Source organism: Plutella xylostella, chromosome 4 (assembly GCF_932276165.1).
Source record: "Plutella xylostella chromosome 4, ilPluXylo3.1, whole genome shotgun sequence".
Classification (NCBI taxonomy): domain Eukaryota; kingdom Metazoa; phylum Arthropoda; class Insecta; order Lepidoptera; family Plutellidae; genus Plutella; species Plutella xylostella.
In genome coordinates this window covers 4129951-4418308 of record NC_063984.1, presented here as the reverse complement: position 1 = coordinate 4418308, position 288358 = coordinate 4129951, and the positions used below count along the sequence as shown (strand labels likewise).

The 288358-nt window shown below is 40.0% G+C and overlaps 20 protein-coding genes across 28 annotated transcripts; 10 read left to right on the top strand and 10 right to left on the bottom strand.

Moving 5' to 3' along the window:
* The first annotated feature begins 4981 nt into the window (after nucleotides 1-4981).
* On the top strand, nucleotides 4982-33164 carry LOC105385910 (T-box transcription factor TBX20). 2 transcript variants are annotated; one of them, XM_038121344.2, is made up of 7 exons: nucleotides 4982-5651; nucleotides 7569-7842; nucleotides 22556-22829; nucleotides 23057-23221; nucleotides 31036-31112; nucleotides 31685-31759; nucleotides 31845-33164. In XM_038121344.2, the coding sequence occupies exons 1-7, from the start codon at nucleotides 5438-5440 to the stop codon at nucleotides 32284-32286; spliced, it is 1521 nt and encodes a 506-aa protein (XP_037977272.2). In that variant the 5' UTR covers nucleotides 4982-5437; the 3' UTR covers nucleotides 32287-33164. The 2 variants fall into 2 exon arrangements, with proteins under 2 accessions (XP_037977272.2, XP_037977273.2); XM_038121345.2 differs by lacking the exon at nucleotides 31685-31759 and having other exon boundaries at nucleotides 4985-5651.
* A 27675-nt stretch (nucleotides 33165-60839) lies between these two features.
* LOC105385909 (T-box protein H15) lies at nucleotides 60840-120112 on the bottom strand. Its single transcript, XM_011556362.3, has 6 exons — nucleotides 119572-120112; nucleotides 116952-117110; nucleotides 114685-114844; nucleotides 81693-81966; nucleotides 67564-67799; nucleotides 60840-62007 (listed from the first exon to the last, which is right to left on the bottom strand). The coding sequence occupies exons 1-6, from the start codon at nucleotides 119720-119722 to the stop codon at nucleotides 61689-61691; spliced, it is 1299 nt and encodes a 432-aa protein (XP_011554664.3). The 5' UTR covers nucleotides 119723-120112; the 3' UTR covers nucleotides 60840-61688.
* Nucleotides 120113-139065: 18953 nt separating this feature from the next.
* On the top strand, nucleotides 139066-140476 carry LOC105385882 (protein tilB). Its single transcript, XM_011556331.3, has one exon. It carries the CDS (start codon nucleotides 139147-139149, stop codon nucleotides 140452-140454), a length of 1308 nt encoding a protein of 435 aa, XP_011554633.3. The 5' UTR covers nucleotides 139066-139146; the 3' UTR covers nucleotides 140455-140476.
* Nucleotides 140477-140620: 144 nt separating this feature from the next.
* LOC105385881 (annulin) lies at nucleotides 140621-150887 on the bottom strand. 2 transcript variants are annotated; one of them, XM_048630742.1, is made up of 12 exons: nucleotides 150478-150887; nucleotides 145419-145643; nucleotides 144743-145021; nucleotides 144508-144659; nucleotides 144156-144396; nucleotides 143759-143919; nucleotides 143253-143438; nucleotides 143048-143158; nucleotides 142509-142688; nucleotides 142007-142207; nucleotides 141433-141675; nucleotides 140621-141127 (listed from the first exon to the last, which is right to left on the bottom strand). In XM_048630742.1, exons 1-12 carry the CDS (start codon nucleotides 150602-150604, stop codon nucleotides 140933-140935), a joined length of 2301 nt encoding a protein of 766 aa, XP_048486699.1. In that variant the 5' UTR covers nucleotides 150605-150887; the 3' UTR covers nucleotides 140621-140932. The 2 variants fall into 2 exon arrangements, with proteins under 2 accessions (XP_048486699.1, XP_048486703.1); XM_048630746.1 differs by lacking the exon at nucleotides 150478-150887 and adding an exon at nucleotides 146019-146399.
* A 1605-nt stretch (nucleotides 150888-152492) lies between these two features.
* LOC105385908 (hemocyte protein-glutamine gamma-glutamyltransferase) lies at nucleotides 152493-156891 on the bottom strand. Of its 2 annotated transcripts, XM_038121183.2 has the most exons (8): nucleotides 155152-156891; nucleotides 154813-155008; nucleotides 154507-154695; nucleotides 154194-154413; nucleotides 153561-154110; nucleotides 153359-153484; nucleotides 153073-153266; nucleotides 152493-153033 (listed from the first exon to the last, which is right to left on the bottom strand). In XM_038121183.2, the coding sequence occupies exons 1-7, from the start codon at nucleotides 156664-156666 to the stop codon at nucleotides 153105-153107; spliced, it is 2958 nt and encodes a 985-aa protein (XP_037977111.2). In that variant the 5' UTR covers nucleotides 156667-156891; the 3' UTR covers nucleotides 152493-153033; nucleotides 153073-153104. The 2 variants fall into 2 exon arrangements, with proteins under 2 accessions (XP_037977111.2, XP_037977110.2); XM_038121182.2 differs by having other exon boundaries at nucleotides 152493-153266; nucleotides 155152-156890.
* A 2810-nt stretch (nucleotides 156892-159701) lies between these two features.
* LOC105385880 (transmembrane protein 231) lies at nucleotides 159702-161665 on the top strand. Its single transcript, XM_011556328.3, has 5 exons — nucleotides 159702-159981; nucleotides 160197-160357; nucleotides 160490-160618; nucleotides 160862-161090; nucleotides 161230-161665. Exons 1-5 carry the CDS (start codon nucleotides 159843-159845, stop codon nucleotides 161481-161483), a joined length of 912 nt encoding a protein of 303 aa, XP_011554630.3. The 5' UTR covers nucleotides 159702-159842; the 3' UTR covers nucleotides 161484-161665.
* A 2-nt stretch (nucleotides 161666-161667) lies between these two features.
* Nucleotides 161668-162757, bottom strand: LOC105385879 (mitochondrial import inner membrane translocase subunit Tim21). The gene is made up of 4 exons (XM_048631563.1): nucleotides 162305-162757; nucleotides 162036-162218; nucleotides 161812-161946; nucleotides 161668-161779 (listed from the first exon to the last, which is right to left on the bottom strand). The coding sequence occupies exons 1-4, from the start codon at nucleotides 162647-162649 to the stop codon at nucleotides 161771-161773; spliced, it is 672 nt and encodes a 223-aa protein (XP_048487520.1). The 5' UTR covers nucleotides 162650-162757; the 3' UTR covers nucleotides 161668-161770.
* Nucleotides 162758-163582: 825 nt separating this feature from the next.
* Nucleotides 163583-170687, top strand: LOC105385878 (solute carrier family 66 member 2). Of its 3 annotated transcripts, none has more exons than XM_011556324.3 (6): nucleotides 163583-164051; nucleotides 164149-164285; nucleotides 164805-164936; nucleotides 166781-166997; nucleotides 168533-168665; nucleotides 169202-170687. In XM_011556324.3, exons 1-6 carry the CDS (start codon nucleotides 163849-163851, stop codon nucleotides 169256-169258), a joined length of 879 nt encoding a protein of 292 aa, XP_011554626.1. In that variant the 5' UTR covers nucleotides 163583-163848; the 3' UTR covers nucleotides 169259-170687. The 3 variants fall into 3 exon arrangements, with proteins under 3 accessions (XP_011554626.1, XP_011554627.1, XP_011554628.1); XM_011556325.3 differs by having other exon boundaries at nucleotides 163584-164051; nucleotides 164853-164936; XM_011556326.3 differs by lacking the exon at nucleotides 164805-164936 and having other exon boundaries at nucleotides 163586-164051.
* Nucleotides 170688-173003: 2316 nt separating this feature from the next.
* LOC105385877 (ubiquitin-conjugating enzyme E2Q-like protein 1) lies at nucleotides 173004-188860 on the top strand. The gene is made up of 6 exons (XM_011556322.3): nucleotides 173004-173157; nucleotides 179734-180279; nucleotides 183782-183974; nucleotides 185895-186096; nucleotides 187230-187475; nucleotides 187674-188860. The coding sequence occupies exons 2-5, from the start codon at nucleotides 180149-180151 to the stop codon at nucleotides 187463-187465; spliced, it is 762 nt and encodes a 253-aa protein (XP_011554624.1). The 5' UTR covers nucleotides 173004-173157; nucleotides 179734-180148; the 3' UTR covers nucleotides 187466-187475; nucleotides 187674-188860.
* A 288-nt stretch (nucleotides 188861-189148) lies between these two features.
* LOC105385873 (NEDD8) lies at nucleotides 189149-189923 on the bottom strand. Its single transcript, XM_011556317.3, has 3 exons — nucleotides 189739-189923; nucleotides 189521-189651; nucleotides 189149-189347 (listed from the first exon to the last, which is right to left on the bottom strand). The coding sequence occupies exons 1-3, from the start codon at nucleotides 189754-189756 to the stop codon at nucleotides 189263-189265; spliced, it is 234 nt and encodes a 77-aa protein (XP_011554619.1). The 5' UTR covers nucleotides 189757-189923; the 3' UTR covers nucleotides 189149-189262.
* A 343-nt stretch (nucleotides 189924-190266) lies between these two features.
* Nucleotides 190267-194255, top strand: LOC105385907 (transport and Golgi organization protein 6 homolog). The gene is made up of 5 exons (XM_011556360.3): nucleotides 190267-190441; nucleotides 190722-192721; nucleotides 192817-193039; nucleotides 193555-193706; nucleotides 193927-194255. The coding sequence occupies exons 1-5, from the start codon at nucleotides 190384-190386 to the stop codon at nucleotides 194242-194244; spliced, it is 2751 nt and encodes a 916-aa protein (XP_011554662.3). The 5' UTR covers nucleotides 190267-190383; the 3' UTR covers nucleotides 194245-194255.
* A 604-nt stretch (nucleotides 194256-194859) lies between these two features.
* On the bottom strand, nucleotides 194860-206238 carry LOC105385872. The gene is made up of 6 exons (XM_011556316.3): nucleotides 206016-206238; nucleotides 197129-197280; nucleotides 196297-196525; nucleotides 195729-195993; nucleotides 195417-195616; nucleotides 194860-195161 (listed from the first exon to the last, which is right to left on the bottom strand). The coding sequence occupies exons 1-6, from the start codon at nucleotides 206110-206112 to the stop codon at nucleotides 194893-194895; spliced, it is 1212 nt and encodes a 403-aa protein (XP_011554618.3). The 5' UTR covers nucleotides 206113-206238; the 3' UTR covers nucleotides 194860-194892.
* Nucleotides 206239-206729: 491 nt separating this feature from the next.
* Nucleotides 206730-209754, top strand: LOC105385871 (tetraspanin-7). Its single transcript, XM_011556315.3, has 5 exons — nucleotides 206730-207151; nucleotides 207961-208149; nucleotides 208689-208850; nucleotides 209164-209292; nucleotides 209581-209754. Exons 1-5 carry the CDS (start codon nucleotides 207074-207076, stop codon nucleotides 209734-209736), a joined length of 714 nt encoding a protein of 237 aa, XP_011554617.1. The 5' UTR covers nucleotides 206730-207073; the 3' UTR covers nucleotides 209737-209754.
* Nucleotides 209755-210098: 344 nt separating this feature from the next.
* On the bottom strand, nucleotides 210099-211800 carry LOC105385870 (general transcription factor IIF subunit 2). Its single transcript, XM_011556314.3, has 4 exons — nucleotides 211371-211800; nucleotides 211052-211263; nucleotides 210744-210869; nucleotides 210099-210592 (listed from the first exon to the last, which is right to left on the bottom strand). Exons 1-4 carry the CDS (start codon nucleotides 211693-211695, stop codon nucleotides 210422-210424), a joined length of 834 nt encoding a protein of 277 aa, XP_011554616.1. The 5' UTR covers nucleotides 211696-211800; the 3' UTR covers nucleotides 210099-210421.
* Nucleotides 211801-212219: 419 nt separating this feature from the next.
* On the top strand, nucleotides 212220-217269 carry LOC105385869. Its single transcript, XM_011556313.3, has 7 exons — nucleotides 212220-212447; nucleotides 212609-212814; nucleotides 212973-213201; nucleotides 213423-213604; nucleotides 213733-213871; nucleotides 214042-214172; nucleotides 214344-217269. Exons 1-7 carry the CDS (start codon nucleotides 212406-212408, stop codon nucleotides 216589-216591), a joined length of 3177 nt encoding a protein of 1058 aa, XP_011554615.3. The 5' UTR covers nucleotides 212220-212405; the 3' UTR covers nucleotides 216592-217269.
* A 76-nt stretch (nucleotides 217270-217345) lies between these two features.
* On the bottom strand, nucleotides 217346-220751 carry LOC105385868 (growth hormone-inducible transmembrane protein). 3 transcript variants are annotated; one of them, XM_011556310.3, is made up of 8 exons: nucleotides 220607-220751; nucleotides 220313-220511; nucleotides 219958-220063; nucleotides 219678-219819; nucleotides 219378-219553; nucleotides 218741-218901; nucleotides 218122-218254; nucleotides 217346-217841 (listed from the first exon to the last, which is right to left on the bottom strand). In XM_011556310.3, exons 2-8 carry the CDS (start codon nucleotides 220500-220502, stop codon nucleotides 217757-217759), a joined length of 993 nt encoding a protein of 330 aa, XP_011554612.3. In that variant the 5' UTR covers nucleotides 220503-220511; nucleotides 220607-220751; the 3' UTR covers nucleotides 217346-217756. The 3 variants fall into 3 exon arrangements, with proteins under 3 accessions (XP_011554612.3, XP_011554614.3, XP_048485560.1); XM_011556312.3 differs by having other exon boundaries at nucleotides 220618-220751; XM_048629603.1 differs by having other exon boundaries at nucleotides 220603-220747.
* Nucleotides 220752-220923: 172 nt separating this feature from the next.
* LOC105385867 (nucleolar complex protein 2 homolog) lies at nucleotides 220924-224045 on the top strand. Its single transcript, XM_011556309.3, has 6 exons — nucleotides 220924-221072; nucleotides 221157-221377; nucleotides 221675-221861; nucleotides 222035-222864; nucleotides 223098-223313; nucleotides 223404-224045. Exons 1-6 carry the CDS (start codon nucleotides 221048-221050, stop codon nucleotides 223950-223952), a joined length of 2028 nt encoding a protein of 675 aa, XP_011554611.3. The 5' UTR covers nucleotides 220924-221047; the 3' UTR covers nucleotides 223953-224045.
* Nucleotides 224046-224304: 259 nt separating this feature from the next.
* On the bottom strand, nucleotides 224305-256852 carry LOC105385906 (hydrocephalus-inducing protein homolog). Its single transcript, XM_048627801.1, has 79 exons — nucleotides 256361-256852; nucleotides 256013-256211; nucleotides 255780-255918; nucleotides 255572-255696; nucleotides 255182-255364; nucleotides 251767-251975; nucleotides 251320-251557; nucleotides 250958-251162; nucleotides 250807-250874; nucleotides 250497-250717; nucleotides 250144-250377; nucleotides 249900-250021; nucleotides 249519-249705; nucleotides 249149-249298; nucleotides 248697-248890; nucleotides 248364-248629; nucleotides 247842-248281; nucleotides 247583-247768; nucleotides 247171-247225; nucleotides 246255-247060; nucleotides 245984-246160; nucleotides 245732-245914; nucleotides 245430-245639; nucleotides 245215-245354; nucleotides 243597-243738; nucleotides 243142-243359; nucleotides 242750-242899; nucleotides 241991-242047; nucleotides 241808-241908; nucleotides 241369-241509; nucleotides 241072-241293; nucleotides 240773-240939; nucleotides 240407-240639; nucleotides 240082-240246; nucleotides 239867-239904; nucleotides 239703-239783; nucleotides 239325-239503; nucleotides 238950-239207; nucleotides 238750-238860; nucleotides 238549-238663; nucleotides 238300-238465; nucleotides 238034-238171; nucleotides 237833-237956; nucleotides 237445-237613; nucleotides 237008-237231; nucleotides 236580-236779; nucleotides 236111-236353; nucleotides 235773-235982; nucleotides 235286-235577; nucleotides 234904-235152; nucleotides 234506-234827; nucleotides 234199-234341; nucleotides 233872-234124; nucleotides 233466-233656; nucleotides 233138-233247; nucleotides 232886-233063; nucleotides 232640-232756; nucleotides 232465-232546; nucleotides 232200-232391; nucleotides 231923-232109; nucleotides 231361-231529; nucleotides 230827-231119; nucleotides 230465-230657; nucleotides 229976-230197; nucleotides 229648-229823; nucleotides 229166-229353; nucleotides 228776-229022; nucleotides 228521-228701; nucleotides 228235-228404; nucleotides 227975-228107; nucleotides 227647-227792; nucleotides 227376-227517; nucleotides 227034-227186; nucleotides 226593-226760; nucleotides 225835-226059; nucleotides 225453-225674; nucleotides 225127-225272; nucleotides 224665-224845; nucleotides 224305-224463 (listed from the first exon to the last, which is right to left on the bottom strand). The coding sequence occupies exons 1-79, from the start codon at nucleotides 256604-256606 to the stop codon at nucleotides 224329-224331; spliced, it is 14841 nt and encodes a 4946-aa protein (XP_048483758.1). The 5' UTR covers nucleotides 256607-256852; the 3' UTR covers nucleotides 224305-224328.
* A 173-nt stretch (nucleotides 256853-257025) lies between these two features.
* LOC105392223 (E3 ubiquitin-protein ligase lubel) lies at nucleotides 257026-279118 on the top strand. Of its 2 annotated transcripts, none has more exons than XM_048629432.1 (22): nucleotides 257026-257520; nucleotides 258826-259063; nucleotides 259725-259861; nucleotides 260790-260882; nucleotides 261008-261337; nucleotides 261542-261809; nucleotides 262095-262385; nucleotides 262767-263039; nucleotides 263772-264262; nucleotides 265986-266108; nucleotides 268869-269129; nucleotides 269424-269570; nucleotides 270354-270560; nucleotides 270775-270865; nucleotides 270948-273556; nucleotides 273804-274001; nucleotides 275319-275687; nucleotides 275894-276045; nucleotides 276510-276705; nucleotides 277656-277798; nucleotides 278082-278250; nucleotides 278906-279118. In XM_048629432.1, the coding sequence occupies exons 2-22, from the start codon at nucleotides 258826-258828 to the stop codon at nucleotides 278933-278935; spliced, it is 6816 nt and encodes a 2271-aa protein (XP_048485389.1). In that variant the 5' UTR covers nucleotides 257026-257520; the 3' UTR covers nucleotides 278936-279118. The 2 variants fall into 2 exon arrangements, with proteins under 2 accessions (XP_048485389.1, XP_048485394.1); XM_048629437.1 differs by lacking the exon at nucleotides 278082-278250 and adding an exon at nucleotides 278273-278435 and having other exon boundaries at nucleotides 257027-257520.
* Nucleotides 279111-282191, bottom strand: LOC105392225 (pre-mRNA-splicing factor cwc25). The gene is made up of 4 exons (XM_038120772.2): nucleotides 282017-282191; nucleotides 281666-281869; nucleotides 280624-280908; nucleotides 279111-280439 (listed from the first exon to the last, which is right to left on the bottom strand). The coding sequence occupies exons 1-4, from the start codon at nucleotides 282032-282034 to the stop codon at nucleotides 279309-279311; spliced, it is 1638 nt and encodes a 545-aa protein (XP_037976700.2). The 5' UTR covers nucleotides 282035-282191; the 3' UTR covers nucleotides 279111-279308.
* Between the last annotated feature and the right edge of the window lie 6167 nt (nucleotides 282192-288358).

The following is a 288358-nucleotide window of genomic DNA, read 5'->3' as shown; positions in this document are numbered from 1 at the left end:
ACGTAACTTATGTACACACTAGCTGTTGCCCGCGACCTCTGCTTGGACAAATAAAGTTTTTCAGAGGGAATATCAGGATACAAAGTAGCATAAAAATTTATTCAGGGTTTCAGCATCCTTCATACCAAATTTCATCATAATTTCTCCATCCATTTGTCCATGAAAGAGTAACAATAACAAACATGAACCTATTTATCCATCCATCGACACTTACAAACGTAACGTATTCGCGCTTATAATATTGGTAGCATTTGGCGGCGGTATGTGTGGCCATTATTGAGCTGCGTTTTACGATTTACCGACACGGTTAGTTTCATACTCCACACTTATTAAATTATTATAAAACTTGAGTAAGAAAACTGCAGTATACGTTTAATTTTCCGCAAATTTGAGTCGCACTCATAATTATGCTCGGCCAATCTCAGGGATTGACGGATTGATTGAGTTTTGTCGTTACTACCTTCTGCTGATAAGCGGATTAGAACTTGTGACTGGGTAGTGGGTAGTTTGCTAGTTATAAATAAATAATAAATAAATAATGTATTTATTTCACAAAAAAGGTTACAGTAAACTTAAACTAACTTAACAGATATTAACAATTTTTGTGTTTTAAAACTAGGTTACATGGTGAGGTTTTATAAAGTTAGTTGCTTGCTGTTATCCTAGGTAGGTTGTTAGCCTGTATTAAGGAGTTAACAGCCCCAGTCCCCTGTCAGGGAGAAATGGTGAGGTCACATGTAAATAGTTAGACATTTGTATATAGTTAAGTTATAGATAGCAAAATCGAACAGATATTTTAAAATACAGTAAATGCAGTAATAGTGAGAAATTACACAGTAAGTATTTAAAAAAATAAAATTATAACATATAGGTATATGAGTAGGAAGATAGTAGTAGGAAGGGTTTGTGTTGTGTGTGTGTGTGTGTGTGTGTGTGTGTGTGTGTGTGTGTGTGTATGTGTGTGTGTGTGTGTGTGTGTGTGTGTGTGTGTGTGTGTGTGTGTGTGTGTGTGTTTGTGTGTGTGTGTGTGTGTGTGAGTGTGTGTGTGTGTGTGGGTGTGTCTGTGGGTATGTTAGGATTGTGGTTTATGAGTTTATGAAGTCTTCGGTTTCATCATAAGTTTTGTTCATTAGAAATGTTCGAACCATTTTTTTACAATCAAAGATTGATTTTCCATATATAGGAACCAGTGAGTTGATTTTGTTGTAAACATATGGACCGATATAAGGAAGAAATCTTTTAGTAAATTCGAAATAAGGGTGGGGAAGACTGCAGACCAGATCTTTGCGGCGCTTTGTTATTTCTTGGTACGGTGTGATTTTATGCTGATACATAATAGTGTTAAATATGAATAGTTGTCTCACATTTAGCACCTGAACGTGTTTATATAAATCTATGGTTGGGTATCTAAAAGGACTAAAAGTAGCAACCTTTAAGATAGCACGCTGGGCTATTTCAAGTGGTTTTAGTATTGTTTTAGCGGCTCCTCCCCAGGAAGTAATGCAATAACATAGTACTGACTGACAGAGTGCGTAATATAGTGTACGTATGATAAATGGATTCGAAACATGTCGAATAGTTTTAAATATGTAAATAAGTTTTCGAATCCTGTTTGATACGAGATTGATGTGGTTCTTAAAATTTAAGTGTTTGTCTATTAAAATACCTAGGTATTTGATCGAATCAGTATGCATAACAGATGGACATTGGCAGATCGGTGAAGTGCGGGGGCAAAAGTGAGCAAAAATGTGTAATGGTGATTTTGGTTGTGAAGCTGTAGTAATAGAGAATGGTATTAATCTAGTTTTTGAGATGTTAAGGGTAAGGCAGTGAGAAAGTAACCAGTCAAATATGGTATTAAAACCCTGTTGAGCAGTTTTTTGTAGTTCTGACCATGACGCGGATGAAAAAGTTATTGCGGTGTCATCTGCATAAGATACAATTTTCCCGGAAGGTATTTTCAGGTTGCATAAGTCATTGATAAATACTAAAAACAAGGTAGGACCAAGTATGCTCCCTTGAGGGACGCCATATGAGATATTTTGTTCTTCACTTAAGTAGTTAGTTATTTTAGTTACTTGCGAGCGACCCATCAAGTAGCTCCAAAAAAGTTCTAGTTGTAGTCCTCTTATACCTGCTTTTTCAAGTTTTAATAATAGTAAAGGAATAGGGACGGTATCAAATGCCTTGGAAATATCAATAAATATAGTAAGTACCTTCTCTTTATTATTTAATGCTTTAACGATGTGATTCGTCAACTCATTTACTGCGTCGTCTGTGGATTTGTTTTTTCTGAATCCGAATTGATTGGGGGAAAGGAGTTTATTTGCTTCTAGGTAGTTAATAAGCCTTCTGTTAATAAGGCGCTCTAGTACCTTAGAGAGAGAGGTCAGAATAGCTATAGGACGATAGTTGTTAACAGTATGGCGGTCTCCATTTTTGAAAATTGGTTGTACTATAGCCTTTTTTAGAGATGACGGATATATGCCCGACCAAAAGCATACGTTAAAGATACGACATAAACATGGTGACAAAATGTTAACGTACCTTTTAAGAATTTGGGTTGATATACCGTCATAGCCTGTGGCAGCGGACGCTTTTAATGAGAGAATCGTTGATGATACCTCTTCGGCGTCAGTTTCCAGGAGGACAAATGATGACTGGGTGTTGGTTTCGTCATTATATCTATCAGAGCCATGAGTGGGTGGATCATGTTGTTGAAGCTTGATCTCATCTGCAAGTTGTTTGCCGACATTAACAAAAAAATTGTTTACGATGTTGCATGAATCAACGGGTGACTTGGCGATGGTTAATAGTTCTGTTGGTTGTTTGTTGGAGATTGTTGTGTTAGTAATGGTTTTGACAGTGTTCCAAATAAGTTTGCTGTTCTTTCCTGCTTTATCTAGTTCTCTAGTTTCAAATTGCCTTTTAACTTTTTTTAAGATTTTGGTACAAAAGTTTCTATGTCTACTATATGTTAATTTTAGTATAGGATCATCCGGGTATTTCATTGTTTTTTTAAGTAAGTTGTCCCTATTTCGCATGCATCTTAATAAGCCAGGGGTAATCCATGGCTTGATTACTCGCTTTCGCTTAGATAAGGGCTTTATCGTCGTATTAGTTGCAATGGCGTTAGATAGGGTTTTCATGACTACATCAATAGCTGTATTAGGATCGTCTATAGGTAGAGTAGAGAAAAATATATTTTGGTTTGCTAAAGTTTCGTCGAGAGAGTCGTAATTAATTACGCTTACAGATGTAGTTGCGAAGATTCGTGGTAGCTGAGATTTGAGACAAAAAAGAGTACAGAAATGGTCGGTTATGGTCGACTCGAATAGGATTGTTGTCGCGGGGTGTTTAGTGCGTAATACGGTGTGATCTAGGCAGTTTTTGTCTCTCGTTGGTAAAGTATGGGTTGGTAGGTAGCCTAGAAAAGCCAGGTTATTAAGGTAGCTCTCAAAATGTGTATCAGTAGAAGAGGGTTTGATGTCAATGTTTATGTCACCTGTAACAACAACAGACTTAAAGCGTGATAATGAGGTTAGTATTTTATTTAGTGATATAAGAAATGAGTCAATATCTGCATTATTAGGGGAACGATAGATGCATAGTATGGCAGTTTCATGACCTAATTTTACGAGAAGCCCGGTAGCGGAATTTTGGAAGTCTGGCTCCTCGATAGAGTAATTGAGGTTGGACTTTATATAGAGTACAACGCCATCATTTTTATTAAGCTTTTTCTCAGTGTGTACACATATTGTAATTTTGTAAATTAGGGATAGTAGAGTTTGTTTTGCAAAGTAAACAGCATTCTGATAAAACAATGAGATCCATTTCAAGCGGTATACGATGTAAGAGAGTTTCAAAGTTTGGGAAGTTTACATTAATAGATCTTATGTTTTGACTTAGTATTTTGAGATGTTGTTTATTGGTATCTATAAGTGTATTACAGTTTTCAGGGGAACCAGTAAAAACATCGGATATAGACAATTGATCAATGTCTTTATTTAAGTATTCAATATTATTAATAGCAGCGAAAATCAATATCTAGTAATTTTCAGGGTAACAGAAAGGGTAATACAGTGTGTAATTGGGACATTGATCAGCTTGGCACCTATAACCTTAACTATGTTAAAATGCTACAAAATAAGTTATGGCTAGAGTGGCTAGCAGTATTTATGATTATTAATATTATGGTTATTTACAAAAATACTGATTCATAAAAAAAAACGCAATGAAATTGGGCTACTCGCCTATGAGCTTTCGCGCAGTCTCTGAAATGAACTTACCATAACCTTTTTTCAGCGTAAAGCTATTTCGTTAAAATATTATTTTTTTACTTCTTGTTTTATATCTCAGATTAGCAGTGACTATGATAGGTTATAGGTAAGACATAATTTTATTGTGATTTACAAAATACAAAAACGTTTATTCATTTGCCAAAACGTTTATCAGTAAACTATATAAGCTTGACCCCTTCTTTTAAGTACAAAATAATTGTGATTTACATTTCTAATTCATATTTATTTATACATAACATGAAGTTTGTGCGTAATTAAAAAATATAAATCTATCACAGGAACCATCTTAACTGAAAAGAACTGTAGTTGACTCGCAGCCCATGTTTTTTTTTCATAATACCATCATTTTTCATGTAAGTACAATTAACCTCGAAGAGGCAGTTTACACGGTGTAATAAAGTTTGATGTTATTTATCTATTCATTGCGATATAAGCGCGAATATTCCCGCAGCAGTAATCGGCCGGCCCGGCCCCATCGGCGGCGGCAAACGAGCTCTTACAATGCATAAATAGTGATCTCAACCATCGCCGCGCCGAGTAACACGAATAAATACTTCGATACGATCAGCTTACCGTTTAACGAGAGCCTTTTCCGCGCCGCGGTGAGCCATTTAGCGAATTTCAATAGTTATCACACGGAGAAAAACTCGTGGGGGAGCGAGAGAGGCGCGTTGCATCGCATTGGGGGGAAAGAGACGGGCGTAGTAAGAAAGAAGTAATAAAAAGTGATCATGTGTGCGTGGTCGGAGCGTGGTGGCAGGGGGCGGCGGCAGGCCCCTCCCCGGGCTCGCTCGGCCTCAGTCGCCGTCTCTCCGCGCCGCGCCGCACCGGGCCCGATTACCGCACCGCACACTTACCGCGTAAAAAGTTTTCACCGATTTCCCGAAACTTGAACGGAGAATAAATGTGCTGAAAATTTAAAAGCTCTTGTTTTAGACTGCTTTGTTGCAACTGAACTGTCTCGTTTTCATTGTGAATTTTAGAAATATATCTGTGATTTAGTATCTTTGTATTTTTTTTCGCAAAAAAACTTAGAGAAAATCTATTCAAGATATTAATTCCTAAACAAAGATCACCTTCACCCACGTGCACCAGAACCACTGACCACCAGTACGTCATCCAGGTTATGCGCCCCGATGGGATGTTCAGACGGTGATACTCTGGGCGCGCAGGCGGTCAACTTGATGCTGTTGCAAGGGGAGCGGCAGGGGCCCGCCATGGACGAGGAGTGCTCCGCCCGGCCCTGCGCCACGGACTTCTCCATCGCCGCCATCATGGCCCGCGACCGGCAGGAGCGCCGCGAGCGCCGCCGCCACAGAGACCCTCGGGAGGACACCTTGACACCGCTAGGTGAGTCTTTTAAACTCAATTTTTGTACGAAGCATGTTGCTGAAACGATGGATTCTGTAAACTCACAAGTCCCATAATTAGTCACATATTTCATCTTAATCGTAAGGAAAAAGGGGATTTTTGAAACCAAAAATTTAAATTATGGATGTTGTATTTATTTGTAGGTATAACTTGTATACGTTAGCAGTATAAGTATTTATCTGTTGTGATGTAGTTTTAGGTAGATATTATACGAAATGGATGAAACCGATTTTCAGGAAGTTTTTTGTTCGGTCAAGAGTTTGAAAGTAATACCAATTTAGCTATGTTCTATAACAATGAAGTACTTTGTCTGTCCTTATATGGGATAATTTGCCATATTTTTCGGGGTAGGTATGGTAGGTATGGTAATTCAATTAATAAGAAAAGAATAAATAAAATATTGAATAAAATCATAAAAAATGCATAAGTAGTTAATATTTAATAAGTAATACACAATTAATTGTCCCAGAACATGTTTTGTTTAAGCAACAGAAGGATTACAAATATTCTTTGTCGGTGACAAACACTAGAGCGAAACTAGGGTTTGTCACCGACATGTATGAGTTAATATCTAATGCAAAAAGTTTAGTAGGTACCTATCTTCTTGGATTCAGTCCCATATACAAATATTGGTCCGTCAACTTTCTTATTGTTTTAAATTTAAATACTTAAACATATCAATGATTTTAAAGAAAGTGGACGCTAATAGTTATATTAGTTATTCACTTACCTTACTAGGGAATATTGCAGGTTTTTTATAGAGTCTAAATTTTCCACGGACTAGGCCTAAAGTTGTTATAAAACTTTTTTTACACGAAGTTGTATTGTAGTAATGTTTTTTATACATTTTATATTTTATGAATTGCACATTTTGCAACGTTTTAAAGAGATTTATTAACTGACGGGAGTACATCATCTATACTTAATTCTTGCTTAAACTATGTTCTATGCATACAATCTAATTTCTTTCAATTCATATGAAATAATATTATTAATGTAACAGCTACAATAATTTTTAAGGAAATTATTTAGGTACAGCAATACAACGCTTATGGGCGGACGGTAGTACTGCTTAAATTATGATTGAAGTATAAATTGTAAGCAAATCTAAATACCAACACATTTTAAATAATAATACTATTAAAACGCCTATTTAAAAGTACCAACATAATGCAAATGGATGCAGAAAGGCTTATTTATATTAGTTGTTTTCGTAATTTACCATCTATATTGATGATAGAGTCATCAACTTTATCATAGTTATATTGTTTATGTTGTGGTATTTTAATTGTATAGGTATCAGTGGGAGACATGGTGTGTATTTTATGCTCAATATTATTTTAACAGCATATTTCCTTAATTGACTATTAACATTTAGAGTGTTGGCGAATATTTGTTATTGCTAATAAATATTATATTTTGTTAGCTTACGGCTAGAAATCGATTGTATAAAAATAAACTTAGGTAAGTATTTCATTCATAGAATTGGACGAACAGGATAGGCCATCTTAGGTATATAGGTATTTTGTAAAGTTTATGTTTTTATGAAAGGTAGATTTACGAGCAAGTGGCTTTTAGTCGCAGCATGTAAAATATAATATTATATGTAAGCTAAATAGTTTTTAAATTACACATCCAACCCAACTAGGATTCCAATAGGATCATCCGAACTATTCAGTTAGGTAGGAAAGTATATATTTTTTACTAATGAAGGCAAGCAAGACTGTGAAATAACTGAATAAGTTTAATGATTAATTTAAGCACCTTAATAATAACAACAAAAATATTCTGTACTTAAGTAATAAATATGTAGGTGTAAAATGGATATTTTCTCATACGAGTCGTCCTACCAAAAACTAAACCATCCACTCACAAACCCCCGTCTACCGTCCACAGAAAAATTCGTGGACGCCGCCGCATCAGGCTCGGGCTCCCCGTCCCCGCCCCTGGACTTCGAGCGAGACTCGCCCGTGGACGTCTCCTCCACGTCCGAGGCAGGGTCCGCGCCCGGGGGCTCCCGCGCCGTGTCCCCCCCGCCCCGCAACCCGCAGCTCATGGAGCGCTGGTCCAGCGAGGAGATGCGTCACATACAGTGCCATCTGGAGACCAAGGAGCTCTGGGACAAGTTCAACGATTTGGGCACTGAGATGATTATCACGAAGACTGGCAGGTGAGTCTTAAAGGAGTTTGTTTTGTTTGTGTTATTGGTTACAGGGTTATTAATTAATGGTTTATGTTATTGGTTATAGAGTTTTTATTAAATTAATGATTCCGTGAAAAGTACTATTTGTGAAGTAGTACCTACGTACACCATATTGAGCAACTCACAACATTGAAACATTCTTACAAGAAAACACATTGCACTTGCGATATCATCGCTGAAACATTCAAACGCATACATATAAACATCAAGCGGTTGGAATTGCAAAGAAATGGAATGAGCGTAATCGAATCCCATTGTTGGTTAACGAGATCAAGGCAATATCGTTTTGTATCGAGTGTTGTGTAGGTAGGTGGCGGCGACACGGTCGGTCGCCCGCGACGTGTCGCCCGAACAATGCCGCCGCCGGCGACGCGCCGCCACCCGCGAGAGAACCGCGCAAATTTAATCGTCACTTGATGCTCACTGGAATTACTCCAATTCCTTGGACTGTGAACTTGGGCATTGTGCTTTACGAGCCCACTTCCTCCCTGAAACGATTAAATCGCGATTGAGCCTTTGTCGCCGCGACTTGTGTGTGCCCGGAACTCCCATGCAGGGAGGTAAGATTGGTAGGAATTTAATACTAAATAATAATAATGATTTTTGTGCAAAATTAAATCTATAGCAGATATTTTTCATTGGTATATCAATTTTATGCATCTTACTGCCATATATAAAAGTAACGATTGAATAGGTCTGTATTGTGTTAGTAAGGGGAGTATCTTATAAGAATCCCATTAGTTCTACATTAAAAGTATCATCATAAGTGCCAATTTCTCCATAGTGGGTTAGAGCATATCCAGAGGTTAATGCTTGACTTTTGACACATCTGTCAAGAATTTAATATGGAGATGACGTATAATTGATCCACCTTTCCCTGGTTACGATTTAACCGACTATTGTGAAATTGGAGCTAAGAGTTCTAATGCAAAAATACCTACATGTTTGTGTGAAATTTAGGAAATTCATTTAATTTCATAAATTTCATAAAGCACAAATAACATTGAGATGAAATGTAAATAAATGTTTAGCTAAGCGGTTATCGTCGGGATTCGGTCCGTTATCGTCCGCGTGTAAATCACCGCCGACACTCCGCCAATCGTGACAAATTCACATGCATTTTTATGATAACAACCAAGTACTCGCTACAACAATAGAGGCGTAAATTTACACTTGGCTAGTTAGAAATATAATAAAAGTTACTACTTGTAAATCGACATAAGCCAAGAACTGCCTAAAATGTAAGTACCAACTCAATGTATTACATTAATTACATACTGAAGACATCAACGATAAAAACTGCAAAAATCTGTATACATTTTCACAATAGGTTCGTCAATAAAATTTATCATTGTTTCTGGCACTTGCAAATTGCATTGCCGGTTACAAGCTTAATTAGCGGATCACAACTCATTTCACAGTTTCGCTCTGAAATATTTAATGCTAAACGCGTCAAAATCTGAACCGAACAAATAAATGGGAACAAAGGCCGGGCACAACGCACAAAACAATGAAGGCCTTTTCACGGACTATAAAGTCGTATTAATACACTTATTTATTCCTATAATGTTCTCGAGTTAACGACGCCCCAGGCATTCAGTTTTTCTACCACGCACCATAAAATACGACATCTGGAAATTATATTCAAGTCGCATTTATTTGGGTGCTTAGCAGCCCAGAACTGTAAACTTCATGTGCATGTTTCGTGTCAGAAAAACCCTTTCTCACAACTTTACTCTACTTTTCTTATATACATTTTCTGGTACCTACCTCTTTCAATCAACCCTAGCTAGGCTTTGAGTAAGTACGACAAAAAACGTAAATCGTGTCAAAAGTGTAGAGCTGCGGCAGCTCAATAAGGTATCTTTGCGCCCCGTCAGAGTCGCGCGACAATCGCATGTGACAGCGAGGCCGCGCGACGAATCGCGACCGCCGCCCGACCACATAAATCAGCATTATCTCGCGAGATAGCCGCTCGGACCCTCCCCACCCGCCGTATCGCGCTCAGCCCTGTGTCGTTCAAAAAAATTAATGACTCGGAAAAACGATTCGCTTATGAGGGATCTTTCACTGTAATTGAATTGCTCCGCAGAGATCGAGCGAGTCGTCGCCAACGAGCGCCGCCGCGCGCCGACTCAGGTGCAGCCGTCACTTTTGTACCGTTTTCTTCAATCGAATGATTTTATAAAACATAAAATTCAAAAAGGTCAAAATACCCATGAGTAATCATGAGAAATGCTAAATCGGAGCTCTCGTTAAATCCGACCACATTTGCAGGATTCACCCCTAGCAGATTATCATAACAGGCGTAATAGAATAATGTAAATATGTTGGTCTGTCGGACGCTAGTTGCCATGCTAATCGGGGTGCAGAGCTAACGCGACTAAGCGCAGCGCTAAACCTGTCTCTTTGTGTAGAGCTTTTTTTAGTTTATTCAGCGGGGGTTCATTTTTCATCTGCTCTGCAAATATTTTGATGTTTGTCGGCTCCTCGTTTTGTGTACAGTCTTTTTATGAGGCGACAGCCATCTGAGGCTGCCTTGTTAGCTGCTGAATTTGAATGTGAAGGCTAATATTTATTAGTTTTCTTGGACAAATTAAAAGTTTACATTATTTTTGAATGTTGTAACAAAGCGAAAGAAGTCGTTATCTCAATTACTTTTAGATAAGTCGGTGCTCCCGAATAATCTATGATGGGAGGGGCGGGCGTGATTCGTTCAATCAATTGGTCACGGGAATTTGGACGATCGCACGTGTCTTATCGTGGAGCAGTTAATGTGATTTATTTCACAGATTAATCTTATTAAATTTGTTTAAAAAGTTTGTTATGCCTTTTCAAGTTACTGAAAAGTTTTATCTTTTCTTCTTTGCCAATAAAATAGCTCTATTATCGAATAGATGTTGATAATAAGTTGTCATTTCAGACGTCCGCCATCTCAGTTTCTTGCCAAATCTGTGATGAATGTACTCATCCCCTGTATGCTAATGTAGATATCGATTTTAATACCATCATTTTAAGAGTTGGACTGATGCGTGCTTCTTACATACGTCTTGTGGCTTCCACGGGCTGATACGTGGCATGAGTTGGCACCACACTCGCGGCTTGATCTTCTCTTCACCACCCATGATACATAACGTATCTTGTCCACATCTAAACCCAACAACTCTATAATCCATACAACTGTAAGGAAAATGTTTGAAAACATGTCCGACCTCTGAAACATAATTCAAGATAATAGTGATATATTATACCTATTTGTGGTGAAATAGTCATTATTCTTTTGTACGATTCTTTGAAGTTGTGTATCGTATTATTTAGTAGTAAGAATCCATTATCTATTTTTGTTTCCATGTGCAATACCTACGTAAGCAAAATAATATTCAGATTTGTTGTTGGTTAATTTTTCATTGTCACTATTAGGTACTCGATCATATTTTTTCATGAAATACAATTTTCCACAGGCTTCACTAGATTGGAGGTAATTTATCGGTCAATTTCTACTAATGTCCCGAGTAGGATACATTCGCCTATTTATTTCAAAACGTTTACCAGCAAAAATGAATAGAGAAACTGTTAAATTCATTTTTTTTAATTTATTCATATTGAATAATTTCCAACGCAAAATTAAAGTAACCTATATAAAATATAGAGGTTATGTATGATTTAGTCAGATTTTTTGTCGCTATTTAATAATTCTAGACAATAGATATTCAAAACAGAATCATAGCGAATTTTTTAAAGATTAATAAAGTATGTATAATTATGTAAGTCTTTAGTGCGCTAGCTTTCAAGGCGTAAGGTCGAGTTGACCAAACAGCTTCTCTACATGTGGCCTGGCCTGGCCAGGGCTCGCGGAGGCTCGGTCGGTACAGGTGCGCGCGTCGCTCGCCATTTGTCGCACTCGCACGATTATTGTTGATATACGATCGCGATCCGACACCGTAATTGTCAACGCTTAATCTTCTAATTGGCTCGCATTTACCACTGCCAGCGTGTCGCCCCGCCACGCAGTAGTTCATGCAAAAATGCCATTGTCGACCGTCTCCGATAGCGATCTCGCCACGGACCAAGCTGCGAGAATCCCTCTTGCACCCTTTGAATGTAAAATCGATGGAGTACGCCAATTTCTCTGAGCAGTAAAAGGTGCGATTCACAAGTGCAAGTTGTAACGGCGTTTAAGAGCGAAGCGGGGGCGGCGGGTGGCCGCGGGGGCGACAAAACAATTTGGATTTTTATCGCTCGCGAGGTGGCTCTCGGTGAGCGGGGGCTCCGCGGCACGGCTGATTTATGTGTGGACGCGGCGAGGAGGCGCGGCGAGGCATGCCTGGTCTGCATGGGCAGCCATTCACACCACCTCCCCACCTGCCAAAGTGACGATGCAGAAATCGGCTCCTGAAAACACGATATTCATAAAACCTACATTACTTTATCCATGGTTACAAAATAGCCTAAAAGATTAACCGTCAAATTAAAAACTTGGATTAATACAACCCCAAATTACTCGGGGAAATCCTCCACAAGATACCGTGGACGTTGCCGTCATTCAAATTCAAAAGCTAATTTCACTAAAATCTAAAATGAATTGAGTTGGCCGGAGCTCTCACATTATTTAACTTGTTCCAAGTTTAAATTGAAAACGCCACTGAACTCTTTGCAGAGTCGGACTCAAATTTTGAACTTTGCCGCTGAATCGGAAATTTCTTTATAAATATCTTATTAAGCTTAAATTCAGTTGGTGTCACGCTGCCGACACTAATTTTATTCGCAAAAGACGCGGTGGCGTCAAGGGGGCGCGCGGGTGGCACAGGGGGGGGGGGAACTTTGTGAAAATGTATGCTAACGGGAAACACGACATTTGACGGAGCTGAAAACGACAAAAGAATTAAGAAGTACGTGCCACCACCTGCCGACGCGACGTGACGCGGGCGCGGGCGGGCGGGGCGGCGGGGCGGCGGGGCAGGGCGGGCGACATGCGACATGGCCCTCATTTTGTTGCAAATCGTTTCGTTGATTGTTGATTCTCTTTGCATTGCGGTTCTATTAATGTGCAACTGTCAGTCAAGCTTCGACGACGACGTCTCTTGATTCGCCCTAATAAAAGGCTATTTGAAAATGCCAGTATGTCCGCCAAGTCTTCACTCTAATAAGCCAAATGATTGCCTGTGTGACATAATTTATTTGCTGATGAATAAAATATAGCATATTCAAAGAACAATTTATATTTTTTGTTTGTGTACCTACATCATCCATCAACCGTAGGTCTCATAATTATGAATTTCCTTGGGGTACTTAAATAGAGTAAGTGCTTTAGTAGTTATTTAGCTCGTGTGCAGCTATGCAACTGTCAATGCAGTTGACAGCGTGCACATGCCACATATGTGCACAGTATATAGAAGTGCAGCCTCCGGGCGGGCGGCGCGCCGCAGCCTAATCTCACCCCTCGTCGCCAATATGCCGGGGGAAAGCTTCAGAGAAAACGTGTAAACTAATTATGTACATTTTCGTAGCCACTTATTTACATAACCGCCGGCTGAACCCCGCTTTCACCGTGAATATTTCATTCGGGTATCTTTACTTTGACGGTTTAATATGACAGCTGTTGGTTTGTTTGGAGGAAACTTTTAATTTTTGTCGTTTTCTTCCCGCGCCACCCTTTGTGTCCCTCGCCGACGCCTCTGGCCCACTAATGATAGGTGATTATCGAACTGTATTTTTTCCAGATAAATGTTTAGGTAATATTGTGGTGTAGCAGGTAATTTCTAGTTTTCACTACCGACGCGCGACACCTACACGCTTATTATTTTGATGACTGTTTTGAGTTGTGTTATTGCATGTTTTAACATGAATTGTATCGCTTTGATATTTATTGGAATAAAATATTCATGACAAAAGGGTTGTGAGGTCAATTTTTTACATACGTAGCACGATGAGGTATATTCGTGTGTGTCCTATTTACGCAACTCATTTTCAAGAAGTAATTTATGGAAGTAAGTACGCGGAAAATGTTTATGTACAAGTTGGTGGAACGCGCCGCCGGCGGTGACATCCGGCCTGCTCCCTGGAGGGGCTACTTTACTTTGATTAACGAGCCAGTACGATATATACTGCACTAACAAAACAAAACACAAACTTGTACTACATATTTAAAAAAATATGAACGGCAGTATGCACAAAAACTCTGAAGAAAATTCGCAAAACGAAGTGTTGCAACTTTCAAATTAAATGCATTAACATGGGGAACAAAAGCAACAAAGTGGCGACCACCTAGCCGGCCCCGACTGCACCGCTCTTTGAAGCTGCGGGCGATGACAGCGACACCCCACTGATGACTGACATGTCATCATCGTGCACGTCTCCTTAAATATACACCAATTTAGGAGACCTCCACTGAAGAAAAATCACATTTTGTTTCACCATAACATATTATATGTATTAATAAAAATACTTACAATTTAACATACAACACTGAAAGCTTTCAGGAAACGTTTGGATGGACTATATACATCTACCGCCTGACACCGCTTCGTGACCGCAATAAACCGTGTGTTCTTATCATTTAGCGACAACAGTGCAACATAAAACTAAATTACAATAACTTGGCCTAACAGTCCCTAATCCTTGCCCCATGGAGGCGCTAGGTCACGACGCTATCTGTCGACCGCATCGCTTGTAATCACGGGCCCTCCCCGTTGACATCTAGCGTTTTAACAGTCAGTACGTGCCCCCCTCTTAGCCCCCACCCTGGCTCACGCCCGCCCCCCCTGAGCTGACGACATTAGCAGCCGCAGACATAGGGCGCCCCCTCACCACGCGCCGAGATGGCTAGATTTAGTCGATCTCGAATGTGAGGCGTGCTAATATTTGATGTAATATTTTGCATGACCTGTTTACAGTTAGTTTAGTTAGGTAGCTGGTGTGCTCATGTTGTTATTGTAAGTAAACAAGCAGTGCCACAAATAGTAGGTAAGTAATTGAGAAGGAAACTTCTGCAAAGATGTAACGAATACATATTTTATCCAACAATGGCAACCCAAACAATACATTTCTATGCACAACGAAAGTCAGCAAACATCCACAAACCAACTCGTAAAAGTACGTGCGTCGTTCGACCGATGGCCCCCTCTTTATGGAAATGAAAACAACCTAACTATAGACCGCTACCTTATGTACTCTACCTTCACAATAGATATAGGGTAACTTAACGCAATGGCTGCCATTCGAGGCAATTGTTGTGGTATTTATATTTCACCCTTTCATGCTATTACATACTGCTATGTAATCATGAAGCTCTGTGAATTCTGTATCCAGGAAAAGCTTCTACATAATCACTGGCTCTCGGTTATTAAAACAGTTACGGTTTGACTGTGTTAGTAGGTATAAATGTGGCGACGTTTTGTTCTACAACGTAATCTGCAAAGTTCCAGCTCGCGTTAAAGTCATTGAAGACCCTGAGCAAAATCCAATAAGGAAGGAGCCCTATATCAGCGCGCCCGAGCGCCGCCGCCGGGCGACATTTCGCGGAATATTGTCGCCGGCGACGACCAACTTCCCAATTTCGGTGTCGACTTGCGAAACTCTCGGGCGTACCTACACAGGTGTGGATGCCCGCATTAACTAGAGCTACGGCGCACTCACACCGGCGCCCGTAAACGGGAATTCAAATCGAGAGCTTTACCGGAATTAGCGCTGGCTTTGCGGGGAATAACTTCCACAAGCAGCAAACATTTCCGATTAGCATTTTGTTATTCATTTCCGAAAAATGTGTGGTACGGAATAAGCTGCAAGAGGAACAAAAGAAGCAGCGCTCAGCCGCCGGCCGCTATGCAATGTGACACCATTAGTGCGGCTAACTGCGCGGACAACAAGAGCTAATCAAGTTATTGGAATTTCGCACGAGCGGCGTGGCGGATGCCTCTCCGCCTCCTGCTGGCACTTCCTTCACACCTCTGACGCAAACACATTGGAAATAGATAATGATCGTCGAGGACTGCAGATCGCTCCTTTGTTTTGCGCTGCGGTCGATAGCTGAATGTTGACGTGCGTGATTTATTCCTCGCGGCTCCACTCCCAGCCTTGCTAGACGTCCGCCCCTTGTTACTCGTTTCTTTACATAACCATTCAAATAGGCACTGGCAGGAGTCAAGACCGTTGCACACTGTCAGACATTTTAGGACCACAATTACACAGCAGAACTGTCACTTTGCCATTAATGTTGGTAATTCCAAATAAAAAGTGTGTCGGTACATTTCCGGTGCGCAAAAGCCGTGGGTTCTCAACACCGTATCATTACTACCTACATCAGGTACGCAATTAAAATTGTACGCATAAGTAATATTTGTTTAAATTTACTAATTAAGTCGCCACTAATAAATACTTACACGCAACATCTGGTACGGAGTAATGAGTGCGGGTACTATTGTGGAAATGTTTTATTTGCAGCCCACGCCGCCGTTCCGCCGCCGCCGCCGCTTCGTCTATACGGTACAGCGCTAATTTCCCACTCGTGTGAACAGTATTAATGTGTTACCGAGCGAGCTGATGAAAAATCTAGCACAGGCGGCTCAGTTTTTTTCTGAAAGCCTCTTGTTAGATAATTACCGCGATAATTATGAGCCTGACAGACATTACACGCGTTAAACAATTTTCTCGGAACGTTCGATAATAAAAGAGCGGGTTTTCCCCATCATTGCTGCAATCGAACTGAACATCGAAGTGCTACTCCAAGTTATCGGAGATCTGAGCTTGTCTGTGGCGGTTCTCGAGATACAATCACGGAGATTGACAAAAACGTGCGAGTGTCGAAATTGTGTTGGGTTTCGAACTCTGGACCTCACAAGACGAGCGATATTTCACTGGCGGGCCGCGCCGCCTCGGCCACGCCCTTATGTTCATTAGTTCTCCCTAATGTCGTTACGATCTATTGCACTTTCTTCAGCGGTGATGACTCTGTTATGTCTAAGTGTTTTTTTTTGGAAAATGACAAATGTTGTTCGTATTCATATAATATCGGTATTATCTAAATAATATAACAATCAGTTTGTTTTACTTGACAAAAACAAAACTTTACTTCAATTACTTACGTATTATAATTGTTACAGTTCCGTTATTATTATAAAATATAAAAATATTTAGTTGAGTAGGTAACTCGTTCAAACATACCTACGTCTTAATTATAATGTATTTTTTTAACTCTTTAAAATTAAATCGCTGCTCATCAGTCAACAACAGACTACTATTAACGACATCTCGGACATTCTAGTTCCCTAGAAGTTTTTTTGGTAGCAGGCAGCGACTATGGTACCGTGGTACAGGATGCGACGGTGGTACCGTGGTACAGGGTGCAGATCTCGTCAAGTTGACAGATAGTCATTTGTCATCGCGTCTCCGGCGTCAGCGCCGGTCATACGCCCTTTCCGTCATAATCGCGACACGAGATGGGATTTAAGCTTTTTTTGACAAAAACTCGACGGATCGACTCGTTATTAATGTTGTAGATAGGTTTTGCTGTGGTGTGAAAACTTTGTTTCTTATGCTACTATTTTTGTTTGGTTATGGTACAAATATTTTCATGCATTCTATTTCGTATCATGGGTGGGTATTTATTTATGCGACTGCATATACTAGGCCAGATGAGCAATCAGTAAAAAAAACAAGCGATTTAAATAGCGCTATGACTGTTCTTTCCTATGGCATACCGCAATACTGACAGTGGAGATTGTGAGCTTCAAACGGAGGCGAGATGCAAGGAGGCGACGACTCGTGACCACGTCATGTCACAAGTCTACACGACACCACACTCCACCACCGATACATGTACACAACCACCGCTTAGACCAAAATGATCTCTATTTCTAGTCACCAAGGTTCAACGGTAGTCACGGAATCCGGACAGCAGAACCGGCATATCAATGTGACACCTTGCGGCGCGCCACATCCATCACGGAAAGTAAAGCGTAACCGTCGAAATCTGATGCTGAAAACTAATAACTGTCAGATAATGACGCTCAGATCACCCGCGGCCCAACCAGCCGCTAGACGGGGCCATTCAGAGGAGTCTGGCATTCCGCCGAGAAGCTTATCAATAATATTACCATCGCTGATGATCTAATTTTCTCAGTAATGATTAATCTCGCTCGCATTGCTCGTTAGATTTCTCTCGTCATCGGCGCGGTTTGAACATAAAATTAACCGTAAGTGAACATAATACGATATGAAATATTCATAGGCCACCGGCACGGATTGTTGTCACTGGAATTATGCGGCAGAAATCACTTAGGGCTCAACTATTAGCGTTAATACGCGGTAATGGCCCGAGGCACCCGTATTAGGCCTACACGGTCTTACAAGCACCGCGTCTCGCACCGAGCCTCGCAAACGATTAGTGTATCGAATGAACATTCGCCATGATTCACCTCCGAGTAATATATTTTTAATACCCTATAATCGCTAATGGCGATCATTATTACATTGCAGTTTAACCGGCGACAGAAAGAAGTTTTTTCGCCGACAAGTTACCCGTATAAGGTAGCAAGCTCCCATTATCTAAGTAGGTACTTTGCGCATCTACAATAGCAGCAATGATATACATAGTATCCATACAAAATATTACAACCTCTTTAGTTATCTTTGATGAGAGGTAGGGATTCAATCCAAGAATGAATTCAGCAGGTAATACCATCAAACACATTCGGGCCACAATCAGAAATCTCTGACCATCTATCTAATCAAGGAGCGAGTTAATTAAATCAAGTTGGCAATATGGCGGCGGGTGTAATTGCTAATAATAAAGCGCTTTCCTGAATAATTAGCAGCGCTGGCACGGATTGGCTGAGCGACGGGTCTAATCGCGACTTGATAACACATAGCCATTGCCATTGGGCTCTACATTTGCACAACAACAACTATTATTCCCCAAATATCCTATGCTACTAATATTATAAAGGCGAAAGTTTGTGAGTATGTGTGTGTGTATGTTTGTTACCTCTTCACGTCAAACGGTTGAACCGGTTTTAATGAAATTTGGTATGAAGTTAGCTGACGGCCTGGATTAACACGTATGCTACTTTTTATCGCGGAATTCCCACGGGAAACCTTTTTAAGGCGAAGCGAATCTCGCGAGAACAGCTAGTCGTAAATAAACTTCACTTCCAACAAATTCTAATAATAATGGTGTATTTTGAGTAATTTTAAATGATAAAGGATTAGTCGGATGCTCGCATGGAGGAGCGGCGATGGACCGCGGCGGCCGGTGATTGACGAGTTCGCACCTCGCCGCGCGACGCTAATTAAGACTGTCTACTCGTGTTATCTTGTTCTTTTGCGAAACGAGAAAAACAATAGGCTTTAAGCTGTGTAATAAATAACCTGAAAGGTATATTTACTGTAGGCACTATCAACTGCAACGTAGCAGTTACTGTACTAGGCAATTCCACATTTCATCCTTATTGGATATTATGCGATTGATTTATTCTAAATTACGTACTTAACATGTTATATTATGTGAAATGTAAAGATAATATTCCAATTAGTACAGTCCGTCTATTCACACGGCACTTTAACAACGTCATAACAATAACGATGCGTTGTAAACGGGTATCCCTTATTTTTGTCATCGGTATGTGCTCATTAAAACACGTCCATATGCATTTCTCGAAGTCATTTTGTTCTCTCCGCTTTTCCGCTAACTTTTGGGTGGTAGAATGATGGACGACGACGGTGCTCGTATATCATTGCGGTAATATATCGCGCGGTGCGCCGAGTGTCGCCATTAGCGCACTGCGCATGCGCTGGCCCGATGCGCGCGCGCACCTCGCGGGGAGCGACTCACAAATCGACGCGCGCGACCGCAGCTAAACGCGCATAAATCTTATTAATGGTATTCTTATTTTCGTCCACCTCGCGTCTAGTAAAATCGTTAGAACGAGCATAACTAACCTCGCCTTTGTTGGGTATCCACCATTGGCAGTAAAAGGCCATTTTGTCGAGGATGGCTTGTAGATTTGTGGAGAGATCTCTCCTACAATCAGACGGGTATTATTATTCGGAATTGTAGATATAAAACATGCGAACAAAAACAGTGAGCGGTCTGGGTGGTCGTCGATCAGGCGTGGATGTCGGTGCTGCTGCGGGTCAGGTCACAGTCAGGTCGCAGTCAGGTCACAGTCAGGTGGCATTACTAGTCGGTTTGTTACGAAAGTTTCTCTATAGTGATGGCCTTAATCAAAATACTTATGTATAGGTTATACCAGCTTCCAGCAGCAGCAGCACAATGCTTATTTTCGTTAGCTTCGAGTGCCAGTTTCAGTAAAGTTGTTGCAAAAATCAGAAATCTAAAAAGTAACTAGTTACCTTTCGCAATCAGATCTCCCCAGAACACTAGCCTTCACAAACTGAAGCAGCTATAGTTCGCAATAACGACCCAAGACTCTTTGTTTCCGCTCGACGGCAGTTGAATGGCTACGATTTTATATCGATTAATGTTTCACTACCACGGCTACCGAGCCGGGTTTTTATAGCTTCTACCCACAATGATGGCATTATCACTGATCTGTACGAGCGACCAATAGCCTGTTTGTACTTTTAATTTTATTTGATAACTTACCTTCGTCTCTAGATCCGGCTTCTTCGTCATGACTTTGGTAAATAAAATGTGCAGTCTTTCTTCATTGTAATAATAATAAATATTATAGTTTGTACCATTCGTTTATAGGGAGGGAATAACTCTTAAAGTCGCTTGGGGTAGTAAGGAGTATAATGTTGGCCAACCACAAGTAATCTCGCTAACAACAAATAAAAACATACCCACCTATACAAAAATGTCCACCCATTCATCTTTCTGTAACAGACATTTGAGAATGTCCCCGTAAAGAAGGGGAAGGGGAGCAAGCTAGTGCCATATTTGCGTGAAGTAACAGCGAAGCTTTCTCTATATTTTCTCTATCAGTCTAAGAACATACCGTACACCATTTTGGCCTCTATTAGTAAGATAACGATATACATTCTTCTAACATACTTTTTATTCTTAATATTTATTATTGTCGAAGATGTGTAAGCAGTATTGCTGAGGGGAAGGAAGTAGCTTTAACTTGTATACTTACGTAGTAACGTTTTAAAGGGTGAGATACGAAGCAACCATTTTGTAAAATATAAAATGAATGATACCTAGTGACATCCATAAAAATAATTATTTCGATATTATCGGTAATATTCTCGACATAATGCATGCGTAATTCGCTTTATTGATTCTAATCACCATTTAAGTGACACTTGTCGTGTCTGACACTATTATTGTAAACTATTTTAACAATTGTATTGATTTTACACGATAAGAAGCAGTATTATGTTACAGTAATGAAAAAAATCCCATCATTCTTTTTTAATGGATTAGCGGGATAATTAGCGTATGGAAAACTGGAAAAGTATGTTTAAGAGTAGCCTTAGGTGACACGTGAGATTAGTCGGTGCGTAGGCAAGTGAAGGAAGACTGAGCTATTAGTTGCGAACCTACAATTAAAATGGCGTCGGTTGAGGTGAATTCTTTGACGTGGCAACACCGCACTAATTAGTGCGATAATTTGCGATAACCCGAGCCTATAGTGCAAGTGCCTGTAGTGAGGCGGGCGCAGATTCGTTCCAGGGGGGTCACTCTCTACGTTTGGTTTTTCCTTAAGTTAGGAGCGCTGCGTCATATTCATATTGTGTCGAATAATTGCGTCAACGCGTGAAGATACGCATTTATGGTATAGTAATTTATGTATAAATACTAATTATAAGTAATGCAATAAATAGAGAAAATGAGTGATTATTAGCTATAAGATTGATAATATTGTTAGCTGCAAATTGTATTCTTCCAATAAGGTGGAAACATTAAATATCCTCAATATGCGGTCAATTTAAAGACTAATTCGCGAATCTCTTCCATATTTAACAACTGTATGTACACATTGACGTAGACATATACATGTTTGATCTAGGTAAATTTACAGGTCCTATTCTTTCGGCATACCGAACCATTTATTTATTTATTTTTATTTATTTATTTATTTCCCACTTATAACTATCATTACAGGCTTAACCTAATGCGATAGAAAAGCATACTTAACCAATTAACTTACATACCTACTTAGACTTTGACATATTATCTCTGCTTACATAACATACCGTGTACAATGCTGTTCTTGTGAATTCACTGAGAGAACAGGAAAACAGGTCAATGTGTTCCGCTATAATGTTGAGCGTGTGCAGAGCGCGCGTGAGGGGCGCCCGGCCCAGCAGGTGGGTGCGCGCGGCCGGCGCCGCCAGCAGCCGCGGCCGCCGCCGCCGCTCCACGTACCTGTCCGGTACATTCATCCCTATCCTGCTTAACACTTCAGAATTACTCAATTTGCCATTCATAATTTTAAAAATGTAACAAAGTAACGTTACTTCCCTTCTAACTCTCAATTCGTTATACCCCACCATACCCAGTATGAATTGAGCATACCCAGTATTATTGTCAGACTATTGCCATCGTCCACCTACGCTTATCCACCGGCCCGCACTAGGCCAGCGTGGTGGACTAGGCCTAAAACCCTTCTTTCATTGCAAGTATCCATCCAACAGTGGGGTCATCATGATATTACCATCACCACCATCCTCAAGATAGTCGTAGAAGTTATTATTTCAACTATCCTTATTGCAGGCGGATGTTCCCGACGGTGCGCGTGTCGTTCGTGGGGCTGGCGGGCGGCGCGCGCTACGCCGTGCTGCTGGACGTGGTGCCGGTGGACGGCAAGCGCTACCGGTACGCGTACCACCGCTCCTCGTGGCTCGTGGCCGGCAAGGCGGACCCGCCCGCCCCCGCGCGCCTCTACCCGCACCCCGACTCGCCCTTCTCCGCCGACCAGCTGCGCAAGCAGGTCGTCTCCTTCGAGAAGGTCAAGCTCACTAATAATGAGATGGACAAGAATGGACAGGTTGGTTTAGTAGGTTCTGGATTTAATGTAGATGTAACTAGAGTAACAGACCCTGCCTTACTTGTAAACAAAGATTCTTAATCCCTAGAATTATTTAAGGTCACTTTTCGGGCTGCAATACATATTATACTTACCATTTTGCAACAGCCTGTAGGTATATTCCTTCCAAAGTAAATAAGATTTTAGGAATCATGTCAAAGTCCTAAACCTCATTACCTTGTCCACAGCTGGTATTAAATTCGATGCACAAGTACCAGCCCAGGATCCACCTGGTGCTGCGGCGCGAAGGCGCCATCAACGCACCAATCACAGACCTCGAGCAGGAGGAGTTCAAGACCTTCATATTCCCCGAGTGCGTCTTCACCGCAGTCACCGCGTATCAGAACCAATTGGTGAGTACACTTAACGTGCTAATTGAACAGCAGATCCGGTCTATTTATTGCATGGCCGACAAATAGCGCTGAAACTGTTCTCTTTGTGCGCTATCATTTGATATCTAAAATAGATCAGAGAGTGAAAAGTCCGCAATCGCATTGCGACGTCGCGTCGACTTGACTATCGACGGTTTCTATTTCAGCTCCACTAATTGCAAGTCGCTGAAAGGTATGTCCAGTCTGAACAAAGGGAGATGGCACATAATTTTTTGGGTACGTGTAGGTAGCTGTAGCTGGCCACACGAAGCGTAGTGGCGACGGACACGCCGCTCGTGACGATTACAGTTTTCAGCCGCGCTAAATATAGTCCCCGATGTGATTGTGTCGCACGTCGCTGGCCATCCCTTCTGGCATTCTATTGTGTCGCTAATTTGCGCTGAATATGAGAGACACATAAGCGTGATAAATGGTGTGACAGTTTCACAAGTCGTTTGGCTTGTATCTCTATATTTCCTCTAGGTTATTCCCCGTAGTTCGAAGCCCCCGCCCGCCGGTTCCCTGGCCGCGCCGCCGCAGCATGTGTCGCCACACGCAATTAATTCTCTGTCACAGAAGCGTTTGGGCGTCTCCAAGTTCCTCGTTTTGTTTCGTCGCGCGTAGTAAAATAATTAGGACGTTTTGAGCTTCATAAAGGAAACGTTACTTTATATCGACAACGCGGTACGTAAATCTTCATTCGTTCATTAATTAGCCGCTGCAAGCTGTTTGTTTGGCTATTTTGGGAACGCTCCTCGTTTAACAGAACATCGTTGCGGATGTGCAAAGTGCTTATGAGGCCCAAGTTCAATTTATTTGCTATATATGTTATACCTAACTTACAAAATTGTGATAATAGACAAAATTATATTTATGTAGGTTTTTGGGAACGTTACTATAGATAGACGCATATACTCACTATAAATTATTATAGCTACTAGTTAAATATTAATACGCACACAAAAAGTGTTTTACTGTACCTATCCGTAATTGGTAATTTTGTGCACACTGCCGAATTACATTTAGTTAAATCCTGCGAAATCATTATCAAACATCTAGATTATTCAATACGTAGGCTCAGCCCTAATGTGTCCGTAGTTCGGCGCCGGTGAGAACAAACGCGTCCCCCGGGCACTACTTATTGATTCCCATTGATTCTAACGTGTGGCTAGATTTACTGCCAGCGTCTGCCAACGTCTACTCTATCGATTACCGATTAGCCCTTGCTACACCCACCACACAATTACTGCACATTGATGCCATTTTAAATTACTTGCGATACAACCACAGAAATGAATACCCACCTACATAGTCAATAAGCTTAAAGACGAATTGTATCAATTCCATCTTTACGCTTACTTTTTTACCACATTTTTCATAATAATCTGAGATGAAGCGATATCTCGGCACGATCAGGCGGCGCGGGCGCATCGGTCTGGACCAATTTGGCCGAAGTCACGTCTCTGACAGCTAAAACATTTGTCGAACGCCGAAGATAGTGTCACTGATAACGGAATCCCTTACAACAATAAGAATACACTTAGCATGTTTGCACCTGCGCCCGTCGCCGACGATCGATACGATTTAATCCCGCATAACTTACCAAAATGTGCCCATTTAAACACTTCGTTATATGCATGAGTAGAAGATTTTACTAAAATTCAAATTAATAAAACATGAAGATAACTTTCTATGACAGCAAAACGAAACACAGTGGAAAAAAGTGTCACCACATTTTGGTGCGGCACGGGAGGTAGTGAAATCGGTTAGGAATCAAAACATCATTATTGATGCTTTATCAAGAAGGTATGCTGATATGAGTGTAGATAAAAACGGGGTACAAAAAACTTGAATGTGTGTTTTTGTGTTGACTCGCGGTGTGAGACGCAGCGTCGCCGCGCCGCGGGGTGGTTTCCCGGAGCCGGCCGTGTTGGTACACTCTCCACCCACCACCATTGTCCGACCACTCTCTATCGACGAACCCTTTGTCACAGATTCGTCTCACACGAGGTGACAATCTTTGTGAGCGTTGTGCGCGTCCTCGGTGCATACAATGCGTTTTTTAACAGCCGATGACTTGTGAATTTGTTTTGATTGATTGCTCTTTCGAGGATTGCCTTCGGTAAAAACATGCGGATGATAACCTGCCGTGCTGTCACAAGTGTTTATTTGAGAATAACATTTTTTATTGACTTGAAATTGTTTCTTACGGCTATTATTTCTGCATAAGCTTCCAAGATCACTCAGCTGAATGCTAACAGAATAACGATGATAGATGATCGAAATAAAAAGTATTCTTACAATCAATGAAAGAATTCCTTACATTGGTAGTGGAGGAGAGAAGCTTACAACGATTACACAGGCTTATTGCGCGTATTGTAGTTTATAATCACACCCAGGGACACTGCGCCGACTCAACTATGTATGTAAATTCAAAAACACATTCTCAATAGACACCTAATTGAAATTTATTTCTCATTTCTCAGTATCAATAATCAATATTCTAAAATCTCGGAGGCTATTCTCGCATTGAGCATCCACAAACGAGTTTCTACGAGAGCATAATCGAACAATATAATGAAGGAGTAAAGGCAAACAGAATTTCAATAACAAAGGAAGCAGGACAAATAAACATTTTTCATGGGCCAAAGTGGCTGCGGTCAGGTGTCACGCCGCCCCCCGCCGCCCGCTTCCTCACCCCGCAACCCTCTTCACTCTTATTATTATTTATATGACGTAATCGATTTATTCTTTAACAATATGTTTGAGTTTGTTAACTAATATTTGAACTGCTTCATTGATGCAGTAGTGTTCTGAAGTTACCAGTTCTATTACCGGGTTGGATATCATTGGTATACTTATCTAAGTTTAGTGTGTATAGTACTTAAGTACCTTCCACTAACATAATAATATAACTGTCTATACTGTGATAGAATTAATTTAGATGTAATTCTTATTTGTAATAATGATGATGATGATGATGATGACTACTTCAGATATTTTATTTGTTTAACTTGCAATTGAAATAGTACAACACAAATACCAAAGCTAGTTGTGAATGCCTGTTGCCTGTATACAAATTATTTACATAAATTTATAAAGCTTCTTTATAATATTTTTCCACACATTATACGGCTCGATAACACGAAACGGACATAAGTCAAAATACAAGAAGTCAACGTACTTGCTTAAAAATGGATTTAAAATAATTTGAGCGGGAATTATTTATAAGGATGTGATCTCACTTGCTCTTACAGTTTTTATATGTTGGTGTTTCTTTCTCTCTTGCCATCGATCACGCGAGGTGTGACGTCACGCAGGGCCGTCGTGTGCGGCCCGCTGCGCCCGCGCACACTAATTTATTGCGCACCAAAATGACTGAAGACGTAGTCTAGTGTCTATCTAAGTAGTTTGTATGACTATAAATTATCATTAACCTTTTTTGGTAGTAAATAGTCTAATTTACTGTAAGTACAACATTACAATAATTACCTCCGTAAGCACTTAAAAATAGAAATCCTGAAAATGTTTCTGAAAACTGCCTCTTTTCTTTTGAAACATTTTAACCTATACACCACAGAATAATGAATTTCATTCCCATAAAAAATAGAATAATCACCGCGTAATTTTTTGGTCATTTTATATCAATTTGACAGCTGAATCGTAGATACAAATAATAAACAAATACTTACAGAAAAAAAGAACGGTATTGCCGCACAAGCAAAATCGATTAAATAAAAGAGCTTCTAGCTAATTCAGTAAATACTACAGAAAAACTACAATGAACTAAGCTAAGGAACCGGCTTAATCCTCATGAGTCTTGTGACTGAATGTTACACGCGAGTGTGACCCCTAGAGCTTAGATCCTAAGCCCTAGAGTGATGTGGATGTGCCGAGTGCTGGTCAGGGTGGTGAACGAAGTGGCCGAGGACCTCTACAACCTTCACCTGATCACGTTCATCGTGTCTATAGGCAGCATCAAGGACAGCCTAAGACTCCTAGAAATGCTGGATGAAGAAGACGCACCTTGATACACAGATAATACAATGTTACTGAAGGCAGGTGCAGCTTTTCTGAACATGTTACAATGAAGAACCCTCGATTTTTACAAATTATAATTTACTTATACAAAGTCTTACCTGTTTATTTTAATTAAAGCCGGGTAATTACTCCCATAATTTTATATGGTTGCGTTCGTGTTGCAGATCGTATAATGTTGCTAATTCCTCACAAATTATGGCCCCACAAATGGCCTATTATGAAGTCATGAAAAAATTACGTCTCAATTCATGTTTGGCTCTAGGGCAACATCATTGGGCATAATCACTCGAGCGGAATTGCAAATAATCATCAATCACTGCCACAAAGTAAAAGCACTTGTTTCATATCGAAAAAGTTTATTAAAGGCTGACGTGACCAAGTGACTGTATGTAGTACTGTACTGTAGGTGCTTTTCAGGGAAGCAGCGCGAGGCGGCAACTGGACCGGTCGCTGTCGATCCCAGTTGCTGGAACGTCGATCATTTTGCCGCGTCCGTGGATTGTTGTCAGTAAAACTGCAGGTTTCTCGAAACTCATGCCGCTGGAATTTGCAGAAAACATTTGTGAGCCATTCCGCTAATGGCCGATGCTATGTTCGGTGTGTGTTCACGAAATTACGTGAAAGTACCTACGCCGGAGCAATTAGAAATTTATTGATTTTCGAGAAACACCTACGGTCTACCTTACTCGTTAAATCGTAATGTATTCCATATCCTATTTGTTGTAGCATTTTTGTAAAATCTTGTGCCTATCTTCGTCGTGTAGGGGCGGCATCGATTAATACGTTGGCAGCGTCTGCTCGAGACATTTATTCATTCCCTCATGTTCCCGCCGGGTCGCAGTCGTCGTCTCGTGTTTACATGACAGCCGATACCCGTAATTCGTCTTTCTCCTGCTCGGAGCTCGACTAAATTTCATTTAATTTACTATGAAGTAGCTGGGAAGGTTTGTTGTAGAGATAATTAATAAAGCTGCTCGCATAATTATGGATAGAACTTCACTTACTGGCTAGTTCGTTTGATCATAAAATAGAAGAGGTGTTAATTTAACTAGTTATCTAAATATGAATATAATTACTATTCTATTGAAATACTCTAGGTAGAGATTTTTATTTGCCCACGAACCTTTGGGGATGTTTCGGGCCCCATCTATACCTTGTAGACCCCGTGTAGTCATGCCCGAGAGCTGGCCATGTGCAGTACTCCCATAAACAATACATCACCCTCCTTGATAATTAGAGCATCGTTCGCCCGGCGCGACGCTCATCTTGCTCTCTTTGACGACTTTTTGTAACTTTTTTTGTTTCCCGCCCGGGAATAATGTCATTATGGCGCTTTAAACGTTGTCAGTAGCGCCGCCGCCCAGGGCGATCGTTTGTTGATACTTAAATTAGCTTGTTTTGACACGCCTCGTTCTAATGCTTGTACTAAATCTAATAAATGTCCGTAGTGGGTATTGTTATTTATCGATCTTTGTAGTCCTTGTTCTACTGCAACTTGGTTGGTAATAGTTGCCTACTGTTTGATATCCATTTAAGTAAATACCTAAGCACTAACTTTGTTCATAATAATCGATTTAAATGACTGAACTCAACGTAATACCTACCTGCCTTTGACATGTGCATGTTCACGGATGTAGTTATAAAATAAAGTGACTATCAGTTTACCTTAGCCACTTATGCTAAACCATCAGTCAACACAATGGACAGCATAGATCATTCTCAAACAGAATAAGCATAAGTAAACACGTGTACACATTTGAAGGCATTGAAAACAATTACGGGCGGTTCGACAGGCGCATACATAATGTAATAATACGTCAATATTGTCAGCTACCACTCGCATTGTACACTGGTTACGTCGAGCTCGCCATTGTATTCAATGGCGCTGGCGAGTGGGCGTGCAAGCGTAAGTAGCTGCGTGACCCCCGACACCGCGTGTTGCGGCCGCCACTCACCCCTGCATACCTACCGGCCTCCTTACAGGACACAATAGTAGGTACGCTTTAGTATACCTATACAGTATACAGACAGTCAAAGCACCTTAAAGTCTTTCATGATTCAGTAATTGAGCAGTAAAATTTCTAATAGTTTACCTCAGAGTTTATTTAAAGGCATATATATAGATCTGAACAAAGAAAACTATCAAAGCATCCAATGCATTAATTTCAACAGAATGTACGCTGTCCAAGTTTTCTTCGTGTCTTGTACTTATTTTCGAAATCATTAGTCTGCAAGTGACACCGTGTTTATGAAATTACTCACAGCAAACTGAGGACTTGTCACGGCGCGGTCAATGTTTTGTCATGTTTATCGTTTCTTTTGATCCGTCACAATGCAAACGAGACCATTTGTCACGTATCTCCCTCTGATGAACTATTCGAGTGGCAGGCGAGTGGCAGGTCACATCAAACAGCGATACATTGTCTAACAGGAATTACACGCGCATCGCCACTCAGGAATGTCAAATGTTTCCTTCTGAACTTTTTTACATTTCGCTGCAGCTGTTCCTTAAAATTGTTATCTGATACTATCCCCAGTCTGCGCTCGCCACAACACGCTTAGGAATGCCGGCTGAAAGCTCATTTGCTTCGTTCAGGTCAGCGTCCTTTAATTCAGCGCGAATTTGTCGAATATGCAATTAAGAGGCCCGTGGGCGTGGCGGCCGACGTCTTACCTCCATCAGCAGGTAATTATCGACGCCCGGGTGAGGTAGATTGCCAACTTCATAATGTATTAGGCTGCCTAGGTCTCTACAAATTACGTCGAGCGAGCGCGTTTTTGGAATAAAGGAAATGATTCCTTAGTCCTGTCAAAATATTGTGGTAGTAATTGAGCGGAGTGCGTTTCCGTGCGCATGTTTGATCGCGCGCATTATTCACGGATTGTTGGGGCGCGCGGCGGGGGCGGCCACAGCGAGGGGGCTATTGCTCAAGCTCCTCGACCCGGCCCTGCCAAACGCATTTTTAACACCTTGAGCATGTTTAAATCAACTCATTTACTTTATGGGTGCATCGACTTGTCTCTAAATAAATACAGCTTTTGTTATAAAGCCCAAGCTTTCCTTATTTATTTATTTTTTTAATAAACATACAAAATAATTAACACAACATTATAATTAACCGTTAAATAAATATAAACAGTTAGTTAACTAATTTGTTACTCTCAATAACTGAACTCTGTAATAGTGCATTGAGCATAATTACACAAACGCTTGTCACCAGTCACTCTACGTCAGAAGGTTGTAATCATTGTAATTGGTAACACTAACAGTTTGGAATGCGGTTAAGTTAAGTCACTTTATTAGCGAAAAGGCACACCACAGCAGCAGCGGGAGTGTCCAACTGCTTACTTATATTATTTTGATAGAATCTCCATTTCAGATTAATTTGTGGCCTCGTTTAATACAGTCACGTCGATTGTAATCAAACTATTTGACTCGACCAAATCATTTTAATCTCATAAAGTTGACAACGTTTTTATGTTTTCAATCTTGTGAGGTATTAAAATCTAACGTGATATTTATGATAATCGCCGACCCTTTCCCAGAGCCATATGCGTCTAATTGAAACCATACCCATTATATTGCTATGTAAACTATACTTAATTGATTACATTATTCAAATCAGCTTACAAATTGATTGCAACGATTTGTAATATATTTATTAACGCACCGATTAAGTATGAGTTACAAGTTTCTCGGTAAAATAGATTTATATTTGCAACACATAACTTACAGTCTCTTTGCTTTGTTTCAGATAACGAAGCTGAAAATCGACAGCAATCCTTTTGCTAAGGGATTCCGTGACTCGTCACGTCTCACTGAATTTGAAAGGTGACTATCTATTTATTACTTTCTATTTATTCAACGTAAACGGTACTTTTGCCAAGCTTAGGCAAAAAGAAACAGTAATTATTAAATTTAAAATCAGTGAGAAAGCGAGACATCGTTGCGATTGCTCTGTTTTAATAGCCAGTAATGGTCTAAAGTTTGGAACGCATGATTATGTAGGTATTTCATACATATATCTATTATTTACAGTTAGAATCAATGCGTATTATTACGACTTACAGATTGATTTTCGATAATCGATTGATTGTAGATTCGCCGCGCTCTCCAACCAACACGAGCACGACAGCAATGTCTCGAATTGTCACTGATATCACCAATTTACCGCTTTATTTATTCGTTCATTGCTTAAGTATTTAATAGAGCAGAATGGATTCAAATCACATTCCACTTCATACTCACACCCTGTGCATTAAATTTCTAATTTCACTGCCATATTTAAGTTTCTAATTTATGTTTGTGATCGGCTGTCCACTATCATTGGGGTCGGCTGATTGTTTGATTGTAGCTTGTGCTATGAGATTTTATTTTGACCATATTTTTTCTTTTCTTTCGAGATTTTATATCGCTCCCGGAGAGCTCGACCGCTCAGTCTACCCCGATGAAGCGCGGATCTGCGCGCCGAGCTATAGGTACATACTTGCACTTTATTTATCACCATTACTTTAGTTTCCCGCTGGAGCGTGAGGACTGACGGCCGTGTCCGCTTGTTTCCAGGGAGACGATGGAGTCGATGCTGGCGGAGCAGCACTACCTGCGCTCGCCGCTGCGGCCCTTCGACCTGGACCAGCACAACAACAACCTCACGCTGGAGGAGAAGGCGATCCTGGCGGCGCGCTCGCAGCTGTTCCTGCGCGCGGCCTACCCGCTGTACGGCGTGCCGGCGGCCGCGCTGTGGGGGCAGTGGGCCTGCCTGGCGCCGCAGCTCCTGGCGCAGCAGCACCTGGCCGGCGGCTCGGGCCTGCAGCTGCCGCGGCCCGTGTACCCCGGCGCCCCCGCGCCCCCCGCGCCGCTCGCGCAGCACCGCTTCTCCCCGTACCCCGCGCGCCGCGCCTCGCCCGGCTCCTCGCCCGACAGCCTGCGCGACGCCTCCCCGCACCCGCTGCCGCTCACGCCGCACCCCCCGCACACCCCGCACAACCCGCACAGCCCCACTTAGTCCACCAACACCCTCACCTCGACTTGAAGATCTCTGATGTAAGATATATGCTCGCATTCAAAGTGAATAGCATAATGGGTGCAGAACCTGTCTTGTATGTCTTTATGCAAGATTGTTGTATTTCGAATGAAAGCCAACTCAAGTATAGTTTTCAACCGGGAAATGATCGTTTTATGGATATTAAAGTGTTAAAAAAACAAAGTGCGCGCCCCGGGCGAGACCCTTGTGGCCACAAGTGTAATTATTGAACTTACAAACTATTGAATGGCCCCGGCTTTTGTGAATATTCCAACTCGAGCAATCCACTAGACACTGTGTATTATAATGTAAAAATATAATAATAATATTATTTAAATGTAGATTTAGATATAGCTCTAAATTATTGTTAAATGTTCCTAATAGTTTGGTCTTGTAGTGAGGATTTCCGTATTGTATAGCACTATTATATTATAGAAATGTGACGCATTTAGCTCCGTGTCTATTTTACTCTTCTTAATTAATGATTGTGCTTTGTTCAATTGAAAATCTTGGTCCTCGTTTGTATTTTAAACCAAATTACCTAAACTTAGAACACATTCTGAATGGCTGAAATTCAGATTTATTAGAGAAAATGTGCAATATAAGTATTATACTATAAACTCAAGAATTTAAATGTTTAGTAAATATTAGGAATCTTTGTAAGAATAAGTAACATAAATTTTAGAACTTTTATTTATTCTTGCATATAAATTTGTTGCCGTTTTCATGAAAACATGACAAAAGAAAAATGACACGTATAGAATGTACCAACTTAGCTATTACCTAGTTAAAATTATAGTTATGATAAATAATATATTGCTAAAATATGTAAATAAAACATTAAATGTTTGTTAACAGAATTTTTCGTTTTACTCTGATTTCGTTTTTTTAAATGAATACTTGGGTAATTAAAAAACATCATCGTGATCTGAAATAGCAGCACTGTCAGCCACAATCTGCCCAGGGCGGGGCGTCGCTCTATAAATCGACGAACGAACGCTCTATCTCGTTGTAGAGTGCCGGTGGCATGAATTTTTTTGTTCGTTTCGTTCGTCGAATTAAAGTGTGACCCCCCAGTGACTCTACAACACTCGCTATTCGAGCTCGGCCTTCCTCATAAAACCAACTACTTCAGAAAAAAGATCCACAAGTCAAAGAATTGATCTTTTTGCATGTAGTAACGGAGCGAAGTAATGATTTCAATGTAGAGATAAGAAAGAGAGTAGAAATCAGATGAGAACAGTGAGATCTTTAACCGGAAATCCCCACGGGAAATACCTCTGAAGGCAAACTGAACTCGCGATAAAGTAATAGTAAAAAAAAGTACAATAAAACTAGAATCAATTTCACATCGCATAACTGCAATTTAAAATTACATCAGGAACCTAGATACCTATTATAGTAAAATAATAAAATATAAGCCAATGCACTTTTATAGAAACTTCGTGTTTCCATAGAAAATGATCAAGATTTTGTTAGTAAAGGCGTGTGCTACAATTTCCCTGTCTCGGAGACATGTTCTGTGGAGTTGCGATGCAAATTGGCAGTTACTAGAGAGCGATCCGGCTCACTTCACTCGACGTGATGCTGAGACGAAGGCTAAGCGCTCCGACGCCTCACTTCACTGAACTAAGCTTTACTTACAATACGTTGTATTTTAGTTGGTTTTCTGCGATAGTGGAAGAAACAAAAGCACAATTGCACAAAAATACTTATGCAAGTTTTTAAAAAGAAAAAATTAAAGGCAGGACGTACTCTTTATTGATTTAAATAAAAAGCTCATTTCAGAACTTAAACCTCGAAATTGGAATCATTAAATTTAAATTTCGAAAAGCGTTCGTGTTGAAAACTTGAAATATAGAGTCCGGTTACTGAAACCGGTTGCACCTTCGTTTGCGTGTACTCCCCTAGATGGCGCTACGTGCTGCGTTGTGAGCTTACGGAGCTTTTACACGTAAACAGTGCCTTTGTTTTTTGGAAAATATTGAAGCAATAATGATTGAAAGGTTTTTAATGTTCTCTAGATTCATGTCTATAAAATCTAATGCAAACATTCACTCCTATTGAAACTCCCGTAAGGAATCTATAAACGGCAGGGACACGGAGTATGAATCGTGTAGGTACCTAGACGATACACCTACAAAATGAAAACCTTTTGCTGTCGGTGAAAAACAAACTGTAACAATAGTAAGTAAGTTTAATGCACAAATGATGCATGTCTTGAGAAGGAAGTTAAAGGTACCTCGGGCCCCTCCGCCGCGGCCGCAGTTAATATAGCCGTAGCGCGAAGGGTGCAGATTATTGAGTCATTCCGGCGGCGACACTTGGCCCCGTCGTTTAGTTTCCACTCCACCGACCATTTCGGGGATTAGCCAACTTAGCTCCTTCGGCTGTTGATTAAATCGAAGGTTTCTTGGCGAACTGGTTGTGGCTTTATTGAGCTTTATTTTTGGCCTGAATACGAAGTTCTACGTTACATTGGCGCTATTCGTTTAAAATTTTGGAGCAGTCCCTAGTGAAAAATAAAACAGTTTACTCCTTTTTAATGCGCTATGCGACAGTCATAAACACCAAATAGCAACAAATTAGAGCCGCTTGCAAAGATAATTATGCAAAACAGCTATAGAGATATCTGCACACGCGTCGGCGGTCCGTCGTCACGGGACAATACAACTATTCAATTAAAATTAAACAGCAAAGTGGCAGTCGACATTCTAGTCACATCGGGAAGGGCTCGCGACCCGCAAGTGAGCGGCGCGTGGCCGAATTAGCCGGAGCCTCTCCCCAGGGCCATCCCTAGCGGGGGTGCAACACTAATCTAATCACGACTGTACCTAATAAATGTTGCACCCACTGACGCAGGTCACAAGAATTTATTGCTTGTAAAAGTGTTTCGAATCGTAAAAATAGTTTTGATTGTTACCTCAGTCTCCACTGGGGACAAATGGTGTTGGTAATAAAATATTTATTTGCCTGCAGCTTTGTGTAATTTGAAATATTGCTTATTGAAAAATGCTCCGTCATTACGGGGCTCGAGGATGTGCAGTAAATTTTGTGTTTAAGCTTTGCTTAATAACATGTCTTCGTAGTTGGTTTTAGCTGATAGAAAAAAGTTTCTAGCTTCGAGCTCTTAAAAGACAAGGGGCAATAACAATAACGTTTACTCGGGAGTAGGCATCGTAGTCTGTGGCTATTAGTGGCGGTGGGTGTGCTGGATGGTGGGTAATGCCGTGTTATTGGGCAGCGCGGGTCATAATCCTCCTTTAACTGCGGTCTCCCCGCGCCGCCGCCGCCGCCGCCGCCCGCGCGTGCTTAGAATGTTGATTCCGATGTGATGCTCGTCTGAAGAACCATTACATAGCTTCTACTTGTTACGCACACGTCAACAGATTTATATAAAGTTAAATTGGATCTATTCAAAGGGTGTTGCAAATGTTTGCAATTTCAATACGACTGTTACAGCTATATTTACTTACATAATGATATTGTGTAAATATAAAACGATACGATCAGAAATATATTACTTACTTAGTAACTCGGAAGATCCGACTGGACAGCTTGTTAAAGCAAGCAAAAATATATTATTTCCGCGTAAACTGAAACTGAATATTTCTAAAGTTCTAACTCCCAAGGCCCAACGACCCAACCCTTGTTGTCATAATGTCGTGGCTGTCGTAAAAATATGCATAGGTAAACGTTTTATGGAGACACCTGAAAATAATCGTAGCCATTTTCTCCTCAACATGATAAAAGTGGGAAAAGTTGTCCAATATCAGGGTCGGAGTGGGGGGAGAGGGGGGTAGCGGTGCTAATGCCGTCGTTCCCGCCACACATCTCCACATCTCGGTAAAACTGCAAACGTAACAGCCTAATAAATTCACGTTTATTGCCGCGAATATAAGTGGGTACTTCAGTAAGTACGTACCTCACTCTCCGCACTCTCTGGCGGAACACATCGGCATCCACCGTTCACACGGAACGCCCGAACGTGTGTTATGAAATATTAACGTTAACGCATACGTTTACGTAAAACAATGAATGTAGAGTACACGCTCGCCGCAAAGGTGGCCGCATTATCAGAATGGAGAGCTAATGGAATTGAACATTTTTATTTTATGTATCGACTTATTCATCGGCCGTTATCTATCGCCCTGCGACACTGACAACGCTGTAATGGCATCGTATTTCATCGTGTTTATGATTTTTTTACATCACCCGTTCTCTTGACATAAAGAAAGTAAGCACAAAATTCGTAGACCGTATCAATAGCGAATTCAACCTATACATAAATCATGTTTCTTATCGCCTAACCTGCGGAGTTATCGGAAATTCTTTTCTTTGTTTGTGGCTAAACGGTGGCCGTGTCGCACAAAGGCTGATAAAGTTATTTGCGTTCAATAACGCAAATGATCTGACTTTTCCCATTTTTCCTCCACTGCCCCCCTGTTCCCCCCGCCTCCCCCGGCGGTGCAAAGTTGAGGGCATTAGCGTGTTATCGGCGGTGGCGGCGTGAAGACGGCACCCACCTGGCCGCGCACCACGCTCTCTGTTTTCCTCCAACTGTGCGATCATTTGCAGCGACCGCCGCTACACTGCTGAAGTCGTACGACTGAAGCACCGCGCGCTAGTGGGAAAACTGCAATGTACAGTAAAGCTACGTAAACTTCGCGTGTTCGAGCTCATGTAGATAGTGGTAGCAGAGGGTATTTATAAGCGTTGATATGTGAAGCCCCATCCATACGCTTGCTGTTTGTCACAAACACGGCAAACAGCAAACAAAGTCACAAACACCAACCACAATCACCGAACACAAACAGCCATCCACATGCTCGGCGAGCGCTCATAACATTCCGAACCGGCAAACACGGCGGACGACGAGCTATTACTTTCGGGTTGACATATTTCTATTATATAAATTAAAGCAAGAGAAAGAAAAAAAGAAAATAAGAAGAAAGCAAAGACGATGGTGGGATAATAATAATAATTTAAAAAAAAAACTGACTGCTTCTTTTTAATTATTATTTTATTTTATAGTTTTTAGTTTATTTTCAATAATTTTTTATCAAAAGTAAGATGCAAATGATACCAAAAAGTCCTACTAATCAATACGAATCATTCAAGCCTAAACACGAGGTAGTTGCTATATACCGTTGAGGAGTTCCCTTGACTGCCTTCCGTTTCCATCATCAGATCAGCTCAAGGTCACCATCATATTTTTTTGTTATAAGAACTATATTTATGTTCTTAATTTCATTAGAATCCGTTAATATATGTCCAAAATGTAAATTCATACACTGTTTTTACCCCTTTACCCACCCTTAGGGGTGAGATAAAATTCTGAAAAAAAAATGGGACCACCTGGGAGCTCAACCCAATACAACAAAAAAAGAATTTTCAAAATCGGTTTATAAACGGCGGAGTAATCGGTGAACATACATTAAAAAAAAAAAAAAACCCTACAAGTGTAGCAAGTTGATACGTCCGCCTCCCGCAATGCTAGCGCGCATACTGACCGCTGCCAGACGTGTGGATACGTAGTGAACTGTTTGCCGAACATCCTTTGATCTGGCAAGAAAAACCGACACCGATGCCGAACACTGGCGAACACAAACACAAACAGGCAAACAACGACAAACACCCATCCACACGTCAGTGTTTGCTGTTTGCTGTTTGCTGTTTGCCATTGTTCGCCGAGCGTGTGGATGGGGTATAATAGGTGGAGCATGAACGTGTTTTGCAACCCGACTGAGAATGTACCTATTCCTAATTTTACCTTTTTGGTCAACCACATACGAGATGTTAGACATTTAGGAATAAAGTTTTCTGTGATGCTGAAAGTTTTATTTTTGTTCAGTAATTTGTTGAATAGACCAATAAAAATGAAAGTATATGGAATCGACCATTTATCCCTAGTGTTATATTACTACCTACGGGCTCAATAAAATAAGCCATGATTTCTAAGAGTAGACTGATTAGGTGCTTAGGAAAGTAATAAGTACTAACATAATGTGGGATGAAAGGTAGGTTTGGTACCAGTGTAGAGATGAAATTACATAGTTTCAGAATTATAATCGTAATCACCTTATCATCTCCGCTGTATTAATATTTAAATATTTGTATTATAACTGTATGTTATACTTATAAAAGTACGTATTAAGAGTTTCCAATATTTCCATTACATTTTCAATATTTAAATACTTAACAAAAAAAAAACTCACCTAGAACAGCTACAGTTGTAACTGTTGTAAGTAAATAATTGCAGTTTGGAAATGGTTAGTATCATTACACAATTTTTCACACGCCTATCGTAATGCTCGTCTCCAAATCAAATCTGCGGTAACACTAACACGGGCACACAAATATCGAATTTGCCCCACAGGTCCCCCGAGGCCCTCGCCCATTGACAGGTTATTGATACAAATAGCCCCCCCCCCCCTCCCGCACCCCGCGCCCCCGCCCCCGCCGACATCAATAAAACCTGATTGATATTGTGTAAGTGCACTCGGAAAATGTGGGAACTCGATTAATGTTACAGCTGAATCCGATTGGAGGAAAATTGAAAAGACACCCGGCGCAATGAAATCTCCCCCTTGGTTGCAGGTGATAGAGACAGTTCTCGCCCGGAGCTGTTGTCTAAAATATCGCTAGGTATCACTATTCGGTACTGATAGAGTCGGAGGCGTGAATAGTGCTGTGTAATTGTGGAACACACGGGGAGAAGCTCGGTTTCACATTTAAGTGTTTTTGCCACTTCCATGGTACCTGATGGTACGTTTCAAACAACCTACGATTGATAGACAACAAAAGTGAAAAATAGACGTTTGACGAACGCCCACTGATGTCAAAAACAGACAGTAGACAGCAGTATAGTGCCACAAACTTATCTGTTCCGGTGACAGCTCACGTAAATGTGTAATATTTCTTCATTCTATAAGATTTTAAGTTTGCCAGTAGTGGTAATCCGCTCTTGTGGTTTCAATAAACCCATCTAATCTATATCAATATATAATTCATTAGTAAATAATGAGATATGTATCAATTTAGTTCGCTCTCACCGGAACAGATAAGTTTGTGGCGCTGTAAGTAGGCAAATGTGTGTATAGTTAACATTGACAAAGGAATAAAGAGAGGACATGGCATATGCACGAAAAAAATGCGCTTACCTAAACTTTGGTTTCAATTAAAATGGCGGCTTTTTTCTTGAAAAATGTAAACAAACCATAGACCTACTACCTCTAGACTGGCAATCGCCGTGTGCACTATTCTCTTTCTCACTCAAACCATAGATGTTGCCGACAAAAAAATTAAACCTAAATATGGGGAAATTTAACTTATCATACTAACAAAAAAAAAACTTGAGTATATCGTCGGTTGATAGGAAAAAGACACTAAAGGCAAATTTTTCAATAGCCAGATAAAAGTTTTGCTGGGAAATAATTTTGATTCTGTTGCGTCTCAATGTTTCTCAATGTTTGTATTACCCAGATAACATTTATCTGAATATTGAAAAATCAGCCTTAGTGAGTTTTTCCTGTCAACCGACGATATAAGAAAAAAAACTTTACTCATACTTATTTGATTTCAATATAATTATTTAATATACACAAACTGAGTGGATTATATGATTCATTGTCTTCGTCCAATCGAAACAATCCTCTTCAAAATGTGCCGAACACAATTTTTGTATGTTTCTTTGGTTCCCAATTTGTGCGACCGGTAATGTATATCTGTCGCAGGCATCTGGTTTAATCTCCTGTTTGATTGAACCGCTAGCCCGTTCATTGGATGACGCTATTCAGTTGTATGACTAGGCCGAACGTTGATTGTACAAGCGTCACAAAACGTCCAACTAGTTAGCGGACTTAAATTCAGTCAGGTGGTGAATAAAACAAATATGGCGTCTAACAACGAACAGCTGACACAAAAAGCACTTGTATTGTTATTTTTTGCAAATAAATTAGCTTTAAAGTGCGTTATTTATGTTAAAATTGTGTGACAACATGGATTTACCTATTATTACACCGCCGGCGGATAATTTCAAAGAAATAAATGTGCTGAAACTGGATAATTATGAACAACAATATCAAGGTACGATTATTCTTATTGTTTAGTTAATTTGTGAGATCAGAGCTTTGTAACATAGTCTTTTTGTTGACTCTTGTCTGGTCATGTTCATCCTAACCAGACATTACAAAGTTGCTATAATATATCCCATTTAACGACTTAGCTGAATAACGTTCAGTCAAGACGTTGGACGTTACAGTCAACGACTTGACGAGTTGTTCTTTAGTCATTCAACTGAGTAGCGACATCCAATGAACGGGCTAGCGGTTCAATCAAACAGGAGATTAAACCAGATGCCTGCGACATATCCATTTTCTTGATATTTTTTTTTCTGTCGGAAACCTATGAAGTAGAGATAAATGGATGAGCATGAGCATTATAATCGTGGGCCAAATATGTGATGGGGTTTTTTTTAAAGGAAACACGCATTTCGTATCAATACAATAAACTTTATATTATACAGAAGAAATCACACATAGAAGAAAAAAACGAAACGAACGTTTCCTCACAATGAGAGGCACCTCATTTGAAAGAGGAGAATGACTTCTACAAAATACAATCTTCACAAAAACCGAATTCGTGCGCCCCATTTGTAAACCCAACCCGAGTCCGTTACAATTTTTAGTATTTTAATGCATACTATAATATTTGTGGGTAAAATAAATTTTCAATAACTTGCAACACCATGTGATTTGTTATGATATGGTACCTCGTAATTTTTACTTAAAACTGATACTAAAAGACCTTACAGTATTAAAATTAGTATCGTTTTATATTAAAATCGAGCCAATAGATAGTACTATGATGAATGTAAGCTTGTTAAACTTGATAGTATCTACTTACATGTGAAAATATATCTCATCCATCATTCCATCGTGTTTTCGTTCAATATGCTCTATACAACCGAACAAAATCCACCCACCCATGTCACACACTCGTTAAGTGATGATAATAGTCTAATAAACTTAATAAACACCCACAAATCACTAGCAAATCAAAAATAAATAGCATTTAGAAAATTTTGTTGTAACTGTCAGCCTTTGTTTGGCAAAGATTTTTCATTTGTTTCATTGTTTGGCAAAGAGAACTGACGTAAACAGGCGCCACAGCAAAAAGGACAAAAAACATTTACAGCTTAACGTTTCTTTCTTACGCTTAATGTAGCTAAGCGTCTCTTTTTCGCAATGTCAGAACTGTCACGATTATACCCCTGTGAAACAAACAAATTGTTTGACAGCTAAAGTTCCTTGTGTTTGGATGTCAATCAACATGGCGACCGGTCGCAATGTTGTAATTTTAGGCAAAGACAAAACTACTGTTGTCCTTTTTTACGTACGATAACACCAATAAGTTAAAAAGAGACGACGATATATTTTTAAGTACCGATTTTTATGCCAGGTCCTCTCTTTATTCCTTCGTCATTGATAGTTAATTACATACGAAAAAACGCTGCTGTCATTGCTGATTTACCGACAGCGCTGATTTAGCGACACCGACCGGTCAGCAAAAATACTTTGTATAACTTACGTCTTTCACCTACCCTGATATACCATAAACTTGGGAAAAAACCATTCTGAATCTGAATTCTGACCATGAATTAAAAAAAAAACATGCCTGAAATTTTTGAAATTTATAGGTATGGTTTCAAGGGGTTAAAATTTTATAGTAAGTACATAGGTATGTTGTACTTACCTGTATTTTCAGATGATGAAAAAGTGAATATAAATTCACTTTGTAGTAGTTAAAGAATGGTATAGGTACTTATTTAAATTAAAACACAATCATTACGAAGGAATGGTCCCTATAATTTAATATTGATGTGCAAGGATGCAGAAAACCGTATCGAACCGCGATTGCCCCTCGCAGAGTAATTTGTTTTCGCATAAAAAGCTGCACAATAACTGAGACAAGCAAATAATATTGCTCACAGTGGTCGGAGGGGCTGCAAATGTGTTCCTGATCACTATGTGAACCCCATTGTGGGAAAATGTCGGTTAAATATTTATGAGGTATGATGTTATTTCGTCGATGAGCACTTTCGCTTATTTGAAACAAGTGAACTAGCTAAAACTTAGTTCGATGCGTGCGATACTTCAAGGTGGACGATGGTTTTTTTTCATCGAATCTAATACTATATGGTACTACTTTTCTTAATGCTATTCTTAGCCCCTGTTCCACAATGTCTGGTTAGTCGCTACCTGTCGGATAAAATACATGCTGTCACTGTCTAAAAAATAATAACAGAGAGTGACAGTCTGAGGTATATGCGTCAAACTGTAGGTTTTATAAAACTTCATTTTTTTTTAAATATTTTTTGTAATTAGGTAAGTACACTATTTACCTAAATTATTGAAGTCAAGAACAAACCACGAGATCCACAATCTCATGATAACATGTCTGTCATTCGAGTTCGCGTCAGTAATCTCTCAATCAGTAATCAAATCACAGTGAGATACGGCAATAAACATCATTGATTGTTAACAACCGGACCGCCGCGGCTACCCCCACAACACCATCCTATTCTAAATAAATCAATTACGAACAAGCGGCAATAACAATTACACTTGTTCTATTACGGAGTGATTTACCCTCACGCACACACATACACATACACATACACACACATGGACACAAGAGGGTAACCCCACACTGCACGCCTGTATTAGGTAATCAGTGACGCTGTCTGTTTCCGAATATAGTAGCCCGTTTATGATACCCTAATAACTGAGCCCTCTGATTTGAGATCCGGGCTAGCTCACGATTACATTAGGGCGTATGGAGATGGCATAAAGTTCAAGCTTGCTTGAGGTAACGCATGGTAGGGACAGGAAGATGATTATCGAATAGAGTAAAGGATTATGCTGTACCGCTAAATTGGACGAAATTTGTTGGGTTAAAGCGTTAAATTAACTTGTAAGAAAGTCTTAGTCGGCTTGGTAGAGATGAGAAATATTAAAATAAATACCTAGTGATCCTAAAATTCAGTTCATGTTAAAAATCAAAAGTAGAGAAGGGTGACGAGGCACTAAGCAGAAAGCTGAACAAACTGTTATACAATCGAATTACAACACCATCTGCGCGATTGAACTCACTTCGCCAACCCTCTTCCTAACTAAACTATTCCGCTAGACATCCTGACTAGGATTTTTTTGTAATTTAATTTAAAAGACTAACGTAGGTACCAAAATTTTGCACTTTCGTTGTAATTACTGTTTGGGAAAAGCTACTATTTTCTTTTATTGTGTGCTTATTTTTGAATTTTGTTACAACGGAAAGCGATCTGAACCAAACGTGGTCTTTCATAATTTAGGCCTGGGTGAGGTGAAGATAAAGACATTGTTGAGAAAAGTCAATTATTAGAGCTGATATTAACAGATATTCACAGCTTATGCTTAGTATGATGGTATAAAGTTAAATTATGTCCAGTAGCGTCAGAAGATTCGAACTCATTTTGCTAGGTACTCATTTGTAACTACTCGTAAAGCCAAAATATGATAGGACTGTACATGAAATCGACATTCTGTTCTGTATTGTCTCTTGTACATTTAGCAGACTTTCTGCCCTGGTGTAACGATCTCGACTAACAATAATGTAGCTATAATACAGCTTTCGTCACTGACTAAGAAGAAGATTACACATTTCATGTACGCTTTCAACATCCAATTGACATTTTGTTTGTACGCTTTTAGCGCACGAGTTACTTCATTCTTACTTATAACAAAGTATTTCGCTATCGCATCAACGACGTATTATGGAGCTGGGCTATAACCGAGGCAAGACAAAGTGCTGTCAGAGACTAGCCACTTTGTTGCTGTCGCGTTCTTCGCGCTATCAATACATATCATATTTCGCTGCATTTCGCCGCCATAGAGTATCTAACCATTATATTTATAAAAACCGAAATATTAAATTCTCACTTCCACTAGAAGTTACTACACCCGCGAGCAATGAAAAAGTTCCTGTGTCAAAAGCACCAAATTATTCCGAAACGGAAAAGGCTCGATTATTGACACCGCATTTTTTTCTAAATTTCACAAAAGTCTTGGAACAAAAGTTGATCAGAATGACCTCTCACAAATATCTCTGCCCCTGAGTCATCCCCTTTCGGCTTAGTATACCTCTTTTGCAGCACACTGTATAACTTGACAAAAAGTGTATACAATCCTCACTGCACTACTACATAGGCATAGACAATGCTATACATAGGTGTCCTTATCCTAAACCTCTGGATTTTCTCATGTACCTAGTAGTCTGTGCCGTGATCGACGATGCCGGGATCGTAAACCCGGGGCCAAGAATGTGAGCACACTGACTGTCACAGCGCGAAATTTTAATAAAACTAGTTTTATGTCGCAAGCCTGATACTGTGTCAACTCACTGCAACAGTTTTACTTTGCTGCTGCTATTGATATGGCGGAAAATTGAGTTTGGAAACTGCGTTGTAAAATTGAGTACCAATAAACTGTCTTTTATAACACAGTTTTGAACATTGACATAGAATGAAAACAACAAGCTGTGTGCTTAATAAAGTATTAAAAGACCGAATGTTTATAAAATGTGCATACCTATGCAGTAGGCGTGGTAAAATGAGTTATGCTGCTAACATAAGGCTGAAAAATAAACCATTTACATTTTAAAATTAATCAGATGTCATTTCATTAATTGGAGTTGCCCCAACAAGAGGTGCGAGCGTGTTGATAAATTAAACGCAAATACCTGTAACAATTGCTCTTTAGTAAATGTTAAAATGATGTAATAAATTGCCGATATGTTTTTAAAAGTAGTGACAGGTTAACAAATACAATGCGCAGATGCGAGATGAGGAGATAAATTATAAAAATGTTCGACGTAGATGTATTGTAGGAAGCATGAAATATTTTAATGCCTAGTTTTTTATAAGGAATTTAAAGGCACAGGCACAACAGGTAAACTAAAATTAGTAAATTTAACCTTACCGATTCAATCCAGTCAATAACTTGTAACCATAACCAATGTAACATAGCGGCAATTCAACAGTGGGCTTACAAATAAACAATTTGAGGACTATTCCGAGATTTAGATGGTATCGAGTGCGCGGGCGCAGGTCGGCGAAGCGGCTGACGTGGCCCATTGTGCAGTGCTCTCGCTGTAGAGACTTTTGATCGATCGACAGATCTACCGATCGGAGCCTCTTTGACACCTACTCGCGTTTACCTACAGCGTGGAATGACTGCAAAGTAGTAAAAAGTAAATGAAATATCTAGTCATTTTCGCTCAGCATGACTTGACTGTTCGAGATGATTGTCATGTTATCGCGGATTTCATCAATGCTCAAAATGATGATTTCAGACACATATCACTTATAATGATTCAGAATACACTTATTTCCATTATTTTCTGAGTATAATCCTCCTCTTTCATACGAAAACAATGCCCAACGCTACCACAGAAAGCCTGGTGCTGCAAGAATTGTGGAGATAATAGCCATATCTTAGTGATAAAAATATCCACCATGAATCTCACAAAGCATACCTATTGTCACATACATAAGTACAAAGTCGTGTTGGTGGGCGTCCAACTTACATCTCAGAAGCCCGGCGGCGGCGGCAGTTGCACCTGATTTAACATGCACACCAACTTACAATCTTTCCTTTCCCTTCCCTCTGAACCTTACTCTTTTGTGAACAAAGCCCGTTTTGTCGTTTCCCGTTTGAGAGTTAAGTTGGTAGAGCTATCTGAGGCCTGCAGGAGACACAGCGGCGTCGGTATCGGCGGGCTGATCCGATGCAGTATCGCACGCTGATTCAAGATCAGGGGGTCACTCTAGTATATGACGAAACACTAAGCTTCGGAGTGCAGCTACGCGAGCCACGACCTATCTCGTTGTTAGGAACCTGGCGATTGCACGAAAGCTCTCGTACGTTCGGTTTTCGTCAGTGTAGAGTAACCCTCCAGGTTCTGGGCTTGCTTTCCTTCCTGGAGCAGTATCATATCCGGTAGATGTGGCCTGAAGATCGAGTGGCGGGCTGATATAAGATACTTATAGAGTTGAGTATTTTGTATCTTGTGAAACTGCACACTTTACAGATGACCCATATTATAGGAAGCATTGGTAAATAGTAAAATTATGGGTAGGCTACTCTTACATTTTGTTTATTTTTATACCATATATCTATGATCTATGTCCAACTATGTATTAGGTCCAGTGATATGACATTTAAATGGTGTTTGGTATACTTAGTCAAAATACTTATTTTTTAAACGAAACAGTGACCCTATAATGAAACTATAGGTAATTATAGTGGCGGATACTAATTTAACATGTGAATATTCGGGTCATTTGCGCCACATCAAAGGTAAAATCTAATTGGGGTTCAGAGTATCCTGAATAATCATATTTTAATGGATATAAAAGCTTATGAATGAGCTATATCAGTCAGGAAGTGTCGTTATACATCACATTATGTATTAATATATTACTGGATGTCCCCCCTCAACAGTTAATCATTACATTAATAATTGTATTGGTTGATGGAGCCGTCAGTCGTAGATTAAAGAATGTCTAGAGGTTTTAAGAAATTATAATTAAATAATTTTATTTATTATAATTAAATTAAAATTAATAATTTTATTTATTTAATTATAAGACAAACCTTTTTTATTATCCTGGAGTTTATAATTACAAAATACAGTATTTCAGTTGGTAGTCAGTTTAAATGTAACCTTTCCTTATTATGTTTTTGTATTTATTTGAAAAAGTATTGACCTATCTGCGGTAGGTTACACTATACAGTATATACCTATTACAATATAGGCACTCAGTATATTTCCAAGTCTATGGAATCCAACGATTTAACTAACACGTCTATCTAACACTAAGCTTCAAGGATCATTGCACCACGGTCTATCGCGTTAAAATTAAAAGCCATAAAACGAAACAATGTATCAAAAGTTTGCCTTCTGCCTCACACGGGCTAACAACAAAATAATGAGCGAGCATTAAATACTTTATTGTCACGGTTCGTAAAATTCGCCTTGTTATCATACAATTTTGTGATTAGCAATATGGTTACAATGTATTCGAGGTTATAGCTTATTTGAGTGATCGCCAGAATCAGCTGTGATGTAATCGGAATCAGAAACCGCCGAGTAACTATGCTAATGATTTGATTGAGTAGCTCAATAAACATATTTACATTTGCCATACTAATTTCACTTATGATCAAGGGTCAAGGGGGTCACTATTGCTCAGTTTTTCGCAAACTTTAATTTTTTGGACGTGTATTTTATTTGATATACTTAAATACAATAAAAATAATTTAAAACAGTATAATGTCAATTTGCAATTTCTATTAGGTACTTGTAGGAAGATCTTATTCATCATCGGGTCTTCTTAAATTGGCATCCATAATAAAAGGGGCCGGACTCAGTGACTGACGTATCCGCACCCCGCTACACCGCGTCGCTAGTAACTCGTAGCATCATAAATTAATATTCCCTTTTTAATTGCAACGCAAAAGCGCCTTCCACACAGCTTTTATATGAAAAAAGCTGATATCATCGGTAGTAAGCGCACACAATGATTTTATTGCACACACTAGTTATAAATTTATCTGAAATAATACCACAGGAAATATGATAATTTTATAGAGCTATAACCACGTCTGGTGAATCGGACAATCTGTGAAATCTGGACAACAAAGTAAAGGCATTTAATATATTAGGTTTGCCTTGGCCGCGTTCTTTGTCGGCTTGCAGCGATCCTTATTGACAATCCTAACACAGTAATGTCATCGATTGCGAAGAGGATTAGTGTTATGGAGGAATGGTGGTTGCGGCGGCGGCGGTGGCAGCAAAGCCGCGGTCGAGGCGTGGTCGCGCGATCTTATCGCCTCCATTAGCGAGCCCGCGCCCGCGCACTATCTGCCGCATCGGCCCCTCTCTGCAACCCGAGAAACACCATCAAATCAAACCAACCAAACCACTGTGAGCCCAAACTATAATACCATAAAGCGCATGCTTCTTTGATTATCAATTCGACATGTAGAGTTCTTATGGTCGGAAATAATCTCGACTCTGATTCATAGCTGGGGAATATTGATCGTCGACTTTTTCCACGCGTTAGTAGATTTTGGTGTAAGCTGTATCGCGATGCGTATCGTGGCGGTAATTTGCGTGATGCGGCTGTTTTCGACGATGATAGGTCGGTGGTTCGGGCACAGACAGACAGACAGTCGGCCGCGGGCTAACCGCCTTGTCACTCTCTTGTTAGATGGGCATTTCGAGAATGTGGCACCCACGCCCTGCCCGCGTAGGTGCCTAATGCGTTTAATATTGAATAAAGCTGATATCGATCTTGTTTCTTAGAATTCAGATACTGTTGTATTAGAAAAATTAAGTTCATAAATCTTATGATTTTGTTGGAATATCCAAAAATGACTCAGCACAGTAAATCTTAAGATTTTTTTCATGCGTCTCGAGTCTCGATGCATCTTGATTTCAATCGCTAAGCTTTAATGAATTGCAAGTCCACTATGTGTAAGTAGCATATAGAAATGACTTTTAAAAGTTGTACAAGCATGTGTAAGAAGCCTGCAGTATATGATTATTTGTGCGGATACATTTTCATAATGAATACTTGTTAGAAGTCGGTGAGCATGCGTGTTAATTGCTGATTATTGGCTGCGTCCGCGCACCGTCGCGCCGCGCTCACCGCCCGATTTACATGCAACATGTGCAGCTATCGCACTACATGTCGAATAAAGAAACTGCTCACAAATGTTTTACATTACTAATTACAGACTATTCCGATTTTCCTCCATAGGTATGTAATAATTACGATTAATACGTGACCGTTTTCCTATCACGGTTCTACATCACCCATAGAGGTTGATGTCAAATGGCAACAATTTATGGTTGGTGTGGTATCGGCTCTGAGGCGTCGTCGTGACTGGTGGAGGGGGGGTGGGGGGTAGTCGGCGAGAACAAAGGCAGCAGTTCAAACGCGCCGCGGCTAATAAGCTATAAACAAGGGGGCGGGACCGCGAGGCCGCACCGGAGGGACCAGGCTGCGCCGGCGCAGGCTGCAGGCGCGACCACGACCGAGCAACGATAACGATAACGAATCGATGATATTTGGCACATGCGTGAGCAGGCCCGCATAATCGATTGCACGAGTAATGGATAACGCTACGTCGATTCAGATTAATCAGGGGTCACACGGACCGAACCTTCCATACTTTTCTCTAACGCCTGCAGCTATGAAACTTCTACTAAGATTCGTGGTTTAGCCTCTGGTATAATGCAACCTTTAAAAACTAGACTGAGTGCTCTCACTACTTTTACATTTTATCATCAGTACCTACAGCCTGCAATCACCATCCACTGCTAAACACACTCTCCACCATCACACCTATATCAACTACCAAAATATTAAAGTACTTAGTCATCCTATGTAAATCGCGTTCTTACCTCAACATTAATATAATGCTACCGTCATTTCACAAAGTCTGTACATTGTCCAATATGTTAGGAAGCTAGATTATAAATCAGGGTTGGCTGGCGACTCGGGTTTCACACCTACAAGCCATTAGGCGCAGCGTGGCGTCGCTACCGGACGACTGGCCGAGCTAAATAAATCACAAAGCTCACACCGCAAACGCCTACGCGAAATATGGACAGTTACACTGGTTTCTATACGCTTGTTTACATACATCCTTGTGAAGATCTACACTGTGTACAGATTGGCAAGGACTTCAATTTTTGGCAGTATGAATTACAGAGACTATAATAAGTACTACATTTTGATTCCTAGTTGATTCATGATGCCTTTTATTGTAAATATCGTGTGAAGCTTTTAAGCTTCCTCAACCCAAACTATGATTGTATATACAAACTTTATACATATTACTAGAACTTACTTAGGTACTTATTTTTTCTCATTAATTAAGTACCTACTTACATTATATTTCTTATTCGAGAAGAATTATTATTGCTTAGTTTTAAAAGCATTATGCCATGTTAGTTTTATGCTAAGCATACTTAATGGAAATATAGAGGTTAAAGAAAATGATAGGTTCGAGTTTTCCTTTGATCTATGACTTCACAAGTGAAGAACAAAGTCATTAATTACTTACCCATGTTAGAAATATTGTTTATAAATACAGTTCATACATTGCATATTGTATCCAATATTTCCAATCGTGTAAGTAGGTAAGGGGCCGTCCATTAATCACGTGAGGCTCAAAGGGGGGGGGGAGGGGGCACGGAAAACCTCACGAAACATCACGAGGGGGAGGGGGGGGGTTTCTCGTTAGACATCACGTGTATTTTTTTTTGTCAAAACCAAACTTTGGTTCTGAACCAAAATTTTGAACACCGCAAAAATTTGAACGATTTGTAGTATGACCTTGATTGACTCGCCCACCGTTGCTAAGCAGCGACTCCCCGCGTGCCACCCGCCCTGACCACTTGCAATTTTCGTTTTATTTTAACTAGTCAAAAATAGCTTTTACATAGACTTCCAAAAAAATACACGTGATCCAGAGGGGGGGGAGGGGGGGTGGTCCCAAACCTCACCAAATATCACCAGGGGGGAGGGGGGGGGTCAAAAAATGAGAAAAACTACCTCACGTGATTAATGGACGGCCCCTAAGACTTAAGAAGACTTCATCACCAGGGGGGAGGGGGGGGTCAAAAAATGAGAAAAACTACCTCACGTGATTAATGGACGGCCCCTAAGACTTAAGAAGACTTCATCACCAGGGGGGAGGGGGGGGGGTCAAAAAATGAGAAAAACTACCTCACGTGATTAATGGACGGCCCCTAAGACTTAAGAAGACTTCACTATAAAGTTACCAGGTTGCTATAATGGAAAACATGCATATATAAGTTCCAACATTGCTTATTTTTGTTTTCATAATGCAATCAAAATTTACTTAAGGCTGTCACTAAAGCTGGAAGAAAATCAGAATCTGTCAAATCTAGTGAGGGGGGGTTGAGGTATGCGGGGCGTTCTACGGACAATGACATGAAATTTTAACATAGTACTCGAAAACATAAAAGTGAAGACATGCCACTTTGTTAAAAATATACTAAGTAAGTAATATTGTTTTGTGATACGAAAATATTTATTTTTATTTGAAAGTATTTTTAATATTTAATAATTAATTATATATAAAGTCGTACCCGTGCCGATATTTATACAGGTTGTTGCAAAAAGGGTTTAATACTATGCCGAAACCTACGTGTGCAGCATGTTATTGATGTTATTTCTAAGCCAGGAAATGAAATCAGAATGTAAAAAAATCGCGAAAATATTATCAGAGTTTAATAGTTCAGGGTGTTGTATTAAACTCTGCCCCCGTGTAATAAAAAAAGTATAGTTAGCCGAAAGGGCGTTACTCAGGCGTCACTCTGAAAAACTTTTATCCTACGTAATTTTTTATATTCATGAAAAAAACGCTTCTTCATATATTGTTTTTTGGTCACGTGACCTTTTCGTTAGACGACCTGTTTTTTTTTGGTGTTTCAAAAGCAGAACAGTAGTTTGCAGAACTCTGCATATACAGGGTGTCACAAAAGGTTACGTAGCTGGCAAAGGGATATGGGGAGGTCACCAGAAAAATAATAACATGTAAGTACCCCCGCAAGGGAGTACATTAGTACAAGGCGAGAGTGTGTATTTTTTTTTAAGTACTTATGTGTATTTGGGATATGATAGAAATAATATTTTTGTTTCTTAAAAACCAAAAAATTTACACCTTGCTGCGCTCTTTTGCTCACTACCTACACCTACAAATATTGCTGTATTAAAAAAAACGGTTTTGTTATAACGATTATAAAAAAAAAGTTATTTTCATGTCAAGGAGTCATTTACCTAATTACGATTTCACTCAACAGCAGGTGAACTGAAAAAATAAGTTCTAGTTCTATCATCACTTTAGATCGCAAACATTGTAACTCCACTTTTCTCGGCGAAAAGTACTCTTTGGTGTCAATAGAAACGTTTTTTGAATTCACATGTTTTCCTCTTTATTCGAAAAAAAAACTGTATTCCGCATTTTACCATTTGTTTTCCTCTAAACCCCAAACCGTGATTTTTAAAAAGAAAACTTAGTAATTATACCCTTTATTCTCATATACAACGTGCGATGTAGGCGAACGTGAACGAAAACTATGCAATAAGCCTTTGTTTTTATTACTACTTTAGTAAATTACAATAACATACTCAACAATGTTAATTTTTTTTTGCAATGTTATGTTGTTAAATTAAGATCTAATATTTTATTAACATTAAGTTACTTTCAACTTTTTTTTGCATCTATGCGTCGAATCACAGCATGACGGCTGCTGCAGCTTCCTGCTGTCCTGTCCTCCAACCAATCCCACCAGTACTGCAGGTTGCGTCGAATACGAGCCATTCTCTTCGACTTGACAAGACAGGTGCTCCCGGAAGGATCATAGATCGCACGGAACCCGTACCGTATAGAGGCAACGGACTCCTTTGCAACAGCCCCCCAGATTCGGAAGTAGCCCATGCACTGCATGGCGAGCACAGCTGCAGCAATTTTTTCGTAATGAATCATTGGGATGTCATCCCCGAAGGAGGCTCTCAGCCTACCTCACGACCTGTGTGACATTAGAAAAATGCACTGTGCTAACGCTGTTTGCGAGCTTGATTTGCAGGACCGCGTTGTATGCCAAGTTCCACAGCAGAGGGGTCCAAGACCTACCGCTGTGGAACTCCGCAACTGAACTTCTTCAGTGAAAACAAACCCTCTCTTTTCGCATCCTTAATGTACTTGTTAGACACGTATGACCTCTGTCAATTTTCTGCAGATGACGAGATAGAGAAGACAAGTGATGGTATACAAGAGCCGCCCTAAAGGTTCGCCCTCTAGGGGATAGAGTTGAACGCGGTTACTATTTTTAAGCAAACAGCCAGCGCAACAACTCGCCCGTGGTTCTTATCCTGCTCCGACAGTGAACGAACGCAAAGTATTGTACCCACTATTCGAATCCGCATTTCGGATGCCAAACTGACTGTCCGAAAGGTCGAAACCGTACCACCACAGAGGTATGACTCGTTCGAAGAGCTTATCAGGCTCTTACAGCAATCAGATGTGTCGGTACACTGAAAGATAATCTACAGGCCTGCTTTATTTATTTAGGAGCACTAATGGCCTCCTTTCAGTCATTGAGTCACTGGCACTCAGGCTGCGGTTGAACAGGAAGATAGACTGTCTAAACAAATCATTTTTAGGCTAGTTAAAAAAAACTTTAGGTGGGTAGTATGCCAACTAGAACTACAAATAAAACAGTATTTTTGTCTCCTCTAAAATTTGGTCACGAGGAGTTACGATGATTACGATCTGAGGTGACGCTGACGATATTTTATACAAGGTATTGAAAAAAGGGTATAAAGCTTAGCCAAAAGTGGATTTAGGTGCCATTCTGATCCACTTTTCTTCTACAATTTTGAAAATTCACGTAGCAAAACCTTTTACATAGAAACTTATTCGATCACGTGACTTTTTACTATAGAGACCGAATTTATTTTTCGAGAATTTCCAAAACTTGGAGAACAAAAGTTGTTCAGAATAACCCCTGAGTCAAACCCTTTCGGCACAGTATACCCTTTTTGCAACATCCTGTATAGGTAATATCAGGTTTATAAAAGACCTGGGCCTGTAGAGTGAGACTCGGCATGGGGAGTCATAATTTATAGATCTTTTAGGTTGCAGTGGCGAATGGGCACTGGTAGCCCTGCCCTTTTCTATAACTATAACTATAGGTAATTTTATGGCAATTTAAAAATGGTATAACATTTATCTATTTGAAAAAATCATTAAAAATATACATTACCTATCACCCTAATTTAAAAAAAAAATTCAGCCCTTACTTTAAACTTATAACACCCCTCTATTTCCTTCAGGGGTTAAAAAACCTGTGTATTTAATATTTTCTTATGAGTTTGTTTTTTAAAACTAGGCTCTTACATAGTTGTACATAATATTATGCGGTATTTTATTCCACTTGTAACGCATAAAATTCATAGCTACAGTAAACATTTCATTTTTTTCATGGCGAGATACAGTCGCACTTAACCGCTTTTTTGCAAAGCTTGTTAAATAGATTTAAAAAATTATGTAAATTTTAGATCTTCAATTTTTAAAAATACTTACTTATTTTTAACAACCTGTAGTGTACAGACTACCACATCTTAAAATATATATATTTTTAATTAACTACGGTTTTTGGTTTCAAATAAAACAAATTATGAACTTACTTTTCAACACCCTGTATATTGTGTAGCTTACCTACCATACACAACCGTTAAAATAAAATAAATTACCCCTCAGAATATAAACAGGCTCGCGCTTTGGCATACTGCATTGACCGTATAGTTCTTATTCGGAGAATCTAATAAGTGTCATTATGTGCAATGTTTACCTTTATCTATGCATCTGTAACTCTATAGTAAAAAATGTAAACAAATCGAAAAGGCGAAATGTTTTCTAAGAATTTTCGGCTTTTCTGCATCTAAAATGATTAGAAAATTAACTTTCCATAGCAAATGCATATGTATAATAATACTTGTAGTCATAATTTGTTGATTTAATCAGTTTTTGTGAAATATTTGATAAAAAATAAAATGGCGTGGGTATCGCTCCTAACAGGCCGCCACCAGGGCGACGACTGAAGAAATCTGAAATCTGTCACGGTGTCATCATTTTTAAACCGGAATTTATTAGTTTTTTGCAAAAAAAGTTGACTTCTGGTCCATTAAATCCAACTCTTTAAGGTAACTTTGTTAAGAATTTAATTACCTACACATACATATAAGATTCCATGAAAATGGGCCCTCTGATTTCGAGGGTTTTTTCATAATAAGTCAAAAAATGGCAAAAGACATGGTGTGTTTGCAATTTTTTTTAACATACTTATTATAATCCTGCACCAATTTATAAGCAACTAACATGTTCAGTATACCCTCTGCTACAAAATATATTTTTATCAATGTGATAGAAGCCACCGTTTTTCCAATCTAATCAAGTATATCAAGCCGACTTTAGCATTTTAGCTTTAGGGATCCCCTTAACTGAAAAAGATCACTATATTATATACTATAAAATTATAGGTGATGCGTGTTGTATTGTATGTTATGTTAGTAGGTTATACTCAACGCGTCGACGCGAGCTGAGTGTGAACACTGGAGCGCCAATCTGTCCGCAGTTAGCCTGTCTGTCGGCCGACGCATCGACGGACTAGTCCGCACTACGCCACTTAAACACTCCTAGCCAGTAATAACATAGTACCACGTAATAATGGGACTCACCGTGAACAGCTACGTCAGTCAAATGACGAGCCTAGATCACAGGGAAGCCTCATGAGAAACGTAAAGTAATCCCCATAGCATCGGCACCCGCATGCCGCACGCCGGTTGACATCGTAATTGCCTCGCCGACGCCTATCCGCAGTATTCAAGGATTGATTTCCGTATTGTGCGTTTCTCACTCGCAGAAAAACAAAGTTCGCACAGACATGATGTCGGATCAATCGCGCTGCATCGTCGATAACAAAGGAATGGCGCTCGGGCACTGTGACGGCTGTAATTCGTCGTTTCCCTTGTCGGAGTCGGACGCGACGATTAGGGCAGCTCTATTTAGTTGTCTATCCTCTGCCTAGAGCCTGGCAGGCTGGCAGCTGGCACTGGGAGAACGGACGGCTGACAGGACACCGTTACACAATCCACTTAGAAAAACGTTTGCCATGGCCAAGCAAAGTCAATTGATCCAAATGGGGCTATCGATTACCGCTCGCTCCGTTTTTTTACGACCATCTAGTACTTGCAAATGTTGTTCCTGTCTCGAGCGCGCAGATAACATTGACGTAACAATAAATTAGATCATGCTTTCTCGATTAGTACCGACAATTACGAGTTAGTGTTTGCAAGGAGAGTTCCCACCGGCGCGATATGGCAGATGGTATCTGCGTCCGGGGCACGACCCGCGAGCTCGCACGTGGTCGCTCAGATGTCTATCGCTGCTCTAATCGACTGATTATAATCATTCATCTGCAGCACGCTCCGGGAAACAATACCGATACGAGCCGGATAAAGGAGTGCAATTAATGACAATAATTTCAAATGTTTCCGAGCTCTAAAGGCGCTTGAAGCCGCGTGTGATCTAAGACATGTTCAAGTCTTTGTTCTTCCTTTCTGAATCCATTATTGGGAGAGAGAGTTGGGCTTTGCAATGCATAATGTGTAATGGTTCTTGGCTTTTAAACAGATCTAGCACTAAATATTATATTGGCGCCTTTGAATTATTAGGTTTAGTTATCCTTTGAAAACTAATCAACATTTGCCATTATGAAAGCTGCCGCTTTACGTTCGCTAATACATCTCTTTACATTCCTCACCGGACACTGTCGGTACTTTCACCCTCCCAGAATTAGTCCCGACAATGCCACAATAGTCCATAATTATGAAATGTGGTATAACTCCAAAAAGATAGCTAGGTATGTAATTTTTCTCTCGCGCCGCGAACAATGCCGGGCTGTAATGAAAGGAGTCAATCAGCCGGTGTCTGCGAATATTGCGGGCGCTAATTTATGCATCGTTTCATCCCATCTCGGGCGAAAGCGTCATTTTACATTTCTCAGTAAATGCAGTGCATTGCGAACCACTAGCAACAATGTGTCGTTGCAATAACAACGAATGTTTCAGTAGTTTTTTTATCGTTATTAATTATTGAATCCTTTGTAGTCGCACACGTAACATTTAGAATTAGAGCCGGTGGAGAGATGTCTGTATTTAGCGGCAGCGGTGGCGGCGGCGCGGCGGCGGCCTCACACGCGCGATACGTGATACCGCGCGAGCGCTGCGCTGGACTAGTGGTATGAATTTATCGTGAATGCCGTATTATTTACTAGCATTATAAGCATAATTTGCGAAGCTGTCGCAAGGGCCAGCTATAATTTTCCGATGGCAGCAGATCCATCAATACTCGCCCGGGGCCGCGGCCGCTTTCAATTTGTAGGCCGCTTACATCGACAGCAATTACCATCCGGACGGAAGGCCGATCATCATCGATATACGCGCTTAATAATGCCTAATGACACTTAATAAAGACGGAAAATAAACGTGTTATGATTATTTATTATACACCTTGTAAATGTTAACGGTTGCGCGTTTCGCCTGCGCAAGTTTTCATAGCTGTGGGAAAGTTTACTTTGTCTAAATGCAAGGAAAGAATATTATATACTTAACCGCATTACTGACTTTGAAATAATTCCAGATTCCTATCAATCCGGGAAATTAATATATTCTAAGCTTTCTAAGAAATCGCTAATGATTAGGTATTATTTTACAACCTATTCCATTCTATTCTATGTGGGGGTAACAGTACCTGCACCTGGTTCTCTCGAATGGAACCTTTGTGCATATCCCCAAGGTCTAAACTGCCTTCCTAAGCTTGGACCATTTTCCCACCACGCTGCCGCTGGTCCACTGCGGGTTGGTGGGTTCACATAATCTAGATGTGCTAGATCTAGATATGCAGGTTTCCTCACGATGTTTTCCTTCACCGTAAGAGCGATAGTATACATTGTACTTAAGTTAAAAGAACTCATTGGTACATGTCAGCGCCGGGATTCGAACCCGCATCTCTGGCGTGAGAAGCGGGCGCTTACCCGACTGAGCTACCACCGCTCTAGGTATTATTTTACAACCTAAATATATTATGTCATTTTATAGTGCCACCAAGATTTACCTTTTAATTGTATGTATGATAAACGTTCGGGGAATCAAGTTCAGTTCATCATTGATATTTTATATGAAATGAATTCACGAAAGCTTCATAATTTCATGTGATACTCATCATAAAGCCATGCAATGCAATATTCTAATATGGGTTCGCATTTAAGTCCGATTCGGATTCGGATCAACTTTTAATAAAATTAAACCAACACCAAAAACAATAAAAAGTACAAAATAATTTTATTTTGAGACCACTTCAATGAGACATTGCCTCAGCCGGTATAAGTACAATTATTTTTGCTTCCATGCTTAGAATTCTAGAATTCGGTTATTAGAAATGAGTTAAACAACCTAAGCAATAAGCAAGTACTTACTAGGGCATGCAATACCGCAATACCGGTATTCGTAATACCGGTATCAGGGACAAAATTCACGCTTTTTTCAATACCGGTATTGAAAGTTAATACCGGTATTGAAGTAATACCGGAATCAGACTTTTTTAGGCTATAAAAAAGCGATTAAGATATAGTATTCCTATGTACTGTGAAAGCGCACTTGTTTCCAACCGTTTAATGCAGTTTTCGGCCGTTTGATACTACTGTTGTCCATGCGTAAACGGACACTGGATGTAAAAATAATAATTTATTGTAAAATTCAAACTCTAATACTCAATTCTCGTATAAATCTATTATAAAAATCTAAATTTCATTGCGTTTTCTCGTTTTATTTTGACCTATACGACCTTTAATCACAATATATGCCATTTATTACAAGGAAAACTAATACCGGTATTAATACCGGGATCCCGGTATTGAGTTGCAATACCGGAACTCAATACCGGTATTGAAAATGGTTCCGGTATTGCATGCCATAGTACTTACCTAATATTATGACATGGAACCATTTACAAAAATCTATAGTTTTATTTTTAATTATACGAATCATTCAAGTCTAAGCACGAAGGTAGTTGCCATATACTTACCATTAAGTAGTTCCCCTCGACTGCCTCCCGTTTCCATCATCAGATCAGCGCCAAGTCACCATCATATTGTTTTGTTACAAGAACTAGGTATATTTGGGCTCTAAATTTGATAAGAAAAATGGAAATTCATACCCAATTTTAACACCTTTTACCTGGGCGGCGGCATTTATTTTTGAAATTTAAATGCATCCAGCATCCCTGAGGTTAACCCAATACATCAAAAAATTACTATCCGTATCATACAAAAAACATATACTTATATAGACTACTTGAGAACCTCCTCCTTTCTTCGATGTCGGTTAAAAACCAGGCTTGCTGCAATACTGGTCTAGTCTGAGGTTTAATTTTTTTCATGTCACTTAGCCAGTAGATAATGAAATTTAAAATTTTGCGCTGGGGTAGTATACCTCAAACTAACTGTACCTATAGCTCAAACAATGTGCAAGCTGGAGTTTCGGCACGGAAGGTTCTTCGAAGCGCCCATAACCACATCCTAGGACCGTGGGGGTCACTCTATATGACGAAAAACAAAGTTTTCGAGCGCCGCTGCTCGAGCCATGACTCTATTTCGTTGTATCTAACGTTTCGATTTCATAACCGCTCTAGTTTGTTCGTTTTCGTCAGTGAAGTAACCCTCCAGAAGGAAACGGGCTGGAGTGGAGACCACGGACAGACTATCGCAGCTTTTAAACGCAGAAAAAACACATTATGTTTTTAGATTTTCCTAGTCACCTTATGATTATGACACGAGACTAAATAAAGGTTTTACACATAGTAATAATAAGACAGGTTTGGATTCATTTCTGTTTATTTCACACTTAGGGCTCTACCCTGATATGTGTCCTCTACTCTCACTTGCTCACATAATACATAATATATTAATTACACATTTATGTATAGCTATGTACACTAATATTTATAGAATGGGATACTTTTTATGAAATTAACCAAATCCAGAAACGGTGATTTTTGCTTAGTTAGGTAATACGTATATAGAAACTCAAAGAACATCTACATACGAGTATCAACGACTTTTCATTAACAGTGAATAGTAATGGCCTTATTTTTTATCATGGGTGCTCGCAAATCACAATGATTTCAGTTTCGCCAGTTATAAATATGAATTATATTGTACTGGCCACTACAGACAATACGAAAACAAGCAGTTAAATACGTAACCCAGCTAAGTTATAAGGTTTTGTAGAATGTTTGTAAAGCGGCTAGAAACATACGAGTATAGACTTTTTGAGTGGTACACGCGAGTCTTGAGTGCTTTGTTCTATGTTTTCGACTGACATAATAAACATACAAAAATCGTATATTTTGCGATTATTTTACCAACCCTTTTTAAGTTCTGTGAAATGAGGGGGTTAATTAAAGTATTACTGTAACAAATTGTTTCTATATAAAATGAATCGAATTAAACGGAGTTCATAATGAAATAATCTGATACTACAATTAAAATTAACTGGCCATGTACATAATAATATGTAGTTTTTAAATTTTTAATATAGAACGCTACATTATAACATAAGAATTGATACCTTCTTATAATTCCTTAAATCAAACTTCTCCCATCCTTTATAAACTTAATTATGCTCTAATTGACCATTCTATGTCTGTACATTACTTATCACTATAAAAATAATTTAACTAACAACTTCGATCAATATACTGTATACTAAGTAGATAAACCAATGTAATAAAAAAACATATTTTGCAAAACGCAGTTAACTTTTTGTTACCTTTTGGTAAAAAATGTTATGGACCAGAAATAACAAAAGTTACTAGTTTAGGGGTGAATGACATGCTTGTATTGAAGTTAGAATCATAATTATTATAATGATCTTTAATTGTCTGATCAAATTTACAATTGTCAACTGTTAAGTTTGAATAGTAGATCGGTTTTAACATTAGATGGTGTGTGTTAATTTTTCAGGAGCATATCATGTATACCCTGTTTTTCATAGCAATTTGCAATGGATTTCTTTGAGCATAGAGATACTTATTTACATACGTACAATAAAAAGGAATGTAATAAGTTATGTATTGGCAACAAATTAAGGTAATGTACATACATTTAACTTATCCTTAAGTACAATTAATACAATAAATAGTAGGTACAACGAAGATAGTTGCCCAAAATCCATATAACTCTTTACTATGTACTTGAAAGCACATAAAATTCTACGTACAAATTCTTTGGTGAATTATTTTTGAATCATAATCTTGCCCTTGGATTAAAATATTACTTACATTAAAATTATTACATTATACATTCTATATTTTACAGTGCATGATACTTATAATTTTATCATCTTATTATCGATAGTATTTTTATTTATTTCGGTTAGGAACCATGAATACTAAATTACTTTTAAGAATCACCCTTGCCTTTGAAACTACAAGTTAAAGTCACTATGGCTGGGATAAGTAAGTAGCTCGTACTTGTATATAATTTTTACTGTATGTAAACTGTAAATTCATAATGAGTAGTCCGTGCGGTCTCCTGTACACGCACAAAGTCACAGCACTTTAGCTCACAGCTGCTTTTAATTGCATCAAATTGTGGTAGAGAAGTACTGCAGCATCAGTTCAGTGTGGATGCCGTGGCGAGGGCGCGTGGTCGGGGCGCTGCGGGGGCGCGGCGGGGTGCGCGGGGGGTGGGTACGGGCAGTAGCGCAGCGGGGCCGAGGGTTTCTGCAGCCAGAGCTCGGGCGGCAGGGCCAGGGGCTGCGGCCAGGAGGGCCACGCGCGCCCGCCCAGCGCCAGCAGCTGCAGCGCGGGGGCCGAGCGCGCCCACGCAGCGCGCTTCTCCGCCTCCTCCTCGCCGCCCCCGCCCCCGCCCCCCGCGTACAGCCGCAGCGGGGACCGCAGCAGCTGCTGCTCCATCAGCATCAGCTCCATCGGATCTCTGCGGATAAACGAGAAGGAATCATCAGACTTTGTTAGTTATGTAATGATTAGGGAAGAGCGCAGACAGCCGTAATGTTTGGGTTGCGGACTATGAATGGCTGTGATATTGCTATTCGGCGAATGTGTGCGTGCGGAGTTGCTCGCACGTAGCTTTCAGCGAGCGCGGCGCATGAAGAGCTTCCCGGAACGCGACCACCGCCGGGCCACGTGCTGTTCTCAAATCTCGTAAAATAACATCGTAATAATCGCTACGCTGGAACTGAATAAAACCTCGTAAAAGTAATATTGTTCATACTTAATGCAATGTAAACACTCAAGATTTTATACCTTTTGCCATAAAAACACATACATACTGCAAGATGTTGTTTTGTGATAGTGGCAATAAACTTATGTCTGAAGGGAGGCAAGACTAGTGCACGAGGCCATAGTCCTGTCATATTGCTGTCCAAATAAACAAGGTAGGGTTATATTGACCGTGAAGACGGATTATCAGTGTAGCGCGAGGTTATTCGCGGAGCTTCCTCGAAGAGTCTTTACGAGTGTGGTGGCTGTTAACGAGGCGCGGAGTGCGGCGTGCTTTATGGCAGCGCCACACTCCGCGTGCCTTTATTGATTCCCGGAGGTTGTCGCGGGGCCCGCCACCGAGCACGATTCGCGCTAACACTCTATTTTCGGCGCACTTCGCGTCTCCCACTAAACTAAACTATTCCCTACTTTATGTTTCGGAAAGAAAAGCCCTGCTTACATATTCCTCTCAAATCTCAACCTATTCATTTATATCCATAGCTGTTTGCACGAGATTGTCTGTATCATAATCCTGTTCGAGTAAAAAAGGACGCCTCACAAACACTTAACGCACAGGTATGTCCGATCGCCTCAGAGCGGCAAATGAGCGTGACGACGTGGCGAGGCTCGGAATTGGCATGACATCACGAGATACCGTGTCGAATTTAATCTATCACCGCGCGGCGGCCGCGGGCGCCGCCGGCCGGTAGTGGCACGCAAGCCGGCGAGCACTACAACAACTAATTATCGAAATACTGTAATAAGGAGCTTTCAATAAACAATTATAGGGAAAGTTGATTGATTGTGGAAAAGCTGGATGCTTGAAGTTGGACATAGTAAATTAACGGTACAAATAGATTTATATAAATATACGACGACCGAATGGTGTAGTGGTTAGTAAGTCCGACTGCTATGCCGAAGGTCCCGGGTGCGATTCCCGGTCGAGGCAGATATTTGTATCTGTCCGATTAGTCCGATACCTATATTATAGGTTCTGCCTATAGTTTAGATTCGGATGTCCGTGCGTAAGATATCAACACCTATTATTATTATAAAATGGGACTATGTCCTATTCAGGCTACGGGCTATATACTTGTTTCACAAAAAAGTGTTTCTGCGTGAACATGAAAATAAAAGCATAATAATTACAGTAGCAACTATTCGCGCCACAATTTTAATAATAGCGCATAAAATGCCGGCCCAACCCGCCCCTCAGCTGACCGACGCAGAAACAACCTTCATCGAACGCAAAACGAAGACGATTGACGCGGTTACGTCCATTACGCTACAATCAAATTTAAAGTGGAATAAATTGGTTAATTTTAACTAAAACATTCCATGACACTAATGTTTTGAAATTTACACGTCGGTGCGCTGGAAGTGGAAAGTCGTAAGAGCCGCGACTGCGAGCTGTTGAGTCGGCAGTTAGAGCGGTTCTCGGCCGCGCGGAGGCGGTAAAGGCATATTTATTATGATCTCGGTATCAGCAATAGCCAACACTTTCCGGCGGCAAATTACAGGGCGGCCCCGTCTGAGCCGCCGCCGCTAGGGACGCCACGCGAGCGCCGACTTATCGATATCTCCCGACGATTTACTATTTAACATCGATGCGAATCAAGATAATTTTGCGGTTGAAATATTGGGCATTGTGATTTTTTGTGCACCCTTTTCTGATTTTGCAATCTACCAGCAAAAATAAGCCAGTAAGTGGGCACACTCAGCTTAACGTTGGTGAATGCAGAGTTACTGTAATTTTGCAAAACGAACATGGTAGACCTTTATTATTTAAAAAATATTACACTATAAATATTATTTATTTATAATAACTAATCAATCATTCCAATATCGATACATTCATCACAGGCTTCTCGCCATCAATCTCTAGTCTGCATTTTAGCTCAGACACGCACTCCGTGTTGCGCTATAAATCTTGCTCCATCTGAGCTATTAGAAATCTGGAAAGCTTCTTCGACAGCTGCTTTTGCAAAATCACATCTAATTTTACATCGACGCAGTTCTAGGAAACGGTTTATTACAAATATTACTCGTGATTGTCACTTATTTGTAGCTAAAAATATGATATTATGAAACAATTAGCGCGAGGCGTGAGAGGACGCCGCGGGCGCGCAGTTGTCGTTAGAGTTATTCCTAGCTCGTAAGTGAATTGCACGCAATTAACGAAGAGGTGCGCCACTCATAAATATAACTCCTCGCCCGGCTTAATACTGGCCCTGATTGACCGAGAGGCGTGTCTTATTAATTAATGGACGAAAAGCCGCCGACCGACCCCGCACCGAATAATCGCACGCCCGATTCTCACACAACGGCCATTCATCACACTTATTGTCTGACGATTCTAAACGTCAGCGAGAGAACTCATTAAGTCTACGCTGTATTATCAAGCCATTTTGAAACTAAAACAGATTAACATTACAATTAGTGGTAATAAATAATGAATTTGGTAAAACGGAAACGGCGAGCAATTAGTGCTAATTAAAGTTATCAGCAATAAAAATCACAGTCTGAGCCGCCAAGTCATAGCCACTCATCCGATATTAGACGCTGGCAACCTCCCGGAGACCATCATTTCCTCTTAATAGAAGTCGGCAAATGTAAATTAAATAGTGATAAGATCGCGTTGTAGGTCCGCGTTGTGAGAGCGAGAGGGCACGGGCGGCTCACGAAGCACGGTAGCGGACGCTGACATCCACACGAGTGTCTGTCACTTCCACCTGATACCTCCGTTAATTATTCCGCCTTTCAATGAAGTTAGATCGCAATTGAGATAACGCATCTCGCACCACTGATGGAGGAAGTCGGAATAGCCGCGTCACAATGTGTCGAGCAGAGCTTCGAGTCTTTGTTTTAGATAATCCTTTGAGTTCGCGGCGTGAGGCGTTGGAATGCGAGTGTGACATGGCAGTTCTGTGAAGCGGGCGCGGTACACTCGGTGCCCGCTCGGTAATTGCTTCGATAACATCTCGAATTACCCGTCAGTCTCAGCTCGTCGCTCGCTGTATCAATTAAGCAAGAATCGGTAGCAGCGGCCCCGGCTACCAGCGTTATGTGTCGATTAGATTGCCTATTAGATTAATAATGGGTTCAATGATTCTGCTGATCATTGGTTTAGAAATTTGAGAATCACTTTAGTCTGTAGTCGGTGGTAATGATCCGATAGCAAGTGATGCTCCAAATTTAATAGCACGATTTATTATCATGTTGGAATTACAACAAAAGATTAATAAACAATTTCGCAAAATAATACATCAAGAGATGATATATATTTTAATGTTTAACCTAATAGTAAAAAAACAACATCTGTTGATAATTTTCGAAACAGGTAGAGAAGATTATGTGGTGAAATGGCATGCGGCCGGCAGGAAGGGGCGAGTGCTGGAAGGTGTCAGGTAATTGGAACAAATCATAGAGCCACGTGGGAGGCGGCCGGCGGCAGCCTCCGTCACGACACGACCACGACACGGCCACGGCACGGCGCTGGCACGACACCGACACTCGGTGGCATTTCGTGTCAGCTCGTAATTAGCAACCATGTACTTATTACTTATTATAACTACGCGAAAACACGACTCATTTGCCGTTATTGATCGTTTTCCCTTAACTGCCAGTGCAATTATCATTTACCTCATCTCCAATTAATATTAATGCCGAATCGGTAATTCTCTTTGCATAATTGAGCAGGTCGACGCGATGCGAGCCGCGGACACACCTGACCGGCCGGCCGCGCCTCCGGGGAGCCGCTCCGGCCGAATGTGCATCACACCGATGCCCAGATAATAGAAATGCGCTTTAATTTGTCGTTTAGGGCATAATAAGCGTCGGGCCCTGTGATTACGCGCGCCGCCGCCGCGGGCCGCCGGCTCTGATGACGTGAGGCTGTTTCCACGCGATCGCGCTCCCAGCCGCCCCGCGCCCCGCACCGCTCTCCGCCGGGATTGTGAAAACGCCCTTGCGAACTAACATTTTCGTATGCCCTTCGGCAAATTCTTTCTTCGAATATGTAAAAAATTGGAAGAGCATTGAGTAATTGACAGCCGGCGGTGTAATTGGAAATTGTTTTAAACAAAAGCTTAATGAGTCGCTTCTTAAAGGGTTTTTACGATAATGAAAATTATTATATTTTAAGGTAGGTTGTCGAGCCGCTTGAAACAATGCTGATACAGTTCCCACGGTCCGTGCAGCGGACATGTCGCTGTAGCTACTTATAACAGTTTATCGATACACGCCGTGTGCAGAACATCATTACGCAGCTTTACAACTACGGCATTACTTGGAAACTGCGATGCGAGGCTAGTGTTGGGCAACATTGTATTTTACGACTTTGGAATCTATCTGAAATAACTAGACGTCAATTAAATACAGTTGTTAACTCTTATTACTTTGTGTCTAATCGGCTATTGTTTTTATGTGATTCAATAAGTCTGTGTTATTAACAATGTCATTAGTCTACTTTGCCTGCTTTAGATGCACATATTAATTAATTAGTCTTCAACAATAAACAATATTGGCACCTAGTCAGAAGAAATATCGATATCAACTTCGACTAGGCGGATACTGAAACTTAGTGAAGTATCTTTAACTAATCTTCATAATGAACCACAATCTTGCACAGCGCGAAAGCGTTTTATCTCGATATTCGGCAAAATCGATTACAAAAATGATAACAGGCTGTGCGGTCGATCAGCTCTCGCGATCAAGCGCTGCGTATCTCGAAATTCCCGAACAATCAGAGGCAGGGGAAGGCGCGTTTTTAATCTTTTATTCATGTTGGAGCTGGCTCGCCGGCAAATTGCAGGGCAGCCGGCCTAATGCCTTTCAACTGTTGCTAATAACCTGCCAATTTATCAACCTGCCTGCCGGCTACGAACCTCGCACTTCGCTTTAGGCTCACCGTAGACCATTCTTTTGCATCGTAAAAGTGAAAATGTGTCCATTAGAAACTGAGATTTTCGGGCTGTGAATATCTTTTGGTATCACAATAAGAACAGTTTAATTAATGTATTAAAACTAGTACGTAGGTGTAGGTATATTAAATTTATTCTAACTTTATCAATCAAACTATCTGTTTCGCGAGGACATTAGCTATTCCGTTTAGAAGTAGGCGGCCAGTGGAAATAGCAAAACCTACCGTGCTTTAGACATGCAGCCAGTAGCGGTTGGATGAGAAAAGCCGTTATCAGTATAATACGATGCTTTCTACCAAAGGCCAACACTATACACGATTGGATTCCCATAATCATGAAGAACTCACCTATCAAAGTCAGTTAGCCGCGAGGAATCCCGAAAGCCCTTCGCGAAGGGATTGGAGTCGATCTTCAGCTTGGTGATGAGTTGGTTCTGGTAGGCGGTGACGGCGGTGAACACCGTCTCCGGGAACACGAAAGTCCGATGCTGCTCCTGCGCCAGGTCGGTGATGGGCCCGGAGCCTTCCCGGACCTTCACCAGGTGGATCCGCGGCTGGTACCGGTGCATCGAGTTCAGCACGATCTGGAGAAGTGAAGGACTTGTCAGTGTGGTGATTGGGTTTCTTATTGGATTAGAAGGGGCAACTTATTTTGATTTGATGAATAGTTGTGGTATAAATTATCATTATCACTGTACCGGGAACCATTCAGACGTAGTAAAAGCCAAATATTATTGTAGCATAATTCTTAATGTGGGATCATTACATAAATGCCCTAATCCAACTTGAAAAAAATAACCTGAAAACTTAAAACGTCTAATTAGATTCAATTGGATTCTCATAATCCTATTAGATTCTTGTTGTACTCGTTGAGAAAACATTGTGAGTTTAATATAAAGCTGTTGTGGAAACACACATGTTAGAATCGAAGAAGGGGTCAAAATATACAATAACGGAGGATTATGCAAAACAACACAAAGTGAGAGGAGACAGATGTTTCTAAAGTTATGTGGCCGTACGAACAATAATAGCAATATGCTATTTTAAGTATGCAATTTCGTAAGTAGCATAAAATATCTCTTATCTTGACTCTATTTGTTATTGCCTACTTATTTAAGTGACTATCAATAAATATAATAACTAATATCAGCGATTTATTACATTCTTTCCTGAAAACTCATCACTATTGCTCTAGTCGAAAGGAACACGTCTCAAATAATTTCAAGGGTAAGAATATAGTCTAAAAGAAGATACAAAAAACTTCTTATTAATCATTAGTAGGTAACATTTATAATATTTTGGGGTGTATTATTAAGTGGGTGAGGTGATTTCTCAATGATAGCGCAGTAATTAATTAGTGTCGGGACGGCCGTCGCGTAGTACCTACTATAGCGATGTGACTCGCGATAACGGCCGTCTGTTTTACATTGATACACAATTTTATTTGTAGACTCACGGACAATGAAAAATTTCCATTGAGAAATAACGAAAATACTCCTAAAAGAAAAAAACTAACTATGACGCCTTCTGCAATATGTAAGTACATTAAACGGTGCATCAGAATATTACCTACTAAAATAGTAAATATTTTATTCGCATTTGCCATTAAATGTTTAGAAAAGATAGGGTCATCTGTTGTCTGCATTTCGTAAAGTGGAACTGTTTCTTTGCCCGTGAGTGTAAAAACATTCTTCCCGATGTTGTTATTTTTATAAAATCTCCTGTTTTAAGGGCATAATAGTAACACTTGTTTAAACTATTATTTTTCGAGTTATATTCAGCCAACTCTTTCATTTTGATACGCGCATTGATATTTTTATATCAAAGAGGGCATGACCAATCCTATTACAAAATATTATTATTAGCTATTGAATAGGATGCAAATTAATTCCCCAATGTATCCATTTTACGGTGAAGCTAAAGCAAAAGCTCTCGATAAGCTTTCACATAGTGCATGCGTAGGGAACGACCCGCTGACTGGTATGGCGGCAAATTGTCAGTACGCTTCCACTGTCTGATGAGATAATTACTGTCTGTAAATTAATTAATGTACGTCTACTACATTTTTAATTTACACTCAGCTTGAATTGCCACACGCTCTGGGCTTTCTCTAAGAGTTAATTTGCTTCTTTATGTAAATAAGACTCTACTTATATGCTCTTACATAAGTATCCTTCTGTAAATATATGCCTAGGTACTTTTTTGTATTTTATTCACTTCCTGTGTCATCAATTGGAAATGAGTTGGAGTTTTAACCAGGAACAAAATAAATAAATTTGTATGCTACGATTTACGAGCTTTATTATTTATGCTACGCCGCGCCGTAGCACCGGCGTAGCATAGACGGCGTAGCAAAAAAAACCACCATCAAAATCTGTTTTCTAGTAAACACTACACTTACCCTATATTTATTTTAAACACCTTTGATAATTACAATATAAGCTATAATCAATTGTATTTCAACAAATCCACAGCCCATTCATTTTAACTACGATCTCCAATACTATAATCAATAGATTATAATCCAGCGTCCCTTGGACCTCACCTACCGAGATGTTACTAACATCTACGGGTCACTAATAACCGGTCGCAGATAAGATTTAAATTTGGAACAGTAGGCGTGGTTACAGTCATTATTACTCCTCTAATTTCGACACCTGCCCGCGCCTTAATGAAATATTATCGCCCGAATGAATAATGTAGTACCCCATGTATCACTTTTGCCTTTATTACTGCTAATATGTGTTTTTACATGTTTACGATTTATACAAAATATAAAGTTATGATGGTCCTTTTTCCCACGAGATTTTTTAACACTGTCTTAATGTCTTATGTCTATCATCTGAAATATTCTGCAATTGTTGCACAAACTGCCACCTCCAAGCCATGAGACAGAACGTGTACATCAGAAAAGGGGACACGGGGGAAAGCGGCTTAGTTCAACCCACCGGGCGCTCACCGCAATCAGCAGGCAATATCAATCTTTAATATCTGAGTAGTAGGGTAGCATATGGGTTGCGGTGACGGGCGAGATAGGTCGCGGTGGGGGCGGTGGGAGGGGCGGGGGCCGGGCGGCGGCGGGGGGAGGGGGCAGATGCCTCGCGACCGCTCAACTGACAACACGTATTTTGAGTTACTTTGGCGCAAACAAAGAGCTGCTTGTAGAGTGTGTAAGTGAAAAGGGCTGATGGAAAATATCAACTTTATAATTATTTCTTAGGTTGACTGTTTAGTTTTGAGGGTAACATTTTTTTATTATTAAGTACTCTACTATTATGTTTATTTTTTTTGTAATGTTTAACGTGTAGACTAGTTAAATTTTGTTTAAGTATTAATAAGCATATCCACACATTCATTTCAATAATACGGAATCACACAAACACAAAATTATAACACGCGCAGTAAAAATTACCTTTTATTACGTTGGTTATTTTAATCACTTACTTACCTACTGATTGTTTTTAGTGGCACTGGCAACCGTAGCCGGTAGATCTCAACACGAGCCACAAACAAATCCCGAACCGTTTTGTTTTGGCACCAGATCGTTTCGTAAAATACGCTTTAAAATATAAATGTAGTCGTCATCCGGCGCGACACTCGCGACAGGCCGTCAATGGCGCGTCGATGTCGCGATTAGCGGATGAGGGCGGATTAGCGCGGCTTGTCGCTTCCACGCCCGGGCCCGGCCGATCAATCTAGCACAAATAGGTATACGTACTTGCAGGCCGATGAAAATTTGACTAATCTGTTCCCAATAAGTCAGGCAGTTTAGATTTACCAGCCACGACACTGCGCTATATGCTTGTTGTAAGTACCAACTCCAACCATCTCAAACTCAACTTGGCGTAAATTGCATTGTTTGGTTTTTAATATTTACAGTAAGTAGTTGATTAGGCGACGAAAATGTATTTGTAGGTTACAGATGGATAAAGTAAATAAGGCTTAAAATTTCAAAGCAATTAATGCATCTATGTCTCTATAGATTCATACTAACAGTATACTACATAATACGTATATACGTAATACAGTACTATTGGCTTATAGGTTGGCTTGCCATGTTTAAAAGCGTCATGAGGTATGTAAATACCCCGGCGCAGCGCGACCACACCGCCGCCGGTCGGGGACTAATGATGACGAATGACCGACTATTTCATCAATGTCCATAAAGATGTCCAATTTTATTGACCACGTCCAATTCTGATACACACTTAATCTCCTTAAACCAGTAAAGTGGCACAGAATCCTATCACATTAACATTATTAAGACCTTTCGTATTATCTTTCTTCTAGAAATTATAGTTGAGATATTTTGTTAAAAGTTAGCTTTAAGACAAAATTGACTTTTTATTTATCGGTTTCATAACTCCCGAATTGTTAATAAACATCAAGTCTTCCATTAAATTAATATTCTCTGAACATTTGACACGCGTGTGACACCCATTTAGTCATCTAAATGCCCACTAGGTATTTCTTGAAAGCTCACAGTTTTTTTATCATAATTTTTAATAGGAATTAAACCGGAAAAGTGAATAGAAACAAGATTTGGTTATGCAAATAGTAGCACGCGCCTATATTACATTAGAGATATCACCAAATTCAATATAAAATTTGATGCGTGGGCGGTACACTCGCGCAGACAAAGTTACCTGACTTTAAATTATGATAGTTTGTAAAATATTATTTAGCCTACTAATGAAAGTAAGTCAGCAATATATTTATACCGAATTATGTTTAAATAGTTGCACATTATATCACTGTACGTATATTACACTGCCGGGCAATGAAATAGTTCCACTGATATAACATCAAATTACTCCTAAACGGAAAATGCTAGCTTAATGACGCCTTCTGCAAGATTGAAGAATATTTAATTGCGCATCAGAATATTCCCATGTAAAAACTTAAATATTGTAATAAAAACTTAAATTAAATGTTTTTCAAAAATGGGGCATTTGACAAATAAAACAAAATCTCTAATTATGCGTTTATTAGGTGTAAACGTGGTATTTTGATAACTCAGTACTTGGTGTTTCCTCGACGTGCTCTCAATACAGCTTCTACGCGATTGGGCATTCTGAATACCAGATTCCTCAGCATATGCTGAGGAATGTTCTCCCATTCTTTGATGAGCGCGTCTTTCAAGCCACGAAGTGTAATTGGAGGTGGAACTCGGTCTTTCACAGTTCTGTCGAGCTCGTCCCAAGCAAGCTCAATGGGATTTAAAACCGGGGCTCCTTGCAGGCCACTCCATTTTGTGGATTCCTACGTCATGAAGATACTCATTTACAACTTGAGCAGTGTGCGCCCGTGTATTATCGTGCATGAACATTGCATTCACGCCCATATTGGCCAAAAACGGACCAGCATGTTCATTGAGGACCTCATTGATGTATCTCACAGTAGTTAGGTTCCCGTTCTCGATCGGAACTAACGCTGTTGGACCCTCTGCAGAGATGCCCACCCGCACGCGAAAACTGCCTCCGACGTGTGCCACTTTTTCTTCAAAACATACTTGTGAAAAATGTTCTCCTGGTTGTCGGTATACTCTTTTCCTCCCATCACGATGGTACAGCATGAATTATGACTCATCTGAGAACATCACTCTGCCCCATTTGTCCTCACCCCATACTGTATGATTACGGGCGTATCGCAATCGGGCAACTTTATGATGCCGTTCCAGTTTTGGGCCATTTGCTGGCTTGTAATGCTTTAATCTTCTTTCGGCAAGACGTCTCCTGACTGTTCTTCTATTTATTGGCTCCCTTCGAACTTGTAGAAGTTGTTGTTGAACGGCTACTCCCGTCTGATGTCGATTTCTTAACATGATTTCCGCAGTGAATCGATCTTTTCGGACTGTTGTGCACCTTGGCTTGCCAGTACCTGGTCTTCTCAAGTTTAATCCAGTCTCCCTAAACCTTTAGATCACTCGTCGTACAGTAGTATGAGTCACGCCCATTATTCTTACCGCATTTCTTTGGCTGGTTCCCATGTCCACCATGGTGATGATTCTCGCACAATCCTCGCGTGATACAGGCGTGATTTATGGGTACGAGAGCCGCAAGACTTTACAATTTCATAATTATTTCACAACGACAAAAAAAGAATGAAATAAAAAGCAAAACTAAAAACGAAGCAAATGTTTTCCTAAACTTTCAAACCCAAAAATTTTGCTTCTTATCTTGTTTTGTCCATGGCTTCGAAAATAACACTATTAAAAAGAGTTTGCATTTAAAAATGTTTGCATAATAAACTATATTTCATTAAACTTTTTAATTCATGAATCTAGGTTCTATATCTTAGGAGATATTAAGGTGTTTGTCGGCATTTTGTGGGTGGAACTATTTCATTGCCCGGCAGTGTAATTTTAATATTTTCCTATAGCCAGTATGAAAACAATGTTTTTGCCTTCATTTTAAATTAAAATAGTACCTATTAATAACAAATACCATTGTGCATAGTTTAGGTACCTAGGTACTTACGTTCTTTTCCAATAAATTCCTGAAACTTACCAGTGTGTCAAAGGTTAAATGTTGTCTATGCTAAATTTGAAAACGTCAGATTAAAATTTTAGTAGCTAGGTATATTTAATTCAATTTCATATTCATATTTTGATTCTTAAGTAAATATTTATCTGCTTATAATATTTATAATTTTAAATGAAAACTCCTAATTTTTATCCAAAGCAGACCTAATCTTCTAAATACCATAAAAAAGTCACGTTAGTAATAATGACGAATGGCTCTCTTGACTCCATCTAACGGGCAAATTGTTAACGAAAACGATAAATAATCCTTTGTTGACAATTTAAATAAATAAACAATAAACGTGTTTGTAGTAGCCACACAAATGTATTCTGTTACGACGAAACACTATCATTATTCATTTTGGTCGTGATGTTTATACCTCTTAGCTTTATTTTAATATCGTTACAGAATAGTCCCCAATTAAAGTATACTTTATGCGCTTGTAAGCTGATAAGTCGTTACCTCTTGAACTACACATGTATGTAGTAAAAATAGATGCACACACCCGAACGTCCGTCATAATATCAATGGTTGTAAATACGATACCAAAATAAAATACATACTCGCTCGTAAAAACAGTGACATCGGGAGTCGAATGAAAAAGTGGTAAATCGTCGTTTAACGAGAGGTCTGCTGCGTGCCCGGGGAGCCTCGATAAACGTCACCTCGGAATCACAAAAAGAAAACGCGATTGAATTATTAAAAAAATGACCTCCGATCGAAATGAAGTGAGGCGATGGAATAAGAAAACCAACACAACAAATTGAAGTGAGAAATGCGATGTCGCGCCGAGCGCCCCCCGCGAGGCGTGCGGACACTGCGGACCTTCCGGGGGACTACTCCAGCTTACCGAGAATCTGTTGCACTAATCACGACCCTATCTCCTCGCATGAAACACACCGATTGCTTGACAGCTCTCCGAAACTTGGCCAAGTAAGAGTAGCACCCCAGCTCGGTGGTATCATTACCAGCGTGATAAATACGCAGTGTGCTATCAGTGACAATCACGTCCCGATGACGCTGGAGCGTCATAAGTCTGTGGGATCACCTCGGTTGTTAAGCGGTGGGGGCGCCGGTATTTGCATACAATGCGTGCAACCTGCCCTCAGCGTTCACTAGACCACATTCCTACACTGGTTATGGGAAAACGCTTCACTATGACAAAAATGGTAATCAATTTACAGAAAGATAAGTTATGTGTTTCAATAAATAACTTTAAGATTTATTATGTTTGCGCATGAAGTTTTAAGTTTACGTCAACGCTAACGAAGTATATTATTATTTATTACAGACCTTAAGTTTTATACAAATACCTACTACTGTGCCGCGTTATAATACCGCAGAACGTATTAGTCAATGTATGCAACCAGTTTAATTTTACTGGGAGTCATAAGTGCTAAAAAACCAACTATACATTATATTGTCAGCGGACCGTCCGGCGCAAAACCGTCTGTCGCTTCACCTAGTGATTACCGACCATCTGCGCACTGCAAATAATCACTAAGCATCTCGCACTAAGCACGCCAATGCTTATTATGCACGTATGTATGTACTTAATGCCTTGTAATTGTGCAGCGTAATCTTTGTTCAAGGGCTAATCGTGCCCATTTACAACTTATTAGATTGTGTTTTTGAAATTGCCATTGAAAACTGCCAAGGATTCTGTAAAGAAACATCGTAGGCTCATTGAAGTATTTCAATATCTAAATTAACATGAATTGTTCACATATTATTGAAATTGATAAGATTTGGAGAAGCGCCTATAATATTTTTGCTTGACTAAGACTATATTTACAATAACTTAATAGCATAATCAAAAGGAATAAAACAAGCGGTCTATTGGTTGTAATATTCCAGTAAACTCCTCAACCGTTATAAAAACGCAAGGTATACTTGTTACAGAACAGTCCGGCAGGACGCATTATTATGAAGGGGCCATTATAGCCAATAAACACATTAAATATTAACAGTACATAACACCCGGCGTTTCCGTACAGTGTACACGGGCCTTAACCTCGGGGATACGAATCCGAGACCTTTATAGCGCAATAAATATGAAAAACGAAATAATTTTTAAAGGCAATCGTTGTTGCCGATGTAGAGACGGGTGTTAAAAAACCTTGGCATTTTGCAAGTGTGTTAACTGTTAATGAATCCACATAAATAGGATTACCTCTACATAGTTAAATACTGGAACTGATATTACTAATTTACTACATACTATAATAATACCTCTCTATAATATTTACAACTGATGGAACTAAAGGTATTTACAGTTTATGATTTATATTTATATTATATTTATATTTAATTAAAAACTCCATATAGTTCGTCGCTATCTTTATAATTTAACATTTAAATATAAATGTAGGACTTAGGTGTAGACGGTCATAGAAAGATACCTGGAGGACGTCGTTTAAATATTTACCTTTATTTTGTGAAAACTGGTCCAATCAATCAGCATATTAATATTTATCAATATTAAGATTATTATTTAGGTCATCAGGTGTCGTTAGCATTATCACTTAACAAGTTTGGTGAGTTCCTTGGCCCTAGGTGTGCTCCACTCATGTTCTTCTGGGGTCACTCTATCGATGAACGAACGAACGAGGATTGGAAAGGCTCTATCTCGGTGTATTTAGCGTGACGATTACATGAACATTTTTGTTCGTTCGTTCATCGATTTAGAGAGTGACCCCGCTGGGTCCAAGTAGAATCCCCACGGCGCACAGTGGGACTCCACCGTCCACGGAAAACTTATTAATTACGCATATCCACTACCTCACAATCACCTGTCTAGCTAGTTTGTTTTTGTAATCACCTTATCTCCAAACACGTTAACGACGTGAAAAATATAAACAGCAATTAAAAACGCAGATGATTGTTCGGAATTAATGTGCGTCGTTGTTCATTAAGACGAGTAACAGGACGGCGCGCTGAGGGTTTTATTAAATTTTATTGGCTTGTATTTCTTTGATGCAGCGCTATAAATCGATGCGGATTATTAATGGGACCGTTGCGCTGCCCGTGGCCTGTAGCCCTGTAGCAACGCGCAACGTGCGACGGCGTCATCGTTAAAGCGCACGACAACCTCGCTAATGTGATCGGCTTTTTGGCTAATGATCGCTATTAGCTCACATCCAGCGCTTTCGATGTGAAAAATTGCGATAACCGGCGCTGATGGATGGAATGTAACGGGTAATCGCCGCGCGGGAGAAAAAGTGGGCCACCATTCCGCAAACGAGCTGATCGCCGCTATGCACACATGGTAAGTGCATAATAATTGGTGGCAATGCAGTAGTACGGGAGAGCCTAGTTCTGCGAGTGTAACGAGGTAATTCTTGGTGTAATAAATGGTATAAATGATGGTGAAGTGTCTGTGTGGCCCGCGGCGGCGGCGGCGGCGGCGGCTCGCGTGAGCTCCAGCGTCGGACCGGACTGTTCCTCCCGCGCACGTGCACTGATTCTCTTATAATTTAAAATAAGCCCAATAATATCAAATTATGCTTATAACTATGAGCATGATCTACGTTATACAATGATCAATATAACATCAATATAATCGAAAGCATACATCATGAAAATGTACAGCATAAGTATAGCAAAGTACAATAAATACATCCAAAATTTATGTAATTTCCAATATTTTCAGATTCGCGTTAATCAGTTTTAGAACTATGTAAAAAATATGAATTAACCTACGTTTTAATATTAACATTGAGAAGTGATTGGATGGGAACTGTCCAATAAGAATCCGCATTCCGTTAACACCTTCGGCGTTGACATCTGGCATAACACGCATACAGAACTCACTTTTACGATGCATATTAAAATATTTAGATAATGTAACATATAAATAAAGAGAAAGGAATTCACAAAACTCAGCTCATTAATTCTCAACAATAGTTGCTCACATTTCTACTTCAAGGAAATAGCCTTATAATTACTAGACCAGCCGTATTACGTGGCTTTAATCATTCTTGTTATTTTGGTAAACGGTCAAAACGCGGTTCATAAATCATGTTGAACGGCCATCATTAGTTCTTTGTAGCCAAGAGTGCGTGTGAAAGCTATTCTGAAAAAATACAATGCCAAATATGACTTCGTAATCTACTTGTAACATAGAATTGGCGGGACTCTGACGCTATTTTATTCAACGTTGAAATAACGTTGATTTATAGATAACACTCCGCTGCACGTAACGCAACGCTACGCATATAATAGTGAATTAATTTCGCTTATTGATATCGCATGAATATATAAATAGGGGCTAAAAACTCGCTAACACGACAATCGATTTACGAGCTTCCTTTTCGTTATGCGCGGGTTTTTATTTGCCACGAATTTATGAGGTTTTTAATCTTGTTGAAGTTACGCATTATTGGCCCTTTGTAGTATAATGGCTTGGTAATGGTAAATAGCATTCATGTTCTGACTGCAGTGGAATGCAACTGAAACTGAATTACCAGTTTTCTTTAAACATACTGTTGTAAAAATGATAGAATAAATATGTTCCATAAATTCGCAGGAAGTATACTACTTATGCAACAACTTGTATTTTTTGGTTCATGATAAGTACTGAATACTTGTAATAACTGTTTTTTTTGTGTTTGACTGAAATCTACTTAATGCTCATTGATATTGAGCTCATGACTTAACTAAAGGTATGCACTTACCTATTTTACCGCAATAAAAACACTCAATATGAATACATGTAAAAAGCTGCTTGCCACTACGTCGGCATAGCATAATGCCTTATACCTAGCCTGTCAGCGCAACGCTTTCGTGCGACCGTTCTCATGTTCCCAACATTTCAATGTTTCTGACCTGATTGTTCCAACTAGAATAGGAACACAAAACATTTGAAGTTCTTTAACTGACCTATTACAGGGTGCTCTGTATGCAACAAAATACCCAATAAAATCTACTGGTATGGATGTTGTAACATCATATTTTGACCTGTGTATTTGCACCGCGAGTACCGCGACACAACCTGAAAGCTCATGTTTGACCGCAACGTGAGGCGTTAGAGCGTTAAACATGTAAATAATACATCTGAGGTTAGACTACACTGTTATTGCTTCATTGATTTATAAAGCGACCACATAGGTACACACTACTCACACAGTATACTATTCAATTAAAGCCACATAGAAAGCATTGTACATTGTACGCAACGCAACACCATGTATCAAACTACGTCAGAACGGCGTTCATTCTCAAAGCAAATTACAAGGCTCACGAATGCAGAAAGTTATTCGAATATTAGTCAAATACGGCCACTTGAGCCGCACTCCCATGATTAATTTGTCGGTTTCATGGAGTTTTTGTTTCACAATTAAACACGAATTCTTTGGGGCACGCATCCCGCGCGGCTGCTTCCGAACCGGCCGCCATTTTTAATACTGCTCGAGTGCTGGATAATCCCACAATTTATCATTTTATTATTGTTTTTAGGTAATTTAATTCAATTAAGTGTATAACAAATATCACTGTAGATATATCTACCTATACATACACATATTTTGGTATGGTATATGTAGTTGTAGTACTTAGTAAATACTGAGAAGTAGTATGACACAAGCTTTGGCACAGGTTAGTTGCTCAAAATACAAAGTTTGTTTGAAGTTGATTCCATACAAATAGGAGTCCCCCGGCTCCGGTCGTTCCATTGCCAAATAGCGTGGTGTGATCTGGTACATTGTTAGTGGTACGTGAAATGTACCAGCTATTAACGGTGTTTACCTAGCATATACCAAGTAATAGCTGACCAGCTACTCTGTATTCTGATTAATGACTTGTTGGTAGAATTCCGGCGGAATTCTATTTGAGGAAATCTGATTAGCATTTACGCAGGAAGGTTTTTGTGGGGTTCTGAAATCTGATGCTAATTAGACTGAAACATAAGAGAAAACAGTTGCTGAAAATGTTGTAGGTATTAAGTTTTGTATACATGCGGTAATTCAGTTTTAGTTCTTAAATAAATATAGGTTCACTCGTAGAATTATGTTTGTGTGACCCAAAATGATTGCATTTCCACCTTCCTGTTCACCTTTCTATTTCATCAGCAGTAGGCGCCAATTAGGGCAGGTCTACACGAGAGTACGGCTATGTACTCATGTACTCGGCCGCCATCCATCACGCGGCCCGCCTCCAGACGTTCCGCGCCGCTGGCCCCGTCATTGCACTCACATTTGTGTACTCAGATGATGTGATGCCGTAAACTTTATTAGTTTGTTTATAATATACCCAGCTATTTAAAGTAAAAATACAAACTTATTAATTCTTGGCTGAGTATATGCGTGCGTGTAATAATCAGCTTAAACTTACTTATATAGAATCTAATTTGTAAAGGTAGTTATCCAATATCCACCCTTCCGTTAATCATTTAACATAGGCTGGTTGAACTTACATTATTATATTATTATAAAACAATTTAACCGGCGTAATTAGTTTTTTTGTAAACCTCAATTTGCAGCAAAAATAAACATAACAGCAGGGGAGACTGCACTCGTAGCACAGACAACGTCCAGAGCCGGCGGTATCTCGACATTTTAATCGAAGCTTTATAAAACCTGACAGCTGACACCATAAGTGATTATGATTAATTTCTTTAATGACTTTAAATTTACCTCTCATCAGGGAAATCAATTTGCAGAAAAGCTACTGGTATGTTACTATTTACTTGTCCTTAGCTGTCAAATGGGGGGACAGCAAAAATGTTATGGCCAGTGTAGTTGGAGCTTTAGTGTGGTTTGGTTTAGGTGGTCGGGGAGATCTTGTGTGGTTGGGTGTGTGGGTAGCATTTGCGCTGCACGCGGCACCTGCAGCGCGGAGGTAGGTAGCCGGGGCCGGCTGACATCTCGACATGTGCGACCAATTTGTAGCGACCCGGCGTCATTACGCGCCACCCGACGCCCGAGGTGTCACCGACACCGGTAATTTCGCCTCCACTTTAGCGAATGTTGTGAATTTTTTTAAATACCAAAAAAACTTAGGCGTCCACACCGTGTCGCGAACGACGCAAATTGCATTCATAGCCAAATTAATTTCACTTGCTTATTTATTAACTCGTCGGCTGTGTGTACAAAACGTTACCCTTTAGATGTTAAAGTCAAAAAGTAATGAAACTGGCTCATTGGTGCCTATTGGTCGCCTACGCGGCTTCGCACCATTAGGTAGATCGACTGCAGAGTCAAGTGTAGAGGTGCCTTCAAATGAAACTATTCGTTATTGGAAAAGATGCCCGTGGATCACATTATTTCCCCGATTGCAACATAAGATATATTTTACAGATATTTCAAAGGAGAATGGATGACTCAGGTGTAAACTTAAACATTCCGTAAGCATTGAGTACCTACCACGTAATAAAATTCTATCCAAAGGGAAAGAATCGCGGAAGGCATCGTCGTCACTCATAGAATTATCTCAGAACTCGACATATAATTAAACGTTGGAGCATAATTTATAAAGCTTGTGACGGCACGTTCCGCTGAGAGCCAAGCTTCGTACCGAGGCGCCTCCGGGAGGGTTCACACCATCGACTTTACGCGCGCCTATAAACACTGCCGTGCAGTTATTAGACGGAGCTCAAACAAAGGCCAATTCGGAGACATAGTACCCTAGGAGCAATGTCGAGGCATGTGGTTACGGGCCGTATAGACACGGGGAGTGCCGGCACCCTGCCGCCGCGACGCTCGTTAGGCAGGCGACTCCGGGCGCGTCGTAAATCAGACGCCTCATCTCAACACTTTATAGCTCATTCTGGCTGCTCAGCGTTTTATCACCTTGTTTTAGCGCTGCAGCGACATCGCCTCGCAGCGGACCTAACAACTGCCTATTGTAATTTACGACTAAACACCGACGGAATTTAATCAGCGGGTGTTTGCTTTTAATTATTTAGGCGCCCGAGGTGGCAGAAGCTGTTTGGTTTGACTAAGATTATAAACTGACCTGTCCGTTTTTGTCCATCTCGTTGTTGGTGAGCTTGACCTTCTCGAAGGAGACGACCTGCTTGCGCAGCTGGTCGGCGGAGAAGGGCGAGTCGGGGTGCGGGTAGAGGCGCGCGGGGGCGGGCGGGTCCGCCTTGCCGGCCACGAGCCACGAGGAGCGGTGGTACGCGTACCGGTAGCGCTTGCCGTCCACCGGCACCACGTCCAGCAGCACGGCGTAGCGCGCGCCGCCCGCCAGCCCCACGAACGACACGCGCACCGTCGGGAACATCCGCCTGGAAACACATAACCACACTTTATATACCGCTGCTCTTAACAAAATTACGTGGGATAGGCTGAAAAATATAAATTTCCATGTTAATACGACAACATTATAAATGGATATATTTAGTAAATTGCCCATAACACATCATGCATCAGCCGAAACTTCACCACACTAATGACCTCATAAGGACCGGCCGAAAACAAAATTAGACATTAAAATATAAAAACCCCAAAACTGTTTTACGAGACCAAAACACATGCTCGCAATAAAAAAAGATGATTAATGCATCTTAACAAAAACCGCCAAGGATTCGGCCACGGCCGGTGACTTGTATAATTACAGGGTGAAATTTGACCTAGGAAATCAAACAAATATGATGTATTCGATTTTAATGCACCCTTAAATGGGCTGAAGCGCTTCCTGCCTGCCCCGCGATAGCATCTCCGGCAACACCCGAGCTTATTTACGGCCAGCCTTATATTTTTTTCTAAATATTTAAACGGCATTTTTTATAATTTTGATGCTTAAACAAGTAGTCATGGCCTTGTCAGATTAGATAACCGTTGAGGAGTAATTTGTCCGAGCGCCCTAACAGGATCTGACATCGCCGTCGCAGCCATCCGCGTGACTCACCCACCTGTATTGTAATAGCCACAGTTTATTGAATACGTCAAGACATTCGTATATGTGCTATAAAGTTGAGGAGTGGTAGAAAGAGTTATTAGCAGTCATAAACCACGGGCACTGTGTCACTCTCTACCAATACAAGAAGTATGATGATAATAATAATAAATAGATGGAGGACTATAAAGTTCTGTGCAGTCGAGAGGACACCCGGCGAAGAGTCGGCGATAAAGGCGAGGTATCTTTGCCAGTAAAGAAGTGGCTATAAATAAATCGTATTAAGGTGCGAGTGTTTGGAATAGGTTTCCATATCTGGTGGATCTTTGGAGTTCGACAGGGACAATAGGCGTGTTTGAGATGCGTTTATGAGCAGTCGTTAAGGCGAATGTCGCTTGGCGCTGCCACCCAGGGAGGCCGTGTAATGACCCGCATCCATCACGGATAACCATCGGGCCTCGACCGTTGAGCCAAGACCCATCTTCCGATAAATGCGACTGTGTGTCTTACTCACTGACGGGAAACCAAAGATCGGCTCTCCTTATGCTGGTGATGATGAATTGGCGACGATCAAGTACTGATTCACATGCATTCGTAACGCTTATTTCGCTGGCCTGTATTCTTCTCATGATGATTAGTAGCCTTGCTTAAACGAGCTTTATTGGGGTTGTATACCTACCTATGTTTTATTATAAAACCGGCGATTTATAGATATGAATGTGTCCACCACTGTTGCCTGTATTACCTATACCGCTAAGGGCACGTATTATGGTAGAATGTAGTTCCATTAAAATAGACATCCAGAAGGGTGCCTGCTGACAGGCAACTCAATAGAGCCACATTACATTGTTAAATGTCTCAGCAGGGCACGGCAGCAGCTACTTGCAACATGGTCACTCTAGCTTACAAAAAAAAATATCATTTTAGCTCGCTGCAGCGCCAACCACGGCTCTATCTAAACGAACCGGTAGCATGAGGCTTTTCTCTAGCTAGAGTGACCTTCCACTTCGCAAAACTGATGCTAAGAAGGCATTTCACTTGTAATGAGCTGCGGACGCGGTGGCGGTCACTGCATTTGCATAATTCATTAGTAAACGTCAAGTACTCGATGCCCTTGGATAAGCTATAACAAATATCCTATGGGTACGACGTTTTATAGGCTGGGACCTGCCGTTTTGTTTGGAATATTCGCTTATTTACTAATTACAATAATATGGAAATTTGCAATAGGACGTGATCCATACTACTCCTCCGACGGTCGAATGGCGTAGTGGTTAGTGGCCCTGACTGCTATGCCGAAGGTCCCGGGTTCGATTCCCGGTTGGGGCAGATATTTGTTTAATTAAAGACAGATATTTGTACTCAGGTCTTGGGTGTTGATATTTATAATTAATATGTATCTATCTATGTATTTGTGTAGATATATCAGCTGTCAGATACCCATAACACAGGCTCTGCCTAGCTTGGGGTCGGATGGCCGTGTGTGAAATGTCGCCACATATTATATTATATTATATTATATGTGTATTATTATTTTTAATACTTACTTAACAATTAACGTGGTATAAAGTTTGAGTTTGTTTATGGTACAAAAATTACATACACTTTTAGGATTCATTTCGAAATAATAATAGTAAAATGATAAAATCGGTTCTGCGATTACTCACGGATCACGAGCGGGTCCCGGCCTAGCGCAATGTGCGAACTCTTGAGAAAACCCAGCGAAGCGATAACTCTTTTACTGGCGCGAAAATGCCTCGCGCTATCGGAATTCTTCATCTAATTATTATGGCTTGTTTAAAGAAACACGCCAGCTACAGAGCGGCTCATTTAATGTCGTAAGAAAGAATTTGTAGAAAAACATCCTCGACATTCATGGCTAGTGTAAAATAACCGCCATTTCTGTATATTGCGGTATAGTTTAAACAAGTCAATACTCAAACGAATAATTTTGTATCTAAGTATAGCTGTATTTTAAAAAAGACATGTTTATTTTAAGCATTCACAATAAGATATGAGGAAAGTGAAACCGCAGCCGTGCGACAATAATTAGGTTTGAAACGAAGGCCTCGCCCGATCCCACATGTAGGGTAAGAGTACCAATTACGGACAACCACTTCCGTGCAGAGGCGCGACACCCAAACTCCCTACCATTATTGTTATTTACCTTACCCTTCTGGCTTCATTTAATAATAATGCAACATGTAGCAACAATAAAAGCGCACATACAAATGAGAATCCACAATGAATGGCTAACATTTCCTCAAAAGGAAATAATTAAGATCGTAATAGACGCGTAACGCGTAATCAAAAATGTATTGATGAAGTCGCGTCGCTCAGAAACAGCCGCTTAATTAATGCAACGTGAATTGCTAAGGCGATGTTTTTGTGACAATTACACGATAATTACCCTGGCCCTATTTAGTTCTCCAGATAATTGGTTCTCGATAGTGTGAAGTAAAAAAGTAACAAGTGTAAATTCCGAGAGGTCACCGGAATTACTTGCGCTCGCCTCGCCGCGGCCGGCTGCTACCGGGTACCGACTATCAATTAATTTCACCTCATACATTATTATTTTTGTACCAAAAATGTGTAGGTGTCGAAACTAAAAATTCTCCTCCTGAAAGTGAGATGACTCCATTATGGCCCATTCCCCTAGTTTGCATCAAATCCTATAGGTTGGTATCAGAATGAAATTCAGCATCAAGTACCTAATGGTTGAGATAATTATTCATATCGAACTATAATTCAGGGCTAACTAACTACCTAATGTGTTTGCGTGTGCATCCTCGGAAGCCGAATTCGTAACACGTCACCGTCATCGTAAATAGTTCATCATAATTCAACGGACTTGGTAATAGATGTTTGTAATATTTATGACTGCTCTAGTTAACAATAGAGCGTAAACAATACCCAGGCAATACAGAGCACATTAGTATTAAATAAATAATAACTTATTATTAGTAAAACTGTGATTTTGACGAAGTATCGCGTCGCAAGCTAGCGTGCGCGGGGCCTGTTGCAATTCCTCGCGAATACCTCTTTACACCTGTCAATAGCAATGATTAACGATGACCTTTAGACAATCATTATGATTATATTATCATTATTACACGTTTTACTCGTGCGTGAAGTATCTAATTAATCCATTTTCATAATTCATCATAAGCATAACTAGACTAGGAACAAATAAACAGAAATCCTCTTTAACGCGTGATTGAACAACTGTTTAGAATGAAAATATACCTTTTTTTACTATTTCGACTCATCTAAAGATCACTCATGATGTTGTGTACACAGAGGGATGTGAACGTGCGAAGTTGCGAAGGCCTCGAGATGATAGGGCTGGGCCATTAGTGTCGCGTCGTGTCGCGTGCCGCGTCAACTGTCGCTCCCGCGTCTAGTTACGTCGCCACGCGACAGGCCTAGCGCAGGGTAATCTCACGACGACGATGTTAAGCGGCTTTCCACGTCAGAGAGCTGCCTATATTGAATTTGGGAGTGTCGGTACTCTGGCTAATTGCATATTAAATTGTAAACATTCCTACTTATGTAGTTGTCAAACTCTTGAACCAAAAAGTTCTCAAAATTTTCATACAAATCGAATACAACTTTAACTTGGAACTTCCTACAAGTTGGCTTAACTTTTTAACTGAACAAGCTGAACTGGAACTCAATCGGTCGTGCCGTCGAGTGTCATCTGTCAGACCGCCATTTTAATTCCTGTGTAATTTATACAAATTGACACTTGACATGTTTTGTCGTCTCCCGGGTAATCGTGCGAAATGGAATTCACATTTTATTACTTTTGTAAAGAGAGGGTTTGACTCGTTATCTTGTCATTTGATCTCGTTTTATTTTGCTACCAAGATGAAGTGGCAGTTTGTTGTTTTTTTTGCGATTGGTTCCGCTTAGAATCTGAGATCCCCATAAATGACTTGAGTAAATAAGTACTTCAAGTTTTTTGTTATACATAAAGCTATCATTGTATTTACAATATGACGATAATGGTTGCAAACTGTCCACGTGAAAGTTAGAAAATAAATTTAATGACAAATGCAATTTCTAATGAGACGGGCCAACTTTGAAATTGTAAAAAAATATCACCTGTTCCATGGTTAAGTTTCATACTTACCTGCAATCAAGATATACGGAACCTAAACCTGTATTTTATTCGCGATTTTAGAGTTGATGCTCAGTATATCGGGTACGCTGACCTGCGTCCCCGAGTGACCTATCAACTATTCTTTACACGCCTGGCGCACCCTGGCCACTCAGTCCCTGAATACTATCTAACTTGTCACCACAGTGACAAACCTATAATAAGTCTAGCTTACGGTATTAGGGTTTACCAGTTGCTAAGAAGAAGATTGACATGCCGCTGTGCCGATGCCGAATGTTTACTGATAAAATTCCATTCTCTATAATTTTATAATCTCCTGAGATAACTTTTTACATTAAGGAGGATAAATAGTCATTAAAATACCTACCTATAGAATTTTCCAAAAAAAGTTATACTTATTATGTTCTTATAAGTTGTAAAATGGTAACCGTTATCATTTTACGACTTTAAGAATGAATTAGGATGACTGTCTATTCTATTCATAATCCTAATAAACCTTCCAAACATGGGCAATTATCCAACGGTTGATATTAACAAGGCGCTCTTAATTGTTATCGTGAAATCTGAAGTTGTGGTTTTATGACATTTCCGGCGGAACCCTCCGACCTGTCATAAACCGAACTAATCGGCCAGTTTGGAGCGCGGCCAAACAAATTTAGCTTTTATTCGCCCATATCAAAAGTTACGACATCTGTTTAGATAAGGTGCATGGCTGAATTAGCGCTGTAAATTGTACAAAATGAAACATTTTATTGATCAAAAATGAATTGGGACGATTAATTTTTTTTTAATGTTTTAAGTAGTCCGTTAAATTGTACAAATTAGGGATCTTATCTTGGCGTTTATTTTTAAGTCTTACAAGGGAACCGATAAAGCAAACAACATAATTATTGATCCAAAACAATGCTTGCTCGATCAAATACAAACATGGCTTAGGTAGATTCAATGAGAAATCAGAAACAATTATTAGTGATTTCCACACACGACCCTCAGTCCCGGTCGCCGACAGCGCAGTAAATCAACCGCTGATATACAATTAAACCATTTTACATGATCACAATCGATTTGCGTGTCATATCGCACATATCACGTTTTAGCAGATAACGCGAACGCAACGGATAAATAAACGAATTTTTGAATCGCACAGAGTTAGGTATATCCATATCCTAATGGGATACCGGATTGACTAGAGAGTGTTATGTAACAGTAGTGACTGACTTTACCTGCTCATCTGACAAACTGTGATGCTCAACTGATCATGATTTAAAATCCTATTAAAAATGAAATTTAAGGTGAAATCTTACCTTCTTGTAGACATGGACCTGGACCTGCCTGGCATACTGAACAATGGTCATTCAGAGACATTGACTTATAATTATATTTTTCAGAGATCACTCTTTCATGTCTACATGGATTTCAGCACTTATGTCAGAGACACAAAAACCATTGGTAGTTAATAGATAAAATTCCAGCTTGTATAATTATGTCATTGAAAGCCGTTGAAAATCAGTACCTAAGCATTAGTTCTGAAGTCTTCCCGCTAGCTCTAGGTTCAATCGAGCGTTAAAATTGCACCTTTCCGTGCACGAAGCCGCCATTTTGCTATTTCTGCAGCAATTAGATTAAAATTGTAGAATCTAGGGGAGGACCGAGCTGTAGACTGACTGTCACCGGTGACGGTGTCTACGAGTAAAACGATTATCGTTATTGCCGCAAGTTGAGGACGGGTTACCGTCACTATGCAATTTCGAGATATACCTAATTACTGGCCACTGGTCTAGTATTCTTTTACCGGCCTATTTAATTCAGAGGTACGCCAACGTTGTATGCCTTTCACGTAAGTGTACTTTCTTTATAATCACTATAATAAAATTGTAAAATACTTACGGAAAGGGGATTCCCTCTAATTCCGTCTATCATCGAATTCGCGTCGTCGGCTTACTCTAAGGGCGTCTTGCACAACAAAGTTAAATAAAATTAAATCTATGACCTCTTGCTCTGACATTATACTGTCAGAGCAAGAGACAAACTATTTAATTTTATTTAACTTTGTTATGCAAGACGCCCTAAGTCTAGATAACCGGCGTCAGATCATAAGTTCATAATGTACTAAATAATCTAATAGGGGTAATAATCTTAAACTAATTTTAAAAAAAAATGTTTCATTTAAACCACAATCATTCTGGAGCGTCTACAAAGTTATTTCATTATAATACTGTTCGTAGTACATAATAAAGTCCCGGCCCCGCCTCTGAGATTGCTGCGGAGTAATTAACTGTTTTACACTCGACTAATGGCTTCATTTCGCTAATGACCGTCTCATCTCGTCCTTTAATCCCGTCTCTGGCATGCGGTCAAGCTCATTTTGACTCTGATAAGGCGACTATAGATGTAATTTTTTTATAACTTGAGTATCGCGTAATCCGTTATTAATTGCTCAAGACGTTGCTTGGTAATATTTTTAGCAAATTCAATCAACTGTCACTATCTAGATATCTCATGAGTTATGAATAACCTGTAAATGCACGGTACTTTAATACCTCTTTTCATATATGGCCAAATGGCCATGAGCAGTGAGAACTCACAGGGCACACTGAGAGAAATTTTATTGTAGAAATAAAAAAATCGATTTGCAATGCCCGTTAATACTATTTTAAAATAAATCCAACAGAACTTTACTTTAAAATAATAGTGAAACATAATTATTAAAAACTTTTGTTATTTCCATATTGTAATATTTATAACATGACTTTTGTTTTTGAGGGTATTATTAAAAAATCATATGATTTACAATGCCTATTGATTTCAATACAGTATTAATTATTTTCACAAAGGCTTGTTTAATTACTATAAAACATCCAAATGTAATAACAACAAAAAGCATTTTAAAATTATGGTATTACTACATTAAATAAAATTTACAGTTCCCTCATAATACCAAGTGTATCGATTTGTGAAGTTGAGTGTCGTTGCTTTGTAATTTCTTCTCTGTGTATTTTCTAACGTACAATGATAATTTCGAGTATTTCTTAATACTAAAAATTAATGTAGCCTTTGTTAGTGTTTAGTTCATATGCCCGCTAACAGATGTCACTATGCAATAGTCTACATCGCGGTATTAAGTTTTCTTGTGTTATAATGACTTTCTGGTACGTACTTCTACCACTAAATAGTGCTCAGATTTGGACTTTTACAAGTATCATATCGTACTTTGGTTCACAGTTCATAGTGAGATCCTAAGTACTTATAGAGCATAGACTAATATTGTTTGAGGTATTGAGACGATAGCTACGAGAGCGAAGCTGTTCGAACTCAGTTTCCTTACGCTTCATTCCCGGTGTGGCCTGCGCTATGGCTATTGAGATCACAAAAACAAGTATTTGAAATTACAAAACACCCACAATATATTTACTACACCAATGTATTTCCTAGTCAAGACAATACTAAAGGATTATTAGAAATTACAAATTTTATGTATAATTATCACAACACAAATGTAGAATATATAAAATAGTTAGCTGAAATTACTAAACACACTACTGAATCTCAGTATGCTAATGTATTCCCTAGTCTACACATTACAAAACGAAAAATTATGTTCAGTAATAATAAAAACACAAACACTAGTATCACAAAACAACGTCAGTAAGTAACACAAAGTTTAGTAATATTTACAGAGGTACTACTAAAAGACACTATTTTGTTAAACTTAAAATGACAAAGTTTTATAAAATTCGCCATATATATTGTGTAATGTCTACACATATTATTTACTTATTTATACAAAACTGAATTTACAAAAGTCCGATTGTAACAGTAACAGTAAATTTGTTGTACTGGGAATAACACCCATTTTAGTAACTTCAACACTATTTTTGTACTTTTTTCTCTCAGTGCATAGGATAAGGCAACGTACAAAACGTTTTTTGATCGAACTACCTACATACTTATTAAAAAAACGCGATCATGTGTGCTAAGAGTCACTGCTACAATAACAGTCACTGGCTGATTCTGCTGGCTGCTGGTAGAATGAATGAGTCAAGATCGATGGCTGTTCATCAGACAGCTCGCGGCCGCGCAGTCCCATTTAGCTTCATTAGCTTGTTTTATTTGCAATTGGTATGCAAACTGATTTCAAGTGTGCCAGTATTGAACCCTGGATTATTTTAAACACTATATTTAAATGTTGGTATACTGCAATATCACATATGCATATGAGCAACAAAAATCGTGGGCTGTATTAAATTAGTATTGTTATTGTACCTGTAACTTAATAGCTCGTAAGTAACTCTTTTATCCACCAACAAAGGTTGGCTGGAAGAAATTGCTTTTTAGCAATAAGCCCGCCATTGTATGCTTTTATTGTGTTTTTCAATTGTTATGTATTTATATTTCTGTGTACAATAAAGTGTTAAAATAAATAAATATCGTACATGTTTATGGATTATCGAAATCAGTTTTGTTTTATAAATCAACCTTTGTCAGGGTACCTACCAATTTTTTATACAATATAGAAATGAAATTCATTAATGATTTAATGATGCAGTAAAAATATGTTATGACTATAATTTAATTGTAGAAATACATTAATTACCTACGTTTAATCACGGTTTTAAAACTTTTTTGTTGATAATGTTTCATCGTGAACAATGCGATTGATAATGTTTTTTTAATCGTGAACAATGCGAATGGTACGTGAAACTCCCTGAATTTATTCGCTGTCGTAAGCAAAACCGATCAAATACAGGGAGGCCTTTTCTTCAATACTGAGTTTGATTCTCCATCATCGTACAGTTTGTAGAGGAGCCTTCCTCTACTCTACAATCTGTAGTACATTCATATAGGTACTTATATTACACCTGTACGCGGGAAGAGCTCATGACCGCTACAGCGGTGCAGTATCAGTGGCCCAGTTCTGGGCATGTATTATTTAGCGAATTTGTTAAGAAGAAGAAGAAGATTAAGAAATGCATATTATATTAAAATTTTAGTTTAGCTGATATATATACAAGGTATACTGAATTCAAATGCTAAGCCGATTCTGATTGATATTGAAACAGTAGTTCTAATAATAATAATTATTATTATAGCCGCGTACTCACAGCACCGAGGCCCGCCGAAGCTATCCAATGCTTGTTATCTATTAACGTTCCCTCGAGGACCACGATACAGACCGAGCATTGGATACCTCTGATGAAGTTGCGGAATATAATCGTGTCGTGACGCAGGTGTCGAGATAACTTAACACGATACCCGGTACAAGACGAACGTTTAAAAACTTGTTCCGCAGTATTCATCATACGTGGATGAATACACTACTGTACTAGCGAATATAGCTCTTCTGGCGGTTGAATTAAGAACGATGTCGAGTTGAACTTAGTCACCTTAATACTCGTCGATCGTATTAAGGCCTCTTTAGATTACACCTTCTCAGATATGCGTCTTGCAAAACTGCATTGTGTTCCGTCTTATCTGATTTGGTTCTCTACATAACTACAAGGTCCGTGTAATACAAGTTTATATAGGTAGGTACTTATAAGTACATAGAATGTGTGTGAGGTGGTTTATAAGGTTATAGGTGTATATACGAAAAAACGCACTCTATGTCTTTTTTTACACAAGCAAGCACCACCGCCACCTCAATCACTCTATAAATAGCATAGTAATTATTTACTCCACAATAATCACAAATAATCACGCACGAACTTCGCTATCACATTTGTTTAATTTTACATAGAATCCGACCCAGGAGGAGGTTACTCTACATTTACAAAAAATTAAGATCTAAAGCTTCTATGAACGTTTAATCCAATAAGATAGAGGCATTATCACAGCAGCGAGCGCACCGAAACTTTTTCTTAACCTAAAGTGACCCCTTCCGAGAGGTGCGCGGGCGCAGCACTAATTGAAACTGGTGAATAATGGCCACCACTCACTGCGCATTTAATGGTAAGCCCTCCGGCAACATCGTGTTTACTTAAAACTTAATATCTCGCATGTCTCAGTGCATCTTTTTATAGCGCAAAAACTACGAGTTTAATGATATTTCTTGAAAAAACTCGAAACTGCAAGTGCAAGCGACCATTTAAATGCAGGCCATTCTAAATGTTAATGTAGAGGAGTGTACTTACATGGGTGGTATAGTTTGTTTTCTAAATTATCATTGAAGCATTTTATTAATATGACAGTCCCATGCAATGCAATAATAAAATAATTATTTCGTAACGAAACAATCATTTTTTCACCTTATTTACCCGACGAGTGGTTATATTGTGATCTGTTTGATAAGTCAGACCATATTTTCATGAGGTTCATTTAGATACTTTATGCGATACTAAATAAGTATAATTTTAAAATTATTTGTGATTAATGTACACAAAAAGAGTACATATTCTCCTAGCATTCTAAATTGCCATAGGTCATGGCAACAAATATTTCTTCAGTCTATTTGTAATAACAAAAGACTTCACTGAGCATAGATAGCAATGGTATATTTTTTACCACAAGTTCTGATGATGACATTAAATTAGTAAACAATAACATTCCACGAGTCAAGCATCTACGTAGGAAGCGGAATATTCATGCGTGCATTGTGAACGGTACAGTCGAACAAATAGATAAATAAACAGTCATAACTCCGACGATCCTTGAGGGTTACTCTATCTATAGTGACGAAAATGTAACAACATATATGAAAATATAGTGTTTAATACAACGAGATAGAGTCGTGGCTCGCGCAGCAGCACTTTGAAACTTAGTTTTTCTTCATACAGAGTGACCCCCGAAAGGCTCACTGTGGGCCGTGGTTGATCCATCCATGTTTATTTGTTAATATCAAAATCAAAATTACGTAGGTAGGTACGTACGTATGTATGTACGTAATAACAGGAAAAGAAAAAAAGTTTTTTTTTGTGTAATATTCCCCTTTTTGTTTAAAGAATAAAGTTTATTCTGTTGTTTTTAACCACTGCACCAGTTTCACTGTTTTTCTGACAGTCCGGTGTATCCGTCTGTCAGTGCGCGGGTAGATGTGACGGAGTGTCGGTCGCGGTCGTTAGTGCGCCACCGCCGATGATGGATGATGGCTCGGCCCGGCTGATTTCATTTACACCACTACACTTGTTCACAATGGGGACTACCGTTTTTTTGCTCACCAGTTGGCGCCACTGTCGACTGAGGTAAAGAGGTACCATAGCTGTCAAATTTATCAAAGGCGACTTTATCAAATTGGCGCCAAATAAAGTTTTTAAATCTTGAATCTTATAAGCTTATTAATTATAAAATAACTATCATCATATCGAGTTACTATGCCGCAATGTTGTTCAGATCCGTTATATTGGGAAAGAAAAGGAGGACATATATGTTACCAAGTGATAAAACTGTTCTAAAACAGTGGCTTGTGAAATAATTATTATCCGATAATCTCGTGTTTGTGAAAATCATTTTAACCAATTTCAGAAAGAACATAATGTAAATAAGGATTAGGCATTTAATAAATACACTAAAAATAAAAGAATTACACACTGATTTAACTTTTATTTATCCTCTCCGTTTAAACACACTGCTATACAAAAAATATAACACATTAGTAATCCACACAATGAATGCTGGTTGAGTTGTTAGTTGAAACTTAATAATGGTAGTATAGTATACTAAGTATTCTATTATTTGTGGGGGTGTCAGTACCGGGTTCCCTATGAGTCTTCGAAACTCATTTTTTCGAATATGCATACATCGACAACCTTAAACTGAAGCTTTCATAGTGCGATGGCTTGTTGCTTCGAAGGATTTTTTGTTCGACGTATCTTAACACCGAACATCTTACTACGGCATATTGTTTCTCCAACGTTTATTTGTCCGATGTAACGATACTTCGAAAAAATTTATGCAACCGTATAACAGTTACAATTTCTTGTAGGTACAACATACAGTGAAACCTGGTTAAGTGGGACCTGGATAAGTGAGAAACCTCCATAGCTGGAACTCATGCTGAGGTCCCAACACTTTGGCACTGAATTACCTCTGTTAGTGGGACGAGGTAAGCCTCTATATCTGGGATTTGTTCGATCGATTTATCATCATAGTCACCTCTATAACTGAGACAGCGAGTAAATTTTATATGTATAAACCTCTGTAACTGAGATAACATTGTTTGTTTTACTCATTCTTATTCTACCCACAAATTCCACACGTAATTCCAAGTAAGTAAGTACAAATTTTGAGCTTCAGTTCAGTTCAGTTCAATGTATTTATTAATCAATTACCTTCAGTTTTAGTTTCGCTTTACTATCATAAAGATGTTTAAATTTGAAAAATGAACCGGGAATGAGGGAACCCTTAAACGGGTTCCCTACGAGTCTTCTGCTGCTGAATTTTAATAAATTTATATATTAAATTAATTTTATTTAATGATCGCACCTGTATTACTGAAATAACCTGTATTCTTACCTCTATTAATGGAACCCTCTGTAAATGAGACAGATATTTATTTATACCTGTATATCTGAGACACTGGGTAAGTGGAATACCTCTATAAGTGAAACGATATTGCAGGACCCTTGAAGTCTCACTTAACCAGGTCACTGTATATACATACAATGAAATATATATCGACAATTTTGTAGATACATTTTTCTGGAATAAATTTGAGGGTATTGATATTATGTTCTGCATGTTTCGTTTGAGTTTTCGTTATCGTACCTATCCAAATATGTATTCATACTTACATAATTTTGTATAAATTTTAAACGTGACTTTTCGATTTTTTATTATTTCATTCTTTGAGATTTTGTTATTGTTAGTGTTACATGAATTTCATTGTATATATATGTTGTACCTACAAGAAATTGTACGGTTGCATAAATTTTTTCGAAGTATCGTTACATCGGACAAATAAACGTTGGAGAAACAATATGCCGTAGTAAGATGTTCGGTGTTAAGATACGTCGAACAAAAAATCCTTCGAAGCAACAAGCCATCGCACTATGAAAGCTTCGGTTTAAGGTTGTCGATGTATGCATATTCGAAAAAATGAGTTTCGAAGACTCGTAGGGATCCCGTCAGTACCTGCACCTGGCTCACTCGAATGGAGCCTTTGTCCATGTCCGCCTTAAGGTCTAAACTCCACTCCTAAGCTTGGACCATTTCCTACCACACTGGTCCTCTGCAGGTTGGTGGGTTCGAAAATCTAGATATGCAGGTTTTATCACGATGTTTTCATTCACCGTAAGAGCGATGGTACACTGTACATAAATTCCAAAGTAGTTACTCATTGGTGACAATATCTAGATCTGGAGTTTCATTTTTAGTGTTTACACTGCTATACAAAGTTTCTTAAGGCCACTCAACAGTATACACTGAATCATTTTGTTGTATGATGCTGTCCTCTACGTTAACAACCAAGTTACTGTTACGGTCATAGTCTTGGTGTCTGTAAAAAGCAAAAACATAGCTGTTACCTAAGCAAACAAGCATACATTTCGTAAAAAATAAGTTTGTAAACAGTAAACAAACTAACCTCTGAATTAGCTGCTCTTTGAGACCGCTTATTTATGCGCCTCTTTTCCTTAATTCAGCTTTCAAAGCGTGCACATTCATCGATAAATAATCCATATTTGCGATAATTTCGCGAAAAGAGATCACTTTTCAACAGGGAAATGAACGAAAATATAATTTATCACGAAGCCCGCCAAACAAATTATATGAAAAGTAAAATGTCACTTAACCTCAGTCGACACCAGCGCCCCTAGCGGCAAATTCACACGCGTTACTCCCCATTTGACACAGATATTTATATGTATGTATACTTTGTAAAATATGTATAACATGAGTGAGACCAACTTTATTTACGTAGCATAAAGATCCGACAACCAAACCTCATAGGAATCATGCTATATATTTTACAAAGTATAGTGTATAGTAAGTATACATAAACACTTTATTTCACACAAAAGATACAATTTCAGAGATATGTTTTTTGTATCATAATTTATTTGGTTAAGCTTTTAAGTCAAAATATTCACATTAAAATATGAAATTTAATGTTTTCAGTCATATAAAAATGCAGTGTTTAATTAATGCATAATTTAATGCACACTTCATAACGTTTATTATGGATCCAACTTCCAGCACAATTAGCAAACTTTGTAAGTAAACTGTTTTATACAATCATCATACATTATCATGTGTAATGTTGAGGGCATGTAGGTACATACATTTGTACATATCTTTATTTATTAGTAAGGTGCATATACATTTTTACTCTTACGATTACACATACTAAAATATGAAAAATTAAACCACGGTACAAAGTAAGTGTTTTTTATCCTGGCAAATCCCTCACTTTCATTTGTACTTATACATAATGTACCTACTTATATCACATTTACTATATATATAGGTACTATAACCATTACTCGATAATGTTAGTAGCACATTAACATGACTGTAGCTATGGTGAATAAACATTAACAGTAATTCTGTTTTAACAGCACAAATAACATTTAAGGTCCGCGCGAATTCGCGAAGGGACGTAAAACGCTATAATATTAAACGACCCAACTCTACCGTAGCTAGAGCTACATAACTATAAACACTTAAACTTAATAGAGTATCCGTATTTTACGAAGAAAATCTCTTGTCTACAGCGGTGGAAAGTATAATGCAGAAGTCCAAAAAGTGGAACGTGAAAATTACTACCATTTGGCAAATATGTCGGGAAAGTGTTCAGAGCCGAGCAGACGTTGCTTGGTGGGAGACAGGTAGCGAGTATGTATGTGGCTCGGGGGTGGTAAATGCAGTCGGTCGGGGCGCTAACGTGCGAGGGGCGCGGGGCAGGGGCGCGGGGCGCGGCGCACAGACGTCGTCGAGGAGCGACGGAGGCTGCGATCGATGAAGCGCGGACACGCCTCGCGCCCCCGCCGCCGCCGCCGCCGCCACCCTCCCTCATTGCCGATTCCGACCCCGTACCGACTTGCCTTCGTCTACTCTCACAACTAGCTGCTTCTCTACATGTCACGTCAACAAAGTAACATTACTGAACGCGAAACATGTTACGCGGCTGCACAAAATGTTACAGTACTCTCGCATTTCAGTCCCATATTTTCTTGTTGCCAACTTGATAGGTCGACCTCCATAAACAACGAGCGGGATAGATTGGCTATTTATCCTGCTGAGACCTTTGATCCTCTGAGTAAAACACGATGGCAGCAGATAAGCTGACCTCTCGTTGTTGCTGTCTATCTCGCCTCTGACGAAAGGCATTCCGACGATTCCAAAAAGAGTGAAACGCTAGAGATGGGACGTAGATCCAAAATACGAGACATGTGAGCTGTCATCTAAATGCGATGAGCGTGTTAAACGATTGTATTCTTGTGAGCTGTCACTCGGCCGGTCCCTTTGCCGCGTGATATTATCTCGCTCAGTGGACCAGGAAGCCACCTCAGTAAATCCAGGGCGGTTCCATTAAAAAAAGACAATACCCTCGTAATCTGACATCGAATGATAGACGGTATTTTAATAATCCTTGTAGGCCTTTCAGTTGTTTTTCGGTAATAATTTTCAAGTCGACTTTACATTTCCTAAATATATCATATAAATTAAATTAAAATACATGAACCTCAAATAGTATCCTAACTATACATATATGTGTAAGCATTGACTCTTAATTGGGGTTACAAAATGAGAAAGGTTGGATTCCAGCACTTGGGAATATTACGGAAACTCCAATTACAACTATTACTTGTACACCATGTAAATAAATTAAAAAGTTCAATAAATCATTGAACGAACACACCCGTTAAGGAGGAACCTCAAATTCTTATCTCCACATCAGGAATCTTGTCAAAACGGTTAGCTAATCCCGTATTGGGTGGCGATTACAAAACGAATGTCAACTTCATCGACACTCGATCCATCTTTACCTATCAACTCTATGAGAGTTCACATAAGGTGTATTTTACCGGTGGATAGTGGAGGTAGAAACAATTCAGAATACATTAGTGGACAGCGATCCGTCACCGATAACGTACCTTAGCAGCTTTTGGTGACAAGTGAGACGTCCACTTGTAATCCCACGGATTAGACGGACCGCTCTATTAATTATTTTGTAAGTGTTTCAACCAACAAAAAATGTAGTAGCTAAGTGTAGCAAAGTTTTTATTAGATAGTTTAATCAAATCATCATCAAACATCTTATTTCGAGAAGCTTTATAACATTTAGGTACATACAACATACCTATTTATACTATGCAAAATCGATACAGCCCTTCATTACATAATAAGACTGCTAAATAAATATTAGGTACATAGGGAACCCCAATATAAACGAGCCCAATTAATTGGTTTCCGAATTCGGCGTACAGACAAATATTTAATTCGCCAATTACAACCGCAACATAATGTAAACATGTTTAATAACCCTGTTCTGTCTATCAACCCCAACCCGTCCCTGCGTGGTTACTCTAGCTTAACAAAAACAAACGAACGAGAGCTGTTACTACAAAAACATAGAGTCGTGGTTGTGAAAGTTCGTTTTTCGTAAGCCAGAGCGGCCCTTCTGCTCTATGTCAGTTAAAGGGCTTTTTGTGGGGGAGGCTCTGTGCTTGTGTGTGTGAGCTATCTACAGTATACTGCAGTTTACGTAGCTAGTACCTACGTATACATATATGAAGAGGCGTAGGTATACGTGTGTTCGCTGAGTGAGGGTCACCGCAGACGAACTCTCTGACTGATTGCTGTTGCCTCCGGAATTCTCTTCCTTCACTGTGTTCTGTACAGTGGAGGGTTATATCAAATTTAGGTACTTTCGCAGAATTGTATATTTCTAATAGGTACGTATGTGTTGTGTAGTATAAGTTAGAAAGTTGCAAGCATTTGTCACCTTTTCGGCTTTGTTATCTAATGGTAGAGCATCTCATAGCCTATTATCTCTAGCATGATTTTAATTTGAACATTGCTTTTTCACTCTTAGGGATTACTTGCTCTAATATCGCGTATGACCGACCGAATGGCGTAGTGGTTAGTGACCCTGCTGACTACTGAGCCGATGGTCCCGGGTTCGATTCCCGGCTGGGGCAGATATTTGTTTAAACACAGATATTTGTTCTCGGGTCTTGGATGTGCCCGTAAAATGGCAATAGGCCCGCCCCCTATTACATTGGGACTAACATAATACTCTGGCGAAAAGTGGGTGCAGCAATGCACCTCTGCCTACCCCGCAAGGGAGTACATTAGTACAAGGCGTGAGTGCGTGTTTTTTTTTTTTTTTTTTTTATCGCGTAGCGTTTGTGGATTCGTTTAATCTCAAAAGTTTACAGAAATCAATTAAAATATTACCTATGTTTTTTATTTTAATGATGATTTCATTACGTATAAGACCTTTAACATTATGAAATTATAACTTTGTATTCGCAATTTAGTATGTAAGTGGTGATCATCCATACTGTAAATGTAATGTAAATGACTTGCAGTCACTGGTTCAATTATTTTTATATGGTGTAGTATAGTGGCAATAGTGGCATACAACATGGCCGAAATACTTCCCCACTATTTCTAGTCACGCAATATTAAGACATAAAAGCTTATCTACGCGTTGTAGAGTTAATTAAACCTCAACTAATTGTTATTTACTGCCCCTTCTAAAATTCTACTCAACAGATTTTATTTAACAAAAAAAACTTATTTTGGTCTAATGATAAAATTATGTAGAAACACGCATTTGCATCGATCGGTCGGTAAGTTTAATGAAATTCACCATTGTCACAAAAACAAAATAGTTGACGACGTAATTGTGAACGTAACTTCATAATTTTGAGGTGACCTCTTCACCCCGGTGTTGGGAATACTAATAGACTAATAGGTTGGTAGCCGGTTCTATTACAACCGTTTAGAGAGCTTATTAACTCCTAACACGCCGATTAGCTGTGTGCTGTCACAATAGTGACTAGCGGCCGCGCGCGCACCTGCCTGCGCGTCGATGTTCTAACTCCCGCGGATGCTAATGAGCGCCTGCGCCACCTCCACCTGTCCCTCGAATATGAAATAATTTTTATTTACAAAGCCCTCCGGAGATTATGAATATATCGGGCCGGCTATCGCGCCTCCAATCGGACCTCATATTATGTTACGCAGCTCTACAGCGTGGCGCGACGCGACGTAATAATTCAAAACGAACGTTCCTCGAATTCTATGGTAGCTTTTCAATAAAAATATTAACGATATCGTATTTCGTATGAACAATCAAATAAGTTGTGTCAACATCGCACATTCCAGCCTTCCAGTTTTGTGATGTATTCGGGGTCGCGGGCGTTCGTGGCTTGTTCATATTCTGTCATTCATTACTCATACTCAGTTAGAACTTACTTAACAAAGTATTTTGCAATCAAAGGTCTGGTATTCTATAAACTTGTATCATGCGCAGCACCTAGATATTTTACATTTACGGGTAGAATATGTAAGTGCCTCGACCTGCAGTGGAGATCATCAATCATGCGCGCCCCCGCCCCGCTCGCCCCCGCGCCCCCCGCGCGCCCCCGCGGCGCCCCGTGACGAATGCCAGTACAAACACTATTGTGAATTTGTGACGGCTGAGCGCGCCACCCACACCGCTGCGAAAATCACAGGTGGCATGATGCGGAGCTGGTGCAAGGTTCCGTAATTCGGTGAATATTTACATATTTGAAGTCAATCTACAATAAAGATTTGTCTTAAGTACCATTGTAATGAAATTTTCCGGGTGCAAACATACTTTTTCAAGCTTAATGAAAGCTTTGTGACAATGGTACTATCATTAGGTATTAGACGAGAAATCTATTGTAAAATAGGCTTTAAATGATTTTTTTGTTATAGAGCGGGCTTATCCTAAATAGGTAGACCTATAAATAGTAAAATAATTTAGTTTAGTTTCAAATCTGATAAGTAATAAGTATTAAGATCCTAACATTCAAAAGCTTCCAGCTTCCAGTGGATCTCTAAGAGACCACAGCAATAAATTAAAAAAAAAAAAAACGATTTCGTTCGCACATCGACACATCTTTTGGTGACCACGACAATCTATTGTGTCATTATTAATGGTCCACCTTATTCTTACTGCACAAGGTGTTATTCTTAGAACACCCCCTGTTGCGTAGAACTATAGCACTGAAAACATTTACGTTGGTTAATGGACGATTTCTACTCTGTTGTGGTGTTTACCTCACACGAAGGAACGACATGCGGATGCAAAAACTACAGACGGCATCATTAGTGGGAGACAGTCTGTCCATCGACAGATCATCACATACACTGAGCTTTCTTATTTTTTTATGGATGGCATGTAATAGTAGAGTTTGTTTTAAATTATAATATTGATATAGAGAGAAAATTATAAGTTTTAAATTGAATGCAATCTATCGATTTCAGGAATGGAATTGTAATTGTTTCTTACTAGCTAGATTTAATTAAGAGGTTGCTCGACTAGACGCGGCCGCCATGCTTCATTTCAATCCCCAGAGGCCACGCGTGTGCAATTAATTGGCTTATCGGCAAACGTTATTGATTTGGTAAGGCGATCCGTTTTAATTACTCCCATCGCTCATTTTCCGTTGATTGGCTCCCACCGTACCAATACTGAATACTGCCCGACCGAATTGAAAACAACACTACCACAAGCGGAAGTCCTGAAACTTAACAACATAATATTTTGCCCGACTACATCCACAATGCAGTAAGTACGCTATTACGCTCCGCCTGGCTTTTAAATCAATATTGACAAGGATTGCGCTGGCGATTTTATGCGCTTTTGCCTTTTAATTACTTATTGCAAGTGAAATAGTGGCCGGAAATATTCATTAAGCAGATAACAGCTGTCTCCGTGGATTTTATGACGGGCTTTAACAATTGCGGCATGGAAAAAAACATGGCGTTTCGTACTTACGATCGAATGTGTTATTAACGGCATTAACATTATAATTATACATACTGTTGGTCTGTATGTAATGTAAGTAGAATTAAGGGAATGGTTCTGGCGGTGCCTGAATGTAACAATGTGTGCGCTGGTTGTGTAATTTTGTATCGTAAAACGGTAACAAATATAAAAGAGTGTCGCGAAGCATATGTCGCCCCATTACGAGGATAATTGTCAAAACACGGCGTGTGTTTACAGCATTTGTCACTTCCCCTCAGGTAATGATACCTCTCGCCAGCAACGGAGACGCCTTTTCAAATAAACAAAGTGGAGACCACGAAACACGACATTCTCACCACAAGACCGTTACCCCAAACTGCAACGTATGACAAATAATTGTAACGCAATAATAACCAAATTAACTTTTCTTTATCTTTATTAAGAATCGGATAACAGTCTCCATAAAACAGCGAGCGACGGTTACATGACTCGCGCCACCCTCCTCACATTGAGCCGTAAACAAAGTTATCAATAATCACGATTCGGTTAATCGTCTAGTGGGGCCGTCGATACCGACTCATAATAAAGATATAACTCCATCGGCGGGTCCCGGGGGCGACGAGTTACCCGACTGATGAACTCTTAAACGACAAATAGAGAAGCTTCCCATTCGCCTTGCGAACCCCTCACTTCGGGAAAGCGGAAAACTAAGCTAGACGCTTACTAATTATTACAAGAGTGGTTCCGCAAGTATCGCCGTCCCTCTCGTACTCCACGTGCCGATGCACATCTCCTCAAAGCACTCTGGAAACCAAAATTTTCCCGTCTCTCGACGGGAGATCATATTTCTTCCCTCTCGCTCCCATTAAACACGCCGTAAACGCTTTCCTTTTTTCACGCCCTCGCTCTAATAGAAAGGCAAATTACGAGCTTACGGGCGCGGACGGGTGGCGGTGTAGGTAACCGCTGCGTCCCGCTCGCTCGCCCCGCTCCCCCCCGCGCACCCCCGCGCCGATATTTCCCCACCGCTCGACGAAAAACTGGGGTCGTATACGTGAACTTTCACATGCTATGCCTGTATTGTGCATTGTTTGTAGCCAACGTACATTTTCAGGAACGGCCGCCATAAAGACCGCGCTATTTATTCGCGAAAGTGGAGCAATATGCTGATTCTGATAAAATGGTAATGTGACGTGAATTTGCGAGTTTTCACTGGCATTACGTTTAGTTATTGTACGAGCACAACGTATCACAGTTACTAACGGAATTTTGAATACTATTATAAATTGAATAAGTTCATATTGCAATTGATACAAAATTGTTGTATTTGTTGTTTCATAAAAAATACGTACGCCGCGCCCTACGCAGCACACATGCTCGCAACACAACAAAATGAAGTCGACATTGACACGGAATGTTCTTTCTATTCCGGCTTTTTTCCGCACCTTTTGTTCCGTTAGACGGAACTGGTTATGAATAAGTGAAGCAGAGTGCGCGGCTCCCGACACTTCCCACCGCTCCGGCCCTGGGGGTTACTCTATACTGACGAGAAACGGACTAAAGAGAGCTGTCGTACAATCGGCACGTTCAATACAGTGAGAGTCGTGGCTCACGCAGCAGCGCTCCAATACTTAGTTTTTCGTCATGTAGAGTGACCCCCCTGCCTGGGACGCAGTGTGTTTGTGACTGATCAAATACTATTGTTCCGTATGGAATCTATAATGTACCCGCAGTTGATTGTTATATTTTTCGGAACGGTAGAGTTCGATTCAAGTAGGTAACTAACTGTGAAAAGTTTCAAACTTTATTATGAAGCTGCCAAAGCTATAACCGATTTGTATTCTTAAGCCCCAAGCGGACACATTAATAAATTAATGCAACGTAGCGTGGACGCAAACATCCACTGTAATATTTTGTGCTACAATTCTTAACATAACTAAGCTAGTATTTCCTGAATATTCTAAAAAGTACATAGTTTCATTTCAATTTCCACCAAAACTATTCATTGTATTGACTTCTTCTAGCTGAACGAAAGCCTCATAATCACGCCACTTCACTTAAAAGCTCCGACATAATTTTTGTGCTTAAAATACGGGGCCACATTACGGGCGCTGTCATTGGCCGCCCGTGACAACTTAATTCAGCTTTTACGGCAGCCACGAACGCTTAGGATCTGTTCGCACGCACGGATTGCCCTAAAAGCAGTAGTGTGTCAGGGCATTATTGCAGCAACAATGAGCATCCAGGCTGACGAGCGGCTCGCGTGACGCCCGGCTGCGCGCCGACGGGCCCTGTTCGCACCCCAGGATGCCTTCCATTACGCTCCCAGTGCGCAAGGTTCTGTAAGCGCTTCATTTGGAAATTGATAAAGAGGAACTGCAAATGAGTTAATTCGGAGAGAACTGAAACAGTTTTTCAGACTCCCAATAGATCTTTTTTATCTTTTTACATTTATAAAAACGATTATTGAACAGATTATTATGATTATGTATTCTTTCTGGCTTTATATGTTCAACCCCGTAGTGCTACTCAAATTTCTTTGATTCGGGAATGGCATGTGAACGTAGATTGCCGGCTTGTTCATACAAATGGTAGTCATTTTCGAGTTATCGACTTAGCGCCGCCGCGAAAATGGAAAATAATGACTTCATCGCCGCCCGACGACAAATACAGTAGAATTAGAAGTCATTTGTAACGACTTCATTCAACTTTTTTATTTGGATATTCCGGTGAGCGTGACGGTTTATGTGGGTATGATATTATGAGCTATAATCAGTACAGCACATCATTATTTTATAGTCGTCTACACACACTTTGTACGAGTAGAGTGTAATGAATGCTGCTACGAGTATGATTGGCTATTCCACAAACGGAAGCATCTCGCCTTCTTAACAACATCTGCACTATCAGCAATAAAACTAAAGCGTGTCTTAACAACCCTTACTTCCGCGACAAGAGTTACGATTACTTTTTGTTACAATGTCTGTAACTGGCCCGGCCACCCGGAATCGACATAAAACTAATTTATTCGTGCCGTGGGGTACGCGGAGCTGTGAAAATTTAACGCTTTGCGTGAAAAAAGCGGCACCACATGACTAGTTTTTTGTAGTTCAGTCGGCTGCCAGCGCGGAAGTAGGGAGTGAGGAGATGTGATTGTGTAGCGCTCGAGGCGCAGCGTGCGATTACCCGGTGCAACTGCGGCTGCAGCGCTGCCTGGCTGCGGCACAGCGCCACACGGCTGCCGGGCGCCGCCTAACGAGCCCCCGGTCATTAGAGCCGCGACAGATGACGGCCACACCTCGCCATCATTGCATACTTCATCAAAATCTCATCTATTCCCATTTTGCAGCTTTAATTCGATTAACTTAGTTATGAAATATTCTACACGCACTCCATGGGTATACCAGTAATTAGGTATAACGAGATACTCAGTCAGTAAACCCAGATTCAGTTGAATATACTGCAAGTATGTAGATATGTAGTAGGGTTTATTGACAAGCTGATCTTCTTTAACAGTTATCCTTCCTTGTATAGGAGACAAACACGTGTATAGGCTGCTAACAAGAGTACGGCCGGGGTGGCGGCGGGTCGCGGGTAACGAGCCGGGTCGCGGGTCGCGCGCACAATGCCTCGTTTGATGCACAATGCCGCCCCCTCCCGGACCACTTCATTACGCGCGTATTGTGCGCCTGCGCATACAACTGTACTAAGCAGAATACTACTGCGACGTTGGTGGCCGAATTATTAAGGAATTATGACTTTTGTCTTGACGGTATGCCCCAAAGTAATTCTTACAAGCGCTCATAATAAATTGTTGTCATTGTCGTATTTGCTATAGGTGTATTTGTACATGCTTAACAAAAGCGATAGCAGAATCAAAAGTATTCAGGTTCTCAAATGAAATTCACCTTGAACACACAATAGTTTCCAAAAACCATCATTATTCATCGACCCGAAGGAACTCCCGGCATTACGATATGCTTAGCTATAATTGTGGTAATCAATCACAATGAATCGACTATTGATATACAAAGCGATAGTGGTATTAAATCATTAGCTATTTAAACATCGAAACGGGCGTCGGTAATGGAGATAATAGATAATATCTCATTGAGTTGTGTAAGGTTAGCAGCGGCGGCTGAATTCTGAATGGACAATGCGCGTAGGTGTGGACCAGAGAGTGGCGCCCGCGCAGGCCCGACAATACCTGGCTGATTGTGCGCCGACAGCCAGCGACACTGCACCTTTATGCACAAACCCACAGTCTTTTATTTTTCGAAGCAACAACGCTAATGTTTTCCACAGTTCATTAAAGGGTCAGTAAAATCGTTCAACACGTGAGAAGCTCGCACCAACAAGCCGCGAGATGGATGGTGATTACCGTCTATGAGGTCCCGAAATCGGCCGGTGCCTGTGATTACGTAATCAATCTCCGTCCGCGTCACTCAGCGCGCCGCATTCATCTCCACCGTCTTTAATAGCTTTTTACACCTTTTTTCGTAATTATTTAAAGTTGCTTATTATGCTTAGGCGCTAGTGACTGTTAAATGACCCATCCGCTCTTGATGATGCGCCTCTCCTTCACTTTGGCCTTATTGTAGTAATTTGCAGCGGTTTCTGGCTAAATTGGCTTTTAACGAATGAAAAATTATATGAGTGTCTGAGCTTTGCAATATCGTATCAGATGAGGTGTTCCGAAATGGTTCTCGATAAATGTAGAGATAAGCGTTGTTTGCGAGTGCGCAGTGCGCATGCGCGGTAGCTGACAGTTGACAGTCGCGCCCACGCGCCGCCATTGTACGCACACCTCATTTTCTCCCATTCAACCAGCTTCTGCATAAGTCAACGTGAAATTGTGCATTACGCATCGCTCACTTTGGATTACAATGCATCTTTGTCAAAATATTGTTAAGTTTAATGCAAACAAAATGAGCATTTTACCTTTTGCTTTGACGCTTTGTAAACGTTATCCTTAACTAACCTACATTAATTTTGAACGTATGAAAGTATTATAAAAGGTAGAAAAGATTATCGGCAAGGTGTGCCAATTAAAAGCTATGCTTCAATAATTTAACATGGCGAACATAATTGCGTTTTATTGCAACATATCGCCGTTTGCTCCTAATCAAGTTATCGATCGATTGATCGTGGAAATTGAAGCACATGCCCTGTTTGAAGTCAAATGTAAAGGATAAATTGAGAGCTATTATCTGTACTATAACATAATTACACTAACAATTCGTAGGTACTACACTGTAGCTACTTATAAGTTGCAGTGAACTAATAATACATAGGCACATCGAATATTTTATAGTACTGTTATCACCTATTACAAAATGACTACACAACAATGGTGGAAGAAAACATATCTTTAAGAAATAAAAAACTAGAACTTGAAAATGTAAGTGTGAGTGCGTGCGTTGAACTCTTTTTTATGGCGTGACCGCGCGAGCGGCCGCACAGTAGTGCGAAAGGTGCACTCTGCAAAATATTATGTAGCCACGAAAATTTCAATCAAATTTAAGGCATGTCGGCCTGGCAGATTGCTAAAACTGATTATGGATAAAGGTGGTTTCACTTTTGAGACTTGAGCTTTTTATAAATAAACCTACAATGTTTTCTATTTCTAATTCTTTTCAACTACTTAGGAAGCTTGGAACTGGCATTCAAAGATGTGATTCTCTGTAAATTTTATATTAATGACGCACCTACCTACAAGTTGTAAAAAAATCTTTGTTTTTAAATCCTATTCGTATTTGTAGTACAACTCTTTTTTCACAAAAGCTCCTGCTCTGAGCTACCGTTAGAAACTTTTTTTTGCATGTATCAATGACAGCTGAAATGTAATGGAATCAAAAAAAGATAAGCTGACAGTGTTTTGTTTTATCGCTCTCTGCACTGTGACTGCCTAAAATATGACTCCCGCGATAATAACAAGCGCGTGCATTTTATCTTTTGGACATTGATGTCATTATTTTGATCGTACACTTGCGCGGGCGCATCCTGCTCGCTACAGTGTAGACCTGGGGGGTCACTCTATATGACTAAAAACTAAGTTTCGGACGCTGCTACGCGAGCCACCACTCTATCATTGCACGACAGGCTTGTTCGTTTGTTTTTAGTCTGTATAGAGTAACCCCGCAGTTTATTTCCTCCACATACACGACCCAGCAGGGGTCATTTTACTAGCACATTTTTTTTACAAAGTAAATTAATAGTGTAAAATAAAGAAAACTGGTCATAGGTGACAAAGTTTAATGCCTGTTTACTGTTCAAGTCTAATGAAGCCTTTTAAAAGTAATAGCTTTACATTAACTCACATAAGAATGATATTAAAAACACGAACTTTTAACTATTTCTTGTAGCTACTTACCATAATCCTATACCATGGAACAGTTTTATGAAACTACTTATAATCGACACCTGTTCTATGGAGCAAAAACAGCATTATAATGATAACCAGACATAATCGACAGTAATCATTGCCTTCAAAGCTACAATAACTGTCAAAATGGCACTAAATATTGTTTGTTAAATGCCAGTTTTTTTTAGGTTTACACCTTTCGGGAGGCCGATGGAGTCTCCATTATACCTACCCATTATCCTGGTGACGTAGAAGACCGACCTTCCTGTAACTATTATTACCTACTTCCTTGATGGAATTTGAAAAAATAGTTTAATATTGGACGCGTTTTGGTTTAGTCAGCTGATGATAGATAATTCACTTTACAAACGAAGTGCCGCCTTTATTATTGCATTCATAGACAAACACATCAGTTAAGTTCTCGTATTTAGATTGTTACACCATTTATTCTTTTGTTATTTATTTTACTTATTTTTTTGTTACTCCTTTTATTAAAATATTTCGTAAATAGTATGTAACTATCTACTACATTAACAATATATATAAGCTCCTATATACCCTTTACATTGAATTGCTCGTCACATTTTCACCTGAATTATAAAATTTTATAATTTTCTCCTTGAGGGATTGACGCGCACAATAATATAATAAGCACTTACGTGTCTCGCATCCACATTACATTCCCCCCACGTACTCGAATATCGATTCATAATCGGCGATGCATTAAAAATCGATTAAACCCAAGGGCGTACCCAGGATTTCAGCTAGGGGGGGGCAGCTCTTGAGATGATGGTCGGTCGGGTATATTGAAACAAAAATCATGAAAATTGTCTTTTATTAAGGTCAACTAGGCCAATTGCGTCTACGGGCCAAATTAATCTTTTCGATCCTATTTGAAAACGGCTTTATCAATATTGAAAAATGCCATCTAGTTACGGTGGCTTAAACTAAATACTTTACATGAACTGCAGACAGATGGTGTTGTAGTCAACATAATATTATGCAAGTATTCAGTCATTTTGTGATTTGCACATTTTTTTGAAAGTTTGGTACTGTGACAGGTGATTGAAAATGTGAATCTAAAGTTTTCTTTATCAATTGATTTTATTCAGTAGGTATTCTAAATAATAGTCATTGGGCTACTTATATAGACGCAAATTTTCAATGAAATAGCTTTATTTGATGAATTAATTATGTTAATTTTTTTATGTTTGTTAAAAGTCTTGGGGTAAATGCGTTAGGCGTAATGGGGCTATTGCGATTGTTGCAACGCATTGCCTCAAAACAGAAATCGTCAACCTTTTAATACATACATAATTATGCTCACGACTGTAGTCACCCGCTTTTCGCTGTAAATTTGTATCGCCGTTTTTTATTGAGTACAATGCACTAAAGTTGTCGGGTAAGTGTAAGTGTACAACCCGACTGTCAGATTTTTTCAAGCTGCCCGAAGGCCTCTGACTAGGCTTAACAACTGCTGCCGAAGCAGCAACCGGGACCCACGGCTTAACGTGCCATCCAAAGCACGGAAGCGTCCAGAAAAGAACCATTTGAAATCGGTCATCCATCCAAGGCTGACCGTGCCATGTGTTAACCTCAGTGATCAGTTACGATCACTGAAACCAGCTCGATAAGGATTTTTACTATTTTTGAACACTAAACTTATTGAAGAGAATGGGTTTTGCTATGCACATATTTTAATTGATATCTAAGTTTAATACCCGTATGTGATCCAATCTTACTATTTTTCTAAAGAATATAAATAAGAGGATGTATGGATGTTACTTTATTTTATTCACAACTGTCACTCACCACTATTAAATCTACATTCTTACTCACTTTACAGGAGTACTTAGGCAGTTCTTTTTTCATAAAAATGTTATTTGGATTTATCATGGAGTAAATGCGTCCATGAAAATTAGACGCATTTTCCTGATTTCTACTAAATCATCTGTGAATTCGTCAATAGTTTCTTTTGGCTAAATTAACTGCCATACCATTGCACAAAAAAATTAACTGGATAAAACTCTCTTATTTTTTTCACGGAAAGCTTACCTATTGAATAGTTACATACTAAAAACACATTTGCCTCAAACCTGGAAAATGCGAAAACACGATTTTTTTAAGACACTTAATAAGAAACTTTTATAAGATTCCAGCAAAGAAATCATTGCTTTAAATTTGTTAAGAAATAGTTGTTCAATAGTCGTTAGTTTCTTAAAGTAAATATCTCACTTTTACATTAAATTTTTCATACCTTTGCTCCCATTATTCCGAAAACTTTTAGTGATCTAAAAATACAACGTAACCCCAGTTGACCTTAATTAGTTTGATTAAGATACAAAACAAAATAGGTAGGTAGGCAAGAGTAGATAACACGTTTTTAATTCCGGCTTGGCAGGAAAATTTACGTTTATTTTATCTTCTAGGGGGGGGCAGCTGCCCCCCCCTGCCCCTACCTGGGTACGCCCTTGATTAAACCAATAATATAGTAACGGATAATAATTGTAATATTATAGTGGAACATGACGCGGAGGCTATATCGACTTAGGCCTTGGTCTCCTATTTACGCCGTAGTTCGCGTCCAGCGTCACGCCGTGGGCCGCGTCACGATGCTCACTATAGAAATGTACTGATGCGGTCTCCCTCACACGCCGACGTTGACGCATAGACGTAGTGAAAATCGTGACGCGGCCTACGGCGGTGACACTTGACGCGACCTACGGAGTAAATAGGAGACCGGGCCTTACTGTGTTCAATGTTGCATACGGCATGCACTATGTCATTGAAGAAAGGAAAGCGATTATTTTAAAATATTAATTATTGGTATCAACTCGTATATGTATGCCATTTACGATACTGTGAACTTTATCTAGAATACAAGAGCTTACCCGAGGCAATTCCTTTTTAGAATGTTTTAATAAATTTATGGTATGTATAATATATAGGAATTAAAGAGACGCGAGAAGAGTGTTGTGGCGCTCCTTGGGAGAGGCCTATGTCCAGCAGTGGATGATTATTGGCTGATGATGATGATGATGATGAAAGAGACGCAACGCAGTCTAAATTGAGTGCATCGCCATTTCGACAACATTGTGCGAAATTATTAGTGTGGATTTGGAAAACCAATGAGATATTACTTTTGTAATGACAGCGTTGTTAACATTTAAACGTATTGAGGCATAAAAACGGTAGGTTATGATTGCGGCGGTCATCCACAAATATTTCGGACAAGCTCATTGTCACACGCGGGGTAACATAAATCGTTCAGCAGTTATAGCTTTGCTTTTTTGTTGAAACCCCAAATGAAAATGGACTTTACAGCTGACAAATAAAGAATAAAACATGTTTAGCTGGACAGGTCTGTGTGCAGGTCTCCTAACAAAGTCCACGGGCAGTAAAGTGGCCGCGTGTAAATCAAAACGACGAATCGAAAAAATAAATAAACTGAGACAGACCCACATTTCTCGCCAGCGGACCGGTAGGGCTGCGGGGAATCCGGACTGAGTGACAACATATCGATAAAATAAATCACATTTCACACCGATTTAAAATGTGTCATACATATTTTTTCAAATAAACAGATCCTAACTGTATATTTTTTTAGAATTTTCATGTTACTAGTTAGTATCAACTAGATTCATTCAGTTCTAAACATGATTTACATAGAGAAACTAAAATTTTATCGATAGAAGTTTTCTCGGCTCTCCCTTCACTGCGGGCAACCCTCAGCTCATGTGGAAAGTAAAGGATTGTACGTCGCAATAAAAAAGATAAAGCGTATTACGGGATGTCCAGATAAAGGCCACTTTATGTTTCCATATTAAATTTGTCATAAAAATGAGCGCACTAAAACGGTTAACAGCCAAAGTATTGGATGCTCAATAGTTCGAGTTTGGCACTTTTTTTCTTTAAATCATACAAAAAATATGTATAACGATGTTTTTTCTACAGTTAACTCTCTTTTCTTTTTTCAAACGGGTCGTTAGACAGGAAGGGCACAAATAAAATGAGCAGTCAATTTAAAAGCACGCTTCACCGCCCTCCCTTGTACAAATTTGTCCCAGATATCCCATTTTGATTGGACGGGTTGATTTATCTCTTGTTCGGCCCACTGTGCGATGACTACATCATTTTGACACTTTACATTTTCATCAGGTATTGTTCTTAGAAAGAACAAAATAATGGTATGTTATAATCAACTAAAATACCTAATGTTTTAAAACACAATTTAGGTACTTCTCAAGGTGAAAAGTATTCAATAGTACCTACTTACTTACTCTTAGAATTTAGAAGAACCATTTACAAATAAAAAAATGTTTCTAAATATCGATAAAAAAATCGAAGATAAAAATTGTGTACCTAGGTATGAATAAAATTATTCGTGATACAGCATTTATCGCGACGTATCAAGACTATGACATCCGCGTACATACAACAAAGTACTATTTTCCCCACGGACGTGAATCCTCCGGGCGAGTACTGATACAGTGATTTAGAATAACTACATGCACTTGTTGCAAATACAGGGTGTCCCTCCCTCCAGCCGGGAACATATGACTCGAGACTAATACCGGGATTATACTCATCGAGTACACTTGCGGTCAAACAAACGGATTTATCTCCTCCCTTTATTATTAAACACTGACAGTTAATATCAAAACACGACTGGATAACATAAACCGTATAATTTCCTGTGACCTCTAACATGCTCACGGCGGCTGTATTATGAAAACGAGACCTTTTATTGCAAACTATAACATTTCTCGCAGGTAATAAATAACAACGTTATTGAATAAGAATATGGCTAGAGCTAAACACAAGAGTTTCTTACAGCTTATAAATTATAGCGACATACAGTTATTGGCCGCACTGAGAAATCGAGGGCAGCATGCAGAAGCCTCGGGTATATCGCGTACCTTTTGTTACTTCCTTGTTGTGAGAGAAAATTAGAATATTGAAATGTCAATATGTGCAGCGGGAGCGCGGCCCCTCTGCCCAACACAATGCCAATTTTCCGGTGTGCGCCGCCGACTACGCAATTATTTAGATAAACCTCTCGCCGTGACTATAAAAAGATCTTCCCCTCCCACAACGTTGTTTGTTGTCTTTGGGGCTTTGTGAATTTATAGCCCCGCATTACGCCGCCGGTTAGGAAAAAATGTACTTTTAATTTATCTCGTTAAAGGGTTGAGAAACGGCGGGGTTCGCGAAGTAATTATTCCGAAATTGGCCACTTTAGCTGATGAATCCATTTCGTGCGCCCTTTGTTCCGACGCGAGTGCAGAGTGAATTAATTTGATTTTGACTCCGATCTTAGTGGAGTGAAAGCTCGCATTAGCGGCGTTGAGCCGACAAATTAATTTGGAGAATTGGGATTATCATCCAAATTGCGCGTAATTAGGTTTTTCATTAAGAATTATTCTCTAGCCAGAGAATTATGAGCGGCCTTTTGTCACGGGCCGTAATTCTGTCTGCCATATTTCATAAAATGCTTTCAAAAGGCATCCAAATGGGTATAATATAAAGTCTTATAAGGAAGTATAAAATCTAGCGGATATCCAACATTACCTAATAACAGTCCGTCCATTACAATTACTACCTAAGTACCCGCATAAAATGGAAAGAATGCAATTTTATATTTTTATAAAACATTGCCTCAAGGAAAGCCGAAGATAGGCGGAAGTGGCGGACGTTAGTGGACAGCATTGCTATATCATATTTAAAGTGCACATACCTGCCAGTCTTGGTGATGATCATCTCGGTGCCCAGGTCGTGGAACTTGTCCCACAGCTCCTTGGTCTCGAGCTGGCAGTCCACGGCCAGCAGCTCCTCGCAGTTGCAGGAGGTGGCGGGGGGCGGCGGCCGCGCGGGGGACGGGGTCTCGCGCTCCAGCTCTGTTGCCATGGAAACGGGGGGTGAAAGGGTATTCTGGTGTTTGGTTGGAAACGTTTAGTAAACTGAACATATCTTTTTTTTTGCTTTTGGCGGTTCAGTGTAGCAACTTTTCAATTTTTGCTTATTAGAACTAAAATTAATCCAACAAGCTTTTAGATTGGTTATTGAATGTTGCAATTAAATTTTAGTTATATCTATAAAATACTAATAACACATATTATTACCGTAATTTAATTTATATTGTGTATTGTATGCAGATATTCTAAGGGTTTATGGTATAGTTACAACTCCTAATGAACATTTAAAGCTGTAAGTGCGTCTAGAAGTAATAATCACTATAACTCATGACTTTCCCTACAATTATTTAATGGTTTTCTCATAATGGATCCATCGGATAGTAAATTCTAATCGAGTGAATGTAATCATTGTTGTGTGAATCGAATGGCATTGTTTACGAGAAAACTTGCGTCGATTCAATCAAATTACGAGTTCAATTTACTTTTTATTGGAATATTAATAGATATGGAGACAGGGAAACCTCATTATGATGTGCAAATAGGTGTGCGAATGTTTCTTCATTAGAACAATTACACAATATAATAATCATCATATTTGCATGGTATCTCATATACACAGTCGGAACCAGGGAGAAATAAATATAGGTGTGTTAGACAGCTGATATACATATACCTACAAATTATATACATATATAGTTAAATGTAAAGATAATATAAACTAAGATAAACTACATCCAAATTAGTTGGGTACCTATATACCTATACGGCGTCCTCAAACTTACTTTTATAAGATTATTAGTTCTTACTATCTTACTTAAATTAATTTCGGCTGCTGACATTTTCATTTACTCATAAGTAAAATTAAATAATTACTTCAGATTTTTAAAAGTGTTGTAAGGAGTCTTACAATATTTAATTATCATTTTTTCAATTTACTCATTACACGAAAAAGATCTTGAATAGTTGATAGCAGTAATATAATTTTCAATTTGGCGTTAATAGCGAACTCTTGGAAAGACAGAAAATACAATTTCATTGCTACCGTTGGCGTTGGAGCTTCCAAAGTTATTCTAAAAATATAATGAATGGTAATTTTTTATACCAAATTTACATAGATATTAAATTAATAACTGTCAGAAGGTGTACGTCATTGCATTAGCTAATTCCTCTTGGGCTATACTTAGTTACACGGTTGGAAAATCCTCTTTGTTCGAGATAACGCTGATAAACCGACCATTAGAATACCAGAGCCAAAAGTTAATTGCTCAAATAACACGTAAACAGGTCTATGATGAAGATTTGTGAGGTGCTATTCTAATTGTATGCAAATATCGTAGTCACAGTGAAAGGCTGATTTATGACGATATGCTAGGCAGATGCGAACACTAGGTATTTCGCAACAATGTACCTAATTAATTATTTTTAGAACCGCTGGATGCGAGCCGCCTGTGATTGGCCTAGATGGAAAATACGAATATGTTCAGCAGTGGACGTGATATGGCTGAGATGAGAGTACCAATGTATCGAGTAACACAGTATATTTAATTAATGTCGCCTAAGGAAGGACAGCAATTAGTTCTATACCCTAGAAATAGTCAAGCTCTAAATCATAACGATTTTTTGACGTTTTCGGCTGACTATAACAATTTTTCCCTGTACAATGATCTAATCACCTGAAGAAGGCACTGGTGTTATCCCATCCAACCACTGTTCTACGCCTTCCTCCTCCAGCGCTGGAGATCAGCTGCTGGACACAGAACTGAGCGATGCAGGCGAACACCCTGTAGTATGATCTACTCACGTGAGGAAGAAGTAGACGAGGTGTCTCGAGTGTGGAGAGCGACCGCGCAGGATAGAGACCAGTGGCGACTTCTTGTTTGTAAGGCTAATATCCATTTTAGAGTCACTGAGCCAGCGGAGTGAGTAAGTAAATTATCTGAGGAAGAAGTGGGCGAGGCGTCTCCTACGCCATCCGAGCACTGCTCCACGTCTGACTACTCTACAGAACCGTCTAGAAACTCTAGAATGATCTACTCACCCGCGAAGGATACAGGCGAGCTGTGCAACACCCTGTATAGTCACAAGTTACCTGAGGAAGGCGCTGGCGAGGCGGCGGCGCGGTCCGAGGCGTCCCCCTCGCCGTCGGAGCACTGCTCCACGTCTACCTCCACGTCCTCCTCCGGCGGCGGCGACCGGCAGCTGGACGCCGAGCTGAGGGACGCTGGGGAGCTCTGCCGGGATATTGAGCCTGTGGAGGAGTAGGGTTTTTAATAAAGTGTATGATTTTTGTCGAGGGATGGAGGTGGTGGTAGGGTGACGTGGATGGCATAGGAGTACAGGGTGCGAATCACGAGTATTGTCGACTCAAGTCGATAGCGCTTTGTACCTATAACATCTTGATCAGCGCCCTGACTTTAACGTTAGAAACTAAAAAACTGCATACAAATTCTAGTGACCCATCTATCGAATTACTGGAGTCGACAATATTTGTGGTTCGGACACAAGAGACACATTTCATCTATTGTAGAGTATGCTTGGTAGTTTTCACAAATTCGGTCAATCGTCAATAATTGAATTATAGCATATTTTAAAAGTATTTACTTAACTTTTGATTAGGATTACCTATGTACTATGCTGCACACTACTATGTAATCATAATCTAAATCAATTAAATACCTATATAAAGGTAAAGATATCCAGCTAACCTCACACTAACCAACACATTTCTAGTTTATTAACATTTAATATCGTTCACAGTCTGCGTTAACTAATGTAAACAAGATAGCTGCGAGTAACGAGTCAGGCTGGTGTACCTTCAGAATAAATTATGTCAGCAATGCACACCACAAACTTGATACAATTTACTGGAATATTCACTAAGGTAAGTAGATAGTCTTGGCTACCTCGTTATGAGTTTATGACAGAGTTATAAATCAGCAGGGTTCACTTTTTTATTTTTCTACGTAGTGGCACGTATGAAGTATGCGTGTCTACTTCATTACATTGATTATGGTTAAAATGCAATAAGCCATTCCCCTGAAAATCTTAATCCTATCCGTATTTTCTTATGTAAACTTAACTTTAATTATTGGGATGATTGAAAGGAGACTCCCCGAACGACGTATCAATACTATTAACTGTACTTTATTAAACTGTTTGTCCTAAAATAATAAAAAACAACAAAATGTACCCGTCAGATAAACTATTTGATAGGCGATCTTTAAATCAATGAGATATTGAACAAACTTACCTTCCCATAATAGGTTAAGTTGGGGAATTTGGACCTAACAACAATAAATGAAATAATTTATTAGCAAGTTGTTTTTTGACGCAAATTAAGTTACTCTGGGTATATGGGTACTTTGGTTACGTATGTAGGAGTTTGATATTCATAATTTACTTATAACTAAAGTATACCTAAGCATAATATAAATATTTTTAAGGCATTACATATACTTACTCAACGAGTTGGTATTTTATCAATTAAACGTTCTTTCATTAAGTTTTATTTCTGTAAAATGATCGCCAAATAAAACTCACATGCGTGTCGTTGGAACATTTTAGAGGCATTCTCGGGCCTTATTTACATTGTTTGGACAGAACGGCTGCAGCCGAGGCGTTCTGTTCCACGCAATTAATCCGAATAACGAAGCCACTGAGACCTGCGCCCGCGCAACGCGCAACAACCTCTCCAATTAGTATTGAGACCGCCATCAAATTACTCGTTATTATGCCCTTATATGTTTTGTAAAATGATGATAACAATTTTATTGCTTAGAATGTAGGTACATACTATATTTTATTGTATTTAAAGATCATGAGCAGTTATATTGCATTTACTAATAAACTTACCATCACATTTTGTCATCTATCACAGATCAGGTAGTGCTTTTAGAGCCAAATTATTTTATATCAGCTCACGTAGGTACAGTAACCTACTAAAATAATCCATAATATGAAAGAAAACATATTTAAAAAGTGGTATAAATAATAACTCCCAAATTGTACCGATACAAAATCAAATTAATTTGGGCACAGATTACTGAATAGTTGCTCATGCTACATAACAGGTACCTCAGTTCAAGATTTATGTTTCTAATACACTAGGTAATAATAGTTAGGTTGTATATAAGCACTGATTTTGAAACATCTAAAATAATGAAACTAAAACGCATTACCCGTATAAAATAGAGTAAATATGTCCTCACTATATTTTGTTACTTACCTATTTCGAAAAATTATGTCAATGGAAATAATGATTTAGTTAATTTCATCAAATTATTAAATTTGAACATACCTATCTAATGCAAAATATGCTTTTTCAATGTAACGGGCAAGATTATCTTTAGCTAATAATATATTACCGTAATAACCGCAGAGTATCTATTGGGAACACTAGTACCTAATTAACTCAAATAAAAGAGGACATCCGGGAAAGTTGACTAATCTGTTTTAAAAGTTTGTCATGGATTAATCATATTTTTTATCCTAATTCGTATCTAAAGTAATACACGTACCCGTACACCTTTGGATTGATTTAGATAAAACATAAGTTGTAAATCTAGACTACGTACAAACCATTAATACAAATGACACATAAAAAACAAACTATAAACAACACACTAACTACAACAATTCATATAAGTACTTATTTTTTTGCTTTTTTGCACGTTTAATTAGTATTAGCACGTTAGGCCTATCTGCTGTACCTTGGTGCGGCTCGGAGCGCGCGCCGGGGCTGCGCGGCTCGGCGGCGCCGCGAGCCATGATGGCGGCGATGGAGAAGTCCGTGGCTCGCGACTTGCTCTCCTCCGCCAGCATCCTGGCTGCGCGCCACACCTCGGAGCCCTCCACATCCATCAAACTCAAGCGGACGGTAGACTGTCTAACCGGATCGCTGTATCCATCGCACTATTGCAGTAATGTACATTGTTCCCGACACAGATGCATTGTTTGTAGAATACGGAGAAATCAAACTTAAAAAAAACACTAATTAATTGTAATAGTAAATATTTTTGAAGCGCGGCTTATTAAAAACTTATTAGTGTCTCATAAGAAAACAGCAAAAGCAAAAATAAGCATTTTCTCAAAATAAAAAAATATATTTCTTTATAAAAAAAATTATCACTGTCTGATTGCGACCGACAAAAAAAACGCAAATACGTATGCGGTAATACTAGTACAGTCCGTTATCACGTAGTGGTATGTTTGTTTGCGGATGTCGCGGGACAAGCGGCACGGGCGGGCGGCGCGGCGCGGACTGACGCGGCGGGCGCCGGGCGCGGGGGGCGGGGCGCCGGGGGCGGGGCCTGGCGCGAGCCACTGCCGCCGCTACCCGCTGTCACCGCCACATCTCCCCACTTCACCCGCCGCGCCTCAACCGAGCATAGGAAGCGCTACGATATTGCTACGAACTATTATGTTATTTTTTTTTCTTTCAGTTCTTAATTATTTTGGAAATGTTCAGCAATTGTTGTTCTTTATGATTTTTTATAGTAAGCATAACTATAGTTACTTACCTACTTAAATCATTATTCTCAACTAGCTTTCAGTAATAAAAGGTCTGTAGTAAAATTTCTAAGTTTAGTGCATTTTGTAAAATAAATCCAGCATGAGAACTTTATGAAGCATTTAAGTAACATATTATTCTGATTTAATACCTATGTATTTAATAAATATAGATATTATTTTTTAAAACTACCTTTTCTAAATCAAAACACTAAACTCGAACATAACATAACTGTGAAATCAGAAATAATGAAATGAATGAAAACTCATGCGCAGTCGTTACAGCGAGTGCCGCCCATAATGATAGATCATTATCAAGTGAGCGAGACAAGCTATGTGGGTAATGTGTCGCTGGGAGCGAGTGAGAGAGACAACGTTTTATAGAAGCTTTCGCACATGAAATAAGTGACAGTCATATAAAAGCTATGGCAGACATGAGTTTGCGGTTGGAAACCTAGATTGTTAATGTTAAGTCAAGCTCAGGTTTACTTTTTAAACAAGTTCAATTGAGCAAAGATTAATTGGAACTCTACATTGAATGGCCTATACTAACGATTGAAATCTCTGAAGTTACAGTAGGTACTTACTTATATTTTTTCAGCATAGAACCCTTTTTCAAAATGGGTTACTCTCTCCATAGTTTGCAAAAAAATTACGTTCATCAGAAATTGTAAATAGACAAATGTCCGTGACTGAAGAATTCATTTTTCAGTGCGGTCTACGACAGAAACTAAATATAATATCGGTAAGTAAGTTTTTAGTTTTACACCAATGCTGAATTTTAAATTTACTTACCTAAAAAAATATGCTAAATGGTTTAGGTAAGCATCAATTATTTTAATTATGGTGTCTGCTACAGCACAAATACCTTACATAATTAAAGATAATAATCGGGCATTCTTAGATTTAAAAAATACAACCTACCTACCTAAATATCTTAAAAAGTAAAAATTGTACAATACATTCTAAAGCACAATACATCTAAGTATTCAGACATCACGAACTGTATTAGCTGAGTACCTTTACAGTGTAAATTATTGCTTCCTCACCCTCCTACACATCCCCTCTGCTAGAGCAAGTAAGTACCTCCATACAAGACCAACATCTTGAAACAAAGCATCGGAAATACAAAAAGTCCGTTGTAAGAAGTTATTATTCGTGAAAATATGAAAAATACTCGGCACTCGGGCTATAACTCTCGGGTGAGGCATTAAGAGGCATTATGAGCTTTCCCGATGTTTTTCAATTTGCCAAAATGGCGTCGGTGAAGCACCGGCTTATATGAGTCGCTGAATTGCAATGTAGAGAAACGATATTGTTTGCGTTAGTATTTAAACCGTTTTGTTAATTTAAAACTTATAGGCTAACATAATAAATATAATGTTAGTACGAGTACCTAATAGTAATAATGGAATGGAAAAAAAGTCAAGAGACCGTTGCTAAATGATTAAAGTATTTGGCAGTAAAATCCGACACGTACGATCAAAACAGGACATTGTACAATATGTCGGAACTCATAATTCTTTCCCAAAATCAACACCAATGACACGGTCATAAAAAGAAGGAAATAGTTGAAGAATGGTTGCGGCGCGGGACTCGCATTGTTCGCGGCTCGCTGTGCTGAACCTAACAAGAGCAATTCACAACATCTCTCGGCGCCCATTTTTTCCAAACCGAACGTCAAAACGTCAATGAGCCTTTCAAATTCCAACCAAATATTTATCCGGAATGGGACTCACACATGGCGAAACGACCACACAAGTTGCCCATATTGCGCAACATAGAAAACCAACTCAAAATTATGACTTTTCACATAAAAACTTAATACAATCAGCGACACATCAGCGCGACATCAACCGTGAAATGAAGTGCTCAGCCGCGCCACCGTCTGGGCAAATTAATTCGAAAGGAATCCTGTTACAATTAGTGAGAAATAATGTCTTAAAATAACTATCATAAATATAGAGCACGTTATTGAAATTAGCTGATTAAATTAATTTAAATCCAATTTCCAAACGCAACCTTTTATCGCCATCATTATAAGCGTGATATATGCGCCCAAAACGGAGCGTCAAGTAAAAATAATACGGCCGTTCACTCAGCAGAATCGTGCCATAAAGTGTCAAAAAATATTGCGACGATCTCGAGGTTTGAATATTTGAATAAAGAATGAAGTTAACATATAAAAAGCGGTGGCTGCGCGGAGTAGCAACAAATCGTGCGCATTATGAATGACAAATGTAAGCTGCGAGTGTCGGGTTGCGGCCACCCGCGCGCCGGATTAGCTTCAGCTTACTTTCCGTTCGAGTCCCGGCCGAGGGTAGACCGAAATAGCTGCGACCTCTGCCCTTGACGCCCGACGCTACATCGATACCGGGATCAATGTAAGATATACTTACTTACTAACTTTTGTAAGGAAGGTGAAACTCACGGCTCCCGTTCTTATCTTTCAATACTTATACCATCTGATATGTACTTATTTACCTTATTTTTTTTTTATAATTTCATCAAGTCTGACAGAGGGAACAGGAATAATGGAACTCTAAGATAGGTAGCTAATTAATAACTGTAAAAAAGTTTTCATTAATCTAATTAATTAATAATAATAATAATAATAAGGGCAGCTTGTGGAGCGGCAGGGCAGCTTGTGGAGCGGCAGGGCAGCTTGTGTAGCGGCAGGGCAGCTTGTGGAGCGGCAGGGCAGCTTGTGGAGCGGCAGGGCAGCTTGTGGCGAGCTGTTGGACATTAGCGACCCCACCCACCCGATGCCGGGGAGAACCCCTGTTCCTCATCTCTGGCTTGCCTTTATTGGTTGTCCAGAGTGAACACTGACGAGGAACAGGATCTCCCACCTCTTGCTTGCCTTCATTGGCTGGCTTGAGTGGTGTACCGCTAGAGCATAAATGCTCGAGGAAGGATGTATTACCCAGTAAGGTGCTTGTAGGGATCTTGACCGATAACGCGATTGTCCTGAGAGCCGTGGAATACCTCTGCTTCCTTAGCACCTCATGCCATGTTGCCCCCTTGTTGCTACGTCACTGTAATGTGCTAGCGACTATTTTGGGGGGCCCATTTACTGTGTGTGCGAGTCACCCCCTGCCTTTTTATCCGTGTGTGAAACATAGGTCAGGCAGGGGCCATAGTCCTTCCATAGTCCCAGTTACCCAGTCCATTTAGCACCCCACTCCATAGCCCTGTATTAGTTTTCTCCATATCCTACAATAGTCCTGCACTAACCGGGGGTTTTCCTTGGGTTTACTTCCATAGTTTACACAGGGAAAATCGTCGGTTGGTGTCACATTTCATATAGATTAATGTTGTCAAACGGGCCTCTACATGTTGGCTTCGGCCCCATGCACGCCTACCAAATGCCCGGGACCCCATGGTCCCGTGATGGTAACGACACAACATAATAATAATAATAATAAGTTTATTTGCCAAAAAGAAGAACACAGTTACAATTAATGTACAAACAGTAGGTATATAGGTACAATGGCAGAGAGTCTACAGTAGAAATATATGGGGTAGTAACCCCTAAACTAGGCAGAGCCTGTAACTTAGGGGATACTTAAATATCCTAAATTGCTACCGGTATGCAACACACATTACTACATGGATTTACGTAGGACATTAATTGGATTGAATTTTTGGGATAAACATAATTTAAATTTAAAGTTAACTTATCTTACTGAAATAAATAAACAATGATATTATATAATCCAAGATATAACTAAATTTTACATATAAAATACTACTTATCTAAAACTATTACAATAAAGTTTTGAGCAAATCCTCAATCTCTTCATAGGTTAAGGTTAGCAAAAGTGTTGTGACCTTTCTTTTACACTCAAAGTTATTTGTGTGATAAATATTGATCATTTTATTTATCTTATTATAGAGTCGAGAGCCTTGAATATCGTAATTTTGACTGGAAAACTTCAACCTGTGCTTAACAGTCGGGAAAACATTTTTGCCTTTACGCGAATTACTTATGGCAGCGAGATGTTCAGCTGTAATTGATTTGTGTTTTCGTAATACTGTTTTTTGAATATATAATTTCCTAACTGACAACACGCCACATTCTGAGTACAGTGCAGCAGTTGGATATCGGAATGGTTTAAACATCAACACTTTTAGAAGCGCGCGTTGAGCACGCTCAAGCTTCAGTAACAGTGTTTTCCCGGCTCCTCCCCATGCACTTATACAATAGGTAAGATTAGATTCTACTAGGGCAAAATATACCATTTTTAATGTAGAGAAGTCAGCTGAGCGACGGAGATTTTTAAATATGGCTATTAGTTTTCTGACCCTGTTTGTAAGAGCTTCTATGTGTGCATGCCATTTAAGTTTCTCGTCAATATAAACGCCGAGGTATTTGGCACTAGTAACCTTAGTTATGGGAATACACGAACATAGAGTGCCGTTATTGCATGTATGGGCTATGATGGAATAATTTGGTGGTGGTTGTTGGGAGTTCAATAATGCAAAAGCGACATATTGTGTCTTCTTAATATTTAAAGTGAGCAAGTTGGTAGATAACCACTGTTGTACCCGTCGAAGGCTGATCTCCGCACTCTCCTTAAGTTCCGACCAATCAGTGCCGTGGATGACAATAGCTGTGTCGTCGGCATAAGTGAATATTTCAGAATTTGACAGTTGAAGGTTACATAGCTGATTGATATAAAGTTGAAAGAGAGTGGGGCCGAGAATACTGCCTTGTGGGACACCATAGGAGATACCTTCTTCGTCACTTGTAAGAGACTCAATCTGAGATACCTGCTTTCGGCCATTAAGGTAGTCGCAATAAATATCGACGCCTCTAACTCCTGCTTGCTCAATCTTTTCCACAAGGAGCGGGATAGAGACAGAATCGAAAGCCTTAGACAGGTCTAGGAATACAGCAAGACATTTACGTTTCTTATCTATATTCTGAACAATTGAGGAGGTCAATGCAATAACAGCGTCTTCGGTAGACCTTCCAGACCTGAAACCGAACTGTTTGTCAGAAATAATACTGTTTTTATTCATGTAGTTTACGAGGGTGTTATTAAGAATTCTCTCCAATATCTTAGACAGAGCTGGGAGGACCGATATTGGTCGGTAGTTGTCGACACTGCCTCTATCTCCCGCCTTGTGGATTGGGTGAACAATCGCCTTTTTAAAGGCATCTGGAAAAACTCCAGAATCTACTGCCAAGTTGCAGATATATGCAATAGGTAGAACAAGAGTAGCTCTGGAGGCCTTGATAATTCTTGCTGAGATTTTGTCCCAGCCCACAGCGCAGTCATCCCTAAGATTGAGTATCTGGGTTTCGATATCACTGTAGTCGGATTTAAGAATTACCAGAGAGTCTTTAGGGGTACAGCAGGATGGAGGATCTTTAAATTTACCTAAGTTAGGAATTTTTGATGCAAGATTTTCGCCTACATGTGCAAAAAATTGATTTACGGCATTTATAGAGAGTGAAGGATCGGAGCAACACTTAAGCAATTCTTTTGAGGATTTAAGTGTTTTTTTCAGGTTAGCAATTGATTTTATTGTTTTCCATAGAGCTTTACAGTTGTGTTTAGTTCTTGCCAATTCGTTTTTTTCATAGTTGGTTTTAATTTTTCTTAGTAAGTTAGTACAAAAATTTCGATACCGTTTGTAAGTGATGCTTAATATGATATCATCCGGAGTTTTTTTTAGTTTGCTGTGCATGTTATCGCGATTTTTTAAACAACGTAGAAGGCCCGCAGTCATCCATGGTTTCAGGAGGCGGTATTTTGTTGGAACTATGGTGTATTTGGTGTTCTGCTCAACCACGTTGGATATAATGCTGATAAGGTTGTTTGTAGCAATGTTGACATCCGAAGTATCAGTTACATTAGAAAAATCGCAAGCAAGCAGGTCCCTTTGTATCGCCTCATAATCTATACAGGTTTTGTATTTGCCCGTCGCCGTTTTCGTTTTAGCACAGTCGATACTTAATAACACCGGGGCATGATCGGTTATGCTTGTCTCAATAACCATAGTAATTGATGAGATGGGTGATCGAAGAATGACATGATCCAGACAGCTTTCTTCACGAGTTGGGTACAAATGGGCAGGCAAGAGCCCATGAGATGCAGTTAGGTTTAGGTAGTTGTCGCTATGAGAGTCTTGTTTGTCATTTATTATGTTGATGTTTAAATCACCCACTATAGCTAGAGTTTTATAAGACTTTAGATTGTTAAGGACTGTATCTAGGCTGGCTATGAATTGATCTGTATTTTTGTATGACGGAGATCTGTAGATAAAGACAAACACCATATCTAACCCAAGTTTAACAGTCATACAACTTCCCTCTACAAACAGAGGTTCAGATACACAGCATTTCAGATTCTCTTTTATGTATATGACCAAGCCATCGTTTTGATTGCTATGAATTTTAGATGAGTGAGTTTCATAACCGTTTATTTGTGGAATGATGGAGTTAGTGTTAGCTTCGAGCCAGCATTCAGTAAGGGCAATTATATCATATTCTAGTTTGTGCTGTGATAGTATCGTAAGCAGCTCATAAAAATTCTTGTTGATGCTTCGAATGTTGAGATGTAAGATGTTCAGAGGCGATTTGTGTTGTTCGATTAAATTAACACAATTTTCTAATGTACAAAGGTATGAGTTCGACACGGCAAGATTGTCAATTTCTGACATAACATCATTACTGTTAATCATTTATGACAATATATAACTCCAGTGACAAGCTAGCCGTTCACATGTACGAGTACGAGTTGGGTTACTGACTACTATAAATAACCGTTTAGATGCAATATGAAGCGACAGGAAAGTAAAAAATAGAGTAGGTACAAAAGTAAGGTCACTGTTTTTTGAAAGAAAATAAAGATAATTTATTCTACAGCGTGTTCTGTTTGAGCTAACTTTCAGCAGAAATGTAAATTGAGAAGTAGGATCGCTCATCTTATAATATTTTTTTTTATACAATAAAGATAATATGGATATGACATGTACAGTGATTATGTTGATATTTTTAAATAAAGTTATTGCAAACATTATGAAAACTGACCGATTAATGTAGAAGAACGGCATGAGTAGGTATTACTTATTTCTATATAATACTTATTATGTTTGTTTAGTGTTAGTAGTGCTTTGATCCAGGTTTCTCAGGCATTTTTCAGAGGTAATGTTGATTGCTTTAGAGCCAATCTCCTTACGTAAGAAAATTCTTCCATTTGTAGTCCAACAGAATCTATAGTTATTCTGTTTGGCAAAAGTGCGAACTAAATAGAATAGCTTCTTCATAGAGTTAGGCAGATGCTCATCAACATAAATAGGGGCTGATTTACCTGGCAGTCCGACTTGACCAGATGTTAATTTTTCCGACGGTGCCCTTTCTTTATTGTAGTGACGCACATTTGATAAATACTGCGATTTAGTTATGACCGAAGTAAAGTCGGCAATAATAGCGCTGTTAGTGTCCGGTTTCCCTGGGGCTCTATATATATCCCGTAGTTCTGTTGGGGAGATATCCATTTTCACGGTCTTTCCAACTTTACAAACAACATTAATAAGATCTTGTAGGGTCTCGTCATCCTTCTTAGGCACATTTCTTATCTCCAGTACTGAAGGTCTTGATTTATTTTGTAGATCTTGTATTTTTGTCTCAAGATTTAGGATGTAGTCCTTTAATCCCTTGCGCTCCTTCTCAAATTCTATAATTTGTTTGAAGAATTCTTCATACTTTGAGCTCATAAATTCGATGGACTTCTCGATCTCTAAGTAAGACTTTTGGATTTTTACATTTTGTGCTTTAAGGTCAGACAGTTCGGAGACCAATTTTGTAAGAACGTTGTCTTGATCGGACTTCCACTCCGCCAGCATATTCTTAATCTCTTCCCGAAATTGTGAAAGGTCACTTGCAGGGGAGCACTCAGCTCGCGGGCGCTTTGAGCGTTGGGCTATGTTGTCAGGGGACTGGGGTGTTGGATTTCCAGTAGCATCCGACTTTGAATTAGAGCGCATTACACCTCCTGAAGGCGGGGTACGATTAGTCCTCGGCATAGTGGGTGAGGTACTCTGCAGCGTCTGTAGGTATGTATAAGACGTAGCGAACTTAAGTTACTCTCACGCTTATTGTAGACTCTGTGAAAAACTCGTGACAGCGCCCTCTATTGGTGATCACCGTAATGAGTTCTGCGAGTGTTGTATTTGCAAATTTCGTCGCGAGCTGCACTTGCCTGATAGATCAGTCGGTCAGCGGGCCGCTCAGACCGCCGAAGGCCGGAGGATCGATCCCCGCTTGCAGCAGACTTTTCTTTTCTTATTTAGTGAAGTATGTTCTCACCCGATGGAAGCGGTGCGTCGCAGGTAAGTCGCCGCGTCTGGGCGCTTCGCAGCAGCAAGGGTGCTTCGCCTCCAGCCTCCCGTATGTGGTCCTGTCGTTCAGGGTGCTCCAAGCAGCATGTAGACCATGAGGTAATTTGATTTAAACAGCGACCGACACGTCCACTCGCAACAGAGTTCGGCGCAGAAAAAAATTATAACCCCTACACACAGGTAGGTATGTACAAAGCTCTACCATTGCACAAGCACATTTATCTCTACATGAGACGCTGCTACGTAAAGATGAATGCCGACATTTAAACCGGGTGCCGGTCAATTTGTAACCGGAGCGCCGGTAAGTGCCAATAATCCCTCATTAAGACCGGCCGCCCTCCGGATCATGTCCGGGTGTTATCGTATCGATCTACCCTCTATTTGAGAACTATTTTTTAAGTTAAGTTTTGTTTTGCTAGCGTCGGCTTACACGTTGTTACTGGGTATTAATTTAGAGTTAGGTTAATTTAAAGTGATTATTTATTAGGTAATAAATAGAGAAGTCTTTTTGCTAAAAGCGGATTGTTGAATATTGTGATGGTATCGACAAACAGTATAATGTCGGTATGTAGTGCTCATATCCATATTTATCTATGTTTACATCACCACAACTGACACTTTTACTTTGTAATTTAGAAAAACTGGGGCTGGGTATAACGGGATAGAAGAAAAGCATTTCCACGGGAAAAAAATTCAAGCGTATGCGAGGCCCGGAGGAAAAGCTAGTTCGATGTGGTACTACAAACAGCCCCGTTGTCGTTTGTATCCGGATTTGCTCCCAGCGCACGCAGCTCTAGGCCGCGACGGAGCAAGCCCACACAATGATCCGAACACAATCGCAGGTTATATTCAATAATACCAAGTTGAGAGTATTTAAGCTTTTATCGAGGTGCGGTCATAAATCCATGCGCAAGCGCGTAATCCCGCCCCCGCTGCGCCCGCGCCCCGCCGCTAGCTATAAACAGAAGTCAACGTGTCCGACTTATAAATCGTGCGCTTAACTATTGTATCTCACGCCACAATAATGAAGTTGGCTCGTTGAGGAAGAATTACGGGGACCACGTGGGTGGCCGCCGGCAGTAGCTCCGCACATCCACTGCGAACACGTCTATGACCTTCAGAATAAGACCCCCTTTGCCGTAATGACTAACTTCAGTTTTTTGCCGCCTCGTCGACACCCGCGCCCACCCGACGATCGACGCTGTCAGTGAAAGGTCGCTGAAAAAATCTCGGTGTCCCAAATGGTGTTTGACGAGCCACATCGTGACACGGTGTTGTGTTTCAACTAAATAACATTATCTATTTAGTAGGTCCATCACCTCTATGTCATCTGGCCTGCTGTACACAAACTAATAGGAACTAATTATTGAAACTATGTAGGTAAGTACTTTACATAAGAACACGAACCAATTACTTTTCAATATGACTTTTTTTATTACTAAGTATGCATCTGCTCTACATTAAATTACTTTGGTGCCTCTGATACACCTTTAGTGGTAGTAAACTGCAAACATTTGGGGTCCACAGAGTTGTGGGGGCGCGCTGCCGACTGGGAGCGTGCCTTCAGAATGCAAAAGAGGGCAATTAGAGCGCTAGCAGGCGTCTCGTGGGATACCTCAGCCAAGCCGCACTTTAGGTCGCTCGAAATCCTCACGTTGCCGTCGGTACTGATACTGCAGATTGCACTTTATGTGAGGCAGAATCTACCCACATACAAGAAGCACAGTGACGCGCACGGATACGCGACCCGGGGCGCCGACAGACTCGCTGAACTGCCGCGAAGACTCGCCAAGTTCTCCAAGACCACTCGCATCGCGGGCCCGGCAGTGTATAACTCTCTGCCAAACGATGTTACGTCCGCCACAAACATACATTGTTTTAAGTCTAGGCTTAAGAAATGGCTTGTTGAGCAAGCGTTCTATACCTTTGATGAATTATTTACTGTATAATTATTCCAAATACCTATCTATGTACTTTGGCTATTTTAATTATTGAATTTATTTTAATCATTGAATTTATTTTAATCATTTATAATTATTTTAATTATTGTGAGTTTGACTACGGGTACACTCTCTTTTTTTAATCTATTGTGAACATAATGAATATTATAGTTACTTATAATAAATATTATATTTGTAACATTTTTTTTTGACGTGTAATGTAAAAACTTACCAATAAATATGTTTCAATGTTTCAATGTTTCAATGTTTCCCATTACGTGAGAACACTCGTGACGAATCAAGTGATTCAACCCCATCGCAGCCCCGCGCCGCGCTAATCGCCACAAACAAACAAACACCCACTAAGCCGATATATTCCGTCCAACTTTTATATCCGTTTGCTCCAACTTAAAATATATTACTTTTTCTTTAGCACCTTTTGTATCTTTTAGTGTGTTATGGGTTATGTCCCCGTTTTTATAGGCGCTGGTGGCCATAAATCATTGTAGTCGAAGTGGTGTACAATCGTAAACAACGCGTCCCGCCGCGCCGGCCGGCTCCGGTTTCGAACCCGGGACCTCGTCGCGCGCAACCTCCGGGGGAGCTCCAACCTCACTAATTAGATGTTCAACTCTGTCTTTACACTAAATTTGTAATAGTAGACGCTCATGTTGGTTTGATTTGTTTTTAAAACGATTAGAATTCGTTAGAGGTGGCTGTAGAGGAATAAAGAAATTAGACAGACGGATATGAGTATGCTTAGTTTACGACCAAACACACACATTACTTTCATCAAAAATGTTAATAAAAGCTTGTTAAAGGGCATTACAAATATAAATTAAAGTGACAATATTAAGCTATAAAAAGCTCCATATTTATTAGGTAACAAAGAAATCGATTTTCAAGTCCATACCGTGCGTCGACGAACATTCCCGATGACCGTTAATCTGAAGACAAACCGGGCAGTAAATTAAACTTATTTCATTTTTAATGATCGCCTCGAATGGTGTTTTGATTGCGGCGGACCCGAAGGCGTCGACAACTCGACACGTTGATAACGTGACAGTTAAGGCGACACAAAAACGCACGTTTAATGGCCAAAAAACTGACTCTCACGCAGCTGAGATGCGGCCACGCTACAGAATCTACGCTTTTACGAGGATTCCTACAACATAGGACTCTTCAGTTTACGACGACATTAGTCTCAGCTTGAGACATTCCCAAACTCTTGATTTTAATAGTCACTCTAAACATTTCAACACTATCGCATTAGGAACGGGTCCTCTATTATTTCAAATTCAATTATGAGTTTGTTTGAAGAGGCTAAATGAACGTGAAATTAGGTTAACAAAACACGTAAACACATCAGATGATAACAAAGGTAGAGACATTAATCTCTCATTGTGGACATTTGTATGGCGGCGCGGATCGCCCCGTTGTTTGCAGAGCTGCGATTTGTTCCTCGTTCACAGTTCGCATTGTGTCGGGATCGGCCGGGCCCGGCGCTGGGTGTGAGCCGCACAATGCCACAGCACAACAAATAATGGAGCGAGAATAACTGTCTATCCGTCATATCTGTACACACAAACCGTAAAATATTACATGCGCCCAAACAATTAATTATTATAAATTACATTAACTGCACCGCACGCATAAAATGACGCGTCCGCATCATTTTCGTACGAATTAAAATTAAGGTAAGTATACAGTATGTTTCAGGTATTTCCAAGTCAATTAATCAAATAGCTTCTAAATATTTTGGCCTTCTTATAAGTAGCTGCAATCATCAAGGGACCGATTCCTCATCTTCTAACAAGCAAACCAATTTGTTTCTGAATTCTTTTAGAACCGCTATTCCCGCTAGGACTGTCCCTAGAGCTTCGACGTTTAAAGTAGCCTGATACTTCTGTTGCCCCTTACAGTACCGGGTAGAAGGTTCAGTATCGTGAGGCAGGACTGCATGGCATAGTGTGGTCGCCCGTCGCACCCGCTTCCCACAGCCGCTGATTGACAGCGCCCGACGTGTGACGTCCATTGTCAGACTGACATGCTGACATTGTCAAAAGTTGACTTCTGCCGTATTCCGCATAAATACGGAAACATTATCTGTCACTGCGACTGCGGAGCATGCAAAGATTGCGGGGCTACAATGTAACGACAAATTAAATAATAGAATTATTGAAACTTATGTTGGCAACGGTTACAGCTGCCGCTTTATTTCTGGTTCTATTATGTTTGCTGTTGATTTGTAAACGTCACCGCGTAACTTAACCTACTGGACCGGATTACAGGTATTTAAAAAATCACGTGTTTTGGGAACGGTTGTTTTTGTTTGAGTCAGCGCTAGACTAGTAACAGCAGAAGTAGTAAATAATATCTCTCATGAAAAATATTTATTTTCAGTAGGGTAATGAGATGTGAACCGATTTTATAATAAGTCGACCATTTATCCATAAATAGTTATCTATATATGTTTAAAAAAGTAACAATATTCTTATCTACACTTCCTCTGTTAGTTTTAGTGTTCAAAATAATAATATGCTTAGTAACCGATGGTAACCTACATAGGTATAGGTCAGTTTTTATTTTAAGAATATATTATATGCATTTAGTTCCTAAGGCGGGCCAGCATTCGTAATAGCCAAGGGTATCTACAAAAAGTTACTACATAGCAGTTTATACATATAGCCTCCCAAGCTCACGGCAGTATGCCAGCTGTAGCTAGGTAGCCTAGGTTGTCTAGGATATTTAAATTATATTCAGTATCATCGACCACAGTTTAAATTAAAACAATTTAGAACGATCTAAAAGACAAGTCTTACATTATGTAAGTAATAAAAACATAAACCAACCTAAAAGTTATACAAATTAGTAATTAAATTAATAAAATATTTTTCCTAAAAATATTGCCTTTTAAAAAGTAACACCATACCCTTATCAATTCATTTTATTTACCAAATTAACTACTAATTAACAGTGCCGTTAACTACACATGTGGATGACATAAACAACAACGGCTAAAATACGACTAAAACCCTGTACCCCGCTGTCACCAAAAACATGTAGAGTCATAAAAATAGCACAATATTTTTACAATAAACAAGGTTTAAGAGGACGCGAGTTTCTTGTAAAGTGACAATGAGGAGTGGACACGACACCCGGGGCGGCGCCCCCCGCTGGCCCCCGCGCCCCCCGCCCGCCCCGCGCGCGCCCGCCGGCCGGGGCTCTCTCCACGACACAATCACGGCATTCAACCCTAATGTGTTTTGAAAACGCTCAATAGGCGAACAATCCGCTTAATTTATGGGCGCACTGTGCGGCCACAAAGCTCACAGTTTCTTAAGACTTTTTAAACTGTTCCATTTCCGGACTCAAAAGCCCATCCCATACTATGCAAACCTAAACTTTTGTATGGCATAAAAGGTGTAGTTTTATTCAATGCCATTTCGAGTCCTCGCTTCGAAATCAAAACAATCGGATATAATTTTGAGCTGCAAGTATATTGGTTCGCTAGAGTCTGTCGTAATCCCTCGTAAGTCACACCATTATTGCGCCCCGGCTGTGGGGAGTTGCCGCCCCTCCTATTAGCTCTACTTCACTTTATCTATCTAAAGTTGCCCCTCGCCTTTGTCCGCCACTAATCTGTCGGGGAAGTGGCTAAATATCTTGTGCAAATAAATATTAGCGTTTTTTGCCGGGGGAGCTCGGCTGTGGCAAATCGGATTATGTCGCGAGGTAGCGATATGCCGCTTTGTTGTTCGTCTAGGGACCTAACAACACTGATGGTAAGTAGTAAGAAAACAAATTACGCGCTACTATCTATTAGTTACGCTACTTTAGATTCCTTTGCTAGGTTAACCATCGTTTAATCGGAGTTAGACAAAAAGTTTGGTTTGTTTGCATCACGATTTTCAAACAATTCTAATGGGTTCGATACGGAGAAACGTCTCGTGTAGGTAAGTACTTCCTATGTGTCTTGAGTTCTGACGACCGGTAGGTTGAACAAATATGATAAGTTGCCATCGAAACACCAGGGAAGCGGTAGACTGTGACAATGACGGGAGACAGGCGGCCCCGCCCCGCGCAGGCACTCGCGACCACGTCTCAGACACCGTTCACAATCAGTTTAATGTAAATACAACAGTAACTGCTACTCAATGACGAGACAGTTCTTCAGAGCTCGGTGTCGATGTCGATGTAGTTTTGACGATTCAGAATATTCAGAGGATGGAGCGTAAAAATGTCTGTCTAAAAACAAATAGCTGCCCCTCCGGCCGGGAATCGAACCCTGGTCCTTCGGCTCGCCAAACAGAGTCACTAACCACTAAGCCATTTGTTTTTCTCAAAATAGATTATACCTATATAGACTCTGTTGAAAAGATTTAAGTATCTCGATTTGTCGTTCTCGAAGACTTCTTTAGGTCTTGTGGTAGGTTGACATTGTCGCATTTCATTGAATATGTCAGAAATAGGAGTATCAGAGGAACGCTGGATTAGCATAAAGAGTGGCTGCCGGGTCCGGCGGCGGCGGCGGCGGCGGGCATGCCTATTCATGAGCGCCGGCTGCGCCCACCGCCAGCCCTCTCCCTGCCGCATTTGAATAAATACAATTAACTTGTTTGTTTTACTCGCCCCGACCTCGCCTTCGGGCGACCGCATTCCTCAATATTTGACACAGAGACAAACAAGCGGTCGGATAACGCACCCAGCAGTTGCTGGCGGGGTGAGAGTTTCGCAGGTGAGATATTCAAATTGCGGCTAATGGTGATATTCGGCGGGGGCAGCGGCGCGCTCAAAGCGCGGCCGGCGCGCCGCACTGTTATTATCTCAACACCATCGCGCATTCGCCTCCTCGTTCCTTTTTTACTAGACGCGTCTGTCCCGCTCCTCTCGCCAGCGCAGAGCGGGAGGCGCGATCGTTTATACTAAACTCGACTCGAGGGCGTTCCTCTGACGATTTATCATTTAGCGTTGCCTACAGACATTATTTGAAACGCATTAAAATTGGAAATTTGTCGGCATCGAAATGAGTACTCCTCTAGAGTGCATAATTTATCGCTTAAACCACATCCGGCGAGAGAGTTGTGATTACTCTAATTACTAATTCATTGACGATGATGATGATATCGTTAGTTGTAATGTAACTTCTAAATTGGAGCCGCTAAGAGCATTAATGTGCAGCTATGAATTCATTTGGCTTAATTATAGTTGCTTTCATGATACTGTATTTCCTTTTAATAAGGCAGTTGGTAAGGTACCTCGCTAATTATTTAGTGCGGTAAGTACAGGAATAATCCACTCCATAACTTACGTGGCACTGAAAGCTCTTCTCTTACTCCGCAGCCCACATATTTAAATAGATACAATGTCAGTGCTGTATTCTCTCAAAATATTAGTAAAAGTTATATTGTGTTCTAGTGTACTACTATACCTGGATATGTATGTACAGACTAGTAGAGTCGACTTAGACTCGCTAGCGAGGCGCGTCCAGCGCAGCCCTGAGGAAGCTGTCACGCGCGCACACAACATGTGATGAATATGTATTGGCAGACCGCGGCGGCTTGTAATTTGATACTCGCCGGTAATTATTTACGTGAGAATGGCTGCCCCCTCCCCCTCCCCGCCCTCCCCGCGCTGGCCCTCCGGAACGAATCGCTGATTGCAGGGAGATGCCGCCGCCAGATTGCTGCGCGGGCGCACGCTCCGCCGCCTCGCGCGGCTCTCACCTCGCTTTCTGATCCATCGGCCAGCACCTACGCCAGGGATGAATACTTAGACGCATGAAGCTATTAGAGCACCAAGTTACCAAGTCTCCTAATACATAGGCAATATTCAAGAAAGTGGAACTGGAAGTTACGAAATCTTAACTGACCGTACCATAAAACTAGACACGGCTGAAAAAATGGTACAGTAAACCAATATGCAGGGTGACACAAGCTGCTGTGTATTCATATCCCTGGTTCAGTTCTTTTTAATTACTTACTTAAGTATATTAATTCTATTTTATATTGGTAGATAGAGATCCCTTGAATGAATATAGAGGTAACTTATTACAAAGTTTAGACGCTTATGATGGTGATTAAACAGCAGATTTACAAAAAGTAACTACCAAAATACTGAACTAAACGCGTGAACCAACTACCTACCTAACTCCCGCGCAGATAAATCACATCTCATTAACTGGGCAGTTTAGCACGAACACAGGTGTATCAAGTTTAACTTTAAATTTTATTTTATCTGCAACAGAAATCTTCGGTGATGACGGTTGTTTTGACTTGTCCTGACATTTGCGTGTATTTAATCAGCTTTTAGAGTCGGTTCCCGACTCTCAATTTAAAGCAAAAGGCCAAATAGCTACTTAATTGGGTTACGAAACGAGTAACGCCTACTGTATCGATTAGCTCTGTAATTACAGCGGCTACAAGAAAGGTATAATTGCTGTACTAAAACATGACTTGTACATTTGTAGGTACTATAAAACTATAAGTTACGGTTACTGCACTAAAATTATAAAAACAAAAAAGGAATAAGTTAGTTCTGTCTTTTAACTTGAATACGAATAAAATATTTCATGATAACTAAAATATTTAATTATATCAACTGCAATTACTTAATTTAATCTCATTTCCGAATTTAAACTAAGTAACTACGATAGAAAAGCTCCATTCATTTATCATTCTATTTTAACCTCACAACAGAGTAGCAGGCGCCATCTAGCGAATTATTATTGAACTATTTTGTCTACCAACCATTGAACACACGGCTGAACACCAACGGCAGAAAGTAGAGACAGGTGGAGCTTTAAGCTCGCTATACAGCTCTACAATAGAGCATTTTGGAAATTCACGTTTTAATTTATGCGTAAATATGGTATGTGTTTAAGAATGTGTTTGTTTTACCAACAAACAAAATGTTAAATGGGGCTGTTTCAATAAGTGGGCCTGTTATAGAGAGTGTGCGGCGCCCCGCCGCGCCGGGTGGCCCGCAAACATACACAGACAGCGGGGCGCCGCCGCCGCCGCCGCCGCCGCTCCACGACACATCGCCTTCCCTTCCTCTCATCTCAAGTTTTTTCCACGAATTCCTTTTTCCAACCAACCATATCAATAATAAAACAAGTCCTGATGATAGTAATCCTTCATCCTCATTGTCTTTTGGCAGTTTCGTGGAATAAAATATGCTGCGCTCCCGCGATGTGATATCTGGGACGTCATAGTTACAAATGGCGTCGCTTAAAATCTTTTAATACCCACTACATCACGGCTATATTAATTTAGTACGCTTGAGTGGAAGTGGCTGCCCTGCCACCGATGGAATGTTAAATGACGGATTACAGATCGAAAGATAACTCGAGATCTCGTAGATTCTATCATTACTTCTCTGGCACACCAGGGAGCCTAATAAAGCTCCAATTATAAATTAGAACGTGTTATTAAATTCTTAATTAATGATATCCATAATTATATGTTCGAGTATATGGTAGATAACTATAGCATCGAAGATCATGGAATTAAGAAGTAGGTAATATCTCGCAGATATAAAAAAAATTTAATACCTGTATTTACATGAATACTTATATAAATTAATAATTTTTTTTCGCGCCACCACTCCGTAATCGACATAGTTCGGAGGGCTCTTGTTTCTGCGAACATTCCAAGCGTGCTTGAGCCACCCGGCCTGTCTCGTACCGATGGCAAGCGTCCTGATGGTCTAACGCTGGTGCCGTGGGAAAGAGGGCGATGTCTGTTGTGGGACGCGACATGTGTCTGCACTTTTGCGCAGTCACACGTAGTTTTCACTGCAGCAACCGCTGGTGCCGCAGCGGAGGCAGTGGCAAGGCAGAAATGTAGCAAATACCGCGCACTCATGACCTCATACGCATTCGTTCCTCTGGCATTGGAGACAACTGGGGTCTGGGGAACACAGGGCAGGGCATTCATAAAAGAGTTAGGGCGTCGTCTTAGGGATCGAGGACATGACTAGCGCTCTGGGGCGTACTTGATGCAGAGGATCGCCCTCGCAGTGCAGCGCGGTAATGCTGCCAGCGTGATGGGAACCTTTGGGTCCGGTGCGCCCTGGGGCGGGCTATTTGTATAATTTTGTATAATATCTAAGTATGTTTTCCTACATATATTAATTATTATGAATACCTAAATTAAAAATTATGTTCTTACTACATCTTTCTGTTCCTTGTACTACTAGGAATATTAGAATAGCGATAGCGGCCTACAGCTCAACTCCGTTATTAAAATAACGTGAACTTCGTTGTTGAATAACGTGCAGAGAGAATCATAGAGAAAAAATGCGAACTGAGTGCGAAACAGATTGATACCGTTTCCATGGTTACAAAGGCCTATAACCATTGCTTAGCAACGACAATCACTTATCTGTCATCCGTCGACCATCAATATTGACGAAATCTTCTAAAACTTTAGAAATCTACAATTATGATTATAACTTAACGGTAAAGATCTGGTGAAAATGGTATTCATAACCGTAGAGCTGGTGCGTAAGAGTGCTGAACATCACGACCGGGAACTAGCACCGCTGGAGGAGATCGCCCTTCACCAGAAGAACATTGAGAAAATCGAATACCTCCAAGATTGGTGCCCCAAGCTCAAAATACTTCTGTTGCAAAGCAATCTCATAGCCAAGATCGAAAACCTTAACAAGTTGAAATATTTGAACTATCTCAACCTTGCGATGAACAACATTGAAGTTATAGAAAATCTAGATAGATGTGAGTCACTTCAAAAGTTAGACCTTACACTGAACTTCATCGGAAACATAGTCAGTGTTGAAAGCTTGGTTAACATCTACAACTTGGAAACTCTATATCTAACAGGGAATCCGTGTGTGGACTACGACAACTACAGACACTTTGTCGTAGGCACTCTTCCTCAGCTTACTTCGCTCGACGGTCATGACATTGAAAGGTCTGAAAGGATACAAGCGCTGCAAAATCTTCCTCATATTAGATCCGATATTTTATTTGAGCAAGAAAACTACCGACACCTACGTAGAAAGCAAAAGACTCGACTAGACCAAAACATCAATGAAAAGTGGGAAAAAGTATATAAAGATATGGATCCGGATGAACGCAACAAGAAATTTTGGTCCGAGAAGTGTGAACATGCACCTGAAGTCCGATACGAAATGGAACGTATGAGGCAAATGAAACTGCAAGCTGAATCTGAAGATAAAAATGATGAAAAACCTCGCGAACTTAAATTATTTGCACCGGATGGCCGTCCGTATAACTTAAATCAAGCGAAAATAGATTTTACTTTCAGTGATTGGGATCCTGACCAGTACACCCTGGACCTTGCAGTTTACAAATACATGGACACGAGTCTTGTAGATGTTGATGTGCAGTCTAATTATGTAAGAGCCACCATCAAGGAAAAAATATTTCAACTACACCTGCCTGAAGAAGTTGACACAGTAAATTCGAAAGCACAACGATCTCAAACCACGGGGCATTTAGTAATTACTATGCCGAAGGCTAAAGCAATCGCTAGAAAATTAGAAATGGAAAAAGAAATGTACAGTGAAATGAGATTTGATAAGAAAGAAAATAAAAAATGTGAGGAATATACTAGAAACGGTCAGCGCCAATCAAAACGAGAATTTCTAGAAATAGGTCCAGAACCGGCTGAAGTTCTTGATTTTACTAGTATGACGAAACCACGGGATACTTTTAAACAAATCAATCTTCGCACTAAACTTACCGTAAAGAAGCCCTCGCCTGATTTTGTGGACGACCCAGAAGTGCCTGATCTTATTTAACGCATGGGGATGTAGATAACGCCTAGCCGTGAGTTAATAGCACCATCACATATCGTCGTAGTTAGAGCATGGTTAAGTTGAAACGGCTTTGATCCTTTTTTACGTTAGTCATAATTATATTCTACTGCTGTTATTATTTATTTCTGAATAAGTACCTATCTACTTGCAAGCTTAAATCTGTTTTATTTAAAAGAAAGATTAATGTAACAATATCATTAAAATACATTATTTTATCACACACTATTTTACAAATTCCGAGGTCAAGGACAGCATTACCTACACGAAGAGAGTACATTTTTACTACTAATTATTATTAATTCACTATAAAATATTAATAAATTACATGGCTGCACGGTAAATACCTAAGTAGATCGTTGCCTTGTTAAATACTTATTTTCTATTCTTATGACTAACTACTTAACTTTACATAGGTAGGTACACTTTACATTAAAAAAAATATTCTAATACTAAGCACAGCTCAAATCTCATTGCTCTCGTTATTAGCGCTAGACGAAGTGCCGTTGACTTCGGCTTGTGGAGCCACGATGAAGGAGAGGAACCCGTCCACGTCCTTCATCTCTTTGGAGGAGAACTTGGCAGATATCTGGTGCCGACCTGCCCACGGCGGAGTCAGCTGGAACTGAGCCGATGCAACTGTCCCTGGAGCTACGTTCTGTGGGAAAGATTTGTTTTTGTTTTTAAGCAGGAGTAGTGTTACAAATTAGTTGCCATCCTCACCCATTGCTGATTGCTATACATGGGGTTCTCTTCCAAAAATATTGTTGGCCCAATTATATAATTTACGTAAATAAACTGAAAAAGTATAAACTTAAGTATAAATAATTATTCATAACCTACGGCTACCATCAGCCACTGCTATGAAACTGCCTGTTTCAAAAAAAAATGCAGCGGTGGGTGATGATCGCATTAGTTGCAATTGCATTATATCAATGCAAATACTTCTTCAACATAACTTACTTCATCGAGTTCAATCTTCAGCTGCTCATCCAGCCCTGGTCCTTGAATGTAGAACTTTCCCTTCTTCAGTGGTATCGGTAGAGGATTCTCTACTTTGACAGTAGCTGTGAATTCTTTCCTGGACACTGGTTTCCCTTCGATGCTGATCTTGATGTCAGGGTTGCGAACACGGAAATCGTCTTGGGCGAAGTAATCGAATTTCGTGTCAACGATTGAGGCTAAGCAGGCGATGTTGAAGGAGGCCTGGAATGAAAAGTGATTATCATTTAACCTTGGTCTGAGAAAGCTGCGCTTATTCGTGGGCTATGAAAGTGTGACCAAAGTTAATAACCCGCCCCATCCGTTTTGGACCTACGTTATCCCGGCATCTCATTTGGCTATTCGTATTTGTGATTGGATATTTGCGAAATACGGAAAATGTAGGAAAACTCGGCAATAATTTTGGCGTATTCGCAAATACGAATAGCCAAGGGGTGGCATTAGAACAGAAAGGCAAATAGGTTCACAACTAGACAGACATTCGTCAAAATTCTTATTCAGACCAAAAAAAAGTAATGCCTAGCATACAGCATACCTGATCCACAAGTTTCTTATAATAGTCGTCGAAGGTGACCAGCAGCTGGACCTGCTCCTTGCCCTCCGGAGCCATGGCCAGGTCGAACTCGTAGCGCTTCACGCCGTCGCCCGTGATGCCCGTGTAGGTGACCGTATCGACGCGGAGCACGCCCTTCACTTGGTGCGGACTGTAGTGCGAGCGGTTCTTTATGTGCAGTATCTGTAAATAGACAAAGTTTAAGATTAACTAAATGCGTACTGTATTTTAAAATAGCAGGTAATTACTATTTGCCAACTACCTTCCATCTATAAAGCTTTATAAAAGAGCTTTTCGCCTCTGTATCATGTATGTATGCTAGGATTTTTTTTATTTATTTAAAATTACACAACGGATTTTGATGCGTTTTTTAAAGTAGTTTTATAATGTACTTTTCATCCCGAATCCCCTTGAGAAAACCTGTTAGGCAGAAGCCGCAGAAGTAAAGCTCTCGGAAAACAGGAAAGTAAACTAGCAAACTTACGACATTGAAATCCTGTCCAATCTTGATGTCGTCCCGGAGCTCGAACTCGAACAGGATGTCGTTGAAGGCGTCGTTCAGGTAGTAGCGCGCGAAGATGCTCTCCGACTTGCGCAGCGCCTTCTCCATCGTGAGCCGCTCCTCGTACGTCTGCTCCGGGTACTTGTAGATGTTTGTGATGTCCTGAAAGAAGGGGGTGAATTGTTACATTAGCCGGGCGTTGCATGAGCCGAGTGAGAGTGGACACTTTTTTGACGGTGAAAGCTTTATTTTAGATTATATGTTGTTTAAGGGTTTTTCTTTATGTATCAATATTTATTTCTGTGTCAAAAAACTTTTTCTTTCTTTCATTACAAATTGTTGTATTTGTAGTGTAGAAAGTGAGTAGAAATCCTAGCCCTAGCAGTGGTTGGAGGAGAACAGACTGCTGTATGCTATCTCTACACTACCTACTGAATGATTGTTGGCTGATGATGATGAATGGAATTTCTACTCAGGTCAAATTAAAATTATAGCTTTGTATAAAGTATAAAGGTTCTCACCTCCCTCTCCATTTTACCGATAGCTTTGGTAGAAATGTTTTTGCCGATAGAAGTTGTGTCGCGCGCTAATAACTTCAGTGGCTGAATCTCACCCGAGTATTTCCATAGAACCTGAAAATATTACACACATAACATTAATAAATGATAATTTTATCGATAATCTCCATTGGATTCTCATTACAGTAACATAGCTGAAAAATATTACCTTATCAGCATTGACTTGGGCGAAAACATATCCGGCATCATAAGGGCGTTGCAGCTCCCCGTCTCTCACGGCTCTGAGCGAGGCCGGGCCACACCTGAAGACATCTTCCGACGTCTCCTGAGGAGTGGCGTCTATGGCCTGCCATCCGCCGTACTCAGCCCCTAAGTCTGGCCTCTCCATCCACACCTGGAGAACACAACAAAGTAATTTAGCTTTTTCTAAAATTAAACTTGCTTATTCATACGATCGCTCTCAATAATTGGAAATCGAATAGCTTCAGGAAATTATATTGGCACCGATCCAAGGTCGGGTTTCTTTTAGTTCCGTCCATCACTTTATACTTCAGTCATAAACAAAGATTCAATTTGATTTAATGACTTATTTTACTATTGTCGTGGTCCATTTAGACCGCAACTCTTCTGAGAAGCTCCCAAGAGTGTCTTAATGTTAATGGTGCGGTTTGCTCCATTTAGAAGGCTCTATATTTATATGAGTTGAGTATGTACCTCATTCCAGACGTGATAGTTCCATATGGAGTCCTTGGTGAATTCCTCTAGAGTGCTGCCGTCATCGTCTTTGATGACATCTATGGTGAGGCTGCCCTGACTGTCGTGCGCCGCGTTGTAGCCGCTCACGGGCCTACAGGGAATACCCAGAGCTCTGCAAACTGCAACGGACAATGGAATTATGTACCTGATATATAGTTATATTCAACACGTAGTAACTACCTATTTCGGTCAAGTTGAATCGAATCTAGGCATGCGATAAATTATTTATTAATGAATAATATTATGCTATCAATCTAAACAAATGCACAAATATGGAAATTTATAGTGCAATGCTCCAAATGACGCACTATACAATAAAGAACGCAATATACAAGAAAGAAGCCTTATAAATTACCAGTGGTCAAGACGCCGGCATACACCCAGCACTGGGCATACTTTACTGGCTTCTTCTTCTCATAATACTTCTGTATTATCGCTAGAGACCCAACCCACTTGACGGGGTGAGTGCCACCGCTGTAGTCACTGAGTTCAGAAGCCCAGTTCCCCATGAGAACCCCATTATCATCTTGGACATTGACGGCGGCTGATAATGCTCTAGCCGTCCTAATTGGGTCACTTCTTGCACGACCTTTCACCTGAAATTAACGGCTTTATTACTAAGACGAATGGTTTTTTCACTCCCTATTAATGTTAACATCTTGCTGCTTTACTTTCATATTGTTATGATGTTCAAGTTATAAACATACCTTTCCAATCTCTCTGACTAGATAAAGAGAACATTCGAGTATATCTTTTTCATACTGTGCGTAATTCCACGGCGTTGGTTTGATTCTGTTGTAGACTCCTCTAAACATCAGACCCCCGTCTTCTTGCACATATTCTTCTCTGTGACTGTGACCTAGAAACCAAATTAGAAGTTAGGATCTAGAGCCACGAATGATCTCATAAATATTAATGATCATAAGAGGATCACGTCATTACCTGGCATGTAGACTGTGTCGTTCAAACACCATGGATTAAACAATACGTAGATAGGCTGAGGGTGTGTGTAGCTCAGGGATCCTCCTCCTGTGAGCTTGGTGTCGATGTCTATGTTCCAGGCGGCGACGATGCAGTCGGCAGCGGGGGTCACGGCTACCATGAGGTGCAGGTCCATCTGACCCTCGTACACCGCATTCCACGAGCCGAGCGTCTCCGACCCTTTCTCCAACAACGGAACGGCAGCGGAAGTATCGTCTGACGGACCTCGCTTCTCCACATCTGCAAATATTTTAGGTACATTGTGATTATTCCCAAAGCCATCGAAAATAGATCGTTTGTATGCCTAGAACATCTGTTGAACTACATTCAGTTGAGATATTGCAAAAGTGCGCAAATGTTTGAGCATACTAATGATATAGTGGGTGTCTGTGATGCGATCATTAGCATTTGCAACAATGCTATGCAAATGCATACAAATTAAGTTACACTACATAAACAAAATATCTATGGACTAATTTATTATCATATGAGTAACAGCTATACTTGAATACTATTTTGTTACAACCACTCCTTTAATTTTGTACCTATAAGTTATTTATTTTCTATAGACCTTACAATAGCACGAGTGTAATGTTTGACGCTATAAATTTACATCAACCACATAAAGAGCTCTCACCAGCAACGTAGAATATGAACGAAACATTGTCTCGGTTAGCGTCGTAGGGACGGTTGAGCAGCAGGTCGAGCTTGAAGGCCTGGCCGCGGCGCACCACGAGGCTGCGGCCCACACTCCTCGTCATGAGGTGGAACTTGCCGGTGTGGTGGTCCTCGCCATTCGCCTCGTGGCAGAAGTCGATGCCTTGCACCGCCAGGACGCCTTGTCGTGTGCCATCGATCACGTCTGTAATAAGTGTCGTTTAGAATTTAAAAAATGTATAATAACAAAGACCGATGTCAGCTAACTGGAAGTGGTTGAATGAGAAAGGCCGTCTTGTCTGTGCCGTCTTCGGATTTGCATATGAGCAGCTGTGGACCATGAGGCTGAATAGGCTGATGATGATGATGATAATACAGTCAACTACTCAACAGGCACATACATAGCTCTAGATACTTCTCATAAGTAAACTTTTGACCATGACGTATCCGTACTTAGTAGCACTTTGGTTGTTATGGATCTACTTTATCACAAACTTGACCTCTAACTTAGTTACATATTAAGAATGAGATTTAGTTTCAATGTTACAGTACACCTATTCACTTTATTTTATATTCATACCTGGTTGAAATGGCACAATTATGAACTTCTGTCGTACACCAAAAAACCGTCTATACCAGTGCTTGAAATATTCCATCGTTGCATAGATTTGAATAATGTCACTCAAAACAGTGTGTACACTTTCACTGAAAATTCATTTTCTAGTTCGATTGGTAGAGCTAACTGTGTCTACTTAGATTCTGCACACGAGATAAAACTCTACTAAATATTATTTTGAAAAAACGTGACAGATAAACTAGCCAGATATGTTGTTTTATCACAAAAGTCCAAGAACACGCAATATTTCACTGGTCTGCTAATTGTAAGAACAAACGTGCAACTATTTCAGTGATCCATAGCCCACTGCGCCCGCGCCGGCGACCGTGTACCGACCATCACCTCCCAACACAAACCCACCAGCTTAATTGATGATGTCAGAGCAAATATTGCGAAAATCTTCATCCCGTTACTAAGAAACAGACTTTGTTGCCCGAATAGCACATTAGTCACAGAAACTGTCTATCCATGACCAAATATACCAAAATTACGTCACTGTATGAATTCGATTGATGCATTAGTTAGATAAGTTTAATAACTTCTCATGACAGGCGCTTAGGTAGCCGCTATAGAAGGATAATATTATAATTTAAAATGTAGATACATATCTATAGTCACGTAATTTAGTGGTCTTATAAACGATAATTTGCTATTTATGTCCATTTGTTTTCTTGAGCATGTCTTGTGGATGAAGTCATATAGGAAGTCAATTTTGAAAAGGCTATTGTAACTATTTGTCTCATAAGATTCATTAATCTTACAGTACGTCACAAATTTAGTCACACCTTTGCTCACAACTCACAATACTGTGGTACAGTGAGGTCTATCTGAAGGTATTTTTTTAACTGTTCATCATCATCAGAATATTCCTAGTCAACACCAACAGATGCATATCTTATATATATACATACGATACCCTACTGCTGACAGTACCAAATATTAAACCAATTATTTATTTTCTAGCTTTCCTTGCGTTAGGTACCTCCTTTGGTTTGAATTAACTTGCAAAAATAAAAATTATTTTGTACAGACGACCAGTCGTTCATAGTATTAATATAAATCGATGACTTTTGTTGTATTTTGTCAGAATAATCATATATTAAACAAAATACTGTGAGTTATGATCATTAACTTTTGCTGTCGACTGTACTCTTCTATATTCTTGACCTCTGACCGTGATTGCTCTCTGCTCACTCAATTAACATCTATGAGCAGGTAGTGATTGTCCAGTGTCCACTATAGGCATAGTAGAGGTACCTACACTATAAATTATGCGACGATAATTCATACAATTTATATTCAATTTGATAGATTTATGTGCAAATTGCATTGACTGGTTGTTACTATCAAGGTTTCTCACTTGATTGACACTTGTTTTGTTTGCATCACGGTGGCGAGGAGTAATTTAGCAGCTACGTAAAGAAAGTTCGTGTAAGGTGTGTTTTCTTACTGTTTCTAAGAGGGGGAATTTTACTTCCTTAATCTAACTATTGTAGGTAAGTAATTGTTTGTATTCTTCTAGCCCACCAATAAAGTAGGTAACGTAATCAATCGATTATTAATTTATATATTGAAAGAGGTGTAGTGAGTGTTGATATAAGATATTTCCAGTGCGGGAATCCTCCACGGCTTCTATCGGGTTCCGCTCATCTGGCATAATCTTTATTGACCAAAACTCATTTCGCATAACTCGTATGGTCTAAACTTTTTTGGCCGAACCATCACTTTGCCAAGACTTATGTGGCATAAGGCTCGTTTCGTCTAAAACTCTTTAGGCACAATCTTTAAACACCTAAGTTTCGTTTGCTCAAATTTATGTTCGTCTATACCTATGTATAATCTTGTTTCTCCTAATGTTATCTTAATAAATAATATATTAAGTATGTAGTAAATGTACAAATTGTGGTATTTTTCTCCTACATCCCGAAAATCACGATGTTGTATGATCAAAAAATCGAAAGTTAACGACCAATATAATTATTACAAACCCCATGAGATTGAAACCTAAAAATAGGTGCGACGACGAGCAAAGTGAGGAGGAGCGTGTTAGGTGCACATGTTCATCAAAACCAAAGCGGAGCGCAGCGAAGCGGAGCGGAGCGTTTTCCAAACAGCGGAAACAATACAAGGCACCAGTTTGCGATATGTAGGGAGACGCTCCGTCAAAGTCAAAGCCAAACGAATATTATTACTTTGTATAAACCTATACCATAGCATTATTAGGCTATTCAAGATTTGGCCATACCATTATTAGGCTAAACAATGTTATGCGAAATAACTTTTTACAAAACGAGATTTATGCCATACGATTTTCGGCGTAACGAGACTTTGACCAAACGTTACTATGCAATTCGAGATTAGGCAAATAAATTTTATGCCAAAAAAGGTAGAACCCTTCTATCAGATAGGTATGGTTTGAAATGGTCGTGGGTGACCAGCACAACTGTATCTAAGTCTGACTAAGGTATTGTTGCCTTGGTCTGAATGAATATAGAAGTTTAATAGATTTTCCCACACAACTCCAGAAACGGACATACGCGTGGGATCTTCATTAAGTTTTCTATACACAGTAAGAATATAACTTAATTGATCTTGTGCGACCATTCGATACACCTTTCTGTTTTTTTTGCAGTAATGTGCAACGTTTATCTGTATCTACTGTGTTACTCTATACATGCATGATGTTTATACTATATGAAGATTAGATGGTATATAATATAGATTATAAATTGTACTTAAATTTCAAATATCTCATTGGTCCATAATACAATGTCAGCGTTGGGATTCGAACCCGCATCTCTGGCCTGAGAAGCGGGCTCTTACTCGACTACCACTGCTCCTGTATAATGTTAATTCTTATGTAGAGTTTTATGTGCTTTACTCTTATCTTTGGCTTTACCTATGAATACATTAGGAAATACTAAACAGGATATTTAAGGTTAAACGTGTTTGATATACGTAAAAGGATGTTTACTATGGTAACATCCTGATATCCTGAGTATTCTGACAACATTACCTTAAAAAAACCAGTGCTCTTTATCTTATACTTAATAGAGCTATGAACAAATCATAAACCTACTTCTGCATGCCCATACAGTGTACCTATAATTTAATTGTACCACATCACAAACTGTGCGGTACCAGTTATAGCACAACGTATGTGTTATGGACATTATTATGCCAGAAAACTCTAACTAAACTTAACCAATAAAAAGGTAACCTAGAGAGTACGTTTTAAACTCATGCTTTGTTTATTACGTCACCACATAGGTAGGTATAGCTATAGCTACATAGGTACATCCGTGGGCTGCAGCGCGGGCGACCGCCTCAAGGTAATCAGCTGGCGACAACAAACATGCCATTCAATCGTATATGGCTCATCATCTCGTCAATGGTAAGTTTCAATTTTAGTTTTTTGCTGACCGTATGATTTATGAAAGCCTGGTAGCCAGAAACAGCCATAACACCACAGCAAGCGAGTAAGTAAATACTTAGGTGATATTTATAAATAATACCACATAGCATTGTGTAACTCAAATCCTTTGGTTGTCGAAGGAGAGAATTTTCCAAGGGTTAATGAGATTTGCTATAAACCGATCAACCATAAAAAAATATTGTGCTATTTTTCCGATTGAGAAAACTAATCTGCCTAAGTCGTTTTTAACGATCTTATATTAAATTTTGATCACTATGTAACTGATATTCGGATATCTATATGTAATCAATTGTATTGCACAATACTACCTTTTTATACTTCGGTACATATACATAGAATGTGGGTTAAAATTGTGCAATAAAAATTACTAAGAATTACCTAGCCTATATAGGTACTCTACCTACATACTCTACATATTTACTTAACTGGCAAAATATAGGGTAAGATACCTATCAATACCAAGTTATTGAAGTTATGCAATATAAGTAAGTAGGTTGGTATAATAATTATTGGTTGTCTACCTTCAATCAACATACTCGTAGAATGTGGAAAATTGTCCCCTTTAGCAGTGCCTTTTTATCGGAATAACTTAAAAAGGACTTTAAAAACGAAATGATTTTGGTAGGTCATTCTGGCTTTTAAAAAAACAATTAGGTAAGGACCCAAACGCAAAAAGGAAAGTAAAACAGGACTAGCACTAAACTAGGAATACCTTGGTAGAATAAAAGTAAAGCCTAAAATATTTCCTATACAAGTTACAAAACCTTACATAACTGTACCTAACTATACACTAAATAACTATACGAGTACTTTACATAGTACCTAAGTACCTACAAACAAAAATGCCAATACCTTGCGTAACAACACTGAGGAAAAAAACTCACGCATTCCAAGCTCAGTGTTATCCTTGGCCAGTTTGCTTTGACCCAGCGAACTATAGCTGCTTTAACCATAATTTTGTCGCTAAACTATTGGACCTTGACTTACCATTGGACATGTCCAGTCTAGGCGGCCTGGGCAGCTCCTTCAGGTCGTACGACGCGGTCGCACGACCACCGCAGCATCCACACTGCGGGGGGCAGCACCTCGCCAGACGACTCTTCACTTGACCCATATTTACAAACGACCCACTTGATAATAGGTAATGTTATGTGTAGCACATCACTATTTACTAACTCCTTGAAGCACACAGCTAATCGGAAAATAAATTCACGCTTAGGTCACAGTTTTTAAACAACGTAATATTTACACAGCCTGCCCAAGTTAACAGTCATCAGCTGCTGGTGAATAAATTAATCATATTATTCATATTACATTGGAAATGAGTCACAAATAAAATATTTTTTTTTTTAAATATTTTTCTTCGGCACGTGCGAAGTCTACTGCGCTCTTGTTTCGTCTGAACATCTTCATCTTGAAATACACCGGCACATTAATATACGACCTCTTATCAGAGCCTGCAGTCATCAGCGAGAGTAGCTCTTGACCCACATGAGGTAATACCAATGTGAGCTTTACTTGTAAAAGTTCTGTGAATCAGAGATGAGTTTAATGGGTCAGACAGGAAGTGCGCATCATAATTCGCGGGATAGGGATACCCCAAAGTCACATGAATGAGTGGGTTATTTATAACATAATGTAATTTAGGTAGGTACTTAACTGCTTAGTTTGTATTAAGTTTATTGTTAAGTACAATTATTGTCTATCAATAAAAGTTGGACATTTAAAGAAATAACTTCTTTCATTAGCTATCCTACTACTACTCATACTCTTTCACTTTCTCCACAACACCCAAAATTTATCGGTAGAGAATTATTGTACACCTATGTACAAATTAATTCACGTACAATAAAGAATTTAAAAATAATAAGTACCTAAGGAAGTATTAAACAATTAATGTATTTCTTAGATCTTCACAAAACTCATAAGTAGGTCGGTAGGTGAGTAGTAGAACACTCCTGAAATAATTCATCAAAAAGCTTCTAACTATCTCTTTTGTCGTTTGATGTGACTTTAATGTCTTATCATTGTTTGTCTTGCAGCCGTATATCCACAAAGGCTAATCACAGTTTTAAATTAAATAACACACGGTTAGGATAATTTACTACGATGACATCACGCGTGTCTCGCCTCCGAGCTCGTAAAAGATAGCATTTTAATAACATTATAACGCCTTCGATGAGGCCTTGAATTTAAACATGATCTAAGAAATGAAAAAACTAGAATATGTTTGTGGAATAGATGTCTTTCGGTTTTTCAGGAAGTAGGTACTTAAATACTAACCCCCTTATTCATAAAAAAGTTACAAAACGTTTTAACTAATAAACTGTTTTGTCCCTCTCCGACAGGGAACAATTTGTTCTTTGACAGAGAGGGACAAAACAGTTTATTAGTTAAAACGTCTTGTAACTTCTCTATGAATAAGGGGGTAATGATATAAATGTGTACTTGTATCTTTTATTAGGAGGTAGTAGTGAATATCAATGTTAAGTTACTCTTTTTGCTAATTAATTCATAACTAAGTATTCCTTTCGCAAAAAAAAGAAAAGTACGAAATCTGAAAATGTATATAATTATATAGCTACGCACTGGGTGTATGTGTTGCACATTAGTTAGAAGTTAGATTCAAATCTGAGTCCTAATAAAATAATAAGTACTTAATTAAAGTATTCTCTATGATCTAGGTACTTAGGTATTCATTTATTGTCTTCTATTTGTAGGTAGATAGTCTTCTATTTTGTAATTGTAGTCTATAGATGTAAATTACTTCACATACAAATAGGTACTTAAGACTTGACCTTCTCAAAAGCACGTTCCTAGCTATTTTAGTTTGTACCTAACAACTGAGCCACATTGTAAACACCGTTTGTTTAGAATTTTGCAGAACTGAAATTAAAGGGAAATGAATGACCCATGCACTTACACATTATATCTAAGAAAGTATAGTACTTATATCTAGGTAGTCGGATTCATATAATGAAACGAAATAAGTTGCAGTGAATGCTTTATTATTTTGAGATCCCAAAAAAACACAAACACCGTGCAAATTACAGTATTTTTTCAGTTTTATGTTTTTATAAATCTTAAAATATAATATTTTAATAATACCTAAGGAATCTTATTCCTACAACTCTCCGATGAAGAGGTTTTCATTTATTTACTAGCGATATTATTATGGCACTTAAAATTGCGGTTTCATTCATATCATAACATTTAAATTATATAAAACAAACACACAAGTGTATCAAAGTGAACAAAAATACAATATTTTTATTTTATTTTTTCATTTGATTTGTGCATGTGAAAAAAAACTGATGAACAGAGATGTAAAAAAATGCGAGTCCGTACGTTCGCCGAGGTCGTTTTAAAAAATAGCATCTTGTATAGAGCGACCACCACAATGAAATAACATAGAGGGAGAGCTGAAGTTACGTTTGAATAATGACAACTTCCTCCTCCTGAATGATGATATGTTGAGGGGTCGCGTATGTGAGGAGAGAGGTTTCGAGCCCAAGGCTGGGCAGCGGCAGCGCGGGCGGCGCGGGCGGCGCGGGCGTCGCAAGGGGCGGCGCGGGCGGCGCGAGGCGGAGCGCGCGCGCCGGGCTGCGTGCTAGCTAGCCGCGCACGTTCACTGTGGTGCAGCCGTAGATCTCGTCCAGCTGGCGCGACGAGAACGTCACCACGATGCGGCGCTCGCCGGCGCCGTGGCACCTCCGCGGCACGAACTTCTCCTGGTAGTTCACGAACTCACCCGGCTTCACGTCACGGAAGCGAATCTGAAAACAAAACAACGATTTCAAGTACACCATCATTAGACAGACTGACCTGCCCATTGCACAATAGCTGATGATACCGAATTTGATCATACCTGTCTCGGCCTCTGCAGTCCGGACCCTTCGAAGGTGAAGTAGCAATCGGTAAGGTGGACGTTCAATGGGTTCTGGAAGCTAAATGTCACGGCGCATTCCTGTCCTATGCACGGCTGACCTCGAACCTGAAAGAAATGGGTATGGTTAGAAATGACACTAAGAATCGGAAGCAATAAAAAGCAGTTTGAACGAAATGCTTACCTGGACTTGCATCCTAGGCTTGTGCAGAGGGAAATCATCCTCATCAGACCAAGCCTGGCGAGTCTGCTTGACGTATGCCATCGCGTGGACCTTCACCATGGAGTGGTCGACCAGCTTGTCCATGTACTCCTGCGGAGACACGTGGAGCTTCAGCACTTCGCGCTGGCCGGCGCGCACCACGAACTCGCCCTGGGCGCGGCGCAGGCGCGAGGCGATGGCGCCCGTGTAGTAGCACGACGACGCCGTCAGCACACACCAGATCGTACGGTCCTCATGGGATTTGTTCTGAATGTTCATCGTACAGTCGAAGGGCTGGCCGTACGGCACAATGTCGATGTCCATGAGGTCGAAGTAGACATCCTCGAAGTTGCGGTCGGGGTACTCGTAGTACTGCTGCAGGCGCTGGTAGCCGCGGCACGAGGAGATGATGGCGAGGCGCTCCGGCGAGTTGTTGTCCGCCGTCTTGTACTCGTGAGTAATTTCCAGCATATCAGATTCGCCTTCATCATCGTCTCGGTTGGGGTTCTTCGTGAGAATCTTACGGCCCACTCTAAAATAAAAAGGAGTCAATTTTATAAACGTTGAATTACCTTAGAAAGTAGATCTCAATAACACCACCGGCTTTTCACTTACTGGTAGTTGTTTGAGGCCATCCTGACGAAGCCCCATTCAGAGTTTTCTTCCTCCTGGAAGTGGCAAAGCTCGGCATTGACCTGGCAGTACATGAACGGAGTGTCGTACTGGAAGCCGACCTCTCCTCGGCGCACGGCTTCAACACTGGCCGGGCCGCAGTGGTACACTGACTCTGCTTCCTCCTGAGGAGTTGCGTCGATAATCTGCCAGCCGCTGTAGCCTGCAAAAGAATAATAGGTACATAATAAGGAATCACAACTGGATCAACAAAAAAATAATAATATTGTTCTATGCTCATGTGATTTCAACCGACCTTGCGGTAAATCAGGCCTCTGCATCCAGACATCGTTCCAAACGTGGAAATTCCAGCAAGAGTCGTAGCAGTCCTCGTCAGGGCCATTCGGTACCTCGTTGCCGTCACGGTCGAAGTACTTGTCCACCGTGAACGTCCTGTTTGTGTCGTGAGCCGACACGTAGTTGGTGACGGATCTCGAAGGAATACCTGAAAGAGAGATACAATTTAAACACTCGAAATAAGTCTATAACTAGTCTCAGAAGCAAAGTGATAACTGCAGACTTATGTGAATTAAAATTTGTAAGGTTGAATAAGAAGTCGTACCAAGAGCTCGGCAAATGGTATTCACAAGTCCAGAATACACCCAGCATTGGCCATATTCTACCGGACGTCCACCATCCATAAGGTAGCGTTCCAAAATAGCCACCGATCCAGTCCAAGCATGTGGAGCAACGCCGTCCTTGTACTCGCCATCGTACCTTCCAACCATGAGGCCATCGTCGTCATGGTTAGCATTTATCTGAAACAAGCAATGGCTTACTGAGAAAGTAGTAAGTAGGTAAATAGCAAATAAAAATTGTAACTTAAAAACCACTTGGGAGTTAGTAATTAAGACGTAGGTATAGAAGGTAGAAATCGCTAGGTAGGTAAGGTATAACATACCATAGCTGATATCGCTCTGCACACACGAATCGGGTTGCCTCGCTCAGCATGTTCAAGTCCACTTCGCTCTAACAAGTACATGATAGCCGGCAGTACCACATCATCGAATTGGCCGTAAATCCACTTGCGGCCCTTGGGTTGCCTCCAGGTGCCGCACCAAATCTTTCCTTGCTCATTGAGGACGTATTCCTTCCTTGATGACTCGTTGTCCATGTAAACGGGGTCCTCCCTGCACCAGGGGTTAAAAAGAATGTACACATCTTCGTCGCATTTGTAGTCGTGGCGGTTGTCACGCTGACCGAAGCGGTTAGTCTGAACCCAGCAGTTCCATACTCCAACTGGGGCCGTGGCAGGAATGTGCACTTGGAACGTAATTGTGTTTCCATCTTGGCGCTGAATGCTTAGATCCCATCTGTCCATGTCATGAGCCATTGAAGCCAAATTCTGCATTGATCCGTGGCGAGATCCATGGCGTGAGCCATAACCGCGACCAAATGATGAATGCTGAGTTGTGCTCCCGTAGCGGTCCATGCGGTCAATAGGCCCATGAGGGCTGAGTGGGCTATGCTGCAACGGCAGCGGCTCATTACTGAAAGAGCTACGTCGCACGCCGTAGTTGGTAGTTTCCCTCATGCCGCTCATTGGTCCAACAGCTCCAATGGTTCCAATGGTGCCCATCGTTCCCATGGTACCCATAGTTCCCATGGTGCCCATGGTTCCCATAGTCCCCATGCTGCCCATGGTACCCATACCAGTGCTCGTATCTTGCATGCGGGACATACCCATGCCCATCATATCACGGGAGTGCTGGAACACACCCTGTTGCGAACTCCAATTCACAGGAAGTACAACGCGAGTCCCCTTTGTGACGCTCGGCTTAGGACCGAAGCAGAACACGACTCGGATCATGTCCTGTTGCTTGTCGTAGGTCCTATCGAAGCGCACAGCAAAGAAGAAGTTCTGCCCACGCCGAAGTACAGGGTTGGGCAAGATGTTGTCATTGACCAAGTCATACTGCTCGGTGTGATGGTCCTTGGAGTTGTCTCGAGAATAGAATTCAGTCAACTCTACTTTCAGCGGCTGCTGAGAGTAATAACTTTGCGGAATCATCTCCAAGGTGTCCTGACGACGGCGTCTTTCATTCTGATCCGCGAGCTTGCAGATCAGATTATGGCTGTACTGCGTGTTTGGGCTGTTCCTCATCGAGTGCTTCATGCGATGCAGGGAGCCCGTGCTGTGGGAGCGTCCCGGGCGGTGCTGGGCGGTCGGGCCAGCTCGTTGCATTGGCCAACGGCGAGTTTGCCCTGGTCGCTGGCAAAAGCTTGAAATGTTATAGTTTGCTGACAATCCAGGTACATAATTCGAAGGCATTCCTCCAATGGTCATTTGCTGATCTCTCATCAAGTTACTCATGCCCGATGTAAGGCCCGTGATCCCACCAAGGCCCATTCCTGTCATGCTTGATGTCATGCTGGATGACATCCTGTCCATGCTGGAACGACGAACCATGGCCATCTTGGCGGTTTCTTTGAAAACTGTTAATAAATTTTAACCAAGCCTTTTTCTCGGACTACACTGTGCTCCGGGTTGAATCCAGAGCGAATGCTGACTTCGACTAGAATCTGGGGCTTTATATACAGATCTGAGGTCTAAGGCAAAAACGGGATCATTCACCGCTGATGTATCAAATATCAACGCAGGCGTCCCCGTAATCTCATAGCGTACGATGTCTATTGTATGTGGTCATTCATTGAAACCAAAACTAGTACAACACGCACAGATGCGTAAGTACATTCGAGGTAAAAACATTATGAAACGTACGTTGAAAATACATAAGTACCTACTCAATTAGATACTAGAGTCATTTATGGCAATAAAACATTTAAGGCGAAGCGGAGCTCGCGGGCAGTTATTTGTTAAGTACGAGTATGTTGGGTAGGGTACTTAAAAAGGGAAGTTTGCATTGTCGGCCTCTAGTTATTATATATAAAATAAAGATAAATATATTCTATTCTATTCTATTATATTCTCTGTGGGGGTGTAAGTACCTGCACCTGGCTCTCTCGAATGGAACCTTTGTGCATATCCCCAAGGACTAAACTGCCTTCCTAAGCTTGGACCATTTCCCACCACGCTGGTCCACTGCGGGTTAATGGGTTCACATATCTAGATGTGCTAAATCTAGATATGCAGATTTCATTACGATGTTTTCCTTCACCGTAAGTGCAATGGTATACATTGTACTTAAATTCAGAAAAGAACTCATTGGTACATGTCAGCGCCGGGATTCGAACCCGCATCTCTGGCGTGAGAAGCGGGCGCTTACCCGACTGAGCTACCACCGCTCTCAATATAAATATAAAAACTCACACCTTGTACTAATGTAGGTACTCCCTTGCGGGGTAGGCAGAGGTGCATTGCTGCACCCACTTTTCGCCAGTGTTTATGTTTGTCCCAATGTAATAGGGGGCGGGCCTATTGCCATTTTACGGGCACATCCAAGATCCGAGAACAAATATTTGTGTTTAAACAAATATCTGCCCCGGCCGGGAATCGAACCCAGGACCTTCGGCACAAGAGTCAGCGTTGCTAACCGCTGCGCCATCCGGTCGTCCTCTTGTTATTAAAAACTGCAATTTGAAGTAGGAAGCCGTTGGGGTAAACGATTTCTTTGAGTGAAGGCAGGCGGCTTACGCCCTGCACCGTACCCCGCCACATGGGAAGAAGCTCAGCCGCAGATTTTATTTGCATTATATGCAAGAATCTCAATATTGCAAGCGAACGGTGTTAAGGATTTCTATAATAATTTTTAAAATAATATCTTTAAAAATTACTAGACTACTACTATTTGTTCTCGGGTCTTGGATGTGCCCGTAAAATGGCAACAGGCCCGCCTCCTATTAAATTGGGACTAACATAACACTCTGGCGATAAGTGGGTGCAGCAATGCACCTCTGCCTACCCCGCAAGGGAGTACATTAGTACAAGGCGTGAGTGTGTGTGTTTTACTACTAAATTTATTTCATAGAAAAAAGTTGGTACTAGCGGTGTTATGAAAATAAAAATGTTATGTAGGTATGTACAAACCGCCTAAAATGATGAAATGCCCTCCGATCCGCTGGACCAATGAACTTTAGACAACAGGGAGCCGCAAAGGCTGATGAGATATGTAATAGGTATTTTAGCGCTCCATGAAATGAGCTTATGTCGATTTCATTACGATGTTTTCCTTCACCGTAAGTGCAATGGTATACATTGTACTTAAATTCAGAAAAGAACTCATTGGTACATGTCAGCGCCGGGATTCGAACCCGCATCTCTGGCGTGAGAAGCGGGCGCTTACCCGACTGAGCTACCACCGCTCTCAATATAAATATAAAAACTCACACCTTGTACTAATGTAGGTACTCCCTTGCGGGGTAGGCAGAGGTGCATTGCTGCACCCACTTTTCGCCAGTGTTTATGTTTGTCCCAATGTAATAGGGGGCGGGCCTATTGCCATTTTACGGGCACATCCAAGATCCGAGAACAAATATTTGTGTTTAAACAAATATCTGCCCCGGCCGGGAATCGAACCCAGGACCTTCGGCACAAGAGTCAGCGTTGCTAACCGCTGCGCCATCCGGTCGTCCTCTTGTTATTAAAAACTGCAATTTGAAGTAGGAAGCCGTTGGGGTAAACGATTTCTTTGAGTGAAGGCAGGCGGCTTACGCCCTGCACCGTACCCCGCCACATGGGAAGAAGCTCAGCCGCAGATTTTATTTGCATTATATGCAAGAATCTCAATATTGCAAGCGAACGGTGTTAAAAATTTCTATAATAATTTTTAAAATAATATCTTTAAAAATTACTAGACTACTACTATTTGTTCTCGGGTCTTGGATGTGCCCGTAAAATGGCAACAGGCCCGCCTCCTATTAAATTGGGACTAACATAACACTCTGGCGATAAGTGGGTGCAGCAATGCACCTCTGCCTACCCCGCAAGGGAGTACATTAGTACAAGGCGTGAGTGTGTGTGTTTTACTACTAAATTTATTTCATAGAAAAAAGTTGGTACTAGCGGTGTTATGAAAATAAAAATGTTATGTAGGTATGTACAAACCGCCTAAAATGATGAAATGCCCTCCGATCCGCTGGACCAATGAACTTTAGACAACAGGGAGCCGCAAAGGCTGATGAGATATGTAATAGGTATTTTAGCGCTCCATGAAATGAGCTTATGTCGGTCAATCGACGACTACAGGCTGATGATGATGATGCGAATGTACGTAAGTACCTATAGATAAATTTTTTACTCACTTTTCATTGTAACATTACTTCTATTAGGTTCTTTTTCCAGGTGCTGCTTTGTTCTAGCTCTTTTAAATCTATTGTTAATTAAACAAAACAATAGTGAAATACTATCCGCATTAGCTGGCTACTGTGTGTAGTAACATAAGTAAATGTTATTTTTGAACGCGTTAAAAAAAAAACGTTTTTTAATCGAGCAACACTGATTTTAGATTTTTTTAGGTTTGGTTGGTTTATGTTTTTTGGTTGCCTAGCAACAAAACGAAACTTTTGTTTATCATTAAAATCAATAGTCAATACAAAATAAAGTATCTTAGAAGTTAAAAAATACGTAGTAATGCTAAACATAATCAAATCGTACACCTAATTCATGTCAAAACATTCGTTTAAACCACTGAAATGGCTCTCTACAAATTATTCAGTTGTAACTTGGAAGTCACGTACAAAAGTTATTTCCTATCAAAGGCAATGATATTTACGTTATTTACAACTATTATAAATATAATATTACCATTTATTATAGCTTATCGAGGAAGGGGTAAGATAATAATGAATACGTATTAAGCTATACGTTTTACAAATTAAATAATAGTCGATACCAACTTAACCTAAAAGAAAATTTTGTAGTAGATTATTGGCCATTATTGCTTGTTGATTGCAAATAAAAACTGAACTGTAACTCATTGTATAATGTGTGCTTGCTCTATTTTTTTTTACTACTGTTAATTATACTTACAAACTCATAATTTTCAGGGTTTTGGCTGAAGAGTGAAAGTTATTTTGAGAGACCTGCAGCTCACTTTACTTATGATTACCTGCTTTTATTAGAGACAGATGATCCCAGCCAACCCATTCTTTGTTCTAATGAAGAGTCTCTAGAAAACCACGGTGATGAATATTGCAGGGAATTTGAGGTAAAAAGGAAAATTTAAATAGTATTCTTAATAAGTACATTTTACATTAAAATAGTTAAGCTCTGAAAAACTATGTTATGAGGATTACAAAACAGTCACTCAAAATAATCAAAAAGGTTTTCTATTTTTCAGGTTAAAGAAACATACTGCAAGGACAACAGTAAAACATGCATGATGGACTTCAAATTTATTATTAACCCTCCACTAGACCGTACAGTGACTTCAGTTGTACTCATTTTGGGAATAGATTTTCAGTTAAAAGTAAGATTTTTTAAAATTTACCACCTTTGTGTAGGTACCTATGACTTTGTTGGTGCAATATTTGTCATTTTATATTTATGAAGGAGACAATACCTAGCAAGGAACATAAGTACTCTAATGAGAAGATACCTAGGGTTCAACAAATTTTATAACAACATAGAGAAAGTTTTTAAAATAAAACAACAAATAGGTATACAGCATATTGCTTTGAATTGAATGTCATAAATATTTTTTTTTTCGCAGGCTACATGTCCACTGCACATGCAAAGCCTTGCAGTAGTGACCAAAGACTTTGCAGTGCCTCCATCAGGGCTGAAGTACTACGGAGATCTTCTGTTGCAGCAAGTTGAGCATTTACCCTGCATCAAGTACAATATAGATACGAAATACAACCAATCCCTACTGAACTTTAACAAAGGTGTTACGGATAATGTTATAGATAACATAATGAAAAACTATTTTGAGAGAACAGGTAGAGACTATTTTTAACTTGCATTATTTTGCACCATTCACATTAAAATTGCCAAAATATAAATATATTAAAAGGCAACTTAATTTTTTATCCATCTGCCTTTGGTACCGTTAACTTATTGTTATAACTTTCGTTACAGTTACAACTCAAGTGAAGACCTTCAATTCAAGGGCAACAAATGGGCACACCGGTGCCATTGACGTAGAAGTGCACATCCGGGTGCCAGAAATGGAAATCCTGTACATTCCCAGTGTACTGCAAGAACTGAAGTGGGCATGGCCACAGTACCTGTCCCTTGTTGTGCTGTTCTACTGGATTATTAATAGAATCAAGAGGTTTGTTTTCAATAACAGACTTCTTATGGCCTGGGAGGTCATGCCATGGAAGAAATGAGAGTAAAAAGTAGGCTTAGTTTAGTACAATCCAGTATTATTAATTATGTCATTACAAATTGCCAGAGCTTTAGTTTTTATAAGACTGTCCACTTATAACTTTAATGTATGCATATTTAAGAAAATAATGTCCTGTATTTTTAAGCAATAACATAAGTAACAATGAAATAAATATAAAAACTGCATTTTATAACAATGTATTTATTTAATAATGACTAATCAGTTCCTATAATCCTAAAACATTTACAATATTTAAATCTACAGGTTGTCCTTATAACCACATTCAATTTACTGTGTCGTCGGATACGACGAGGAGGCCATCACTGTGTTAAAGATAAAATAGGCATCTGCACATCCATTTTCTTGTCCAGTTCAGCCCTGTTGTCCTCAATTATGAATGTTTTCCCACTGAAGTCATCAAGTTGGACCAGCAAATATCTGCACAGGTAGTTGCCATAGTCATTCTGTAAAATAATGAAAATATTATTCAATGATGGTTATCAGCCTTTATAATGTTATTTTCAATAAATTTGTTTTGTAGCATAAACCAGACCTGCTTCATGTCAAGTTCAACAACGGCTTTGTTGCGAATGCCCTTGATGTAGAACCTCATCCGCATGTGCGTGGCTCCATCCTTCTCGTACACGGCGTGGCTGACGTGCGTGCGCCGGCGCCGCGACGTCTCCTCGCCGAAACCCTTGATTGGAGCCCCTAGAGCATCCTCCACTCTAGGATCCTAGAATTACAATAAATTTGATACTGTAGCAATGTCCACATGCTTGATATGCTGTAAATTTAGTGTCACAGTACCAAGTAACTTACATTTTTGCATTTCTCAAGAGCTGCAGAGTAAATACTATTTGGGCTATTGCTGGAGAACAGTTCTCGGAAAACGTAAAAAAATATAATGCCAGTTACGCCGATTCCGGCCAAAATAACACCAGTGTATGACACAGTTTTTGTAGTTTCCCTGATCTTTTCACCGAGAGGTCGCACGTCTGTGGAGACTTCAACTCTTTCCTGACCTCTCGTTAAACTTTTTTCATCTTTTTCTGATAAACAGAGCCGACTGGTACTGAATTTCTTGGAAGTTTGTAACACAATTGGGATAAGATCAATATTCTTACTCAATCGAGTCATAGGCCGAAACTTTGATATCAGAGTCATACTTTTGCTTTTTATAATATTATTTACAGTAGTCGATTATTTTCTATCTGTTATTTAATATTTTTTAGGTTAGAACTAAATTTTAAGTATTATTTTGATTGATAATGTCATAATCAGCTGTATCTCGTACAGAATAAAATTTGGTCAGGCCACTAGTTATTATTCTGTGGTCAGGCTAAGCGCAAAGTCGTTATTCTAAAGCTGCGTACACACTGGGCCAACGAAGGATATTTATCGTTCGCTAGCGTTGGCCTCCGCATGCTCGTTGGTGTTCGTTAATACGTCCAAATACAATTAGTGCTCGAACGAACGTTCGTTGGCACTTGATTCCGGATCTTTTCTCTTTCATTCGCAATTTAATCATGGACGACGACATTCTTTGTTTTTCTGCATGATCTAAATAGCGGGAAATATCCAAGTAATTATCAAATTGGACGTCTACACGCTACGCTCTCTTGCTTCAACTGAGCGTTCGTTCGTTGGCCTTCGGCGACCGTCCAATCGGGGTTCGCTCAAATAGCTCGATTTCTTTGATGTTGCCGCCACGCTTCGGATCGCCGGCACACGCCAACGAGTGATCGTTGGCATTCGCTAATCCATCCAGATTGCAGCAACGAAGGCCAACGAAACCCGTTCGTTGGCCTTCGTTGGGCCGGTGTGTACGCAGCTTAATGATGATGATGAAGGCCTCATGCCATGATATCAATGATGTCTGTACTATTTCTGTGTACTAATTTTCTCCTTTCAAAACCTTGATTCACCATTTCAATGGCCAAGTCACATAGACGAGCAAAATATACATACTTAAATTCCAAGGAAGGCGTTTCTTTAGTTCATCGAAAACAAACTTGATGTGACACTGAATTTTATTCTGTGATTTCTGTCAATTGGCCGATCCATCGGGAATATAGCTGCAAATGAGAAATAAACAGTTTCTATTGGTTAGTGGTGGAAGTGAATGTGTTCATTGGATAAAAATCTTTAGATTCTGTTTGATAGTGATTTCGGCTGGGCCAGATTTTTGTAAATCGATTTATATTTTGTGAAGTTTTGAAATAATGATCGCATTTAAGTTGTACAGAAGGATTAGGAGCATGAGTATAAGAAACCAAATATGAGAGTGGTGCCAACCTTCTATTTGGTTAAAACGGAGCTTATAATTTAACATAATATAAAGTGAGAAAAATTAATCCTTGAATATGGATTGGATAATTTCCGATGAGTTGGGTCTGACCGTGGGGCACTTAGTCGGTTGGGGTGCAGCTGGTGCTATGATAATAGGTGGAGTAGCCCCCTACGTACCACAATACAAGCAGATCAAAAAGACGCAAGATGCTGAAGGATTCTCACTTTATGTTTGCCTAGCTCTCCTAGTAGCTAATACCCTTCGTATTTTATTCTGGTACGCAATATGTTTACTTTATTTCATTGTTCATGATACCATTTGTGCAAATACCAATGGTGCAGGATTTTAAAACCTTTTTCAATGTTATTTTCAGGTTTGGCAAAAGATATGAAATCCCATTGTTAATACAAAGTATAGTAATGAATGCTACAATGTTTGTAATGATTCACCTTTGTGTAACAGTTCGAAAAAAGAACCAAATCATCAGAGCAAGAGAAAGAATATTCACTGGTTAGTATTAAACTTATGACTTGCTAATTTGTTGGTACCAAAAATCTTATAAGATGATAACTAACATTTATTTTTAGCCTTTGCATTGCATAGTTCTATCTCCATATAGAATAACTGAACTCTATTCTTCAGCTACTCACAAACCCTTTAATATCTAAGACTAATTAAACCCACACTGAGAAAAGAGTGTGTAGTTTTATAGCTGCCAAACTGGCAATATTTTCCAGTAATTACTGAATAGCTATGAATGAATAATGTATTTAAACTGCACACTTTTTTCCAAATCTACCTATTTCCTTTGTGTACTGATAAATCATCATTAAAACCAATTACTTCTTAGATAGCTTCTATTTTTATTTAAGTTCCTTCTTTATATTTTATTTATGTCATATGTTTTATCAAATCCATTACAAATTGCTTTGAGCAGGTTATACTCGTTTTTTTATTTAAGTTTTATAATTTTAGTTGTGTATTAATTTATGTTTTATTTGGTGGTTGGTGTTATTGATGGTGCAATAGGTGCAATATTCATGTTATATATACTGTTATGTTGTGTGAATGGGTCAGCTCAGCCGGACGAAACGGCTCATTGGTTGGACCAGAACCAGAGGAGCGGGGGAATCACGCCAGAGAAGCCTCGCCGCTTCTACGGTGAGTTCTCCGGGACCTCACGTGGGTGTGATGCTGTGTACTGCTGGATATTACTTTCATTTATTTGCAATTCGGGAAATGCCATCATTGTTGAATTTATTGTTATGTTTCATTTATTATGTTGTATTTTTACTTCAAGTGTTATATGATTTCTAACTTTCGGTATAAGTTGCAAATGCTTACATTTGTGTTGTTTTTTATGTATTGGGAAATGCATGGTTCCATGGTACCTTTAATTTACTGTGTCTAAAATATACTTTATATATTTTTTCCTCAAAATTCTACATTCAGAACCAAAAATGATCCCATTTTTAAATAATTATGAGTACTAACCAAACTAATCCTCAGTGTCCAAAAGTTTTTTTAATAAAGATTTGAATAGCTTTCGGAAACTGGCCACATAACACACAAAACTAATACCTAATACAAATCGTTTATTTACAATCGTTTATTTGGTGCTAAGTAAAAGTTCACACAAATGCATCTTATCTCTAGTCCCTACACTAGGATTCCCTGTGTTGTAGGGGCTAGCTTTCACTCTTCCACACTATTTTACAAACATTTAAAATATATATTAGTGTGTAATAATCTCTATAGTTGTAATTTTCATGTTAAGTTGCCTGGTTTCTTCATCTTATTACATAATTATATTTATCTAGAGTTTAATAATAATTGAACACATGCTTTATCTGCAATTTATCTGTGACGAGCACACACAGGGCATTGACCGGTCACATTTATCTATAAATAATATCCTAGTATTGTCTCTGAAATGTAGTATGATGAACCTTTGAAATCTGCATTATGCTTATTTAGGAGGTATAAATTTATCACACAAACAAACATTGATTGAATTTGGGGCTTATTGGAATGTTTTGCTTTTTATAGGTATGTAGAAAGAGTAAAAATATAAATATGATCACCTAATATAAAGAAAGAAACAAAACAATCTAATAAACTAAACTAAGTACCATAAATACCTATTACTTAAAAGAATTCTTGTTTTATAAATATTACCATGCACTTATACCATTTTCCAGAACCAATGATATGGGGGACGTTTTCATGACGTTTTGAGTTTGGCAGTTTTAGAGATGTCCGAGAGTAAAATTCTATCGACTTGTACCTCATCATCAATCTATCCGAGCCAAATAGTCACAGTCCTGTAATATAATTCTTTTTGTTCTATCAACCAAACTCAAATAAATTACAAACTCACGACAATCCGAGTTTAAAACAGCCTTTCTCGGCATTTTGACCAAAATAACAAACAAAATGACAAAAAACAGACCGAAATTTTCCAACAACAATATAATAAAACCATAAATTAAACTTTACTCAAATTATACGAAGGATATCGATGAACTACATGTCTACATGAAGGTAGATTATTACAAATATACATATTAAAATTATTATTACTCTGAGAGGCAGCATGAGAGAGATATGCACTCTGATTAAAAACATCATAGTTTGTTTTAAAGCTGTTGATGAGAAAGTAAGTAAGAAATACTATATACCTACTTAATACAATGTAAAAAATTGTAATATCTTATCGATTTCAGAACGTCGACTTTGATGTGTCCCGTCTCTAGTACGTTCCATTTTACCAAAGTGTGTACTCAAGAAATATATATTATCTGTGGCCGTTGTCAATAAAATGACAGATTTTGCAATAGTATTCATGCGTTAAATGGAAAATTTTAAAGTGTCACCCATATCATTGGTTCTGGAAAATGGTATAGATTCCCCAATAAATAAGACTTTAACTTGCATGTATAACTAATGTACTAATGTGAAGTCACATCTGAAATTAATATATTTTTTCCGTTTCAAATTTTCAGATATGGACAGGAAGTATTTCTGGGCTTGGACCGACTTTCAGAGCTACCTGGACTGTATGCTAGTGTTCTCAGTGGTCGGGGCGGCCATCACATATCTACTGATTGAGTTCTCTCCCTTTGTGGAGCTCATTGGCTTCCTCGCTGTGTTCACAGAGGCCATGCTCGGCGCGCCGCAGATAGCCAAGAACTTACGGAACAAGAGCACTGAAGGAATGAGGTATGAACTCAAAGTATCTTTATTGGTGTGATATCTTCAGCCTATATTACTTTCAGGTGATTTGGTGATATATAGGTTGATGCTAATGGTTCATTGTTGTCTTTTTAGTTTAAATTATAAATGCATGTTTGAAGTTACATGCATTTCTATAAATAAAATTTTATTATAAAATTATATTCATCAATCTAACTTCTACTAATTGCACGCCATAAAACATTATCATTAGTCCATTCTGATAACAACATGTAACTTATTGACCTGTCTCAAAGATTTTAGAAGACCATATTTAGGCGTTTGGTGGCTGACCTCATAAAACTTGTTAGGTAATTAAGATAATATATTTTACAGTTCCTATCAACGTATTTTTATTTCAATGTCAGCAAGTTTTGATTTTAACTAATTAATTATAAGTTATAAGATTACTAACGTTTTCAAATACTCTACATTCTTCATTATACCTACTGTTGAAGCACTAATCCTGTGTCTAGATTCTAACTTTAATATTATTAATGAATTCATACCTATAGTATAATATGTACCTACCTCTACAGACCTAACTATCTACAAATATCATGTTTACATATAGGGCATTTACACACACGTGCTTATGTCCACTGGTTACACGACTTACACGTGGTGTGGCCACCGCATAGTTTAGCATAATAATATTCATCTGGTGCCGCGACGCACGACCGTGGTAGATGGCTATATTGAGAAATGCTAATTTAATGTGCACCAAATATGTAGGTTGTACAACATACCTGAACAATATTCACCAACAATGCCAACAACATGGCTTTGTAATGTGTACGAGAGATTAAAATATGAATAGCAACTTAGTATTGTCCTTACTGACAAATGATTGGGGTTTGGAGCTTATCCTCCGAATGCTACCATTGTGGTTTGCTTGTTTGGGCGAATCTTAAATGTTACAGTTTTCATTACAAGACATTAGGTATACACTTTTGTGGTAAGTGCAATGTGTGAAGATGTAAAAACAGTTAAACAAACTGCAGCGCGCGGAGTTCACTTCTCTTTCAATCTCTTTCAGTGAAGATTGGCCCACTAGCTGCATCCTTTGCCTGCAAAGCTGTTGTCATCTTCAGAGAATAACTGCCCACCGCTCACCATACACCTCCCCAAAGAGGGTTACAAAATCCTGATCTCAACTTCCTTCCTCACCCACTTTCTACCAGCGACCAGCATAATGAAATCGCATGCACGTTGCTTGCATGGAATCCATTATACCTACCTAATATAATGAAGTAAAAATGTATAATTAGAAATTGAAGTTCCCATTTTAAGTGAATCGTAATCTTATGGTCAATAAACTATCTTAACGCTTTGTTTCACTATAGTCTCTTAGTTCATTAACACCCCTGTTACATTGTAATGTCACCAATTATTCGTCATCTCCATATTAAATTCTTGACAGATATGTCAAAAGTCAACAACTAATCCCTTGTTATGATCTAACAGAGTATGGGGAAACTGGGGCTTAAACCTATGTTCATGACTTTCATCTTCTGTTGCAGCCTGAGCATGGTGGTGATGTGGACGTGCGGCGACGTGTTCAAGACGGCGTACTTCGTGCTGCGCGAGGCGCCGCCGCAGTTCTGGATCTGCGGCAGCCTGCAGGTCACGCTCGACCTCGTCATACTGTTCCAGGTAACTTTTCAGCTGGAATATTGTCTCTTCCATCCATAGGTTGTCTAATAGAGACTGCTTGTAAGCAATAAGACCGCCTTTTTGCTATTTTATTTATAATTTGTCATTTTGCAATGTTTTCTTTAATCGTGCAAAATAATAGAGTATGTATTCTATTATATATGGTTGGACTAGTATACATATAAAAGGACTGCTTTAGTCAAGAGTTGTTTAATTACTATTTAAATATAGGTTGAGTTGAGTAACATACAAAGATACACACACGCTTACACTGTTATACACGGGTTATACATTGTAGAGATACACCTAATATGTATTGATAGATACATACGTACTGCACATCATCAGCCTGTTATCATCTACTGCTGGACATAGACCTCTCCTCGTCATTCCTCATTCGCATTAGCAGCGTTAGACACATTTAAATATTGATGTGAACATAGTGCGGAATAGGATGCCTTCTTACAGACCACCCGCTAAAATATTATTTGGAATATAATATTATAATACTTAACGAACTCCCTTGCCTATTCCAGGTGTGGTTATACCGGAACAATACAGCGGAGGCGAGAAGATCGCGTAGAGGAGACTAGCAGTGGACTGAAACTTACTTATAGCACTTATTGTACAGCTGGAGCCGCGCCGCCGCCGGCCGCCACCCATTCCTACGCCTTTACTACTTTTTATGATGAATCTATTTTCTACGAAACATCTTCTTCTACAAGTATTATGCGACATGTCGCCAGAAACTATTTGGTCTAGCGCTTGACTCATGGCCCCTGTGTGACGTCACAAGCAGCTATGAGTTAAACGCCGCAACTTGCTAACATTTATTTTTTAAGATTGCCAACCTACACTCGCTTATCTTGATATTTGGAAGTAATTTAATTTTGATCCAAGTATTTCCATAGACTATAGTGGGTTTTTTACTACATAAACCCTGTAATTTTGTATTAAGTTATAGTAAATACAGAAACGGAGATGTGCCAACGATGTAACTTTATGGCATTTATAGTCAATTTGACCAGAACGTTGCGATGTTTGTTCATAGTGTCCTGATATATTGATTTCATAGGCTAAAGGTGCTATAGGTATGTGCCTCGGTATTAAATATGAATGCCGCGCAGGATTCGCTATTATAGTCATTGAATTAATTGTAAGATAATAGATGAATTATTTGGTGAATTCCATATTTTAGTAAATAATTTGGTACAAGACCAGTAAGAGACACAATTACCTTTGTTTTTAAAGGTAAACTTTTACTATAGGTTGATGTATAGTGAGATACTTCCTAATGAATGTAAAGTACTATTGTTTAAGATTTGGATAACAACAGTGAGATAGCCGCCAAAATGCTGTCGATTTTAATTAGTAAGTTCATAATTGTATAGACAAGAGTATAATTTTGATGTATTTTTATTTTAATGTAACGACATTATTTTGTATATTTTGAATGAATTGATTTTTATTCTTCCAAGATAGCAATATTAATAAAGGAGTTTATCGATGTTAGATACTATATATTACTGAAATTATAACTACTTGTGCACGCGTCTGTTTGACGACATTTAGAGTAGCGACTCATATTGATGAATGTGGTCAGCGTAGTCGCTTGTGTGTGAAAGTAGTTAGAGCTAGAGGTTGTTCTACTGTTATTCCATATTGTAAGGACGTTTTAAAACTCAGTAGTATTTCAAAGATGTATCTAGTGTTGAAACTCTACAGTTTTAATTAACGATTTGATTAACGCGGTGAGGCTAATTATTGTGATGATGGCCAACAATCTTCAATTAAGATCATGTACATGATGTTGCAAAAGTGGTTAAGTAAACTGGAACGGTGTAACTCAAATCGATATTCTGTACAACTTCTGGGATTCTTCTAGGATTTTTGGAAGTTCATGAAAAAAGATCTACTTGATAGTAAAACGTCACGTGAGATACATAGTTTCTATGAAGAAGACAAAAATATTTTCGCGATATTTCTAAAGTTGTTGAGTCACTCCTTTTCTTTACTATACGCTTTTTAACCGACTTCGAAAAAGGAGGAGGTTCTCAATTCGTCTGTATGTATGTTTTTTTTTTTTTTTTATGTATGTTCATCGATTACTCAGCCATTTATGGACCGATTTTGAAAATTCTTTTTTTGATGTATTGGGTTGAGCTCAGGGGTGGTCCCATTTTTTTTTCAGAATTTTATTCCACCCCCAAGGGTGGGTAAAGGGGTAAAAACAGGGGTATAAATTTCCATTTTGGGCACTTATCAACCGATTCTTATGAAATTTATAACGTAAATATTGTTATTATAACAAAAAGATATGATGGTGACCTTGAGCTGATCTGATGATGGAAACGGAAGGCAGTCAAGGGAACTCCTCAACGGTATATAGCAACTACCTCGTGTTTGGGCTCGAATGATTCGTATTAACGAGTAGGACATATTGGTATCATTTGCATCTTACTTTTGATTGATAATTATTGCAAATAAACTAAAAATAACAAAATAAAATAATAATTTTAAAAAAATTAAAAACCGACTTCAAAAAACCACTAAAACGTAAGAAATAATTTAAGGTTTAGACCAATCCTAGGTCACAGTATAAATATACCTAAGCAGGTACTGTTCTTTTTTGAAGTTGGTGCCATATTTCTTCAGATTAACTGCTTTGTCACTGCACCAACATCAAAAAAGAACAGTACCTGCTTAGGTATATTTATACTGTGACCTAGGATTGGTCTAAACCTTAAATTATTTCTTACGTTTTAGTGGTTTTTTGAAGTCGGTTTTTTAACACCATCTTTATGAGGATTCATAATAATGAGTAAGATAAACTTGAAACTAGCCTCAATGAACAGGTTAATATAATATTGCATTTTAATAATCGTGTTAATTTACGTATGTAAAATGTGTGATTATAAACTTACCGAACAGTCGTAAAGTTGCATTGTGCAATTTTTGTATGTGTGAATTTTGATTTTGCTCTTTGACCGTTATGATAGTACAATAGATAGCTAGTTTTAAAATATTTTAATGTACAATAAGTCTAGTCATGGCACGACAAGATAGAGAGTCAAATTGGGTTGTTATTGCAACACAACATATACAAGCAGACAAATGTAAATCTTATAATATTATGTACACCTATGTCTACAGTTGTTCCAGAGTATAAAATCGATCAAATACTGTTCAATCTACAATATTAATAATTAATAACATTCAGAATTCGTATATTTTATTATTTGGTGGTAAACTGTTAGGTACCTACTACCTTTCTCGGCTGATGTTATGTATTTGTAAAATATTTTTGAGGGTGCGATGAACTAAGCTAATTTTAGAGATCATTTCTAACATCGCAGTCAGTACCTGTTCCAATTCTAGATTTTATTAATATAATAAATGTATTAGGTAGGTATTAGCACATAGTTTAAAAGCAATGATATATGCAATATTAAAACACTGAAGTACCTCCTTGTTACTTCACTGTAACAGTTTAAACGTGTTCTTTATATTATCGTAATAGATATTTACAGAGCTTTATCAATAATTAAATATTGTATATGTACCTACCTAAGTAAGTAATTTGTGTTTCATATATTTCTTAGATTATGTGTGTTACAAAGTACCTTATCTGATTGATTGAAGTGCACTCTAGGCAGTGCTTGCCATATTGCGTGACTCAGTGAGATGTGCCGACTGTATTGAACATGACTATTAATAGGTTAATTCATTATATTGTATATTTTATTATAATCTTCATGTTTTTGTAAATTCACTCTTCCGTAATGTCTTCATTTGTTGCAAGTCTTCCGTTACAAATTAACTATTTTTTATAAATATTTTGTCGAGTTATTATGTTTAGTACAATTTCATTTTCAATAATATTATGAGGTATTGCTACAGTATTGTTAAATTCCATAAACATGAACACGAGAGAAACCTTGTATATGGTGTGATGTGACATATCATATTTTTAGGACCTTCTTGATATAATTGCATTGAAATGAATCCAATAATATATGAAAGATAATTTCGTCAATTAAAAGAACCTATTGTAAATCGAATGACGTAACCATCGTATGTTGTGATTTTTATGCGTTATTATTTCCTAACGAAAATAAAGTTATATATTGTTTGTTAAAGTTGGTACTTTTCATTCATTCTCCCACCTACACATTGGGGTAGGTTGTACGCGCCTATACATTCAATCCAATCACGATAGTGCCTCCTAAAATGCTGAAGATGCGAACACAAACAGAACGAGCGATAAGAGGCGTAACTCTTACGTCTATAACAATAGAACTGAGGGATGCTCCAGGTTGGCAGAGTAGGCGAAACTGGTGCTAAAAGCGATGACGTCACGAGTGCCGGGCGAGGGGTGCGGATCGATGCGGGGGCGGGACGGTGGCGCCGCGCGGGGCCCGCGGGAGCCGCCGCAGTGAGGGGCAGGCACCGGCCGGGCGTGCTTCCCGCGACCGCAGCCACGGCGAACGAGGTAAGTGTACTATTACTATCTACGAATATTATGTTCCTGAAACCCGATGCCTATTAGTCCCAGCCCTTGTGACGAGGTCAACAGGGGCCCTTAATTACCGCATTCGGATTACGATTTATGCTGTTAAGTTGTTAGCGCCTTAACTGCGCTATTACAACACATGTTTTGATAGCGATTGTTTTATTGCGCTCGTTTTAGCAGTGCTCTCGTTGCACTTTTGAATGGGCGGGCCTTCCTATACCTACTACTCATTCCGGGCACGAATATGGTACGGATTAACTTAGAAAATACTTGGTAGAGTAACGAGATACTTGTTATCTGATAAGGTAATTTTAAGTGAGTCGTTAGTTAGGTAGGTTTTAATTAAGTAATCATTCCAGTGTCCAATTTTACTTAGGTACTGTTATCAGTCTACTGATGTTTTTAAAAAATATCCCCAAAAGTAAATATACTTTACAGGCTTTTGCAAAAGTGGTCAGTAACTAGTTATACCTACTAAGTTAAACTGAAGTGTCTCTGGTGGTCATAACTATTAGGGGGGGTAAAAGTTTCCCCTTTCGGCTTAGTTACAATTTTTTTGCAACACCATGTAACTAGTCCTCTAGAGTTAAATATCCCACAAAAGAGAGTAGGTAAGTGTATAGTAGGTACCTCTACCTACTTAAGAGTAGACTTGAAGACTTGTTTCTTGTTTGTACGTATACGCAAGTACCTGTTTGGTTTATCTGTGTTTGTAAACTGCCAAAGTCATTGTAAATGATCTTATCCTAAACCTACTGTAGAGCCTCATTCTTGATATCAAATACGGGAAGTAAAACCTACATTAAATACGTAATTACCTACGTAAGCAGAACTTCAAGTAACCTTTTATGTAGGTAGGTACTTACGACATAATTATATTGGATCTACGTAAATTCCGAACTGTATAGTGTATGAATAGGCACTTTAAAGATTAATAGATTCTTGAATCTATAATAGGAATGGTTGATGTAACTTCGCATTTTGTGCCATCATAATTAGAACAAAGAAAAATTACTCCCTACTGAGTAGGTACTGAGTACTGAGTACTGACCTACCTACTAGATGCAACGAGTAGTGATTTGACCGAATACTTAGGTAGGTAGGTACTCAATAAAGAATATTCGTCATATTGTTTTATTATAAGAACTAGGTACCTATATAACGTAATTTTTGATGTTCTTTTTCATTAAAAGCACTAAATATTTGTCCAGCATGAAAATTCATCAATAATAAAATAAGACCCCTCAGACCCCAGGCCATAAATTGGCGGAGATATCAGTGATGTGATGATACTGAAATACTGCTGATGATTGATAGGTAGGTACATAAAAAAATCCTAAACTACATGAGACGAATCGAAAGAAAACCTTCCCCTTTTTTCAAAGTCGGTTAAAAATTAAGCCACATGAAAAACAACGTAGAGATGGAAAAGCTAAAGTTATTTTATTACTTATCTTCTTTAGCTAATTTTATAAACTATTGGTTACATCTGTAAATGTATGAGCTTATCATGCGGATTTTTCATACATATTAAGTACCTAGATGATATTGAATAAATAAGTGAATACAATGTGGGAGGCGAGTATCAATACTTTACTCAAGTAGGTAGGTATTACCCAGTTCGGATAATGAAAGCTCGCAGCAAAGTTTATCTCTGAAACTGACATATTTATTAAAAATTATACGGTCTTCTGCTGCTACTTCCAATGATTGCTAGTATCATTTCTTATAAAAAAAAATATTTCAGCGTCTAATTATTTTTTTAAAGTACTTATCTTCTTAACTACTTATAACGTACTTACATTTAAACATACTTATATAAAATATAATAATAAGACTATATGTTGGTAGGTTCCTATATAGCTTCGTTAAATGACTAACATCATAATACAGGGATATGTCTAAGGGACTGAAAATGAATCCAATTCTGGCCGGATTTCTTCTACGTTAAAAATCTAGGGCAAAGCCATAAAACGGGTTTTCCAAAAGCTTTTCAGAGGGTTTCAGTGTTCCACAATTTATTTCGTTTGTTTCTCTTCCACTTTACCCTACATCTCTAAGCCCACATGCGATCTAGGTATCCGTTAAGTTAAGCCATATAGATACCTAGTATGTCCCACCCACCTAATCTTAGTTTAAAAAACCGGCCAAGTGCGAGTCGGGCTCGCGCACAAAGGGTTCCGTAGCAGCAATTACAGTTAAATCAACCTATCTCAAAAACTATAAGAGATACTTTGATCAAACCAAAAATCGTTGAAAGAGTTAATTAGCATGCATCACCTCTATTTTTTTTAGAATTTTATACCCCGTAGTTATAAAAATAGAGGGGGGGGGACATACTTTTTACGACTTTGAGAGCTGATATCTCAAAAACCGTTCACTTTAAGAAAAATGTTTTTTAGAAAACTTTATATCATTTTAAAAGACCTTTCCATTGATACCCCACACGGGTATGTACATCGAAAAAAAAAATTTCATCCCTCAGTTACATGTATGGGGGGCCCCACCCCCAATTCTTTTTTTTACTATTTAGTGTCATATTTTTGTAGCGGTTCATACAACACATATTCCCATCAAATTTCATCACTGTAGTACTTATAGTTTCCGAGTAAATCGGCTGTGACAGACGGACAGACGGACAGACGGACATGACGAAACTATAAGGGTTCCGTTTTTGCCATTTTGGCTACGGAACCCTAAAAAGGGTATTTTTTTAATGCTTTCGCTGAGTTGCAGAAAGGGATTTTAAGCTAATGCTAGCTGCCTTGCTTTGGCAGTAAGTACTTATACGGACAGAAAAATCCAGAGCCAGACATAGACATAGCTGACATTAGCTTAATGTTAGATTCAACTCAGCGTTAAACATAATAAGTAAACATGTTTTGGCTTATGACAATTAGGTAAGTATCAATATACTATACCTAAGTAAGTACTTATTTAATATAATACTCTTCGGATAGGCGACACGAGTGACGTCACAGGGGCGCCAACGCCAACCCCCAATCATGTACCCCTGTCCCTCGGCCACACCATTCCAATTCCACTCCATAAGTGATCAATTAAATCATATCACGCCTATAATTATTAATATTTAATTACATAATAAAATTATGAAGTAACTTAACTTACTACTCTCATATTGCTAATTTACGAGCGGGATATTTTTTTTACGAGTGGAAGTTTTTTGTTTATCTTACTTACAAGTTACAGTAGACGCTAAGCTACACGGGTTCATTATCAACGTCGATAAACTCGTTTACTAAATGCGCATTCCACCAATCACCGCGCCATACTTTATGTCGAATCGCGATAAAGTTACGATTATCTACGTCGACAACGAACCTGTGTCAGCAACGGGAGTAACGGGATGTTATTATTTTTTCACAAAGTAATTTGTCTGAACGAAAAAATAAAAAGTACATAACTATATGGCATGTAAAGTTACCATCATCGTTACACACAAAACTGACACAACTACAATAATGGTACTTAGATAATATTATAAGTAAAATGTGCTCCACTTTTCACGATCACGGTCGCATGCTCCCGGAGGAAATCAATGAGCCAACTCGCCGAGCGCGCCCGGGCTCGAGGGTTTACTCTAGATTAGCAAAAAACGAACGGGAGCTGCCAAGGTAGAGCCGTGCGGCCTGAGTTACGCTCCAAATCTTAATTTCCCGTCACGTGGAGTGACATCCCATACCAAAATAAAAGCTAACTAGTTTACAAGGTAGGCATAGCATAATTATAATTTTTTTTATGTGCTAGTAAATGTGTTTTTCCACTCTCTTCAGGATGCGTTTTTCATTGGATTGACTGCGTGTATACATCCGTTATTTTATCTCTAATTAAAACCTACCTATCTATAGTAGTTCTAATGATACTGGGGATCAGAAAATAAGCAGGTTTTATTAATATAAATGTAGCATTTCATAAAAATAAACATTAGTTAGTTAATATTAAGTCTAACTCTCTATTTCTCATAAATTCACGGTACTTAATGGATTTATGTGGTTTTAGCAGGCGACCCACTGCGTCTATTATCAAAAAGCTTTCCATTTATTGCTGAGCCAGATTTTCGTTGTATCTGACTGTGGTTTTGCGAGCTCTACGAACAACAAGGGTTCGTAGCGTTCGTTTGCTTTCAAATAGGGTTAGGATTTCCATTAAACGTTAATACCTAGGTATTTTCATTTCCTTTCTACATAATCGCATTCATTCAATGTTTACCTTTACCTAGGTATATTTGTTTACCATCCGCAAGAGTTAAAGTAACTTAAGAATCCAGTGGTAAGTATCTATTTATCGTGCTTACATACAAAAAATATTGTCCACAAGACGTATCTAGTAGTCTCAAGTTAACTGCTGCGAGAAGATAGTTTAATTTCTTAACTACTTAGGTAGATTCGTAAAAAATGAAACGTTTTTGGTACAATAGATTCTTAACAAATAATAATATAATATAATGACTTACTTACTTAAGTTTGTAGATGTAGATAAATCCAAGGGTAGAAAAGTGGGGTCGCGATATAAGTAAACTAATGCGGTATAGACTATAGACTATAGTGCCCACAACTACCCACGCTTGGAAAAGCGGCCGTTATTTCGTATATTTGTCGTTGAAAGGGTCTCGGGGCGCATTAATGAGCTCATGAAATAAACATGAATTAATGGTTTGTTGCGTGGGTAAAAACTAAAACTTCTAGAACCGTACTCATGTAGGTACATATCTACCTACATAGACCTAGGACTGAGGCACTTGGCAATAGAGGATTAGGCAACTAAGAAGGGTCATATAGTCATATAGTTACGTTATCATTATCAGAATGTATTATAAATAGGTAAAGTAGGTAATAGACATTATTAGGTATGTTATGTATCACTAGGTAAGTAGTTACACGCAAGTAGTAATTAAGTATAACTACTTACTTAGTTTTCGGTGTCAATGTATTCGTGTTAAGCGTAATCTGAATCTACTAGAATATCACATTCGTGGAACGACCGCCGTAGGTTTTCGATTGCATTTAGGTTGATGCGTAGACATGAAATTTAATATCATCTATGTAACTAAGTTAAGTACCTAATTACCTATAAATTTAAAAAAATACCTAACTACTTTAGTACTTACCTATATCTATGAGGCTTGGTCGCACTCTAGATACCTATTACCTTAACTTAACTACCAGTAAACAAAAGATCTTTGAAAGTGCTGAAAGTAGGTCACTGAAGTCCCCAGCTCCTATAAATTAGCTCGTCAACAACTAACAACCTCATTACAGTTGGGTATATTAATAGACATTTTTGTACTTACCAAGTTAATAAAATATTTATAAATAAGAAATCATTTTATTATTTAGGTAAGTATACCTTTCTTTACTGTATTTTACTTTACATTATTTTTATTTACTTGGCACGAACTTATTGACCAACCTACTTAACTATAGCTAAGCTAAAGTAGGTAGGTATATCAAGTTATACCAACCTAACTATAACAGAATTTATACGGAAAGCGTCTAACGTTTTCCCTATGTTAAAGTCTACATAAATATTTTATAAGTGCCTAATTGGAATCCCACTTGTTTTAGCTTCAATACCTTCTTTAGAACTAAACAATATTCAATTTAAACAACGCGGATGAATGCATAAAATGAATTGCTAGCAATTGCCTTCTAAAAATAAGAAGATACAAAAAGTTGGTAAAGTGTGTTATGCAAAAGAAAGTAACGTTAGCCATAGAGTGCTTTACAGCTGCATTACGCATGTGATGTGGCGCTGCTGGGGGCACCTCCGGGCCACATAAAAAAAAAGGGGAAAAGGTCCTTATCAGCCATTTACACACACAATTTTGTGAGTGAATTTTAGTTCGAATAGAATACTTCTAGTATAGTTACTTATCAAAACCAAGTCAGTCTTATGAAATTCATTGTTATTGGCAAGTTCCACTATCTACCTATACATTAGAATCTTGTGTTTACCTAAAAATTCTGACAGTCAGTTGTCGGCAGCCCACCATAAAGTGAGTTCAATTACTTATCGGTTATCAAGTAATACCTAAATCAAGTGACCCCACGAAAGAAAGAAAATGAACGATTCTTGTCGCATGGGGCCGCTAAAGAAATTAACTCGGCTACCCCTCGGGCCGGGTTGTTGCATGTCCTAAGGGGCCCATTGCCGCTGTCTTACAAATCAATATCTGAAAATGGTAGGGAAACATTACCTATCCGGGAAAATATAGTGTTTGGATTAGTTTATTGATCGGTGAAGACAGCAGAAAGTGTCACTTGCATGCACCTCCTTTGAATCCATGCATAAAGATAAACCGTACCAATCACTCACCTAATTACTTTCTCTTATCTACAATAGTATTTACTTATGTAGGGAAGTACTTAGCAACAATAGTATAACTAAGTAGCTGCTAATTATCCAATAAATTGTTTACAAACAAATACTTAGCTAATAGGGCGATTAGCATCGGCGCTTCGGCATATGAATAGTGTAGCAAAATAGTGGGTAAATGATTCACAAATTAACCGCATCCGTTTTCCTTTGTTCCAGTGTGTGGTGACTGCGGCGAGTGCAGTAGCGGATCTGCGAGCGCATACAAGTGTCCGGGGCAGTTCGTTCACTCGGGGCAGCCGGAGGCCGCGGGCTCGCCGCGCATCTGGCGACTGCACGTCACGGCTCCCACCAGTCCCACCCCGGCAGCGTCAGTCCTCGAGCGTGCGCCGTCGACAGCAGTCCGCCATCAGGCGCAGGCTCCGCACACGCTCCCCAGACATGCACTAATGCAACAGTTCCACATCAAACAAACGATAACGACTGCACTCGACATTTTCAACTGTGACAATCGTCCGACGTGCGACCCATCATATCATCATCGCGTGCCTGCGGATGTGATTAATCTTGGAACTGGTGTTACTGGATATTAAGATACGTGCGTCAAACAGAAAGTGCCGGTGCTTGTGCAACAATGTCGTCGCGTTCTAAGGAAAAAGTAGCGGCTGCTTTCCGGAAGTTGTTCCGGTCTCCGGAGAAACTGGACAAGGATGGCGCCGGGCCCAGCGGCTCCCCGGCCCGGCGGGGCCTGCTGCGGAGACACAGGTAGGCTAACCTGCTACCCTACTCTTACCTACCCTTTCAACACTTTCCATTTTATTTTTAGAACCTTGTAGAAGTTGATGAGTACGAGTCTTTAGTTACAAAAATCCCTCAAGTTTATGTTGCAAATTCCAACTTTGTGCAACTACCTCAGTATTTACCAACAGACCTTAAGCTGTTTCAAATTTGATTAAAGCTTTGGTAATTGTCTGTTTGGTAATGAGATGGTTGGTCAAGTGGCCGGTCACGTAGGCAGCACGACGACGGTGAAGGCGAAAGTTGTCACTAGATTTCATTCATAATGTTGTAACCGCCATGTAAACATCTCGTCTCAACCAATTGTTTACAAACAGATTTAACTTGCGTCTATGTATAAATAATTGTATCATACCTAATAGGTTTATCTTCTTCATTTTGCATGTGGGTTGACATGTTGATAAGCGTAGTCAGGCCGGCAAAATGTGAAACATTTAAACTAAACCACTTGTTACGTGAAGTTAGCGAACAGCAGGTATCGATGTAACACGCACTAGCTGCAAATCGTAAACTGTAACACCTACCTCGGTGACTACAGTAAGCGACTATTCCAGCTGCTTTTCTGTAGAATTCATATTTATATCATGACGGTTAAATTTTATGAATCGCCAAACTAAAAGTATTCCCTAATTTTTTACCGTTGGACGTAAAAGAACATTGAGATACTTAGGTAGGTACATACAGCAGCAGGGTTCACTCTGAAAGTATTCCAACCATTAAGTATTCAGATCAAGGTACAAAAATGCATCCCAAAATGTATTAGTCTATGCCAAAATTATCCAGAATATGGTGTGGCTACATTTGATGCATTTAGAAAGATTACAAGTCCATTTAATATAAATGGAGAGGATTTGAGGATATGATTTTTTTCTGATTTGGTGAAGCCAGCGGCCACCCAATAACCAATAACCAATAACACAGAGTAATTTCAAGAAGGGACCTCACATGTAGCATTGGTATGCAGCGCGCACATAGTTGGCAGTTATCTGGAAGATGCCAATGTATACGATATGCTGAGACAAAAGATTGTTTACTAATTAAAATCTGACCGTCGACTAATGAATCGCGGTTCGTGGCCATTTGTGGCGGTCAACGGCACAAAGTACGAAGTATATTATGTAAGGTATAAGTATATAAATAGGTATATTATTATATTCTACGCGGAACAGCATCTTGCAACAAAGACCGAAGACAATGTGATCACAACAATCATTCGCGTTTGTTTTGTTTCTCCTAAGTGGCTTTGTTGTAATAATGAACAAACTGTATTCAAACTGCGCGGTGCGTCTGTATAGAGTCTTAAAATCATAATATGGTACTTAATATACCTAATAGCTCTCAGAACTAGTAACTAGTTATTCTTATTAGGTACACCCTATCCTTTCTAAACTTTCGTTTAAGGTACCTTAAACAAGATAAGTGAATACCTAAGATATAAGATCAATCCTTAATTAATCAATAAGTACCTACTCAGTCAATTCAATAAAATAAGCTAAGGCACAACTTCATCTCGATAACGTTTACTATCTACACACACTACTCAGTCACAGTACCTAGTGTAACTACGAGCTAGGAGGAATTTTAATGTGAATAAATAACATCCATCTCCTAGATCTATTTTTAGCTGATCGAGTGCACAGCTGCATTATAATTATTCCTCGTTTAGCATTAGAAATGTACTGCGCATTCAATTCTTTTAAATCCATTTCGCGAATCCCTGGAAGTCATCGACCTGATGCACCTGAATTCTGGAATTACCGCATTCCGTGCGTAATGGCTTGGAAATAATCCAACGCGTTTAAACGGTACAGCAATCATTCACTTTCAGTTTCGACGCCGCGACAGTATGACGGATGTGTGGATTCAATCGAAGAGTTCAGTCATATCGGTCTTGAGTCACGGCGATGATTCAATACTTGCGTTGCGATGTCCTAATTCTGCAACCGGTGTACCTACGTGTGCAATTTTACACCTTCTGTCCACACCATAACTTCGTGTCAAGTGGCAACGACCGGACAACCAACGTTTCCATCGTTGTTGCAATAAGTACTATAGGTACTGTAGCATCTCCTTTTCCTTCTACCTCATACAGCCTTTGCATAAGCATTGAGATGTCTAGCTCAATCTAATGCGTCACAATAATTTTAGTTTTTTTATACGGCTGCTGGAAATTAGTTGAATGCATCAGAAAAGCAACTTGTTTTGTGTTAATAGAGCTTTACTAGCTAGCAAAGTCCTAAAAGTATGATAGGTACTTAGGTACTCTACTGTGCTTGTTAGCGACCACACATTATTTCGTAGAGATAACGAAGAATCTTAATGAAAACATCCGGAGGACCGTAGGTTGGTAATTGCATGCCGGCGCTTTGTTTACTCCGCCAGCTACAACACCTGGCGAGGGCCCGCGGCCACACGCGAATATAAACGGTATTCCCTCCAGCACCGCCATACAGGTCACGTCCTAGTGTCGAGCACAGGGGGGTTACTTTATACTGACGAAAAACGAACGAACGAGAACTGTCATGCAATCGGAACGTTTAATACAACGACATAGAGTCGTGGCTTGCGCAGGCGCTCCTAAACTTCGTTTTTCGTGTAGAGTGACCCCCCTGCACTCATATCGCATACCGATAGCAATTCACATGCCGCCGTCGACCAAAATAATGCAAGAATGCAACTAGGACATCGATTTTATTCTTATTCCCTTATACATCGAGAAAATAGTAAGTAGATACCCAGCCTTTGTTCTCCCTTTGTTATAAGATTCTCGCATCTCAGCCGCAGAAATAGCCCTGAATTAATTGAAGGATTCGCGGAACTGGATTGGTGTTACGCATGAGTTGGTAATTAAACGTTTCCGATTCCATACACGTAAATATGATGATGTTGGCGTACTATGAATTCGTGTTTTGCAATAGGTGATTCATTGCTTTTCAGGACAGTAAGCAATTATTGCTAAATAATAAACGGTTGTTTGTGTAACGAAATAAACGCGCAAAAAGGGACCAACCTTCACCTGTAAATGCTCTACTTAGCAGTCTGGAAACATCTTTGACTTTGTTTTTTGTTGTTATGGATAACATCCCTTTCAGGGTTTCTGTTAAGCAACCAAACACAACATGTATTGTTGCAAACACGCGAACAACGAAAAAGTTCCAGTGACAAGTAGCACCAAATTACTCCAAAACGGAAAGACGCCATCTACAATACTGAAGTATAATTCAACATGAAGTACATTTAATAGAGCATCAGAATATATGTAAAGTAATCAACTAAAAACGAAAATATTTTGAGCAAATTCGAAATTATTATGAATTATGATCTAAATTCAATGTTTTAAAGAATTGCTGTCATTAGGCGTCACCATATCATAAGTGCAACTTTTTCATTGCATGTGAGTGTATAATTAATCTATCACAGCCATCCAACTTCCCAGTTACACGCATTTAATCATCCCTCGTAATTCCAGAGACGGCGTGAGCCCCGCGGAGGCGGCGGCCAGCATGCCGCCCAGCCCCGGCGCCATGGCCAAGAAGGCCATCGCCATCGCCAGCACCAGCGAGGCTCGCGAGCGCGCCGCCGCCGTGCGCACGCGCAGACTCATGAAGGAGCTCAAGGAGATACAGCGCCTGCAGGAGAGCCGGCCTGAACCTATATTCACGGTGAGATAGACTGCCTACATACTGTATATACGCTTTTGTTTTTTTAAGTCATTCCTTCACCCAAAGATTGCCTGGAAGCTTTTAGCGATAAGGCCGCCTATTGAGTAATATCCATTATCTTTACGTCTTCTGGAGCGGAAGGACTTGCTTGGGAGATCCGTGGAAGAATAGGTTAACTACAATGATATTCTGGGGACTGCGTTTGGTCTCTATTAAATAGGTACTTATAACAGAAAAAACTAATCTTTACAACACAGGCAACAACGATGCAGCTGTAAAACCAACTGTAATTTTAAATTAAATTACTCGACTCTACATTTTCCTCTGTATCAAGAAATAATTAGAACTTCTTTGCCATGACTTCATTATGCGTACGTTAATTGCCCCTCACCGAGCAGCTTCTCGATCAAATTGGGATATCGGTGGGCGTCCTAATAGCAATCAACACTCGACGTCAGTTGCTCCTGTCATCGCATGTTGTTTATTGGCATATCAATTAACTTAGGAATACCTTTGATATTTGAGATTACGTGTGTACCCTGGATGTTTAGTGTTTACGTACCAAGTACCCATATAAAAATCATAAAATACGTAATAAGGACAGGTCGCAATAAGGAAGTGCTGACCTCATTAACGGATATCATTAAACGATAAACAAAAAATAAAACAAGAGCCAAACGGTGTAGATAACTTTATCAAAAAGCTGAAGCTCATTTGTATGGCTTGTATAAAAGTTTGACATTCCCCGCATTGGACAAGACTAGACAAGTAAACCAAGATAACACCGTAAGTTGTAAAATCCCGATATTGCATATATGCATATTCCTCTGATGCATCAAACAGTTTTGAATCCAATTCAAGCAAATCACTCAAAAACGTTGTAAATAGCTGTTAGTTTATTCGATTATCGAAGATGATACCTAGTCCGAGGAAGCGACATGTGATACGACTTCCGGCGATGGCAAAATTATCATAACTTTGAATTTTGATTGAAAATCTATTCAGGAAGTCATCGTTTCTAGATGCTGCCAACAAATGTGGTGCCGCTACTGCCTCTTGTCTCCATAATGGAGCCCCTGAGGCATATTCACAAAGCAAACACGTTCTACATCTGCACTCTGAAGTCTACATTATTCATGAACAGTATCAGTTGATACCTACCAATGCTACATATTTACTACTTGGAGGCTGGAGTTGTTCCTAAGAGTTGGCAATATGCCTATCTCTTATATATTAGGTACATTTTAGCTCCAACACAGGTTCTAGAGCCTTTGTCATCTATTTATAAGTACCCTTTTTTAACAGTAGATATATCTAACCGGATAAGGAGCTAACGGTCTATATTTGAGAGATGAAGCCAACTTATGTGTTTAGTTGTTTACATATAAGTACTTACACATATTTTTATTAATTATGTAGTAGGCGAGCTAGAATCAAACCGTTCTACCCATTTTTTAGCACCTGTTGTCCATCTCCTCGAGACCGCGTGTATCCCAGTTTTCCTCATCTTCTCTTTCGCGAACAACAAACAACGAACAAACTCTTCCAAATGAATCTAAAAAAAATATTAACCTGTACAATTGTACACTGCGCCTAATCTTCTCCATCCAAAGTTTGTCTGGCAGAGATCGCTTTTAGTGATAAGACCGCCTTTTGTTCCCTAATTAATTTACAACTTGTTAATTGTATTATTCTTTTCGGTGTACAAATAAAGTGTACAGCTACCTCAAAATATGTTCATTTTATCTCTTCCATCCAAAGGATGTCTGGTAGAGATTGCTTTAAGCAATAAGGCCGCCTTTTTGTTCTGTTTTTTTAATATTATAAGTTTTTTTTTAGTTTTTGTATTATTTCCTTTGGTGCAAATAAAGAGTATTGCAATGTATTGTGTATTCTATCTATCTATCTTCGTTTTACCAGGTGGAACTAGTAAACGACAACCTGTTCGAGTGGCACGTGCGGCTGCACCAGATCGACCCGGAGAGCGAGCTGGCGGGCGACCTGCGCGAGCTGCACGTGCCGCACATCCTGCTGCACCTGGTGTTCCCGGAGAACTTCCCCTTCGCGCCGCCCTTCATGCGCGTCATCGAGCCGCGGATAGAGAAGGGCTTTGTTATGGAAGGTCAGTACCGGTGTCTAGATGGATGGCTATATAACTGGGGGATACCACCACCGAACATTAGCTATTAAATTTGCCATTTAGCAAATGTGACGTAACTTGTATGGATCTGACCGAATGTGTCGGTGGTTTGACGGTGGCTGGATGGACGAGTCGACAAGTAAGAGAATAACCAGGGGGTTAGTAAGAACAGGGTTTTATAGGAGAAACGCACGTCATCGTCATGTCATAGTGCCACAGATAGAAAAGGGCTTTGTTATGGAAGGCCAGTGGCGGTGTTTAGAAGGAAGGGCTAGCTGGACGGACAATCGAGTAGAAGAATAACCAGAGGGTTTTATAGAAGAAACGCACATCATCGGCATCAAGCCAGAGAAGGGCTTTGTTATGGATGGTAAGACACGAGACCAGGGGGCTTAGTTTGATTTTACAGTTAAAAAAGCACAGTGGTTCATGTTATGTAGAGGAAGATTAGTATCATGCGGTATCGATGGTTGGATGATGAAACTGTAATATTGAAATTAACAGAACTAATATAGCAAACGTTAACGCTAAATCAATACAGGGTACTTTAGCAATACGCATGTATTATGGAAACGTTTATCTATCTAAGGTAAGCAAGAGCGTGTACACAATACAAAGCGTACAAAGTAACGTCAGTTCAGTTAAACGGTATTTCATAGGCATGGGTTGCACATGTTGCACAAGTTAACGATACGGGCGATTTCGAGCCGTCGATGACCATAAAGGCATAACGTACGACTATAATACGATCGTAATTTATGTCTGAATGGGCAATAAGGCCCTTTGAATCAGTAAGGACATGTAACAATTGATCGAACACGCTAACTAAACGAGGTCAATTCCTTTAGTAGTTCTGAGGTGTCGGTTGCACAACTCAGCCTCGGAGCCCTGATTTGGACAGCAGCATTGTGCTACCTAGAACAGACGATCTACTGAATCATCATCATTAACTGGCCTCCTTGTAGATGATTATTAGTTAGAACAGCTGCAGCTGTGGGTTTTGAATTGATTTTCCACTGCCAAATCATCGAGAGCTCGTGTACCTCACCACCGGACTTTTTTAGATGTTTGTTTCTTTAACACTTCAAATAACAGAGTATTATCATTATTCCCAGGGGGTGCGATCTGCATGGAGCTCCTAACGCCTCGCGGCTGGGCGTCCGCGTACACCGTGGAGGCAGTGGTCATGCAGTTCGCGGCGTCAGTAGTGAAGGGGCAGGGGCGGGTGGCGCGGGCGCCGCCGCGGCCGGCCCGGGAGTTCTCCCGCCGGCGCGCCGAGGAGGCCTTCCGGTCGCTGGTGAAGACTCACGACAAGTACGGCTGGGTCACGCCCTCGCTGAGCGACGGCTGAATGGCTTCAGGTACGTAAAGGTAGAAATGTTGAGGGGATACCGTCGTTCCTAGGCAATTTTATAGTATTGAAAATATTGAAGATTCATCTGCATGTAGTGACTTCTTATTCAATGATCATAATACATCGCAAAATAATAATAACTATAAATATACAATTAGTACTCTTACACCTAATAATTTTATAACTTGTTTGTTTTTTGTTTCAGAAACGTGAATCCAAGTAAAATGCAGAAAGGATCTCTATAGTTAGTACTTGAGAATAATTTTTAAATGTAATTTGTGCAATTAATTACTCCTTGCGTAATTATTGTCTGTACCCACTTGTCTAAATACCGTGGACCGATGTCTTTACTCTTCACGCTTCAAGTCCACTAGTTTAAATAGTACTAGATATTGTGTATAGTATTAGGTATACGGAACCTTCATAGATATCATAATATATGAAATTGTCACACAATTTCAATAACTATATATGATAAATCTTTACTCAGGCAGTAAGTGAAGTTCAGTGGAAATAAAAATACAATTGGTTTGTACAAATTGTCTTAGACTTTACCCCAGATTATTTAATGTATTAATTAACTTGGTGGTTTCCAAAGCCATTTTGAAATTGTATGTATTAAATATGTGCCAAAAATCCTTAATTTAAGTTAACAAGATACTCGGGAAATATGCTCAATACTCGTTTTAACTGCGTTAGAGTTCTTAGTGTATTCTCATAAACTGTATTTTAGTTTTTGTATAAAGAGTATATTATTAGGTATGCAAGTCCTCCTATGTAGGCCAAATCCTTAGCAAGTATCCATTCCAAAATTCTAAACTATTGATAACTATTTCCATTACTCAATCATAAGCCTTACCTACGTCATAAGCTCAAAATCCTTTTTACTGAATGCTTTCAAAGGAAAATGTTTCCGTCCCAACGTCATTTAACCTTTTTGATATAAAACATTCAACAAATTAGATGCAATTATTGTGTTATTACTTTGTACCCCTCTTGCCAACAAATTTATTTTTAATAAATAAACTTTTAACAAATATCTATATTTATGCTTTTGTGAAATGCTAATGATACAGTATACTACTACATAATGACAAGATGTTAACATTAACTTGGCAGTAGTCAGAGTATGCTCAAACTAGATAATGGAAGTATTTTCTGTAAAGTGAAATGAAGGCTTGTGGTAATGTTAGATTAATTAATAACAATAAAAGTGTGTAGATACTTAAATGAAATAATTAAAATTTTGAAGAGTAATCTTGATGTTGTTGTCTTATTTGGCAAACCAAAGATGTTTATTTTTATGAAAATTCCATAAAGTGCAAAATGAGTATTTATATGTGGAATGTAAATGTAAAATATTATGGGTGTAATAAAAAAATATTGCTCAGACCAGGTTTGTTTCATTTCCCTCTTACATATTATTTTATAACTAAGTTTATTCCCACAAACATTGCTTTGTTTAAAAAATATTATTGTATTGGGAGCTTTGCAATAAAAACTATTAAATCTTGAAAGTAAAAGGTTACTTAGCCAACTTGTTTAGTATTAGGATTGTAATGAACTTTAATTATTTATTATTAAATAATTTCTACATTCATTATTTATGGTAAGCTGTCCATGAAATCATTGTTAAAGTAGTTAATAGCTGAACTGAGATTGTTTTAACATAAAAGCATATTCAAATGAAACAATCTTTTATAATAAAGGCTTACTGGCTTTATACACAAGATGAAAAAAAATTAGAATTACAATTAATAAATACCGAGATGCATTTTATCACATTTCTGAGGATCATTCTCCACCCCGAAGAGCTAACACCAAATGCAGAACAGACCCACCTTGCACTTTGTAGTCCTGAGCTGTCTTTTCATCATTCCTGTAAAAATATACAATAATATTAATTTAATTGCATTGCATTGTTATAATATTGTGTGAGACACCATAGAAAGTATATTTCTGATTTCAAAAGATTCAAACAGTTCAAAAATATTTCAAAAATAATGATTTTATTTCAGTTGCTGAAATAAAAGTATTATGAATGGTACTTACATCTGTTTTCCTGAAAAAATCAAACGCTGCTGTTGAGGTGGAATGCCTTCTTTTTCTTCCACTCTTTCTTTGATTCTCTCGACTTTATCGGTGGGCTCGATGTCAATCTCGATCTCCTTGCCAGTGAGAGTCTGGAAATAATATAAAAGGTTATCGGCATCCGTGAATAACAGTTATAGACATGGGACGGGAGGTTAAAAAACGGCACAGTCACTTACCTTCACTTTAATCAGCATTGTGATATAGGTTTCTTAGTATGAATTATAAAACTTAAGAATAAATCGATCCTATATCTAGGAATTCTACGTTATAAACACTATCAAACACCTTTTGCTATGTAATTATTAATTTTAGCAAAAATTTGTTGAGGACCGGAGGGAACAATATTGACAGTTGTCAGTCAGGACCGGATCATTCATTCATACAAAATTTGATCTGTGATTCTTATCCGGAGACCGTTATTATACAGTATCTGAAAGTTTGTCTTTATTTTTTCACAAATCTACCCACGAAATGGAGAGCAGAAAAAAAATCTATCCATAATTACCTATCATATTTTTACTCTAAATATTTAGACAGAGATAAAGAGTCTTTAAAAAAATTCAAATTCTTACTTATTTTTTATAATATTCTTTTTGCCAGGCTGTACTTCATGTTCTTAGCCTACTCAACTACCTCGGGTGTGCATTGTTGTGCATTCATAGACCCTCAACATCAACGACTGGAAATGTCAAATGTCACAAAAGTAAGACAAAAAAAAGTTTAGTTTCAGCCAGTTTCAGTAGTTAAAATTGTTAAAAAGCACAAAAAAAACTACTTTTACCATACCTTTTACGGTGTAAAATATCTAAAATTGTTCAATTATGAATGAAAACGATACAAAAGAAATATTTGCGAGATTGGAGACCTTAACTTCAGAAGGTATACTTACTTACCTTACTTACTTACCTTACTTATTACTAGATTTTTATTCAATGTTTTTTCGTTCTTTACATAAAACTATATAAAAATACTTAGGACTATTAACCATTGCTTATATGCTTTACTTTTATGTTTAAACTAATTGACTAGTCTTATCTTATTTGTGCTACAAGAACAGATTATCCTGTAACAAGTTTACCAGTGCTATTTTCAGTGCATGATCTCATATTTAATAACCTTAATTAATTGAAGATTTTAAAGAATTTTCTTACTATTTCAGACGGTCACAATGAGCTGGGTGCTCTCCTGAAACAATTATCACTTTATCACAATGGTCAGTGTGAATCACCAGAAGGAAACAAAAGGAAAGATTTTTTGGACAAAATTATAAAGGAAATAGACAACTTGGCAAGCAGAATAACTGATGATCACACTATACTTGTTAGTGTCAAAAATCAAAAAGTTCTACGAACATGTTTCCAACTAATAACATCAATCGGTATTGCACCTTGCCTGATTCCTGGTGTGGGCATATCCCTATCCAAAAGATGTATATCTGCAATATTTCTACCACCAGCAACACTAAGTGATGAAGATAAATATGAACTACTGGTTGGCTGCACAGATTTCTTCACAAGATCATACAAAATTCCTGTCCTAAAAAATATAATACTAACATTACATCTTTCAGACTATTTGGCATCACTAATTCAGTTGTCTTTTGCCCCTCTTAAGAAACCAGGGATATATGAAAACTACACCATGTCTCAAGAAAGATATGCCCAGCTGAGTGTGGATAGACAAAAGTTTGTTCAAACCTACAACTACTTGGTTACTAATTGCTTTCAACCAATACTAATGAAAGAGCTCCTGATTCTACAGTCAGTGACCAATCCGTCGCCTCCAGCATTTGTCAAAAGGATTGTATCTAAAGAGATGAACAACCGCCTCCTGTCTCCCGGGGGCTTACTGAGTCTCATTCGCTGCTTCATAGAGTCTTACAACATAGACATGGGGTATGAGTGGAAGAAGATAGATATGATATGCAAGATAGTGAGTTGCAAACATGGAAGTGGCTCGGAGAATGATTACCTCCACAATATTTGCTGTCAGCTGACCCAAATACTCTGCTTGAATAATACTCATTACCTGACAACAGCTGTTGCCTGTGCTCTGAGCCTTAGTGAGAGGTACCCGCAGTCTGCTGCAGTGAAACAATTGATGGATGAAGTGTTTCAGGCATTTGACTACAACCATTTAATATCCAAGTCAGATTTACCAGGAACTATAATTTTATCATCTCAAGAGATTGAACACAATGTAAATATTTTGCATGCCTGCATGGGCACTATGAAACTCAATTGGCCTATTGAACTCATAATGAGCAAGTTATACATTCTCTTCCAACTTGGTGTGAATGCCACCAGGAGTCAAGAGCTTAAAATTAAAATAAAACACATCATTTTGAAATGTTTATCAGTGTGCACCAAAGAGCAAGTTTTGGAACAAACTAAACTGTTTTTATTTGGACTCGAGAATAACCAAAAGGAAAAGCTACTGATTGAAGAATTTGATGCGGGCCTGATAATAAAATATGTTAAGGATGTTATTGAATATCCAAGGAATGAAGCTCTGATTTATTATTTAGAGTTGTTTAATAGCTCTACAGATAATTGTTTTATAGAATCAGCATTTGAAGCTGCTTTGAATATTTTAGTAGACATATCTAAAAAACGAGGAACAAGATGTAATGATGATCTCCTCACTCTAGAAGATAATCCAGAGATATTTGATCATTCAGACCAACAATATGCAATCATTCTACAACTGCTTACTGAAATATCAGCTTCACCAAAAGTTATGGCATCTCTGAAAAAAGATGTATCCCCTGTTATGGGATTTGTAGAATATTTTCTAGTACATAACAAAGCTAGTGGAAATGAGGAGTGCATTACAATAGCTTTGGTGCTCCTCAATACCTTTTTGACTGCCACAAACAGTGCCAAGGAATTCGAAAAGAAAATTACAAATTTGTTGCCAGTTTTACAAAAGATGTCCCAGGATACATCCAATTTAAACCATATTCTGTGTAAGGAAGCACTGTCTTACATGTCTTCTGAGCTACCGGCCAAAAACACGGCATTCGAGAGAGCCGTGTCGGATGTGTTTGATGGGCTTTTGCCAGTGAGGGCTCATGGCATTATAGAGCTCACTAGACTGATAGAGAGCAGAGATCCAGAAGCCCTCTCCAAGAAGCATTATATATTTTGCATCTTCCAGGTAACTTTTTCTCTAGTACTACATACTTAGTTATATTTTTAGCTATCGACCACAACTTAAGATTTGGAAGAATTACAATCCAATTATTATTCTAGGACCAACTGAAAGACCCAGATTCCTACATATACCTGTCAGCGATCAACGGTATATCAGTGCTGGGCAGCCACTGCACAGAAGACGTGCTGCATGTGCTATGCAAGGAGTTCCTTCAGGTCACGTCGCCACAGAACGGCCCGGAATCTGAGGACAGTCTCAACAAAGTGGCGGAACTTCGGATGAAAGTGGGAGACATTGTTGTCAAAGTTACAAAAAGATTAGGTAAAACCCTTTTTGTATTTATTGCTTCATTAAAAACTGATTGGTGTTAGTGATTAGGGCATGATCACAAACACCAATCAGTGGTCCATTTAATGGGTGTTCCCAGTACAACAGGATTAATCGTGATGACCTGTTTAGAGATAGGTCTCTATAGACACATTTTATAATGGAAGCCGTACTGCATGTAACATCTGAAGTTTTAGATTTGCCTACTAAAGAAGATGTACGGGCATGTGCAGAGAAACCTGGCCCCCCTCTCATAGTAACAATGCTTCTGAGAGGGATCAGATTTCTCTGCCTTATACTATACTAATAAAAATAAACCATATAACATCCTAATCTTAAGTGCTAATTGGAACCCCAAATTTCTTAGCTGCTATTCACCACATTTGTAATTAATAATACTGTCCACCATAGAATATCATGCACTCATTTGTACTTTTCTTCCTCACTGCTAAGCACATAGTAGTAGAATAGAAAATCAACAGGTGTGAAAAGTGACATTACGGTTTCAGGTGAAATGGCAGTAGTCCACAAGGCGCTACTGCTGAATACGATGCTCTGTGCCTGCCGCGATGACGACCCGCTCGTCAGGACCTCAGCTCTCTCCAACCTGGCCGAGATAGCCCTCGTGTTGAACTATAAGATTGGGACTATTATTTATGAGGTTGGTATTGTTTTAATTTGTGTAGGTACTCACCCTAGTAAATACAATAAATAATTAGGAGTTTAATTGAATATGTAGGATATCCTCGTCTTGGTTAATGAATAAGCCCTACTTTAGTATTTCACCCTTTTGATCCCATTATTCCACATCTCCTAATTGACAGTATAGTTCAGTCCCATCTTAACTCGTAAAACTTATTAAATTATGTTATTTATTGCAGGTCCTGTTATGTATTTGGAGCATATTGGAGACAGACAAAGCCATAGAGTGCCGTCGCGCCGCCGTCATGGTCATCGCTAGTCTACTCAAAGGCCTAGGAAAAGACACACTTACGGAACTCAAAGAGAACTTGCTTCCAGTCTACAGAACCCTCAAGAACCTCTACAACGATCCAAGCGAAGACTCGATCCTGAGACTTCACGCTCAACTAGCTTTAGAAGAGTTAAACGATATAGTGAGAAACTTTTTGATGCCAGAATTGAAAAGGGAAAAACATTTTACTATAGTAGACACCCCTGAGGATGTCATTTTCAAATAAAATCAAGTTTATGTAAGTAATAATTTTTATTCATTTATATTTTTTGTTTCACACATTTTTATTAATCTACAGTTAAATATTATCACCCTCGCTGTTCTTCACGGCTTATCAAAGAAGGTTTCAAAATAATAGAGATCTTTCAAGTAATAGAACTGAGTACAGATCTAAAAGGAGTTTGACATAAAATCTCTGAACAAATGTAGTATCAAATCATTTTTTGTACACTACATGTGTACGTTTTTACATAGGATTAGACAATAGTTACTAGTCAAATGCGTCATTATGTATTAAAACAGCGAATAATAATATAAATCTGTTAAAATAAAGTTTTATAGCTACTATTTACAATTAATTAGGTATTTTTGTCATACACCATCTTACTGCGTCTCCGCGAAGTGTCAAGGTGCATTTCTTAATATTACATCACGAACTTAAACCCAACGTGACAAATCAGTGCTTTCTTATAGCTATTATCTTCAGCATTAACCCTATAATAAAGGCCGACCAATGAACGGCATCCTCAAACAGATTGTGATGGTTTTTTTTGGACGCAGATCGTTCGATATAAAAACCTCCACTCGCATCTTAAAGTTTCGAAATTCAACCAATAGGGAATCTCTGTTAGTATTCAAAACAAGTGAAGTTTGCTTAAGCCTCAGACGTGTTGTCACTCTCTTTGGGCTTCTTCACGCATCCTTCATCAGTCTCGGACAGGGAGATGGAATAAACGGAGCTTTGATCAGAAAATCTGTCTCTATTCCGCGATCCAAATATACTGCTTCGGGATAAAGTAGAAATGCTGGCTATGGAGACGTTGTCCTTGTCGCCCTGAGGGACCATCTTCCACACGAGCAGGGCCACGCCCCCGAACGCCGCGATCACCAGAAACACCACCAGCGACACCTCTCCGTACATAGCTGCGAAGAGAAATACATGCTTTGAGTTTTATAATGATAGATTACATCAATTCCATTATCTTTTTTCCCCCTGAATAGAATACTGCCTTCCGAAGCATGGAATGTTTCATACAACGCTTATTCGTCCACAGCGTGTTCATAGGTAAGGTACACACATATCTGCTGCGTATATCTGCATGTGCTGTGTACGTGTCTTTTTGTGCGACCGCCGCTCTCAATAAAGTTATAGGTACTAAACAGCGTAGCATGACTTACTTTGTCCAGCTTCATCCTTCTTGGCCTGCAGCCTGGCTGGTTGCAGTTCATTGTATTCGAAGTCGTCGTTGTCGTAGGGCTCCACCGATCCAACACTAGTCTTAGTGTTGTAGAGGACATCGCCAGGGTTTGACTTGGGCAGGTTGATGCCGGCGCGGACTGTCAGCGTCTCGGGCTTGTAGGTGCAGAGGACAAGGAAACTGGAAACAAATGAACGTGAAGAGATCTGCATGCTTTGTTTTTATAGATCGGCTTTTGTTTTTAGTTTTACAGCCATTAGATATGTAAACATGCAAGAAGTTTAATCCTTACCGTCTAGTACTATGCGTCAAGATAGGCAAATTCTCTTGCACAATGACGTAGGTAGCCACAGTGGTATCATTAACTTCCGAGCCGCACTCATCGTGTAATATCCTCAGTATGTAGGCGTCTTGTGCGCTGTTGGGGTTCCCCTGGAGCGAGCACCGTTCTGGGCCTCCGTCGGCCGCCTCCACCGCTATGCGGCCGCCGAAGAAGGGCCCTGTCGACACTTCCACCTCGCTGGCGTGCGGCAGGCACTGGGTCGCGCGCGCTGAGACTGCAAGCAGATTTTTGGGAAGATGATAAAATACAATAGAATAGTATAACTTTATTGGTCACCACAATAACAAAACATACAAACAATACTTATAAACTAGGAGCAATGATCAATAGGCGGTCTTATCGCTAAGAGCGATCTCTTACAGGCAATCTTGATGATAGATACTTGGTTCATGGATTTTATTTACTTAGAGGTTCGCTTTACCACATCGGCAGTAAATAAGTATACTTATATGTCGATCCATTGGATTCACAAAATTGACTTTAAGTCTAGTGTTAAAGATTTCTTTTAAGTACTCACATCCTTTAGTAGGCACAATGATGATCTTGGACCCTATAGACTGCGGGTCAGCCAGGTCCCTCGCCCCTCTCTTCACCGCGCGCACCTCGAAGGAGTAGGTGGTAGCCATGCGCAGGCCGGTGATCCGCGCCGTGTACTTGCGCCCGCTGCGCCCAGCGGTAGCAGCGGTGGTAGTGGGTGAAGGAGTGCCCGTGCGCACTGACTTCTCCTCTTCCACGTCGTCGATCACCTGTAGAGGGTTGTCATAATTATCATCATGACCCATCACGTTCTCATTCTCACTCCTGGGGCACGGGTCTTCTTCCTCATTAGAAGGGTTTTAAGTTTATAGATAGATAATTCTTTATTGCACACAAACACAGAAATTACACGAGGAAATACACAACATAGATGGTACAATTGGCGGCCTTATTACTAAGAGTAATTTCTTCCAGACTTCCTCGTCTATATAGTCCACCACGCTGGCCTTGTGCGGTCTTAATTATAATAGTCGGTTATCCGATCTGCATCCGTTGCCATGACATCACCATAAGTGTTCTGTATTATAGGAGGTTCGAATTAAGATAAAAGGGGTTGTTGTTCGACTTTAGCGGATGTCACGCGTAAAGTGTCTTTATTTGCTGGGTGGCTTCAAAGCAAAGCACCGAGGTGTAAAGATCAGGCGGTAATGACAGCACACAGCACTGCTATAATGAGCAGCAGCGGCGTGTCGCGACGGAACTGCGAGTCACGCTCGGCTGTAGCGGGCGATTATCTCGCTTCGTGCTTTCATTTAGAAACAATCAGACAAAAGCGCGAAAATAAATAGCGCTACAGCTAAAACTGTAGGTACCTTTGTTCGGCACCGGTACTGGCCCCAGGCCTGCAGCTCGCAGTAGTGCACCTGGAAGGCCAGCGGTCTCGGTTCCTCCTCATCATCAGCGCCGTACTCCCATCGCAGCCGCACGTCACGGAAATCCGGCTCCCCGATCAGGTGTAACACTTCTGCAACAAAACCGGTTTAAGTTAATACAAGTTCTGCCTACTCCCGTAACTAATGTAAACTGTAAAGTTAAATTAATTACGAAGGAACGTGGTCGCTCGGTATGCAGCGCAGTGTTCGCAAGTAATGCACAACCTGCCTCCGAAACACCCGCAAGTGTAACCTCATCACTTAAAGTCGTGCACTCGTTAATTAAGAAAGATAAATTGGGGTAGGTCTGTGAACACGAGTAGCACGCGAGAGCAACCGGTCGGGCGACTCGGGCGGGTCGGCAACTGATATCGTAGTGTTGGGTGACACTTCGCGGAACTGCTTTCGAAATCATTCATCAATACACGGGATATCTTGATCTTGTCATAAAGTAATATTAATTACCATTGCTAGAATTTATTTCCAGCAATTACAAATTAGACTGGTATGTCTTTATCGGTATAAAATGTATTTAGAAAGTAGTTAAAAGCTATAGGTCCGGTAATAATAAAATAACTAGATTTGCCGGCACGCGCCGTACCCGTACTGCCCGCGGCGCGGCTCCCGCGCTCGCGCTCCTTCCAACTATAATTCCTTGAACATTAACACCTGGAAGTAATGAGAATCTTATCTTTGTAGCACAACGTTGAACACCCTTCCATTATATCTAAAACATATTGCCTACGGTACTTCGTAAGTTCCGCGGCTCTGCAATTTATAGATGAGGACAAATCGTTTTGCGGCCCGCGTCTGGTTGGTCTACCTACTTTAGGCCCAGACTTTTTAAACACCGAAGATTTCGCTCCGAAAATGAATAAGTATACAAAGCGGAAATGTCACATACCTACCGAAAATAGAAACCTAATTAACATTTTTCCATACATTAAACTTCATTCTTTTAAACGTTTCTGACACAAAAATTAATTAGCTTTCTTTGTTGCTCAGCGGAACGCAGCCAGCGCGCTATGTGTCCACTAACTTTCGTGGGTACCTTCAAGTCTCCTGGCGGGTAAAAGTTTGTTAAAGTGGTTCGCTACTTAGTGCAATTGATAATACAAGAGATGACCGAGCAGTTTTGCACCAATTTGATTTGGAGTTCGAAAGTTGGTTTTTTATTGTTCGAAGGTACTATTTGTTAGCTAAAGGTTGTTTAAGATAGAATTAATCTACTTAATTTTTTTACTTAGTACCTACTTATTCATCATGCTATTATGAAGTGTATATAAATACAAATTTATCGGACCTAAAACGAAATTTAAACTAGGTTACTGTTGGACTATTACTACCTTATTGTTGGACCCTCTAGCATTCGTAAGTTGTTTACAAGGGAGAAAATCCCATCAATTCAACACTTGTCTCACCATCAGTAAACACCTTCGTAAAACAAAAGTGATTAACTTTAATTGGCAACTCAGTAAAGTTCCATTAGTCTCACTCACGGATAGAAATATTGTTAGGTAGTATAGGTACGATTGCTTGTATCGGGCGGGTAAAGTCGCTGGGTTACTGTAAAGTTCCTCGGTTTATAATTAAGCTGTGGCGGGTTTAGCAGCCGCGAGATATCGGTCGCTAGCGGTGCGGCCGCACCCGGCGCCTGGCTGCGCTGTATCCAACACGACATCTGCGCAGGCGCAGCCCGGCCACAAGGAACATCTTGATTAGAAGCTTTTACCCACTAATTCTTGCTAACACGAATTAGTTCCACAATTAATTGTACTTATAGGTATTATTATTTGTATAGGTGTTTGAGCGAGAATTTACCGACTAGATACAGTAAAACTTATAACTTATGTAAAACTTGTATTGTCTGTATCAAAATTTCAGAACGCAATCGCTAAATGCATTTCCTCCTGCCGCTGCCGCTGGCGCAGCATTAATTAGAACTAGGTAATGTTTATGTTTAGTAAAAAATATAATACTTATGAAAAAAATGCTGCTTAATCAATCAAGAAATTCGTGAATAGAAATAATTCATATATTTATGATTTACGTACAAATATAATATGTAAAGAAAATACCTATCTGCCAAATGATTATGATTTTATGACTATAATAAACACTTCCGAAATAAATTATATTCAAGCTCATTAGCGTCACAGAAATATTATTATGTATAATGAAGATAATCCGCTTGTGGAAGGCAGAGGACAACGCCTTCTTAATACGCTTTTTATGATGCTTTCGCTCGGAATCGTGCCTTATTGGGAACAGACAGCCCAAAAACAAGAGTCCGAAAAATATAACAATTTCACCGAACCTCGACACGACCTCCAAGTTTGTAAATCGCGATCTCATTAATATTATTGCCGCTGCCAGCACATTTGGAAACGGATGTGGCCTCGCTGCGAGTCCAGAGGAAACGATGCGGTAATGTACCTAATACTGTTGAGTACCGCTATATGTAACACCATTTACACCATACTGTGTTGGTACGGTACGGTACAAAACATTTGATTGGTACAGTAACTGTTAAGGGAAAAATTGGTGCAGACTGTTGTTGGTAAAATAAAGCCACAGTAAAGTGTTGTCGGAGAAGACACTGAGCTGTTCTTGTTTTTCCCACGTTGCTTGCCGCCATTCAGTATCAATAGCCGTTGTTTCCAATGGACTTGTTTTGTTATCCTGAAGATCTGTGATCACGATCGTAACAAACTAACAAGCGCTTTGTTCGAAGATGAATTAGCTTGATATAGAGACGCTTTAGGATCAGGGTTGGGGTACGTAGAGCCTTTTTATGTTACTTGGTTATATTGGTTGGTAGGCAGGAATGAATCCAAAATATGTTTTACACCTAATGAATTATTTATGACGAATGGTCACTAGTCGGCTACAATCAAAGCATCATTGTGATGAGTAAGTGGTGCGAAACGGGCAGGTACCTCCATGTACCCAGAGTGTTCGCTCGAACAATGACAGTGCATTCTGCGCTCTTCCTGTCGGTAATTTTAAGAGGTCATCTGATTTCATACTGTCACAGCGCGCGGAATGCCGGTCATGCCGGTGTTCCGTTCACATGGATGGCTCGAATTAATGCCGCTTTGTCACTAGTTTTGTGATGCGTAGTGCGTACCTACCGATGTTCTCTACATATTGTGCATAACACATAACACCATTGCATTGCTAAACTTCATAAAACTAAATTCAACCAATATACTTTTAGGTACCCTAACAACGGGTAAAAAGACGATTGTACCAGTAGTTAATTTAATGATGATATTTAACGTCGTCGTCGCCACCTCTCCTAAAGAAAAACAAACAGCACGCTGTCTAACGTTTAAATATCAATTAAATTGAATAAAGTGTAAAATAGATAAAAATGATGTCACTATTATGGAAACACAATTGAGGTTGATGTGACGCGCCAGTGCGCCCAGAAATAACCCTCACGTAGCGCGTCCCGTTGTCAAGAGATTGTTTTAGAGGCATTGCCGGTGGCGGGAACAAAGCCGAGGCACAGGCTGGTGCTGCGCGTGCGCTATTGTACAGTTGTACTTACACTCACTCCGCTGTTAACGTCTCCAATTGGATTTTTGAACCGATTCGTCACGTTGTTGTTATTTTCGTAAACAGCGAAAAACAGAATCGGGTTAGTAGCGTAGCTCTTCCAATGTGTGTTGTTGTAATACTTAATAATGCAATTAGACATTTAAATGTCCATGGAGATTTCTAGTTAAAAGTAACTTCGTTTGAATTACATGAAAACTAGATAAGAATGTAGCCTGTTCTGTATCAACAATGGTAGAATGGCACCTCGGGTGGTCATTCAATTCGTGACCGCTCTGGTCCGATTTATCGAATAAGTTTGTTTACAAATGCTTATCTTGATCGAAATCTTTGATTGACTTCGAATATAGGTATTTAGGTGAGTTATATATAATGTTTTAACATATATAAGTAACTACTTTAATAAATATAAAATTATTGGTCTATGTAATGGTAGGTAAGCCTTATTTTGCCCGGTTCAAGCTGTAACCATACATAACCATGGCTTAATGAGCCATAAAATCTGATGGGTTCATTAAATCGCTACCTTGTTGTCATTGGCATCATAAAGTACAGTGTAGGCAATCGTGCACACGATGCCATTAGATAGTTGTACCGGAGTTATGTGCCACTATAAATAATATAATAATAAAATACGTAAACGTAATGTCTGTAGCGGGAGAGCCATCATCGGTGAAGAACCGTCTCCGTTGATCGTTACCTCTGTATGCCAAATTCTGCGAATGGGATCTTTTAAATGGTCTTGACTCATTCGCTTGTAGGCGGACTGATTTAAAGACTCTAGTTATGGTCAATGAGGTGAGAATCGAAGGTAAAATACGGAGTTTACGAATAAATTACTTATACCAAAAACGTTAGACGGTTATTGGTAGGCTGCGAGGCACACACAAATCGAATTCACAGATTTGGTCGCAACGGGTCCCCGAGTGTCCACAGAAGGCGCGGTCGGCGACCCCCGGTCAGGAGGCTCCTACCGACCCACATCCAGTCCTTACTTACCATGCTACACGACACCTATACGATTTGCGTGGGAAATGCGCATACGCACCCAACTCCAACGGTACTACCACATTTACCGACGATTGAAATACCAATTTATTTACGTGAAACACGTAACTCCGAGTAACAATAATCTTGCAGCGCTTACCGGCGCCGAAGGTCTCGATGCCGCTATCTGTATCTTAAAATAAACCAGGCAATAAAGTGCCAGGAAACAATAGGGATTCTTCAAAATAAGCGTCGTATACAAGAAATATTCACCTGATCCGAGATCTCTGCCTTGCCGCGAGCCTGCGGCCAGACGTCCACTATACTTTAGCTCATAATTTTCTTGCCCAGCATTATGTTCCCTATTCAGGATTCGCCAATAGCGATAACGCTCTTGTCTATACCTAGATTCTAAGATACGATCAGCCTTATAATCTTCATATTATAATTATGTTAATAGCATCATTTAATATTGTTCGTGTACAATACGCTGTGACTTAGCATTTGTGTACATTTGTAGAGGCTTATTCGACGTGTATTGTATACGTGTATCTAGACCGCGAAGAAATCACCATCGCATTCATTGTGTCAATAGTACGGCCAGTGACCATAAAAGTCACAGCTCTTTTACCCGTGGCCGTGAAATAAAGGAGAATTCAGTACATGTCTAAAAAAAATACATGGTAATTAAGCGACACAATGTCTAACGCGCTCAGTGAAAGCAAAATTCACACGTGGCCCATATTCCTATTCCAAGCGACGATGTGGCTGCCCGCTACAGAGTAGATACCAAGTCGAGGCAGTGACATTTGGTTTGATGAGTGTACGCGAGGCGAGATGTCAGATAGAGTCACGTTCGGTGCGAGTTGTTGCGCAGGCGCAGGAGTCAGGTCGGTGTCACTGGATCAGCGGCGCATCACGCGGCTAGTTGCCGACCGTTACCGCATGCATAATGTCGCCGCCATGTTCCACTCCTGTAATGACATGCGCCACGCTCCGCGCCGCGGATCCACTATGCGGTCGACACGTGCAGCGTCTCGGTGATTAACATTCGTGGCCGTTTTATTTGAATATGTAGGTAACATACAAATTTCAACTACGTGCTTCATAGGTAGGTACTATTACGTGTGACCAGCCCGATGACAAAACATATCATTAGGAGATCTACGTAACCTACAATATTTTGCCAAATCTCTTAGTAGGTAATTGCCGGTTATGAAATCAATTTTGCTAACCACAAAAAGAAACATTTTATTAAGATTCTACTCTATTCATCTTAAAAGTTCCTAATAATGTGCCAACTCTGCGTTAATCGCACGTATAATAAAATTTTAATTAGACAATTTTGAATAATGCATGCTGTTCTCATAATCATTCCCAAAGCTTCTATTTTCATACCTGGGTAGATGGTAACGGCCGAATTCCCTAGCTGGCGGAACTGGGAGTGCCATCACCCCATCATGTCATGCTATAGTTTCCCCTGTGTATTACTGCGTCGGTACGGTTATCCATCATCCAGTAAGTGGACGCTGCGAGGTGCAACTGACCCCGTCTGTCGCCGATGTAGGCTGCGCCACGGGCGTAAATCGATCGGCCCTGCTTACTACATTATTACTATTTACTATGCCATCCGCCTGCCCTACTGCCAAAGCATTTTCCAAGACTAGTTTACTTCAAACCCTACCTGCGTGAATAATAATTATGGCTCCAGAAAATTTACTCAAGGCGCAAGGGAGCCTAGCTCTTGTCAAACTGCCATCAGCAAATTGCTATGTCATGCTCGCCTGAATTGACTTATCTCAATTATCAGGACAAGAATTCTAATCAGTGCTGAACGGTAACTATGATATCTTCCGTCAATCAGCATAAACAATATTCTAATGTGGGTTAGTTGTTTGACCCAATACTTTTGTGATCCATACAAGCATAGTTTTTGTGATTCAAAAGTTCGCAATAAAAAACACATTGGCAGTACTTATAAACAAAGAGTAGCGCTGCGATGGCCGATAGCGTTGACGCTATGAATGGCACTAACATTGTATTGTTCTACATGGTGTAGTTAATTTGCGAGTGAAGAGGCTTCAGCGATGGGAGATAGGGCGCGAGATGGGCGCCGTTCCCGCTGCTTGCGATCCGTGACACAGATAACACCAGACTAACGTTTCCTGGCAGCTCGTATATGTCGCGGGTCGCAAGCTAACTACCGCCCTGCATGCAGCCTGTATAAAAGCTTTTATACACTCATTAATAAAACCGTTGTAACAGCATAATTATCTTTTAATGAACATCACAGGTACCATAGGAAAAAGTTAAAATCAGGTGTGCTCTTATTATCCATATCTACAGAAGATTTAATGGGTGAGACACGCAGGTCCGTTAAGCTTTACGGATGATTGTGGGAAGTGTGAAATATTGATAGTTTGCGGTATTGTGCATTGTTACCGTGGCTATATTGCATAAACCAACTGTTCGACGGCTGTCATCTAGAAGTTCTGGATTAGCTCACCCGTTATAGTCGCCGTTTCGTGGTGGCGATTCGTAATAATATTTTTCATGTCTTTAATTTTTCTTCGGTCAAGGCTTACATACTTTTGTATTCATACATACACAGACGTAAATTTCTGTCTATTTCGGTTTTCGGTAGAAGGAATGTGGGCCAAACCAACTGTTGTGTGCGGTATGGGCTCTACGACTATACGTATTTTAAATTAAATGTCGGTAGGTTACAAAATTTATTGCCCCGAGGCCGTGGAGTGCGTGCAAAATATATGGTGAAGCTAACGGATAGCTATAATAACTGCATCCAAAATATAAAGAACTATTCCATAGCATCAGGTGCGTTCTGTCTGACATCTTCACCAGAATTAAGTTTCGACGGATCGTCCCATTGTGTTCGTAATAGAGATCTTTTATTTTGTAACGAGCATAATGGTTTACTGACTATTCCGCCAAAAAAAGCTTAAGTGGAGTAGGCGCCGAAACGAGAGTGCAATTAAAAATATGATACGCTTAGTTTAAAGATTTAAACTAAGTCGCGACGGCATTTTTGGAGTGCACTAGGTAAAAGTAGTTGATACGCGTATAATATACTTCGTGTTTTGGATTCCTCAGTTATTTATAATGGACCATGACATAGGATGAATACAGTTAAGTTAGATTAAATAATAACGATATACTATGTACTTGAGTACCTACATTGATTTCAACTGGTGGTCATGAGAAATATTCGAATACTGAATGAATTATGTAGAGCTGTATTTTGGAACTTGCGCCGCATTACGCCGTAATTATGTTGATTGTGTCACTCTGATTATTGTCATTAAACATTATTACATAAGCTTGTACATGTACCTACTTCTCTTCCGGTAGGTGCTATTTATAACTACCTACAGGTAGATAGTAGTAGATACTTATACATAAAGGAGGAAGCTATTCAGCTATCCGGTTATATTTCAGCGACCTGCCGCTACTGAAAACTTATCTGACCTACAATGTATGACCGGTGTTAGTCAATATTTCTGGAAATCATAGTTTTACTGAATACCTCTCAAGCGCAACTGTTTATTTTTATTGCACAAATTTGACATATTATAAGTGCTTGTACAAAAGGTGGACTCAATGCTAAAAGCATTTTTTACCAGCCAACCTACAGGAGGTACAAGTAAAAAAGTAGAATGGTACAAAAAAAGCTATACCTAAGTAGGTGAAAGCAGGAAAAACAAAAAAAAAATGTTTATAACAAACAAAATTATTTTCTTGTCTGATAGGATCTCCCGTCATTTCTATAACTATAGGTACTCCTATACAATATTGGGGTTGCAAAAGTGGTAGCTTAGTATTGTATACATAGTATAGTAAGCTGAAAGACTCGACAGTCGACACCAATCAGAAACAACTTTTGAACTACGACTTTTAAAATTCGTGAAAAACAAAATCAAATCCCCATGGTATAATACATATGTCATTTTTTTATTATTTTTTTACGAATTTTCAAAACTATCTATAGGTGTTGTTTGTTTCGAAAGAACCATCCGAGTCCGCGTTGTTCTATGGACTGAACCCCTGAGTCAGTCCCTTTCAGCTTATCCTTAATCAGAATATTGGTTATCATGGGATGGGATGAGATACGAAATCCAGCAGTGCAGACTACTGCAGACACATAGCATGGGTACCTAGTTACACGTAGTTACATAACGAAAAAAATCTATCCTATCATCTGCATCTAGCCATATACTTAATTTAGATAGAAACCTAGATATACAAAAAAATACCTTACCATCATCTGGCTCAATTTCGGCATTCGTAGACACGGATGTCAGCCGCAGTATACTAAAGACAATTCCAACCACAAAAAACTTAGCTAGGCAGGGCATTTTTCCAATAAATCACATGTGGTAAGCTCCACGGATGCGGTTGTCGGATATTGTTTGACGCGATCGCGCTGCGCGGGAGTGGAAAAGAAATGGTCGGCGAAGGTGTGCCGGCGCAGTCGGGTCCGCGGCCACTGTGAGACTGCGCTGAACCTCGGCCGCGGCTGGGGGCTGGGGCTATACTCGTCGCATTGTCCACACCTACCACAGAGCCTTTCAGAGCTTGAAAGGATGTCGGCCGTTTTGGAGTCCGCTGAAACTGTATCTCTACATTGATCAGTCACACATAGAGGTATATGTGGGCCGCAGATGACTAACTTTTGCTTTTGCGGACTCGTTTTTGGAGTAGTGGGTAGGATTGTTGTTGCTTACGGGTAAGTAAACAAGTCGGTAGAAGTATCTATCTGCTTATACGATATCTAAACCTGAAAGTGTGTAAATTAAATTACTTACATAAGTACTTAGATAGGCCTAAGGACTGTAAACTGTATCGCCAAAGATACCTAAGCATGAAACGGAGGAGTCTGTACTTGGAGTTCACATTGAGGTCCAGTCTCGAAGAAGTGTAATTTAAAACTGCAAATAAAACATCCCAGCCTATTACAAACTATCGCTTATTGCATATTGGATAGGTAAGATGCCGTCTCGACTACGCCAGCACGGAAAAGCACAAATCGTTCTCAAATTGATAATATCAAAATTGCATCGCAAGTTGCGCCCGTAGCGCATAAATAGACGTGGCCTGGCCCTGGCCCTTGCAGGGGTATTTACAAACAAAGGCCGTGTGGGCCCGACCGATGTTATCGCGCATGCGCCCAAGGACCGCGCGCGCCCGCCCCCCGCACAATCGAGCCCGGATCCCTGAGCCTGGCTAGATTGATCACCAACATGTAAACATAAGGACCACAACCACCTGCAACGTTTACATCCGGACCACAATCAGCTGTAACGTTTACATCCGACCATGGGCAACGACTTCCAAAATGTGTCCGGCATCGCCTGCCTCAAGACCTTCACCTTTATTTTGAACATCCTTTTTTGGGTAAGTCTCTTTTACTAAGTTGTTATTTTTTGCTTGCGAATGTTTACTTACGTGAATTTTACCTTTCTCGTTTTACTACAAAATATGCGACTTGTATGTTATGCTCTGCTTAATTCCGGATATGCTTGCACTGACGCGACGACGGCAACTCAACCTATTTTACCGATTTGCTGACAAGAACAATGCTAATCCCACTACCGTTGCATACCTGGAGGTGGAATTAAACAAACACCGCTGTTTCTGGTAGCTGTTTTGCCCTGGAGCCTAACACGAACTGCAACGCTATTACATAGAGAGAGGTCTGCTTACCTCTACTCTACCTGTAGCTCTATCTAACAAGATGCATGGTTCCATTGCATAGAAAAGAGTTAAGTTAATAAATATGGAAAGTATGATTGTATGACTGCAAATGTTTAATAGCGCCTAACTTTCACTTTTTAAATACATCGAGCGTGGGTGGGTATGATTATTAAAAAGTGAAACGTTTGTATCTCCACATCGTCCTTTGATTATTTATATATTTTTAACGCAGGTCAATCTTTGGATAGAAAACAATAATTACACAATAGTTTTTTAAAGTTAACTTAAACGCCAACCTCTTAACTCCGATAAATAAACACTAATTGAACCTGTCTTAATTATTATTTTTAAGGTCTGATTGTAGAGATGTTTAAATATAAGTAATATTTTTTTCAACTACCACGTATACGTAAAAATGATACAGCCACCTATTGAAATACCTACCTATACACCTAACATACGCTGCAGATGCTGCACTTGCAACACACTAACCACCCAACCCCCCGCAGCTGCTTGGTCTAGCCCTCCTGCTAGCCGGGCTGTGGGCGGAGTTCGAGCTGCACAAGTACCTCGAGCTGTCGCCGGAGCTGTCGGGCAGCGTGCCGCACGTGCTGCTCGGCGTGGCGGGACTGAGCCTCGCCGTCAGCTCCGTCGCCTTCTCCTGCATCGTGAAGGGACAGCCGGTGCTGCTCTATGCTGTGAGTTTGCCTGCCTATTTGTAGTGGCTTAGATTCTTGATTCATGTAAGAATTCCCCTGGTAGAAAACCCTTATGTGACAGGATCCTGACTGTGCCTATATTTTTCTACCTACTGTACCTACTTAAAATCCACAGTGGCTTTATGGTAAATCTTAAATCAAACTAATGCCGACCTTTACAAAAGTCGGCTCTTCATTTTGGCCTGTTAAAGCTGGTTAATGTTAAAGATTGTTCATGGTGAAGGTAGTCCAGAGCTCTTAATTAACCCTTAGCCTTTACCCTCTACTTAAATAACTGACTCCATTCCATTCCAAATTAGAGCTAATTTCATAACAGATAACTTACCCCATCAACCCATCATAATTATGTTTCCGTGTAGGTGTTGGTTTATTGCAACAATTCCTTATAGGCTAATTCCTTATTATAATTAGATACTTATTCTCATCTAGGTCAAACACATGCAAGAAGGTTAAGTACCAACTAATTAGTAATTAGAACAAACAAATGACTCTACGGCCTCTTTCTATTCATTTTCCAGTACAGCGGTTTCCTGGGGGCGATCTCCATAATGATCGCGGGCGTGGGGATGTCGTTGTTCTGCTACCGAGAGACCTTCCCCAAGGGCCTGCACGACGGCCTCACGCAGAGTGTGCTCACATACGACCCCGACCGGAACAACATCGACTTCGCTCAAGCTAATGTGAGTGTAGACAGCAATATTTGTAACTAATGGTAATTAAGAAGGTAATAGTAGCGCAGTCAAACTATTATTTAAGTATAGGGTTTGAAAACCTCGATACTTGTCAACTCACTGGGGATGATGAATATACTTACCTTGTACCCGCTCAAAGATTTAACATTACACTACCTCTCACTAATCTAAAGCCTCTCACTAAACTACAGGCGCGAGTTTAGAGAACAACATAATTATGTACCCACCTACTTACTAATTACTTCATTCTGCAACCTAGAATAACAAAATTAACTGCAATAAAAAAACTTTCCACATAAAGATGCAATGCTGTGGCGTGTCCAACTACACGGACTGGGTGCGCCTGTCCCCGAAGCGCGTGATCCCCTTCTCCTGCTGCGTGGACCCCACGCACTGCGTCATCGCCAACTACAGCGACGTCTATCAGAAGGTGAGGAAAATTATTTGTAGAATGGCGAGTTCATAACTACATTTTAATTCGGATAATGACAATGAGTTTCCGAATGACCACTGCTGACATGCAGTAGGTATAGCGCGTAAAACTGTCAGTTGGACCGACTACCTTAGACGCAGATAGGTGGTGATGGTTGGATGAGTAAAACCGGGGTATGAGAAAATATTGTAGCGCGCAAGAAGGTTAAATTATGCTTCGTGCAGTTGAAGTTTATTTGTCTGATGATTTTTTGACTCATATACCTACAATTCTCTTTTTTTCCAGGGCTGCTACGATACGATGCTGGAGTACATGGATAACAATATGAACATCATAGTCGGCGTGGCGCTCGGCACCGCCATGCTCCCCATGATCGGCACCCTCGTAGCCTGCAGCCTCGCTGAGGCCATCAATAAAGCCAAATACGACGAAATCAATTAAATCTAAATACTGAACTGAGCAACTTTTTGAACTATTTTTTTTCTACTAAATTATTACTAAAGTTAAGTATATCTATATAGTTAGGACAATAAAAGCCAAATTGTTAAGAAATCTGTTTTTACGGTATGTTATGTGATATTTTTTAATTAATTTCTTTTATATAATATTTATAATCTAATTTGTTATTGTATAGGTTGTGATTTTAACATTTATTATGTACGTACACCTATTGGTAATCTTCCTTCTGTCCCTACTTGATATCCTGATTGACAAAAGGCAAAGCCCAACGGATTCTGTACGAAATAAAAAGTAGTTTAGTAAAGCATACCTAAAAAGCTAGTTTTATTCAATAAACAAGACAGTTTTCAATGAAATATTTTATTATGACAACATAAAGTTATTCTGAAATATTTTCAAGTATTTATTAAGTTAGATCATCACAGCCTTAACTTGTGATCAGGTCTTCAACTCCTTATCATTGAGACCAGCATGGAAATTTCTTGCAGTTTTAAGCACTTCCCAAATGAAGTAAAGTGCTATAATTATCATATTTACATTGGAAACAATATGCCATGATCTGGGTCTCTCTTATCTCATAATTTATTGGAGCCATGAACAATGAACATGCCATTGACACATAATGAATATTGTGGTTTGCATTGACCCTTTGACCTATATATTCATACTAGTCACTGTCGGAACTGTTCTTGTCTTCCTTGGCCACCTCGGGCACGTCCTGCTTGTAGTGTCGGTACTCCGGCTTCAGCTCCCACATGTTCTTGTGAGGGTTCTTTATGTTGTAATTACAAACTTCTTTGAGGATCTCTTTCAGGTACACTATAGGTTGTCTTGTAATCTTAAAAAAAAGAGTCTTTGTTAAATATCTCCATAAATAAAAAATAAAAATTATATGGGCTTCAAACTATGTAGGCTTTTCTAGCTTAAGCCTTCCTGCAAGAAGCTTAATTCTTTTGTTAGATATGACAAAAAAAAAATGTTTTCCTTACCTTCTGCAGATCTTTGATATTGTAGTACTGATGCTTCTCAAAGGCAGCAAATAGCATGTTGAGGACAGCATCTTTGTCATCTCGGGCTTTCTTTCCTTCTGCTTTCTTCTTCTCCTGGTACTCAATCTACATCATAACAATTCATATATTCAAAATTAGTATAGTGTAGTGTCATCAGAATTTAATTTCACATGTATATTAATTAGTAAGGCAGCTTAGTTTTATGAGCATTTAATAAAACACTACTAATAGTAATAATACATTGATATGTTTGCTGGTTTTAAGTAAAATTTAAATAAACAACTCACATTATGCCTGTGGTCTGACACTGGCTTGAAGTTTTGTACTATTCTGTCCAACTGTTGCACCTGCCGCTGTGGCATGGAGGCTTTCCTTATAGACTCTGACTTCAGTTTATAATATGTAGGGTCAGCATACGGCCTACACTCCAGCCTCTGCACAATGCGGCCTTCCATGTATAGTTTTTCTGATTCAGGGACAACAGAGTCTGTGTTAGCAGCTAAAAAAAATACAACATTGAGGGTTTATCTAACATTGAAGGTGATCAAATAAGGTGTTGAAATGCAGTTTCTGATAAATTTTTGGCATAAATGAATCAATACTTACGAACGACGTGGGAGAATACACCTAAGGACTGTCGTGTCACATTGGACACGTCGAGTCTATGTTCCTTCGGTATACTCTGCTCGCCTGGCTCTTTCAGACACAAAACGCCCTCTGAAAGTGATAGCTGGACTTGTGCTTTTTGACCGGGTACCCGAGCTATCTTCAATTTGCCCACTTCAATATTCCCAGGCGCCTTTTCCCATTTATTCGCTATGTACTTGGGGACTTTGACTAACCAAACTCCTCTACCCGTATTTGATAAGTCTAATTCACGGTCAATATGTGGAACCGCAGGGGTACTTGGGGCTGATGCGTTGGAAGTCATATTTTAGCACTGTAACACAGGTTTTTTAAATAAATTCACTATTTTACACGAAACAAAAACAGCGAAAGCGAAGCATAAGCAAACCGAAAAATTATGACAAATAGATCAAGTCAAGTGTCATTTTGACAGTTTGACTTGGACAAATTTTGTAAGACATGAGTTGACACTGACAGTATTCACAGGGTAAGTGTGACGAGTGGCGACATGGTAGCGACACACTAGCTGACGCGGTTGACGGACGCGGCATCGGCAGTCAGCCGCGACTTAAAGATATCTAGGTAATAAATCTACACTAAGCTGTACACACTATCGGACGTAAGTCGCTGACGAAACCTTGGGGCGACGACGAGCGATCTGGCACGAACCGTCCCGAAAGACCGTGCAAACTTATCAGTCGCGAGCGTCGCGGCTGACAGCCGCGTCCGATAATGTGTCACCACTTTAACAGCATCGCCAGTGCAAGAGGTAGAACAAGCTCACAGAGTATTTTTTTAATTTTATCTTCATCAAACGTCAACGTCAAACGTCAGTGAGAGAAAACAAAATTGATCAAAATTCGATTTCGATCGGACTGGAAAAACCTGTGTTTCTTTTTATTTAGTGAATGGGGATTGATATTATTTTACTGTGTTCTTGTGCCTTTATCAACAATGCATTTACCATATTAGTTACATGTTGAAAACACACACAATTTGTCCATACGCATCATCATGTTTGGTTATAGTAAAGAAGCAGTTAGAGTGAAAGTAAAGGTTTGTGTTGTTCTAAATTTGTATTGCTTAATACTACCATTTCTTTGAGGAAAACTCGAAATAATTGACTTAATTTATCACCTAAATGGCATGGCCTTTTCATAACTTTCTTTTATAATAATATTTCATCTACTTTGACCTTTCCATTAATTTTATTTCAGAAATGTGAAGGAAAACTTCAGCCCGAGTTGAGGAAATTCTCAGTTGATCCGCAAATAACATCTTTGGAGGTATTACAAAGCATCCTCATAAAAGCCTTTGACATTAAGTCTGACTTCACCCTTTCATTCAGAACTGTTGATGATTATGGACAAGAAATATTTTTGCCTTTGTTGTCTGACTGGGACCTGGATGCTGCTTTCCTGAAGTAAGTCATCTTGAACAGTTTTACTTAAAATGACAACACTGTCTAACCATGATATAATTTATTATAGTAACTAAACTTCTGTGTAGTGCAGTTAAAGAAAAAACATTCTAAGCCATCACATATAAAATTCATGGATAAAAATTACATTCTGATTCCAGGTCACACAACATAGCCCTGAACCAAAGATCGGAACCATGTGTCCAACTGAGAGTAGACATGAAGCCATTTGCAGAAGCCTCAGAGGACTGGGAGCCCCCAAGTGTGTCCGCCGTGCAGCCGCCCATGACAACCAGCTACAGAGAACAGCCCACAGTAGCCCCGGCCCCTCAACAGAGTGCTGAAAAACAAGAAACACAGTCAGGCTTTCAAGGCCTGTTCATGAACCATGTAATTTGCATTCTGATATCTTGTTTAAAACCTGAAAAACCAGTTTTGTGACTTTCTTGCATGTGTAATTGTGTATACTGAAAACCGTTTCCTTAACGTGCAACCTAATCTTTCAAGGGTTTCATTCAATACTGTATGTTCCACTGAGTATTTGCATACCCTCTGTTCACTTTATAGAAAAATAAATTTTTAAATAGTATTTTTAAATATTATTCTTTCAGGTTGAAAAAACCTTCAACATGGTGTCAAGAGCCCTAAATCTATATGAAGACCCCAACAATGCCCCACGACCACCACTTTGTGACTCTGAATTCAGAACATTCTTGGATGGAGTCGGACAGATAACTAATGTGCCCAGACTCAGAGAAGTTATTTACTGTGGTGGCATAGACCCTAGTTTAAGGTAATCTAATTTAATAGACATATGGATAAAAATCACATACATAAAAATCTACAAATCTTTTCTATACTAACATGCTTTTCTTTTATGCCTATTTGTAGTTCAGTCCATAACAAGTATATGCATTTCAGGAAAGTTGTATGGAAGCACATCCTCAATGTGTACCCAGAAGGAATGACAGGCAAAGAGAGGATGGATTATATAAAACGAAAAGCTAATGAATACTATGCCCTAAGAAAAAAGTGGAAAGATTGCATACAACAAGGAATGGTAAGCCATAATTTTTTTAGCTTTCTAGAATGCCTAATCATTGTGGTATGCATTTAATGGGACTTTAAGGAATATATTAAAAAATAACACTTTTTACTGTTTTGAAAGTAGAACTGCGTAACTTTCTAATTTTACGCATACATAATGTAACTTTATGATTGTATTTTCAGGTCAACGCTGACCTGGCGTATGTGACGAGCATGGTGCGCAAAGACGTGCTCCGAACGGACAGACATCACAACTTTTACGCTGGGAGTGATGACAACCAGAACATTGCATCGCTTTTCAATATATTGACAACGTAAGTTATCCAAAATCCTACCTACCCTTTTTTTAACATCTGCCTTTGTCAATCCACTACAAGAAACTTAATCCACGTTACGCGATGACCCACATTCCTACCTTTATCGAATTTGTTACTTTGTAGAGCCTGTAAGTACCTACCTATATCAGAATGTGCGATTGCTTCCAGGTATGCCCTAAACCACCCTACAGTGAGCTACTGCCAGGGCATGTCGGACCTGGCGTCCCCGCTGCTGGTCACGATGGGCGACGAGGCGCACGCCTACATCTGTCTCTGCGCGCTCATGGCCCGCCTCCACCCCAACTTCCTGCTAGACGGGGAGGCCATGACCCTCAAGTTCACACACCTGACGGAGTCTTTACAAGTGTATGATCCAGATTTTTACAACTATCTGAAGTCGCAACAAGCGGATGATCTGCTGTTCTGCTACCGCTGGCTGCTGCTGGAAATGAAACGGGAATTTGCATTCGATGATGCCCTCCGTATGTTAGAAGTGCTGTGGGCGTCGCTACCGCAAAAACCAAACACGACTGAACTGTCGTTGGTCGAGAAAGAGTTCGATCCTAATTTAGAAATTGATGATGAACCTCCACCTCTTAGCCCACTAATTAAAGCTCCGCGCGAAAATGCCTACACGAAAGTGTGCGCTATTCGCCGACAAAGTTCTAGTTTTAGTTTGGCCAATGTCAAAGCCCCAAAGCTATCCACATGCAAGCAAATGAATCACAGCCTTGATGAAAACGCTTCGAGAAAAGATGTGAATAATGCATCTTTGAAACATTCCAAGGAATTTCAAAGTTTAGATGAAGCCGCCTTACAAACACAGCAAATTAAGAACGAAGACTCTAGCAATGCTAACAAAGATGGCAGGTTATCCCCAAAGGACACTAAGCTGCAATTGAGGAACACAATGAAATGTGTGCCGGAGCATGGAAAGACTTTGAAAGTGAGTGACAGCTCCGGCACTGCTTGGTCTAGTACAGGGAACCTCGTAAACGGAAATGCAGATGCTAAGGACACTCCGCTAGGGAGCCAGATTAGGCAACTAAGAGACAAAATTTCAAAACATAATAATAAATTCTTCTCTTCCTTAGATATCAATGACAGCTCCATGGACTTGGAATCATCTGAAAGACCAAAAGTGAAAATGATAAAAAACTTAAATGAATTCCTAAACTTAGCAACAGGTAGCAAAACTAATACTAATAGACATGATAAATTATTAAGAACTCGTTCGGTTGTGGAACGTAACTCCAAAGAATGCCCAAAGATTACTCTTACGAAAACATCCTTTGACGAAAATGATGTGAATCCATTCAGTAGTGACAAGAAGATAACAAATAAAGCTAACAAAATAATTAGCAACGAAAACAATGACGGAAGCAGCCCCGACGATTCACAGGAATACTACCCAATGACCACATCCATGACGAGAGAACTAAGACTTGAATTAGAGCATTTAGACCGACAAGTATTCGGACAGTCCTATGTCAATAGATGTAGCATGATTTGTGACTCACCCTCAGATTCCGTTAGCACTGAAGAGAAACCTAATAATGATAAGAAAGAAGTCTGTGATATAGAGCTGAAGACGGAAGTTTCAGAGGTTATAGAGACATTTAAAAAGTCACCAAATCTGGAGACTATACGTTCGAACGCGAGAAGCGCGGAGGATATTTACTTGTGGGAGAACCCGCTGCACCGCACGACGCCGCGCGCGTCCGCCTCGTGCCCGCAGACGCCGGACGAGCAGGCCGAGCTCGAGTACGACGGCGACACCGGCGAGATCATCGAGGAGCACTCGGGGAAGAAGTCCATCACGCCCATCCGCCTGCTGCGCCGGAGCCAGCCGCCGCCGCCGCCGCCGCCGCGCGCCTCCAGCGACGAGGACTCCTCCGACAACGAGGCCGCGCCCAGCGTCGCCGCGCCGCCCTCCGACGTCATGCCCACGTCTAAATCCCACAAGTTCTTCTCCAGCATGTCTCAGGAGCTGGAGAACGCCAAGAGGAACTGCGAGACGCTGCTCATCGCGAAGCAGACGAACCTGCACAGCGTCGCCTCCACTATAAACAGCTTCCAGAAGAAGTATGAAGTGTTCAAGCCTCAGGTGCAGAAGAATATGAACGTGATGGCGGGCGCGGGCGGTGATACAGTAGCACGGGGCAGCGTGGGGAGCCTCCCGCCGCCCTGGGCGCTGGGCGGCGGGAACCCCTTCCTCATGTTCCTGTGTCTGACGGTTCTTCTACAGCATCGGGACTACGTGATGCGCAACAGGATGGACTACAACGAGCTGGCGATGCACTTCGACAAGATGGTGCGCAAGCACAACGTGAACCGAGTGCTCAACCAGGCGCGCCAGATGTACGCACTGTACCTCAAGCAACAGGCGCAGAAGACTGGTGATATTACCACGTAGATTACAAATGTAATAAATGTAAATAAGTATTCTCGTGAAATAGTAAGTTGACAAACAGTGCATTCCTCTTCGTATTATTAGAGATTAATGTTAAATTGAAACCATTAGGTAAAAGTGATATGATAAACGTCGGAGGCTTTCGAATTATTGACTGAGTATTTTGTTTACAGAGAGTAGATATATTTTGGTAATGTTCATACATTACGTTGCATTTATTATTCCGGTTTTCAGTTCAAATGGCCTTTGAACAACATTGCATACAGCATTTCAAAGACATAATTATACAAAATTAGTACATAATGGCATAGATTTTATTTTACACTGTGATATTTCTTTATGTTAAAATTGTTTATAGACCAGTCGAATATATAATTATATGTATTTTTAATTTAAGTATAAATACATACTACAAAATATATTGGTATTTGCCCTGCCTGCTTGAGCTCAAGATCGGGATTCGTTGATATTATACGCCTACATCAGCTATATCCATAATAACCTCTGACTATGCTGAAAATATTATGTTGTAAGTATTCTAGTCTTACATAAATTAGTGAGTCTATCTATGTATTGCTTGTCTTGTTAATTGTAAATACGATTGTACTTATTAGCATCGGCGCTCAGCTCAACTAATTATATTTTTATTCAGCCTGTTAAATACAGTAAACCTGAACTAAATTCTCGTTTTATTTGTGTTCCATTTTAATAGTTACTATTAATTGTAGTTAGTTAAATGATGAAGTAAAACAACAAGTTAAATTAGGTAGGTACTTTAAAATTTATTAACACCAAAATTAAGTAACTTAACATTAACATAGATAACAGACTAAATTATTCTACGATACTATAATATCACAACTTTAAAGCATCTGGAAAAATACAAAGCCGAAACATATAAATTTTTCGAGAGCTAAAATGCCATACAAGGGTATAATTTCATAATTAGTAGGTATGTATTTGTAATCAGAAACGGATCTAGCACGTTCCGTTTGAATCTATAATTTACATATCAGTGCCAAACTTATAACGAATTAGAGCATAATTAATCGAAACTGGGTTCATAAATATTGAGACGAATATCGAATCGAATGACGTTCGAATAAAAGTATGATTAGTAAGTATGTTGTGTGTAAATATTATGACTAGTTCTACCGCGCTACACTATTTACTTCCTCCTGTTCCCTCCTCCGGACAGGATCATGGCGATCCGCATGAAGATGTTCAACACGTCCAGGTATACCGACACCGCTCTGGAAGTAAACATTACGTGCATATTAAGTGAATGTTCCAAAAATAAATAATAAAGGGGGCAAAAACATTTTATTTGGCACACAAACTCAATTTTGATGAAAAACCACCAACTTTAGACTGGCTATAACGCACTCATATTAAGAAACAATATCAAAATGGCCGCCGTTGCATAAGTTGAGTAGGAAGGAGCATTAATCAACTAGAGAGACAGCCTAGTCCGGCCGCCATTTACATATCACTTATTTATCTATGCTAGTCACACAGAACAAGAGTACTTACGAGTTGATGGGGTCATAGGGCTTGTACCCGAAGGTGGGGTGCGTCTCGGCGCGCTTGATGATGTGTTGCGTGTCGTACAACAGGAACCCGCCGAACACGATCAGGCCGCCGTACAGACTGAGGGAGTATAGGCCTGCGGGGGAGAGGGCATTCATCATCAAGTGAAAGACTTCTTATTTTTATCCTATTTCATTAGTGCACACATTTCATCATCAAGTGACATGTTTTTTTTTCTATTTCGATTGTGCCACTGGACACATATGACATCATATTTGTAATTATATGTGAAAGCTTGTTATTAACTCATATGATACCTAATATAATGTTTATATCTCTGTACTTAAAGTTGTTAGCTTTCCAAATAAAATAAAATAAATAAATAAATAAAATAAATCAAACTTATCTTCTGCCATTTTGCATGGTTAAAAATCCTTGATTCAGCCATGTGTGCCTGATCAATTCAAACGCGACAAGCTCGTCGTAAACGTTTGAAAAACGTCGTGTGTCATGGAACTAACAACGTTGTAATTTATAACAAGTCTCATCAGAGGTAAGGCTCCCGATCTTAATTCTAAGGCATAATGGAATGCTAGCAGCAAATAACTAGCTATGCACTAACCAGCCCCGAGCGCGGAGGTGGGCGGCAGGAACATGCCGGCGATGCTGGCGGCGAACACGGCGCCGAGCCCCATGGCCAGCGGCGCGCGCATGTTGAGGAACTCGCCCGACGGCGCGCACACCGCGATCGTGCTGAGACCGCCCACCACGCCTGCTGTGTACCTGCGGAGAGAAGGAGGGTTTAGGGATGAATTGCATGGTTTTTATAAATTTTTACCTCATTGTTATCACCATACGCAGCTTTTGAGACCACCGCCCATGGCTTGTGCAAGGTCTATTGACAATTGGATATTGCTTTATTGCATACACATTTCACAAGATCTATTGATAATTGCATAATATTTTGAAGATATATGAAAGTAGAAAGAGATCACCTATAATTAGGTGATTTATTTATAATATGTGCCATGATGATAACAAGAGTGTATGTGTAGTTTTACTATATTTTTTTAATGTAATTAATAATAACCTTGTAAAGGAAAACATCATGAGGAAACCCTGTCACATTGTACTCCTTCCAAAACAGTGTTATGGCTAAGGACCTTTATGTAAGTACCAACAGTACAGTGAAAAGCTACCTACCACTCACAGATAACAGTTGTGATTGTGAGCATATGAATAAATTAAATATAACTTACCAAGCAGCACGCATGAGAATAGGTCCTCCAAGGAAGCAGATGGGAGCGATGACGGCACCCATGATACCAGTGTGCGCTATCCAGGCAAGCTGCTTAGGACCAAACCCTGGTGTGTAGTCCATGCCACGCACCACCATCCCGGAACCAATCATCAAACCAAGGGTTACGATGATTGACTGAAAAAAAAACAAGAATATTAAATGGAAGCTATAAGTGTTATAAACCTATTAGATTATTCCTTTTTTTGTAGAATAATTTGTATAAATTTAAGTGTTTTTAAGACTTGATATTTGGACTCACCATCCATCCATTCCTTGCAACCAGGTTTAGCAGAGCTGGGGTCCTGAACACCGTGACCGCACTTCCTGCAGTCAGCACTAGTGATCCGGCAATGTAGGCGTAGGTTGTCTTGATGCGGTCCTTCACATACTGTGGCCATAAACTGAAAGTGAACTGATTATTAGTATGTTTTGCAAGTAGAAAGGTACAAGGTATTTGAAACTACTGAAACTACTGCTGTTTAATGTTTAAGGGAATCATATGGGATTATTTCATAACAAAAAATATTATGTAAACTTACTGAGATTCCTGCAATGTGCCAGGCTTCACTCCGGATCCGTAATAACAGAGTGCGACGATTCCTACAGCCGAAGCACCAGCTAATGCACCTTTGCCTAAACTGAATGCTGAAAACATATAGGTTATGTCAGTTATGGCCAGACGACGACTGTACTGTACGCCTTGTAGTCGTGTTTTCAAGACGAAGTTTGGCTTTGCAAGTCACATCAGAGCCCACCAAAACAACAACCCGGATTGAACATACAGGAGTCGCCGTCGCCGGATACGGTGTGGAGGACATGATGATGATGATGTCAGTAATATACAAAGGTTAAGATGATGGCATGATTGCTTTAAATATAAGTTAATGTTCTTACCATTAGGTCCAGCCGGGGCCATCAGTCTCTCCCAGAGCGTCGGGTTGGTGCGAGTGGCGACCCTGGAGCGAGGCTCCCGAGCGTAGTTTCGAATAACATAGTTCTTTGGAACGAATCGTTGAGGGACTGGAGTCTTCAATGTCTGGCTTACGTTGAAGGCGGACCGAGCTACGCACATACGGGACAACATCTTGAAAATCTGCAAAGGTTAGATTATGCCAAACTATAATATTTTCGCTAAATTGGAGTAAGTTAGTACATGTTTGAATTATGTAAAATATAATACGTACTTACAGTTCACTTACTGGTTTTAATGTAGAATATCGGTTCAATGGTATACTTTTCGAGCTACTGTAATATATTTTTTTGTTATGAAATCGCGCAGATGAATAAAATGTAAACAACCACGAAGAATCTAGAAGTTGAAATGGAAATGAGTTAATGAGTGAATGAAACAATGAAACGAACGAACGAATGAATGAACAACGTCATTGAGAATCATTAATCTGTGTCGCATAAGGGCTGCGACAAATCGAATATTTCTATACCATTTATAAAATACGGGTACTTGCCTTGTGTAAGGTAGGCTTAAAAAAAGTAAAATGTCACAATAACGTCTCTGTCAAATTACTTCTGTCAAAATTGTGAGACACGTGCGTTTCTGTTTGTGTATGGTTTATTTTTAAAATAAATAAAATTATCGAGGATATTAGGAAATTTATCAATTAATTAACCATGGTGAAAGTAACTGAACAATCAGGTAAGTAATTAAGTTTTGTACTGAAACATTTCCAGCCTATCTTTTGAATAATTAACACATAACACGATGTGTATCTTTCCTCAGATTCCGAAGAGGAATTAAATCCTGAAACTCACAAGAAATCCCTTGAAAAGTTAAAGAAAACAGATCCAGATTTCTACAATTTTCTGGAGGAGAATGATGAGAACCTGTTGAATTTCGGCGATGACTCCGAAGACGAGGGTTCCGGCGCGGGCAGCGGCGGCGAGGACGATGTACACGAGCCCGGGCCGCTACAAGGGGACAGTGATGAGAGCGACTACGAGGTTATTATATTCTTCAAACCTTTCTATATGCACACTGAAATGCTTGATAATTTCAAACAAGTTCATTTATAGGTTATGAAATCTACTAACACTTTCGTGTTTTTTTTTCTACAAAGATTGGCTTTTTATGATATTAAAGGGGCTTCTAAAGGGTTCATAGATTATAAAAACTACTTGCCTAAAATGCAGTGCAGCAAAAGTGGATAAGTCAAAAACCTCAGTTAGACCCATGTTTGTTTTTCTTGCTCACACTAAATCACTATTATGTAAATTAAAAACCTTATAAATACTTTACAGGATGATAGCGCCAAGCCAACACAGGGCAAGGTAACTCTAAAAATGATTGCGGAATGGCAAGCCGAGCTACAGAGTGAAGTCAAAGTAAAGCTGACCACCCTGACCACGGTCATCAAAGCCTTCAACGCGGCCATGTTGAGGGTTACCACCGAGGATGGAGCTGTTGCTGCAGACTTCAAGGTGGAAGGTAAGGATCAAAATAATTTGATGATTTAATGGTTCATTTTAATACATAACCCACAGCCTCATCCTAGTGATTGGAATTTCCAGAATATAAATACCTTAAGTAGAGAGAATAGAGAAAGAAAGTGGAGTCTTCTTTACAATTGCTGTTTCAAAATTGCCCTTTTTAATTTTCAGGTTCATCTGTCTTCAATGCAGTCATACAGATGTGTGTTCTTTACTTACCAAATGCACTAAAGAAGTACCTGGGCATGGAACAGTCTGGCAAAGATCCCCAGAAATGTAAACACTTTAAGAAAATCAAAGGGCCCTTGATAGCATATCTCTCAGACTTGCTAAAACTTCTGGGAGGAGTCACTTCCACCAACATACTGACAGTACTGTTGAAACACTTGCACCAAATGTCAGTGTATGTGGCTTGCTTTGGGAGGATATCCAAGCAATCTCTGAAGAGGCTCATCACTCTCTGGAGCAGTGGAGAGGAGACAGTGAGAGTGCTGGCATTCCTGTGCATCCTACGGATTACTAGAAACCAGCAGACATCCCTACTAGAACTGGTCCTGAAAGCCATGTACTTGACTTACGTAAAGAACTGCAAGTTTGTCAGTCCGTCCACTTGGCCCGGCATCAACTTCATGAGGAGATCTTTGGTGGAGATGTTCACTCTGGACCTGAACATATCGTACCAGCATGTGTTCCTGTACATACGACAGTTGGCTATTCACTTGAGGAACGCAATAGTGGTGCAGAAGTTGGAGAATCGGCAGGCAGTGTACAACTGGCAGTTTGTGAACTCGCTGCACCTGTGGGCGGAGCTGCTGGGGGCCACCGCGGGCCGGCCGCAGCTGCAGCCGCTCGTGTACCCGCTCGTCATGGTCATCACCAACACCATCCGCCTTGTGCCCACGCACCAGTACTACCCGCTCAGGTTCCATTGTGTGGAGATACTGATCAAGCTGTCGAAGGAAGCTAATACTTTCATCCCAATCCTGCCCCATCTTGTTGAGGTAAATAACATCAATGTCTAATGACAGGGCCACACTACCGTGATATGCCAATAATTTCCGCAGTAATTGATGATATTAAACAAATGAAAAATATACCTTAAATCATTTGTTTAGTGATGAAATAACACCAACGATTAACGTCCATTACCGCGGTAGCCCTAGCATAAATCACTTTGTTTATTCATAGCAGATTTACAGATTATCTTTATTAAAATGGAGTATTTTATCGACAGGTTCTAACAAGTTACGACTTCAACAAAAGGCATAAGAAGGTGTCTATGAAACCGCTGGACTTCTCCTGCATCTTGAGGCTCGCCAAGTCGCAGTTGGCGGAGAACGGCTTCAAAGACTCAGTCATTGAGAGGGTGTACGCGCTCCTCCTCGAGTATACCGCCAACGAATCGAGCAGCATCGCCTTTCCCGACATAATCATACTTGCAGTTATACAGGTACTTATACAACATAGTTTCATACAGTCCTATTGCTAATGTATATGATTATTAAATGTATATTCTTAAACTTATTATTTATACTTCCAGATCAAACAATTCCTAAAAGTCTGCACAGTTTCCAACTACACAAAGAAATTACGACAGCTACTTGAAAAAATCGAAGAGAATGCCAAATTCATAGAGCGCGAGAGAGCCAAGATCAGCTTCGCCCTGAGCGACACGAAGATGATCGCGGCGTGGGAGGCCAGCGTGCGGACCAAGGGAACACCACTGTCGACCTTCTACGACAACTGGAGCAAGATCAACAAGATCCAGAAACGAAAGAAGATCACTAAGAACGACGAAATGGCCGACGATCTGCCCATGATCAAGAGGACCAAGTTGTCGGAGAAGGCGGAGAAGAAGGTCAGCAGAAACGAACAGGAGCAGCTGGAGCTGTTCCCGTCCGACAGCGAGGATGAACCCAAGTTTGGGCTCGAGGATGACGCTGAGGATGAAGCTCCAAAGCCCAAAAAGGACAAAAAGAAGAAGTTAAAGAAGAAGAAAGCAAAGGCGGCAGTACAAGATATCGAAATTAACGACAATGTGAAGGATGAGCCAGACATGGTGCAAGACTTCAGTGCGGCTGATTGGTAAAGTTGGACCTTTATTTAGTATTTCAGTACTAGCTTAAGTAATGGAGTTTATGTATGTTATACTAAATAAATACATTATTGTAAGTAAAATATATAAATGTTTTTATAAATTACTTCAGCATGTACTAACAAACCTTTTCAAACATTAGAACTGTAGTTAGCTCAAGATCCTTTGTCCCGATCATTCAGTTACTAACTGGGCAAAAATTCTACAAAACAAAAGCAAATTAACCGATCGGTAATACATGTAATCGACCACCAAATAAGCTCTCAATGAATATAAAAATGCAAATTTATTTCAAATAACTTAAACTCACAATATAACAAATATTAAACAATACTACTTAAAAAAAATGATGCTGTGAGGTTATTGAAGCTCAGGGTACACCCTGGAGGAAGTAGGTCCACGTCAGGGGCGGCTCGGGCGGGCAGCACTCGATGCTGACGCTGCCCGACGGCAGAGGATCCGCGCCCCGGACAGAGCTGGATAGATGCACGGCCACCTTAATTTCCTGGAAATTGGATATAAAATATTAGTTTTCCGGCTGCTAGAATATTTAATGAGGAACATTCTATATATTCTATTGAAAAAGTCAAAGCACCCAATTTTCCTAAGCATTTAAAAATACTTATCAGCCTCCCTACTCAAGAGCATTGTCCGGTACGGGTTTTGCATAATATGAGACATAATAATTTAAAATTTTGTAAATTACCTGTTTGGCATTGATCTGTTCGAGATTGGAGTCGACGGTGAATTCTGGAGCGTCAACGTTTATTTGGAACGTCTTGGCCTCGTCGAATACGTTCTTGAAGTGTATGTAGGTGGCCGCCCCCACCGGCACGGAGTAGGGGCCCCGCGGCCGCGGCGCCGTGCCCACGCCCGATATAGCGAACCTGGAACAAGTATGACGTAGGGCTAGAGTCAGAGTAATACATAATTATTATGCTGGCACCCCTCTTGGCTATTCATATTTGCCATTACGTACCCCACTTGGCTATTAGGTACCAACCTAGAATGTACAAGTTTTAAAGTAAAAAACGCTAAAATACCTACGGTTACTTGTGGCGGAAACGTATATTCAAAAAGTTATTATTAATTTATTCACTTTCGGCGGCCATAAATAGCTGAAAAACATTTGTAGGTACCATAAGTTAATTTCATTTTAAACACGTACACATATTTGCCGGCGACGCGTGAATCAAAGGTCACCTCGCAAGTGAGCTCGCCCAGTCGCGTCGGCTCGAACCACACCACAAACTTGCCCTTCTCCAGAGGGGATAGCACGTACTTCTTATCCAGCACAATACAAGGGTCGGATGTCTGAAAAAAATATTATATTTTTAATAAATAATATACCTAATTGCGATATATAGGTACGCAGATGCGGTTGTTCCTCCATCAAACATATAAAATAAAATTTTACTCTTTTTAAATTAGCATCATTAGCATTCTTTCCGGTTTTAACAAATGAAAGACAACAAACTAGCGTAGACGACGCACCGTTGCACTAAACTCGGTCTTCGCATCTTTCCTATTCTGCACTCTCAAGCGCAGCGGCACCGAGGCGCCGAGGGGGCAGGTCGCAGCCACTCTCTTCACCTTGCCCGGGAGGCAGCTCAGCATCATCCTGTATACACACGAGCCCACCAGCGGGTGCTGGATCTCCAGCAACTCCTCAGTCTCCCCGACTATTAGAGGCGCGTATGTCACTAAGAGACTGGCCTGGAATAAATAAATGCCGTTGGAATCTTGATGCTATTTTACTCATGCAGCATTGCTATCATTCGTCAGTACCTACCTATGCCAAACACATGCCTCACTATCCTAATAGTTCCTAGCATAACGTATCTTAGTCGTTACTTTCTTGTTGTTTCTTACGTACCCGTGCACCTTGCGGTACGGTGATAGTATCCGGCACCCGCAGCGACGGGCTGCTGACTCGGAAGTCGATGTCGTGGCTCAGCGGGTTGGTAACCGAGATTTCCCTCTGAGCCGTGTCTCGAGCGGTGGCGACCAAGTGGATCGTGTCCACAATATCGCTCCGTGTCACTGTCGCGTTTATCGTGTAATATTGGTACTCTTTGGTGTCTTCGTTCACGAACATCACCTGGAAGAAGATCACGTTTTTATGTGTCAGTGTGTTCTATGGTTGATGATGGCCAGGATCGCATTGCTAACTTCTTCTTTATAGCGTGAGGGTGACCAACACTTGAGTACGTCCAAGGTTTTTCACCGTGATAAAGAGATTCTGACTTGCCTCGCTTGTCTGAATTGCGTCATTCGCTGCCGGCCCAGGATGCGCTGGACGTATATACAGGGTGTTGCAAAAAGGGTATGCTAAGCTGAAAGAGGGTGACTCAGGAGGTCATTCTGATCAACTTTTGTTCTACGAGTTTTGGAAATTAACAAAAAAAATATTCGTTATTCATAGTAAAAAGTCACGTGACCAATAGAGTTTCTATGGAAAAGGAAATATTTTTTTCGTGAATTTTCATAACTCGTAGAACAAAAGTTGTACAGGATGACCCCCTGAGTATATCCTTTTTGGAACAACCTGTAAAAAAAAGTTGATACATACGCCACTCGGGGAGGCTTCGCACACCCATTGCTAGCTGGGCGCTAGTTATTTACTACAGTCACCTTAATCTGCATGGCGCAGGGTCCGTAGCACACGAGGCTCCAGGGGCAGCGCGCCGCCGCGTCGCCCCACACCCGCACCTCCCGCGGGTACTTCAGCTCGTACAGGCCGTCGAACTTGTCGGGCACTGTCTTCACCACTTCGGAGAATACTGTGTAGGTTTCTGGGACCTGAATAAAAACTGGAGTTAGTTTATGTTTAACTAGCATTTCCCGCAAGCTGCGTTTCGACTTAAAAAGAAAGCCCTTTAAGTCGAAACGGGATTAAAGTAGAGCAGTAAAAAAACTGCATCAAAGTTCTAACATTTGGCATTTTATCGGGCAGAATAAATATTAGTGTTCTGTTATGGGTCTATATCTTAATTAACGGAGCTTAAAAACGTAGTCACTATTTTTTTATCAGTGGTTTCGAAGCCTATTATCTAAGTTTTTCTCCTCACTTACCTCTGTAATATTATAAACTTTCAAGTCCAGCGTATACCGGTCCTTAGCTGGTACTTCGAAATCGATTACTTCGTTCGGTTTCGGATGCTCTCCGACCCCCACCAGTTTTAACATGAGAGACTGATCCCCTAGGGGAGCGAATAAAACTTGTTCCTGAAAATAGTTAATGAGCATAAAAGCAGCACAATCATGTAAATGTCAGAGGGGTTATAGCATAACATCCATAACATAAATATTACGGGTACAATATAGGTACAATACACATTACACAGACTTGAGAGATTTCCAGTCTTGAGTCTAGATTAAACTTAGTTTAGACTGGTTTAGGCAAAAAATGTTTACCTCAGCGACCCCCATGACTCTTGGTTTAAATGTAATCGGAATGAGGTACTTTGAGTTCGGTTGGATGTTAAATTCCTTCAGCGTTTCAAAGCAGCCGCTAGTTCCCGTCATTTCTGAAAGAACTAGCCATGGCTCATCCGATCTGAAAACATACAAGTATATACATACTAACAACATTTTAAATTAACTATCACAGAAATATTTTTATCACAAATGTGTGTAATTTTTACGTTTAACAGCGTTTGAGAATGTAATCACATTTTGTACTCACGGATTGACAACGGTGACTTGCTCAGTAACAGTTTCTCGAACCGGTGCGTGGAAGTACAGGGTTTGAGTCTGGACGGCGCCAGTGTCCATACAGGCCGCGAACATGGCCACCTCCAGCTGCTTGTACCTCTCTATCACGCAACACGCCTGAAATTCAGACAAATGTTTCCAACATTTTTGATATGTTGTGAATTTGTGATCTAGTCTTAGTAGGCTAGTAAAGTGTTTGATTCCAACTACCATACAATCGTATTACTTCAACTACCATATTGTGCTGAAACTCTACATATCTCATCAGCCGTGTTGGAATAGTTGGCAAAACGACTTACCCACACTTTCACGAAGGGATTGTGCATTTTAGGTCTGTACGTGATCGTGAATGTGACATTAGCGCGGGCCTCTATGTTGCCATGCATGGGGGAGATCGTGAACTCCCCTGTAATCAAAGGTTGCCACCAAAATCTACCGAAAAAAAGATGTTATTGTAATCCGAAATTGATAAACATAAGCAATAATATACCTACCCTAGATGCACAGCATTGACTTCCATGTATGATGGATGCATGGTTATAGTAGAGGGTTGTCTCACCTAGTTCCGAAATCGCCCTTATTCATAAGCATGAGTTTCATCACTTTGCATCCCTTCTTCCGAACCGTCCCGAACTGCAGCGACTCTTGGCTCAGACACAAACACATGTCTGTAGCACTGCCTTGAAGGCGCACTAGCGGTTTGATCGTCGATAATACTGCCATATGTAACTGTAATAAAAACGAAGAGCAGCAGTTCATTAGAGTACCTATAATTACTATTAGGACAACGGTTATAAACACACAGTCTATATCTGTGTATAAACATAAATAAAATATTGACTCACTTGGACATCAAAGTTGTTGATAAGTCCGAATGGTTTAAAATATATCTTTACTGGCATTTTCGTATGAGGCTTGAGAAGCACTCGTTTTGGTACAACTTTCAGAGAAGATAGAGCTCTCTGATTGTCTTTAGCCATCTGCTCATCCACTTTCTTGGTATTGAATCTTTTCAAGTTATCGACTCTGAAGAAGAAAACAGTGTTTTATAGCAAGAAACTATGTACCTGTAGTAAAATTCGTTTGTATTAGTTAATTACCTGGATACAGGACTTTCATGAACCGGCCCGGTTTTTTCTGGACAAAGACAGATGCTGGTTCCTTGGGAAGACACGTCATCGTCTTCGATAGTTGGATAAATACTCTTAAAGTCCAGAAAAGCTTCAATGGCCACTTCACTATGGTTCATCACCTCAATTTCTTTGACCACCTTTTCTCCCACCTTTACGGGTCCCAGATCAAACGTCTTTTGGCAACCTTCATATAGATCGAATAGTAACTGAACCCCTGTAAATGAAGGACATCGTTACCAGAGATTGTTGGTTCAGTAGCCATTTTGATACATCACATGTAAACATAATTCTACCAAAGATCTATTAAGTGGTTTCCATATTAAATTTTTACTCATAATCACTGTTTTGAAAGCTCACCTTCTCCATTGATAGTAACCACCTCTTCACACAGAGTGTTGAGCCAGAACGACAGTTTAAACTCGTATAGTTGGACGGCCTTAGGCCTGAAGTACACGGAGACCTTGCCCGAGTCTCCGGGCGCCAGGGAACGGCCCGAGTGGATGTGCACGAACAAGTTAGGGGTGTTCGAGAATGTACACGATAAACTGGAATCATTAAATTCTGTGAGGGAGTCATCCCTAATGTGTAGTAATTAATCTGCTTCTTAAAAAAGAATAACGTTTCGGACTTTAGCTATTATAGTATAGTAGTCTCTCCGGAGATTTTTGTCACGACTGCAATCGCGCACAGGAGTGGATTCCAATGTGCAGTTGTCAAAAGTGGGTGTAGTATCGTTGTAGCATCAGCAATAATTTTGAATGGTCAATAAAAGCCACAAAACTAGCTAATATTAAAATCTGAATTCCATGAAAAGAACCGGGTAACATGAAAGAACTCACAATAAGTCTTTTTGGTCGTCGTTAAATATTAGGAAGGTTTTCTTGTAAGTATCATCGGGCGCATTGACGATACACTTCCCAAAATCGTGTTCCATATTGTTGATATTACTGAATCGATATTTCGGCTTCTCTATTTCGGCATGCAAAAGAATGTTGTAAATTGGACCATCAGTAATCTGAAATTACATTAGGTAATTGAAATTATTACAGAACGTTATTGATGGGTGTTTCTTCAACGTCATAACTATAACAGACTACCCATAAAACGTATTAGTTTCTTTAATGGCTACGTTTTCTAGTCTACTTTCAATGCTGTTAAACGACTCACGTTCAGCGTCACAGGAAAACATTCCACAGGTACTTTCTTGAGCTCAAACCGCAGCACACACTCCGCTTCCTCAGCGGGCGCCACGTGGCCGCTCCTCGGGCCCACCTCCACGCTCAGGTACTTCCTCACCGAGGCGCAGGCGTACCTCCAGTTGTAGCAGAATGTCGCCGACCCCTCGTTCTTTATTGTGAACGGGATCGTCCGTTCGTATGTCGACGCCGTCTACGTAACCATAAATTTTAGATACCTATTTAATTAATTCCCATATAAATAATAATACATAAGGTGTCATTTTCATACTGTTAAAGGTGTTTAGTACACAGCAGAAAATATGTAAAAACTGTACCAAAGTATCATCATCATCACGACTCATCACGTCTCCACTGTTGGGGCACGGTTCTCCTTCCAATTAATGAAGAGTTTAGGCCTAGTCCACCACGCTGGCCAAGTGCGGTTTGGCGGTACCAAAGTATGCTATGCTGTAATAACCTGGTCAAAGTGGATACTCGTAATAGCTTCAGGGTTCAACGTGTGCTGGTAATCCTTCATCTTGTAAGTGACAGTCGGTTGTATCGAGTAGCTGAGAGCGTTCACACACAGCACCAGCGGCCGCGACACATGCGTCACTTTGCAATGTATCTTGAAAGTTAGCGGCCCGTCTTTTGTTGGTGTGTAGACTATTCTGTTGAGGGAAGCTTTTTTGAGAATTGAACAAATGTGATACTTTTATACATACTAGTATGAATTTATTGTTCACCACAATAGCAAAACATACAAAAAAAGACTTATAAACTAGGAACATTGATCAATAGGAGGCCCTTCTTAAGTAAGTGTGTAATGTATATTCTAACCTTATTGGTGTATCGCTGCACGGTTTCAAAATACCTTCCGGAGGTAGGACCACTACCGAAGCTTTGCCAGATTCATTCAATAAAGAATTTCCCTTAAATTCAAACGTAAGCTCCTCCATTTCAGAGTTCCGCAAAACAACTGTATCTGAAGTTGTGAACCCAATCATTGAATTTTTTATGAGAAGATTGCACGGAACAAATGTCACTTTAGCTTCTCTGACTATTCCCACCACCAACATATCTAGTTCTATACTCTTGGCAGGTAAATGTACCTTCCAAAGTGACTCATACACCTGGAAAAAATATATCGATCTTTATTGAAACTGCATAAGTACTTGTAGAGTATCTAAATGGTACATTTTCTGGATCTAATTATTGTAATTAATTATCGCCATATATGAGTAGTCATATTATTATGTTACCGCTGCTCTACGGAAAACAGCGCTACGCTAGTCTAGTGTTGTAGTTCTCACTACCGGTATTTTTCGGTGCCTTATATCGCGTAAAAAATACATTAAATTTAATGAATCTCACCCCCGGCGCGGTCGGCACAAACGTGAAGGTGACTTCAGAGGAGCTGCCTCCGTCCACATAGTCCTTCAGTTTATTGCTATGCATCGGAACCAGCTCGGACTCATCCGACAATACCGACTCTATCAAGTATTCGTAACCTTCAACGGTCGGGTTTACCACGTTTAATGACCTGGGATGAACAATATTATGGGTAATGAAGCTACTTCGAATTGGTTGTGAGACGCAAAAAACAAAATCATCCGCGATCCATATTTTTTATGGAGACCTAAAAATCGTTTTCTTCATACAAAAGACATCAACGCGTTCACTGAACTTTCAAAAAACTTCAAATCATACAAAAGACATCAACGCGTTCAATGAACTTTCAAAAAACTTCAAAGTCTACTACAATTTGATGAATGTCGGTGCGCGGATATGCGATAAAACAAATCGCGAGGAATTTATATGAATATCGCTTAAAAATCGTGTCGCCTTGGTGAATCACACACAATGTCCCACTACCATCAATGAATCCTGTAATTTTTCCATATCCTTAAATTTGCTGAAAATTATGAAGACATACTTTTTATAGCAGCCCGAGCCCAACACGTTGAATTCTAAGACAGTGGTGTGTTCAGCCAACTCCTTCCCTCCCTTCCTCCGGCCTGACGTCAAGTAGTCACTCTCTTCCACGTCCAGATGTATGTAGGGGATCAGCGACCTCGCTTTTATCCTGCAGCTTAGATTTTGGTCTTGCGTATCTAGGTTATCTGAAGAATCAGTTGTGCAAAATTATAACCAATTTAGGAATACTTAATTACTTTAATTAATGCAACTTTAAATAACTTTGTTCCAATTACCTATGTCACTGGTAAGCCGTACTCGATACTCGAAAGCCTCGAGCGGAGAGAATTTGACCGTAAACGTTTCGAGTTTCTGCGGCGGTATGCACGCTCTGCTCGGAGCCACACTGAACGGCTGGTCGGCCTCGAACCACGTGTCCGCGCTCTCTCGGTCCACAGATCCACTGAACAACGTCACCCTACTCTCATCTGAAAGTTCACTCAAATTAATTAGTTAATTCACTCAGATGAAGGTCCTTTATCGAATGTAGAGTATATTTACCTGCTGGTTTGTCTTGACTCTCTGGCTCAGGTTCTTCGACTGGTACAGCGGTCTCACTCACTACCGCAAGGTTGACGGTTAGCTGAAAATATAATAATGTAGGATAGATGTATACTGTCTGATTGATAATAATTTGTGCCTTGGCCTTATTGACCATGATTGCATTAAAACTTACCTCTGAAATGATGTTCTTATCAATTCTTGTTGGGAAGTGTTCGTCAATGTAGAATCTCCAAGCAATCCTCATGGGTACATCTCCAATATTTTCGACACTAAACTCAAATGTTTTGCTCTGAAATGTATAAGTACAAGTATAGAATAGTTAAGTAGTTTGAGTACCTACTTATCACGATTTATTACCTTTCAAAAACTACGAATCAATTATCGATATGATAATGATATTATTTTATGTATTACATACCTCGTAAATAAAGATATCTGCCAGATGTATTTTGTCTTCCAAATTGCTTTTGTATTTGGCATACTCCGTGACTGCTGAATACAGTATTGCTATATTTAATGCCGTTAGGGGTGCTCCGATAGGAAATACTTCTTTTTCAGGTGTGATTTGTGCCTGTCTCTCAATTATGCCGAGATCGCTGTAAATAAATCATATTTAGTTTTAAAAGATGTTGAACGATTTAGTAGGTTATATTTAAATAGTTTTACATACCCATCATGTCCGAACTCCACCGCACACTGTTGATTATCCCAAGCTGGGTCTTTAATCTCCATCGCCAGGTCCTCATCATTGACTGCTACAAGGCTGCATTCTAGTAATTCCTGTCGACAAATAATAGCTTTTATTAAATAAGATTCTATCTCTACCGAAAAATAATTGGTAGTAATCTCATACTACTAAATACATTTCTTTAACTTTCTTTATCATTACAACCGAGGCTTAGTTGTCGGCTGTACGAAGAAGGCCGAGGACAGAGTTTTTGGCGTCTCGCCTAGGTCTGGCAGTGAACGATTACTCGCTGATAATAATGACGGTATACCTTCATTAAAATGACGGGTTCCGCAGACAAGTACACAATCTCCAAGTCCTTCTCCTCTCCGGGGCTGATGTACCCGCTGGATGGTTTAACCAATAGGAACACGGCGTCGCGCCACGTGAACTTGTAGAGCTTGTCGGAGTTGTTAGCCATGACGACGGTCCGTCTGTGCATCACTGCTACCTCACACCCTCCTGGGAATTTTAAATATTAAGAGTATAGTAATTTTTGTAAATAACTTGTATTCCTATGTTACGAGATTGCTAGGGTAGAGCAGCAGGTCCGGAAAGTCGCCGTAGTTATAGGAAGGCCTATACCCAACACGGTATGATAACGGATGGACGCCTCATGATGGAGATTTTGGTGATGTTACCAATTAAGACAAGGATATTTAATAGCGCCTATTTACCAAAATCTAACAGGTACTTAAGTAGCGTCGGCTCCCCGACCACCATATCACTGATCTTGGTCGAGATCAGCGATCTAGTCTTTTGTTTCTTCTTTTTGGTCTTTTTGTCCTTCTTCTCCTTTCTCTCTGCCTTCTTGCTCGGCTCAGCGGCGCTGATCGTGGTGTCCGTGTCGAAAGGCTCTAGGTCTGGAGGAAGCATCTCCAGTCCAATCAAGACAACATCCTCTATGAATGCTTCGGCAGAGCAAACCACCTGTTCGATTGAGGATTATTTTAAGAAATAGGGCTTAAAAAGAAATATATAAAGTACGTAAGTTGTAAACGTACCGTATAATTTTCATAAGGATTGTCCGCAATAGAAATTTTCACTTCGCAATTAGATTTTCCTTTTCGAAGTGGATTGTAATGGACAATTATTTTAGCTGTCTCGGCCGGTAATAGTTTTAGAATAAAATCGTAATTTATGTCATCTGAAATCAAAAATACAAAGTGACCAGAAAAAAATATACTTAATATATGAGTAATTTATTTACGTCGTAAGGTCGTTTATTTGACACTATTTTACACTGAACATGCATGGTCATTATGATCAAGGCTCAAGTTAACACACGTATGGTAAAAATAGTTAACAAACCATTATTCTCAGCCAGCACGTCTCGCTCGGCCGCGGCGCATGACGTCAACCAGAACACGCGCCTGTCTTCCACCCCCTCTTCCTCCAGCACCAGCGTCACCACGCACGGCACCCGGCTGACGTTCTCAAACTCCACCCCCGCGTCGGTCACTGACCCCAGGCATGTCACGGGGAAACTCAGCTCACCCAACTTAAATGCCGTCATGGTGGGACTAGTGAACTGAATGCGCGGTATGTGCGCTTCGCCTATTATGCATAGGGTGTACAACTGGCTTTCTTTCTCGTTCAGTTTTAGCCTTATTTCTAGGACTGCTCGGTATTCCTGTAGAAAATATGATGATAAAGGACATAAAAAAGCTTTAATAGCTGAAGCTTTCTAGGATAGCAACTAATATTACCTCCAGAGCTTTTGGCGTAAATATGATGTCCAAATTCTTATGAGTCAAAGGCTCAATATGTGCTTCATTCCGGTCAAGTGAGAATATTTCCGCGTTGGAGTTACTTTGGTACAGCAGCTTCATGGCCAAGGCACATGGGACCAGACCATTGTTATACAAGTCGATGGTAGCCACGTACTCCGTCCCCACTATCACGTAGAGGAAGTGTAGAGTGACCGAGTCCTCGACAAACACGCAGTGCGGCGTTGTCTGAAACATTTTAAAAATAATCGTATATACCCAATGTTTGAACCATGTTCCAAAAGAAAAGGGTAATGATTCTAGCTTCCCAACCCGCCTGCCAAGCTTCTAAATTATAACAAACATCATTTCATAACTTTACCTCACAGTTATCGTAGTCGGACAGATCTTTCAGAATCATCTGCTCCCTGAAAGTATTATCCAAGTTCCAAAAGTCTAGAGAAGGTATTGCTCCGATGCCGACAAGCCTCAGAGGCACCCCATCAGCCTCGGCAGGGCAGGTGTCGCTGATGATGAACTGCACAGTTTCCTCGTACTTCTGTGCTTCTTCGGCAAAGAAGCTCACTTGCAAGGTCCTACTTGCGCCCGGTGCCAGCAGATTGTCATCATTCGAAATTGTGAATTTTCCGCATTTGATTGGAGGGTTTTTGATTCTGGAAGTAGGTAAATAAATGTTATGTGGAATTCATAAGCGTGTTAAAAAAAGCCTCCTTATCATATCCTTTTGAGACAACATCCGATTATTGGCTTGCACCTTGCTTAGCTATATTAGTTCATTTGGTCTGAAAGCACTCATACGAATTCAGGGGGTTGACTTCGGCAATATTCACTATTTTATTTCCACTTACTTATTATCCTTCCCCTTTGTAGATACAGGTGATTTAGGGGTTCCTGTACGTGATTTTGGCACATCTACCTCAACTATATTTTGTTCTGGTACTATAAGTGTGTATGTGAACGGACATTTGCTAGTGTTGGTCAGAATAACCTCTCGCGTCACACTGGTTCCCATCGATATCACACCTAAGTTTAATTCGCCCAATGGGTACAGTGAAAAACTGAAATACAAAATAAATTATATTGAAAAGTTGGGATGTTAATGGACGGAAATATTGCATATATGATTACTTTACCATTCTAATTCCAATTTCGATACTACGGATTGTTATATATGCAAAGTTCTTACGTATTGTAAAATGACGCAATAGACATGCAAATAGGAAATTCTGCCACTATAACTTGGTCTTTCCCCCCGTCCAGCAGCAAGCAAGTGTAAGCGGGCACGTTGTGTAGACTCGCCTTTGTCTTCGGTGTACATTCGAACTCTATCCTCGTTGGTTTCAAACTTGGCAGTAGCACCCCCGTTTGTGGCGATGCCCGCATCGACTTCAGCAACATGGGTTCGGGAAACTTTGACACTTTCTTTAACCTGAAAAAGCTCTTTAGAATAGAACTCTTTATTTTGGCCCATGAAAGTATTTTTTACAAAATAACAACTTATAAATAAAAAAAACACAAAAAGGCGGTCTTATTGCTTTAAGTAATCTCTACCAGACCACTTCTTGAATTAAAAAATGTTTTTATTTCTACACAGGCCGGCCGGTCTTACAAAAATAAGCTGTATATTCATATCCATACAAACGTATCAAACTCACTTGAAGTAAATGTTGTATTTCCCGCGGTTCAGCAGCGTTACTTCGCGCACCTCGGTGGAGTTGACTTTCACGTGTCCGTAGTCGAGGTAGTGCGTGGCGTCGTCTTCGTACGCGATCTGCACCTGCACGTCGTAGCACTCCGCCGACAGGGATATGGTGCGGCTCAGTAACGGCTCCCCACGCCCTTCGGACTGGTATATCTGGAGGCAAAAGGATAATTTCATAAATCCATAATAATACCTAATTATGCATCGTTGTTGAAAACGTATGTATCTGTAGATACATACTATCATATATATCACATATACGATGCTATGTATAGCATCATTCAACTTTTTTTCGGGAACTTAAATTATTCAATAATTTTCCGCTCGTGTTAAAAACTAAATACCTAACTACTACTACCAATGTTATTCAGAGATACTTACGTCGATTATCAATGGTATTTTCGCGACTCCGACTTTGCTTGCCATATAAGTGACTGTCACTACTGTATTGTCGTATCGCCGTACAGTCCCAGACTTGAGCGACATTGTATAGTTCTCCTCTAGCTCTTCGGGATTACGTATCTTCCACATTACAGGCAGCATAGATTCATTCTTTATTACAAATCTATCATCCTTGCGTCGGTAAAGTAGGAGCTTTCCGTAATCTATAAAATTATAAAAATACTATAAAAAGTCCTACGTATAATGGGTATATTCAAACGATGTAACCAGTGTCGCCCGGATGAGGAAGGTTAGATGAGGACAGACTTGTATTAGACAAATCAAAGGTTATTACAAAGGTTCCACTCGAGAGAGCCACGTACAGGAACTTCACCCCCTACCAGAATAGAAGCCCATAACAAAGAGTATAAAGTTACCTATGACATTAGAGAGAGGCAATATCTCGATGACGGGGGTGACTCCGGTGCACGCCACGTCCACAGACACGATCTCCGGGTTGTCTCTGATGCAGAATAGCAGCGTGGCGTGGTGCTCGCCCGCGGCTGTGGGGGCTGCTGATATCTTCACTTGTGCTCTCATCCCGGCCTGGTGGACACAGATTAACAATATATATTTTTAGGGACGTATATGTTTGGGTACTTACTTATACAGAGATGTATCTGGGAATTGATTAATAACATAAATGCCACCCTCTATTATAGAATAGTATACTTTGGTTCATATTTTTTTACTATCTAACTAGAATAATAAGCAACGGGGCAACAACCATAACGTTATATTTTTGACAAAATAAAATTATCTTACTTCTATTGTGATTAAACTTTCATCAACTTTAAAAACGTCTGTATCTTCTGTAAATTCAATACCAATTTCGTCGATCATCAGAGAGGAGTTTCTCAATTTGACTGTGTAACTTTCTTCGTAAACTCTGGAAATGAATGATACGTTTTAGGATCTAGAAAAGAACATTAGACTGTGTTAACAAATATGTAACGTAATTTTTACCTTTTGCTGCCTATAAATATAGGTCCAAAGTGGAATAGTTTCCGGTCATCCAGATACGTGTGTTTGTACACCGCTTCTTGGCCCTCTACCGAGCGCCGTACAAAATCACGGAACATCTTTTTTGGTCGACTGTCTATTCTGTATTACAACATAATATACAAAAGTTAACATACACACTAATTCCATGTACTTATATACTCCCGTGCGGGATAGGAAGGCACCTAGGCAAAAGTACATTGCTGCACTCATCAAATAACATTGATTACCTGGGAAGGTCACAGAGTCCAGAAGCTTTTACACTGACCCGGGATTGAGGCCAGCCAGAAACTTGGACAAATCGCTTTAAAAAGAAATTGCCTTCGGTTTCCGGTGTGAACGCAAATTTACATCTCACTAAGTCGCCAGGCTCCAATACCAAACGATGCTCGATATCTGAGGATATATATGTAAAATGATTGTACATTACTACATATTAGGAGAGCCCACGTGATCATGATTCATGAAAAAATGCGTACCGGTAGTTGACGGGACGCTGTACAGAGATAAAGGATGGCCGGTGTCGTCTTCAGCTGATTCGCCCACCGACTTATCAACACTTCTGACTGCAGTCGTTGATGTTTGGGCTGACACCTAAAATTACACGATATGAGGAAAAATTCAAACCCAATGTAGATAAAACATCGTACACTATTATCCATTGATTAAGTACTTAGTACCATTTTTCCACATAAGCAATGCCATTTTGATAGGCAATTTATAACATTATCTTGAGTTGAATCGTCAAATAATTTCAAATTAATTGTTTGGTTACATTCGCATCTTTTGATCTGAAATAACATTTTCGTTTATACACAACACTCATAAAATCTCAAGTAGATATAGTAGAGATCTGCATTCTTATAGAAGTCATACATACAGGAGGCTCCTTCAAAAACTTCCACGTAAGCGCATCTTCTTGCTGCAGTACCGGAAGTGTCTTTGGCAGTAACACCGTGTAGTTTTCAACTTTAGCTTCAGTGTGTATAATTTCATGCATTGGATCTTCTTTCAAAGCTTCTTGAACCTCTGGAGAGTCTTTGAACACGTTGATCAGACATTCCTTGTAGAGGATACTCGGGTACATGACTATGGATAGAGGAAAACCTTTTTCTATTTCAGCGTCATCGTGGTGTACCTGTTAACGATTATTTTTGATTATTTTATGGTAGCCATGGTCTTTATAATTAATGTTTATAAACTTCGTTAACTAAAAAAGTTCGTTAACGCAGTATACAATCAATTTTGATATTACTTCAGTCTCCGTTTTCAGTTTAGCTTTCTTCAGCGAAGGAGATCGTTTTTTCATCGGGGTAGCCATTTCACATTCGTTCACTATCCAATTACTCGCAACACTCAGGAGGCTTTCAAAAGTGTTATTTGCGTAATCATTAAATTTAGAGGACATCAACAAATATTCAGTTGTTTGTCTTGCTAAAATGAAATAATAAAACATTAATGCAGCTTTATAAATCTCCGTTATTGTAGACTGATCTAACAACACACATGCCAATCTACTGGACGTATCGAGGTAAAATTGGGTATACTTACAAATACCTAACATTTTCATGGGAAGTCTCTTTAATTTACTCATAAAAAATCTGCTTAGTTAATACATTTGCTCAGTACACACCTGACTTCTGTTCATCTTTCTTGGACTTCTTTTTGTCTACATTAGTAACGACATCATGAGTTGTTGGTTTAGTAGGTACCGCTTGAATATTTAAAAAGTTATGTATTATTTGTATCGACTAAAATATTTAAATTACACGATTCAAAATTGATTAAATAACTTACTTTTCGGCCGATTTTTACCTCCATGCTTTTTTATTTGGCTGAAAAAAGAAGATAATATGTGACTCAGTATCAAGATTCATAATCATAATGTTGACACTTAACATCAAAAGAACAATTATAATGTTGTTTCATTTTTCCGGTTAACAAGACCAGATAACCGAGACCAATAGTATAATTTATAATAATAACAATCGTATGTAGGTATGTTTTGTTACATTATTGTCTTAGCGATACTTCGTCTCTTCCGTTCTGCCAGGCCGTGTTCATAGTAAATCGATTTTATTTCTGGAGAAACGTTTTCGAACTCTTCCTCTGTCATTTCCTCAATACTCTGGATAATTTCCTTTATTTCCTCTTCATTATACAATTTAGGTTTGTTCCTGCAGATAAAATATAAGCTTCAGCGTTAGTATAGGGACAAATCATTCTTGTGACCCATTGAAATTACAAAATGGGACAAATACTGTTAGATATTTTTACTATTATGATACAATTTACAGACCAAATTAATGGCGATTCTTATATTTATATCATACTCACAATTCTTTATTATCTCTCTCCGCTAGGCTCTGTTCATAGCGCGCGGCCCACGCGGGAAATTCTGAATGGCACAGGACCAGGTGAATATTGGATATTGAACGTTTACATTTTAAAACAGTCATGAGAACTGATGTCGGAGTCCTTATAACAACACTGTTTAAATTATCAACAATAAATCCCTTGGAATATTTGTCTTGTTCGAAATAGTCGGTGAGCAAGCGTTGAATTAAGTTCTGTAAAAATATAGTATGCATATTAATTTCACGCCAATATTACGAGTAGTTATTGTTAAAGTTGTACCCAATTTACAAACGGTAGACATTGAAACCAATGATGCTGAAATTACTACTAAGAAAGCAGTATTACCAATGGAAACATGGTATCCTGCTCTATAGCAACAGATGCGTTCTTTGCCTTTCCTTTCCCTTCCTTCTTGCGGTTCTTCGACGGAGTCGCCGCCTTGCTCTTCCATATAACCTCTAACTTCATCATAATGGTTTCTACCTCATCAGCTGGGCCACTGTTTCTCCCAACTATATAAAATAAGTTATTTTTAACGCAATCATTACTATAATTTTTTATAGAGTTTGAAATTTGATTCTCTGGGGTTCTTACAGAACCTCCTTCTTTTTTCGAAGTCGGTCAAAAATTTAGTAGTAGTTTACCTTCATTGTTGGCATCATCAGTAGAAGCTCCAACATTGGCAGCGGGCCTACTTGACTGCCTTGCGCTGGTGTTTCCGTAAAGCTCGTCTATGATCGATAGAGCTTCGCTCTTCGCTCCACTCTCGCTCGTACACAAGGCGTCAGCGAAGGCTCGATCGAAAGTTATTGTTGGTATTTGTAGGTTTTTCCCAATTGAATACGCCATCTCTTGACTGTACTGCTCTAAAATGGTTTATTATTAATTATAAACAATCTGAATTTAATTAAATATTCATGATTTAATTACTATTAACGTACCTTGGTCAGGTGATCCATGAAAGAAAATGAGTATCCCTTTTAAACTTGGTGGTTTTTCATCTTCCGCTGGGGCAGGCTTCAACAATTGGAAACAATCATCCAAAGGGTCAATATTCTCATCCTTTAATGCTTTTAAAACATCTATATTTAAAAAGAAAATAATATATTTTTTTAGGTTTTCTGCTACACTTTTCGTAGGCGGAAGTGCTACGCTTTGTGTAGACAAGAGGGCTACGAGTTTCGTAGGCATGTATCCGTTTTTTTTGTGTCTTAAACCTATTTCTACGCTATCATAGTAGACTGAGATGCATTGTTTGTGTTATATCTTACACATTTTCTGCGAAATTATTGTAGTAAGTAGGTATATAACGTTTCTTGGTTGTTTATTTCTATTCGTAAGCCTTTTATACACAAAATAGTCTAGTAACATCTGACTTACCTGAAATAATTTCAGATTCAGTTCTGGAAACTCGTTGACTTATTTCTTCAAGTGGCGATTTTTCAGTTTTGGCACTCATTTTCCGGGGACTCTTGGATTTTCTTGAAAAAGAAATGTAATATTTTGTACATAATCCATATCATCTCCTACTTGTACCTTTATTTTATTTTTTGAGATACTCACTTGGTCTTAGATGTAGTGGACGATTTTCGAGCAGACGTTGAATCTTCATTGATAAGTCTGTAATACAACAATATTCATATCACATTATGTTTATAATTTGTTGCAATTTATGGCTTTGATTGAAATTTTGGATCAGTCATTAGATAAGTGTTTGATACTTATGCATTGCAAGTGAAATAATTCCCTACTCTATTTTGGTATTTCAATGACTGCTGCTTTTAATAAAAACTGCTAAACCTTTCAATAACCATAAAAAAAGTACTTAAACATTTTTTTGTTCAGTCGTTATAATTTATTACTTTTCTGAATACCGTGTTATTTTTAGAGTACCTATGTGATTGTATATCATGGCATATGCATACTTACCTGTGTTAAACTACATCTTAGTTAAAACCTACATAACATAATTTAACTGTTAAAATTACTTATAACATTGAAACTTGATATGAGCGTTTGCCCACATAAGCTACATTCTAGCTTGGGGCTCATAAGCATGTACCTTAGTCGTAATCTTCACATGAATAAAATATTTTTGAATTGAATTTTGAATTGAATTTTCTCTGTACATCTGTCTGTACGCACGTACGGGTCGCGAGCCGTACCGCAGTTTGGAATAATTAATTATGATATATATAGAATGTTGTTTTTTACGGGTAGTATACGGTACATACTGTTCAACGCGCTGCGCGTACGCGTGGTTGATACGTCTATAGATGATTGTTTTATGTTATTGTTTTACGGGTAGTATACGATACATACTGTTCAACGCGCTGTGTGAAGGTGTGGTAAAAGTCGAGTAGCGGCGCCGGGAGGGCGGCCCCGGCGGCGGCGCGCGGCAGCAGCAGCTCGGCCGGCTGCCCGTAGTACTTCATCAGCAGCGAGTAGATCTTGTCCTCTTCACTCCATTTACTAGATGTAGTGAATAAATAGTTGTTAGCGATAGGTGGATACTAAAATTCATACAAAATTATTTTTAAACCTAAAATTGTTCATAAATAGCTGGTACCTATTTATATTGTATTTTTACATATCATTAAATTTTACCAAAATAGTTGTGCATCATCATCAGCCTTCAGCAGTCCAATGCTGAACGTTGCCGGGACAGTTAACCAAGTTTACAACACAAACAAGTGTATTCACAAAAGACTAACGGATCACAATGCGCGAACACCAGCTCAATCGGGAAGTTACACGGGTTCATCAGCCCGAAGTACGCGTGCTGCGGCTGTGCCCACGGCAGGGCGGGCGGGAACCGCGCCGAAGGACCAACCACGCGCACGCACGGGACCACGCCCGCGCCGCGCACTGGCAGCACCAGGGGGGAGTGGTTCAGGTGGAAGTGGAGGGTGAGCTGCCCGTGGTAGGTTATCTGAGGTGAGGGGAAAAGGGAGGGAAGATTAGGTTTACACGTCACAGCTAGTTGCCGCTACATGGGTTCGTTATCGACGAATATAAACGTCACTATATCTCTATTCGCCATAAATACGGCGCTGTGATTGGTGGAACGCGCATGAAATGGGTTTATCGACGTCGATAACGAACCCGTGTAGCCGCCGCGGCAGTAACAATCTTAGCAAATACGTAATTTAAGAAGTACTGTACTGACCTCCATAGAAGGTCGGAAGGCGACGCTGAGCCAACCCTCCTGCCCCGCATCGTACACCCCGGACGAGTCCTGGATGGTGATGGCCGCTGCACCGACACTTTTCACTGTCAACGTTGCATACCACACGCAGGCCGGCTTGCCTCTGAAAGTTCAAGTTCGTAATTGTCATGTTACGCTAACACGTGTTATACAGGGTGTCCCGTAAATAGTTGTTAGTTTGATAAATGTTTAGTGGACCAATGGAAAGGGATTGATTCTTTGCTTCTCCATATAAAAGAGGATGGGCAAAAATATATGGGAGCTGGGACCACCCTCCAATAGCAATAAGATTAACATCGTTGGATAGGTCTTGTCAATAGGAATAACTTTTGCTTTGACAGCTTTGTTGTCACAGTTGTCCGTTTAGAGATATTTGACTTATAAGTTCCGATACTTGTCAGTTCATCTTACTGCTATTGGAGGCTGGACCACCCTCCAATAGCATTAAAACTAACGTCGTTGGATAGGTCTTGTCAATAGGAATAACTTTTGATTTGACAGCTTTGTTGTCACAGTTGTCCGTTCAGAGATATATGACATATAAGTTCCGATAGGGGGTTAATTAAATATTTTCTTGGGAAATAATACACGGTGATTATTTAATTATTTATTATTATAATTACACTATCTACACTATCAGACGAGATCTGGGCATATTGGATGACAATAACTGACGATAAAAAACAAAAAGGGCAGCGGTGGAGGTGTATTCTGCCCGTAACTTCTGTTACGTCGTCGTCTTGTCAAAGCAAAAGTTAATCCTATTGACAAGACCTATCCAATGACATTAGTCTTACTGCTATTGGAGGGTGGTCCAGCCTCCAATAGCAGTAAGATGAACTGACGATTATCGGAACTTATAAGTCAAATATCTCTGAACGGACAACTGTGACAACAAAGCTGTCAAAGCAAAGGTTATTCCTATTGACAAGACCTATCCAACGACATTAGTCTTACTGCTATTGGAGGGTGGTCCAGCCTCCAATAGCAGTAAGATGAACTGACGAGTATCGGAACTTATAAGTCAAATATCTCTGAACGGACAACTGTGACAACAAAGCTGTCAAAGCAAAGGTTATTCCTATTGACAAGACCTATCCAACGACATTAGTCTTACTGCTATTGGAGGGTGGTCCAGCCTCCAATAGCAGTAAGATGAACTGACGAGTATCGGAACTTATAAGTCAAATATCTCTGAACGGACAACTGTGACAACAAAGCTGTCAAAGCAAAGGTTATTCCTATTGACAAGACCTATCCAACGACATTAGTCTTACTGCTATTGGAGGGTGGTCCAGCCTCCAATAGCAGTAAGATGAACTGACGAGTATCGGAACTTATAAGTCAAATATCTCTGAACGGACAACTGTGACAACAAAGCTGTCATAGCAAAAGTTATTCCTATTGACAAGACCTATCCAACGATGTTAGTCTTAATGCTATTGGAGGGTGGTCCCAATCTGCCCATTGTCATTTTGACTGTCACCTGACTTATTACTTTGGAGAAGCATTTTTTTTGCCTTACCAAATTCGAATCCCTCTTTTGTCTTGCAAGTCTTGCAATGCAGGAAAAACTTACATATTTTTGAGAGGTATCTTGTGGACGACTTTGTCTCCACACTTGACTGTACCAAAATCAATGGCAGTGACATGCGAGACTAGGTACGGCACGGCGCAGGTGGCGCGCACCACCACCGGAATAGTCACACCGTATGGCACCTGCAACAAAAAATACATAATATACTTACTTCATTATATCGAAAACACAACGTACTCTAAGTTTTCGCTACTCACACCAAGATTGAAAGTTTCTTCGTAATTCTGTTCAAGTTCTACGAACTTATCCCTGGTTGGAGAAAACCTCACATCCATCTTGCCAACGTCACCTGCCATCAACTTTCCACACAATTTGAATCCAACGAATGGTGGTATATTTGCAATCTTACTGAATCCTGGCTTGGTTGCTGCTGGCCCATAATTCGTTATATCGACTGACATGGATACCTGTAAATTATTTTATCTTTAAAATATGCTTGGAAATGGCATAGATAATACCCAATAACGCACCGCATTACGTGGTATAACTGCATACTTACAACGGTCCCAATAATAACAACTCCGAAGTCAACAGTACAGGCCATGGTTCGGAAGCCCGGGATTGGCCCAGTCCGCCCCCCGGTCAGGTACATCGGCAGTATTTCCGGACGCTGCCTCAAGTGCTCTAACACAAGCTGCTTCTCTATCACCAGCTCGATGTCCATCAATGAAGGGTAATCGTCCTGAAACTTACCTCTAATGAATTACTATCCTTACTCAGAAATAAGTATTAATTCAAACGTTTTTCTTACCTCATCTGAAACTATGTACCAGTCTTCATGTTCGGGCAGATCTTCAATAGTGGGTGAGGCCGATACAGGGGTGTTTAAGTGTTCATTATCTTCTGTTCTATAGAAAATCTCCTTCACTAAACATAGATATTCCGGTGTCAAAGTAGCTATGGCCAAATATGTGAATCCATCTGAAAGCTAGTCATGAAATATGTATAATGGTATTATTGTGATGTATGTCTCTGCTAAATATATTTTAAACTATTATATAGTATAGTTTCTGGCTACTCACAGTTGCTTGATCGTGTTTCTGAGATGTTAAGTAAACTTGAGGAATTTCTCCCCATCCAACTACTTCGATGGGTATGGGCGGACAGCATCCCAATTCAAGCTGAAATGTGTCTGTAAAGTATCCAATCACCCCGGGGCTAACCTCCACATCAATTTCGATATTTTCATATGCTTCAATCCTTTTCTCAGAAGGTGTTATGTCAGCAACGAATCCCGTGAGATTAACGTTTCTGGTACCAGTATTAATATACGTTCTGTATTCAAAAGGTAAAAGAGCTTTGTTGGTAATAATAAATTTTTGGAGTCCTTTTTCATGATACGACATAATCTTGTAATTTAGTTTGTGCGTATTAATTTCATATATCATATCCGAACTCTGTCCCGTTATAAGTATAGTCTCTGATGGTCCACCCAGCACTTCACATTCAAGTACAGCCTTTAAAACTATATTTTTTGGTGGGTTAAAAACTACATTGATAGTCATGTTACGATTTTGTTCTAAACTACCTCTGCAAGGTATAATCGATACAATATCATTTACGTCAACCTCATTATTTTTCCTCTTATCGGGAAACTTGTTTGCCCAATCTTCAGTAGCTGGGCAGTAGTCGGTACCAAGCATTGGTATAATTTTCCTTAAGACTCTATTTTCTATTGGTTCTGTCTGATGAGAGCTGCTGTCAGTCACTGGACTATCAGGTTCTTGTTTCGTAATGTTATGTATACTAATAACAGCTGACTTCTTTTCCATTTCAGTTTCTTGACCTTCATCTGGTAAAAGTGGAGAGGCACTTATAGCACTGTCATCTGTAGAAAAAATCATGGTATTTATTTCTTTATAATTATTATATTATAAAGTTTGGCAAATTTTATTAAATTCGTAATTTTCGACAAAACTGAAATAAAGTGTAACTTACAGTCTGTCCCTTCTAGTTCATTAGTATCAGTACTATCTTCTGGTCCAGACGGCGGCTGGGACAATGAAAAGAACACGTGATGTTATTTTAATAAACATACACTCACGCCTTGTACTAATGTACTCCCTTGCGGGGTAGGTAGAGGTACATTGCTGCACCCACTTTTCGCCAGAGCGTTATGTTAGTCCCAATGTAATAGGGGGCGGGCCTATTGCCATTTTACGGGCACATCCAAGACCCGAGAACAAATATCTGTATTTAAACAAATATCTGCCCCAGCTGGGAATCGAACCCGGGACCATCGGCTCAGTGGTCAGGGTCACTAACCACTACGCCATTCGGTCCTCAGTTATTTTAATATGGCACATAATATTTAGTAGTTATCAGAAAACTTATTAAGTAAATCTTTTACCGGTTCTATATCGGTAATTTCCACAGTTTTCCACAAGAATTTATAGCAAACTAATAACGGAGTCACATTCTCTGCTTCAAAAGTTTTGCTTTCAATGCTAAAATTCCGAATACATTTGAAGTCAACTTGTTGTGCCAAAAATCGTATGTTCGGAAAATTTACTGTTCCAACGAGTTTTATGACATCCTGAAAGTTTATTTTATTAATATTAAAATGAAACACTAGAAACACCAAATATAAAAATAATAATAGTCCTTACTTTACTTTTGGGTCCTTTGAACCGAATATTTACAGAGTCAGTGTAGGTTTTAGAGTTGAAAGTTTTGTGCTTCGTAGTGTCAAACACTATTTGTAATTTCATGACCCTCTGATCGTCAAGTGTTTCTACTATGTTATTTGTGAAAACAAATGCCATTTTAATTTTATGAATATCTTCAAAGAATTTCAGAGATTCTTTAATATATGGTGGTACAAGATTCTCTGTAAGACAATCTATTATAACTTTAGACTCATCTTTCTTTTCTTTAGAAAGTCTCCCCATATCAATATCTGATTCCAAATATTTTATGCAACAGCAATCGTTTGCCTCTTCAGGAGGAATTACATACGTTTGTCTTTTCTTTAAAACAGCGAAAGGAGGCTTTATATCGATCTCTATTTCTAGAGGTAATTTAGACACATTTTTGATCGTAAGAATATCTGTAAAGTATGTTATATTTAAAATATATCAGTCTTATCTAATTAACAACAATTAAAAATAAAGTTACGTTACTATACTTACCTGTAATTTTATAGTGTTGACTAAACGGTCCATAATCGTATCGAAATTCCATGAGTTTCGTTGATAGCTCCAGTTTGGGGTCAACAAACTCTGCAGTAACGGGGCACTCCAGCAGTAGTTCCTTCTTGTTGACTCCCTCGACGGTTCCGAGTAGAAACCACACGTCCGTCACTGTGGCGGCAGTCCGTGACACACCCGTCACTGACAGTTCCACCTTCTCTCCAGCTGCCAGTTTCATTGATCGGGGATTCAAATCGAAGAAAGGCCTGAAATGCATCCATATCAGTTACAGTATCATTTATCCAGATGCAGTTTACCTTTTTATCTACTTACGTGGTTAATTCCTTTTTCTTAGACGTTTTATAATTTTCATTCCACTCTAGTATATGGAGTTTGGTGCCACAATTTTCCATAACAACTTTACAGTTCATTTTGACATGAGTAAAATGCAATCCAAGTATGATTTTGTCTCGATGCTCCCCTACAACTATGCTAGTTCCGTAGCCAGTGGCTGTAAGTGGTACTACCTAAAAGGTTACAACAGTTAAATCAAATCTAAATAGACTCTACTTGGATTTTCTTAAATACGATCGATCCCAAAAATGTGGCTATCAAAAGCTTTCCTCGGTTGGTTGCTTTATAAACAGTTTATAAACCGAGATATTTTATAAAGTTAATTAATCTCTTACTGCATCTAAGAATGCCATACTTGGCATTGAGAGTTTTTGGCCCCTCATTTAAGAACGATGTAGTTACGATGCATATTAAGATTTTTTTAAACTTACGGTTTCACTATACTGCTCGAACTTGACGAGCAGTTTATTGGTAGCTTTGCCGGCGTCCAGGAGGAGCGCCGTGACCGCCACGTCCAGTTGAGACTCCGGCAGTAGGGCGCCCTCGCTCGGCTCTATCAGCCAACTCTTTAATTTGCCGACCTTTAAAACAATATTATATGAAGTTTTTTAAAATATTTTGGGCTTGCAATTCATATACATAATAGGTTTAGGGAAACTAAAAGTCACCTTAAAGCATTTAGTACTAGGGTTTTCTGTTGGTCCAAAAACAATCATTACATGGTTACAGAGGGCGATCAAATTCATGATTGTGGGTACATAGTTTATATGGATGTCCTTTTGAAATGTATCAGTGACTTACCAAAGTAATCGTATAGTGAACAGTGATTGGTGAGTCATTGCTGAGCGTGAGTGTCTGGACGTCGGGAGTGAGGAGCTTCACTCTGCCCCAAGCCAGGCTGGGCGGAGAGCACGACACGATGGGGCGCACCCCGCACGCCGTGATGCGACAAATATCGATCACTTCAGACGATCCAAACAAACGGATTCTGAGGGATAGATTAAATGCAGATTGGATAATACGAGTACGTACAATGAAGTCCTCTAGAACCGGTGCAAAAGTGAATCAAGAAACTCCAGGATTCTATGTATTTCACAAGCTACAACTAGTTTACAATTCCATAAATACACAAGTAACTATATTTGTAATATTTATTGTATAGGTCAGGATTTAAACTATTACCTTAAAATATATTCATGATTCCCTTCAACACTCGTTACAACCTCCACCGGCAAAATGGTTGGTTCTCCTGGCGTTATGATTCCCTCTTTTAATTTGACATCAACTTTTAGTTCTCTTGGGTCCTGAATATGATAATGGTAAAAAACTTGATTATTAAAATGTTAATTAGTTTAGACATCCATATCCGTGAAAGTATAAACCACATTGATTGTTGAGCATTAGCATTGAGCATCACGAAACTTACCTCGATTTCCTCAACAGTAAAATACCCATAGACATCGGTGGCCGTGAAAACAACGTCATGTTGGTAGGGATAGTTGAGGAAGCACACATCGAGATGCAGGTCCGGTGCTGGCGTGATGTCCGGGACTTGAGCGTCGTACCTCACGGGCAGTACTAGTGGAGGACTGTCAGAATGCTCCAGCTCTATATCCATGGAGGTCTGATTAGCTCGCACTAGGTTTGCTAGTAGGGTCACCTGATAATGAAATTGTGTTAGCTGTATTCATGCTAGATGTTTAAAATAGTTAGAGTATACTCAGTATTTGCTAACATTCATTTTGAAAAGTAGTGGATCACAATGTGTTTAGTAATAACCTTCAAAGTAACTTTTGATTCAGGCGGTATATTGATTTTGCTCGGCTCCACAGTGAATTCCTTAGGCCATGTAGGTGTTTCAGGCTTCGGCCAGTCCATTACTGCGTAGTCTTGTAATGTTATACTGGGCACATCAGGGCCGTCTTCGGGCATTTTTATGCAAACATTTACGCTTATAACAGACTCGTTTATAACATCTAAATCCAAAGTTTTCGGGACTCCTATAATAATATCAAGTGTATAGTTAAGTTTATTTATAAGTTACTACATGTGAAGTTGATTCTCATTCAAAAACATTCCTAATACACACCTATACTCACTATTCCAAAATCTAAAAAAGGAGTACTAAATTTCAAAGACGGATAAATTACTTCTCCCCTGAAACACGAAACACATAAGCAGTATCATAATAACAGTCATCATAAAGAGTATATTCTTCATAGAAGTTGATAAGTGCTTACTTTAAATATAACTTGAGTGTAATATTCGTATCACGAATTACAAAACGAGTTTCTTCAAAATATGGTCCTTGATTTGGATTAGAAAACGATATTACAAATATCTCTTTTTGGCCCGGTCTCAGGCAGTGCATGTCTGGACTGCAAGATATTTTACTACCAAACAAAACGGGTGTTTCTTGGAAGAGTATTACACCGTTAATATGACCTGATAAAGAAAATAAATATAGAGTTTCCTCATGATTGGTCAACGGAATTAGTGATAGCAAAGCGCGCTTAGAGAGGAGTAGCCCATTTCTGTAAGTAATATACGTATTTACAATTCCAAGCACATATCACAAGAAATGTATTAAGTAGATACTTACCTCTATTAATAGCCACCACCTCATACCGGTAAACCTTCTTGATGTAGACCCTGTCCATGTCCAGAGTCTCGACGTTCAGGACGATATCCGGGGGCAGGGAAGCGCCGGTCAAGACGACAGGGATCCTACAGTATATGCCGTCTAGATCGAAGTAAACAGTCTCCTCGAAATCTCCATAAAATTTTGGCGCAAACGTGATTATGAGTTCAGTTGTTTTATTTGGCCATATTTGACCCTTCTGCAAAGTTTGAATCGACTGATCAACAATTTGTACAAAACACCTTTGCTGTATTTAACTTTGGTTCTAGATCTAGAGGTTTCCGGACTTATTGCAGAATTTTCATACGGTTTATCTGAGTTTTTTTGTATACTTACCTAACTGATGGATACAAATAACCTTCTGCCATTGAAACTAAGATACTGGCGAATAGTTTGAAATTTACTCACGATCGGATCAATAGTAAAATGCATATTTTCAAACAATAGAGACTCATCCGCGACCAACGCCAGTATCTCGTCGTAGAATATCCGGGTGTACACTCTGAGATGCTCGTCGCTGCTCAGAATATCGTAGTAAACCAACTTCGCGTCCTTGCCCAACTCATTTTCCTTCACATCGTAAAAAAGTTTCACCAGTTTTACTTTGTCATTGAAATCTGAAATGTTCACAGTAATTACAGTCAGCTGCATAAGTAGCTATACTTTTGTACCGGTCTGTTCAAAATCACAAGCTGCCTATTGATTCATTAGAAAATTTATGTATTTTAGTTAGTAGTTTAACGTAGTTTGATAAGGTACAAAAGCGTAGATCTACTTAGGCAGCTGACCGTAGGTGCTTCATGTCTATCTACAGTACCTAGTTAGTAGTTAGAGTTAGTGATGTAACGAATATTCGCATTCGCATTCGCGAATATTCGCACTTTTTTGGATATTCGCATTCGCATTCGCAAAATTTTGTGCGAATGTTTTGCGAATATCAGTAGGTACTTTTTAGAAAAAAACTATTTGAAAATAATGGTAGGTTAACAAAGTCAAAATCCATTCGTCTATAACTTTTTTTATTACAAGTTACCCTCTTAATTACTAGTCTTACTTTATCATATTTATTTACTTTGGAAAATGAAACTATAGATTTAGTTAATAGTTTCATAAGACCTAAACATAAATAAGCTCTTTAAACAATCAAAAAGCGTATTTTGACAATACGGCTGTCCAATTTCAAAACACAGTAAGCGCCAACTTAAAAAAAAAACGGGTCTTTGATTTATACATTATTTTAGGCGATTCCGCGCATTCCTGCATTGTCAGAATATCAAAAAACGGCTTAGAAACGAAAATAAAATTTCTAAAAACCTAGTAACTCCACCCTGCGAAATCAAAAATGCCACGAAAACCATTTTAAAACACAGTAAGAGCCACCAACCATTTTAAAACACAGTAAGTGAAAATGACTTACTAGGTTTTAAAATTGTCAATGGCGCTTACTAGGTTTTGAAATGGTCAGCAAAGGTAAATTTTTGCCCGTTAATTTTAGTAAGTCACAAATGGCATATATTATTACAAACACTTTTTTCGAAAAAATATCAGATATTTCAGAACCTGTATCTTTGAACCAATGAGACCTAGAGAGGTGAATTAAAAGTAAAACATAAGGAAATTTTGTCTTCTTTATAAAAGCCATAGAGACCTTTCTCGTCAGAACCTTTCTACTAGCCCTATTTTGCATAAACCAAAAAAACTCAAACATTGTAAACTAATTTTAGCTCAAAATTTAGGAAATATTGTCTAATTTAAGGCAGCCATAAATAATGTTCGTGTCAGACATGCCTTCTTAATATGGCGATTTGGTTAATTTAGATAAAACTTAAAAATATGCCGGTATTTCAGCTATTACTTAGTGCGGTCGTGTAAAAGTGCTGCAAAATTTGATTTATATTATGTGAAGGATCCAAAACATATAAAAAAATAAAAAACATATAAATTATTACGTTATTATTGCAATTTCAATATACTTTACTTGTTTTAAATTACACAATAATGGCTCTTACTAGGTTATAAAATGGTCAGTGAGGGCGGTTTTAGGGTGAGAAAACCATTTAAAACCTAGTTAGTGTTTTCTTTGGTGCATTACAGCAACAATATTAGTCATATTTAAATGAAATAGTATTGTATGTAAAGCCTAGGTTCTGCCGGTTCTTTTAAGCTTACATTCGTTTAGATATGTATCATAGTTTTACCAGGGCATTGAAATGAAGGGACAAAAACGTTTTTTGGCTCTCCTGAACATTTTGTCTCTTGGCTGTTACTGTGTTTTGAAATTGGACAGCCGAATATAGTGTCAGAGCAAGAGAGCCATAGATTTAAATAAGGTACGTGCACCAAAGATGGCACTATTCCTAAGATGGCCAATTTCAAAATTTAAATCTTTTAGACGCCCGGATAAGTTGTAATTTCGCTCTAATGTTTGGTTAGTGCCATAGAAAAAATAGCCTACGATTTACATCCTCATTTTTACAAACTTATTAGTATTTCTTTAAAATAAAAAACTATTTTCGTTTTTTTATTCAGACTTTCGTAGGTTCAATGGCATTCTGAAGAAGCTAAGCATTGTTTGTATTCTTTGTTGATGTTTATTTTATTTAATTACTTCTTGTCGCCTTGTTCCTATGAAGGCCCACCACACGCGTTGCCCGAGATGGCCCGGGCCTTACAGGACTATACAATATCATAGTTTCTTTGGAACATGAAAGAGACGATGAGTGATTTCGGCTATATTTTTATTATTATGTTATATTCAAACACAGAAACTAAACTTTAAGCGTAGTTACAGTCTCTTAGGTATCTTCTTTCCAATTTAAGTAATTATAAAATTAATAAAAATTCAAACATATTTTTTTCTAAACCCAATAAAGCCAATATTTAAGCATTGTTTTTATTTTTGTGAATTAGTAAAAAAACTGTTTTTACTTTAAAAAATTGTTAGAATAACAGAAGAACATTATCATTATAGACTTTTGTAATGAAGTTAGATTTAGTTTTGCTAAGCCTAAGATAGACCACCGTACTATTACGTCCAAAAAACGACAGTAATTGACTAATTAACAAAGAAGTTCATATTTTTGTTTATTTATTTATTTAACTCTTTATTGCACAAATATTACAAGTTTAAGTTTTAGGTAAAACATGGTTTTTGTTTTGATAGCATTCATAAATTACTTGATTAATATCGGGCCATGATAAGTGCCTATTTTCCTAAGAAGGCCAACATTAAAGGTGTTCGAAAATGATTGTTTCCGTAAAGAAGCTTGATTTAATCTGATGATTTATTTGTTGATTAATATTCAAAAATAAATGCAGAATATAGTAGGTAATCATGTTTATTTTCTTAAATTGTTTCTCATTTTAATATTTTTTTCTCATTTTTTATTTATTTAATTATTGCAAAAAATGGGCATTAAAAGGAGCACGTACCTTACGTTCAAATGTTTCGTGTTTAAGTCACCCTCAGAAACCGCACACAGTCGCAATGAGTCGAGATAAATAAAGGGTAACTACTTTAAAAAAAAACTGCAACTGGTATTGGCTATTCTGATTCGGAATGTGCCTAGAACGGAACGTACCTCGTTCAGTACGAGACTGCCATCAAACCATACAAATGACGCCACATTTGAACACAAACTGAATATTCGCATTCGCATTCGCATTCGCGAATGTCGATATCAGATATTCGCATTCGCATTCGCATTCGCGAATGTCCAAAAACACACATTCGTTACATCACTAGTTAGAGTTGTGCAAGCAATAGATTATTAACGTCCTATTATCACTGTCATCAATCGAACTTCATGAAAAAACTCCTCACCCGCATTGACGCAACTATTTTTCATGCAAGCGTAGGTGAGCGTGAACGGAGACTTGTTGGTGATCTTGAACGTCTGCTGTCGCACGAGCGTGTTGAATGTATCGGAGAATAGCACCTTTTGTTTCTCTAACTCCACCTTAACCGTGTGAGCTGAGCTTGCTAGCCGAATGCAAAATACTTCCCCTGTTCAATATATTTTTTATTATTAGGTACTTATCTACTACTATAATAATTCATCTATTTTAGTCCCTCGTCCTCCTGTAAAATATTTCCCGAAGCAATATTTCAATAACGAGGTTGGTGCATAATTAGGTTGTTACGAATGTTACGATATACGTAGTAATCATCGTTTAGTTTTACAAATAAATGTATGATTCAAATATAGCGTACCTGTTTCAAATATAGCGTGTAAAAATCCTATAGATTCTTCCAAATGCATGGTTTTAAATCCCACTTTGATATCGAATCTCTCGCCCGGATGTAAGAACGCACTTTTCGGATGGACCGTAAAAGGCCTGAAAAAAGTATAAAATGAATCATCAGTCTCCGTTTGTACATAACGTAATTCACGGGGTAGGTAACTTGTTGAAAAACTTACGCTTGAGTTTTCAAAGTAAAACCAGCTGGTATACAACCGATGTTGTGAATACTGACGGTGTGATGCGTTTGAACTTTTAGGGGCGTCGCCGGCACGTTGACTTGGTCAGGGAAGTCGAACATCGGACGTGCCCCAATAGCTGGCAATAAAATATATTCGAATAAATAGTTTAGATCTGGTTTAGATATGAAAATCCACTACTTTTAGGTCTAGACTCACCCACTTAAACTCACCAATGATCGGTAGCACATATTCTTGAGTATCCGTAGTAAACTTGACACAATGAACATAGTCCACGTATTGTAGCGGCAGGAAGTTAATATTGAAACTGACTCCCATTCCCGGGGCTAGCCGGGATAGCAACTGACCACCACATAGCTTGATGGAGAAGGTGGAGCTATCCGGAAACTTCATAGTTAGGAATACTGGAGACTGAAAATTTGGAATTCATAATCTAGATTGTATATGTATTATGATATGAAGAAGATCGCAATATCTAAGCGTAGTCGAGATACTACTATGGCCACGGGACAACATAAAGAAAATAAAATGAATATCGTGTATAATATTAAAACGCATACCAAGCTCGTATTCCTAACAGTAAACTTGGCCACGTATTTATCGTTGGGCTTATAGTTCTGGAACACGACGGCTCGAGGTGCGAAGATCAGTGCAGCATGAGCTGTGTCTCCGTCAGACACCAGGTTTTCCACCTCCAGGTCTCCGGCCTGCTGCAGCCGCTCCGCCGTGCTGAGGCCCAACTCCAGCCGGTAGCGAGACGGGGTTATCTGGGTACGCTGGTGTGGAAAAGTTCGGAGTAAGGCCATAGTTATAGTAGGTGTAGTGAAAGTGTAGCTGATATTGTGAGCAGCAGATAATTAGTAAGTATACAATCAACGCAGGGAACAGTATTTTTAGGTGTTCCTGATGTTCTACTTGTTTTAATACCTAAGTACTCATAGCAGAAAGGTTACCTGTCCTGTTGGCCCCCATTTTTTCTTTTCCAGAAAATGGTATATATCCGCTTTAAAATACCCATGCTTATTAAAACTGTTAATTATATCCATAAAATAAAAGCACAATATGATCGAGAGATCGAGTTTATTTTTGTTGTTTACTAAAATATGACAGAACGTCAAACAAGCCACTTTGATTGATCATTTGTTGATCATTGATCCAATCCACATCAAATCATAGTTTTTCACGCGTTTTTCATGAGTTTTTCATAGATAACCCAAGAAAATATGTCGTCTATGTTTATCTATTGCTAGAAAAGTACCGCCAAAGTACGATTTCCGTCAGTTTTCCCGCCATTTTCTCAATAAACCTAAATAATTCGAAAACTATTTTTGGATCGCAAACATTCTAGCGCTAGACAAAATTTCGCAAGGTAGTGAACTCGGGCGCGAGGGCGCACCGAGTGCGGAAATAGCAGCGCGCTGTAATTTTAGTGGAATCGGGGCAACGCGGTCGGCGACAGAAATAGAGCCGGCAGCGGCCGTCGAGTTGCTGACAATTTCGTCCGCATAGGGCTTCGGATTCGCAGCCCGCTCCACGGCTCCAGGAGCCCGCGCCCGCCCAAACACGAGTGATCCGCACCGAGCGTTGCATAACACAACGTGAACAACTAACCCCACTGTGAATACTATGTGAGTTAATGTGAGTGCATCAATCTGGATTATCTCGTGTTTTTCAACAATTGGAACTCCTTTTGGATTTACCCGGGACTATGATATAAGAGGTGAGTGAATAACAATAAGTAAGTACCTAATGGATATGTATTTCAAATAATAGCTGTGACGCACAGAGTTTACAAGCACATCTACTTCGATATTTTGGGATATGTGCCGGATTAAATCGGGTCAGCCGTAGGCAGAGGCAACGCCCGCAGACCGTACGATAGATCTTAGGTACAGCTGATTCTTAACATAAAAGATCTTCAGAAACACATTATTTATTACATACATAAGTGGTTACATTAACTTTTAATTAATTAATAGTATTTTTCTTATTTACTCTATCAGTCATACATTACTTTGTTTAGATAGATAATATTATTATACGTTCGTAGATGGGTTGGTATTCGGGAGCACATGTCAAGTCTTATAGATAGGTACCATGATGTGCATTTTATTAGAAGTCCATATTTCCCAGGGAGGATTGCCCACAATTCCATGAATTCGAGTTTAATAATAGTTATAAACGGAAAACAAATGCATCAATAATGATTATTATCCCAATAATATGACCAAACTTGAAGACCAAAGGGTGGCCAAAGTTTCTCCGGTGTTTAAAACAGGCAATAAGTACCTGGAGACTATCGTCAAGTTTCAGTTCTACCGGTGCCTTCATAAATACAAATAAACTTTTCTGAAACCGTAGACCCAGAACCTAGTGAACTGATATTAGGATAACGATAACAACGATAAGAAAAACATAATTTTAGGAATATTCATTGATTTATAGAAAGCTTTTGACATAGTCAGTCAAAAGCTTTTACTAAATTAACTTAAACAAATAAGAATAATTGGTCATGCATATAATAAAATCTGAGAATACCTGACAAATAATAACATAACCATTAAAATCAACGACACTCAAAGCAGCTCACACATAATAACATGAGGCGTCCCACAAGGATCAATAAAAGGACCAATACTTGTTCTCATTTAGTTATGTCAACAATATGTGACATAGTGACCTACGATTACGGCTATTACGAAGCAAAATTATTTCAAATGCAGGCAAGGCCACACATGTTTATGTTATATTGGTAGTAAAAAAAATATATTATACTTTTTTATCAATGCAGAAGCTCAAGAAGATCTTGATAAACGATAAATTTGGTTCAAATAAATAATTAACGAGTTATCAATAACGCACATTAATGTGATTTTCTCGGCCAAAAATAAAGTGAACACTTATCGAACGATCGATGCCGAAAATCAACACCAGAAAAATGCCTTGGTTACAGAAACCCTCGTTATTTTATTACTGGAACATATCTAACATGCTGTTTCCACTAAATTCTTCGTAAATGTTGCAGATGTTTCCCGGTAGAGGTCGCGCGGCGCGGCCGGGCCCGGTGAGCGCGGCGCCCCTCCCGCCCCACCTCATGCGCGCCCTGCCCCCGCACCGCTCCGCGCAGCCCCCGCGCACGCCCGTCGCGCCCCGCGCTCCGCTCGCCCGCCCCGAGCCTGACTATGAGGTTGTCGAGTTCCCGTCGGACCAGTATGTCAATGCCAAGCTGCAGCCGCCGCCGCCGCCTCCACGACCTGCTGCTGGTAAGGAACTTGTTGAACTGTGTTTGTTACTGACCAATGATATGAGTAGCAGGTGACTCATGCAACTCATGCAGACGTTAGGGATCCAAAACAGAAACTAATTTATCAATGGAAGAGACTTCTGCTAAATACCTACTGACTAGATATTATGTGGAAATATGTAGCTTCCTGGTTTCGACCAGTATTTCCGTACATTCCATACATTTGAAAGTCTGGCCATCTTCCAGACCTGTCATCTAGTAAGTACTTTATTACACCTGCGACGCTTTGTACAAAGGTCAGAAAACTATTGCTGTTACGAGATAACGTATCCACATTCAGTCCTACTGCCCTACTTTGTGAGGCTGAGGCGAATAGGTCATATTTGTCGGAGACACATTTCTCCAGAAGAACCTCTGGACAACCCAAAGGCAGGATTGATACCTTGAACTCAATCTTCCAAGGATAGACTCTCGGTCAGTTGAAAAGGTGGCTGCATCAACTGATCTCGGCTGGGACGATATGTATGATGTAAGCCGCGCAGGATCAGGAGCAGTGGAAATTTCTTCTTCGAGCCCTATGTCCTTGAGGAGGGATAATAGGACTCCATCATTCCTTTGGTTTAATCCCAGATTAAAACCCTCTTGTATTTTCTTATAAAAAGTTCCATCTACCCCCACAGCAAGCGACGCCTCCTGCGGGCTTTGCGGCGGGCTGGAGGCGCGCGTGCGCTGCGCGGAGTGCGGGGGCCGCGCGCTGTGCGCCTCGTGCGACGAGATGTACCACCGCCACCCCAAGCGACGGCACCACGCGAGACAGGTATGTAGATGCATTCAGAATGATAGGAACAGGGGACAGACTCAGCATCTGCTGCGTACTTCATACTTAATCTACCTTTAGCACCGTCATCATTATCAGCCCGAAACGTATTTTTCTTCCGGCAACTAGACGGTATCTCTTTAAAGTCGTCGGTCCAGTGGGCCGGACAGCAGCCCACGCAGACTAAAAAAGAATCAGTAAAAGAACACCTACCTACCCACTTTGATTCTCATCTACAATAAGAATTCTGCATCAATGAGTAATAAGAGTACCCTAATGGAAGATACAGTTTTAAAAGTAATACGCTTTTTAATACTTCTGTTGTTTAAATTTGATGACTTGTACTTAGTAGTAGTATAACGCTTGAGCAGTCGTTACCGCGCTTAAATGATGTCTATCGCACTTGGCACACTCCCAGTGGTTCTAATTAATATTCATAACAACTGCGTTTCTAGCTTCTAGATGTAGGTGAATTAGTCATAGAATACCATGCAGGAGATGGGTGTAGATGCTAAGATTAAATTAAAACAGCTGCTCAACATCACAACATTGTTTAGCTAAGATTAGTTACTTTGGTCTACGATACGATCATAGAATAATAATACATTCTCAAATGGAAGTCGCAAACAGGACAAAGTATACCTATCATGTCGAGGGGTGGGAAACTCACTACCTATCCTGCTGGGCTAGTAGCACGGGGGGCATTTAAGATGTGACATAAGTTTTGCATCGCGCTCACTCACATCGCGCAGCCTCAAAAGCGAGCGTGACGGAGAACCTTTGTCACGTCATAAATGCGCCCCGTACTAGCCCTTCTGAATTGCCTAAATTTATGTCTACCATGGGCTACATGAGAATGACAGTAAATGTAGGTGCCTATATATGCATTTAATATGTAATTGAAGGATTCTTATGTATAACTTTTCAGGCCCTATCCCAAAATCAGTCGTCAGTCCGCGATGTTCGACCGCCCTTGCCGCCAAAGGCCACACCGCCCGTGCCCCCGCCGCGAAGAAATAAGGTAGATAAGACATTTAATGATACCTAGGCTACAGAAGACATGTAGTTACTTGCAAAGGTGTCATGCTACGCCCAGAAAATCCTAGTTTTCTCATAAATTATAGACATGCCTTTTAAAATTTTCAGTTAAGCGGCGACAGATCGAGTGCGAGCCCGCGGCCGCCGGGTGTGGACCAGCGGCGAGCCACGCTCAGCTCCATACAACTGTCTACCCCGCCGCACACTCCGATACAAACCCACGGCTCAATGCCTCGCAGTCCTCAGCTGACTATACACAACCAGAGGCCCCAACAAACCGCCCACCTCGGCAGTATGCCATACTTGCCGACCACGCAAATGCAACACAATATGCAACTGGCGTCGATGCCCATGCACGCGCCGCAGCCCACCGTGGGACACCCCTCGTGGAACCGGGGAAGGTCGTCGGTGCCGTCTCCTAATTTACCTCCGAATCCGGTAAGTTGCACAGTATGATGCTATTTTATGTGTTGCTTAACAAATATTTATTTTCGAAGTTAAACACAGGCTATTATAGAATCAACCTAACAATGTACCTGCCTACAATCTATGGGTGTTTTTTAATTATCTGTCCGCACACGCTACATATCTCTCCTATCCATCACAATAGTTGTACAATACCTACATATTTGCAATATCCAGCAGCAAGGCTGGAGCCCGGAGCCGTGGGAGGGCAACCCCTCTATGCAGCAGCCCGCAGGCTGGGCGCGGCCGCTGCGGCGCGGCGCGTCTGTCCTGGACGTGGGCGGCGGCTGCGCGGGCTGCGCGCACTGCGGGGGCTGGCGCTACGGCAGCTGCGCCAGCCTCGACCACGGCGCGCCGCAGTGGGCCGCCTGGCCGCAGTGCTGCCCGCCGCCGCATGCGCACGGGTTTGCGCATGCGCCGTACACCCCGCAGCCTTATAGGAGAGGTACGTTGTGTATTTTTTAAAGATTTTATTAATAAATACCTACAGTAATTAAACGTACCTACTGTGGAGCGTTTAGTGTGCGTGTGAGATAGGGAACTATGTCAAGACTTTTTGTCACACAAATGCTAGGCAGCCAGCAGGCCTAGCACGGGCTGCAAGACCCCCACCACAAGACGTAACAAAAGAGAGTGCATCTTGCGCCCCACGGTGGGTACGGAGACTAAATTTGAAATTAAATAGATTGCTTCCAACACTACCTATCTAAATTTTTCCACAATCTCCCAGGAGAAAGTCGCGCGATGTCGCGCGCGGCGTCCCGAGCTGCTTCGCCAGCCATGAGCGTGCGGTCCCGAGCGTCGCGCCGCTCCAAGTACCGTACACCCTCGCCCTCCATCCCCTCCAGCGACGCAGACTCCGAGAGCGAGGGCGAGGAGGAAGAGAGACAGGAGAAACAAGAGAGAAGGGAGAAACAAGAGAGGCGGGAGAAACAGGAGAGACGGGAGAAACAAGAGAGACGAGAGAAACAAGAGAGACAGGAGAAAGAAGTGATACGGCCTGAGTCGCGAATGAAAAACGGTACGTTTTGTTGGATTTTTTATTTATTTTATGTGTCCTCGTGTCTTTCACGCCTCTTCATGTCATATTATTATTATTTCCATTATAAAACTATGGATCCCATTGTCATATATGATGGATCCCCTTGAATGTGCGGGAACGCTGCGTAGACATAATATACTACGTTTAGAACGCAGGTGGAAATGTTTAATAGCGTAATAAACTATGGTAGGTAATACCATCGGTGCGAGGTCGCTATTTTGTCTAATGATTCCTCTATCAATCGTTCATAAATAATGCAACAAGCGTCTTTTCCTTTCATGATACCAATATGTACTTACCTACTCCAATGATTACGCAAGTAATATATATGTCAATGACCTACTCTTTTTAATTTTCCAGACGTTGCCGAACCACCACCACCAGCACCAGCCGAAGAAGACTCCCTCGGGCCACCACCCCCGCCCCCAGACAGCGAGTGGGTCTGCGAGCACTGCACGTTCGTGAACGAGCCTGGAGTCCGCGTGTGCGCCGTGTGTTGCCGCACGCCCACCGCGCCGCCGCGCCCCGTGGACCACGTGGCCAAGCCCGTGGACCACGTGGCCGAGGCGGTCGCTAGAGTGACGGTCACGGAGAAGGAACTGCCGGCGGTGAAGAGAGAGGTCGTTAAGCATAGTGAGTATGTGTTTTGTTGTTGGTATTGGTAATTTAGTGCGCGACTGTTTTGAGAGGTGAAAGATGGCGGCGGAGACGAGCTAATCAAGATGTTGGTGGGTAGAGTAGATGGTGTAGGTAGCAATGAAAGAATGTGTTTTCATGGTTCATTACATTCGCCTCTACTTAGTCCCTAAGCTTGTCCGTGTCCCTGTCTGTACCCATCAAAACCGTCGAGCATGATCTTGCCGCATATTTGTTCGTGAACGAGGCAGGAGTCCGCGTGTGCGCCGTGTGTTGCCGCACGCCCACCGCGCCGCCGCGCCCCGTGGACCACGTGGCCGAAGCGGTGGACCACGTGGCCGAGGCCGTGGACCACGTGGCCGAGGCGGTGGCCAGAGTCACGGTCACGGAGAAGGAACTGCCGGCGGTGAAGAGAGAGGTGGTTAAGCAGAATGAGTATGGGTTTTGTTGTTGGTATTGGTAATTTAGTGCGCCACTGTTTTGAGGGGTGAAAGATGGTGGCGGAAACGAGCTAATCATGATGTTGGTAAGTAGAGTAGATGATGTAATTAGGATGGAAAGAGCCTGTAGGTAAAAGGTATCAATCCAACTTATACATTCGGCACTCCTCGCCACCATTTGCACCCAACAAGATGTTAGAGCGCTTGCCGGATATTAGTATCTACATTTGCTAAAGTAAAATACATAAAGTAAATAGGTGCAATATACTTCTACCGTTTGCATTTCCAGATGGTAACAGGCCAACATCACGAAACGAAAAAGAAAAAGCATCAACGGGATGCGGTCCGTCGCCACCGCGAGAGGTTCAGGCACGAAACAAAACACCAGCGCCAGAAGAAAACAAAAGAAACACGACGAACCAACGCGTCCGCCGCGACATGTCCGTCGGACCGTCGCCCCCGCGGACCAAGCAGAGCACCGGCTGTGGACCCTCCCCGCCGCGAGACCAGCCAATCAGAGCTTCGCCTTTTAGAGAAATACAACCACGGACTCCAGTGCAAAAGCACAGCATATCAGTGGGCCCCTCCCCTCCCCGCGACACTGACCGCAATGGAGCCGCCTCGTCAGTACGCTCCTCTCCTACAGACTCTGTGGGAAATTTTCCAAAAAAGTCCATTGGAACGTCTCCCCCTCGCGACGGGCCAATGGACAGTCGCGCTTCTTCTTCCGTTAAAAGGAATACTGCCACGTCGCCGCCGCCGCAGAGCATTTCTACTCAGGTACGTTTCTACAATACCTAGCCATATCAAATTACTTAATGACATGTCTATCCCATTTACATAGCCTTTTTTCCGGTATAACTACTGAAAAACTCAGTGAGCAGACTGTTAGCGGCGATATACTGAGATATTCAGCGCGCGTAACGCTGCAAATTGCGCACTAAACTAGCAGACTGTCGATGGTGTGGTGCCATTTCAAATACCTATATCATAGAATTACAAGTACAGTAGTACTATAGTGCATGCGGAACTAGTTGGCCGCGCCTTAGGTATGTGAGCGGTGGGACGGGGAGGCGGGGGCGCTTGTTGTCAATGTCAGTTACTATATACTAACTCCAAGCGCCCCCGCCTCGCCGTCCCACCGCTCACATACCTAAGGCGCGACCAGCTAGTTCCGTGTAAACTATAGTAAGGTGAAGTGCGGTAATTGCAACTATCCGGTAATTGCAACTAAACTTCAATAACTCCCTCTAGAGTTACTTCATTGTAAAACGACAGACTAAAATCAATTTTACATCATAAAAGTTCTACCCAAAAATGTGGATGGCGCTGATAGCTCAAGAATTGTGGGAGTTATAAAGCTTTTTGTCATCGGCCATTTTGAGTCTGCTGGAGTCGGATGGACATGGTGTGCATTTTTATTTTATAAAATAGTTTTAAGTGGTTCCTCGCAAGGTTTTTCCAAAAAAAAGTAAAAACTAATAACGGTAAGTCATTTTGTATGTATTTGTTTTATTCTAACACGATTGTTTTCCGAGTTTTCTGTGTAGTTACATTTACCAGACAAAAAATGCAAAGTCTGGTAAATGCAACTATTTTGCAGTTTTTAGGGTGGTTACAATTAGCTGCCAATTTTTGTATGAAATTGGAAAAAGCCAGTGATGGGGCAGTGAACATGAATATATCGATACAATCACTAATAATATAACACACAAATAAGAATAAAAGGCTGAATACCAAATTTTAAACATATCTGTTAAGCATACATTTTTTTTAGAAAACCTGCAAAATTCCACCCGGCATCCTGCCTGCGGTAAATTCCGAAAACTTTCCAAAAAAATTGTAAAAAGGCTGTTTGATTAAACATAAGTAAAATATTTAATGTTGATTAATAAAAATATACCTATTAATTTTTATCCCCGAGTTTTATTCTGCTACCATGGTCTTCTTGGCTTGTCGATGGCAGACACTACATGACTGTCGATAAAATTACGATAAAGTTCCCATCACTATTTTTGAGAAATTAGTTGCAATTACCAGATCCACGGCTAAACAGTAGTTTCATGCGAAATTGGTCGTAGTTACAAGGAGATAAGTGTCACAATCCTATGAATATTCTCTTAGTCTTTGTGTTTCAAATACACAATATACACCACACATAGAAAAATATGGAGATAAAACGATTAGTTGCAATTACCCGCCAGGAGGGGTAATTGCAACTATTTCTGCCTTTGCCGGAACTTTTGGCAATTGCTCTTTATTCTTCAGAGTTTTTCTTTGTCATGATAGTAGAATAAAATCTACATAAAATTTTGACTTTGGCATGATTTTACAGTAATACTATTTCCTTATATATAAAGAATTATCATATGATGAAGTTACGACTTCAATATTTTTAGTTGCAATTACCGCACTTCACCTTACTCGTTATTCTATGCCTATATGGACCCATCAGCTAATAGCAGTAAAAATCCTAATCTTCATTTACCCATATCATTCGCAGACATACGAGGTGCCAGCCGCCTACTCGCGTTCCCCGTCAGTGGCGCGCTCGCGGCGGCGGCTGCGCGACGACGCACGGAGGGAGCGCTCGCACAGCCGGCACTCGCTCTCCAGTGATACGAGGGTAGGTGGAGTGTTCACTTGTTTTATAGATCATACCCCTAGAGCTTTTACACCAACTCATACCCCTAGAGGTGACTCGAAGCTTTAGATCCACACCGGACATGACACCGGATTACCAAAACAATAATAACTACTTATATGTATACTATTCGAAGAAAATATTCGTTATATTTCTGGTAAATGTTAACCGACTACCGGCCTACCCACTCGACTGTAGAGAAAGCGGCATCAGCAGTTTTAGCCGTGTGTCAATACTCCACTGTATCTATTTAAACACCTTAGCCCCACTTGCGCAGACCTGGGTTAGCGAATTAACTCGGAGATATTTGACATAAGAAGGGTTAGATTATTAATTTGTCTTGCATCGCTGAAATATGAGCGCTAACCTTGGGATAAACTCTTAAATATTTAACCCCCCAATATTGGAGGGTTAAGACGCTAACCCGGCTTACGTCAAAAGAAAAGGTTTTTATCAATATTCTTGTATTCGTTGGAAATGTTTGATTATGATGATTAACTCATCATTCTTATATTTTTCCCCTATCTAGCAAAGTAGCAAATGGTCCCACTTGTGAAATTAAGAGCACGATGGTGTGGTTACATACATATATGCTCACGACTATGACTGTAATGTAGTTACTCAGAGGTGACTCACCCACTTTTCGCTGTACATTTTTTTACTCACGTGATAAGTCGCGAGCCGTATCGCCGCTTTTGAAAGAGTACGAGAGAAAATGCACTTTAGGGTACACATTTAGATCACGATGTTTTTTTCACCGTAAGAGCTATGGTATACATTTTTGAAGATATTGTGTAGAGTAGGTAGAAAATAATACTCAGAGTGGACAGAATAATAATAATTTATTTACAGAAAATAAGCCTACTTATACGCGCGGTGCTAACTTAAATACTCGTGGCGTTGGGAATGCACGGGGACTCGTTCCTTTTCTGCGCTGTCGGAGGCTCTCCTCTCCGAGCTGTCCCGGTGACGGTGGTGGTCGCTGCTGCTGCTTGCTTGAGCTTGCTGAACAGTTATTTTCAGAAACAGGGCTATCTTTGCTGTTATCTAAAGCACAACTTGCAACCGCGATGTGTTCAATAAAATCAATACTTGCTGTTGTTATTGGTTGAGTATTGCTTGCTGGTACGGTTAGATTGAAGAGAGCTGCTTATGATAAGGTTCTTGAACGTTTTGTGGTAAGTAGAATGTGTGGTAGTAAGTTGCCACACATTGTACTTAAATTCCAAAGAACTCATTGGTATGTCTGCGCTAGGATCCAAACACGCGCATCTTTTGTGTGAGAAGCGAGCGCTTACCCGACTGAGCTACCGCCGTTTCTTTTAATTTTTTTATAATTTTCGTAATGTATATCTACAAGGAAATCACAAATATGACACTTTGTAAACAAATTACTGACAGATTGCGAAAATGGAAATAGAGAGGGATAGTTTTATCCAAAGACGTGAGGTGAAAACGAGATAAAAGACAATGTTTTTTTACAGCAATAGAAACTTGGTCCCTTTCAGCCTGGAACGGGACATAGATTCACAGAGTGCAAAAAGAAACGTCAGGTTAGCTAACTCAGGGTTATTTTCCATTAGCGCAATCAAAAGTCCGGGTTAAAATTTTACAAAGTTAACCCTGAGTTAGTTACCTCTGAGTTTATATTTTTAACCCTGTGATCCACGCAAGTGGGCCTTAGAATAATGGACAACATTTCAAAAAACTAAAGCTGCTATAAATCGAAAACCATTTCGAGATTTAGCTCTAAAGGCCACAAAAAAAATTATTTTGTATTTTTTGGATGTATCATTTTCGAGAAATTCATAAAATAGTAAAAAAGTGCTGATGACGTCATGCATCAGGTGCGATGCATTTTGATAATCAAAGCCTATATATTTAAAAACAAAGTAACTGTCACTTTCATTTTTGATTGACGTTGACGTTTTATCGTGACGTTGTTGTTTATTTGGGCCATTTTCATAAATTCTGTTCTGACACTTTCTGACTATTTTTTTTTAATTTATCATATAAAATGGTTAGTACGTATTAAAAGATGACCTCTTTATAATATGTCCTATCCTAGAGCATGCCTACACAGCTGGAAAAATGCTTCTGCTTATTTGTTTACATGATAAGTAGGTACTTGGATCAGAAATATCAATGTCATTTGAAAATGACCCATTTGTTGGTTGGCATGTAAACAAAGTTTAAATGTCACTTGTCAGTGTCATTTATGTTTTTTTTCGAGACTAAGGCAAAAGACAAAAAAAAATTGAGCCTAATATGTGATGTCACTTCCGGATTTAAAATAATTAACTTTAAATTTAAAAATAACATGCAAAAATTAATGTATATGCAAAATAAAAAATACGGGTCCTCTAATTTATAAATAAACTTTCCGAATAGCTAATAAAAATATAGGGTAAAGAAAATGAAATGTTGTCCATTTAAATTAGTAAGTACACTTGTCCAAAATTAATAATGCACATGCAGATCTTCACACCCGAATCATTAAATCGTAAGAGCCTTAAAAAAACACTTGCATTTTGCACCTTGTTCGAAAGAAATAGGAGTCAATATCATGTGTCACATAATCGAAAACAACCGATCTGTCAAAGATTTCTATGCGCATTATCAATTTTGGAGCACTGTACAATATTATGAAATTAAATTGGAAGAGATAGATAGATTTTGTGTCTATTAAATTACTGATGTACCTAAATATCGTATACCTATTATCTTATATAACCCCTTCAGGAGAGCGACCGTAGCGTGGCGACGCCGGGCGGGCGCTGGGAGTGGCGCGAGGAGCCGGCACGCTCGCGGCGTGGGAGCCCCCGGCGCGGCAGCTCCCGGCATGGGACACCCCCGCGAGGCAGCTCCCGGCATGGGACACCCCCACGCGGCAGCTCCCGGCATGGGAGCCCCCCGCAGTGGGGCGGCGAGCGGCTTACGCGCCGCGCCTCGCATCTTGACCTGAGGCGGAAGCAGCCGCGCCGCCCGTACTACCGCTCTGAGGTATGTTGTTGTGTACATGGTACAGCACTTTCTGATACAAACCACCTGTCGGTCATGCCAGAGATAAATATAAGTTATGTAGGCTAGTTCAGCGGACTGATAGCGGTATTAGCTAAACCTGTGTAGCCTCTGTTCTGTTTGTCAGAACTTGTTTTACCGGTTCTTCGGCAGATATGACAGATCAAGTGGGGTATCCACGTGTAAATGAATAGAATTTTAAAAATATATTGCGCTATGTTCCAATTTTGTAGCCACTGTGCTGTATGTACCTACAGTTCTTATTTCCCCCCTCAGGCGGCGTCCCCCGAGCCCCTCTCCTCCAGCCGCGCCATATCCCTGGAAGCGCTGGCCTGCAGCAGCTCGCGGCGCGACGCGGAGCGCGGGCTGGAGCTGGCCAGGCTCATGGCCGAGGCCGAGCGCGCCGGGTTCAGCGCTAGCGAGGTATGTGTGGCAAATGCAGCGTGGGACGCCCTCCTGCCCGCTGGACTGACGACCTTAGGCGGGTGGCGGGTAGTGGTTGGATGAGGAAGGCCGAGGACCGAGTGTTGTGGCGCTCCTTGGAAGAGGCCTATGTCTAGCAGTGGATGATTATTGGCTGATATGATGAGGTATGTGTACCATCCCCCAGGAGGCATACCTCATACCTCGAGCCATATCCCTGGAAGCGCTGGCCTGCAGCAGCTCGCGGCGCGACGCGGAGCGCGGGCTGGAGCTGGCCAGACTCATGGCCGAGGCCGAGCGCGCCGGGTTCATATATTATTTTGAGCCACTGTCCTCCAGACTTTCACTATACCTTTTTTCACGAGGAAAGACATCTGACAGGACCCTTATTACATTTGAATAAGGGTAGTTATTGTTTGTATCAGATGTCTTTCCCCGTGAAACAAGGTTTAGGCCACATACATTTATATTATTTTGAGCCACTGTCCTCCAGTCGAGTGATATCGAGAAGCACTCGCATCCAGCGCTTCCTGCCTTCGACATTTCCAGGTTCAAACCGCTTTCGGATAAAATTTTATTCCAATTACGTCGAAACAATCATTTTTTAAGAATGCCCAAGGCGCGTTGTCACAACTTCATTATGAGAGCTTGGTCAAGTTGACATGTATCTATCCTCTATCAAGGTAGCTTGTAAGTGATCGCTCTTAGCGATAAGGCCGCCTATTATACTTTGTATCAAACTGTCGTGTATAAAACAGTTACATTCCACACTATCCCCCCCAGGTATCAGCAGCGCTAGCCCAAAGCCCGGGGGCTCCGCTAGCCTGGCTGCGCACACGCTGGCCCAGCCTCGTGGCGGGGGTGCGCGCGGCGGCGGCGCGGCTGGCGGGCGCGGCGGTGTCGCCGGCCGAGGCGCGCGCCGCCCTCGCCCGGAGCAGGGGCGCCATGTGGCCCGCCGTCACCGACTGCGTCGACCGGCTGAGGAAGCAGGTGATGGTTGCTGAGATTTTGCTGCTTTGGTTTAGTTAGTTTGAGTTTAACCGAGCTTTTGGAAAAGACAGGCCTGTTGCTGACACTAGAGCTACGCTGGGTGAGCATAAAACAAGTTCGATTTGAGAGAGCCAAGTAACTTGAATCACTTCAAAAATACATAATTTCTGAACCTTTAATAAACTTTTATTCAAAACAATGTGACTGATTCCAGGTAGACGTGGTAAGCGGCTCGGAAGGGCGGCAGGTGGGGCGCGTGTGGGGCTCCCCCGCCGGCGCCGACGACGACGCCGCCCCCCCTCGCGGTAACGCCCCGTCTAAATAATTACCTCCTCCCCTCCCCCGATCATCCATCACAGCTTCATAAACTTCACCTTTACATTTCAGCGGAAGATAGTTCAGATGAGTTTGACGGACCGCGAAAGTTTGAAGACGATTGGATATTCATGCCGCTTGAGAGCCCGACGTACCCCGACATGGTCGATCGGACCCCAGAGTCCTCCGTCAAATCGGAAACTAATATCGAAGACATTGCTTATAAGTTAAAGATGCTACTAAACCAAGCAGGCATTCCAGATATAGACGAAAATCTTTTGTTGAGAGGATTAACGAGCAAAGAGAACAGGAGACAGGCCGATGCAAGGCGCCCAGTCGCCAAAAATATAAGTGTTGAGGATAATCCACATTCAATCTTAGACTTGGGACAATCTGAAAATGATTTTATAGATGCTTACAACGCTCTAACTAGATTAAGCCCGCTGCCTTTAGCTTCCAATACCAAGGCGCCCGAAAAGAAACAAAATGTAATTAGTCAAATAGATAATGTGGATAACCAGACAAGAAATGTGACTATTGATAAAGTTAAAAGCAAAGACTCAAATAACACGCCAAAGACTGATTTAGTTTCAAGTGAAGCTCATAATACTACTACTTCTAAACATAAACGCCAAGAAGTTAAAAAGAGTGTTCAAAAATCATCTTCCAAACCAACAAATAATAAAACGATATCACAAGCAAAAAACATTCCGTTAAGTTTAAAAAACGCAACTAATGTAATGGTTGAACCTAAGCCTACAAGGAGTACTGATGAAGTCGAAGAAAAATCTAATAATCTCAGCGATATTGTAGATAACACCCAAAAACTTATTCAACAAATGAAAGATGAAATAAACTCTGATATAAACTCTACTGAAGATAGAAATACTTCTGAAAGTAGATCTGACGAGAGCAGTAACGAGGAATTTTCGGAGCATGAGTCTTCTTACACTGATACAGAGCGGAGTGAAGAAGTCACATCTGACGAACAACACAGTTCATCTGTAGAAGAAGAGGATGAGGAAGAGGATGAAGAAGTCGTAGAAGAATCGAATGTAGTAAAAACACAAGTAAACAGAACCAGTTCAGAAGAAAATGATCAGTTTGAGGAGGCGCTGGATCACATAGAAGAACAGATGGAAGACTTCAAAAAATCTAATTTTGAAGTTTTAGATTCCATTGCAAGAAGTTTACAAGAAGAACAAACGATAACAGTGGAAACGAATATCCCTATTCCTACCAAGCCCCAATCAAAGAAGATACAGGACTTTAATAACAATTTTAGGGCTGTGAACTCCTTTGATGAGATATATGATGAATTAAGTATGCCTGAAAATTATCAACAATCTGAAAGTTTACAAATAAAGGTTAACGAACAACCTGATAATATTATTAGCGGCCAAATTATTTCGCACAAAACGCCTGAAAGAATAATAAGCCCACCTGTTCCCATGCAGAGAACCGAAGTTGATCAACCAGCAGTACAAGTTACAGAGCGAATTATTATTGTCACTGAGCATGACATGTCTTTACAAGTCTTTACACCCAGCCCACCGACGAGGCTTCACATTTCTCAAAACGATGCACCTGTTTTAAACGCTACGATCGACGTTATCGAAGATGATGAAACTGAGGACGCCAGTGGCACCGATAGTGATGACTCCATGTCAATTAATGAAAGTAATAACGAAATAATATCACAAATAGAAGCTGTGAACAGGATTATCAATAATTTAGAGATTGGTGAACGTAGTCAAGATCAAATAAATACCAATAGTCGGCCTACTAGTCCGGAAATCCCTGAACTGATTAGTATTGATAGTTCACAACAAGTGGAAACACCTAATGTTGAAACAGAGAACACTGTAAATAATGAAAGAGATACTCAGATGAACGAGCCAGAAGAAATTACAGATAATATTCAAAGCGATAGTAATAATAATACCAATAATGCCCACAAAATAGAAACTAATGAAGTAGTTGACCTAGCTGATTCGGCTACGCAAGATTTACCAACAGCCGAAAAAGAAAACAGTAATGTTCAAACAAATATTAACAAGACTTCGAAGGAACCAATCACAAAATCGAATGCTCAAAGCAAGTCAAGTATACCCAAACCTATAAACAAAAATACGAATAACAAAAATAAAAATGAGAAGGGAATACCTAAGGTAATCGCTTCCAAAGTGCCTGTTCGACGCAACTCTACGAAGCAGTACCCAGCGCCTGCTCCACCTAAAGCCACCTTCGGCGGTATTCAAAACGGGACCGTCAAACAATTGCAAACCAGACTGTTCAGCAAACCGAAACCTAGCGTCCCAACGAACGAGATCGAAACCACAATTCAAGTCGACGTTAAAGCGTCAACTTCAACGATGTCTAAAAAGAAGCCTGCGCCAGCGCCGCCAGTGCAAACAACTGATCCAAAACGAGATTCTCCAAGCACATCGTCTCCTAAAGACGATAAGAAGAAGAAGAAGCAATACTTCCGCGAGTCTTGCCGCACGGAGGACGAGTGGACGGACAGCGACTCGGACGGCTCGCAGGAGCGGCCGGCGGCGGTGGAGGCGGCGGAAGAAACCCCCGCGCCCGCGCCGCCGCCCCCGCCCGTCACCATGCGCCGGGTGTCCGGGGTCGTTGTGGACCTGGCTGCTATACGGCTGCCCGAAGGATCGCCTGAGGTAAGCTTGTTGTAGTTGTTCTAATTCTGTTTTTTATATTATTTATTCCCGGCTTCTGTTGGGCTTAGCTTTCGATCCATAAACTTTTGGTATATTTGATCTTTTGCCTAATAGGAACGATACTAATTTCATTATCATCATAACCAAAAAATCTGTTTACAAAACATAGAGCCTCTTCTTTCAACATCCGGCAACTACCGGCTACCTAAAGTCGCACAACCCTATCTCACTGACTACAACATTCCAGCGTCAAGCGCGCATGCTGCTGGCCTCCGGAGCCACAGAGACGTGGCAGCAAGCCCAGCTAGCGGTGGAGCTGGTGGGCCGCGGGGCCGCGCCGCCCGCCGCGCTGCTGGCTGCACTCGAGTGCGTCGACCTCGCCGCCGCCATGGCCTATCTGAACCAGGACTGCGAGCTGTGTGCGTCGAAGCTGCCTGAACATGAGGTTAGCGGGTTTGTTGCAGCTTCATATCTATTTATTTGCTAGAGAATTAACGTCTAGTCAATATAGCAGCAGCTAATCCTCATCTGAAGGGCTAGTTCGGGACGCATTTAAGACGTGAAAAAAGTTCTCCGTCGCGCTTTTTTGAGACTGCGCGATGTGACTAAGCGCTATGCAAGACTTATGTCACCCCGTGCTACTAGCCCTGAAAATCATGTATTTCACCAGGGTTCCGCTCATCTCGCATAATCTTTATTGACCAAAACTTATTTCGCATAACTCGTATGGTCTAAACTTTTTTGGCCGAACCATCACTTTGCCAAGACTTATGTGGCATAAGGCTCGTTTCGTCTAAAACTCTTTAGGCACAATCTTTAAACACCTAAGTTTCGTTTGCTCAAATTTATGTTCGTCTATACCTATGTATAATCTTGTTTCTCGTAATGTTATCTTAATAAATAATATATTAAGTACGTAGTAAATGTACAAATTGTGGTATTTTTCTCCTACATCCCGAAAATCACGATATTGTATGATAAAAAAATCGAAAGTTAACGACCAATATAATTATTACAAACCCCATGAGATCGAAACCTAAAAATAGGTGCGACGACGAGCAAAGCGAGGAGGAGCGTGTTAGGTGCACATGTTCATCAAAACCAAAGCGGAGCGAAGCGAAGCGGAGCGGAGCGTTTTCCAAACAGCGGAAACAATACAAGGCACCAGTTTGCGCTATGTAGGGAGACGCTCCGTCAAAGTTAAAGCCAAACGAATATTATTACTTTGTATAAACCTATGCCATAGCATTATTAGGCTATTCAAGATTTGGCCATACCATTATTAGGCTAAACAATGTTATGCGAAATAACTTTTTACTAAACGATATTTATGCCATACGATTTTCGGCGTAACGAGACTTTGACCAAACGTTACTATGCAATACGAGATTAGGCAAATAAATCTTATGCCAAAAAAGGTAGAACCATTTCACCAACAAAACATTTTGCGCGAAAGCGAAATAGCCGAAAAGTTTCAGAGCCAGCCAAAGAAACCTATGACTGTTTATTTTATACTAGCTGTCCCCGCGAGCTTCGCTTCGCCTTAAAAAGTTTTCCCGTGGGAATTCCGGGATAAAAAGTAGCCTATGTTCTTTCTCAGGGTCTAGACCATATGTATACCAAATTTCATTCAAATCCGTTCAGTAGTTTTGGCGTGAAAAGGTAACAGACAGACAGACAGACAGACAGACAGACACAGTTACTTTCGCATTTATAATATTAGTAAGGATGTAACTCAAAAAATCTATCTAAATTATTCCAGATGGTATCGATGCTGCGCTGCACGCACCGCTGTTGCCGCGAGTGCGCGCGTCACTACTACACCGTGCAGATCACTGAACGGAGCATCGCCGACTGCGTGTGCCCCTACTGCAAGGAACCTGAACTGGAGAACCTTCCAGAAGACGAGTGGCTCCAGTACTTCTCACACCTCGACATACAACTCAAGACTCTCGTGGACAACGACGTTCACGAGCTGTTTCAGAGGAAGCTGAGAGATCGGACGCTGGCTATGGATCCCAACTTTAGGTGGTGTGTGGAGTGCTCGTCCGGGTTCTTTGTGCACCCGAAGCATAAGAAGCTGCGCTGTCCCGAGTGTCGGTCGGTCAGCTGCGCTAAATGTCGGAAACCGGTAAGTAAACAGTAATAGAAACATAATTTGTAACATTACATTACTTTTTCAAGTACATACCTCCTCGGTTGTACATAGCGCGTACGACAAGTTATCATGCAATATGTGTCGATGTCGGTGATCATGAGACTTTTCATCGGCATGCCAGTCAATCTAGGCCTAACATCTATGATGAACTCAAGTATCCAAACAATTCCCTTTTCCAGTGGACATCAAACCACGAGGGTCTGTCATGTGAGCAGTACGCTACATGGCTAGAGGACAACGACCCCGAGCGCTCGGTGGCGGCGGTGCAGCAGCATCTGAGAGAGAACGGGCTTGACTGTCCTCGATGCCACTTCAAGTACTCACTGTCTAGGTTAGTATAGCAATTTACGTAATTTGAGCAAAGCGCACATAGATCGTCCTGGAGGTGCTGTATAGCCACCACCAATGACACCATCAGTTCACGCTATGCCGCTCAGTCGCTATTGGTCTGCATAGCGCATGAAGCGCCCGGAATGCTCTCTTTACCATTCATTCATTAATGAAACATAAGTACGCAAACGGCCGCCATTTTGGTAGAAAACAAACGCGCACTGCATTCTGTTTTGAAACCGGACCAGCCAATGGATTTTCCCGATTCTTTGAGTCAGCTGCATAAGCAGCTATACCTAACTTGTCAAACTACCTACATAACAAACCGTCAATGTTTGAATAGGGGTTGTATATAAAAAAAGTTGAATAGGCAGTTTGTGAGTTTGACAAGGTACAAAAGTTTTTGCAGCTGACTGTACATACCACCGTTTGTAACTAAAAATAAATATTTCCCCAACTTCCCAGGGGCGGCTGCATGCACTTCACGTGCACGCAATGCAAGTACGAGTTCTGCTACGGCTGCGGCAAGCCGTTCACGATGGGCGCGCGCTGCGGGCTCAGCGAGTACTGCGCGCGGCTGGGCCTCCACGCGCACCACCCCCGGAACTGCCTGTTCTACCTGCGGGACAAGGAGCCGCACGAGCTGCAGACGCTGTTGCAGGTATTGTTAAAGACACAGCACATATAAAGGTAACATAGAACAACGCGGACGCGGGACTCAATGAATGGTAACGTAAACGAACCGAACTTTTTTTTTCGAGCTCGCAAGACGTCGCGATCGCAAATAAATTGTAATCAACGTTATTAATACCTACGGCTCCTGCAGAAGTAGCATGTCACGCTATTATGCTTCGGAGCGTGATTGCGTATAGACTTCTCAACGTTGCTTTCGCCCACATCGCCTAAGGCTCAGTCTGCACTGCGATATTTCACCGCGTGGTTTCTTCCTCACAATTCTGTAACACGCGTTCTGCTACGGCTGCGGCAAGCCGTTCACGATGGGCGCGCGCTGCGGGCTCAGCGAGTAGTGCGCGCGGCTGGGCCTCCACGCGCACCACCCCCGGAACTGCCTGTTCTACCTGCGAGACAAGGAGCCGCACGAGCTGCAGACGCTGTTGCAGGTATTGTTAAGGCCATGGCACATATAAACGTAACGTACACGGATCGGCTTTTTTTTTCAAGTTTGCGAGCTCCTAGTGGACGGAAGAAAAAAAGGCGATCCGTTTAGGTTATGCTAGTGCCTTTAATACGCAGTTACCAATATTGTAATAAAAATAATTATTATACTTACTGTTCCTGCAGATGTAGCATATCGTCCCTACAGCATGTCGTTATTAACGTTCGTTTTTCTATTTCCATTGAGACTTCTCAGACGCGCAACGTGATACAAAACGTCGCTTTCGCCCACATCGTGTTACTATTTTCCGGCTCCCCTATACACGAAACTTTGTTGGTCACGTGACTTTTTACTATGAAGAATGTTTTTTTTCGCGAATTTAAACATTCTGATTTTATTCCCGGGCTTAGATATAACATGCTGAACATGTAGGTTTTGGCTTAGTATACCCTTTTTGCAACACCCTGTATACATAATATGTGTCCCTATTCCAGATGAACAACATCGAGTTCTCGACGGAGGCGGCGGAGGGCGGCGGCTCGAGGTGCCCCGTGCAGCTGCAGCGGGAGACGCCGGCCGGGCTCGTGGACACCACGTGCGGCGCCGACGTGCCGCCCAAGCACGCCGGGCTATGCAAGTACGGACTGTATATACTTGTGAATCTTATTAACAGTAGCTTTAAAGCATCCTATGAATTTTGTGGCTGTGGTCAGTTTACTCATTGGGGGCAATGAAGGTCCTTGAAAGATTAGCACTAGTCAACTTATAGATCTCTTTAGCTGTACAACTAACAAATAGACATATAGCTGTACCTGTTCATGTAAATATGTACTTCCAAATAGCGACCCATATTCCACTGCCCTGGTAGCAGGTGTAAGCTAGTAGTGGGGCGGCGGCGTGAGTGCGGGCTGTGCTTGCAGGAACCACTACCTGGAATACCTGTCGCGGCTGGTGCGGCGCATGCGCGTGGACCCGCTGCCCGTGCTGGGGGTCGATGACCTGGAGACGCTGGTCCGGCGCGCGGCGCTGCGCCCGCCGCCCCGGCCCTACGGCTCGCTCGACGGGCTGTACCGCCGCTCCCTGGCCGAGGTACCAGCTGTGTCTGTTGCAGGGCGCACTACGTGGAGTACCTGGCGGCGCGGGCGCGCGGGGTCGACCCCATCCCCATCATGGCGGTGAGCGAGCTGGTGGCCGAGCTGCGGCGCCGCGCGCTGCCGCTGCCCGAGCGCGGCCCGTGGGACACCGACCCAATCTACGCGGGCATGTGCGCCGAGGTACACGATGACCCAGCAGTGGTGTCATGCGGTCAGGCTGTGGCCGTTATTTATACATGTATTGCATGATTAAATATGCATAGTGCATTCCCCATTATAGCCACATTAATTAGCAGTGTCTTCTCTGGTCGGTTGCGACCTCTATTCTAGTATAAGTAGGACCAACGGAAAAGAGATGACTCAGGCGGTTAATCTGAACATCAACGACGATAGGTGGAAGCAGATCCAAGGAAAGAGCTTTGCCCAGCAGTAGGACACAATAGTAAAAAATAAAATTGAAACGTTTTTCTCCTATGCGTGGTAGCTAATCTATCCACTATGGTTTCATAAAATAATTACAATAAATAGTTGAACCTAATCGTATAACCTACAATGTACGTAAAAATGATCTATCACCTACATTGGTATTTTTATATGTACTCTAATCCCTATAAGTACCTCAATTAATATCAAACATGTATCCATTACAGATTGTCAGAGAGAAAATACCTTTGGACTGAAGTCATCTTCATGTATCAAGAAGAATCACGGATCCCGTTTGAAAATCGTCTCATCTTTACCTCTTCCGAGAAGAATATTTTGTACATTATTTATTACTTTGTTAGTAAAATAAGAGTAAATATCACTTCATATAGATGTAAGAAATACGCGCATTGATTAACATAAAAAGCTTAGTTTTAATATTCCAGTGTTTTATTGATCTCTTCTATAAAATTCATCTTCATCTACTCATCCTTCTTAAGTCCATAACTTAAAGAAACGTAAAATAAACAAATTGGATCTAACATTACCTTTCACTTCAAACACGAAAACACGTCGCTGTGTGAACAATGTTTAGGAAATGTATAAGTACTGTAGTTGATCAGTACAGTGCTACCTGCGAGCGAAATGTTCGTTCATATGCCTCTCGTTCCGCTGTATATTATGTCGGTTGGAGTGTATGCGGGACTCCAGCGAGGCGGGCAGGATGTCGGGGCGGGGGGCGCGGGGGCCGCGGGGGGTGTCGTCTGCGGATATCACCGCTCTCTGTCTGGCCACTCGGGCCTCTCGCTCGCGCTCGTGCTCCGACCCCGCGGCGGCCATGGCTGCGAGCCGCGCCGCTCGCTCTGCCGAGCTCAGCCGACCGCGCTTGGACCTGTCATTGCTGCGATCACGCTTCTCTGCGCGGCTGTCTCTTTCATCTCGTTTGTCAACTCGGCTATCTCTATCGTCCCGCTTGCCTACTCGACTATCCCTTTCGTCCCGCTTGTCAACTCGGCTATATCTCTCATCCCGCTTGTCAACTCGGCTATTTCTCTCATCCCGCTTGTCTATTCGACTATTTCTATCATCACGCTTTTCAACTTGTCTATCCCTTTCATCTCTTTTGTCATTTCGGATATACTTTTCATCCCGCTTGTCAACTTGTCTGTATCTTTCATCCCGCTTGTCATCGCGGCTGTCTCTTTCATCGTGCCTGTTATCTCTGTCTCTAAATGAGTTTCTGTTAGGTCGCTCGCGCTCCTGGCGGGAGTTTTCTCGCTCAGGGCGACTGTCGCGGTCGCGCCGCTCCTCCTGTCTCTCTCTGGAGCTGTCTTCATACTTTGTTTGACCATTCGATCGCCTTTCAGATGGACTTATTGTACGCCTCCTTTTTTTTTCATTATCGCTAGAATCATCTGAACTATACCTTTTTCGATTACCACTCTTTGATTCAGTCTTTGAGTTATCTTTTTTGATAGATGATTTTTTCGGTTTGCGGTCAGGAGAATCATCATCTGAAGCAGTTTCATTATCTTTGTCTGATTTTTTTGATTTCTTCTTGTTCTTCTTCTTTTTGGAATCTTTTTTCTTTTTCTTCTTTTTGGGTTTATCTTCACTAGATGATGACTCAGAGGACGAGTCTGCCAATAAAGCAGCTAAATCAACACCCTTTTTAGCATTTAGTGCATTTAATTTTTCTGCAAGTTTATCATCAAGATCATTTTTCTTCCCCTTTTTAGCTTTTTTTTCTTTCCTTTGATCCTGTAACACATAAAGTAAAATTACATTATTATAAAGTACACAAACAAAAATATCAAGCATATATTTTAAGCTACAACATAGAGTCAAATATGTAACACACAAATCTTGGACACGTGGATGTAGAGCTTATAGAAAAACCGAAATTTTGAGTTCCATTTTTAATTCTTTCTTTAGCTATCTTTACCTGTTCCTTCCTTAGCAACTCCGCTAGCCGTTGCCTCTGTACAGGATTATTGAGCAGGGCGGCGCGGGCGGCGCGCTCCCGCTCCTTCACCAGCAGCAGCGGATCTTCCCGCATCTTCCTGGCCAGGTCCACCTGCGAGTCCCCGCCCGCCGCCAGCATGCTCGACCCCACCACGCGCCGAGACACCGCCGGGATCGCGTCCACAGGCTCCTCGGGACGGTCATACTTGGAATCGATAGTTTTGCCCAACAAGTACTCTTCCTGCTGCACCTTTTTGTCGGGTTTCTGGAATGGATTTAAAGTTGTTTATTTAATAAGTACTTTTATAGTACACGCTCAAGGTAAAGCTGGTAGTTATACATATACATAGATAGTGGTGTGCTTGCCATCTGTGCTGGCAACAATAAAGTGTTAAAATGATTGTACCATCAAATAGGAACAAAAAATTATGTAATTGTGTCTCTGAAACCAAGTTTTTGTTACACTCAGTTTTATGATAACTTGAAATCATAATCAGTTTTGTGATATATGAAAGCCAAAAATGACATAATAATATAGGCAAAATTTGTGTTCTACTATCACATAATGAAGGTCAGCTAGTATGTTGGATATGGCATGGTGTGGCAGTCAGCAAAACTCTAATGCTCTTATCAACAAACAACAAAGGTAACAAAGCCTACTAAGTAAGCTAGTTTTTGTGTTCATCATCAACACAATAAGAATAACATGATGGATATGCTCTAATATTGTATGGGAATGGACTATCTCTAAAAATATTGTTTGATGAAGCTGAACAATATTGTTTTGAAATAAATAGTAAAGGTAAGTGTTATTTAGTTAGTGAATGGGCCTATGGTGACAATTTCCACTAGGTCAGCCCTAGTTCTGTCTTCTCCATCTGCCACAGTATTGACTGCATGTGAACCAAGTCATATCCTAGCTCACTCTTTAAATCAAATATTAGGTTTCTACAGTTTACGGCAATAAATATATATATTTGTATTTTTTCGTGCAGTTAATCTCATAGTAGGATATAACTTACATTGTACATCCAACTGAGGCGGTTATCGGAGGTGGAGCCTGCGGTCTGCTTGGCTAGATCATTGAGCTCAGCGCGGTCCCTCTCGAGCGCGCGCTCGTGTTGCAACTCTGCAATACGCTTCTTCTCTTCGGCGGCGGCTTGCTCGGCCTTCCATACACGTTCTTGATTTTTCAAATTGTTCGGATGCCATGATTTTTTCGAATTCTGGGGAATTAAACGATAAAATGTTAAATTCTTTCTATTTCTAGGTATAAAAATAATCAGTATACATATGATCGTGTGCAGTATATGCAATAATTAATCTTATGAATGCTACTATGAGAATAATAATTTAAACGAGAAACAACTTACCAAATCACCACCGCCCATTTTGTATGAGTTTATGATAAGTTTAAATTTATAATAAATTTCATGTAATGTAATCAGTCGCCACCTTAAGTCCCAGCCATAAAAACCATGGCTAATCTAATAATAATAGTTTGAATTCACTTTTAATAAACAAAACGGGCACGCACACGGCCATTCAAATTTTCTTTTAGCAAAGTAATAGCTACGGGCAAAATGTTTTTTCAGAAAAGTATCGATGTTTACCGATTACGGTATAATGTTTTTGTAATACACACACACACACTCACTCCTTGTACTAATGTACTCCCTTGCGGGGTAGGCAGAGGTGCATTGCTGCACCCACTTTTCACCAGAGTGGTATGTTAGTCCCAATGTAATAGGGGGCGGGACTATTGCCATTTTACGGGCACATCCAAGACCCGTGAACAAATACCCAAGCTAGGCAGAACCTGTGTTATGGGTTTCGGACAGCTGATATATCTACACAAATACATAGATAGATAGATACATACTAAATATAAATATCAACACCATACAAATACCATACAAATATCTGTGTTTAAACAAATATCTGCCCCAGCCGGGAATCGAACCGAAGGTCCCGACCTTCGGCTCAGTAGTCAGGGTCACTAACCACTACGCCACTTTTTCGTCATAATGTTTTGTAATATCTATAAAATACATTTTTAAAAACCGATCACATATTTTTTTGAGCATTAGGAACTAGAGGAAGGATGTATATCCAGTAAGTGCTTGAAGGGGTCTTGACTGGCATCCGCGATTGCTCTGAGAGCCTTGGTATACCTCTCCATCCTCAGCACCTCATGCCATGTTGCCCCCTTGTTGCTACGTCACTGATTTGTGCTAGCGATTGTTTTGGGGGCCCATTTAATGTGTGTGCGAGTCACCCCCTGCCTTTTTATCCGTGTGTGAAACATATAGGTCAGGCAGGGGCCATAGTCCTTCCATAGTCCCAGTTACCCAGTCCATTCAGCACCCCACTCCATAAACCTGTATTAGTTTTTTCCATTTCCTACAATAGTCCTGCACTAACCGGGGGTTTTCCTTGGGTTTACTTCTATAGTTTTCACAGGGAAAAACGTCGGTTAGTGTCACATTTCATATAGATTAATGTTGTCAAAAGGGCCTCTACATGTTGGCTTCGGCCCCATGCACGCCTTCTAAATGTCCGTAATACGTAGTTTATTTTCTCTATGTCAACCGCGACTGATAGTGTGCACGGTCTTTTGGGACATTTCGTGCCAGATCGCTCTCGGACGTCTGAAAACTCATGGTTACTTCCGCGACTTACGTCCGATAGTTTGAACAGCGCAGTGTACATTCCTTACCTATAGTGCCACAATCTTATCTGTTCCGGTGGTCAAAATGTGCAACAACGAGACGTCATTGTCAAACGTCATTTCATACTCTGTGCGTTATTTGAGTTGTCAATTTCTGCGAATAATCTGACCCAAGTTATTTAATTTGTTTTGTGATTTTCTGGGTGAAATACTGCCAAAAACGCTGTAATGTGATGCAAGAAAAGTAGTACTATATATATTGGCTTTATGCAGGAAGAATAACGTATTCAGGCGCCTTTAATTCCGTTTGAAAAATTGGAAGAATGAGTTGCAGCGGCTACAGGTTAGTGTTGCCAAATATGACGAATAATTTTACCCAATTATACTCCATGTAATTTTATGAAATATTTTCCCGAGAGGCCCGTGCCCCAGCAGTGGGGACGGGATGGGTCGTGGTACTCGTGATGAAAAGTATATAATCTTTATTTTTCTTTGGTTACAGGTGTGAGGACGTGACATGATACTTTAAATCTTAGGCAATATACCAAGAAGAATTTCGCGCACCTGCAGCGATTTTAGACGAAATAATGATGATTTATGACATATCATTGTTTTCCCAACTTATCAAGACTTGGCTGAAAGAAATTGCTTTTTAGCAATTAGCCTTTGGAAGGAGACCCGTGCCCCAGCAGTGGGGACGTGATGGGTCGAGATGATAATGATGATGATGATGAATTAGCCTTTGCACACTGTCTGAATTTCTTTTAATTGTATGCTTTTTGTTTCTTGTTACTTTAGAAAATGTAAAATAAAGTGTTCAAAAATAATACTTAATTAATAGTTTTTTTAAGTCTATCTATCTCGTTATTCTCACGACCCACATATATTACCTATACCATTGTAATCTAGATTTAATCTCCTATATCAGAAGCAGAACATAATCAGAACTAATTTTATTTCTGTTCGCCGTGGACAAATTTTCCATACAACAAATGTCGTTTGATATATTATATCCACTTTCATTTACTATCGACCCTATATTTTGATTTATCTATACTTATGAATGTATTAAATTTTGGTTTAAAATTATTAGTAGTAGGTAACTATTTCTGGTTTAAAAATATAGCAATAGGTAATAGCAGAAATGCATTGTCGTTTAAACCAGAAATAGGCAAAATTTAATCGATGGCATCACTGGATTCCATGACAGCGACGTCGCCACCGGAACAGATAAGATTGTGGCACTATAGATACCTTTAAGTCGCCGCTGACAGCTGCGTCCGCTAGTGTATCGACGCCTTAAGTCGCGGCTGACAGCCGCGTCAAGCCGCGTCCGATAGTGTGTCAGCGCCTTAAGTTATGTTTTCTGTCTATACATCTTATCTAAATCAACGCAAAGCCCAAACGGCTCAAGCTTCAATCATGAAACTAGTGCACGATGATCCCCTGTACAACCCCCTTTTGGCTTAGTATACCACTTTGGCAACACCCAAATATCGATATCGATATACATAACTTCAACGTTATTTTGTGGCAATCTGTCGGTCATTTGCTTATCCCTAAAAGCAAACCGAAGACACAGAATCTTATGTCAAAATTTTAATCTGTGTATATTTTTTTCACAGAGTACCTCTATGAATCGGAGAAGGCAAGTCTTGGGCAAGTCCCATTCATGACCCAACTTGTAGAAAAGGTTTGTTGTTGGGCTTGTTATCATAGACTACAATATTTGGTTGTTATTATTCTGAGCCAGACAACTTTTGCGAAATGCGAATGCCGTAGTGTTCTTTTCTCTATGAATGCCGTTAATATTCAGAGTTTTTATAGTTTTTTTCTCCAAATCGTATATTTATCAATATCAAGAATAAAATACTCTTTAAAATTTACAAAGTACGACAAACGATGCGACGGTTTTGTGTTGACGCTGTTGATTGTAGAGCGGAGCCGGAAATAGAGCCGTAAGTACTACGTCCATTGAATTATATTATGAACTCATTGAGTACCGACCTCATACATATTTGTACATTATTTGGGATTATTCGCTTGCTAACTGACTTATAGTCTTCGACCAATAATCAAAGCTTATAGTAAGGAGGATCAATAAATAAAATATAGCTTTGTTGTCTGTAGGGTCTAGTTGGCACAAGTCGGCAATTGTGATTTTCTAACAGCACATTAAATAAAAAATATAACTAAATCATAGATGGCGTTAGTAGTATGATGAGTCCCTTTTATAAAATAGATTTACTTAATAGTAAAATAAATAAAAAAAAAACTTTTTTATTTTTTGGTTTGAATATTTTTTCTAGTTTTTAATACTTATATAATTTAATATTTTGAAATAAGTAACAGGCAAAGTGCGACTTGAGTTCATATCTAAATACTACCACAGAATAATAACTATGATAACTATCTACTACTTAAATATTTTTGCCAGAAAACATAAATTTATTTTTAAGTAGGTAGGTAGGTACGCATCAACCTTTCTTATTACTTTCATGCAATATTGTATCTGAAATGTATTGTTAAACTATGTTTTTTTTTAAATACCCTGTATATGTAGTTATTCGAGGATAAGTACTCCCCGCCTTCCCGGAATTTAGTTTTTTAACACACAGATGGGAATGAAAGGAATCGAGCTGTAGTACTGGAATGCCCTGGTTAGGTACATACACATTCATATAACTCTCTAAAGAAATAATCCCACCCAGCAAATTCGTCTACGACCAACGCAGTCAGCGTTAACAATTTCCATGTTAGAAAAACTCTCAATCTTGTTCATGTTAGTTGCGAGTATCGCGTCGGTGCCAAACGAGGTTAGTGATTTTTTGTCAGACTTGGACAATTCGGCGCGAAGAAGCAAGCAGGAACGCGAGGTCGGTCATTGACCCGCCACGTGTCAGTCTGAGCTGCTGCTTGCGCGTGTATACCCTCACGGTCGACGACTCGGGCACACTGCCATACATATGTGGAGGTGCAACATGCTCCAACACTTATCTTCATATTATGTTCCTCAGTGTGTACTTTATGTATTAGTGATATAGGCACATAACATGTTAGATAAACACTGGTAGCTCAACTTGTAAATAAACATTGAATAATTATTTATAATAAATATACTTACTGAGGTAGGGCAATTATTATTATCAACAAAAGTTAAAGTATTTATTTATTTATTTATTGTACTTAACTACTTATGAAGTCCTACCTGCATTAGAGATAATTATTTGCAGTAGGTAAGTATAGGTAAAAGTATATAAATAGATCTCATTGAGATTAGGCTTTAATATCCAAGTACTAATTATTTTCACTCAAATTGATTATCACACAGGTGCACGAAAGGAACCAAGTGATGTATAAACGGTATACTTAACTTACCTTGTATACGTTTGGCGCACGACCAGTCCAAAGAACTATAGAGTTTATTCAAGTAGCTCGATACCACAGCAGCTATTAACGAGGCATCAATAAAATGAGTGAAGTGAAAACTCTTCGTGAGATAGGGCATTCAGGAGCGGTGGTAGCTCAGTCGGGTAAGCGCCCGCTTCTCACGCAAGAGATGCGGGTTCGAATCCCGGCGCTGACATGTACCAATGAGTTCTTTTAACTTAAGTACAATGTATACCATTGCTCTTACGGTGAAGGAAAACATCGTGAGGAAACCTGCATACCTAGATTTAGCACAGGACCAGCGTGGTGGGAAATGGTCCAAGCTTAGGAAGGCAGTTTAGACCTTGAGGATATGCACAAAGGTTCCACTTGAGAGAGCCAGGTGCAGGTACTTACACCCCCACAGAGAATAGAATAGAATAGAATAGGGCATTCATTTAAGCATGAAGCGTAAGTCGCCTAAGAGTCCAAACTATCAAGTGAGGCAGCGTAAACAGCAGCAAGTAGACGAAAAGTCGTCAGAACATACCTGTTAGCCACCGTATTAAGTAGAATCTCGTTGCAACCTTGAGCATTTTAAAAACAACAAATCCCCAGGACTGTATGGAATTGTTTGTTATGAATAAAGGGGATAAAAGCCAAACATTTTGGACAACTATAGTTGACAAGTCTCGCCAATGTCTGCATGACGAATTTTAGCCCCACACACAGGGTTCTGCAAAGGCTTTGGCAAAATTTGCTATTATAAGACGCAACAGTTGTTGCAATCAGCCTTGTTTCGGTCTTATGCTGTTCCTATAATAATTATGTTTCCTGATTCCCGATGGATGTTTTCTTATGATCGTCTCTTACTCATCTCTTTACATGATCGTTAATAATTATGTTTGATTCAAAATACCTCCATACAATTATTTTAAGCCATTATAGGTACATAACATAGTACTTAATAAAATAAATTAATATCTGTTACAAACGTTATTTATCTAATTGGGTTGTAGATAGTGTTAATTTAATGCATTAGCTAATAAGCTTACTTACTCCAAATGATCAAACTGACCTCTTCTTATACAATGTATATTTGCAAAACGGCCATGACCGTGGTTGCTGCCTCGTGCTATGCTCGGCTTGTGGGTGTACGTATAATCAATATCATTGTAGTGTATCTTAGGTAGGTAGGTAAGTACCTAAGAACCTACACAGTAATGTTGGAAATAAGCTGTGAGTTTTTTTAAAAGGTTGCCTTTAAGTATTTAATCAAAAACATATTATTTTTTTATAAAAAAAAATATTATTGAAAGTACCTAGGTACCTATTAAAAAATAAATATTATTGTAAATAATACAAGATATTATTGCATCCAAGTGCTAATCTATGCTATTTTTAATTGGTGTTCAATAAAGAAACATCACCAACTCCAATAGGTTGAAAGAGACCTATAGATCGGTAATAATAAGCAGCAACGATTGTTCGAGGCGCGCGCGATGGCGCAGGGATGTCACACAGAGACAGCGAGCGGTGTGTATACAGCGCGTTGCTTGTCGTTGTAATCGCGGGTCAGTTGCGGTCGCGTTGAGGAAGGTTGAAGCGGGCGCAGCGCACGGGTTAGTGGGCCTCAGTACCGCGGTTACGGACGTCCGGAGCTCGGAGCGGCGCG

Bases quoted from the DNA above. Each gene is read 5' to 3' on its own strand.
- LOC105385871 (XM_011556315.3), top strand. From the start codon at position 207,074: ATGGGCAACGACTTCCAAAATGTGTCCGGCATCGCCTGCCTCAAGACC. The intron at 207,152-207,960 runs GTAAGTCTCTTT...AACCCCCCGCAG, and splicing joins TTTTGAACATCCTTTTTTGG to CTGCTTGGTCTAGCCCTCCT. The intron at 208,851-209,163 runs GTGAGTGTAGAC...TTCCACATAAAG, and splicing joins TCGACTTCGCTCAAGCTAAT to ATGCAATGCTGTGGCGTGTC.
- LOC105385870 (XM_011556314.3), bottom strand. From the start codon at position 211,695: ATGACTTCCAACGCATCAGCCCCAAGTACCCCTGCGGTTCCACATATT. The intron at 211,264-211,370 runs GTAAGTATTGAT...TATTTTTTTTAG, and splicing joins TGTATTCTCCCACGTCGTTC to CTGCTAACACAGACTCTGTT. The intron at 210,593-210,743 runs GTAAGGAAAACA...CTTTTTTTTAAG, and splicing joins ATATCAAAGATCTGCAGAAG to ATTACAAGACAACCTATAGT.
- LOC105385906 (XM_048627801.1), bottom strand. From the start codon at position 256,606: ATGGCCTTACTCCGAACTTTTCCACACCAGCGTACCCAGATAACCCCG. The intron at 236,780-237,007 runs GTAAGTATCTCT...TTTTGCCTCCAG, and splicing joins AAATACCATTGATAATCGAC to ATATACCAGTCCGAAGGGCG. The intron at 231,530-231,922 runs GTATGTCTTCAT...TGTTCATCCCAG, and splicing joins GGCTCGGGCTGCTATAAAAA to GTCATTAAACGTGGTAAACC.
- LOC105385880 (XM_011556328.3), top strand. From the start codon at position 159,843: ATGGCTCTCTACAAATTATTCAGTTGTAACTTGGAAGTCACGTACAAA. The intron at 160,358-160,489 runs GTAAAAAGGAAA...TCTATTTTTCAG, and splicing joins AATATTGCAGGGAATTTGAG to GTTAAAGAAACATACTGCAA. The intron at 160,619-160,861 runs GTAAGATTTTTT...TTTTTTTCGCAG, and splicing joins GAATAGATTTTCAGTTAAAA to GCTACATGTCCACTGCACAT.
- LOC105385877 (XM_011556322.3), top strand. From the start codon at position 180,149: ATGTCGTCGCGTTCTAAGGAAAAAGTAGCGGCTGCTTTCCGGAAGTTG. The intron at 180,280-183,781 runs GTAGGCTAACCT...TCGTAATTCCAG, and splicing joins GGCCTGCTGCGGAGACACAG to AGACGGCGTGAGCCCCGCGG. The intron at 183,975-185,894 runs GTGAGATAGACT...TCGTTTTACCAG, and splicing joins GGCCTGAACCTATATTCACG to GTGGAACTAGTAAACGACAA.
- LOC105385872 (XM_011556316.3), bottom strand. From the start codon at position 206,112: ATGCCCTGCCTAGCTAAGTTTTTTGTGGTTGGAATTGTCTTTAGTATA. The intron at 196,526-197,128 runs GTACCTACAGTT...AACCCTCTACAG, and splicing joins AGTACCGGTGCCGAACAAAG to GTGATCGACGACGTGGAAGA. The intron at 195,994-196,296 runs GTGAGTACTTAA...ATCTGCTTGCAG, and splicing joins CATTGTGCCTACTAAAGGAT to TCTCAGCGCGCGCGACCCAG.
- LOC105385869 (XM_011556313.3), top strand. From the start codon at position 212,406: ATGTTTGGTTATAGTAAAGAAGCAGTTAGAGTGAAAGTAAAG. The intron at 212,448-212,608 runs GTTTGTGTTGTT...ATTTTATTTCAG, and splicing joins CAGTTAGAGTGAAAGTAAAG to AAATGTGAAGGAAAACTTCA. The intron at 213,202-213,422 runs GTAATTTGCATT...TTATTCTTTCAG, and splicing joins AAGGCCTGTTCATGAACCAT to GTTGAAAAAACCTTCAACAT.
- LOC105385908 (XM_038121183.2), bottom strand. From the start codon at position 156,666: ATGGCCATGGTTCGTCGTTCCAGCATGGACAGGATGTCATCCAGCATG. The intron at 155,009-155,151 runs GTATGTTATACC...TGCTTGTTTCAG, and splicing joins GCAGAGCGATATCAGCTATG to ATAAATGCTAACCATGACGA. The intron at 154,696-154,812 runs GTACGACTTCTT...TCTCTCTTTCAG, and splicing joins TACCATTTGCCGAGCTCTTG to GTATTCCTTCGAGATCCGTC.
- LOC105385873 (XM_011556317.3), bottom strand. The intron at 189,348-189,520 runs GTAAGTACCATT...ATATTTTTACAG, and splicing joins ATTTTTTCAGGAAAACAGAT to GAATGATGAAAAGACAGCTC.
- LOC105385909 (XM_011556362.3), bottom strand. From the start codon at position 119,722: ATGGATGTGGAGGGCTCCGAGGTGTGGCGCGCAGCCAGGATGCTGGCG. The intron at 114,845-116,951 runs GTAACTTGTGAC...CCATGGCAACAG, and splicing joins CTCGCCAGCGCCTTCCTCAG to AGCTGGAGCGCGAGACCCCG. The intron at 62,008-67,563 runs GTGAGTTCTTCA...GTTTATCCGCAG, and splicing joins CGGCTAACTGACTTTGATAG to AGATCCGATGGAGCTGATGC.
- LOC105385907 (XM_011556360.3), top strand. From the start codon at position 190,384: ATGAATGAAAACGATACAAAAGAAATATTTGCGAGATTGGAGACCTTA. The intron at 192,722-192,816 runs GTAACTTTTTCT...TTATTATTCTAG, and splicing joins ATATATTTTGCATCTTCCAG to GACCAACTGAAAGACCCAGA. The intron at 193,040-193,554 runs GTAAAACCCTTT...TTACGGTTTCAG, and splicing joins CAAAGTTACAAAAAGATTAG to GTGAAATGGCAGTAGTCCAC.
- LOC105385881 (XM_048630742.1), bottom strand. From the start codon at position 150,604: ATGGGTCAAGTGAAGAGTCGTCTGGCGAGGTGCTGCCCCCCGCAGTGT. The intron at 145,644-150,477 runs GTAAGTCAAGGT...CACTTATTACAG, and splicing joins TAGACTGGACATGTCCAATG to ACGTGATCGATGGCACACGA. The intron at 142,208-142,508 runs GTAAGTTTGCTA...GTCTATTTACAG, and splicing joins TTGGACAGGATTTCAATGTC to ATACTGCACATAAAGAACCG.
- LOC105385882 (XM_011556331.3), top strand. From the start codon at position 139,147: ATGGTATTCATAACCGTAGAGCTGGTGCGTAAGAGTGCTGAACATCAC.
- LOC105385878 (XM_011556324.3), top strand. From the start codon at position 163,849: ATGGATTGGATAATTTCCGATGAGTTGGGTCTGACCGTGGGGCACTTA. The intron at 164,286-164,804 runs GTTAGTATTAAA...ATGGTGCAATAG, and splicing joins AAGAGAAAGAATATTCACTG to GTGCAATATTCATGTTATAT. The intron at 164,937-166,780 runs GTGAGTTCTCCG...TCAAATTTTCAG, and splicing joins GAAGCCTCGCCGCTTCTACG to ATATGGACAGGAAGTATTTC.
- LOC105385868 (XM_011556310.3), bottom strand. From the start codon at position 220,502: ATGTTGTCCCGTATGTGCGTAGCTCGGTCCGCCTTCAACGTAAGCCAG. The intron at 218,902-219,377 runs GTAAGTTATATT...TTCTCTCCGCAG, and splicing joins ATTCTCATGCGTGCTGCTTG to GTACACAGCAGGCGTGGTGG. The intron at 218,255-218,740 runs GTTAGTGCATAG...TCTCCCCCGCAG, and splicing joins CACCTCCGCGCTCGGGGCTG to GCCTATACTCCCTCAGTCTG.
- LOC105392225 (XM_038120772.2), bottom strand. The intron at 280,909-281,665 runs GTAAGTTATATC...AATCCATTCCAG, and splicing joins GCCTCAGTTGGATGTACAAT to AAACCCGACAAAAAGGTGCA. The intron at 280,440-280,623 runs GTAAAGATAGCT...TATGTGTTACAG, and splicing joins AGTTGCTAAGGAAGGAACAG to GATCAAAGGAAAGAAAAAAA.
- LOC105385910 (XM_038121344.2), top strand. From the start codon at position 5,438: ATGGGATGTTCAGACGGTGATACTCTGGGCGCGCAGGCGGTCAACTTG. The intron at 7,843-22,555 runs GTGAGTCTTAAA...TCCTTATTGCAG, and splicing joins ATTATCACGAAGACTGGCAG to GCGGATGTTCCCGACGGTGC. The intron at 22,830-23,056 runs GTTGGTTTAGTA...CCTTGTCCACAG, and splicing joins AGATGGACAAGAATGGACAG to CTGGTATTAAATTCGATGCA.
- LOC105385867 (XM_011556309.3), top strand. From the start codon at position 221,048: ATGGTGAAAGTAACTGAACAATCAG. The intron at 221,378-221,674 runs GTTATTATATTC...AATACTTTACAG, and splicing joins GTGATGAGAGCGACTACGAG to GATGATAGCGCCAAGCCAAC. The intron at 223,314-223,403 runs GTACTTATACAA...TTATACTTCCAG, and splicing joins TCATACTTGCAGTTATACAG to ATCAAACAATTCCTAAAAGT.
- LOC105385879 (XM_048631563.1), bottom strand. From the start codon at position 162,649: ATGACTCTGATATCAAAGTTTCGGCCTATGACTCGATTGAGTAAGAAT. The intron at 162,219-162,304 runs GTAAGTTACTTG...TTGTAATTCTAG, and splicing joins CTCTTGAGAAATGCAAAAAT to GATCCTAGAGTGGAGGATGC. The intron at 161,947-162,035 runs GTCTGGTTTATG...ATTATTTTACAG, and splicing joins TTGAACTTGACATGAAGCAG to AATGACTATGGCAACTACCT.
- LOC105392223 (XM_048629432.1), top strand. From the start codon at position 258,826: ATGTTTCCCGGTAGAGGTCGCGCGGCGCGGCCGGGCCCGGTGAGCGCG. The intron at 269,130-269,423 runs GTATGTTGTTGT...TTCCCCCCTCAG, and splicing joins GCCCGTACTACCGCTCTGAG to GCGGCGTCCCCCGAGCCCCT. The intron at 273,557-273,803 runs GTAAGCTTGTTG...ACAACATTCCAG, and splicing joins TGCCCGAAGGATCGCCTGAG to CGTCAAGCGCGCATGCTGCT.